This window comes from Suncus etruscus, chromosome 5 (genome assembly GCF_024139225.1).
Source record: "Suncus etruscus isolate mSunEtr1 chromosome 5, mSunEtr1.pri.cur, whole genome shotgun sequence".
NCBI lineage: Eukaryota > Metazoa > Chordata > Mammalia > Eulipotyphla > Soricidae > Suncus > Suncus etruscus.
In genome coordinates, this window is record NC_064852.1 from 46,788,654 (window position 1) to 47,077,011 (window position 288,358).

The window sequence follows — 288,358 nt, forward strand, 5'->3', positions numbered from 1 at the left end:
GATGATGGTTCGAATCCCAGCATCCCATATGATCCCCCGAGCCTGCCAGGAGCAATTTCTGAGCATAGAGCCAGGAATAACCCCTGAGCACTGCTGGGTGTGACCCAAAAACCAAAAAAAAAAAAAAAAAATGCCATTTGATCCAACAGTACTACTTACTTCTATGCATTTATCCAAAGGACATGAAAATACTAACTACAACATATAATTTCTCCTATATGTTCACAGCAGCATTGTTAACAATAACTAAAACAGAAAAATATCAACATAAATGCTCATCAAAAGATGACTGAATAACTAGTGGTATAAGTGGTATAAATATGAGTGTAAAAGTACTTCACTTTTTCTTATTTTTTTTGAGGGGCACACCTGGTAGGGTTTGATGGTATGTGAACCAGGATCAACCACATGTAAGGCAGCACCTTACCTATACCATTTCTCTGGCTCCATTACTCTACATTATAGAAAGATGAAACTAAACTTTGGGGGGGGGGGCGGGGAAATTGAATGAATCTTGAGACAGTAATGCTCAGTAAAAAAATTAAGGATGTAAAAATACAATTACCATTGTCTTTCAAATGAGAAAGATAATCATTCATTTATAGAAAAGCTGAAGCAAACAAACTGGCAAACACACACACACACACAGCAACTCCCAGTTCAGTGAAGTGAATTGAATCGTATTTACCAGAGGGGAAGTGAAGTGGAAATTAGAGAAATGTGCACAGGGGTGTTTTTGGTTGTAGGAACGGTGGAACTTTGATCATGACTATGGTGAATATTATACGCACATAAGAGTATGAAGGTAAATTCCTGAAATTCCATAATTTTATAAGCCAATGATCAATCAATATATAATTCAATAGTTAATTAAAATTAAAATGTTTAAATGTAGAATTCAGAATTTGACTTTTTGAGGTGAGCTTAAATAATATATACAGACTTTGATTTATAATGATATACTCCTGAAATTTATGTGTTGTTAAAAGCAGTGTTATCCCTAATTAAAAAAAATGTAAAAATATAAGATGCTCTCCTAAATTTCCAGGCCTCTATTATTTCAACAATGATCTTTCTAATCTAGCTATAAAATTATGTCACATGTTAGAACTTAACCATTTGCTATTCCAGAAATTTACCCCATGTTATGTTATGTTTTCTTTGTTCTATTGGTTTTAATCTTTTTAAGACTAGCAAATGATAAAAAAACAAACAAACAAACAAAAAAACAAGTCTATGACAAGATTTTAGAATATCAATGTGCTATTGGTAGTAGACAAACCTTGAAAAATACTGAGGATATCATCATCATTGAATGTAGTGAATATTAAATTAATGTGTATCGATATCTACTTGAATAATTTCATGGGGCACAGACACTGAGCCTCAGACATCCACTGAGCCTCAGACATGCCTCCTTCTGATGTTTGATGGAATGACCTATAGGTATGCGTGAAATAGTGGGCATTTACAGGCAAACCCCTCTCAGGTAATGGACAGTCACTTTAGCAGCAAAGTCTATGTCTAGGTCACCAAGTTTATGCATATTAACCTAGTTTGAGACTAACCCCTCAAAAGAACCTAGCTAAAATTATCTTATAAATCTTTTAAGATAACTTAGTAAACTAGATCTAAAGAGATTTTGTGATGAGCAATAAAACACAGGTGTCTGCATTGTGCACCCCTGAGATAAAGGAAGTGGAAGATAAAATGAAAAGCCCAAATGCTGCACACATTTACAGGGAAACAAAGACAACTGCCTATGAGCCACCACAGTTGTCTTTGCTGTTAATGGCTTATTTACAGCATTGCAGAGTCAGTTGTTTACTTTGTCCCACAGTTAGTTATTCTGACAAAGAGAAACTCAGAAGAAAAGAAAAAAGAACTTCCTTGCTAGTCTAATGGGGTAGTAGTTTTGTCTGTCATCATGTTACAGACCAATCATTATTTGGAGCACTGCTGAAATTATTGAGGAATCCCTGTCCCCAGGCAGATAGATACAAAGTTTTCAGCTGACCTTCACTTCTTCAGCCATTACAACAGTAAATCTCCCTTGAAGGCAGACAGCACTTGGGTAATTTTAGAGAGGGCAAAGGAACAGAATTATAGGTTGTCTGGGAAGGGTTGAAAGATTAGACCTCAAGAGAAAAAAATAAAATGAATCATTTTGAAGGGCAACTACTACTTAGGGTCAAAATATAAATGTCTGTAACCAGTGTTTTAGTTTGATTTGCTGCTGAAATAATTAATACACGTGTGTTCTTAAAATAATGAAAAGTAAAGCTTTATCTATATAACAAAGTCAAGGAAAAAAGACACTAAAATACTTAAAATCTGCCTATCAGTCACAGAAAACTTGAAGATAAATACAAATGATATAAGTTTATATTTCTGAAATGTGTAATTTTTTCTAATGAAAACTATAGGAGGAGATAATAGATTTGATTTCTTTACAACAAAAATAGTGGCACAATATATAGATGGATCCACAACTTCACTTACCTTAATGCCACTCTTCGCATATACCCTAATTTAAATACTCTTTACAGTTTTGGTATAGAGAACCACAGAAGATTTTGGAAGGAATGAGAGACTTCCAATATCAAGACAAGAGAGATGTTTGCAGAACCCAAGTTTGAAGCAAATTTAGCACATGCCTATGTCCCTGTGCTTTCTTAAGGCTTAATCAACTAAACTTATTACTCTGCTCAAAAGCAAATAGGTTAGCATTGCATCTTTAAAAATCCACTTAACTTTTAACTATTTCTAGCTTTTTAGCAAAATCAGTGCATAATGCCAAGAATACATAATATTTTATTGTATCCAAAAATCCCAGATTTTTCTGGCTCTGCGATAATATCAATATTTGTATCCCAGTTTCTTATCTTTGTTTGATTGAGTTGTGTCAGGAAGATAGAGTTAATGTTAACTTGCTTGGCAATAGAAAACTAAAAATACTCAAATCTTCCAGCAGCCACCCAGAACCCACTATATGTTTGTAACCAAGTTGAACATGTTGAAAAACAAATGACATAGAAATACATATAAAGTGGAAATCCATAACAAAGAAGCACATGGCTAAATCACACATACACGTACATACTCTCTCTCTCTCTCTCTCTCTCTCTCTCTCTCTCACTCTCTCTCTCTCTCTCTCTCTCTCTCTCTCTCTCCCTCTCTCTCCCCCCCTCTGTCTTCTGTTATTTCCAGGTGTTTCCTGAAGATCAGTTTAACTGAAAACAGAGAAGAGTTTTGTGGAATCTGATCCCCCATACTTCTGATATATATATATATTACTCTGCTTGAAAGAGCTGGACTTCTCAGATTCTTGATTTTTGGGCAAATAATTCTTAAATTCTTATTCTTTTTATTAATATCTTTATTTAAACATCTTGATTACAAATATGATTGCGATTAGGTTTCAGTCATGTAAAGAACACCCCCCTTCACCAGTGCAACATTCCCACCACCCAAATCTCCTTCCATCTCACCCCACCCCACCTGTACTCTAAACAGGCTTTCCAGTTCCCTCATTCATTCACATGTTTATGTTAGTTCTCAGTGTAGTTATTTTTATAACTGCACTCACCACTCTTTGTGGTGAGCTTCTTGAAGTAAGCTGGAAGTTCCAGCCCTTCTCTCATTGTCTCTAAGGATTGTTGCAAAAATGACTGTTATTTTTCTTAAAACCCATAGATGAGACTATTCTGTGTCTATCTCTCTCCCTTTGACTTATTTCACTCAGCATGATAGATTCCATGTACATCCATGTATAGGAAAATTTCATGACTTCATCTCTCCTGACAGCTGCATAATATTCCATTGTGTATATGTACCACCTTTTCTTTAGCCATTCATTTGTTGAAGGGCATCTTGGTTGTTTCCAGAGCCTGGCTATTGTGAATAGTGCTGCAATAAATATAGATGTGAGGAAGGGATTTTTGTATTGTACTCTTGTGTTCCTAGGGTATATCCCTAGGAGTGGAATAGCTGGGTCGAATGGAAGCTCAATTTCCAATTTCTGGAGGAATCTCCATATTGCTTTCCATAGAGGTTGGATTAAATGGCATTCCCACCAGCAGTGGATAAGAGTTCCTTTCTCTCTACATACCCGCCAGCACTGATTGTTCTTATTCTTTGTGATGTATACCAATCTCTGTGGTGTGAGATGGTATCTCATCATTGTTTTGATTTGCATCTCCCTGATGATTAGTGATGAGGAGCATTTTTTCATGTGCCTTTGGCCATTTGTATTTCTTTTTTATCTTTTTCGTCTGTTCATTTCTTCTCCCCATTTTTTGATGGGATTAAATGTTTTTTTTTTTCTTGTAAAGTTCTGTCAGTGCCCTGTATATGATGGATATTGGGTGAACAGTTTCTCCCACATAGTGGATGGCTCTTGTATTCTGGGCACTATTTCTTTTGAGGTGCAGAAGCTTCTCAGCTTTATGTATTCCCAGTTGTTTATCTCTGCTTGCACTTGTTTGGAAAGTGCAGTTTCCTCCTTGAAGATGCCTTTAGTCTCAATGTCATGGAGTGTTTTACCTACGTATTGTTCTATATACCTTATGGTATCAGGTCTGATATGAAGGTCTTTAATCCATTTGGATTTTACCTTTGTACATGATGTTAACTGGGGGTTTATGTTTGCTTTTTTGCAAGTGGCTAACCAGTTCTGCCAGCACCACTTGTTGAAGAGGTTTTTCCCTGCTCCACTTAGGATTTCTTGCTCCTTTGTCAAAAATTAAGTGCTTGTATGTCTGGGGAACATTGTCTGAGAACTCAAGCCTATTCCACTGATCTGAGAGTCTGTCTTTATTCTAAATCCATGCTGTTTTGATAACTATTGCTTTGTAGTAAAGTTTAAAGTTGGGGAAAGTAATGCCTTCCATATTCCTTTTCCCTAAGAGTGCTTTAGATATTCGAGGGTGTTTATTGTTCCAGACGAATTTCATAAGTGTTTGATCCACTTCTTTGAAGAATGTCATGGATGTCTTTAGAGGTATCACATTAAATCTGTATAATGCTTTGGGGAGTATTGTCATTTTAATGATGTTAATCCTGCCAATCCATGAGCAGGGTATGTTTCCATTTCTGTGTGTCTTATTTCTTGGAGCAGGGCTTTAAAGTTTTCTTTGTATAGGTCCTTGATGTCTTTGGTCAAATTGACTCCAAGATATTTGAGTTTGTGGCACTAATGTAAATGGGATTCCCTTCTTAACGTCCAACTCTTTCCGATCATTATTGGTGTTTAAAAAGGCCATTGATTTCTGTGTGTTAGTTTTGTAGCCTGCCACCTTGCTATATAATCTATTGTTTCTAGAAGCTTTTCGGTAAAGTCTTTAGGGTTTTCTAAGTAGAGTATCATGTCATCTGCAAACACTGAGACTTGACTTCTTCCTTTCCTATCTAGATTCCCTTGATATCTTTTTCTTGCCTGATCGCTATAGCAAGGACTTCCAGTACTAGGTTGAAGAGGAGTGGTGAGAGCAGACAACCTTGTCTTGTACCAAAATTTAGAGGAAAGGCTTTTAGTTTTACTTCATTGAGGATATTTGCCATTGGCTTGTGGTAGATGGCTTTAACTAGATTGAGAAAGGTTCATTTCATTCCCATTGCTGAGAGTTTTTATCAAGAATGGGTATTGGACCTTATCATATGCTTTCTCTGCATCTATTGATATGATCATGAGATTTTTATTTTTGTTGTTCTTGATGATTTGTATTATGTTGATAGATTTACAGATGTTAATCCATCCTTGCATTCCTGGGATGAAACCTACTTGGTTGTAGTGTATGATCTTCTTGATGATTCATTGGATCCTATTTGCCAGGATTTTGTTGAAGATCTTTGCATTGCATTCATCAGGGATATTGGTCTGTAATTTTCTTTTTTGGCAGCATCTCTGTCTGGTTTTGGTATCAAGATGATGTTGGCTGTATAAAAGCTGTTTGGGAGTGTTCCTGTTTTTTCAGTTTTATGAAAGAGCCTGGCTAGGATTGGTAATAGTTCCTCTTGAAAGGTTTGAAAGAATTCATTAGTAAATCCATCTGGGCCTGGGCTTTTCTTTTTAGGCAGATGTTTGATTACAGTTTCAATTTCCTCAATAGTGATGGGGGTGTTTAGATATGTTACATCCTCCTTATTTAACCATGGAAAATTATAAGTGTCCAGGAATTTATCCATTTCTTCTAGGTTCTCATGTTTAGTAGCATAAAGTTTCTCAAAGTAGTCTCTGATTACCCTTTGGATCTCTGCAATATCTATTGTGATATCCCCCTTTTCATTTCTAATACGGATTATCAGGTTTCTCTTTCTCTTTTTCTTTGTGAATTTGCCAATGGTCTATCAATCTTGTTTATTTTTTTCAAAGAACCAACTTCTGCTTTCATTGATCTTTCGGATTGTTTTTTGGGTTTCCATTTCATTGATTTCTGTTTTCAGCTTTGTTATTTCCTTCTGTCTCCCTATTTTTGGTTCCTTTTGTTGGTCATTTTCTAATTTTATGAGCTGCGTCATTAAGTTATTCAGGTATGCCCCTTCTTCCTTCCTGATGTGTGCTTGCAAAGCTATAATTTTTCCTCTTAGGACCGCTTTTGCTGTGTCCCATAGATTTTGGCAGTTTATGTCTTCATTATCGCTTGTTTCCAGGAAAGTTTTGATTTCCTCTTTTATTTCATCTTGGACCCACTGGTTGTTCAGTAGCAGGCTGTTTAATTTCCAATTGTTAAAGTTTTTCTTCTGTGTGGCTTTGTAGTTCACATCTAATTTCAGAGCCTTGTAGTCAGCAATGGTAGCCTGCAAGATTTCTATCCTCTTAATTTTATGGAGGTATGTTTTATGTGTCAGCATGTGGTCTACCCTGGGAATGACCCATGTACATTGGAGAAGAATGTGTATCCAGGTGTTTTGGGGTTGTGTGTCCTATATATATCTACTAGTCCTCTTTCTTCCATTACTCTTTTCAGGGCTAGTATGTTTTTGTTGGGTTTTAGTCTGGTTGACCTATCAAGTGTTGAAAGGGCCGTGTTGAGGTCTCCCACAATTATTGTGTTATTATTGATGTCTTCTTTCAGATTTATCAATAATTGTATTAGATAGTTTGCTGGTCTCTCATTGTGTGCATATATGTCTGATTTCTTCTTGTTGCACATATCCCTTGATTAGTACAAAGTGTCCATCTTTGTCCCTTACCACTTTTCTGAGTATAAAGTTGGTGTCATCAAATACTAATATGGCCGCCCCAGTATTTTTTAAGGGTGTTGTTTACTTGGATGATTTTCTTCCAGCCTTTGATTTTGAGTCTATGTTGTTCTGATTATTCAGGTATATTTCTTGTAGGCAGCAGAAGGTTGGATTCATCTTTTTGATCCATTTAGCCACTCTGTCTTTTTTTTTTCTCTTTTTTTTCTTTTTTTTTCTGTGTCTTTTAATTGGTGAATTTAGTCCATTGACATTGAGGGAGATGATTGTCATAGGATTAATGTCATCTTTGTAGATAAGTTTGCTGTGTTTGTTGGTCTCTTTTGTCTTAGAGTAGACCGGTCAGTTTTTCCATTAAGGCTGGTTTTTCATCTGTGAAGTTTCTGAGCTGTTGTTTATCCATGAAGCTATATATCCTTCCTTCAAACCTGAATGTGAGTCAGGCTGGGTGCAGTATTCTCAGTGAGGCATCCATTTCATTCAGTCTTGTCACAATAACCTACCACTGTCTTCTGGCCTTGAGAGTTTCTTGTGACATGTCTGCTGTAAGTCTTAGGGATGCTCCTTTGAATGTAATTTCCCTTTTTGATCTTGCTGCTTTCAGTATTCTATCTCTATCTGTGGGATTTGTCATTGTAATAGGATGTGTCTTGGGGTGTTTTTCTTTGGTTCTCTTTTAGCTGGTACTCTTCAGGCATGCAGGATTTGATTGCATGTAGTCTTTAACTCTGGGAGTATCTCTTTGATGATGTCTTGACAGCTGATTCCTCTTGGGTATCTCCTACCTAGGTCTCTGGTATCAGTGATTCTTATATTGTTTCTGTTGAGTTTATCGAAGACTTCTATTTTCATCTGTTCACATTCCGTGAGTACTTTTTCCATTGCCTTAAGGTGCTTTTCCAACTTCTTCTGCTGTGTTGAGCTTTCTGCATCTCATCTTCCAGCACGCTGATTCTGTCCTCAGCTGCTGTTAACCTGCTGGAGAGGCTATCCACTGAGTTTTTCAGTTGAGCTACCGGTGTTTTTCAGATCTGTTATTTCAGTTTGGAGTTTTCTGATTTCTGTCTTTGTGTTCTCTTCAAATCGATCTATGCTTTCTTTGAGTTCTATGAACATCTTCCATATTTCTATTCTAAACTCCTTATCTGAGAGGTTAATCAGATGGTTGGAATTTTTGGGGTCATCTGAGCTATCATCTCCATTCTCTGTACATGGTGTTTGCCTGCGAGTTTTCCCATTGTCAAGCTTGTAGTGTGATTTTTTTTCTATGCCTTGTGGTGGGGTTCATTGGTTAGAAAAAGTGTGTGACTGTAAAGCGGAGCAGCCGCACTCTTCTGGGGCCTCTAGGTGACAGTTTTTTGGGGGTTCGCTTCCCAGGCCTCTGAGGAGAGCTTCAAGAATTCAGGAAAGACAGAGAAGCACAGGAAAGTGTTCTCTTCAGGTTCTCAGGGTCATCAGAAGCACAGCAGGGCGGAGTCTCCACAGGTAGACTGAGGAGAGCTTCAAGAATTCAGGAAAGACCCTTAAATTCTTATTCAATTTCCCCATAAAACAAATTATTTTCTTTCCTTTCTTTTTCTTTTTTTTTCTTGTGGGGGGGATTTTGGGTTACACCTGGCAGTGCTCAGGGGTTACTCCTGGCTCTATGCTCAGAAATCACTCCTGGCAGGCTCGGGGGACCATATGGGATGCCAGGAGCTGAACCACCGCCCTTCTGCATGCAAGGCAAACACCCTACCTTCATTCTATCTCTTTGGCCCCTTTTTTCTTTTTCTTTTCTTTTCTTTTTTTTTTTTTTTTTTTTGTGAGGGCTGGGTCGACTGGGTTTGAGCCACAACCAGAAGTGCTTTAGGCCTGTCCTTGCTCTACACTCAGGACCACTCTTGCCAGTACTTGGGGACAGAACCAGGTTCGATTGTGTGCAGGACAGGAGATTTATTCTTGCCAGCCCCATCCAAGCTCTCAGAGTAGTTAAGCCTTTCAAACACGATGTCAGAAACTTACAGTAAGATTTTCTTCCCTAATTGCCTCATGCAGCTCCCACTAACTCAGGACAGTCAAGAAAATGTGCAGCCTGGTTTATGTCAAGTGGGGATGGCTGCCTGCCAACTTGGGTTTCAATGACAAGATCCTGAACCATTAAAAAGGACTCAGATGTCTACTTTGTCACCACCAACATTTAGCAGATACAATCAAAATCAATTATGCAGGTAAAGTTGAAAAACAACATAAAAGAAACTAAAAAGTATCCCTCATTTTGGCCAGCTAAGTTAATCAGATATGTTGAAAGAATTAATTAATTAATTAATTAATTAATGTTTTCTATTTTTACTGGATCACCTCAATTCTCAGTTTTATGTATTTTTACTCTGTTTATAAAAATTAAGCCATCAGATGTCTCTTTTTATAAGTGCTAATAGCTAAATTGGAGTTCCATGGAGGTGGCTGAGCAGAGTCATCAGTTCCCTGGTTTGAAAGCCCAAGTCTAGGAAAGATTTAGTTAAGGATTATTCAACCCAGCTGTCATGAATTGTCAGACCATGACCATGAATTCAGTCAATCCTCAGGCTCACAACCATAGCCAACAGGCAGAATTTTGTTGTCAGGTTTTGTTGACGGGGCGCCACATATGACTCTTATTCCATTAAAATCTTTCTTTATTGTGTTATTATAATAACCTTCCAAAGAGAGTTGTGCCTTCTAAGAATCTGTCAGTTAGATCTCTAACTCTGAGTGACTCGATCCACTCTAAGTTAGCTGTGTTTGAAGCTTGCCGACTTAAGCTTTCTATGCTCATTAGAACTAATTGTACACCGATACCTTGTGTGTGGGGTGCCTGAAGCTCAGTGCCAGGCATGGGATGATATTTAAATCCTTTGATACCATGATTATTGAGGATTAAAAAGTAATTAAAATCAGTTCAGCACCAGTATGAAAGAAAGTCTTAAAGACATACCGAGAAATAGCAAAAAAAAAAAAAATGCAATTACCTGTTGGAAAAAAATTGTGGAAATTGATAAACTCTCTACCTGCCAAGAGGGGTGAGTAATATCATTTGACTGTCACTGGGTCTTTCATAATGGTAAGATGGAAGAATGTATCAAAATGGTTCTTTTCCATTAATTTTGAAATTGTAATCCAAGTCCAGCACTGGTTTAGTGTGACCTTGAGGTTACTTGAGTTTCCCATTTATGTTTAAGTAAATAATTGTGATCAGTAATTTCCCCCTGGGACCCTTAGAGTATGGCAATTACATGAAATTTGCTTGGCTCTTTCATGCATGCCCGGAGTTAGAAATGAGTACATAAGGCATTTGGAATGATAATTTCCAGGATATGCCTGGGCCCATCAATAGCTCTGTGTTCCCACTCTGGCTCATCAATATTACCATTGTCACTTATAACTGCACAGATTCAAGAAGATATGGCAAATGGAGGGCTATTCTTTTAAGTCACAGAGGAAAAAAATGGTTTCTCTTCACTCCCATTAAGCTGAAATCATATATTTCTTCAAAGTATCAATACTAATGCTTGAGCCAATATTTTTTCTTGACTTATTTTATGCTGAAAAATATATATTGCTATTTCTATAGTAAACTATGTTGCAGTTTGCTAGGACACAGGCTGGGCTTAGAAAACCAGTTAAAGTTATATGTCAGAGTAACCATTTAGAATAGTATTAACATTTTAACAGATTTTAAGGAAAGGCAATACATAATCAATAATGACATACTGTATAGTCTTTCATATAGTTATTCTAAAAACCAGATCCTCTCTTTAGTGAGTTTTCTTTTTTTTTTTTTTGGTTTTTGAGCCACACCCGGCGGTGCTCAGGGGTTACTCCTGGCTCTCTGCTCAGAAATAGCTCCTGGCAGGCACGAGAGACCATATGGGACACTGGGATTCGAACCAACCACCTTTGGTCCTGGATCAGCTGCTTGCAAGGCAAACACCGCTGTGCTATCTCTCCGGGCCCTCTTTAGTGAGTTTTCTACGAAATCAATGGCCATTAATTTTACAAAACCACAAGTCAAATTTATAACAAATAGAGAAATAAGAAACTTGACATATCAACTTCATAGAAAGTTGGTGAGTGCTTAATTTTGCAATCTCTTTTGTTCCCTTGAAGAAAGTTTAGATCATGTAGTTCTAAATGTTTAGGTCATGTGGTTCAGCATGGTAGCTAGAAGGCCCTGAGCTAATATCTTGGTAATGCTGAGCTTCAGCTTCTTTGTTGAAAAAAAGGGACTTTAATATTTCACTAAGATCATAGGATAACTGTGCTATGACGTTTCAAATGAAGTTTTGCGATGCTATATTATATTGTATTTTGCATAAAGTAAAAGGTGTTATAACAGTTTATTTGTACATATGTATACATTGATATGTATATATACTTAAAGGTTTTGTGGTATATAATCTTTGTTGGTTCTTAAAAAACTGCAGTGCTAGATTTGGAAGTTAACTTAAAGTTTTTTATTCATAGATATTCATGCATATAATTTAGATCAATGGCCCACAGTAGGTTAATAGTGACTAAATTTCTCGTGGGTAGAGATAACAGAGTTAATTCTGTGAACTTTTCTACATAGTCTATTGAAAATGAATCAAGATAAAAATCTATTACATTAGGTAGAACAGCTATCAGACACAAGGGAAAGACAAATATAGAGAGGAGCAGGAGGCCAATGATATCTTTTATGCTCTGACATTAGCTTACTGTGTTATTCCAGTTCTCATTTAAACATTTTTTAAGTTTAAACTATTGTTATTTACAAAGTTATTAATAGTTAAGTCTTAGACATACAATGTTTCAGGACCAATCCCTCCACCTGTGTCAACCTCCCTCCCCCAATTTTCTAGAGTCCATCCCATGCAACTACCCTCTCCTCAGCCTGCCATCATAACAGGCACCATTGTAAGTTTGGTTGTTAAAGTTTGGGTATAATGATTTTATTGCCATTGACTCTGGTTTAATTGACTCTGTCCTCTCTGAATACCACCAATGCACCTCAGACTCTGTCTTTTATCATTTCACATGTGTCTTTCTTCTCCACTCAATTTCTTTCCTTCTTATTATATTTTAGGTTCTAGAGTGTTCTCTATATTTTCCATGTAAGCTATTAAATTTCTTCATGCAGTTATTCTAAATGTCACATATAAGTGATATCATCTTATATTTATCCTTCTTCTGGGTTACTTCATTTAACATAATATCTTCCAGTTCCATCCATGTTGCAGTGAATTGCATGATTGCATCATCCCTTAAAGCTATGTAGTTGTGCTGTATATATACATATATATGTATTTATATGTATATATGTATAGATATATGTATATATCACGGCTTCATAATCCACTCATCTGTTGTTAGACGTCTAGGTTGATTGTAACTGTTAGTTATTGTACTGAGTAATGTGATAAATTGCAGTGTGCAAACATACTTTTGGATGAACTTTTTCTGTCCTGGGGGATAGATACCAAAAAACAGTATTACTGGGTATATGGTAGTTTGATTCTGAGTTTACTGACAACCCTCTATACTGTTTTCCATAGGAGTTGAACCAGGCAGCATTCCCACTAGCAGTGGATGAGAGTTCCTTTTTTAACATTTTTTTTTCTATTCATTTCTTCTCCTTATTTTTAATTGGGATTTTTAGGTTTTGTGAGGTTAACCTTTGTGAGTACCTTTTATATCTTAGTTCTCAACTTTTTGAGTTGAGCGTAAATATTTTTCCCACTCAGTCAGCTGTCTTTTAGTTTTAGCTCATGTTTATTTTATCATAAGGAAACTTTGTACTTTGATATAGTTCCATTTATTCAGATTTGATTCTTGATTTATGCCCTTGCCAATGGCATATCATTGAAGACTTCTTTGAAATATAGGTCTTGTGGGGCTGGAGAGATAGCATGAAGGTAAGGCATTTGCCTTTCATGCAGAAGGTCATTAGTTCGAATCCCGGCACCCATATGGTCCCCCGAGCCTGCCGGGAGTGATTTCTGAGCATAGAGCCAGGAGTTACCCTTGAGCACTGCCAGGTGTGACCCAAAAACCAAATATATATATAGGTTTTGTAGTATTCTGCCAATGTTTACCTCAATGTATTTTATGGATTTAGGTCTGTTCTCAGGTCTTTGACCCACTTTGAATTTTAGCTGTCTTCTTTGATTCCGAATGCCTGTGAAACTAGATGAAGACCAGGATCATCACCATAGATGGAAATGTTCTTTAGGAAGAATTTATTAAAGATGGAGGAAAGGAGGAATATTCAGCCAGGATGTAAACTCAAATAAAATTGTGCTTCAGCCTCTTATTTCTGGAACAGATCACTACTCCTTGATGAAAGTTAGAGTCGTGGAAGAAGTGTGTCTCTAAGTAAGAAGTAAAGAGGGTGGCTTGCACAGCCAAGAAAGGATATTGAAATAGAATATCAAATATACTTACTTTAGCTAGCCAAACATTTTTCAAACAATGTTTCTAACAGGAGGTCAGGTAAATGTGCATTATGGACAAATTTTCTTGGAAACTCATACTGCTTTTTATCTAATCTTTGCCAAATTACCTTGCCTTAAAACTTGGTTAAATGGTTTATCTTCTCATACACATTCATCCCATGACCATTTTAGTAATAATACCTTGCCTTACAGGGTGAATTCCAAAAAAAAAAAAAAAAAAAAATGCAAGAGAAAACGCTATGTTGATTTAAATGTCCTTATCACTAAGATAATCTTTCTCTTTTGTGATTGCTATCCATTTTCCAGCTCAGTGATTAGGTCCTCAGCTTCTGTTATTCTGTTGGAGAGGCTTTCCAGTGAGGTTTTTATTTTGCCTACCAAGTTTTCCAGTCCTGTTATTTTAGTTTGGATTTATCTCATTTCTATTTTCATATCCTCTTGATTCTTATTTGTGGTTCATTCAGCTCAATCCATGCTTTCTTTTATGTTCAATAAACATCCACCATATTTTATCCTAACCTTATCTGAGAAGCTATATAGGTGGTTGGCACTTTTCAGGTCATGAGAATTGCCATCTTTGTACTCTATACCTGGTGTTGGCCTGCATTGTTTCCCCATTACCATACTTGTAGTGTGGTGCTTCCTATGTGTTTTTAAAATGTCCTCTAGTGAATCTTTATCTTTTTCACTTAGTTGGGAGGTTAAACTCTGTAGTAGATATTCTTCATACAAATCTGAGCTTCAAATAAAATAGAAATTTATTCCTTGGGGCCATCACTCTTCATTTTTAATATAGTTCAAGACACCTCAGGCACACTCATTGCACATTAATTTAATTCATATATTAATTTAGATGATGGCCACAGCTGCTGAGAGTAGATGTGTGGAAGCATTATCCATTAGCTTCTGACTAAAAGATTCCATTTGGCAGCACAATGAACAAAGAGGCAGAGAGATACATTTGTGAAAAATGTTATATCAACCCCCCAGGTGGAAGTTTAAGCATCTTTCTGTGTTATGTGAAGATTAAGCTAGCATACTTTATTATAATAGTAATAATTGGCAATCATTAGCATTGTTTTAGTGGTGGCAAAATAGGATGAGTGTCCTTTGGGAATAAGAACATATGTTCTATAGATTGGTTTGATGATGTCACTGCATGAATTGTTGACTTTATATCTAGCTTTAGAAGGTATATTTGCCACTAAAAGATACAGATAGGAATAAAGTTAGTCAAATAATGTAAAATAAAGTTAAGTTGTGTTCAGAGAAAATATTCCTTTCTCATGAAAGGCTATAGATGTCCTATGTGTTAGACCCTGTTTGATTGCATTAGCTTGAAAGAAGTTATAATAGCAGTCATAGATGTGTCTCTCCAAATTAGCCTGGGGACCCATCAGACTTTAACCTGATATTTAACTTCAGTAAAATCTCAAATAGAATCATGATATAGGCTTGGCTATCAATTATATTCTGTCTCTGTCATCAAAGATTTTATGAAGTTAAACACTGATTCTGTTTAATCTGCTTTCTTTATTCCTATATCTTAGATCTTACTCTGTTTCTTCTTTATCTCATTTCCTGTCAACATAGAAATTATTTAGAAAGATAACATGGAAGTTTTCTAGTTTTGTGGGTACTTAATGTGGATTGTGTGGATATGGGTTCATTAGAACAGGTTCATAAAATTTTGACTCAACCTTGTTTGTACAGCTGAAATTGTGATAAAAACAATGATAATTTAATTCTATTCTTGCTTATAATTATTCATTTTAATAATAATAATTTGTAGTTTTATCTAGCTCTTAAATATTAGTTCTTTGAAAGGCTTTTATCATTCGTATTCATTATGTTCTGAAAGAGAGAATGAAAATGACCAGTCACCCTAGGAAAAGCCCTAATTATAACATTTCACCTGCAACAGAAAAAAAATCTCTTCACCATAAGTATAATTATTGTAGTTTAAATTTGTAAATATAATACCACACATAGAACATCAAAAGATAAGGTGAAGCTGATCTAGAGCCAATAATCATTTCTGTTAATTTTCTCAGAACAAAACAATAGAGGGCTGGAGCAATATAGCACAGTGGTAGGACATTTGCCTGACATGTGGCCAACCAGGATGAACCCAGGTTCCATCCCTAGCATCCCACATGGTTCCCTGAGCCTTTGAGGAGCTATTTCTGAGCAGAGATCCAGAAGAAATCCCTGAGTTCCTGAGTGTGGCCTTATTCCCCCCTTCCCCAAAAAATAAAAGAACAAAACAATAAAATGGAGCAAGTAGATCCAATTTTCTATCCCTTGTTAGATGAACAAAAGTTCTTGTTTTCATTCTTATTATTGGCATATGTCCTTAGATAGTTTCAAGCACAGTATAAACCTTAGGTATTTAATATATACTTATACTGATGACATATATTACATATAATTATACTGCTTACAAAATTTAACATACTTTGAGGAATCTATGTGTATGATGGAAAATCATAGAATAATTCTATAAATTTAATCAGTGAAGCTTTACCTCTAGCAACCATATTGGATGAGTAAGCTATATCTGTACTGCCTTTCACACTTGGCTTGTAACTACGTTTTTAGAACATAAACCCTTGAAGTTACATGAGAAAGAAAGAATCAAATTCTAGGTAACTGAGGAAGACAGACAGACCAGTAGTGGGGTCTTCCTTCTGAGTCAGAAGAGGTATTTTCACCTCAGGTGGGGGTACCCCAAGAAGAACACAATCACTTCACTCTGCAGCTACACATTTTTTTCTGTCAGCAAGCCACACTGCAACACATAAAAACATCATCACACTGCAAAATTCACAATGCAAAAGTAACACAGAAAAAAAGTCTTAAACTAACTGAAGATAGAAAATCATCAACCTGGGCCCGGAGAGATAGCACAGCGGCATTTGCCTTGTAAGCAGCCAATCCAGAACCAAAGGTGGTTGGTTTGAATCCCGGTGTCCCATATGATCCCCCGTGCCTGCCAGGAGCTATTTCTGAGCGGACAGCCAGGAGTAACCCCTGAGCATCGCCGGGTGTGGCCCAAAAAAAAAAAAAAGAAAGAAAAAAGAAAATCATCAAACTCTATTAACAGATGAAAATAGAACTTTGGGATAAATTCAACAAAAATAATATAAGAATCAATAAGGTTACAGACAGCCATAAAGAAAACACCTATGAAGAATCAACTGTTAAAGACATCATTGTCAAAAAGTTCCTAAACCTGAAAAGTACATGTACTTACATCCTGGATACCCAAAGCATGCCAGCTAAAAGAGACCCAACAAAAGGCACTCAAGGCACATCTTAGTCAAATTGTTGAAAATCACAGAGAGACATAGACTATGAAGGCAGCTAGGTATGAGAAGGAAATTACATACAAAGGAGCATTTTATCATAAGCAGCACTCTATGTCAGGTTCAGTGGTAAGCTACAGTGAATAAAACTGAATACCTTACCAAGAATTCACCCAGCCAAATTCTCATTCAGGTTTGAAGGAATGATACACTGCCTCATGGATAAATTAAGCTCAGAAAATTTACAGACACAAAACTCGACCTTAAAAAAGGAACTGAAGGGGAGCTGGATTGGTGATGCAAGCAGTAGGCATCTGCCATGCACGTGCTAAACTAGGACGGACTGTGATTTGATTCCCAGAGTTCTATATGGTCCCCCAAGCCATAAGTGAATTCTGAGTGCATAGCCAGGAGTAACCCCTGAGCATCACCAGGTGTGTCCCAAAAACTAAAAAAACAAAAAGAACTTAAGGGGTTACTGTAAAGCAAAACAAACCCCACAAATATACCAAACTTCTACAAAAAGATATCACAGAATTCCATGACAATAATTACTCTCAGTGTCAATGGATTAAGTGCATCAACTAGGAGACTCAAAATGGCAAAATGGATCAGAAAATTAAATCCAACATTCTGCTGCCTGAAAGAAACATATTTGAATAGTCAGAACACAGATTCACAGTGAAAGGATGGAAGACAATTTTTAAGCAAACAAACTCCAGAAAATATTGAAGTAGTCATACTAATATTATATGACATAGACTTAAGACTCAAACGTATTATAAGGATAAAATGGGTCATTTCTTCTTTTTTTGGGGGGGGGTGTCACACCCGGCAGCGCTCAGGTCACTATGCTCAGGAATCGCCCCGGCAGGCATGGGAAACCACATGGGATGCCAGAATTCGAACCATTGTCCTTCTGGACGCAAGGCAAATGCCTTACCTCCATGCTATCTCTCCGGCCCCAGGTCATTTCTTAATAATCAAGGGATATGTACATCTGAATGAAATCATACTCCTCAACATATTTACTCAATGAGATGACAGGAAAACACTCAAACTATATGCTAATAGACTTGAAGAAAACATCAATTACAACACAATAGTAGTTAGAGACTTCAACACCATTCTCTCACTTCTTTTTTTTGGGGGGGTCACTCCTGGCTCTACGCTCAGAATTTGCCCCCGGCAGGCATGGGGGACCATATGGGATGCCGAGATTTGAACCACCGTCCTTCTGGACACAAGGCAAATGCCTTTCCTCCATGCTATCTCTCCAGCCCCACCATTCTCTCACTTCTTGATAGATCAACTAGACTAAAATGCAAAAAGAACACATTGGCTTTGAAAGAAGAAATGGAAGAGAGGGGCTTAGTAGATATGATTATATATACATTCACACAGAGATATATTTTTTTATTTCCCCAAAACCGAATGCACAATCTTCTCCAGTGCACATGGGCTATTCTTCAAGATAGACCACATGCAGGGCCACAAAACATACCTCCATAAATTAGAGTAAAACAACAGAAATTGTATCAAATATCTTCTCAGACCATTATTCACTAAAAAATAGAAATGAATTTAAACAGAAATGAAGAAATAACCTTAACAGCTAGAAATTAAACAGTTCACTCTTGAACAACCAATGGGTCAGAGAGAAAAATCAACCGATTCCTAGAAAGAAGTGAGAATGAAGACATGAATAATTAGAATTTGTGGAACACAGCAAAATGGTAGTAAGAGGAAAATTTATATTTTGAAAGTATTCATCATTAAGGAAGAAAGGGACTTCATAAATAACTTAATGACACAGCATAAGATATTGGAAAATTATAAAAAAATAAGCTGAAAGCAGGCAGGAGGATGTGAATAATAAAAGTTAGACCAGAAATTAATAAACTGGAAACCCAAAAACAACCCAAAAGATCAATAAAGCTAAGAGCTGGTTCTTGAAAAAATAACAAGATTGATAAATCATTAGTAAGACTCACAAAGAAAACCATAATAAACTGACTAAAAAAATAAAAGTAGGTGAAAACCGGCGGGCTTTCGCAGAAGCCAGCTGCCCTGTTTGGGACATCAGGCAGGGAAAAGCCACGAATCTGCGCCCGCCCAGTGGAGCCTAACTGTGAGTGCTCTTTGTAAATGTTTCTCTACTGTCCTCTTGCGTGAAACTCTTGGGAGTGGGGCAAAAGAGGCTCCAGAAATCTGCTCTCCCAGACGCCATTTCCAGGGCGGGTCTCCAGAACGTGAAAACCGGCGGGCTTTTGCAGAAGCCAGCTGCCCTTTTTGGGACATCAGGCAGGGAAAAGCCACGAATCTGCGCCCGCCCAGTGGAGCCTAACTGTGAGTGCTCCTTGTAAATGTTTCTCTACTGTCCTCTTGCGTGAAACTCTTGGGAGTGGGGCAAAAGAGGCTCCAGCAGAGCACGGGCGCTCCGCTTCGCTACGCGGCCGTGCGCTCTTTCTAAGAAAAGAACACCATCGTAACAAGAAGAAAAAATCACACTAAGAACTGAGCTATAACACAGAAGCAAGCATTCCTCTTCGAACTGTCTTCTCCGTTGAATGCTTGGGCCTAAGATTTGATCCAGTGTGAGGCTTCACCCACAGAGGACTCCCCTCCCTTAGAGACAAGTCAGCCCATCCAGAAAGGGCGGAGCCAGAGAAGTGTGCTGCCTACATCATATAGCCAATGAATACCACCACAACACGTAGAAAAACCCAAAATACAAGTGTGACAATGGGGAAACAACACAGGCCAGCATCAGACATAGAGAATGAAGAGGACAAATCTAATGACCAGATAATGGCCAACCAACTAATCAACCTCTCAGATAAGGACTTTAGACTAGCAATATGGAATATGTTCAAAGAACTCAAAGAAACCATGAATCGAGTTGAACAGAACACTAATAAGAACCAAGAAAATATGAAGACAGAAATCACAAAACTCCAAACTGAAATAACATATCAATTAACAAGCCTGAAAAAGTCAGTAAACGAAGTGAATGACAAAATGGATAAGCTCTGGGACAGGGTATCAGAAGCTGAGAATAGACTTGGTGCTGTGGAAGATGAGATACATAACAATTCCATATAGCAGGAGAGATTGGACAAAAAACTTAAAGCAAATGAGCAGACAACGGAAAAATTAGTCAAAGAATGGGAACAGATGAAAATAGAAGTCTATGATAAGATCAACAGAAACAACTTAAGAATCATTGGAGTCCCAGAGACCCAGGAAGAAAATTCCCAGGAAGAATCAATGGTCAAGAACATCATTAAAGAGAAACTTCCAGAGCTAAAGAATATAGGTGATCAAATCCTACATGCTCGAAGAGTACCAACCAAAAGAGACCCCAGAAAAAACACCCCAAGACACATCCTAGTCACAATGACAAATCCCACAGATAGAGACAGAATTCTGAAAACAGCAAGATCAAAAGGGGAAATTACGTTCAAGCAAGCTTCCCTGAGATTTACAGCAGACCTGTCACCAGAAACACTCAATGCCAGAAAGCAGTGGTGGGATATTGTGACAAGACTGAATGAAATGAATGCTTCACCCAGAATACTATACCCAGCAAAACTCACTTTCCGGTTTGACGGAAGAATACATGGTTTCACAGACAAAAAACAGCTCAGAAACTTCACAGACACAAAACCAGTCTTAAGAGAAAAACTGAAAGACCTAATCTAAGACAAGACTACCCAAAAGACACACCAAATTTTGAAATAAAGATGGCGTTAAATCCCAGGACAATTCTTTCTCTCAACGTCAATGGACTAAATGCACCAGTTAAGAGACACAGAGTGGCTAAATGGATCAAAAAACTCAATCCAACCTTCTGCTGCCTACAAGAAACGCACCTGAATAGTCAGAACAAACATAGACTCAAAATAAAAGGCTGGAGAAAAATTATCCAAGCAAACAACACCCATAAAAAAGCTGGAGTGGCCATACTAATATCAGATAATGCAAACTTTATACTCAGGAAGGTTGTAAGGGACAAAGATGGACATTTTATATTAATCAAGGGGTATGTAGAGCAGGAAGAAATAACTCTCCTAAACATATATGCACCGAATGAGGGGCCAGCAAAATATTTAATACAACTGTTGACAAATCTGAAAAATAATATCAATAACAACACAATAATTATGGGGGACCTTAACACGGCTTTGTCAACACTGGATAGGTCAACCAGACTGAAACCCAACAAGAATATACTAGACCTGAGGAGAGAAATGGAAGAAAGAGGCTTAGTGGATATATATAGGACACTCCACCCCCAGAAACCTGGATACACATTCTTCTCCAATGTACATGGGACATTCTCCAGGATAGACTACATGCTGGCACATAAAACATACCTCCATAAGATCAAGAAGATAGAAATTTTGCAGACTGCCTTTGCTGACCACAAGGCTCTGAAATTATTTGTGAACTCCAAAGGGACTCAGAAGAAAAACCTTAACACCTGGAAGTTAAACAGCCTCATACTCAATAACCAGTGGGTCCGAGATGAAATCAAGGAGGAAATCAAAAGGTTCCTGGAAACAAATGACAATCAAGACACAAACTATCAGAACTTATGGGACACAGCAAAAGCAGTACTGAGAGGAAAATTTATAGCTTTGCAAGCACACATCAGGAAGGAAGAAGGAGCTTACCTGAGTAGCCTAATGACACAGCTAATAGAACTAGAAAATGCTCAACAAAAGGACCCAAAAATAGGAAGACAGAAGGAAATAACAAAGCTGAGAGCAGAAATCAATGAAGTGGAAACCCAAAAAACAATCCGAAAGATCAACGAAAGCAGAAGTTGGTTCTTTAAAAAATAAACAAGATTGATAGACCACTGGCAAACCTAACAAAGAAAGAGAGAGAGAGAAACTTGATAACTCGTATTAGGAATGAAAAAGGAGAGATCACTACTGATATGAGAGAGATTCAAAGGGTAATCAGAAACTACTTTGAGAAACTCTACGCCACTAAAAATGAGAACCTGGAAGAAATGGATAAATTCTTGGACTCTTATAATCTTCCACGGTTGAAGGAAGAGGATGTAGCATATCTAAACACCCCCATCACCATAGATGAAATTAGAATGGTAATCAAAGGTCTGCCGTAAAACAAAAGCCCAGGCCCAGATGGATTCACTAATGAATTCTTTCAAACTTTCCAAGACGATCTACTACCAATCCTGGCAAGACTCTTTCATGAAATTGAACAAACGGAAACACTTCCAAATAGCTTTTATGAAGCCAACATCACCTTGATACCAAAACCAGACAGAGATGCTACAAAAAAAGAAAATTACAGACCAATATCGCTGATGAATGCAGATGCAAAGATCCTCAACAAAATCCTGGCAAATAGGATTCAATGCCTCATTAAGAAGATCATCCACTATGATCAAGTAGGTTTCATCCCAGGAATGCAAGGCTGGTTTAACATCCGTAAATCTATCAACATCATACACACCATCAATAACAAGAAAAATAAAAACCACATGATCATATCAATAGATGCAGAGAAAGCATTTGATAAGGTCCAACACCCATTCTTGATCAAAACTCTCAGCAAGATGGGAATGGAAGGAACCTTTCTCAATCTAGTTGAAGCCATCTACCACAAGCCAATGGCAAATATTATCCTCAATGGAGAAAAACTAAAAGCCTTCCCTCTAAATTCTGGTACAAGACAAGGCTGTCCTCTCACCACTCCTATTCAACATAGCACTGGAAGTACTTGCTATAGCGATTAGGCAAGAAAAAGATATCAAGGGAATCCAGATAGGAAAGGAAGAAGTCAAGCTCTCACTGTTTGCAGATGACATGATACTCTACTTAGAAAACCCTAAAGACTCTACCAAAAAGCTTCTAGAAACAATAGACTCATATAGCAAGGTGGCAGGCTACAAAATTAACACACAAAAATCAATGGCCTTTCTATACACCAACAGTAATAAGGAAGAAATGGACATTAAGAAAACAACCCCATTCACAATAGTGCCACACAAACTCAAATATCTTGGAATCAACTTGACTAAATATGTGAAGGACCTATACAGAGAGAACTATAAAACTCTGCTCCAAGAAATAAGAGAGGACACGCGGAAATGGAAATGCATACCCTGCTCGTGGATTGGCAGGATTAACATCAGCAAAATGGCAATACTCCCCAAGGCATTATACAGATTTAATGCTATCCCTCTAAAGATACCCATGACATTCTTCAAAGAAGTGGATCAGACACTTTTGAAATTCATTTGGAACAATAAACACCCTCGAATAGCCAAAGCAATCATTGGGAAAAAGAATATGGGAGGAATTACTTTCCCCAACTTTAAACTGTACTACAAAGCAATAGTTATCAAAACAGCATGGTATTGGAATAAGGACAGGCCCTCAGATCAGTGGAATAGGCTTGAGTACTCAGAAAATATTCCCCAGATATACAATCACATAATTTTTGATAAAGGAGCAGGAAACCCTAAATGGAGCAGGAAAAGCCTCTTCAACAAGTGGTGTTGGCACAACTGGCTAGCCACTTGCAAAAAATTGAACTTAGACCCCCAGCTAACATCATGTACGAAGGTAAAATCCAAATGGATTAAAGACCTCGATATCAGCCCCCAAACCATAAGATATATAGAACAGCACATAGGCAAGACACTCCAGGACATTACAGGCATCTTCAAGGAGGAAACTGCACTCTCCAAGCAAGCGAAAGCAGAGATTAACAGATGGGAATATATTAAGCTGAGAAGCTTCTGCACCTCAAAGGAAATAGTGCCCAGGATACAAGAGCCACCCACTGAGTGGGAGAACTATTCACCCAATACCCATCAGATAAGGGGCTAATCTCCAAAATATACAAGGCACTGACAGAACTTTACAAGAAAAAAACATCTAATCCCATAAAAAAAATGGGGAGAAGAAATGAACAGACACTTTGACAAAAAAGAAATACAAATGGCCAAAAGACACATGAAAAAGTGCTCCACATCACTAATCATCAGGGAGATGCAAATCAAAACAACGATGAGATACCACCTCACACCCCAGAGAATGGCACACATCACAAAGAATGAGAATAAACAGTGTTGCCGGTGATGTGGAGAGAAAGGAACTCTTATCCACTGCTGGTGGGAATGCCGTCTAGTTCAACCTTTATGGAAAAGCAATATGGAGATTCCTCCAAAAACTTGAAATCGAGCTCCCATATGATCCAGCTATACCACTCCTAGGAATATACCCTAAGAACACAAAAATACAGTACAAAAACCCCTTCCTTACACCCATATTCATTGCAGCACTATTTACCATAGCAAGACTCTGGAAACAACCAAGATGCCCTTCAACAGATGAATGGCTAAAGAAACTGTGGTACATATACACAATGGAATATTATGCAGCTGTCAGGAGAGATGAAGTCATGAAATTTTCCTATACATGGATGTACACGGAATCTATTATGCTGAGTGAAATAAGCCAGAGAGAGAGAGAAAAACACAGAATGGTCTCACTCATCTATGGGTTTTAAGAAAAATGAAAGACATTCTTGCAATAATAATTTTTAGACACAAAAGAGAAAAGAGCTGGAAGTTCCAGCTCACCACAGGAAGCTCACCACAAAGAGTGATGAGTTTAACTAGAGAAATAACTACATTCTGAACTTTCCTAATAATGAGAATGTATGAGGGAAATGGAGAGCCTGTTTAGAGTACAGGCAGGGGTTAGGTGGGGAGGAGGGAGACTTGGGACATTGGTGGTTTGAATGTTGCACTGGTGATGGGTGGCGTTCTTTACATGACTGAAACCCAAACACAATCATGTATGTAATCAAGGTGTTTAAATAAAAATAAATAAATAAATAAAATAAAATAAAAGTAGAGATATCACAATACACTATAAAGATTTCAGAAATTACTTGAGACTGTTAATTTCATAAAACTAGAAAACAAGAAGTCATGGATAAATTCTTGTAGTCTTATAATGTCCTAAAATGATATTAAAAAAAAAAACCACCTTAATAGAGGACCAGAGTGGTGGTGCCAGTGATAGGGCATTTGCCTTGTATGTGCTAGCTAACATAAGATGGACCGCAGTTTGATGCCCCTGCATCCCATATGGTCCCCTAAGCCAGGAGCCATTTCTGAACGCATAGCCAGGAGTAACCCCTGAGTGAGTGTCACTGGGTGTGACCCAAAAAGCGAAAGAAAATAAAAAATAATAAAAAACCTTAATAGATTGTTGCATTAAGCCCTTAGGATGGGCTTGGATGGTGGTGGACACATGGAGGTGCCTTTCTTTGCCATTCCAGGCCACGTGGCTCTGCAATCCCCTTCAGTCGGCAGGTTTCTGGGTCCAGGAAAGTGGCAGGTAGAAATCTCACTCACAAGCAGGCTTCAGGAAGTTTCAGCTTTATTCTTGCCCTATCCACCACATGTGTGGTCAATCTTAACCATTTATGCATGCTATCCTTAGCTTACCCTGCGTCTTAGCTTTTCCAGCCATGTCTCCTCCTGTTACCTCCCCATGCTGGCAAAGTCCCTAATCCCTTTGTCAAAGGCCTTATCTAACCTTCCCAAGACCCCTCCCAGGAATGGGCGGGTCTTGCAGATAGTTACACATAAATCCGGGGTGGAGTCACAATAGACCTATTACTTTCACAAAAATTGAAATTGTAAACAAATGTTTTCCCAAAACCAAAAGCCCAGGCTTATATGGATTCACTAGTGAATTCTTTCAAATCTTTGAAGAGGACATATTGTCAATTCTTTTCAGACACTTCCAGGAAATTCTAGAAACAGAAACATTCCCATGCAGTTTCTATGAAAGTAATATTATCCTGATTCCAAAGACACGGTCAGAGACACTATAAAAAAATCAGAATTACAGGCCAGTATCCTGGATGAACATAGATACAAAGATCCTTTACAAAATACTAGCAAATAGAACACAAATTGCCATGGCCAAGTATAATTAATTCCAGAATGCAAGGGTGATTTAACATAATCAGGTCATTCAACATAATGTGTTGTATCAATAAAAGAAAAATAAAAGTCATACGATCATAGTAAAGTATTTGATAAATTCCAACATTCATACATGATAAAAAAAAAAAACTCTCAACAAGGTAGGAACTGAAGGAAATTTGCTCAGTGTAGTCAAGGCTATTTACTACAAGTCCATGGCAAACATCATACTTAATAGGGAAATACTAAAAGTCTTTCCTCTAAGATTTGACACAAGACAAGATTGCCTAATATCACCACTCCTGGTATTATTCAAATAATACTAATTATTAGCCTGACAATCTTATTGTTAGTAATAAGAGTTTGAAGTTTATTTGATGGAATTTGAATTGTAAGAGTAGCACAACATGTTAGAAATGACTTAGAGAACATGAGGAGTAAAGGTTGAAATAAAATCATAGTGGAAGGTAAAAGACTGAAAGTCCTTTGCAATAAACTAGATGAAGTAGGGCATAGATCTCATTAAAATAAAGGCCATTTAGAATGGGTAGGATTGATCAGTCATAAAACTGCCTAGATGGGCATTAGTGGAAAGGCAGAAATCCAGGTTGACTCCAGGGCTTCTACTTGCTGATGGGGAGGCATTGACAGAGAAAGAATGGGAAACCTGGAAAGTTTTTGAAAAATGGTAAATTTGCTTTACTATATCTTATCTTCTGACTACTGCAAATCTTTACAGAAAGGGTTTCTAAAATCTTCAATCAGGCCCGGAGGGATAGCACTGCACAGTAGGGCATTTGTCTTGCATGTGGCTGATGGAGGACAGAGCCAGGTTTGATTCCCAGCATCCCACATGGTCCCTGAGCCTGCCAGGAGTGATTTCTGAGCACAGAGCCAGGAGTAACACCTGAGCACCACTGAGTGTGGCCCAGAAACAAACAAACCAAAAAACAAAAAACAAAAAATAAAAGCAATAATATATATCTATTATGTATGTAAACATTTCCATAAGATTATTATGTTACTGATCCTACCCTAATTAATAATTGTGCCCTACGCTAGGGTGTGACCTGGCATTCTGCCCCCACCCTAGGATGGTACCTGATTCTGATGTATAAAAGCAAGGGTCTGTAGAAGGCTAGGGCTTTTTTTCTGGGGCTGATTTTGGGGCTTTTGGCTTCAGCCATATCCTCTGAATAAAGCTGATATCTTCTGAAGCCTGACTGCCTGTTTGCTTGTTACCTACCACATTTAACTCAGAACTGCCAGCTGAACAGGGTGGCAAATGCGTGGTTCAAGCTGGAGGAGAAAGACCTCATCCTCCATACCTCCATCAGCCAGCCCCATCAAAGGCTGTTATGAAACATATATCAAATTCAGATTTTATTGAACTGGAATTGATAAGGAGGAAATTCTCAGCCTTTATGTGCACCTGCCTTTTCTATTCTTCATTTGTCATATTTAATAGAACAAAATGTTAATTTTCTAAATTTTTAATGTTGCTTTTTCATGAAGAATCTTATTTTCACAACACAAGGGGTACAGACATTTTAAATTTGGAATTTCTCAACTTTCATCAGCTTAAGTCATATTTTTAATGTTTTTTTTAAATATAGTGTTATTCATTTCATTATATTATGCCAGGTTAGTAAATAGCTATTTCAAGACAGGTCGATTAAAATGAATCTACCTGATGTAGTATTTATTAGTATTTTATTTTAGGACTCATGTGATATAGTTGAAGTTGAAAGTTGAAAGATGAGTGGCACCTAGAAAATGTTATAACAGGAATGATGGCAGGTATTTAAGTTTCAATAAAAAATAGCTGTTTTGATTATTTTTTATGAAACTGATTAGTGCCCTGAGGGGTTAACAGAGAGATAGACACCATATTCCCATATTTTTTATTGTATTTTCACCCATTTACATCACTTACTATAACTTTGTAGATGTGCCTCATGTATTCAAAAATAGTTAACACTTTTTTTTACATATTATGTCAGCTCAAAGAATTATTGACCAGGAAGAATCCCAGCTTTATAGATGCTGCAGACAAAGAGAATATAGACAAAGGCCAGAGTGGGGCTTTGGGACAAAGATAATGAATAGAAACATTAAAAATAAGATGTACATCTGTCTGTTGCTCTTTCAGCTAAAGCCATAGTGGTGACCCTTTGTTCATATAATTATGAATCCATAGAAAGGTATAGAGCATTATGGATTTAGTACATTGTTACAATAAGTTGTGTAGGTTTCTTTGCAGCAATGCAGTGTCAGTTGCAATATATTAAAAAAATCTTTCATCTTTTGTATAGCTGTTCTCATATTTAAGAGATTCTAAAGTGAAGGTACTTTCATGCTTGCAACTGGATGGTTTATGACCTATGAAATATGTGCTGATATCAATCTGAACAGGATTTCACAGATAAGCTGTTGTTCCAGAGACTAAGTTGCAAGATAGCAATAGAACTTGATTAAAAATTTTTTTGTTTTGTTTTTGTTTTTGTTTTTGGGCCACACCAGCCGGTGATGAGGAGTTACTTCTGGCTGTCTGCTCAGAAATAGGTCCTGGCAGGCATGGGGGACCATATGGGACACCGGGATTCGAACCAACCACCTTTGGTCCTGGATCGTCTGCTTGCAAGGCAAACGCTGCTGTGCTATCTCTCCGGGCCCTTGATTAAAATTTTTGGTTAGGTCTCTAATCAGACTATTTCTCAAGATCAAAACCAAAATACAGATTCTTTCTAGCTCCATCCACCTGAGTCCTATATTCAGTGCCTCTAGTCATTCATCAGAGATAGGTTCCATAGGAGCCTTTTTTTTTTTTTTTTAGAAAAATAGTTGCTCTGGCCATTTACCTTTTGCAGAATTTCCATTAAAAATTCAAAAACATTAATTTCCTGCAGAGAAATTTAATTTTGAGGAGATATTAGGAATGTCTATGATTGGCAATTATTTTACAAATTCTTTCTTCCTTGTCTCTCAATTTCTAGAAAAAAAAACCTTATTTTTCTCTGGAGTTAAAAGTGGTGAAATTGTCTTAGGTTGTATGGTTTTAGGAATCATATCCAAATCCTTCTGAAACAAAGGCAACTATGAAATGAAACAAAGACATACCATGTGTCAGGTGGTGAAACATGACAAGCAACAGAGAAATCTAAGCACCTCAGGAAAAAAACTCAATTCTGAGCTCTGATGAGGGCCCTTTGCAGACTCTGAAATAATAGGACATGGTGACTTATTGTGCCCACCTTCTGGATGGCTATAACTTGACTTTCTCATTCATAACTCATTAAGTTATGATAAGTTTTTATTTCTAGTCATGGGTTGGTGACTAGAAAGAAACATACATACAAAAACCATACATAAAATGGTATGTCATGGTATGTGTGTGCTTACCTCTGAGTAAAATTAGAATCACTAATTGAATAGCCAAAGCACTCTTAGGGAAAAAGAAAATGGGAGGCATTACTTTTCCCAACTTTAAACTGTACTACAAAGCAATAGTTATCAAAACAGCATGGTATTGGAATAAAGACAGACTCTCAGATCAGTGCAATAGGCTTGAGTTCTCATACAATGTTCCCCAGACATACAAGCACTTAATTTTTGACAAAGGAACAAGAAATCCTAAGTGGAGCAGGGAAAACCTCTTCAACAAGTGGTGCTGGCAGAACTGGTTAGCCACTTGCAACAAAGCAAACATAGACTCCAGTTAACATCATGTACAAAGATAAAATCCAAATGGATTAAAGACCTTGATATCAGATCTGACACCATAAGGTATATAGAACAACATGTAGGTAAAACACTCTATGATATTGAGACTAAAGGCATCTTCAAGGAGGAAACTGCACTTTCCAAACAAGTGGAAGCAGAGATCAACAAATGGGAATACATTAAGCTGAGAAACTTCTGCACCTCAAAAGAAATAATGCCCAGGATACAAGCCACCCACCATGTGGGAGAAACTATTCACCCAACACCCATCAGATAAGGGGCTAATATCCAAAATATACAGGGCACTGACAGAACTTTACAAGAAAAAAAAACATCTAATCCCATCAAAAAATGGGGAGAAGAAATGAACAGACACTTTGATAAAAAAAAAAATACAAATGGCCAACAGCACATGAAAAAATGCTCTTCATCACTAATCATCAGGGAGATGCAAATCAAAACAATGATGAGATACCACCTCACATCATAGAGATTGGCACACATCACAAAGAATGAGAACAATCAATGCTGGTGGGGATATGTAGAGAAAGGAACTCTTATCCACTGCTGGTGGGAATGCTGTCTAGTCCAACCTCTATGGAAAGCGATATGGAGATTCCTCCAAAAATTGGAAATTGAGCTCCCATTCGACCCAGCTATTCCACTCCTAGGGATATACCCTAAGAACACAAGAATACAACACAAAAACCCCTTCTTCACACCTATATTTACTGCAGCACTATTCACAATAGCCAGGCTCTGGAAACAACCAAGATGCCCTTCAACAGATGAATGGCTAAAGAAGCTGTGGTACATATACACAATGGAATATTATGCAGCCATCAGGAGAGATGAAGTCATAAAATTTTCCTATACATGGATGTACATGGAATCTATCATGCTGAGTGAAATAAGTCAGAGGGAGAGAGAGACACAGAATAGTCTCACTCATTTATGGGTTTTAAGAAAAATAAAAGTCATTTTTGCAACAATCCTCAGAGACAATGAGAGGAGGGCTGGAATTTCCAGCTCACTTCATGAAGCTCACCACAAAGAGTGGTGCGTGCAGCTATAGAAATAACTACACAGTGAACTACCATAATCATGTGAATGAATGAGAGAACTGGAAAGCCTGTCTGGAATACAGGTGGGGGTGGGGTGGGATGGAGGGATATTTGGGACATTGGTGGTGGGAATGTTGCACTGGTGAAGGGGGGTGTTCTTTACATGACTGAAACCTAATCACAATCGTATTTGTAATCAAGATGTTTAAATAAAGGGAAAAAATTAGAATCATTACCCCTTTTTTTTTTCTGGTTTTTGAGTCACACCCGGCGGCACTCAGGGGTTACTCCTGGCTCTACACTCAGAAATAGCTCCTGGCAGGCTCAGGGGATGCTGGGATTCAAACCACTGACCTTCTTCATGTAAGGCAAACACCCTACCTCCATGCTATCATTCCGGCCCCAGAATCATTACCTTTTGAATGCTTCCTATTTTTTGTCAATTATTTCCCCTTCTTGTGTTTTTGTTTCTTGTTTGTTTGTTTGTTTGGGGGAGCCATACTAGCTGTGCACAGGGTAACTTTGGTGAGCTCAGGGTACCATATGATGCTGGGGACCAAATCTAAGTCAGCTGCGTGCAAGGTGAATACCTTACCTACTATCCTATAGTTCTGGCCCTCTTTTCTTTTTTAACCCTAGATATGTATTTTTTCTTTTTAGTAGATTGTCAGGAGACCTGGTGTTTGTACTTCTGCATTTTTACTTTCATTTCCTCTGCAAAAGGCCTCTGGTTCCATGATCTATATATGTTCTTCACACATTGACAAAAAATAAAATTTTCTCATTTTAGGATGTATTCCTTTCAGAATCTGCCCTCTGAACACTTGACAGACTACTCATCACATGGTCTCACCTCCTATGGTAGCTATTCTGGCTGGCCCAAATACTCTGTCCCTTTAACCCCAACCTTGATATATCATGTGATTTAAGTCAATCACAATCTTTACTAGGAGTTTGTTTTTTAGATTTTTTTTTCAGAAAGAATTTCTTCCTTACACTTTAAGATTGCTAGTTGTAAGGAGAGGAAACCTTGGGACCTGCGTAGATTGTTTACAATATGGAGAAACCAGCCTACATAGATTAGATAAGCAAGACTAACAAAAGAGAGAATATGGCATTGATTTGAGGTTCAAGTAGTTCACCCTTATCTTTCAGATACTTGGGCATATAAGTTCTCCTTTCCACATAAGCTAGTTTAATTTGAATTTGTACTCTGAAAGCAACAGAAAGATTTCTGACTAAAAGACAAATACAAAATATTGGTTAAACAAGGAAATGTCTTACCAACCCATGACTAAAAATAAAATTTATCATATAACTTAATGAGTTATGAATGAGAAAGTCAAGTTATAGCCATCCAGAAGTTGGGCACAAGAAGTCACCATGTCCCGTTATTTCAGTCTGCAGAGGGCCCTCATCAGAGTTTAGAATTGAATTTTTTCTGAGGTGCTTACATTTCTCTATTGCTTGTCATATGTTTCACCAACTGAAACATGCGTTTTATATATTTATTTTCCACAGAGACATTCCATACTTTATTTGTGGTTCAGTGCTCTGGAGTGTGATGTGGCGCTTCTCAGGTCTAGTGGTACTCAGGAGCAACCAAGTCTATTCCAGGTAGCGCTTGGAGTTTCTACAGTAATACGGAGTAAACAGATGTCTTTACACATGCAGATACACACTTTACATCTTTGAACTAGCTCCCTATCCACTGATATACCTCTACTTGTGTGGCAATGCCAGGAATCAAACCCAGCTTTGTTTTTATTCCAGTGGCTCATATAACTGTTTTCTATGCTTTCAACCTGATTCTATATCCTTTAGGTATAGGTGTATTCTCTGTGGGCAGCAGATGGGTGAATTTCCTTTACTCATTCATCCAGCTACGTTGTGCCTTTTCATAGGGGAATTTAGTGCACTGACATTCAGTGAGGTTAATTATATAATGTCATATATATATATATATACATATATACATACATATTGCCATTTTTGTTTATATATGTGTGGAATCTGGCTGTTTTTACAAGAATCCCTTTTGGTAGATCTTGGAGGATTGATTTAGTTGTCAAAAATGCTGCCAGTTCTTGTTTTGCTAAAGAGGGTTTTTTTTTTTTAATCCCTTCTTTAAGTCTAAATGATAGTTTTTCAGGATATTATACTCTACCCTGGATGTTATTTTTATTCAATACTTTAAATATGTTATTCCATTTGTCTTGAGTATGTAAGATATATAAAAACTTTGTTGCTATTTTTATATTGTTTCCCTTATACTTGAGTTTTCCTTTCTTACTGTTTTAAGTAGTTTGTCTTTATCTTTTGATTTTAATTTAAAATTTTAAAATTTTTACTGTTTTGATTTTATTTTAATAACTGTGTCTTGGTGTTGTTTTGTTTGAAATTATTATTTTTTGGTACTCTTTGGGTCTTTTGAATCTGTGCAAGAACGAGCCTCTCTCCAGAAATCAGGAAAGTTTTCAATGATTATTTCTTCTAACAGCTATTCTTCCCTATTCCCCATTCCCTTTCCTCCTGGTATTTCAGTGATTCAAAGATTATTCCTCTTGCTATTATCTATCATAAATCTCACATACCCTTCCATTTGTTTGTCTCTCTTTTATTGATCACTTCATTCTTGGTAATGGCCATTATTTTGTCCTTGATATCACTGATATTGTCCTCCACATATTAAATTTTGTTGTTATATGACTAAGTATTGTAATTATTAACTCCTTCAATTCCATTTGTATGGACTATTTGATACCCTGGGTCAGTTCATCTTTTAGTTGGTTGAATTGTTCTTCCAATAATTGCTTTATTTCCATGGCCATTGCAAAGATCATTGCTCTAAGTTCCTGATTGATGAGTGTTGAGATTTTGTTTTAGCTTGATAATTTCACAGAACAAATGCCCCTGCTAGTAGGAGCATGTGAATTTCTTTGTTTCTGTGAATACATTGTTTTTAAAGATTTGTGGGCTGTGTGATTTGAGATTCATATTCCCAATTTCTTTTTTGTTTGTTCGTTTTGGGGTCACACACGGTGACATTCAGGGGTTATTCCTGGTTATGTGCTCAGAAATCGCTCCTGGCTTGGGAGACCATATGGAAGCTGGGGATTGAACCGAGGTCTGTCCTGGGCACCCGCGTGCAAGACAAACACCCTACCACTGCGCTATCGCTCTGGCCTCTCCCAATTTTATTTATTTACTTATTGGTTTTGGGGCCACACCTGGCAATGCTCAGTGGTTACTTCTGGGTTGGCCGCATGCAAGGCAAATGCCTTACCGCTGTGCTATCTCTCCACTGTGCTATGTCTCTGGCCCCATCACATTCCCAATTTTTAAGATCTGAATTGTTTCTTTATATTTCAGTATAGTTACTCTCTATAATCTGATAATCTAACCATGTTAGTAGTGCCTTACCATGCTATTTCAGTGTTCCTACAATAGAATAACTAGTGTTCTCAGTAACATAAAGGCAATTGTGGAGATAGTTGAGGCAAGATATCAAAAATCAGAAACACTTGGAGTTAGTAAGGTAGCAGTGATAAAGATGGCATGCAGACACATTAGCATTTGTGTTGTTTCAGATATCACTTGGGCAGCTGCATAGGAGCTTCCTGGTGGTGCAGAGCAGCCAGGGAGAAGTGACATACAGCCCGGCCAGGTGGGAATCAGAGCCTTGGATGCACCTAGATGACAAAAAAGGCAGGTATCTGCATCATGGGTCCCTAGGGAGTGTTTCCTGGGTTCCACCGGTATGCTCAGGGGCTTCCCAGTGCCGAGGAACCAGGTAAGAGTTAACACTTACTATTTTTTATCATTTAAAAAATTTTTTAAATTAATTTTCGTTGTTGTTGTTGTTGTTTTGCTTTTTGTTTTTGGGCCGCACCTGGTGATGCTCAGGGGTTACTCCTGGCTATGCGCTCAGAAATCACTCCTGGCTTGCGGGACCATATGGGACGCTGGAGAATCTAACCACAGTCTGTCCTAGGCTAGCGTGTTCAAGGCAGATGCCTTATGCCCTGCGCCACCACTCCGACCCCAACACTTACTATCTTTTAAAACACATTTTCCATTCCATTTTCTAAAACCTGTGCTAGAATATTCACTCCTAATGTATTTAAGTCACTATTATTGGTAAGACGTAATGAAAAAAACTTTTATTTTTGCTATTGGCAGGATGGAGATAGAATGAAGGATTATTTGTTTATTAATCTGTGCCTGGTAGTATGTGAGGCACAGGATTTTTGTAGAGAAATAAAGCAGGTACTTTCTCTTCATGAAGCTTCTAAGGAGCAGTAATCATGCATATCAGCAGTGCTCTAAAATAACAACCAGGTGCAGTGGTGAGAAGAATGTATATGTGTGTAAAAATATGTGTGTGTGAGAGAGAGAAGAGAGAAAGAAATGAGGTGGTGAGGAAGAGCTCTCTAAATGGAGACATTTAAGCAGGGTTTGAAGGATTACAAAAAATCATGCCAAGAAAACAGCATGTTTCCCAGCTGTAGAAAACATTCAATGTTTTCAAGGAAGTGAAGAGATGCCAAGCATAGAGGGAGGCAGCGAGACAAGCTGGGAAGTAGGCAGGAGTCAAATCACGTAGTTTGCAGCATCAAAATTTTGTACTAAATGCAATACAGAAAAATTGACTATAGTGTTCGACACAGCTCAGATACTTAGGCTTATATTTAAAAAAGCTAATTCAATTTCAGTATGAAGAACAGATTAGAGGAGTCAGGATTGTAAACAAAGGCACACAGATAAAAGGCTTGAGCAGTGGGTGGTTCAAGGGAAACACGGAGGTGGCTTGTTGATGGTGGTGAGGTATAGATATAGAGACTCATTTGAAATCTATTTTGGAGATAAAATAGATTTTGTGATTGATATGCTGTAAGAGTGAGAGAAAGAGACAGCAAGATAACGTGCTTCTCAAATGCTAGTATATGCATACATGTTGAAGCCCCAAGGTCTTTGTTCTATGGCAGGTTCTGACTCAGCAGGTATGAGATGGAGTCAGGGATTGTGTATTTCTATTTGCTGCTGGTACAAAGAACACAGATGTAGTAAGGCAGAGTCAAGATTTGTGCCTAATAGAAGAGATAGTATTTCTTTGTATTCCTTATAATAGAAAGGAAAACAGATATCCACAGTTGCAGAGGAAGGGAAAGATTTTTACTTGATGATTTCCAGTTTCTTAGTGAATTAGAAAAGTTAGGCAGGCAAAAGTTGAATAAGACAAGAGAACAGAGGGCATTAAAACCATCTCTAGGAGAGAGAACATAGACCTTATAGAAATAGAGTTAGAAATGTGGACAGAGTTGAAGAGCAATCTGAGGTCTGCAATGATGATCTTAATGTGAAAATAGCATACACCATTGAGCTGTGCACGCCCAAAGGAAAGGGAAATGGTGGGTTTTCTCTTGATGAGGCTTTGCCAATTAAGTACAAAAACAGAATAGGGCTTTGTGAAGGGAAAGTCTTTTGGAAAATAATTGTAATGAGGATCATAGACTATAAGGAAGGCAGGAATGGAAAAAGACTTATTGTTCCTGTCAGATACTTGCAAATTGAGATAGAAGCATTAATTTTTGTGAATAGACATGCCAAGACCATTACGAGAGAATAATGGTCTCATTATATAATGAACATGCATCTCATATCTTTAATTACGTTTAATGTATATGCACCTCATTTCTTAAAAAGGCATTGATTCTAATTGAGAAATGAAAGAAAGGGAAATGCTGTTGATGTTCTGTGGTTCCTGTGTTTTACATCAGAATATATTTAATTGTAAGATGAGATTATTCCATGAAGAATTGCTTAAATAACATCTACCATAATAAAAAAAATCTAAAGGCAGAATCATAGTTGTTTTTTTTTTTTACTGGTTGGCAAACCTATTCTTGGATACAACCACTTTATATCTGTTTTGTACTCATAGTTACTGCCTCCTGCTTTGAGATGACTGCTCTTGCTCCAGAAAGATGTTCCACATTCAAGTCAGGAAAAAAGGAGAAGATAGTGCCAACTGTAATTGTCCTTTTATTTTGGAAATAAAAGCTTTCCCAGAAACACTCCAGATATATTTCATATAGATTACATTGGCCAGAATCTCATCACAGATCCATTCTGCAAAGGAAATGATAAAAATGAATATTTAACTTTCCTATTTTTCCATGACTTACAGAGAAGTTAATATAGTGAGAAAAGAACTAGGAACAGTATTTACTCAGCCCACCTACATGTTTCATCCATGACTACCTGGAGGATTGATCTAGGGTTCTCTCTTTTGAGCAATGACTCCTCCAACAATGTCTTGTTTTGTTAAATGGGCTGCTTAATAATCACAATAGAGTAAACTGCCTTCTCTTTTCCTTAGTTCTTCTTCTAGACTAACTTAATTTGAAGATCTGAGTTTGAGATAGAATATGGAAAGTCTTGAGTCTTGCTCATTTCTGTATGAATGCCTAAATGAATTCAGTCATTATTCAGGATAAATATAGAGTGGAGAATAACAACTATTTAACTCTAAGAGTGCAGAAATTTCTAGATCATCTACCAGTAGATGATTTGTTTAAAGATTTTCCACAGTGAGAAAGGAAAGTTGCATCCTTCAAGTAGGTACTACATTTTCAGTTCTAAAACTAATTCATGAAGCTTCTCAGCAGAACTTTGAGGAGTTCCATAAATGTTTGATGCATTCATTTAACACTTTTATCCAGTAACTCAATGGGTGCAAATATCTTTAATTCAAGGTCATGTACAATAATGAAAATTTGAATAATTCCAAAGAAACCATCAGAAAAAGTCAAATATAGAACCTCCAGTGAGATTAGCAGAAACTCTGGGCTATTTGTCTCTTACTTGTTATCACATGAGGCTCTATGCATCCTAGTTCCTTCAGCTTCTTTCTCTGCTCTTTGAGATCCACCTTTGGTTATTCAAAAAGTGGTAGTTTCAGAAGTAAGCCATGTGATCTCACATTTCCTTTACAAACACTATCTCCAATGCATAGAACCCTACATCATCCAAAGTACCAATGGAAAACTTATGATGCCCTCCGAAATATGATGAAAGGCAGTTCAGCAAAGATATGAATGATCTGGGAAGAGTTGGATCCTCACCAGTACATAGTGACTAAACTTGTTCCTGGCAACAAATTCTTTCTCTCACTAAAATATAGGAGACATTTGGAGACCTATAAAGATTAACTTAGGTATTGTTGAACTTTGGTGGCCAGAGGGAGCTTGAGGAAACCTGCTTCTTTCCCAATCTCCCTTGACCCATGCAGCTGGAATCGCCTCATAACACACATATTTGATAGACAGAAAATAAGCAGAATGCAATAGGTTAAGTGAAAAATTCAAAATATAGAGAAGAGAGAAGAGCCCTAGATGGGCTGTGTTGAATATTTGCCATTTGCTCACTTGGTTCAACACCTTTTGTTGTTTGAACAGATTTGTTATTATCTATAAAGACTTAGGGAGCTTGTTAATGAATGTTGCTTTATTTAACATTGCCTGAGTTCTTTCTTTCACTGTGTTGACCTATAGTTCTGGCATTTGACTTTTTTTGACATTTCCTTAATAAGAGGTTAGCCCTCCAATGTATTGGGAAATGACCATGGCCAGAAATTAGGCCATATTTATTTTTGTATATGTATTTTTATATTCTCAACTCCTGGCCTACTCTCTGATCTACAATTATTCCATGTTCAATAAATATTTGTTGATTGAAGAAAAATGCAAGAGTGTAAATGACAATGGCCCTCAAAGGTCTATATACTGTAATGCAACTCTCCCATGCCTTCATTTAAAATAATGGGCCAAGTACAGTCATTGGACTGACATTTAAATGCTATATATTGTTATTTTTAAGTTCCTGGTTTTACACAGTGATGACTGTAAGTGAGTCACACTGGATTAAGAGCTTGAGTCTCAATGAATTTTGATCCCTTTCATCCTAACCAGCAAAATGCCTAATCTTCTAGTACCATTTCTTCTCTCTAGTAGCAGAGAGCTTTTGGCTGTGCTTATATGTTCCCTCATATATGCCTGGCTCCCTCTATCCTTCTGTTCCAGAAGAGAAGAGTACCAAGTACTGTCACTCTTCCTTTAGAAGAGTATTTTTCTGACTGATACTTTCAATTATTCTTGCAACTTTGCTATTCTCTCAATTTCTGCTTTGAACATTTTCAACTCCTGGTCATTGTTCTTGCTGCTGTCTGTACTGTTGTCAGTTTTCCTCTGAATCCTTCATATCCATACCACCACAGTATTTGGGACCTAACAATTAACCAGACCTGACCTGCACTAGAGTGCTAGTCACCATGCTAGCCACAGGCTTCTTTTTTCTATCTCTTTGTCTCCTTCAGGCTATTTATCACCATCACCATTGTTCAGGTCTATGCCTTCATTATGAAAGAATTTTCATTTTTTTCAACTAGGCCTTTCAGAAGGGCTCACTACCACAGTTGTGGGGCAACAAAACAGCCTTCTCTATTCCTCATTTCCCTTCTCATTACACATAATTCCTGGACATTCTGGGCTCATTGTGGTCTATAGCTGAGTGGGCAAATGAAGGCCTTAACCCCTACCAAAAACCAGTTTTATCTCACCCTCCCTCAGAAGTCCCACACTTGACAGGCAGCTTTTCTCCGTTTTCCTCTAAAGCTTCCATTTCAATTTCCTTCTATTTGCTTCTTTTTGATTATTTCTACTACATACAATGGGAATATTATGCCTATGGCCTAATTGTGCATAGGATTCAAGTTCTTTCACCTGGGTCTCCAAGGAGTCATTAATATCAAGCAAAATTAGCAGGCATCTGTTTTAAATATCTTCAAGTCCAAGGATAATTAAGAAAGTCACTCAATCTCTATAGCCAGAGGCTTTCTGCATAGAAGAGACAAAAGGAGGTATGCTTGTATGTGTCTATGCTAACATACTTCTAACTGAGCATATAGTCCCTGGCACTGGACAGGGTCTCCAAAGCACTCCCAGAGATCACTGCTGAGCACAGAGCCAGAAATAGCAGACGAGTCAGGAAAAAAATAGTACCTTTTTATTTTGTCTTGTAGCCACTCCTGGCAATGCTCAGGGCTTAATCGTGGATTTATATTCCAGGAGGTGCTCAGGGAGACTATATGGGATACTAGGGATCAAATCCATATTGACCACATGTGAGGTAAGGTCCTATTTTGTCCCCAAAATAGTATCTTTTAAGATTTTTAGTTCAGCAGATCCAGCACATCGTGTCTTTTTCTATTAGTTCCAAGTGAAGAGACGTGTAAATTACCCCCTGAGTTGACAACCAAGCATGTTTTTCTAAAGATTGTTCTTCCTGCTTTTTTATGTTTTGTTTCTTTCTGTTCTTTTTATGCATAGTATTTTCTTTTTATAGATTTTTTTTTGAAATTCACTTTTGAAACTGCCTTAAGAGGGATTTTATAAGACAGTGAAGAAATTAATGCATCCAAGGACCTTAAACAGAAAAATGCATCTAACCTAGTGACAGTTGGTAAGCATTAGAAAAAAATCTTGGGGCCGGAGCGATAGCACAATGGTAAGGAGTTTGCCTTGCGCAGAGCCAACCCAGGACGGACCCTGGTTTGATGCCCAGCATCCCATATGGTCCCTTGAGCCTGCCAGGATCAATTTCTGAGTGCAGAGCCAGGAGTAACCCCTGAGTGCTGCTGGGTGTGACCTCCCCCCCAAAAAAAAACAAGCAAAAAAATCTCATTTACTTGAGAACCATAAGTTTTCATTTTGGCTTGCTTCAGAGCCCTTCCCAAAGCTCCAAGTTCAATCAAGGAGAGGAGTGAAAAGCAAGCTCACTAAATTTGGTCAGGAAGAGGACTTTGAAGTCCATAACAAGGCTATTGAGAGGAAAAGAGTTGTAAGGAAAATATCTCACTGTTGTTGGTCCAAATCCGACTTCCTGATACCCCGTTGCATTTTAATGAAAAATTTAAACCTTGTCCCAGATTTTGCCTTTCAGTTGATGGATGGAGAATATGGCTTTGCAAGAAGGCACACATTCTTTCCACTGTTTTCTACTTCCAGCTGCTTTATTGCCTGCTTTATCTCCACCACTTAGCATTGTTTGATGATGAAGGCTACATTCCAACTCATCATAAAGTGGAATGTGTTTTTTACCGTGGGCCAAGGGCCAAGGAAGAATGTCTTTCTTGGGAGAGGTAGAGTGGAATTTGCCAGTGATGTAAACCAGACAGAAGGGAAAGAAAGGAATACTCTGGCTATTCACAGAAGCCAAGAAACATCATACCTGATAGATTCAGTCAGCAGCTGAGGTCATCTGCCTGCACTTCTGGGATCTGGTCTCTGATCAGGAAGAGATAGGACAGAGATTATGCCAGAATTAGGTCCCTTCTGAACCCTGAAGATAGAGTAGATATGTTTGGGGGGAGTTGAATTGGTCAGTGACAAAGCCTCTCTCTCTCTCTTAAAGACCTTTGACCTTAGTCTTGTTCTTTGTATCTGTAATTCTCCTCAGGCCCAAATTTAACTCTTCCAGACAGGTTTGAGAAATGGTTCTAAACTTCTTAACCTCGTCAATCCATTTTAAAACACAAATGAAAACTAAAACAATTCCATTTTATTTCCTTTTCTGGGATGTCACCATTTCTGGGGGGCCTTGGGGAAGAGAGAGCAGTGATTGTATTTTCCTGATCAGTATTTCATAAAAGAAACTTTTGAAAGAAAAAAAATATCTTTACAAATAATCTAATTGGGGGGGCAGTTCTAAAGTTATTTCTAATTTGGGGAAAAAGCTATGAAATTAGCCACTTTTGTTTATTCTTGATCTTCGGTTTAAAATTAAAAGCATATTAATTATACAACAGCATAACTAAGAGGTATTTAGCCCTATTTTAGTCATTATCATATGTCAACAAATCTTAATGCTTTTGTTTTCAAGAAGTTCAAACTTTAGTTGGGGAAACAAAAGAATCTGAAATAGCAATTAGTGAGAAGACAATGTGATAATTAACAAGATTTTATACTGACAAAATAAAGTGCTAAAGAATCAAGTATAGAAAACAGAATTGGGTAGAATGAGGTGTTAATTGCATAGTGTAGATTACAAAGGCAAAAGCACTTACAGAGATGACTAGTACTGCTTTTTTAGGGAATTGCAAGGAAGAGAGCTCTTTGGTAGCATTTGAAAAATCTTGTTCTTATTTTTGGTTGTACATTTCTTTGTGTATTCATGATTCTTGATTTCAGACCCTACTAGTTACTCTGTCTGAGAAAAAAGTAATATGCCAATGTCCTGTAATGTGTTGGAACTTGAAAAAAATTGGGAAGGTTTACCAATATAAAAGATGTGATAGGGCACAGAAGATATTTCATTGGTCAAGCATATATTCAAGACTCCGAGTTAACCCTGACTATTCTGCCCACCTTACCCCAGTCTTGGCACCTATTAAAAAGAAAAAGTACTAATTTTAAGCTTTGACCAGTAATCTCATTCATCTCACTTAGCAACACATCTAAGCTTTCCTAACAGAGTTTAACAATATTCATGAGATAGGTGGATTTCATATTTTATCAGCCATGGGATTCCTTATTTTTGTTTAAGTAATAGGGATTGAACCCAACACAATTACACACGTAAGGCAAGATTTCCGCTGAGCTAATTTGTGTTTCTACCAATTTACTTCTTTAAGTGGCATAAATCTAAACTATTGCTCATCTTAGGTCTCTGAGTTGTATTAACATTTCTTTTGTGTAATAATCCCTCTGAGGCTGTTTTGCATTCTTTAGTGGAAGTGCTGAAGAAAGAAACAGAAACCTGAGCAACATCCCTTCTGAAGACCATTCGAGGCCTTTGGAAATGTTTTCACTGTGAATGCTCTGTGCTTTAACCCTCTCCACCAAGCTCTATATCATACACAAATGACACTCAAACAACCCATGTGGGAACTGTGCAGATATGGTTTTTCTTGTCAATGGAGGATGTATTCCTATGAGGTTGGAAAAGATAGTCTGGTAATAAAAGTATATCTTCTCAATTTCTTAGCATTTCCTTTTCTTGAGCTTATTTTATGGTAAAACCGCCAGAAAGAGCATATAATAATTTAGGTACAGAGGGGTCGAAGCCGTGGCACAAATGGTAGAGTGATTGCCTTGCATGCACTAATCTAGGATAGACCGCAGGTTCAATCCCCAGCATCCCATATGGTCCCCCAAGCCAGGAGCGATTTCTGAGTGCATAGCCAGGAGTAACCCTTGAGTGTCACCGGGTGTGGCCCAAAACCGAAAAAAAAAAATGTAGGTACTTGCTTTGCATCGATTAAGCCTTGTTATACATGGTTACAATATGCCCTGCATATGATCAACCCTGATAAACTTTGGCCTTATATGGTCCCCCCAAAATTGCAGGTTAAGGAAGGACCTGAAGGCCCTTTGCCTTGAGCTACATGCTAGTTGGACAAGACTTATCAATTATTCTTGGGAACCCATCTCCCTCCATACAATATAACACACATATAATATATGGTGTGTAAATGAATTTTCTTAAATATCAATTTATGTGGAAAGTCAGTCTTACCTTTTCAGCTCATGAGATGATGGGAATAAAGTTGCTGAGATTTTTTTCCATTGGAAAAATGTTAAGATACATGATAATCATCATGTTAAGATACCTAATGATTATGTGATACTCTACTAGCCTGAACCCACTAGCCTGAATCATACACCAATGAACATGACTTTAGGGTTTTTTGGGGTGGGCTCAGACCCGGCAGTGCTCAGGGGTTACTCCTGGCTGGCTCAGGGGACCATATGGGATGCTGGGATTCAAACCACCATTCTGCATGCAAGGCAAATGCCCTACTTCCATGTTATCTCTCTAGCCCCCGACTTTAGGTTTCTTGAGAGATGAACTCGAGTGTTAGAAAGAGACCTAAAAGGGAACTTGGCATTCTATTGGTAGAAGAAAGAAGTCTGATCTTGTGGTATAGCTGTTTTTTGTTTTGGGCAGAATAATGAGGTCTGTGTAATGTTCTATTCTAGAGGAGAAACTCTGGAGAAAGTAGTTCAGAACTGGGAACCAGGTAGCAAAGATGCAAGCATTCCAGTCAAGCTACCTTAGAGGGTGATGAGGGTGTGCAGGATTTTGGGGGAAGAGAGTACAAGAGATGGTACTAATTTTAAAATCCTTAAAGGACTATAAAATAAATGGGGGGGGGAATCTCTTTCCTGACTTAATTAACCTGGAAGATGTAAGACTGGGGTTCTTGTAAGATCCAAGAGTACCGTAGCCATCAGACCCTTCTAATTAATCTTCTCATTAACCTTGGTGAAGGAGTATTGGAAGCAAGAAAGTTAAATTTAGAAAGTTAATTTAGGAAATTATTTAGAAAGATAAAACATATAAATGCTCTTCATAATTTTTGTTTGTTTTGGAGCCAGACTCAGCAGTGTTCAGAGATTACTTCAGGGTCACTCCTGGCGAGAGTGCTAGGAATCAAACCTGGGTTAGCTTCATGCAAGTCAAGCATCTTATCTGTACTATTACTCTGGCCCTATTGGTCTTCAAAATTAATAAATATAAATATTTATATATACATAAATAAATATATAAAATATAAATAATTATATGTAATATAAACCATGGAACTATTCAAATCTCGTAAAAGTCTTCTACAAAAGTGGGGTCGGAATGGTAGCACAGTAATAGGGCATTTGCCTTGCATGTGGACAATCCAGGACAAACCCAGATTTGATCCCGGCATCCCATATGGTTCCCCAAGCCTGCCAGGAGCAATTTCTGAGTGCAGAGCCAGGAGTAAAGCTTAAGCACCACCAGGTGTGGCCCAAAACAAACAAACAAACAAACCACCAGGTGTGGCTCAAAACAAACAAACAAACAGTCTTCTACAAAAGAGCACTGAAAGATACCAGTCTATTGAGATAGAAATTTTCCTGATCCTGTTTTTATTAAGCAAAGCAAAATTTAACAACACCCCCTAAAGGCAAACTAATTATGAATTCCCTAAATCATGGTTCTATTTAGCTGACTAGGAAAGGAAAACTGAAAAGTAAACTTGTATGTAGTAGAATTCATCACTATTCTGAGTAAAGGCGACTATCGGTTTTGGATAAGTCTCCAAAAGTTGAGCAAGTGAATTTGAATGATATTAAAGATATATAGTGATCCTGGGCACTCTTGAACTTCCTACTCATATCATCTCAAATTTAAGGTAGTGCCACACTATCCAAGGTTTTGCTTTTTTATCCAAGGTTTTGTAACAAAAAGTTACTTGGGTCTACCATGGTTTAATAAAAGCATTTAGGTTTATGGAAATAGCTTAAGTGGAAGAGCACATGACTGGATTCCTTGGTCAATCCTCAGCACTATGTGTTTTTGAGAATACTGCTGGTTGTGAACCTGGTGTCCTCCAAATATCTCTGGCTGTAGCAACTGAACTGAGTAAAGGAGTAAAGTCTAAGTAAAACCTTGAGTAAAACCCTATTAAAACATCAAAATAGCAAAAACGGTAGCAACTGAACTGAGTAAAGGAGTAAAGTCTAAGTAAAACCTTGAGTAAAACCCTATTAAAACATCAAAATAGCAAAAACTTATTCAAAATAACTTGAAAATTCCAAAAATCAACAGTTCATGAGCTTTTGATTGCTTGTCAGTTCCAGTAGTATGATGAAATCTCAAACCACCCTATTAATCCTCTTTGTTATGTGAAACACAGTCTTGTCCAACTATCTATAATGTGTATAGTACCTGCATGTTTGTCAGTTAGTAGTTATTTCAGGTGTCAGATTGTGTCATATCAAAGTTCTTGTTCAGGTAACTCCTACTTAATAATTGCTCTAACACACAAGACAAGCTAACAGCAGCCTGACATTATTGACAAATATGTACATCATCGCATTTCATCTAATTATGTGGGCATTTTATTAACTCACGCCATCATAAGAAGAGTTAAGTAGAATGAATAGTGTGAGAGAGAAGGAGAGAAATAGTGATCTTCTCAGATAATGTATTTTGGTTGCTGTTACAGTGTCCTATGTTGTTGTTTTGTTTGTTTGTTTGTTTGCTTGTTTTGGGGGCCATACCAAGTGATGCTCAGGGGTTACTTCTGGCCATGTGCTCAGAAATCGCTCCTGGCTTAGGGGACCATAAGGGGCACAGGGGGATCGAACCCCGGTCCGTCTTAAGTCAGCACAAGCAAGGTAAACACCTACTGTTTGCACTACTGCTCCGGGGTCTGTTGTTATGTTGTTAATATCTTAATGTGCCCAAATAAATTGACTTTTAGTATAAATGTATTTATACTAAATACATTAGTTTTTATGACCTCACGTCATTACACCTGTAGTCACTAAATGAATTAAGCAGAAGTTTTCAACCAATATTTATTTGTCCACAGCTGCAGTGAACATGTGAAAATTACTGCACTAAAAAAACATGCCCTGATATGTGCATTAATTATAAATTAATGAGTCCTAGCGTGGTGGATGGTGAAGCCTTTCTTGGCTCTCTGGGCACCTGCAGCCCCTCTGGGTAGCAGGTCTGTAGGTGCAGGGTGATGGTTAAGAAATGATCTACAGGGGCCGGGCAGTGGCGCTAGAGGTAAGGTGCCTGCCTTGCCTGCGCTAGCCTAGGACAGACCGCGGTTCGATCCCCCGGCATCCCATATGGTCCCCCAAGCCAGGCGCGACTTCTGAGCACATAGCCAGGAGTAACCCCTGAGCATCACCGGGTGTGGCCCAAAAACCAAAAAAAAAAAAAAAAAGAAATGATCTACAGCAGTCAAATGAAGTTTCAGGAGACATCTAGCTTTATTACAAGGCCCTAATCGCCATGTGCTATTTTCACATGGCCTCTAAACTAACCAGCCTCTTTCCTGCTGCTCTGCATCCATCCTGTGTCTGATCTTCTGTGTCTGTTCTCTCCCCACCCCCAACCAGGTAACCCCTTAAGTACCAACCATAGATCCCTCCCAGCTGTGGGTAGATCTCACCATCCAGGTAAGATTAGCATATGGCATTGGGGAGGGGTAACACTGATGTAAAATTGGTGTTAGGTGGATGCTATCTCATAAAAGCAGAGGTGTTGTTTAAGGGAAAGTGACCTTAAGACTGTCAGTTTCTGTCCTTTGACAAGACACAAATTTTGACATTCCAGATGACTACAGATCTGTTTATTTTTAGTGGAAAAAATGTGAGCAAATGTTAAAACAAATCATACGATAGCTCTAACATAGAGTTCAAGCAAGAGTGAGTGATCTAAGCACAGAGTCATTTCAATAGAAATGAGATATGTCCAGTAAATACTCACTGTATAAGTAAGATTCCTTTTTCTTTTTCTTTTTCCTGTTTTTGGGCCATACCCGGTGATGCTCAGGGGTTACTATGCACTCAGAAATCGCTCCTGCACTATTGCTCTGGCCCCAGGTTTTTTGTTTGTTTGTTTTGTTTTGTTTTTTTTAAGAAAAATTCCTTCTCTTTAAGAAGAAGACATTAGACCACTGGAAGGCTGAAAGATGGAGATGCCAGATATGAAACTGAGTTTCTGTAGGTTAGAGTGTGTGAAATACAGTGACCTGAGGTGAGGAGAGAGAGAAGAAAGTTTTATTTGTTAACATTTCATTATCGTTGCTTACATTTACACTGTCTTGATGTTAAAAATTCCAAAGTTTACTGTGGCTTATGTGAAAAGTTGAAATGATAGAAAGTTTGACTACTTATTTAACCTCCTGCATTTTTCCTTGTGGGCACTCAAAACGTCCTGAAAATTTGCACTAAACCTCCCTGTCCTTTAAAAATTAAGGCCATACTTTCTGACTGTCAAGATGGCACAGTCAATATAGTGAACAATTTGAAGCAGATTTCAAGTTCTGTTCATCATGATGGAAATGTTTGATTACATGCAGTTTAGCATGAAGCACTACTTCCTTACAAACTCTTGCAGATTTTTTGTCACTTGAGGACAGATGCATCAGATAAATTGAGATCGAGTACTGATGCTCTCGGACACAGTTCAAAGCTATGGCAGCTTGATGTTGAGATGCTGAGAATAGCTCTGAGAAAAAGCTTAAGGAAGGGCCTCTGTCATTTCTGGGAAGACAGTGCTGACTACAGAACAGGCGGTGAAGGTCATTGATACCTAGAAGAGAAAACAAATGGGGCAAACCCCACAATTGCCCTAGTTAATGGTATAGAAAGAATATTTAGTCATGGTACAGGGAGAAAGAATCCCAGCAGAGTAATGTAATCACACATATTTGAGGAAATAAAACAGGAATCCAAAAGGGCTCAAGTAATGGAGAAGAAACATGTGCACAGAAGGTAACTGATTTTGGAAGGTTTCTCTCCAGTAGTCAGCTGATGAGTGAGTGAATCCGTGTTGGGAAACTACTCATGGCTAGGGGAAAAAAAAAATCACCTAAAAGTATTAGAGAACAATAGAAAAGAGTTATGCAGGGATAAGTATTGAACATTTTCATATCATTTAGCCTCATAATTTATAGAATATAGATAAGATTATAAGATAAGGATAAGGATAATTATAGGATAAGAAGTCATGCACTTAGCATTGGGAAATATTAACTCTAAACTTTGATCTAGTTTAACCTAACAAAGCAAGATTTGTTAGGATCAAACTTTTCATGTAATTTAAGTGCATACCCCTAAAGGTCCAAGAGTACTCATTTACTTCCTCTTAATATCTCCCAAATATCCAGTACCAAAGTAAAGTTTCCATTTCTGGTACCCAAACAAAACTTAACAGAAGAAATGAAGATATTGAAGGGAAAATAAACCATTCATAATCATTCTAGAAAAGCTACAAGTTCTGGAATTCTCAAAGATATTGCGTTATTAAGACTATATTCCAGATTTTTTAAATTACTATTACTATATTCCAGTTTTTTTTTATAAGCTCTTAGATATAAAGAAATATAATACAATACACCATGGGGACAGAGTAATAGTTCAGTGGGTAGCGTGCTTGCCTTACACTCAGCCAAGCCAGGTTGTCCGAGCCTCAGTACCCACCTGAGCCCACCAGAAGTGAATCCTGAATGCAGAGCCAGGAGTAAGTCCTAGAACCTTGATATGTGTCCCAAAAACAAAAACAAAAATAATATCAAATAACCCAAATCACACAATATCTAATATATCAAATAAAAGTTTAGAATTAATGGCAGATTGGACATTGTAGAAAAAAAGACTAAAGATCCTGAAGATACATAAGTATTATTATAAATGAAATAGCAAAAAATAACATAATGTAAGTAAGAGAGCTTTAGAGATAGTTGAGGAAAAACTACAAACCACCTAATAATTGTGCTAGTTATTACAATTAAAAGATCTGGCAGGATAAGGAAGAGACAGAAAAATGTCTGAAGAGATAACAACTGAAAATTCGAAAAGTTGGGAAATTTATAAAGCCACAGATGCAAAAAACTCAAGGAATCAAAAGCACAAGAAACACACCTACATCAATGGATATAATAAATGATCAAAACCAGAGATTAATCTAAGTAGAAAAAAAAGAACAGACACGAAATAAAGATATATTGTATTTAGAACAAGGGCAAGAATAATAATTGATATCTCATAGGAAAATAGAAAGTATTAACAGAAAAAATTTCCCCAGTAAAAGTTCAAAAATAAAATAAATACCTTAAAAAGTATTTGTGGCTGGAGAGACGTAAATCAGGCAGGATGATCGACTTATATGCTGCTGACCTGGGTTTAATCCCAGGTACCCCATAAAGCCCTGCCTGTCCTCCAGACCACCAAGAATGACCACTAAACAGCATTGCTGAGCATGATCAAAAAACAGAACCATGAAAACAAGCAAATACTAACCAAACAAAAAGGATTCCTTTTCACTCACCTCGGTGTCAGACAACAGAAATGGAAAGAATTCATCACCACAAGATACACATTGCAAAAATATTTTAATATTTTTGGAGGAGGTAGAGCAAGGATAGGGGAAGGAACCTTGAGACATTGATGGAGAAACACTGACACTATGGTGGTAGTTATGGTATTGGAACATCCTCAGTTTGAAGTACTATTACTAACAGAATTAGGGTCTAATTACAAATTGACAAAAAATTAAATTGTAAAAATAAGTTTTTAGATGTGTTGGATATTAGATTGAAAAAAGTAATACAGAAAGAAAGATAATAGGCATTATAATAAGGTAGGTAGAAAATATTTTTATAATGTACTATATCTTAAATAACAGTAGTTATTAAAATAGAGGTTTAAAAAAAGAACTATTCATGTATAGAATTGGAAATATTTTGCCTCAAATATTTTAAACCTAAGAATAATTTGACCCTGTTTTAATATGTACATATTTAAATGAGAGTTTTAACAAAGTAATTACTGTTTATAAAGGAAACATTCTTCAGAAGTGACAAAATAGAATTAATTTAAAAGTGTTTGCTTTATTATGAGAGCCTGGTTTAATTATACACATTCCTAATTTTGATTTTTGCTGATGCTCTTTTATCAATCACCCAAAAGCAAAACCCTGGTCTTCACCAATTCCTCATATCACACAGCACCAGAAGATTTAGCTCTAACAGGGTCAGACAGAGGTTGGCAGTCATTTGTGTGTGCCTGTACCATGCGTCACTTCCCTCTCACTCTGGATCTTAATGTTGATGATAAAGTTTACAATGTTTTACTAACAAAGCTTGCACAGCATTTAATAACTGCATTAGAAATTGTGTCACAGGTAGAGGGAAAGGTTACTGGTGGTAAGATTAGTAGTGGGAACACTTTGTAGATTATAGAACCCAATTGTAAACAATTTTGTAAATAATGGTAAATAAAAATTTTAAAAGATAAACTAAAGATAAATACTTTTAAATATAGGTAGAAGTACAGTAACAGTATAATGCACACACAAAAATAAAACCTATCAGTGAGAAATAAAATATTTTGTTTTATGTTCTTATATGTGAAATGGTACTATGTTAGTTCAATACAGTTTGCACTATAATCCTGAAGGAAACTTCTAAAAAATGGAATAAAGGCATATAACTAAATATATGAGCAGAGGACAGAAAATGATGTAAAAAAGATAATTTAAAAAAAATAAGAAAAAGGGTAAAAGGGGACAAAAACAATTAGAGAAAGGATAAAGTTTTAAAAGTAACCTTTTAAATTTTATTTGATTTAGGGGTTCCCAAAGGATGCTCAGGAGGCCTGGTGGCCACTCCTGGGAGTATTTGGCCAACCAGGCTTGTGGTTCAGTGCAAGAACTTGAAGATGCACTACTGCTTAGGCCATGTGAAGCCAGGACAGGGGACCACAAGAGACCTCCTGTCATTGGTCTGATGGCTCCAAGGACACACCTGAAATGCTCAGGATGCCATGTGGTGCCAGGGATCAAACTTGGGCCAGGTGCATGGTAGGCAAACACCCTAATCACTGTACTATTTTCTGGCCTCTTAGTCATCATCCTAAATAAAAATAAACATTGAAAATAAGAAGTAGTGTTTATCAGATTAGATATGATAGTGAGGCTCAGCTGTATATTATCTGTAAGATCACTTAAATTTAAAGACACAGACCATTTTAAATTCAATGATGGGTAGAGCTGTTTATGTACTTGGTATGCATAAGGCCTCTTGTTTGATTCCCAACATAAGTATGACATGGTTGCCCTTGTGGTGTCCTTGAGCTGGACAGGCTCAAGGAACAAGACATTGCTAGGTCAATGGGAGGGTTCTAATTTGGCTAGAAGACAAATAGATGATTGATAAGATCAAGATAAAACTAAATAGATAAAACAACAAAGACATTTAGAACATCCATGTGATAATAATATAGGCTAATTCAATAAGCATATTAATCTTAAACACTTTTTCTTTTTACTACTGAGCTTCAAAGTATATGAAGTCCAAAGAGATAAACCTTAAGAAGACAGAGAAAAACATACAATTATGTCTGAAAGATCAAACAGGCAGCAAATGGCAAGAAAACTTGAACCTCATTCCCAGTACAACTGACCTGATTGACATTTGTCAGACATTCTACACATTTTGTGAAGAATATAAGCTCTTCTTTCAAGAGCATACTGGATATTTGCCAAGATAATTCATGTTCTGGGCTATCAGCTGAAACCTGTTAAAAGAAACCTGTTAAAAGTGTCAAGTTATATACAATCTTTTCTCTGAGCATAACAGAATTAAAATACAATTCAAGCACAGGATAATATCTTGAGCATTTCTAATATTTAGAAAATAAATAACATGGACCAAATAATTCTAAAGAAATGATTTTAAATGAAATAAAAATAAAATTATAGAATTGATGGGATTCCAGTAAGTTTAGGAGGAATTTTATAGCACTGACCCCCTCTATTAAAACAGAAGAAAGGTCTCAAATCAGTGACAGCTCCTTCCTGAGAAAATGGAAAAAAGCAGAAGGAATTAAACCCAATATTTGCAGAAGAATGGGGTTTACTTTCTTAACAATAGCTGTATGCCTGGGTAAGCAAGCTCTTCTCTCTAATGCTACTTTACGCCCCCACTTGAAAACAGATCTGAGGACCCAGGAGATGGCCTGGTGAGTGGGAGTTTAGGCTCTGTGTCAGCACTCCCGAGTTCTGTCCTTTATACAGCATGGTCCCCTTATCACCGCCTGAAACAGTTCCAACCAGGAGCAGTAACAAACAGTTGTTACTGGTCCAAACAGTAATAACCAGGAACAGTCTCCAAGCAACCCTGAGTAAGAACTACAGAGCTGAAGATAAAATGCAACTGGTTGAACAACTGATTTGCAGGACTTGATTCTATCTCTGAACAGAGAGGACCCTCAGGCACAGCTGGCCTATGACTTCCACAACAGTCAAAATCAATGAAGTGTGTAAAAAACAGCAACCTTTTCCAAATGCTTGGCCTAATGCTCAGGAATCACTGGGGAACTTGTTAGAAACAGTCATTTCTGAGACTGGACCAGACATCAAATTTTATGAGCCTGGACCCAAGACATCAAAATTTCAGATTAAAGCTTAAGAAGTGAGAGAATGCCCAAATAGTAGGATGAGGAGAGGCATATCACTGGGCAGCCTTCTGGAAATATTTAAGTCACAAATTTAGAAGACATTGATCTAGAGAGGTTCAGCTCTGGACAGTAGGGCTGTTCATTTTGCTATGATTTCTAAAGCCTTATAACAATTTTCTGAGTCCTAGGTGACTCCTGGATGGATAATGAGAATATTAGATGGACCAGATGAAGGGATGAGAGCAAAGCACTCCTCAGAGTATGAACTTAGAGGTTTATCATGCCTTCTTCGGTAGGTGAAGGAAGCTGACAACTATGGTTGATTCTCACCACTTCTATGTAGGAATTCATGATGTGATTTGTTTTGTTTCATTTCATTTGTGCCTATTTCTATTCTATAATTTATTTTTTAAATCATAAAGGCTGTGATTTATCTCTTAGAGCAATCACAACAAATTTATGCTGACATATTTTCAGACTATTCTTGAAGTAAATTTCATTGGAGGTGAAATATTCTTTCAGGTCTTTTGTTTCTTGGCTGCTCCTGGAGAAATAAGTCTTCTGTGTTGTGGAATCTTGTTTGTGGGTTCCTTTGGAGTGTTCCCTCCAAAATTTTCCCTCCCTGCCAGTTTGGTAGTCAGTGATCCTTGATCTAGTTCTCCTACTCCCAAACCAGCATAACCTGGTTTTCAATCAAATTTGTGACACAGATTGCCACAGTCCAGGGCATTGAGAGACATGGCAGTCCTTATAGAATATAAGCACTTGACTTAACTTCTGGAGTAACTTTATTCCTTTGCTTTTGGTTTCACTAGACTCTCAGCTTCATCCAACTTGTATTCCCAGTGCAGTAGGGAACCAAAACTACCCTATAGGATAATATCCCATTTACAACTCCTGATTCAGGGATCAAACTGCTTGTCACTGTGGCTTGCTTCCAGAGCAGACAAACTGCAAGTATTGTTTTACCCTTGAGTTTTCCCCATTTCCTTTCTTTTTAGTTACTTCTGTTGTGTGATAGGGATGGCCCACATCTGTGATGCTCACACACTTGATTGCACTTATGTGACAGAGATTAAAGATCACACTTTGGTGCCAGAATCCCAAATGATAAAATATATGGATCTTAGTGAGTATGTGGGGCAGTAATGAAACTAATTCCTCCCTCCTTTCCTCTCCTTTCCTTTCCTTTCCTTTCTTTTCCTTTCCTTTCCTTTCCTTTCCTTTCCTTTCCTTTCCTTTCCTTTTTCCTTTCCTTTCCTTTTTTTCTTTCCTTTCTTTTTTCCTTTCCTTTTTTCTTTCCTTTCTCCCTGCCTTCCCTTTCCTTTCCTTTCCTTTTTCCTTCCCTTCCCTTCCCTTCCCTTTATCCTTTTCTTTCCTTTCCTTTTTCCTTTCCTTCCTTTCCCTTTCTTTTTCCTTTCCTTTCTCCCTTCCTTCCTTCCCTTCCCTTCCTTTCCTTTCCCTTCCCTTCTCTTCCTTCCTTCCCTTCCCTTCCTTTCCCTTCCCTTCCTTCTTTCCTTTTCTTTCCTTTTTCATTTCCTTTCCTTTTTCATTTCCTTTCCTTTTTCCTTTCCTTTCCTTTTTTTCCTTTCCTTTCCCTTTTCCTTTCCTTTCCTTTCTCCCTCCCTTCCTCCCTCCCTCCCTTCCTTCCTTCCTTCCTTCCTTCCTTCCTTCCTTCCTTCCTTCCTTCCTTCCTTCCTTCCTTCCTTCCTTCCTTCCTTCCTTCCTTCCTTTTCCTTCTTTCTTGTTTCATTTGGAAACAATGTTTTAATGATTGTTATATGTTTCAAGCAGGAAATTAAACACAGATTTTTGGTCATTATAAATGTTTGAATTAAGCTCAGGGAAAAGCTAAGAGACTTAAGTTCCTGCCTTGCAAGTATAAAGCTGAAGAGCTCAAAATTCACAGATGTTACCCACATAGACCAAAAGTGGTCCCCAAAATTCTCAGGGCTAGAGTAATAGTACAGTGGGTAAAGAGCTTGCCTTGCACATTGCTGATCCAGAAACATATGTGTCCACTGAGCCCCACCAAAAGAAAGTTCTGATTGCAAAGTTAGGAGTAATCCCTGAGCATTTTCAGGTAGGACTTCAAAATGAAAGCAAACAAGCAAGCAAATCAAACAAACACAAAAGCCCTCTGTTGTCTGTTACCCTTAGTGCTGAAATAATATCCAGTCACTCTGCACCCAAGTGTATATGGCACACAAGTTAAAAAACGGTGTGACTCCAGCAAGCACTACAACTACACATTGTGTGAGGAAGCATAACTGCTGAGAAATACCATTATTCTATGTGTGAGCACCATAACCAGAAGTGTGTGTAACTACTGGTCATTTCAACAGAAATGAAGGGAAAACAAAAGGGGAAAATAAATTAACCAACTACAGTAATAATCTGAATAAATATAGTAGAAAATTCTAGACATAGAACAGTTCTTTTACATATAAGTCTTTGAAGTATCCACATCCTCTAACCTACCAGTTGCATCTCTTAATACTTTCGCCTATGATACAAGTTTGTGCTTATTGATTTCTTAGAAATGTTACATATGTTCAGGGCCTTTTCTCCTAGGCAATCCAACTGCTTCAAAGCAGACCCTGACTTGTCATTAAGATATGCCATTAAGATATGCCCCAAGTGACACCAGCTGGATAGCCACAAGGGAGTCTCAATGAATATCAATGACCACATTGATTTACTCTCCCATCTGAAATGTTCTCAATTCCTTCATTGAACATATTATGATAATAAAATATTTTTATACTCTAAAATTATGTTGAAATACAAAAATGGATCACTGATACAATATACAAACATATACATACTCAACATTCAACATTTCTAGATAATTTTTGTGTTTTTGCTGCACGCTTTGAGAATTATGTATTGACCTTTTAAGTTGAAAAACATTGTTTAGCATCTACTCTTGGGTTCTCAGTGCAGGAAGAAAGAAAAATTCCCCAACAAAGGGCCTCCAGCCTTGCTCATCAGGAAGTCAGCTACCTGTGACCACTGAGCTAGTACATTCTTTCTTCAAACAGGTGTTACCCCACTCCAGCTAGTTAAGAGCCTGCAGGGCCTCTACTTTGGGGAAATAAAGAGGTAGCCTGTGTGGGGTCTGTCCCTTTACCCACAAAGTCATTTGTTACTGGGGATACACCCCCTCCAGGAATCTTTCAATGCTGTTCAAGCTGTAGGCACGCACAATGCACCTGACCTTGTTCAAAGACGGGGCTGCACTGCCCCAGGCAAAGAGTAAAGAAATAAGAGAAAATTACATCTCTTTCCAGACTCTCGCTGTTGAATGGAAAAGCTCCTGTCTCTGTCTACCAAAGCACTTATTAGTTCTCTTCTTTTCTTCTTCACACTCTGGTAAATGAACTAAGGCACACGAGCAGCTGTTAATGATTCGGCAATAAGACTCTTCCCTTTGATGAGATGTGGCCAGTAGGAAAAATGCAAAACTTTGTATCCTCTACATTTCAGATCATTTATTTTCCTCTGAGAAGAATGCTCTTTGTACACCTTCACTGAAGCAGGAATGGACTTTGTGTGAAGCATGTTGAGTCTTGTAGAAAGGCTCTTTGGAGAGTGACATTTACTCAAGGGAAATAAATGTCTTCAGGGTGTTCTTGCTGAAGTGGGGGGTGGCTGGTGTCAAGATGTGACATCTGCAGAAAAAATATCACCAAACCCTTCAAGTTCCCAGTCTTTCTCAATAGACAAGGGCTCACCCACATAGCCAAACCACCCACTTTTTTTTTTTCCAATAGACAGAGAACTCACTCATAAAGCTAAGTAGAAATCTTGCTTGTAATCCAAAGCACTATTAACTTAGAATACAACTACCCAATATATTCAATTTATAAAGTTGGAAAAGGAACAAGAAATTCATGTGAGGTGACCATTAACATTTCTTCTGACCCTTTCTCCTGCTTCAATGCAGTTTCTAATTTAGAGCAGCAAATATGATCATCAAATGAATCCATGATAAAACACTGTGTCTATGTGTCTGACTGAGAAAATGAGGAATATGCAAAAAAACAAAATAAAAAGAAATTTGCTTAGTGACTAAAAAGCTATCTTTATGCTTTAGGTTTCTTTTTGAATTTCAACTATAAATTATAAAGACAAACCCGAAAGTTACTGTATTTCTATATTTCTGAAAAATGAATTTAAAACTAATAGGCGGGCCCGGAGAGAGAGCACAGCGGTGTTTGCCTTGCAAGCGGCCGATCCAGGACCAAAGGTGGTTGGTTCGAATCCCGGTGTCCCATATGGTCCCCCGTGCCTGCCAGGAGCTATTTCTGAGCAGACAGCCAGGAGTAACCCCTGAGCACTGCCGGGTATGACCCAAAAACCAAAAAACAAACAAACAAAAAAGAAAACTAATAGGCACATGATAAAAATGAATGAGTCTGGCCAAGAGATAGTACAGCAGTTGGGCATTTGCATTGAACAGAGCCGACATATGTTCGATTCCTGACATCTCTATGGTCCCAGAGCATTGGCAAGAATGATTTTTGAGTGTAGAGCCATGAGTAACCCCTGATCATCACTGAATGTGGCCCCCTTAAAGTAAAAAAAAATATTGGTGAATTAGAAAAACATGTGTTACTTTAATATTATTTTTCAACTGTGAAACGTATCAATGCATGAATATGGATAGTTGTGTTTGCCAGACTATTTAGATTCCAAACGTGAAAGACTGAGGGTAGGGATCTGCTGTGCTTGGCATGAATTAAACTAGGGACCTGAAAGAGTTCAGTGAAGCCCCCTGCCCAACCTCCTATGGTAGAAATGTCATGGCTAAATTTCCTAAAAGTGATATGTTCAAATTCTAAATAACTAGAATATCAACATGTGATATTATTGAGAAAAAAAAAAAAACAGAAAAATTCTTGTATAAATAACTTATACTAGTTTAACATGGACCTAATCCGATGGCAGGTTTAATATTCGGTTCTATTCCCAACCGTGCTAGCCTTTACATTAAAGTGTGAGGTTTTACTTAACAACTTGAGACAACTGCATTATAATTACAGTAGGATTTTATCGAGAGGTAGTTCAACAATACAAGCACACAATTCAATTAGTAGTAGAGTGTGTTAGTAGTATAGGAGGGGAATGAAGCACTGAAGAAGAAGGTTTGGGAAACAAACTTGTTGACAATCAGCATCAGAATTTCGGGAGCTTTTTGGAGCAGTCTGCTTGCAGGATGGAAGGAGCTTCTTCTCCTAATTGAGGATCCCTAGTGGTTCAACATTAGAATTGTTTTGGAATTCAAACGTAATCTCAAATCTGGTTCAATTACATGTCCAGATTTATAACTATATACAGAACTATAGTATCTGGACCACTTGTTCATTTTAATTTCAGATTCACCTCTCACACAGACAGATCTTTAACTGTTCTGGCTTTTTACCTTTCGCTTATCAGTGCCTTCATTAAGAAATGATTGCTTTGGGGGTGGGAGCAGTAGCACAGCAGAAGGGCATTTGCCTTGGACACGGCTAACCTAGGACAAACCACGGTTCGATCCCAGGCATCCCTATGGTCCTTCAAGCCAGGAGCAATTTCTGAGTGCATAGCCAGAAGTAACCCCTGAGTGTCACTGGGTGTGGCCCAAAAACAAAAACAAAAAATCAAAAGAAAACCAAAAAAGAGATTGCTTTGGTTGATAACATAAGTTACTTTCTATTGCCCTTACCTTTGTAGCAATGGTGCACTATTCTGTTTGAATGACCACACTTTTTCACTAGCCTTGATCATCGCCAATGCAGAGAATATTTCTATTTGGTAGAACTATTACAGTATCACTATTGTAACACTAATAGCCTGTCCTTATCAGAAAACTGATGACAGAAGTCCGTCTGGAAGAATGCCATGTCACAATGAGGGTACAGATTGGAGTGGTACATCTACATGTACATGAAGAGATGGCAGGGATTTCTGTCAAGTATCAGAAGCCAGGAGAGAGGCATATATAAGGTTCCCCAAAGAGCCCTCCAGAAGAACCCCATTGATTTTGGACATCTACCCTCCAGAAAATGTTCTGTTGTTTGAAGTAGTATCTTATTTCTTTTTTCTTTCTTTTTTTTTGTTCACTGAATCTGGCCCTCAAATAAACAAAGAAAACAAAAAATGAAGTGTAAACTCTAGTAGGTAGACCATAAAGAAATAACATAGAAAGCAAGGGCTAGAGACGTTTCACATCTATAGAATTCTCCTAAATTAAAGAACAGCAATCCGTTGGTTCAGTGCTTACCACCACCCTTACAATATGACACAGTATTAAAAAATTTAAAAGATGAATAACATGACACTGTGCTAATAAATGGTTTTAAAACAGATTCGTAAATTCTTGACACTTTTCCCATTAAAAGGTGGCAGCTAGTGATTATCCTTGAACCAGTAAATTTTACAAAAATGACACTGCATGTTTCTTGAAGCTAATTGCGGAAGGCAGAAACTTGCATTTCTCTTGCAATAGACCCCCTTAGTAGCCAGCCTCAGTGCCTGAAGGAAGTCAAACAGCCCCTCAGAGGTAGATGATCTGCTATCGACTCAACTGAGGTCACAGAGGTCAGCTAGTTGTCTTGAGTGAACATATTAAAAGAAGTTTCAGATGGTTTCAGCAGACAGTCTTCTCTCCAGCTACCTCAGTGGATAAGTGGAGTCAAGGTAAGTCTTCCTTCCTTTGTTCTGATATTTTCAATTATCTTTGGCATAAATTTCAGGGGGAAATGTGATGGAGAACAGGAGGCACATGGAAAAAGGCTTTTATCTGCTCAGCAAACGATAATGAATAAAAAATAGAAAAACCTGGTATATCTGATACTTTGCTCTGTTGGGCTTTCTACTTGGTCTTAGATCCTTATAGAGGAACTTATTTTAAGAGCTTTTAGGATAGCATATCTACATTTCATTTTTCCAGAGTGGAATGTTTCCTTTTCTAAATTCTTATTGGCCTTATTCTGTTTTATAAGGTTATCTACAATTTTAGTAGTTTTTAGTATCTCCTTATAAATAATTTCCCTTTCCCCCTTTTAGTTGTTTCAAGATAGTTCTTTTTTTAGTTAAGTTTGCAAAAATATTTTATTAGAAAAATTGTTCAGTATTTTGAGTTAAATAAACTCTAATGTAATCAAAATTTGTTTTCTCCATATTCCTCCCAAGTCATGATATTGCAGTTAGGTCCATATCAGGAATTGCTAAGGGATCATTCATGGCAGTACTTGAGTGGACTATTTGTGGTGCTAGGGAGAAGTCTTGGGTCTTTTTTGTGAAAGGCAAGGTAAGCCCCTGATGATTTCAGGGCTTTCTCCTGGCTCTGCCTTCAGGAGTCACTCTTGGTGAACTCAGGGAACCATAAGGGGTGCAGAGATTTGAATCCAGGTCAGACTAATGAAAAGTAAGAGAGTGCCTTACTTGTACTGTCTCTCTGGCCCATCATATAGGACAGAGGTGGCGAACAAGTTTGATACAAAGAGCCAAAATTTTAAACTGTGAGAGTCTGAGAGCCACACCACGCAGTGACCTGCCAAAACAAACACTAACACAAAAGCATCTAATTTTAACAAGAATCTATTAAACACATATTGCATTTTGCCATTTGGAGTGAGGGTCAAAATCCTGCAGTGATGGTGAGGGTGTGTTGCGCCCTCCACACTAAGAACTAACGGCAAGATGTGACCCAACATGTGACACATAGGTCCCCCACTCGCTGGCCCGTGCAGTTGTTTCCGAGGGATGGGAGATGGGAGGACGCAGCCCGGGGTATGGCAGGACTCTGTGCTTGGAGATGTCTCCTCAGAGGTCCCTCCTCAGAAGCAGCAGAACAAAATCCAAACTTGGCAAAGAGCCACAGGATACAAAATAATGATAAGAGGCAAAGAGCCGCATTCATTTTGGCCGGGAGGAGCCGCATTCGGCTTGAGAGCCGCGTATTCACCACCCCTGCTATAGGAACTTTGGTGACTTCCGGAAATATTTTGCAGAAACTGAAGAGATAGTATGGGTTGCATACATGGCTTGCATACTGCTGGTGTCAGTTCAATTCTCACATTGCCCAGTCTCCCAAGTGCTGGAGAGCCCTACACACTTTTTGAGTGATGGGCAATACCTGGCACTGCAGAACTGAGCAGTGCCATATCCTTGAATCTTAGGATTGAACTATCAACCCTGCTAGCCAGGAATCCCTGGGAAGGAGTCCAGTCCCCCAGAGCACTAATTAGGCCTGCTTAGAAACAAGAAAAATTGGAGGGGAAAATAAGAGACACTTTTTCAAGTTTCTGGAGCCACTTGTGTACTTTCATCAAGCACACTTGCACAAAGCCAACAATGAGGCCCAGTCTCCTAACACAAGCCTAAATAGGCCTTATCTCCACCATTGAAGAGCAGTAATCTTGATACTGCTTTTTAAAAATAATTGTTGCTATAGGGGTTCTAGTTGAAAAGCATCTTTCTTGTATATTTTCTTGATATTTTTCACTATTAAAAGAAACCGATGCCAGCTGCAGATCATCTTTCAATCTTAAGAGGTCATCCACTTAAACTGATTGGAAGCAGAGAAAGGTGCTACGTTGTTAGTTTGAAGAAGATGCACTTTACATCTATTTACCTCATTTGGTCTTTGCCAAATCAGGAAAAGAGCCACAGCTGCTGTCTGTATCAGGTGATTCAGCCCAATCTCCTAAAGTACTACTGGGGACGTTGGTTGGAAATGCTGTTTACAGGCTAGAAATATGGTTCATAAAAGCAGTTACAGTTAACAGTGCTAGCATGTACTAAATGAGTCTATTCTTAATTATAGCTAAGTTCCAATTGCTAGATATTGGCTTTCTGAGCCCCCATATTCACTTTGGGGTGCTTCATTATGATTATAGCTTTTGGAGCAAGGCACACACATAAGGACAATAAATACCCTTTTTGGAGCTGTGATAAAGCAGTCTAGCAACAATTTATTCTCAGTTCGGTTTTCTTAGTCCATTATTAAAAACTGTGTGGGAATATCATAAAGGTATACTTCAGTACTTTGTGTACAAAAATACTTGTTAGAGCTAAAGTCTCACTAAGTCCTTACAAACACTATATATAAATGGTTCATAGCTCCATTTCAGAGAGTGAAGTTAAAGTTTGGAGCTTGAACCAAGACTGCTTGGTCTCTGATCCCTCTAATCTACTGAATAGAATTGCTTTTGGTCAGCCTTTGAACATGGGCTTGTTGCCTTTTTTCCTGTTCAATCTATTCTTAGCCTTTATTTAATTTTGTGATATTCTCTAATGAATGTTTGGGGGTTTTGGGGAAGTCTCAGAGGCAAGAAGCAACATGCATGCAAGTGTGAGACCACTAATTTGATCCCACATATTCTGAGTAAAACCCTTCAGCACCCCTGGTGCCACAACTGAGTGTGTAATCATCACTCATCACTCCAATACAGCCAGGTGTATATGCAAGCAGCACAAGTAAAGATGTGCAAACACCACAGCCAGCATTCATGTTTGCAAGTACTACAGAAGTGTGCGTCCCTACAAGCACCGTAGAGTAGTGTGAGCACTGCAGCCAGCTGTGGCAACCCTGAAGAATGCTATAACCTTGTGTGTGTGTGTGTGTGTGCGTGTGTGTGCGCGCACACACAGCCCCAGTCATTACAACAATACGGAGTGAGGTGAGGGAGCAAGGTTTAGCTGCATCACACGTTTCTAGTTTATATATACCCCAATATTTTAAGCAATTGGCTTATTTGCTAATTTAAGCTCTGGATTCCTGTTATAATAAATTCTTTACACAAATTTAGGAAAGAAGTAACATATATCAACTATCATGGTTTGATATTTGGTAAGTAATTCAAGTTATCTGGACATTATGTACTTTATGATTATATTATTTATATACATTTTACATATTTATTTGTTTATTTGGAGGGTTGGGTCACACCCAGCGATGCTCAGGGTTCCTGGCTCTGCATTCAGAAATCACACCTGGCAGGGTTGGGGGACCATATGTGATAGAACCTGGGTCTGTCTCCAGTCAGCTGCATGCAGGGCAAACGCCCTACTACTGTGCTATCTCTCCAGCCCCCACATTATATATGTATTATTATGTGTATTTCAATTACCTACCTCTCATTCTTTGCTGTTATTGTGTATTTCAAAATTTTTTCAAAATTGTCCCAGATTTGTTCAGTGGATGTTCTTTATATATATATTTAAAATTTATCTAACCTAATTTTTTTTCATTTTGGGGCCACACTTGGTAGTGATCAGGGCTTCTTTCTGGCTCTGGTTCAGGGATCTGGTGGCAGGCTCAGAGTGCCCTATGGGATGCCAGGGATGGACCAGCTGCATATAAGGTAAATGCCCCGCCCACTGTACTATCTGCCCCCCCCAACACAGGTTTCTTGATAAGAAGCAATGATTCGGCTCTACAGAGCACATTCAATACAAACCAGGAATCCCAGTCTCCATTTAAAGGACCCAGTAGCAGTGCTTTAATGCTAGCTTTTTGCTTGCCTTTGAAAATTCCCCAATTTTTTTTTTATGAGCCTTTTGATCTTCTCATAACAAGATGTTCCAGGCTCATCTGGTTAATCCAGGCCTTAGTCCAATCATGAGTCATTTTCCTAAGGAATCCTGGACACTTTTATACACAATATAATTTGGAGACATTATTGGGTGCTAAATGTACTCTTATACTAAAGTATGATTATTTCTCTTTCAGTAGAATGAAGGGAGGCTATATCTACATTTATATGCACATTTGTAAATATATAATCTTCATATAAAAAACCCACACATAAATGTGGGTATATACCCTTTTATATAAAAATTTAAAACAAGTTTATATCAACTCCTCAAATTCTAATTACCTCAGAGTTCACTCTATTATTACTTATTTTCATATTTTAATTCTTATCCTCAATAATTAGAAACCTAATAAGCAATAAAATATATTGTAGTTAATATTTTTTGCTCAAGAAGCACTTTGTTCTTTGTTTTTTAATGGTCAGTATCTTGTAAATTATTTTTTTCATATAGATATTGCTCATTTTAGGAAAAGTATCTTGTGGGAGGGGTATATTCAGTCCCTACAGTTTTATCTTAGCTGGAAGCAAAGATCTACTAATGCTTTTTTGATGAGTTTTTTAAGTCTTGTTATGAACACCTTCTGCACAGGCATATTATATGATAAAGCAAGTTTGGTGTTTAATCTCTCAAGCATACTTTCTGAGACTCATATTTTATATTTATTTGTTAGATTATTTGTTCAATGAATTTGTCCCTCACTAGACTGAAAGTTCAATGAGATATGGCATCAGTTTTGTTTTGTTTTGCTCGTTATTGCTTTTCCAGTTTCTAGTTCATACATTTTGTCCATCAGCAAATGAGTATATTTGTATGTCAGCCCCCATCCACTTTTGGGGTGCTAGAGAGATAGAGTACTTGACTTTGCATGTGACTGACTCAAAATTTTTTTTTTTGTGTGTGTGTGTGGTTTTTGGGTCACACCCGGCAGTGCTCAGGGGTTATTTCTGGCTCCAGGCTCAGAAATTGCTCCTGGCAGGCACAGGGGACAATATGGGGCGACGGGATTCGAACCGATGACCTCCTGCATGAAAGGCAAACACCTTACCTCCATGCTATCTCTCTGGCCCCCTACCTCCATGCTATCTCTCCGGCCCCCTGACTCAAATTTAATCTGAAGCACCCCATCTGCATTTCCTCCTTAAGGTCCTACCAGGAGTAAACATTGAAAAGTACTGGGAGTGACCATCCAAAAATCAACAACAAAGATAATTTATTGGAAATTTAATAACAACTAGATTTGATTACATTATATGCTTTTACAGTGAAAATCCTGTGACACTTCTATATATGTCCAATCTACCAGTCATGGAAAATGCTGGAAAAAGAACATTTTTGAACTGGACTTGAAAGACAGTTATTTGTGAGGAAAAAAAAAAAAAAGACTAGTTGCTGGTGTTCTGGCATCTGAGCCCCAGATTCTGTAATATTTAGCACTTCTCAGAGTGAGGCAGCCCTAACGTTTTATAGGGTGAATAGTGAACTGAGAAAAAAATGGGTTGCTATAGAACAACATAACCTAATGAAAGAATCCTGTTTTCTCTTTTGAAAAAATGTCAAAGGTTCTCATTAGGGAAAAGGAAATATGGGGCAGTATTCATCACATAGGACCATATCTAGATTGTTCACTGTTGATACTTCAAAACATCAACAGGAAAAAAAAAGCAATGATTCAGTCAAGCAAATATAAACTTTCTAGATTTACTATAATGAAGATAATATCTCTTATAGTTTCAAAACTGTAAAATCTGAGAAAGTATGAGAGACCAAATATATATGCAGCAAATAACCAGTTAGAATTCTGTAAAATTCTGCAGGACTCTTACCCAAAATCTCTGAAGCCACAAATCCAGGAAGCCAAATCATTATGTCTGTAGTAATTAGTGTAAAAATAGTCGTGATTTGAAAAATGATAGCAAACACCCCTAGTTTTCCATATCTGGCTAATTTAGGATCAGCAGAGAACCCCAAATACACCTCTCAGATTAGTTTTAGAGGGTTTCCTGCTTCTTCTTAGCCTACCTTTAGTTTCTTGCTCATGACAACTTCAAATCAGAATTTATCTGAAGCCTTTAAACTTTTCTAAAAACCTATCTATCTATCTATCTATCTATCTATCTATCTATCTATCTATCTATCTATCTATCTATGTTTAAAAATCCATTTACTATTTAATAGACCTAGAGAGAGAATAAAGGGGTCAAGGAATTTACCTTGCTGGTTTAATCACTAGCACTGCATCTGGTTCCTTAAGTACTACCAGGAGTGATCCCTGAGTGCAAAGCCAGGAAGGAGTAAGCCGAGAGTCCCACCAGGCATATCTTTCCTTCAAAAATACCCAATGAAATATAATCAATCAAAATAAAAACCCATTTATTAATTCTAGTTATTTAGGTCATGACCTTTTCCAAAATGTCTAAAGCTTTCTTTCTTTTTTTGCACTTAGTCTCTATGAAAAACAAAGGATAGTGGTTAATTTCTTTGCTGGTACAAGTACTGAATCAATAGTGTCTGTTCTCATCTAAGTTCCCTGCCTTAATTTCCACAGGTATTTATGAAGTGTTTGCACTGGGATTTCAAGACAAGTCTTGAAAAGTAGGGACTAATTGGAATGGGCAGAGTGTGACATAATACTTTGGAAGGCACTGAGATGAGGTACTCACTTGATGAGAAGTTGTTACCCTCGAAACAAAAGGTGTTTAATAGACTTTCAGTCTATTGTCCAGGTGCAGGTATATTCTGGAGCAAAGAGAATGGCTATTTTAGTTTGGTCTCAGTACTATTTAACACATGGAGAGAAATGTAAGTCTGGTCCAACTGGTGAACAATATGGTGGTAAGCTATGTTGCTTTCAACAAACTGAGACTGATGCAAGATTTCTTCAAGAACCACCCCTGATTTTGTTCCTTATCTCAGTTTCCCAATTAACCTGGCAAAAATATTCTTAGCTATTGTCCTCTTGTACTAGTCTACAGAATGCTCAACCTGAATTAGTCCTTCAATTTGTGATTAAACTTTTGATGCTGTTTTCAGTAGCTTCAGGGAACAATAAACTCAGAAGGGTGCTGAGGCCAAGGGAGGATGTAGAAAGAAAAAAAACCAAAAAGCACACGATTGACTGGCAAAGTCCACTAACAGTGTAACGTGCTGAGAATTTAAACTTTATAGTTACATCTTAAAATGAATCTGTACTGAAGTTTAAACCTACATATCCAGCTACCCACTGGGAAAACTTATCTGGAGACCTGACAATCACATCAATCGGTACATGTCTGAAATTTAAATTAGAATTGCTAATTGATTTATCTGAGGGGCCTCATAATCCTTGTCAGCACAATGTTCCAGGCAACCATTACCATGGTTCAGATTAATACTCAATTCAAGATAAACACTCTGCCATCTGGCAAAAATAAAATTTACTCTGATGTGGAATTAAGGACATAGCAATGAGGATGAGAAGTTATGGGATGATAGAAGCTCAAGCTCTTAAAATCTTACCTGTTCTCGTGATTCTAAGTATAGAAGTACTATCTGTGATGAAGATTTAACCAGTTATACATAAAATTAAAAGAAACAAAAAAGGAGGGTGGATGTGGCAAGGTATTTTGTTGTTGTTGTTTTGTTGTTGTTGTTTTTTGGTTAGGCACAGTAAATGTTGGAGAAAATGAAAGGAAATTTTTTTGGCCTAAAAGGTACTACTGAGTAGTTGTACATTCTATGGGTATTTTTGCAATTTGCTTATATATTCCTTAGCTGAGAGGTTTTGGAATTGTTTCAAGAGTTTACAATAAATAATTATTGATGGATTTTGAGTGAGCATAGATATTTTATTTCGCTTGGTAAATATCAAGAAATAGGATACTGGGTCATCTGGTCACATATATATTGAATTTTATAAAACTCAAAACTTTTTCAGAATGGTGTTCTATTTTATATTTCCCCTAATAACATGTGAAAATTTTAATTGTCCCACATCCTATTCAGTATTCGGTTTTATGAGTTTTCAATAAAAGCTATTTTGTTATTTAAAGTTATTTAAACTACTACTTAAGTCAGTTAAGTTGTTCCCCTTCTCTCTCTTCCCTCTGAATCCTTTGATAATTGAGGAATAAGTCTGTTCAAAAGCCACCAGTGAAGGTAACCTGGATGGTGTCCCATGAGAATGAGACTAAACTTAGGGGTGTTCTAGGAGTGAAGAAGCATACAGAAAGTAAAGATCTGGAGCCCAATTGGAGTGAGAGATGTCTCAGCAAAGGCAAGACAAAGCAGGGTTAAAGGCAATGAGGAAGGAGACATGCAAGGCGGAAAGGACAGGATAGTAGCAGCTCAAATTTTCAGAACACAGCAAACTGCTCCCCACAAACCATTCTATTAAATATATAGATGTCTCTTGTTGTGGGTTTGATAATTAAATGTCATTCATTTTATTATTTAACTAACTACACTGAGAATTTGTGTGTGTGTGTGTGTGTGTGTGTGTGTGTGTGTGTGTGTGCGCGTGTGCTCATGTTGTATCTTCTTTGGGTAAAGTGTCTTTTCGAATATTTGCCCATTAAAATATTCAATTCTGATTGTCGGTGTTAGAGAGTTCCTATTATATATTTACCACAAATCTAGTGTCAGATATCTATATGGTTGACTAGTATTTCTCCTAGTCTTAGCTTGACTTTTTGTCCTTTCAACTGTGTTTGTTTTTAATTTTTTATATTTATTTATTCTTATATGAACTGAAAATTGTAGCTTTTAGTTTTATTTCTTTAATTTGTATTTTATATATTAAAAGCCAGTTATATAAACAATAATAGTTTGATTATAAATGACACATTTGTGCAGTTCTCAAATTTTCTCATGGTGACACAAACCATGAAGAAATTAGATAGTTTATGCTCAGGGAACCAAATTAACATCATGACAAATGAGACTTTACTTTAAAATTTATTTTTAAAACAGAACTGAAGGCTTTTAAATTTAGTAAAATAGGGCTGGAGCTGTGACGCAGCAGTAGTGTGTTTGCCTGGTACGTGGTTGATCCAGAATGGGCCATGGTGCGATCTCCTGGCGTCCCATATGGTCCCCAAGCCAGGAGCAATTTCTGAGTGCATAGCCAGAAGAAACCCCTGAGCATCACCAGGTGTGGCAAAAACACTTTTTGGTAAAAGAACAGCTTTTATATTCATGAATTAAAATGCCTCAGTGACCTTTAAATTTCCACTTACTTATTCATCTGTGTATTTATTTTATTGAGCACCTATGAAGTAAGCACTGTTTTCTAGATAGGACTACATATAATTGGTGAATGGGAGATAGAGCATTTGAAAAGAATACAACCAACAGGGGTCGGAGAGATACCATGGAGGTAAAGCATTTGCCTTGCATGCAGAAAGTCAGTGGTTCGAATCCCGGCATCCCATATGGTCCCCTGAGCCTGCCAGGAGCGATTTCTGAGCATAGAGCCAGGAGTAACCCCTGAGTGCTGCAAGGTGTGACCCAAAAACTGAAGAAAAATAAGAATAAAACCAATAGATTATAGCACAATGTGTTCAGAACTATGGTTGTCAGATGTACAATATAAACTATGCTTCTATTTTGAACATGTAGTGGTTTAGTCATTTACCTCAGTTTACAATTCTGTGTTCGATTTGACTTAAGGCTTATATATCTCATGGAGTATTCCAGGAGTGTAAAATTGGTATGCTTTCTTTTTCTTTTCTTTTCTTTTCTTTTCTTTTCTTTTTTTTCCTTCCTTCCTTCCTTCCTTCCTTCCTTCCTTCCTTCCTTCCTTCCTTCCTTCCTTCCTTCCTTCCTTCCTTCCTTCCTTCCTTCCTTCCTTCCTTCCTTCCTTCCTTCCTTCCTTCCTTCCTTCCTTCCTTCCTTCCTTCCTTCCTTCCTTCCTTCCTTCCTTCCTTCCTTCCTTCCTTCCTTCCTTCCTTTCTTTCTTTCTTTCTTTCTTTCTTTCTTTCTTTCTTTCTTTCTTGAAGCGAGAATACCCAGAAATGCTCAGGTGTCACTTCTTATTCTGCACTCTGGAACTTCTCAGGGCCTGTAGGGGATGCTGGAGACTGAATTCAGGCCAGTAAAATGCAAGGCAAATGCCTTACTTTTTATACTATTTCTCTTTCCCCTGATATAAGCTTTCTTAATTTTGGCCGATACACAATGGGCAATAGATTAGCGGTCAATGAATAAATGAAACATTTGCCACTGAAGTATACAGAGAGGAGGAATTGCTCATTTGGCCCTTGGCAGCTTATAAGCCTTCATTAACAAAGGGCTTTATTTAAAATTGTAAATCTTCATTGCAGTAAGTCTTGAAACAAAGGTTGGAACTTATTGTTGGTCTAGGGCAGTGGTCGGCAACCTTTTTTTTTTTTTTCAACTGAGCCAAATCTCGCCAAAACCACGATTGAAATTTATTTTGAGAGCCACACTGACAGAAGCTAGGAGCAGAGTCCTGACTCCTGGAGCAGCCACCCGGCACACAGAAGAGCCAAATTAAAAGTAAAATAGCTACATGTGGCTCGAGAGCCGCAGGTTGCCAACCACTGGCTAGGGAATGAGGGTAAGAAAAAATCCAGATCTCTTACCTATGGACATATGGAATCATATTACATATATGGGATGGGCAAAAATTATAGCTATCAAGAATAAAAAATTGCAGTGGGCTAGAAAGAAAAAAAAGGAAGAAAAGAAAAATATAATAAAAAGAAAAGGGCTAGAGAGATATTTTGGGGGTTAAGGCTTTTGCCTTGCATGCAGCCATATTTAGTTCCTTTCTGGTTTCCCAAGCACTCCCAGGAATGATCCCTAAACACAGAGCCAGGAGTAAGCTTTAACATTACTAGGCATGGACCCTAAACAAACAAACTAAAGGTGTAATGGAACAGGATTATATAGGAGTGTGTGGAGAGAGGAGATGAAGCCATCATAAAAGACTGATATGGGTGGGGTTGGATTGAAGCTAGGAAAGGAAGGGCTTGCCAACCAACAGTTAAACTTTGAAGTCAAAATCAAGTGAGTTAGGCAAGGGGGTTAGCTGAATTATACTAGCATTTAAGTGACAGAGTCAAAGGTGATTCAAAACTTTGATTCTGTCACTTTAAAGGTAAATCATCAGAATCATTTTTTATTCTTTAATTATGATTGAAGCAAGATTGTAAGAAATTTTTCAGACTAAAGCATTGTACTTTAATGTATGTAGACATGCCATGTGCACTTGGATTACCATCCAAGTCGCTTTGCCATCCACCAGCTTACAACGGTACCTTTCTCATAGTGAAAGCCAAGTGGGCAGTAAAGTGAAGACTTGAGACTTTTGCCAGTGATAAGATAGAAGAAATATGGAGGTGATATAGGTCTGAAAGCTATTCTAGGGGATAAAATGTATGGGACTTTGTAATGAGAAGCAAAACATAGCATAGAGGATGATTTTATTATTTTAGCCCTTCTGATGCCTAAGTAGTAGTATATGTTCAGAGCTATTGTGTTTAAACATGTTTCCCCCTGATAAGTATGACCAAGTCTTCTAGAAAACATTAGTTAAAGCATAAAGAAATCTAAAATGTCGGGGCCAGAGAGATAGCAATGAGGTAAGGTGCATGTCTTGCATGCACAAGGATGGTGGTTCGAATCCCGGCATCACATATGGTCCCCCGAGCCTTCCAGAAGCGATTTCTGAGCATAGAGTTAGGAGTAACCCCTGAATGCTGCCGGGTGAGACCCAAAAACCAACCCCCCAAAAAATATCTAAAATGTCATCTATTATCCCAGCACAGATAATTCATGCAACATTTCAAGGAATATCCATCATTCTTTAAGAATATATTCTGAGGGTCTGAGAGATAATAGAGGTTGTGTGCCTACTATGCACAGATATGGCCCCAAATTCCCCCATATGTTACCACCCCCCACATATATTTTAAAAAGAGATCCTAAGATTCTTCCTCCACCAGAAACTTAGGTTCTCACAAACTTCAGTTTGAACACAAACTATATTGACTAAACCGTTAGTTGAGTCAATAGACAAGGAAACAAAAAAAACTAGGCACATGTCAAGAAACTTTGGAAGAAAAATATCCCTTCCCAGGAAATGAAAATTGTGGCAGCAATATCCATCCAGGACATCTCCCAGTACCAGAATCTCATGGGCTGTGGGAAGCCACCCAGTCAGAGGTTCAGTTTGATGATTTCAGCTTCAGCTCATGCAAAATGCTAGTGCTGCAGAGTCCAAGCTCAAGAAATCCTTTTTTTTTTTTCTTTTTTGCATAGAGGAACTCTGAGCGGGCTTTACCCTGTGAACAACTATATGAAAAACATTCCTAACAAAACAAACAAGTTTCATTTGTTTAACAGCTGGGAGCTGTTAGCCAAGTTATTAGAGCCTTTCCAATATAAAACGGAGGTGGGGAGGGGATCTATTATGTGGCAAGGAAGTAGATTTGGAAAAAGAGGTGAGGCAGGAAGATCCCCAGGAGGCCTGCCAGTATACATGCTTGAAGAACTAAAAAAATGTGAAGAGGGAGAGGCATCAAAGATGTACCAAAAGTAGCCGAGCGAACCGCCCCACACCACCACCACCCCTCACCCGAAGGTGGCCCTACAGGAGGCAGTGGCTGTGTGCAATCTCGGGCCCCTCCTTGGGCCGACTCTATAGTCCTTCTAGCTTGCATACCCGACATCATGCAAGAGTACCCCTAGCGATTGATGCTCAGATGGGGGGGGGGTGCGGGGGCTGGATTGGGGAAGAGGCGTGGCGTGATCAGCTTCTATTCTGAGGTTCCGAATCGAAGAACACTGAGTGTGGAACAAGATTTACTAGGAAGACATCAATCAGGGCTCCAACAGAGGCTTGGGGGGGGGGCGAGTGAGGACTTTACTTGGGGAAAGGCTCTGGCCCACAGGTGGAAAATGATGCCTGGCTTTCTCCAACAGCATTCACAAGGAGATTCCCACTTTCCCTCCAAAACCAGCTCCTCTCGCCTTTCCGCCACTCCACCCTTTCCTCTATCTTGAGTCCCGCAGTCTAGGTCTTGTATTACAAATGCTAAGTGCTGCAGGTCCACCTTAGGTTTGGAGGTCCACACCTAAGGAGTGCTTAGGTGCAAAGAGCTTTATGGAGCCCTAGAGGTGGCAAGATGTGTCTGGGGACCATTTCACACTGCTACCCGGGTCATCCTATTTCATTGCTTGCCCGATTGAAATGGGGGCGTCGCTTTCAGGAAGGAATCAGTTCAAATCTGGACCAACAACAGCTGGTTCTGAACGCTCTCCCACGATAGGTCTCAGATCCGCCAGGCTCTGCCCGCGATCCTCGAAGGCCCCTTAGCTTCCAGGGAAAGCTTTGAGTCCCCGCGCTTCCTTCTAGATACACCCTGCCGGAGTTCGCACACTTGGCTCCCGGGCTGACTCACAGAGTTGGGAAGGTGGGTGGGTAGTGAGCGCTCGACCAATGAGAGCGCGGATGGACGGTTAGACTCCGCCCCTTCATCAAACTTCCAAGGTTCTGATTGGTCGAGCAGCCTGGCGGGCTGCCCAAGGCTGCGGGCGAGGCGAGTGCCTTTTGGAGTGGGCGTGCCGAGCAGCTAACTCGAGTGGGCGTGGCTAGTGTCCTTTATAGTGGGCGTGGCGAGCAGCCAGCGCGAGTGGGCGTGACGAGTGTCTTCTATGGTGGGCGTGGCGAGCAACCAGCTAGAGTGGGCGTGGCGAGTAGCTAGCTCGAGTGGGAGTGGCGAGTGTCCTCTATAGTGGGCGTGGCGAGTACCCAGCTCGAGGGGGCGTGGCGAGTAACCAGCTCGAGGGGGCGTGGCTCGAGCCGAGCTGACCCGCCCCGTTCCCTCCCCGCGGCGCACCTCCTTCCTTTCCTCCTCCCTCGCTCCCTCCCGGGCTCTCTCGGTCTGGAGCCGCGCGCTGGCGGGGCTCTCTGCATTGCACGCTCGGGGGGCGCCGCAGTGTTCGTGGGATGGGGCAGCGGGCTGCCGCTGGCGGCCGGAATCCGCGCGCGCGCAGCCCGGGTGAGTAGAGGCGGTTTTCCCCGGAGAGCACAAAAGGAGCTGGATGGGGTTGGCTGGTGCCAGCCTGGACCAAGTGCGTGGGGCGGAGTGGGCTGGATCCCCTGCAACCACCCGGGGCTAGGACAGATCTTCCAGGGCTGGCATTCTTGGACCGAACTCGCTCGGGTGGGGTTCCACCGGTGCAGGCTGAGCCAGCACCCACTCTGCGCCCCGGCTGATCCAGAGGGGTGTGTGTGTGGGGGGGGGGGGGGTATGTGCATGCGCCCCTGTAGCGCTAGCGCGCAGACGGTGGGCTGGGACAGGTCAGAGCCGCTAAGTTCCACGCTTGGAGGAGTCTCTTAATAAGAGTATGTTGCCCCTCTTTCCCGGGGGGCCCCCAGCACGCCTTCCACCTGCAACTCGTGCAACCGGAGGGAGTTGGCGGGCTGCGAAGTGGCAGCGCCCCACATGTTGCTGCGGGCCGGGTGGAGGGACGCGAGGGATGGGTGGGGTGGCCCTAACCCGCCTGCGCCCACCTAGAGCCGCCGCAGCCCAAGATGGGGCGACATGTGGCTCCCCTGGCCACGGCAAGAACGCGCCAGAGCCTGGCTGGGAGCACCCACCGGGGCGACCAGGCGTGGAGGAGGTCAGCTGTCACACTGCCCAAGGGGCTTGACTTCCTCTGCTAAGAGCAATGGGGTTGATGGTGTCCATTGGGTCTATTTGCGCCTTAAGTTCTCTCTCTCTCTCTCTCTCTCTCTCTCTCTCTCTCTCTCTCTCTCTCTCTCTCTCTCTCTCTCTCTCTCTCTCTCTCTCTCTCTCTCTCTCTCTCTCTCTCTCTCTCTCTCTCTCTCCCTGACCACTCCCCCGCCCCGCACTTTCTCCCCACTTTCCCACATCTCCACCCCAAACCCCTCCACTAAAGACCCCACGTTTCCATGGTCCTAAACTTGATCTTTGAACATGCTTAGCAACCCAAGCGCAATCTTTAGCATCCTCAGTGTCACAATCATTTGCCTTATCCTAGGATTCTTAAAGACTTGTTTCAATTTTGGGGGGGAAAGCAGGAGTTAAGTGAGGGGTGGGGTAGATCTTCTGTAGTGAATTGTTTGTACATGGCGTTGACTTCAGCGCAGACGACAAACGCATATTTCAGCTCCTTCCCCTGGTAACCTCTCCAAGATGTGACCTCCAAAATTCAATTTTGTTTGTGGGAGGCTAAAGGAGTTTAGATTCTCCCGGGGAGGCTTATTTCTTGTTAAATTGACTTACGGTGTGGCATAGTCTCTGCTCAGCTCTGGCCAGCCATTGCAGACACTGCGATATTATTATTCGAGCAATTCCCCTCAAGCCCTTTACAATTGCTTTCGATGGTGAGGAACTCTGAGGTAGCCGCTTAAATTTTACATCTGCCCCCTATTTCTCTGGAAGACGTTAATGGTTACTGTATATGTGTACCAAGTTTGCTGAAGATATTTGTGCAATCGTCCATGAAATGGCTTAACACACATTTATGTTAAACCCATTTAAATGTAAAGCATCTATCTGTTTTCAATTTGAGTTTCCACCTTGACCAAAGGCACCCGACTAAAACAGGACTTAAAAGAGGCCTCCTTGTTTAAACTGTGGTTTTTACAGAACTCCAGCAAGAAGGGGACACAATAAGCTTTCTGAGCATGTAGGCACACAAAACTGGTTTAAAAATAGTGAATGAATTCTTTGAATGAAAAACATCAGAAATGCTTGGTGGGGGGATAGATCTGAAATCTGGGACTATATTTTCTTTCTTTTGAAAAAACTTTTATTTATACATTTATTTATTTTGGCTTTTGGGCCACACAGAAGGCACTCAGGGGTCACTTTTGGCCTTGCACTCAGAAATCGCTCCAGGCAGGGTTGGGGGACCATGTGGAATGCCAGGAATCAAACCCGGTTTGTCCCTGGTCAGCCACATGCAAGGCAAATGCCCCACTGCTGTACTATCGCTCTGAACACATGGGACTACATTTTCAAGTTGTTGACTGTGTTTGTATGATGACTATTTATACATGGAAAGTAAAAAAAAAGGGTGGGGTGGGGATAATATAGCAATTAATGAGAAATTAAACAAATATAGCTTAGACAGCAACATTCTGTACAGATTCTAGAAACCTTGAGATCTACTATTAAAGTGTCTGGAGGAAGTCATAATTATCATCACTCCCGTTTTATAGGTGGCATAACTGAGGATCAGCAATTAAGTGCTTTCCCCTGGAGGAGAGCAGAGATCTGTTGTTTCCCAATTTTTCTTTCCCTTCCATCTTCACTACCTCTCTCAATTACTTCCCTCTTGCAGGGGTACATACATCTCTGTTGTCTTCCTACTTTTATTTTTTGTGTCTTTTTCTAGTTTTCAATCCACAGTGTCAGGACCATTGTATGTATGTATACCATTTCCAAAAATGCTTGCTGTGTTTTAAATAACACTTATATCCAAGGGAGGTGTGGGCTGAAGGAGAAAGGAGAAAACTACTAATGCTTTTAAGTAACTACATTTTTCAAAGGGAGTACATTATTGTTACTACAGGATTGTCATACAAATAACCAAAACTCGAATGATATTCTAATGGTAGTGTTTCAGGCAAAATATGAGCAGTAGTGGCAGAGATATTTGAGAAATGCATAGGTCATCACTTTATAAGAAGAAACTCTTTGTAAACTCTATAGAGAATTACAATGATACCCTAATAAATGATTATTTCATTAGTTTCATTCTTTAAAAATTGAAATAAAAATTAATTAATGTAGAAGCTTTATGGGGAAAAATCCTACTTCTCAAAAGTTCTGAAATCCTCATTAACTGTTGTGCATATAGAACAAAACACATTGATGAGAGAAATGTTTTTTAAAAGATAATAAGGAACATCCAGTTATTAGAAATCCATCATTTATGATATTTTCCTGAAAAAACTATTAATCACAATATATTATGTATTTTAATCAAGATGAATAGAATTGCTTTTCTTTGCATTAATTGAGATAGGTACTGAATTTATTACTGATAAATTCTGTGGTCTGTGAGATGCAATACCTGGCTTCATATACACTGTTAAGGGATTTTAGAAAGTGGTTCAAGCATCTCTGTGCCTCAATTTTCTTATGTTAATATGACTAGCAGGTAAAGTTCTTCAATTTATTCATGCAACAATATTTACTAAGTACCTACTATGTGCCAGTGCTACTCTAGTTGTTAGAGATTCCAGGCCAAGGTAGGTTAGCCTCTACTGTCTGAAACTTAATGATATGATGCATATAAAGTGCTTAGACTGGATCTGATACCTAATAGGAGCCTTGTGATTAGTAGGTGTTGTTATGCCATGTTTATTAAGGATATATTTACTGAATTCTGAGTAGAAACAATTCAGATTGGGACATATCATATGGAATTACACATATACTTCAATTAGGTTCAATTTAATAGTCTAATAGGAGAGGGATGAAGGGATGCTAAAAACAGTAAGTATGCATTCTGTTCTCTAAAAGGGAACAGAATTACAGACATATTAGAGATAAACAGAAATATTTTAGGGAGGTTTTCTAAAAAGTACTCAGAGGGCCATTCCTGGTGAGATGATACTTCTCTTAGGTGTAGGTCTGATTTATCTATGCTCATACCTGGTGTGTACTGTTTGGCTCTAGACCAGTATTGCTCTGGACAGCACTGGATGAGGAGGGTAGGAGACATGGGAGACTGGGGATCGAACTTGGGTTCTGACATAAACAAATATGTGCAAAAAGTGGGCTCTTTGAACTGTCTTCCCATCCTCTCAAAAGAAACACTGAAAAAATGAAATTATTCATAATAAAGGAATATATAGAGTATGGTAATCCAAATGTGATGAGAAAAATAAGATCTTATGTTTAAGCTCTCTGATACCCTAAATACAAAGAAAATAATAAAAGGAGAATGCTTACTGAGATACATTTAATGTGAAAGGAAGTTTGAAGGTCAGATTATTAAATTGTACTGAGGAAGGGTGACAGATCATAGGAACACTAAAAATGAGACAGCCAAAACTGAATTTGAGGAAATCCCTGCAGTGAATTCCCTAAAAAGGTCTCAAAAATCTCTTAAATGCTGTGAAATGAGAACTGTGGAAAAAATAGCTTTCATCATAGCAACCCGAGACTCAGAGATAAAAGAACACAGGTAAATGAATTCTTTGAGCTTCTGCTTTTGCAAAAATCACATAGAAGATAATAGAACAAGAAATGGAAAGTGCTCAGTAAAATCCAGATCTAAACAACAGGTAGATAATGAAATCCTTAAGATCAGACGGTCATCACCAAAGTATATGGAAGAGCTGTAGTGTTTAAGTGACTGCTCTCTGGGGAGTTGAGAGATGAGGTCTCCTTCAGGAAATGGATCTCAGGGAGGACCTTATAGTTACTAGTCATATCCATTTTCCTATGGATAGCTAGAACATCAGTATTCGAAGCAAACATAGATTACAGCGAATTCAATTTATTTTGGAGAAAGGAGGAATACTGTGTTAGAATTAAAGAAGAAAATATGTAACTGAAGTGTTGTCAAAAATGTAATTTTTAATTATTATTTTTTTTGTTTTGTTTTGTTTTGGGGGCCACACCCAATGGTGCTCAGGGGTTACTCCTGGCTGTCTGCTCAGAAATAGCTCCTGGCAGGCACGGGGGGCCATATAGGACACCGGGATTCGAACCAACCACCTTTGATCTTGGATCGACTGCTTGCAAGGCAAACGCCGCTGTGCTATCTCTCTGGGCCCATTATTTTTAATTTTTAAAAGGTCTGGAAACCTTACTTCACTCCATACTGAGTACTTTTTTCTTTGACCAAGAAACAAGAGTAGACATACTTTTCTGAGTAGATAGACTTTTCAGGAAGTATTTGGGAATGGTTTAACTTTTTATAAATTATATGTAGTACTAATTGGCAAATAAAAGCAAAGCTTAGGAGTAACTTCAAAGGAAACAAATGGGAATAAAAATAATAGAAGATTAGGGGCCGGGTAGGTGGCGCTGGAGGTAAGGTGTCTGCCTTGCAAGCGCTAGCCAAGGAAGGACTGCGGTTCGATCCCCTAGCGTCCCATATGGTCCCCCCAAGCCAGGGGCGATTTCTGAGCGCTTAGCCAGGAGTAACCCCTGAGCATCAAACGGGTGTGGCCCAAAAAAAAAAATAATAGAAGATTCAAGTAAAAATGGAAGATTGAACATAAATTTACTTGGAAAAACAATTCAAAACTATATTTTATTTTGTAGTTGATATTATCCTAATTTTTTTTATTGTGGACAAAGTGAATTACAAATCTTTCACAGTGATATTCAAGCACATAGTAATAGTGAATGAGGGGCATTCCCACCACCAGTGTTGTCCTCCCTCCACCGCTGTTTTCAGCATGCATCCCACTTCCCCACTTCTACCCACCCCATAATGCTAGTGCAAATGTTCCCCCCATATATAGCTTGATGTAGATTGGGTATTGTTTCTGTTGCCGTTGACTTTGGATTTCGTATTCAAGTCTGATAATTTTTATAGAAAGTGGCTTTAAATTCTTTTCCCATCAGCTTCCATATAAATAATAATCTCCCCACTCTGTAAACAAAGTGTGTTCATTAAATTAAAGCCAGTATATTGTTAAAAGAGTACAATATAAAATTCTGTATTAGTGTAGCACCTTTTAAAATATGTTTAGTTAGGGACAAGAGTGATTATACAGCCAGTTGGGCATTTGCCTTGCATGCAGCTAACCTGGGTTTGATCCTTAACATCCCATTAAGTCCCCTGAGCCCACTAGGATAAGTCCTGAACACCACTGACCACCCTTCCACACACAAGAAAACTCAAAGGAAATAAAAAGTTGTAGTCGAGTAAACTCATTTAAATCCTATTTGCTCTTCATCTTTCTATAAGAAGAAATGTACTAACATACTAACAGTGACTGCCTTGGGGGTATTATGGAATTATAAAATATTTTATTTGATTATTTTCTTTTTTTAAAGTTTTCTCTAGTGAATCTGTATTACTCTTATAAGAAAGGGTGTTTTGATTAGATGTCATAACCTCAGATATCACTTTTAGTATAAGAAAGGATCACTTCACAATTATTTTTATGATTTCTGTGTACCAATTTGTGGAAAAAAATGTACCTTTTGGGGCTAGAGGTAATATAGCAGGTAAGGTGTTTGCTTTGCATGTGCCAGCCCAAATTTGAATGCCACAAGCCCTATCAGGAGTGACCCCTGAGCCCAAAGTACCACTGGATGTGGGGCATTATAGAAGGACGGAAGGAGGGAAAGGACAGGAAAAGAAGGATGGGAAGAAAAGGGAGGGCCAAGGAGAAAAAGGGAAGTGAAGGCAAGGAAAGAGAAGAAAAGTGATAGTACTGCAGCCCTTATCATTGAATGTTAATAATAGAAAATCCTTTGTAGAAAACTGGGATTTATAGTTAAGATCACTTAATAAGGTGTATGGTTAAAATGCTTTTTAAACATTTTGGGAGCGGGGCCGGAGAGGTGGCACAAGGGGTAAAGCATCTGCCTTGCCCGAGCACTGCTAGGTGTGTAGCCCCCAAACAAAACAAAAAGAGCTAACAAGAAGGGTTAGACAGCAGAAACCAAACACTTAGGTGCATAGTTCCAAATATAGTGAACTTGGATTTGCTTTTGTGAATAATAAAAAATAAAAGGAACAACCTGACTAGAATTGAACACATTTGTTTATATTTGAAAGCAAAAATCTCAGACAGATTTTTAGACAGATTCTTAGAATCTTAGAATTCTTAGAATCTTAGACAGATTCTACAATAAGTCCACATGTAATATGGTCTAAATTAGTTCTTGGCCACCTAAAGTGAAACAACATATAATGTAGGAGGTTCTCAAAAATTGTGGCTCAATGTCAGCCTGGATTTCTCCTCAACTTTTAAATGAAATAACCTTCAGCAAAATTATGTTATTTAAGAATTTCAGTAATATGCTCAAAGACTAGATAATAGCCCTAATTCCTGTTCTGCATACCCACACCTGCTCACTCTAATATTACTTTTGCCACAAGAGGGTGCAAGTCAAAATTAAAAGTAGGTCAAGAGGGGCTGGAGTGGCAGCACAGCTGTCAGGCATTTGCCTTGCATGCAACTGACCCAAGACAGACCTGGGCCCAACCCCTGGCACCCCATCAGGTCCCTCGAGCCAGGAGCAATTTCTGAGCACAGAGTCAGGAGTAACCCCTGAGTGCCACTGGGTGTGGCCGAAAAAAGCAACCCCTCCCCAAAAGAAACAAAAGAATGCCAAGGGCTAGAGATAGAGTACAGATAGAGTACAATGTACTTTCCTTGCATGCTGCCAAACTGCGTTTAAAATTCGCATCCCATATGGTCACTGTTAGTGATTCCTGAGTGTAGAGCAAGATGTAAGCTCTGAGCACTGTGAGGTGTAGCTCTAGAACCAAAAAAAAAATAATAATAATAGGCAAAAAATATTCAGGTGTACACATGAATGATTGTCATGTAACAAACAAGTTGTTAGTCAAAATTGAACTACTATGTACAAAATTGAACTATTATCTTTTGATAGATACTTTAGAAACCATATAGGTAAGAAGTTTTAACTCAGGGTCATCTTACTGTTACTGCCATTTTTTGAATCATGAAGTTGTTACTTGAATGGTCAAACCATTATCTTTAAGACTATTAAATGATTACTGCATCTGATTAGTAGGATTTTGGTGAACATTTTCCTAAACATGTTAATACTTTTATGATACTTTTACGCCATAAAATCAACAAAAGTAAAGACTTCATTATTCTCATGTCACTAATCTCCTTTTTTTATGAGGGGGGAGCCACACTCGGTGACACTCAGGGGTTACTCCTAGCTATGCGCTCAGAAATACCTCCTGGCTGGGGGGACCATATGGGACTCCTGGGGATCAAACTGTGTCCTAGGCAGACGCCTTACTGCTCCACCACTCCGACCCTGTCTAACCTCTTTTCAGTACCAAAAAGCATAAGTGAACAAGCATATGTTACTTGATACCAGCGAGTCATCTAGAAATAAACCCTTTTTTCTAAAACAATTTAGATTATGCTTATTTGTACTTAAAATAATGGCATTTATTACTATGCACATTTAATTTCTATGACTTTTCAGCTATACTACTCCCCATGATTATGAGAGGTTACATGAATTTTCTTTTAGTAGAAGATTAGGGACGGAAGCTTACTTGCTATATATGTTAGTTAACAAATATGTGACCTTGGGCAAGTTATTTAGTTTCCTCCAGTTTAACTGGCTAACATTAACTAGATGACTGACCTTTAGGAAGTCAGTCACCCACAGTCTGATTCAACTATAAAATCAAGGGGCTGTAATAATTAAACTTTAAAGTCTCAGATAAGTAGGAAGCAACACTTTTTTTTGACATTTAAAACTACCCATTAATGCTGATATGATAAAATAGTTTTAAGCAATTGAAAGTGTGGCATAAAGTTGGTATATAGACCAAATAAATTAGACAATGTTCTTGGGTTCTTAGAGCATAAGATCTATAACCAACAGCATAAAGGATCTTGCCTATTTCCCTGAAGTTTGTTCTTTCATTGCTATGCAGATTTTTACTATTCTTTGGGTTTATTATGCATACAGAATACATTAAATTTCTTGCACGTGGAAAACCACTTTCAAGTCTTCTAAAAATATCATTGACTGCCTTACCTGCGCTAGCCTAGGAGACGGACCGCGGTTCGATCCCCCGGCGTCCCATATGGTCCCCCAAGCCAGGAGCGACTTCTGAGCGCATAGTCAGGAGTAACCCCTGAGCGTTACCGGGTGTGGCCCAAAAACCAAAAAAAAAAAAAAAAAAAAAAAAAAAAAAAAAGAAAAATACTGACTTTCATAGAAGTAATATTTTGCACTATTTAGAATCTCTTCGAACAAGATCAAAGGAAGGATATTAGAAGTACATGGATTTTCTTCTATGTATAAATTTAGAGCAGACTTTCTTTCATGAAATTCTTTCAGTTTGTCTTCCCAGTCACTCAATGGAGTGAATTTGCAGAAACATTGGCAATATTTCTATATTTATAAGTTGTTGGTTGTATGTGTCCATCATCATCTGTCATCACTAGTATCCTTTTATCTATTATTTCCAAGTGCACAAGCTTTTTTTTTTTTTTTTTTGCAATGCTAGAGGTGAAACCAGAACCTCATATGCAAAGCAAATGATCTGCCTTTGAGCTGTCTCTCAGCTGACATTTTTTTTTATCCTTTAAGACCCAGATCCCCAAGAAGTTTTTCTGATGATTCCTTTTGCATTGTAAATTGTACTGATTCACTCATATCTATGGTTTGAACCTATATACTGTTTTTCACATTTCAGCTTATTTACATAATATTTTATTTCTCTGGGGTGAATGCATGAGCTTATTTCCAGCATACATTAAGTCTTCAGTATATATGTTCAGTAGAGAAAACATTATAAAGATGTGTGTGTGTGTGTGTGAGAGAGAGAGAGAGAGAGAGAGAGAGAGAGAGAGAGAGAGAAGAGAGAGAGAAGTTCCAAAAGATGGTTCTACAGAGAAGGAATTCATTTTGTAGTTCATAACAGTCTTTAGATGGCTATGAAGAGTAAATAAAGACCACAGTTGTGACCACTTTCCTCAGAAGTGTTGCCTTTGTTTTCTATGAATCTCTCACAGGTCTTGAGCATCCTTGGGAATATACTCTACATTAGTATTTCTTGATCCCAGAAAATTTCAAGGGGACCACATATGAAAATCACTTAATTGGTAGACAATGGCATGAGACTAGCAAGTCAACTAATAGGAGAGCTGGGCCACAGGAAGGAAATAAGGTTGGAAATTTGCAGTGCTGGAAAAGTATTGAGAAACACTGCTTTATACTCTAGCTACCATTTTTTTTAATGTTTTTGTTCTATGTCAAAGAATAGCAACACTGACAATAGAAGATGAGCATTTTTATTTTGTTGGAGTTCATGTTGGTGAACTGCAACCAGTTCATAACTCCCTGGTGCTACTTATATTGGAGGAGGGGACTTTGGACCCACAGCTCATGGTACTCAGGGAATATTTCTGAGTCTGTGGGCATGGGGTGTTGAGGCAATGGTATTGAGGCAAGCATAGAGTCAATCACATGCTAGATGCCAGGAAAGAACCTTAGCACCTGTAATAGCTCTCAGCCGCATTTTAAGTCAGCTAGATATGACTATAAATTAGAACAGTGGATTGGAAAGAGCTGGGAGTTATCAAGAACTAAAAAGACTAGACTTACCTAATTTTCAGCTTAAGAAAAGCACCAATCTAGGGCTAGCGATAGCACAGCAGAGTAGGACTCTTGCTTTACAGGTAACCAAACCAGGTTTGATCCCCGGCATCTCATATGGTCCCCTAAGCACCACCAGGAGTGATCCCTGAGCACTTCTATGTGCTCCCCCCCAATTAAAATAGAATAAAATAAAAATAACAGCTCTAAAGCCAGTATTTCACAGGGCTTTTTGCATCTTCTAGACCCTGAGTTCAGTCTTTGACAATGCCTGACCTCTCACTGTGGGACCAAGTATTAAAATGCCCCCAAGTCTCCCATGCTTTACTTGGTAGAGAAATAAACAATTATAAGTTTGGAAAGCCCCAGTCCTAATTATCTGTGTTATTCTTTTCTATGATATGGTTCATTAAAGTGTTTTTTTTTATAATTTTTTATTTTGAATTATGAGAACAAAAGATGCAAAGAAAGAGGATAAGGTAAAGTTACAGTGGAAGGACAATCACCCATAACATAATTCTCAGAAGTCCCCTTGCTGGTATCTTAACTTTGAACTTTCAGCCAAAGAAAGTTAAGATAAATAAAACAGAATCCATGTGCAATTACTTTGTCCCTCAAGTTCCCAGATTGTAGCACATTATAATATTTCTTAACAGCACACAAGGCAATCTAAAGCCATCAAACTTACATAACTCCTTAAACATTAGAGGCATAGTATTTTTTACATTTCCATGTACATGCATATTAGCTTAAGTTAACCTCAAATTTTAAGTGGGTGCGTTTTAAGGATTAGAGTCAAAGGAGCACAGTAAAAACGGTGTTAGAGTGGCAATTGTTGTTTGCATAGGCCCACCAAAATATGAGAGGCATGGAAAGGAATAACCTTGGCCTAAATACAAAGAGATTCTACCCCTGAAGTTTCCTGGCATAAGACCAGCTCTAGGCCTCAGGCAAGTTATCGTTCGATCCAAGACATTGTCCGTAGCGCCAACACACTTATCACACAGTCTCTGTTGTTGGTATCATGTTTCTGTATTAAAGATTCTGGAATCTGCATGTCCTACATTGAAGTCATGATGTGGAGTGCCTTCTCGTTTCACCTCACCATGAAAGGGCAATGCAGGAAGCCCTGTCCTGTAAGCAGGTTGTTGTTGTTAAGTCTTCTCAGTGTTAAGGGAAGTCTCCTTTGAGCAGGACGATGTCTGAGCAGTGGTAGGGTCTTCCGTGGTAGAGGATTTCTTCCAGGTGATGTTATAGACAAACCTCACCATTAAGGGGCAATACAGCAAGCCCTGTCCAGTAAGCAGGTCATTGTTCTTGTTGTCTTCTCAGTGTTAAGGGGTGTCTCTTTTGAGTAGATCGATGTCAGAGCAGCTGTAGGGTCATCCCTGGTACAGGAATGCCTCCGGGTGATGTTATATACAACCTTGGATGTTTTGTAAATGTCTTCTGTAGATCAAGGGGTAAATGGAGAATGCCCATTCTTCTGAGGCCTGTGCCAGGTCTTTATGTCAATGTTCAGGGTGTAAGGTCTCATTGCACTACAAGATTTGTGTGTTCCCATTTCTATTAGATAAGAACTTATTGGTATGTATAGTATTTTCCCATGTTAGTGTGCCTACGCAAACAAGATATAAAGCCACGTGGTGCTATCAGATATATGGGGGCATAAGAACATTTCCAACAAGACCCATGACTTGGTTCAAACATAAGTATTAAACTGAGGGATTCTTTCACACCAAATTCCATATTGAGCAGTTCACAAAGAGAAGATAAAAAACATGGGGGGGGGGGATCATCACTGTATAAGAAAGTATTCAGCAAAAGTTATAGCCGTCAAAGAAAACACCCATAAAATGTTGAAAAGATATGTGTCCTTTTTATGCCTTTTAAAATAGTTGGGTGGGTGTTAACTCCAGGGCACCACTTTGGTCAGTGACTTAGGACTCAACAGTACTTAAGTTAGAAAGGGTAAAAAAGGAGTAATGATGATAGGAGTTAAAGAAGTTAAAGAGAAATATGAACTTATGAAGGGGTATGCAAAAGGGCAGAGTACAAAATGGACATTCTACATACATAAAAACATAATTCAATGATAGTGAGTACTATTAATGTTTCTTGTGAGAGTACTATTAATGTTTCTATATAGACATAGTCTATATTTTGAAAATATAGACTGGACAGAGACTACCAGTGCCAGCCAAACCTCCTCCTGCTAGACTCCCGGCTCCCAGGAAGGAGAGATCCTTCAAGAAGCTGGGAGACCAGAAGTTCAGAGCCCTACCCAGACCCTCCCTAAGGAGCTGCATGGGTAATGGGGGAAGGCCTAGGGTACCTTCAAGCTCCACCAAAGGACCCAACTCACCGGCTTGCCCAGGCATGTGGCCCGGGGAAGCCCTGGAGATCTGGAGCAAGGCGGTAGAGGGGTGCTGGGGTTACCCAAGTCCTGCACTCCCACTAGGCCTGGTCAAGCAGGCCTCTGGCATGGCGGGGGCCTGCCAAACCTCCTCCTGCTAGACTCCCGGCTCCCAGGAAGGAGAGATCCTTCAAGAAGCTGGGAGACCAGAAGTTCAGAGCCCCACCCAGACCCTCCCTAAGGAGCTGCATGGGTAATGGGGGAAGGCCTAGGGTACCTTCAAGCTCCACCAAGGGACCCAACTCACCGGCTTGCCCAGGCATGTGGCCCGGGGAAGCCCTGGAGATCTGGAGCAAGGCGGTAGAGGGGTGCTGGGGTTACCCAAGTCCCGCATTCCTACTAGGCCTGGTCAAGCAGGCCTCCGGCATGGCGGGGGCCTGCCAAACCTCCTCCTGCTAGACTCCCGGCTCCCAGGAAGGAGGCATGGCGGGGGGCCTGCCAAACCTCCTCCTGCTAGAATCCCGGCTCCCAGGAAGGAGAGATCCTTCAAGAAGCTGGGAGACCAGAAGTTCAGAGCCCCACCCAGACCCTCCCTAAGGAGCTGCATGGATAATGGGGGAAGGCCTAGGGTACCTTCAAGCTCCACCAAGGGACCCAACTCACCGACTTGCCCAGGCATATGGCCCGGGGAAGCCCTGGAGATCTGGAGCAAGGCGGTAGAGGGGTGCTGGGGTCACCCAAGTCCCGCACTCCCACTAGGCCTGGTCAAGCAGGCCTCCGGCATGGCGGGGGCCTGCCAAACCTCCTCCTGCTAGACTCCCATTAAAGTGTTTTTAAAGCATCTAAGGATTTTGCTTATTTTTATCTATGTCTTGCAATTTTGATACAGCAAATATACTTTGATATATATATATATATATAGCAAATGTGTGTATATATATATCAAAATGATATATCCTCTTATTCAATTAGGATAGGGAGAAAATATGTTGAAATATGCTATTTTTGCTATATACTTAACTAGATGGCCTGTGGTTGAATTATAGTCAGTGGCATATTGGTCAACTAGACCATTAGAAGTTGAAGGAATGTAGAGATATGAAGATAGCTATTTTGTGAAGAAATATGTATGGTAAAAGAAATGTTGGTATCTTTATTTTGCACTATTTTTTGGGGGGCATATTTGGCAGCACTTAGGAGTTACTTCTGGCTCTGCACTCATAAATTACTTCTAGTAGGCTCAGGGGATCATATGGGGTGCTGGGATCAAACCCAGTATCAAGGCAAATACCCTACAAGCTGTATTATCACTTCGGCCCCTACTTTACACTTTTAATCTCATTTTTCATCATACCATTTGCTAAATTACCAACCATCAACTAACTGCCAGATTTTGACTAAGCCAGTTAACTTTGAACATCAGTTTCTGTATTTATAAAATGATTCTGCAAAACCAGCACTTCTAGAATGGGCTCTGCCAGAGAAGCTGGTTCTTATATTTAGGAGAGAACAGGTCAGCTAGCTAGTGCCATTTCTTTAATTATAGGACTTTTCAGAGCTTTTAGTAAGTGATTGTTCACTCTTAATGTCTAAAAGGAGGTACCCTAATTCCATGAATTCCAGATCTGTTTGATAATGCTCCTCTTGAGGGCCAGGCTAGTGTTCTGAACCCAGTGACTTGTAAGCCCTTTTCACCTGAGAAATCTTCATGTGGCCCTGGGTAAATAGGTATATAAAATATGCATGCAAAATAAATAATTTATTGTAACCACGAAGAAAACAATGGTAATTGCTCCCAAAGTTACTCAGGAGGTCTAAGAACCACTCCTGGTGATTCTTGGCCAATTTGCTTGCAGTTCAGTGCTAGAATTTGAGTTTTCCAGGATTGATCAGGCTGCTGTGGTGTTACTGTTACTGTATACAGTGATACTTATGGTCCATGTAGGGCTGAGAATTGAACCAGCTTTGGCTGCATGCAAGGCATATATTTAGCCCCTGTAATTGCTCGCCAGCCCTTATCAAAAAATTATTTTAAAACAAACATTTTAAACATTACATGAGCCCATGCAGGGCTTTGATGCACAATTTAAGAATCTAGGCTTTAGACAACATCAAGTCATAAGAAGTCAAACAGAGAATGAAATTCTCAAATATACATACATACATGTGCCCTAAAAGAACTATTTTCATGAATATTTCATGAATATGAAATAAGCTTCAGGAAGCTTATCAGACAATCTCACTGGGTCTGTGTCTGTCTCTCTCTTTCCCTCTCCCTTTAAAATATAACCAATGGAAATGTTTTCATTTATAGAGGAAATAACATTAAAAATATAACTTCTAAAAGCCCCAATTTTTTGTGAGACATTTTTGAGAAAAGCAGTATGATGATCATAGAATAATAGAAAGATAAAACTACTGAGTATATTCCAAATATTTTTCCAATACTTTTTATCTCTATGAGCACAGAAGATGTATAGCACTCTTTGCCTTCCTAACACCAATCTTAGACTTTCTTTTTGGCTCCCTCCAAGTTGATGGGAATTTAACTTAATTTGATAGGGACCTGGTCAAAGCTGAGGCAGGGGGACCTAAGGTGGGTAGGGCACTTGCCTGTTCCATTCTCGCTTCCCATGTGGTCCCCTGAGCCCCACCAGGAGTGGTCCCTGAGTGTAGAGCCAGGAGTAATTTCTGAGCTCTGTCGGGTGTAATCCCAAAGCAAAACAAACAAAAAACCTAAAGAAATAAACTGGGGCAGGAAGGGAGTGGAGAGAGGAAGGCTATGCAAAACAAAGTAGGTCTGGGTCTTACTTTCTCCTGAGAGCTCTCCATCTGAGGCTGTTGTAGGTTGAGGGGCACAGAGTGGTCCTCTATCGTTTCTGGGTCAGAAAAAGAAAGGTTTCATATAAACCATGTTATCCATGTTATCATTGCACTTTGTGAATGCTCTGGCATTAGAATAATGTCTCTATAGGTAAATTATAGTTAATCTACAGTAGATAATTTACTTTGAGCTCTTTGGTTTTGCTTTTTATGCTTTTAAAGAAATTATTTACTAGGTAATGTTAGAAGACACTAGACCAAACTGGATAATTATCTTCTTTTCTTTTCTAATTATATCTATAGTTACACTATTTCTTTTTTTGTTTTGTTTTTGGGTCACATCCGTGGTACTCAGGGGTTACTCCTGGCTCTGCATTCAGAAATCGTTCCTGACAGGCTCCGAGGACCATATGGGATACTGGGAATTTAACCGGGTCCATTCTGAGTTGGCTTCATTCAAGGCAAACACTCTACTGTTGTGCTATTGCTAGGGCCCATATAGTTACACTATTTCTTTATGTATGTATATATATGTATATTATATATATATTATTTATTTTTTTGGTCACACTCAGCAGCACTCAGGGGTTATTTCTGGCTTTGTGCTCAGAAATTGCTCCTGGCAGACTCAGGGGACCATATGGGTGCCAGGAATCAAACCCAAGTCTGTTCCAGGTCAACCATATGCTAGGCAAATACCCTACCACTGTACTATTGTTCCAGCCCCTAGTTTCTAATACTAGTTTGCCTTTATTTCACTTTTTAATATTTAAATTTTGATTTTCAGTCCAAACCTGGCAGTGCTCATGGCACTGCCTCATGCTTGCAAGGGTCCTCAAACTTTTTAAACAGGGGGCCAGTTCACTGTCCCTCAGACCATTGGAGGGTCTGACTATAGTAAAAACAAAACTTATGAACGAATTCTTATGCACACTGCATATATCTTATTTTGCGATGAAGAAACAAAACAGATACAAATACAATATGTGGCCCATGGGCCATAGTTTGAGGACCAGTGCTTCATGGCTTAGTCCTGGGTCTGTGCTCTGAAGGATAAGCCCTTCAGTGCCTGGGGGACTATGTGTAGTGCCAGAAATCAAAACAAGTCAGCTGTGTGCAAGGCAAGCCTTACCTACTATATTCTCTCTCTGGTCTCTATTTCACATTTTAGGAGAATCATCGTTCAGATATTTACATTCAAGTTTATCTTTAATGAAACTTCAGTATTCTTTTTTTTTGTTTGTTTTGTTTGTTTGTTTTTGGGCCACACCCTGCGGTGCTCAGGGGTTACTCCTGGCTGTCTGCTCAGAAATAGCTCCTGGCAGGCATGGGGGACCATATGGGACACCGGATTCGAACCAACCACCTTTGGTCCTGGATTGGCTGCTTGCAAGGCAAACGCAGCTGTGCTATCTCTCCGGGCCCGAAACTTCAGTATTCTTATTTCGTGTTTCTTGTGTTATTTAAAAGATATAGGGCCCGGAGAGATAGCACAGCGGTGTTTGCCTTGCAAACAGCCGATCCAGGACCAAAGGTGGTTGGTTCGAATCCCGGAGTCCCATATGGTCCCCCGTGCCTGCCAGGAGCTATTTCTGAGCAGACAGCCAGGAGTGACCCCTGAGCACTGCCGGGTGTGGCCCAAAAACCAAAAAAAAAAAAAAAAAAATTTGGGGCCGGGTAGGTGGCGCTGGAGGTAAGGTGTCTGCCTTGCAAGCGCTAGCCAAGGAAGGACCGCGGTTGGTTCGATCCCCCGGCGTCCCATATGGTCCCCCCAAGCCAGGGGCAATTTCTGAGCACATAGCCAGGAGTAACCCCTGAGCGTCAAACGGGTGTGGCCCAAAAACCCAAAAAAAAAAAAAAGATATAATTATGGGGCCGGCGAGGTGGCGCTAGAGGTAAGGTGTCTGCCTTGCAAGCACTAGCCAAGGAAGGACCGTGGTTCGATCTCCTGGTGTCCCATATGGTCCCTCCAAGCCAGGGGCAATTTCTGAGTGCTTAGCCAGGAGTAACCCCTGAGCATCAAATGGGTGTGGCCTGAAAAACCAAAAAAAAATAAAAATAAAAAAAGATATAAATTTATATACGAGGACTGGAGAGTACAGTAGGTAGGGTGCTTGCCATGCATGTGGTGGGCCTGGATTCAAACCTTGGTATGGTTTGAATATGGTTACATAAGCTCTCTAGGTGTAATTTCTGAGAGCCAGGATTATGTTCTAAGCACATTGGGTATGGCCCCCAAGTCCTTATCTGTATTATGTAAATATGAAATTGTGTGTAAATTTATTTTATATTTTACCCTTCCTCTTTTGTTGTAATGAGGAGGTAGTCTAGCACACTTCATTATGGTCTCTCAAATACTTTGGTTGTACTTACTGAGGGACAGGGTGTATGTCACACACTTTGTTATGATGTCATGAATCCCAAGCAACAGTGCCAAAGATCACAACTGGCATGAGGATGATGCCAGGAGTGAACCTGAAATTTCATGGCAAAAAATCAGGCACTCCAATTGTGGACCACATTTTGGGGCTCATAAGTTGAATTTTAAAATGTATTGAACAATTGGTAATAATGTTTTTAACAAGTGATATTGATTCAGAAATTTCATGGCTCCTCACCTCTTTTTAGTTGCCTTAGTGAAGATTCCCTCTTAATTCAGCTTTCTCTTTCTAAAGTCATGTTTTTTATCCTCTTTTTGACACACTATCAGTGCCTGACTTCATCACTCACTACAAGCTCTGATTTAGAATAGGTGTTCAGTATATATTCAATGAGCAGAAATTTTTTCTCTTCAAATTATTGCTGAATCAATGAATAGAGTAGTTAAGTTATGGTTTCTATAATGTTGCTACCACTATGTTAGTGAAAAAGCCATTAACTGGCTTGCAAAATTATTTTTTCTTAAAGCTGGAAGTGCAAATTTTAGGACCAATTACATTATTCAGTGGTAGAACACCTGCTTTTATATGAGTCCCTGGGTTTGATAACTGGCATTCTGAGCAGCTGTGGGGGGTAGTACATTTTTATAACTCATGCACACTGCTAATTAATGCATAATATTTATTTTCCTATATTTAAGTATACATGAGTAAAGTTCTGATAAGTAAATAAGTATATGTATGGATATCAGAACAAATATATCCATGTGATGGGTTCTGAATAGCTGCAGTTTGATGAACTTTGAAAAAGATGGGGCCAGAGAGATAGCATGGAGGTAAGGCATTTGCCTTGCATGCAGGACAGTGGTTCAAATCCCGGCATCCCATATGGTCCCCTGTGCCTGCCAGGAGCGATTTCTGAACATAGAACCAGGAGTAACCCCTGAGTGCTGCCGGGTGTGACCCAAAAACCAAAAAAAAAAAAAAAAAAAAAAGGAAGAAAAAGACCTGAATCCTTTCGTGTAGACCTTCATGATTCCTAGAGTATTGGCTGAGTTGAAATGTCTTCCCAACTATTTATCAGACCTGTAAGTTATGAAGCAGCCCTTATTAAATACTCAGTTGATTGGTGGGATGGCAGGATATTTAATCTCCACTTAGAAAAGGGAAGAGGGTAGTTTCTCCTTTTTATATTGCATCTCCCTGTTTGTTCATGAGTACATAATAGACTGTCCTGGTCAGTGGCTTTCAACTACTAGACTAAGGAACACCAGGTCATCACCATTGCTTATCAAAGTGGGATTGATTTGATAAATACCATGTCTGTTGTCAGCTCAATCTAAAGGCAACACAACTCAAATGATGTATTCTAGGACTTGGCATTAAAATTGATTTTATTTGCTGTAACTTTATCTAATACATGACGGTATTAAGATTTCCTTTCCTTTCTCAGCTAAGTTTTTTTTTTTTTTTTGGCTGCACTTAAGAAACTGTCTCATTGGTGTTTTTTGAGAATTGTTCATACTTGAGTAGAGATTATGAGCTTAAGTTTAAATAGCTTTGAAATCTTTTAAAAATAGTTACATCTCTTAATATTGCATCAACACTGTCTGCATTTAACATGTCCAACAATTTGAATGACCTAATATTTCACACTTGCCAATGCAAACATAGCAATAATCAGATAAGAAGTACTTTTTTCTGGGCCTTATCCAAGGATATAGAAAGGAAGTGTAAGCCATAGCAACTGTTTTCTCTCTATGTCTTGACTTTTTTCTCTTTATATCTTTCTTTAAATATTTGAGGAGCAGCTTATGACCATTACAGTTCTAGGTAGAGACTCAATTGTGAAGAAATAGGCAAAAGTCCCTGGAGATAAAACAGTGGTAAGACAGGAACCTTTCTTCCCACAGAGCTCATATTCTAGGCATAGGCAGAAAAGAAGGAAGTAAAAAAAAACAAACAAACAAACAAAAAAAACCACGTTTGTTGATGATAAGTGCTTTGAGGAAACTAGATTGGGGAAGAGTTAAAAGGAATTTCAAAGATGGGCAGGAAGCAACTTTAAACATGGTAGTCACAGAAGAGCTCTGCTGTGAAGGTGTGGCTTGAACATTTAAGCAATGTGAGGGAGAATTATAGGGAACACTGCAGAAAGAGTCTTCAAAATAGGTGACATTAATAACTTGTTGCTCTCAATAAATGAGGAGACTAATGATGAGAACAGGGTTAACCAGGAGAAGACTAAGGTATGTAGATGGTCCATTACACAGGTTTTATAACAAAGGTGTTTTTTACCTTCTGTCCTCCCTTCCTCCCTCCCTTCTCTCCCTCCCTTCTTCCCTCCCTCCCTCCCTCCCTTCCCACCCTCCCTCCCTTCCCTCCTTCCCTCCCTTCCTCCCTCCGTCCCTTCCTCCCTCCCTACCTTCCTACCCTTCCTCCCTTCCCACCCTTCCTCTCCCTCCCTCCCTTCCCTCCTTCCCTTCCTTCCTCCCACCGTAACTTCCCTCCCTCCTTTCCTTCCTTCCTTCCTTCCTTCCTTCCTTCCTTCCTTCCTTCCTTCCTTCCTTCCTTCCTTCCTTCCTTCCTTCCTTCCTTCCTTCCTTCCTTCCTTCCTCCCTTCCTCCTTCCTTCCTACCTTCCTTCCTTCTTTCCTCCCTTCCATCCATCTTCCTCTCTTCCTTTCCATTCAAATGACTTGGGAAACTATTGGAAAACTTTATGGCAAAGAATGATTAAATATATAGTTTAAAATATCTCTTAGCTACTTTGAGAATGAATTATAGAGGGACTTGCAAGGAAACTATTGAAATAATCCAGATGTGGTTGTTTTAGTTATTTTTGTTTTTGTTTGGGGGCCACACCCATTGCTCAGTGGTTTCTCCTAGCTCTGTGCTCAGAAAGCGCTCCTCTCAGGCTTGGGGAGACCATATGGGATACTGGAAATTGAACCTGGGTTTATCCTGTGTCAGTTGCAAGGCAAATGACCTAACTCTGTGCTATTACTCTGGCCTCAGATGTGGATGTTTTAGAGCCAAATAATTGTATTGGAGGTAGTGGAAGGTGTCCTCATACATCTATTTTGGAATATTTTGGTATTTACCAAAGGGTCATATGTGAACTCTAAATGAAAAACCTGGGTCAAAGATGCTCTACAGGGGCCGGAGAGATAGCATGGAGGTAAGGCATTTGCCTTGCATGCAGAAGGACAGTGGTTCGAATCCTGGCATCCCATATGGCCCCCTGAGCCTGCCAAGAGCGATTTCTGAGCATAGAGCCAGGAGTAACCCCTGAGCACTGCCGGGTGTGACCCAAAAATTCAAAAAAAAAAAAAAGATGCTCTAAAACTTGAGTTTGATAATAAGAAAGGGGGATGTCAATTATGAGATAGCATGACTGAGGAACAGATTAGAAGATTAGAAAGGAAATAGGTAGCTTCAGATGTCTGTTTGAGAGTCTTATTAGGTTCTTCCAAATAGAGGTATTATTTAGTTAGCTGGGGATATGATTATGAGTTCAAGGACTTTCTGGAGGAAGAAATAATTTGGGGAGCCTCACTGTCTTGGTAGAAGTTGTAATAAAGGAGAAGATTCAGAATCATACAGAGACCAGAACAGTATGTCAGAGCAGAATGAATAAATGAAGTTGCCTGGTTCTTTGTTATTTGTTGTGGATACAAGGAAAAGCAGGAATTTGTGGGTTAAAAGAGATGAGAAAACTTTCATGATAATGTGAGAATGGACTGGTCATTGCAGATCAGTCATATTTGGAGTGGTGGACTTTTGGTTTTGTAATATATTAGAATTCAGCTTTAGAGTCTCTCAGTAGGGAGATAGGAAGGGGATTCTGACTTGGTTATGGTAGAATATTATTCCACATGGAAGGGAAAGAGTTTCTGATCTTTGTTCACTCAACTTCCTAGGGAAATAGTGAAATGGTAAGGCAACTTGGGTCCCATTAATATCCTAAGCATTTTCAGACACTTTGATAACAGTTTTTATTCTTACTTTTGAAGATCAAACTTCAAACTAACATGGAAGGAATTTTAATACATATTTTTCCAAAACAGGTGTTTCACAGAATTTATAGAATACCAGGAGGTCATTTCTTCTTTCAAAAAGCAGCCTGGAATTTGAATTTTGTTCATTGCCTAATTTTATGTTCCAGAGTGACTATGTGGGAAATTTTAAACTTATTAGTAATTTTTTTTATGTTCCAGGGTTTTTAGAGAGATGGCAATTTAAGTAAATCTGAAAAATAAATTATATACTGTGCTACCTAGAGACATATTGAATAACTTTACTTGCTTGGTGATAAATCTAATGTATATAGATATTTTTACTCTTCATTGGGACTTTGGAGTCATATTATAAAGGAAAAAGAATTTCTGCATTCTTTATTGACATAAAACTATAATTAAAATTAAAATGAACCTCCTAAAACAATATAAAGAATTCCAACTTCAGAACAAATGTTTAGAATAAAGTTTTCATGTCATTTTTATTCTTCATAAAACTTTCTCCAGAAGTTGCAGTGTTTGAGGACTTTGGCAGAACTCCCTGAGGTAAGAGCAAAGTACTTGTTTCAACCTTTTACTTAAGGGATGTTCAAATAGTAGATGTGTCAGTGGTTTGGCAAAACAAAGTATGACATTTCTATGCAGTAGTAAAACTTTTTAGTTTCTTATGTACTGATAGGTATTTTCTGTATTTACTCTGGCCTGGCTAATTTAACTAGTGCAGTGTTGGGGCTGGCTTCCTAATTTCTTATAGCAAATTTAATTAGAATTAAATTTAAGTGTCTGCCTGAGGCTTGTGTCTAGTGCATTGGGCAACACAACAGAAGCAGAAGACTTGTTATGTGCTCTGACTGAAACTTTTCCAACACCCTTGGGAGCATCCACAAGTCATCTTTCATGTGATGATGAAGCACCCATCCAATTCATTTTGGAAAGCAATTATCACTGAATGTAGTACAACGTTCTGTGCTTTTCTTTTCTCCTGTCTTAGAAAAGGTAGAATTAGATGAAGCAACTGTTAGATTCTTTAAAGACCCTTTACTGGATAAGAAATGGAGAAATCACCACTTTGAATATTTTATTGCTGATGGGAAGCAGATTGCTGAGGTAAAGCTTTTGAAAGACAGAAAACTTTGTTGTACTCATTTTCTTACCTCAGAAATGGCAGCTAAGGTGCTCTCCCTCGTAAGAGTTTTAGAACCTAAGAGGGGATTTCAAGAGGTCTATTTTTCTTTCATATAGATACTGTTGCTGTGTGTAGTGCTCTGGAGAGAGGAGTTTGCAGGGTAAATTGTATATGAAAATGATGTAGAGGAAAAGGTCAAGGGGGACCAGGACAGACTAGACGCCCAGCCTGAGTTCTCCTTGGAATGTCTATTAACAGAATGCAACATAGCAGATGACACTCTAAGAGCCTGGCAGATGGGAGAAATAAATTAAAGAGACTTCTTGGTTAGATGTTATTGCAACTGAAAACATTGGATCCATTGCCATTTTCCTAAGGCTGTGGCAGGTTTCCCAACTCTCAATTGTATTCACAAAGAATTTTTGATTGATATTTTGATGGCCATTCTGTCACATTCATAAGTCTACTTGGAGCTTCTGTGCCAGGGCCTCTGCTACCCTTGCCTGGAAAAAAATGTGTACATAAAAGAAGAAAAACTTGCTGGAGTCCTGAGATGGAGCCAGATGTGTGGCATTGGTTCTACATGCCAAGTGTATCCCATACTTGTTTTCAAATACTGACTGAAAGGGCTGATGAGGTAGAGAAACTAGACCTACATTAGGTGATAGTTTCTTCAATCAGAGAAAGGAATTTTGTCTTGTTTTTGGTTCACATTCAGCAGTGCTCAGGGGCTTTAATGCTCAGGAGTGACCCCTGATGGGACTCATGTCACCCTTTCTGATATTAGGGATTCAAATCCTGACAGGGCTGCTTTCTTTGCAGCCATGTGTATGGCAAAAGTCTTATCTTCTGTACAATATCTCTGAGAAGCAAGAAGGGTTTTTGAAAAACCTAGTTATGCAGAGAATCGTGAGAGGTGCTTGGGGAGGACAGGATAGTACAATGGAGGATGCACAATTGGATGATTATCTTATGGCAGGTTACACACTCTGGGGAAATTCATTTCAATCTCTAGAAGGAAAAACTCCAGAAAATAGAGACCATGAAGTTTCACCATGGCTTTTTCACTACCTTTGCTGGTGAGATTACTAAGTAAACTCCATGCATGTGGGATGCCAGAGGGGTCATGTACATGGAGCAGAGCTAGCAGATTGCCCAACATCAAGCTTCCTAGCTCCTTTTGTCAATAAAGGTGTGTGTTTTGCTCTCCCCACTTCCCTCTTTGATGCCATTGCTGCTGTGATCAGGGATCACACACATACATGGTTGTGGTGCTTGCACAAGCTATGATACTTACTGGATGTCACACATATCATACATGCACCTCCAGTACATCCCTCATTAAGTCACAGTTTTTCCGTTTATCTAGTTGTAGAGCCAACCAGGAGTCCTCATTCACATTGCTCCCCAGGGGTCACACTTCTAGCCAGGGTGCTCATGGAGATTTTGTTGCAGTGCTTAGCAAAGATCACATACCTTAGTTGTGGTACTTACAAAGTCCTGGCTGTGGGCTCTGGAGACTGCCCACTCACTTGCAGTATTTGGGAGGTTGGGGAGAGGAAAAGGCAACTGCAGGACTGTGCTCAGCAGATGCGGGTAGCATGTGGAATCAAACTCACAGACTCAAACTTGGAAGGCTATTATCACTGAGCACCCCCTAAAAGCCCTGTAAGTAACATGTTATTAGAACCCAACCACATCCTTTTATTTTTGCCTTCTGATGCATTAACTGTTTTCACAAACAGTAGAGGGAAATGAATGGGAATATATGCAAGGAGACAGTTAGACCCATAAAGCCCAAAGGACTAAGCCAAAGCACTCCCTTTCCTTTAGAGAAGAGGCCTGTTTTGTGTTGTTGACAATCCTAAACACTTCTCTGCCCATTCGTTCTTCAAAAAGTGAGCTCAGATTCTGGCAGGAGCCATTGGCATTTTGATCGTAATTTTGCGAGTATAGAAAAGCTCATTAAGTTCAATGTTTATAATTGAGTTTTATGGAGTTATTTTATTTTAAGTCTAATGGTCTCACCTAGACACAACTCAGAATTTATTCCTGTGTTTGACTTAATTATAGGATATAAGAAATGATTGTTCCAAAATGAACACCTCACTGTATTTGCCAGAGCCGCAGCCCCAAGTGTTAAGGATGGAAGACACATTACTATTCATGCCTTTTTAATTGATTAGCCTTTAAGGCTTCTGAAAGTCTTTAAAAGTTGTTTTGTCAACATTAGACCAGCTGCTGTGTAATTATGGAGGCTCTTTTTGCAGTTAAATTCTTTTAATAACGTGTTCAATCTGCCGATGCCGAAGTGCTTTGAACCTGTGATATATACTACAGAGAGCTTTTGTTTTTACTTACAGATGGTTGGTGCCATTTCTGGGCAAGTCTGTAGGATTTCCAGAGAAATTTTCAAGATGAATTACTTCAGAATGGGAGGCAAATGAATTTGAACATCAGGTTACTCCTCCCCTTATCAAGGTTGTTCCTATGTGACTTGAATTTTGAACTTGGATCATCACAGCCTGAACACACTCATTTCACCAAAACCATTTTCCACCTTGAAATCTTTATTTTTTTTCCCAGGCTCTTTTCTCTTCTTTTCCAGCTTGTACATTAGAACCTGCTGGTGCCATCAGATGATGGTAAAAGCAGTGGGTTTTGTGATAAAGTTTGCTGCTTGATTGGGGATACGGGCATGCAGGTTCTGGCTTCTGCGCAGGGGGCCAAAGCTTTGCTCAGAAAACCTTGAATATGACTTTAGCGGGGCTTGTTGCAAAAAGCATAAAGCGAAATCTCTACCTTTGGGATCATTGCTATAGAGATGGGTATCAGATGCAAACAGAAAATTTGTTGCTTCTTTTTCCTCCGTCCCTTCCTCTTCCCATCAGGCACATCCACTTGATGAAGCTATTTTCTGGAAGGCCTCATTGATGGCCTCCTATCAAGCAGGTAGCAGGTAGATAGGGCAGGGAATCCAAGTGGGGTTGTGGGGTTGTAGAGATGACTTCTGAGAACTCAGGATCTCAGGAAACTGAGGCTCTCTTTGGAAACTGAGTTCCTTGGAAAGGCAGAGTTCTTTAAAATAGAGATGCAGACCTGCACAACCCCCTGAAACTAGAGACTGAGTGAGTCTGTAGTTCTATGACCCTTTGCTTCAGTTTCTGTGAAGGAATGCATCTGTGTTGTAAGAAAACTCCGAATATATTCATCATCCACTGATATTCACTCTTTCCTTTGGTTTTGTGTAATCAAGGTGCTGGGAGGGAAATCAATCCTTTACTGTGTGAAAAAAGCCAGTGTATTTCAACTTTGAGTAAAAGTTCAGGGATATTAACCATTTGCAACATCTGTACAAACCAGCAGCTGTTGGAAGATCAGATTGACATAATTATAATATTGCAGGCCCGTACACTACTGGGATGCTCAGGGGTTTGCTGTGGGAGCTCTTGGCCTCTCAAAATTGAGGTAGGGTTTGAGGAAGCAGGATCATGAAGGCATAGACTATATTTAAAGGAGCTGTTGAGATACTGTTGTGAAGAGAATAGAATTAATGAAAAGTTGCCTAAATTAATTATATTTTTTTCCTGTGGGACAAAACACATTTCTGGCAAATGGCTTAATCTTTCCAGTTGTATTGAATGTTAATCAGAGAGTTTTGAATATGGTAAGCTGGTAGAACAGTCTTTGCATATGTGATCATGAAAACTAGCATGTCTCAGTTTTCTATTTCAGAAATAACAAGGGCCAGAGAGAGATGACTCAAAAGGCATGCTTTACATATGTGCATCCTGGGTTTGATCCTTGGCACCACAGGTACTCCTGAGCACGGCATATAGCTAGAGTATCCTCTGAGCATCACTGGGTTTGCTCCAAAACTAAATTGAACCAGCAAACAAGCACAAAACTGATTACTATCATCTTAGATTTTGTGTGATATCACCTCTTGCTAATAATATATATTGTTTGCATAGGTATATCAATTTAAATTTCTTTTATATATTCTAATTCCTGCATTGCTCTTCATGGTTTGGAAAAAAAACAGGGAGCAGGAAATGAGTTCCTGAGTTACTGAGTTAGAACAAGTCTACTCTGATATTTTTCCACCTTGAGTCCCAGTGATGCTCAACTTCCTTTTCATAATGCATGAAGAAGAGATAGATCAGAGAAAGTAAATGAAAAGGTCAAATAATGAAGCTCACATTCTACTTCTGGTCCCAGAGAAAAATGCCCTTTTCTAATGGCTAAATGTTTTCTCAGGATGAATAGATCAGTCACAAATCCAAATTTCATGCCTACCTTAGGAGATATTTGCTTCTGTATGTATGTGTAATGTGTGTGTGTGTAATAGCTAGGGAAAATGGTCTTTTTTATTTTTCTTTATTTTCTCATTTATTTTTATTATCCAATTTAATATTTTCTTATTTTCTTAGGCTAAGAAAGTTTTATAAACCCATTTAAGTTGGAACTTTTCAAAAATATATTGCAATATATATGTTTTCACTGAAATAGGAATTGCCCCCTCCACCCCCAAGTTTATGGTGCTAGTTCACTTGCTTCCTGCTTCTGACAGTCATTCTGTAGAAATATATTCCTAAGGGAGTTGCAGTTCCCATCTAAATCTTGTATTTTCAGCTGCTGTCTAGTTATCTCACCCTGATTGGCATTTAACCATTGAATTAGATTTTTCTTCTACTGAAGAGAGCTTTATGAGCTTTAACTTCAAGTGCCTGTATCACAGCCCGTGTTTGCATTATAATTGACACTGAGCAAGCACTTTTTTGTGTGTGCTGGAAATGGAATTGTCTTCTAGGATTGAGGGAGAGGTTAGAAACATTCTTTTTTAGAGTTAAGTTTGATGTGCTTCTTAGGGTGGCTCAAGAGGGGAACACATTCATAGTCACTTTACCTGGCACATGTTAACATGCTTACTGTATTTACTTTACAGTAGTGGTGATCAGATTCCTTGAGAGCTGTTTCTATGGGCTTGTTGACTGATATGGCTGCCATAAATGTAGCCCTGAAGGTAACACTGTACCTGTTTCAGCATTGATGGAGCAAAAATAAATGCCTTACTCTTTCAGTTTCACAAATTAGAATTTCAGTGCAGCATGAAATTCAAGGTGGTAATAGTTGAATTTTAGTCCTTTTTTGGGGGGGTTGGGTTTTGGGTTTTGGGCCACATGTGGTGGTGGCACTCAGGAGTTATTCCTGGCTCTTTGCTCAGAAATTGCTCCTGGAAGACTCGGGGACCATATGGGATGCTGGGGATTGTCCCGGCATCAGACAGGTGCTGGGTCTGTCCTGGTTGTCTGTGTGCAAAGCAAATGCACTGTTACTGTGCTATCTCTCTGGCCCCTTAGTCCTTTTTTGACATGATAGAATAAAAGGAATTTAAAAATTAATCAAGGAAATTTTCTCCATCATATTATTTGCTGTATTATTCTTTGCCACCTGAACAATGGAGACTGTTATATTTTAAAAATTGTGCCACTGTAGCAAAAAGTTAAAATTTCTTACCTTTAATTTTTGATAGCGATTAAGAAACAATTGTTTCTGAATCTATTAATAAATTTAAAGAAGTAAATATTTTTTGCTTTAGAAAGAATTAGTCATGTATTTCTATTATATTTGATAATGTACTTTTATTATATTTTATTTTTTCTTCTATTCATTCAATCAATCTACCTATTATGTACCTGGCATGTTCAGAAACTAAAAACCTGGTATAGAAAGAGATACATAATGAAATCGTGATGCAAGTTATTGTGGGACATAAAAAAGGATGGTCATTTTAAGTCAGAGACAGTTATAGTGAAATGGGATCTAAAATGGAACATTCATGCAAGATAGGTAGCCTGTAATGGACAAAAAGACAAAAGAGATCAGAGAGAATGTAGGTGCCAGGGAGCTTGTCGTGAACATGGCCAACCCAGGTTTAATCCCCAGCATCCCACATTGTTCCCCAAGATGACCAGAAGTGATTCCTAAATGCATAGCCAGGCATAACCCCCGAGCACTACTGAATAGGGTTTCCCAAGCCCCACAAAAATCCATTAAAAAAGGAACAAAGGAAGAATGTAAACCATAAAGAATAGAATTAGAGAAAGTCATGTATTTGAAAGAGTGTTGAAGGATGTATCCAGCTAGATATGGAATCTAGCAAACATAGAATAGAATCAAAACTAGGGAGACAAAGATTTCTATGTAACTCTTCATTAGGCACATCTGTGTATATGGTACATATTCATTAATGCTTGACCCTAGCACTAAAATCTATATTAATACACATCTAAATGTGAGCTACCAGTGGTGTGTCAGAGTCAGTGTATTTTAATGTCCATTATATGTGCATTGTTTAAATGTATGTACATATATATATATATTTGTCCAAATCAGAAACAAGAATTTTATTTTATTTGCCATTATCTGCCATTTTTTCATATTATTGTCATCTGTCCCCAAATTTGAGATGTATGAATGTCCGCCTAGAGAAATATAAGAATTTTGTGGAGTGTAGGATGAGTTAAATTTTTAAACTCACAAGATGATGTTATTAAAATCCTATGTGTGCCCTACTGGGATTTACAGTTATGCACTAATTTGAGATATAGACAGACAATGATTAATCCTCAAATGTAAGAAAGGATGAAACCTTACTTTTTTGTTATCATATATATAGAACTGGAGGGGTTCTTTTTAATCGAAATAAGTCAGGAGAAAAACAACTGAATGATCTCACATATATAAAGAAACAAGCAAAGGTTTAGGCAATGCCCAATAAGAACAAACCCACTGATTCTGTCAACAGAGCTGAAGTTACCTAAGGTTGTGTGTGTGTGTGTCTTATGGACTATGGTTGAAAGTTATTGTCACTTGGTGATGTTGTGCTACCTTTATACTCTTCCCAGAAATGTAGATTGTAATAAGTTATTTTCCTTTTTTTTTGGGGGGGGGGCAATACCAAGAAATGTTCTGACTCTGTGCTCAGGAATCACTTTTGACAATACTCAGGGTGCCATGTGAGTTCTGAAAAAAAAAATCACACACACACAAAAAACAGAAACATGAATACATTTTATTCAATAATCAGTGAATCCTTATACTCAGCTGATGTGGCAAATTCATCCTTGGCTCTTCATGATATCTATTTTACACTGAATAAGAATTCTCTGGAGATATGTATGTTTTAATGTCTATAGATATAATAAAATAAGAAACTGAGAAAGGTGATTATCTGATAATCTTGTTGGGTCAATGTAATCACAGAACATTTACTAGGGGGAAGCAGAAGCATCAAAGGCAGAAGTGTGCTGAGTGAAGCAGAGGGAGAGAAGAGAGAATATGCAGAATCAGATGTTGGTGATGTGCTTCAAAGAATGGAAGCCAAAGAATGTGTGGCCACTAGAACAAAGATTCTCCCTTTGAGCCTCCATAGGAATGCAATTCTGCTGGCACTTGAATAGCTAGTGGGACCTCTTGGACCTCTTCCAAATAGCTGAGTTCTAGAAGTGCAAATCAATACATTTGTGTTAAAAAGATTCTGAGCATGTGGTAAACTGGGGCCTTTACTGATAGAAAACAACTACAGTTCCCAACAGACATTTGACAAATAGGAAATAGGAGTGAGTATGCTTGTAGATTTTCTTGATTAAGCAGATTGTTCTGGATTTTCTCTCACTGCTCTCCCTCAAGTGATAGACAGCATTTAATAAATATGGTGATCTAGGCTCAGCAATTTGTGTAAGATTCTAATGGTCACCAATGATTAATGGCTTTGTTCAGTTACTATTTAAACATAGCAAGAAAGGAGCAGATATATGGTACGTTTTATTAATTTCCTCTAAACCATACTACATGTAGTGATAATATTGTGATTAGAGTGAGTAGTTAATCTGCATCCCATCTTGTCTAATCATTCACATTGCATATATAGAATTTACATGTGTTATCTAGCATGAGGACAGGAAAAAATTGAAAGAGCTCAATTTGAATATTGATGCTTTAGATGCAAGCAAAAGGAGGTGAGAACATCAATCCCTAACAGGGAATATCATAATTCCAGAGTAAATATGTTCTTGATATCTTGCAGAAAAGAATTCAAGTGTAAATTGTCGAAAGCCTAAGTAGAATGTGTTGGTCAGAGAATTGTATTGTGTTCATACTTTGTATAATTAGGACTGAGTTTAATCCTACCACCTCATAGTCCCTGAACACCACTTGAAGTTACCTCTGAGCACAGAGCTGGGACAAGCCACCAAGTACTCCCCACCTCAAAATTTGGAGGGTTTACTAAGCAAGTAGTGAATAAAAGGTTTTTGTGGAGACTCAGCAGAGTAGCCCTCACTTATAAGTGGAATCCAGCTTTTTATTATGATGTTTGGTTATAGATAAAACCAGGGGGAGATTAATGCATACGTTTTCTGAGATATGGAATGGATATTTCCTATTTAAAGCCTTATGGAGGTTATTATAATAATTATCAGTTATGGGTAGGCATGCCACTTACCATGTAAATATTTTATAATTAGGATATAATGAGGAAAAGTGGGTCAGTATGGTTGTCTTTGGGCACCATATTGAATTCTGCTTGCTCTGTAGGTATGAAACCACCTCCTGAGATTCTGTGAAGGTTGTGTCAGCCTGATGCAAAGAATGGGTGTGAGACCATGTCCTACAAGTTCTCTGTTTCACCTTCAATAACCAGTAGGGACTGTAAATGTGTGTGCAAGTCAACTCACCTAGATCTGGGTTACCTGTCATTCTTTTTCTATTTACCTCTTGGGTTTGATATGAAGCTCAAATGAGAAATAATATGGAAGTGTTTTGAAAAGTATTTGATACTCTATGAATAGTGTACTACTTACCTTTAGATATGCGATCACTTGTATAGAAATCTTTGAATTATCTCACCCAGTATTTATTTTATAGAATATTGACAAGAAAAGAAAAAACAATTCTGGACTGGAGATAAATAGTACATGGGTTAAGGTGCTTGCCTTGCATGGTTCTACCTACCCTGACCCCACACATGGTCCTCTGAGCACTGCTAAGAGTGAACACTAACCACTGAACCAGTAGTAGAAATAAACCCTGAGCTCTGCTGGGTATAGTCCAAAATTAAAATAAAAAGAAAATAAAAAATATAATACTGGCTTATTGTTTAAGGACTTGCTCTTGGTATTATTATATGTTGTTTTATTTAAAGTTGCAGTTTCCACGAATTGTTAGAAGACACCCTAAGTGAGAACTTCCTTTGATGGCCCATAGTTTCCCTGTGTCAGGGTTAAATAGCTGATTAGCTCTGATATCTGACTCTCTTGGTAAGTAGGTTCTTACTAGCACTTGACAACTGCACTTGGTAGAAATGCTCTTTTGTGATCTTGGTTATGAGTTCACAGTGCAGTCCTTTTTGTAGAAGTTAATTTATTTTTCTTCTTAAAATGAATCCTTTTCATTACATTCCTGAGTGAACATTTCTATCTTGTAGGCCACAGGAAGGTAGGACTTAGTGAAAACTTGTAGTAATTTCAGCAGCTTTTCATTGGGTTTGGGGGGATAATAGAACAATTAGTCCTTTGACAATTTTTGTCATTTGTGGTAGAGAATCTTAGGCCAGTGATGAGTTGTAAATCCTGGGTGAGGAGGAGACCTGACTTAAAAGAACTAGAGGTTTACAAAGACAGCCAGTGAAGTGAATTTTATTCTTTGCTTCCCTGCCTGATGTTGCCTGTAATGCTCCCTGTGTATTTCAGGTGCTTTAATTGCTAATTGTCAACCGTTTGATTTTGAGATTAGTTGAGATCACCAGGATGATGGAAGGCTGAGATCTAACCTGACCAAACCTGAACTGATTGGCAGGTTCTCAAAATTTTGAAATATTAATGAGCTGCAGTTTTGGTTGAGATGACTGCAGAGTTTTTGTAATATCTTGTTTTGATTTATTGTTTCTTTTGTTTACCTGTCAGATATTCTAGCCCATAACATAGAGCTTACAGAGCACAAGTGTTTTATGCATATTCAAAGCAAGCCAAGTTATTTTCACTGGCTCAAATACAGTCATTCAGTATGTGGGATTAACATCCTTATGTGTGCATTTTAGTTGTTATTTTCATTATTTGCCTTGGGTCATTAAATATAGATTTATTTGAAGAAGGGTCTTGTATATAAGAATTGAAATCAAATAAAAGAAAAGAAAAGCATTTGGTACATATAAACTGCTTACTTTCTTTAAAGACTACTAACTTCCACTTCCACCAGTAATGTAGAAGAATGCTTATCTCACTGCAGCCTTGTTGTTCTTATTCCATAAATATTTATTAAGTTCTCACAATCGTCTAGGCTTAAACATATTTCTGAAGCTTTCAGAAGTGCCCTAGGTAATTGGAAGTGTAGCCAACTGAGGGCTTGCTGATAAGAGATAAGAGGGAGGTTTTCTATCATCACTTTTCTCTGGTCTGAGTGTCTCACTATTTACTACAGTAGACTGAATAAATCTCATTATGTCATTCTTGTTATTTAGACCAGTCTCATTATGTCATTCTTATTATTTTTTTAACCTAGGCACACTAATATTTCTAGCAAAAGCTACTTTGCTCAAGTTCCCACCTTTTTTATTTTGGTTTTTGGACCACACCTGGTGGCACTCAGGTGCTACTCTTGGATCTGCGCTCAGAAATCACTCCTGGTAGGCTCAGGGACTATATGGGATGCTCGGAATTGAACTCAGGTCTGTCATGGGTCAGCTATATGCTAGGCAAATGCACATGTGCTATGTCTACGGCCCATGTTCCCATTTTTCTGAAGCAGTCATTCATAGTCGTGTCAATGGTCAACTTATTGATGCAAACCTCCACCCAAATGGGACTTTCCAAATATCACTGGATGGTTTACTTTTCCACTAAGCAGCATCTTCTTATTGTTAATGTATTTTAATAATATTATAATGATCTCAATAACCTTGTGAGCCTGATATCTTTATTCCTTTTATAAAATCAAAAATTAACTCAGGTAAGAAGTAGCATTTTAGTGATTGAGTTTTAGGACCCAATTCACAGCTCCTAAAGGGGCACAACTAGTTATTGAGTTTTAGGAGCTGATTCAGTTCAAGTCATCTAACTTCCAGGTTAGAGTTCCTATCTTTGATATTTCTCTACTTTGACTCCTGTTTTAATACAACAGTGGAACAGGTTATTAGAATACTAAAGGAGTTACTTCATTTTGAGTTTGAAGGTCTCCTAATTTTTAATTTATCAAGTGTCCCTTAATGAAGCTAAAATAAAAATCCTAGTGGCTAGAGCAATAATACAGCTGGTAAGGTACATGCCATGGATACAGCTGACACACTTTGATTTGACAGCATCACATATGGTCCCCTGAGCACTGTCAGGAGTGATTTCTGAGTAAAGAACCATGAGTAAACTCTGAGAGCCTCTGGAAGTGGTGCAAACACAAAAAAGTCCTAATTTTTTTAATTCCAAAAATAGCCTGAGAGATAATAGTACAGGTATTAAGAAACTTGTCTTGCATTTTGGCTAACATGATATGATACATGGCACCATATGCAGTCCACTGAGCACTGCTAGAAGTGATCCTTGAGCATAAAGCCAAAGTGACCCCTGAGCATGATAAAGTATGTCCCCCATTCCAAGTATTAGACATATAAAGACTTGGTATGTACCACATTTGCTCATATCCTATTGACCAAAATTACTTACATGGCACATTACAGACTCAGAAAGAATGAGAACATGACAGACTTACATGGTAGATGGTAGGGACGGAGGAACATGCCTCTAAATGCAGTCAGTCTACTATTCGGGTTACTATAACTTGTATTTACCAAGGCAGGGAAGGGACCACTAGTACTGCCACATGATCTATTATAGAGGTCTCAAACTTGCGGCCCGCGGGCCGTTTGCGGCCCTCCATGCAACATTTTGTGGCCCGGGGCCGGCCTTCAAATATCGCAGTATTTGCGATTATTCGCTTACCGAATAATCGCAATAAAAATCGCATTAGTAAGAAAAACATCGCATTAAACATTCTCATACCTCGAGCAGTTCCGTTTGGGGTATGCAAATATTTAATACGATTTTTTTCTTACTAATGAGATTTTTTTATTGCGAATATTCAGTAAGCGAAATCCATTATGCAGCCCTGCCTCACCCTGACTTTGCCTCCTGCGGCCCCCAGGTAAATTGAGTTTGAGATCCCTGATCTATTAGATGCAGCACTAAAGCTTTCTTTATGTACTATAACTGTCTTATGTTAATTTTTCTCCAGCTACATTAATCTAGAATTCTAAATATCTATTTATCTAATATCTAAATATCTATATTATTTTTTTATGTTGTTACCAAAGCACAAGAACACATCAAGAGAACAGAGGTTCTTTATTATCTGGAAAACAACCATGCTAGAAAACCATATAGTAATTTTTATAGAGCAAGTTTAGAAGAAAATTGGGGGAATCTGGTGTATTCCTTGCCCTGGGCTCAGGGCTCACTCCTGACAGAGATTGGAAGACCATATCAATTCTGGAGATTGAACTTCAGGCTGGCCACATGCAAAGCAAGCACCACTATCTGTTCTACTATCTCTTCAGCCCCATCTGGACTGGACATTGGAATTTAATGCTTTCAAATTTGTGGCAGTACATAGGTTTCCATGTATAATGTTACAGAAACAAATGCTGGCATGTTCAGAGGCAGAAAAATACTGCACTGGTTGATAAGTGCTGTCCCATGCTGAGTTTGACTGGCTGCTGCCAACTCTGACATCCTCTGACACTTGGCACAGATGGAATGTAAATGAGCCTGGAATCTAGGGCCCCAGGTAGCTTCTGTTTGTTTTTGCAGGAGAGCCAAATCTAAATGATTTGAGACAATGCCAGATTTTATAAACGAAGAGCCAAAACATAGAGCAGGAATGGCAGAAAGAATCCCAGGCATAGAATAGAGGTGGGTGGTTGACAGGGATAATAGGTAGGTAGATGGGAGTAGAAGAAATAAAACATCATTCATTTTTTATGGGTAGAATTTTTAAGATTTAACATCCTAATTTCTTTATTAAAGTCAAACAGGATTTTAAGACATTTATCAGGGCTCAAACAGTGCCTATTTATAGAAATCTGAATAAAAATAAATGAACCATGAATGCTAACATGCATCTTGCAAATTTAAGATTTAAATGTTAAATAAACCAATGGAACCTGAAGTTTCCTCTTGAGTCCCTTTAAAGTTTTAGCTTGTTTCCTTTCCTTTTTCCTTTTTACACAATTTCTTGTGCAGAATCTTTTAGTCTCATCTTTTGTAAACTAAAATAATGTATATGCTTATTTTTAGAGGGAATTTCATTTAACATGTTTTACTTTATTAGAGAACCATGATTTGCAAAGCTATTGATGGTTGAATTTTAAACATATATTATGGTCTAGTACCAATTCCATCAGTGTCAACTTCCCTTCAGTAGTGTTGACAGACTATCTCCCACTCACTGTCATCTCCACCCCCAGCCCCCCCACTCCCGCCACCTGGACAGCCACATTTGGTTGTTGTAGTTTGGATCTCATATTTTCAGTGTTGTTAATACTGTGGTTTGGATATGTATCTCCAGCACTCATTACTAACGTGCACACCATTACTTACATTCCTCAATTTCTTCCTTTTATTTTTTCTTCCTTTTATTTTTAATTTAGTTTTTAGTTGCTAATAGCTTTCTATTCAACCTGCCAAAAATTCAAAGAAACTTTTTAGTAGCTAGGCTTTCAATAGAGATAATGGAGAGTCTATTAGTAATCCTAGCACATGAATAGATTACAACAACAAATATTTATTGATCTACATGTTTATGGAATAGAAGAGAATGAGTTTTGTTTCAGAGTCTTTTATTTTAGGCTTTTTTAGCAAAGGCTGGTGATTTATCTGAAGACTTAATTGGGAAAAATCAGTATCTGCCCTCACATAGCTATTATATAATTCAGTTTCTGTAAAGTTTTTAGACTGAGGGTCTCAGTTTCTAGGTGCCTTGGGATCCTTTTATTAGTTCCCTGTTTTGCAGGTTTGCTTAGTTCTGCAACTTGCTTTATCAAAGCCAAAGATAACATGTCTGTAATATAAGATATCCATTCACTTTTGCCATGTTCTATTGAAATAAGTCATTAGTTCAATGGACACTAAAGGGCAGAGATAACAACAAATATGAGTAGCATCTTGGAGACCTTCGATGTTGAAAAGTTATACAAGTCCACTTTACCAAGGCTTTAGAGAACCTTGTTTTGTTGGGGAGTGATTTGCATGAAGGAATCCGGTCTTTTCTGAGTTAAACTAGTTACGTCCTTTACTATGAAATAGCCAGCATTCTGTGTCTAACTGGGTGCTACAGTCCTTGACCAACATGACAGGACTCAGTTAAACCACTTGAATAAATGCACATAGAAAACCACCTAGAGGAATATCACAGAAAAGAAAGAAACATTCCTTGTCACCCAGCTTTAGCAAAATAGTGACGAAACATATCCTCATCTTATCCTTCTAAATTTTTAAAGCAGTAAGAAGGCAGCGCAAATTCTAATTTGGGAGACTTTCTGTTTGGTTTGGTTTGGTGTAGTATGGTTTTTGGGTCACACCTAGTGGCACTCAGGAGTTACTTCTGGCTCTGCACCAGAAGTTGCTTCCTGGCAGGGTCAGGGGACCATATGAGATGCCAGGATTCAAACCGAGGTCTGTCTTGTGTTGGCCTCAAGCAAGGCAAACACCTTACCACTGTGCTGTCACTTCAGCTCCTCTAATTTGAGAGATTTTAAAGTGGTATTTTTTTTGAATTTTTTTTATTTAAAGAAAATGCATCACATAGTTGACATAACTTCTCATAATACATTTGTTTTAAGATAAGGAAAATCAAAGCTATTGAAAAAATAGAAAGAAAAACTAAAAAGTAAAATGGAAGAGAAGAAAAAAGAAATTCAGGGGCAAGTATATTTGTGAAAATTATTGTATCTCCAATAAAGTCATTAATACAATAGTAGAAGGTTTAGTAAGCTTTTTTTAATATAAGAGATAAAAAATACAATAAAAACGGTTTGTGTGGCAGTTGTTGTTTCCATAGGCACAGCAAAATATGGGGAAAATATAAAGGAAAAACCTTTGACCTAAAAACAGGGAGACCTTACCCATGAAGTACTGGCATAAGACCAACTCCAGGCTACAGGCATACTAAAGTTGTCTAGCCCGAAAGTCTTTCTCTGTGGTCCCAGTAAAAGCTCTTTTCAATCATGGTTGTTACTGTCAGGTTTCTGTAGTTAAAGACCCTTGTTTCTGTACAGATCCTATGTACAAGTAAGGGTGATGTGGAGCGTCTTCTGGTTTCATCTCACCATTAGTTGGCAATGCAGAGATTGAAAGTGGGTTGTTGCTGCTACCAAGTTGGCAGATGTAATATGAGCCCTCTTTGGAGTAAGTCTATGCAGGGAAGCAATAGGGCCTTCCCTGGTAGAAGTCTGATTCCTGGTGCTGGCGTAGAAAATCGTGCTGTTTCCATAGGTGTGATCCATGATTCAGGTGTGAATGGTCAATGTTCAATTTTCTGAAGCCTAAGCCAAGCCACTATGACAAGTGTTCAAGATGTAAAACTTTATTGCAATACAAAATGTATGTGTTCCTATCTCTATTAGGTAAAAACTTGCTTGCACATATAAGATTTCCCCATTTTAATGTGCCTATGCAAAAAAGGAACAGTACCACATGGTACTACTAGTGCATATGGGGGTTTTCTCAAGAGGAAACTACTGGGCAAGAGGAGAATAACAGGTGAGATGAAAGTGGTGTGGTGATCACATCCCCTGTGGTTTCAGGCCATAGGAACCATGGGAACTAGTTCAAGCTGGAAAAAAAAAAACTTTGACTTTATTAGAAGGTCAGAAAGGAAACTAGGCCTTTGGGCTCTGGAACAAGGGATACAGCATCATCTTGAAATATGTGGGACTCTCTCTCTCTCTTTTGTCCAAAGACATAAGTCTTTTTTTGGTCTACTCTTCATCTTTCTCAGCTGCTCTATACAGGTTACACAGGTAACCAACAACTTGTAAATTGAAACCAATTGCAGTTTGGGGAACACAATGCCAAAAGTGGCCTTCAGTTTACCAGGAGGTGATTGTGATTGAGTTCTTTCTTGCCAAATGATCTTCAGGGCACACAGACAAGGTCCACACAGACTAAAGGGGATGGAGGTGCAGCCTCAGAGAAAGAAGAGTACCTTGGTGGTTAAGGTAATTAATCTGTAAGTACTGTATTAGAAGCAAGAAGTGTGTTAGGAGTCATCAAGTGAGAATTGAGTAGATATAGGGGAAGAGGAGTTTAAGTAATGACGTGAAGTCATAAAATCTCTAAAGAGAAGAGGGAAAGTAGAGGGTCTATTTTGAAAGGGGAGGCATAAGAATGTCCCTCTCTAAAGTCAAACGTGAAAACTCATTAAATTCACTTTGTTAAGCTACAGCCAAAAGACCCCTAATTGAGGGATGAAGGGTAGAGAAAGGAAATGCTAGAAGAGTAATGAGCCCAGAGGGAAAGGCCCATAGTTCCTTTATTGGTAGCGAGAGGGAGGAAATCAGAGTTTCCATGTAGATCATTTGGAAGGTAGAGGAAAAAGGTGGGAAGTCTAGAAATTAAGTTCAGGTTCTAGTGTTGGTGATTGTTCAGTCTCCTAACCATCAGTTCTTATTCCTTAAATATAGTGACTAATTTTTTTCTGCTTTTCATTCTTTCTTTCTTACATTTATTTATTTATTTATTTATTTATTTATTTATTTATTTATTTATTTTGGTGGTGGTGGATGCTCTTAAGTTTTGGTTAGGGCCCAATCTGGAACTCAACTGGGTGATTTTTGGCCAACTGGCAGGAGTTTAATGTGATTGTGCAGTGTAGGGTATTTCCCAGGTTACATTGGCAGTGTTAGAGGGCTTCCAAAGCCTTATCTAATGAATATTGGGCCTGGATGCTATATCTGGTGATTCTCAGTGGGACTATGTACTAAGGATCAAAATGGGTCATCTGCATGCAAGGGTTGTGTCTTATATCCAGCCCCAATATGCTGAATTTTTCACTATCAAGGAATGTGGTATTCCATAAATCAGGGGAAGGGAAAAGGAGCCAGGACTAAGATTCCTTATAGGCATCTCTATTTAAGTCCAGTTTCCCTAGCTAAATTAAATGCCTCTATGTTCCTAAATAGCTCAAAGGTGTCCCTTGAAGAGCAAACAAAAAGTTCAATTTAGGGACTGAAAATATAGGTCAAAGACTGTTGGCCACTATACAAGTGAAAAAGCTATTTGTCTCACTAAAAGCTTTTCTTGCTTATAGGATGGCAGTGCAAGGTCAAGATCTGGTCTTCCATGGGCTTATCTCTGGTTTACAGCAGTAACTACTTAGCTGAATACTCAGTCAGTACTCAGCTCACTTCATTAGTAGAGAATCCTGGGATTTTTTTCCCCACAGTGTCTTAAGCTAGACTGCTAGATTAAATGGTTTTTATTAGCATAAAGCCTTTATTGGGGAGGGGGCACACCCAGCAGCGCTCAGGAGTTACTCCTGGCTCTGCTCTCAGAAATTGCTCCTGGCTTGATAAACCATATAGGATGCCTAGGTGAGTTCAAACTCGTGTCTGTCCTGGGTCAGCAGCATGCGAGGCAAACGCTCTACCACTGTGCTACCACTCTGGCCCCTAGCATAAAGCCTTAATAAAAATTGCAATCAGGAAAGGAAATGAAAATAGACTTAGGTTTTATATATTAAGTTGTCTAACACATTTTGTTCTTCTTTGAAGTCTTTTTGGTTTAATTCATCAACAGAGAGGATGGTGATTTATTTTACCTGCATGTTTTTATTTGGGGTTGGGGGTTGGTCATGATGGCAGTGCTCAGGTATTACTTCTTGTTTTATGCTCAGTGGTCATTGCGGGGAGTGCTTGGGGACCATATGATATAATGTGGATGGTTGTGTGCAAGGTGAATGCTTCAACCCCTGAACTATCTATCCAGATTCCCAAAACACTTTCTTGTTCTATGCTTATTTTTATCCCTTTAACATTTCTATTGAAGAATGAACAAGACTTTTAATTTTATTTTAGCCACAGCATTTTATAATATTAATAATGACAGGGTATTATGCATAGAACAATCATCACCCACCACCAGAGGGTCCACTTCCCCCCACCAGTGCCTAGTATCTGCCCTCACCATCATATTCCCTCCCTAACTCCTCTGTAGTGATATGCTTCTTAGTAAAGACCAGTAAGGGTAAAAAAATTCCTTTTCTCATTTATGTTTTTATAGGAAGCAGAACTTCATGTAGCAGTCAACAGTGTTTCTTAAGTATATTTCATATGTCCGAAATTGGTGTCACCAAAATCCACACTTGCCACTTTACCTCCTTGTGTCAATAGATTTAGCACTGTAGAATTTCATGGTACAGCCACACAAGTTTGGTCAATTTTTCTAGACATTGGTAAAGTCTCCAAAATACTCCCATTTGATTCTGGTTTTAACACTAGAATTTCTCTTCTCAATTGCCTATGCAGGCATTGAATAGCAAAAATAACGTAGAGCTTTGCTTCTGGCCCACAGCGAAGACTTTAGGAACTCAGAATTTAGAAAAATGTCTTTTTGGATGCTAGGAACAGAATAATAAGACTTTGTAGGGACTACCACATTCCTGGGAATAGGACCTTACTCTGGATGGAGGGATGCAAACAGGGGCTGTCCTTTGAGAATAGAGATTTGATAGCCTTCCCCCAAGGTGAAATTAGAAAGGTGAATGGGTACAGGTGAGGCTTTTATGTAGCTTTAAGCTGCTTCACCACAGTTCATCCTCATTACGTGTAACAGAGCTCTCCTGGTAAGACCTTAAGCCCGATAAAGTCCCATTCCTCTATTAAGACTGTAACTGTACACTTTGCTTCTGCTGTCACATTTTTGTCACTTTGAAGTCTCTGTTTGAATCGAAAGAGTACTCTCTTTGACTGGATTTGCTTCGAAGATTAGTTATCCAGATTGGCTCAAAGCCTGTGAACAGAAGTAGTTTCTCTGTCGTCTTAAAGACCAAGGGACGCTACATGGGGACAACTTAATCTAGAAAGCTTTGTGGATTTCATTCTCACTTGTTAATTAATAAACTCTTTGGGGGAAATTGAGACTTTGGAGCTAAATACCTGATTTTAGAAGACTTTAGAATGTTAATATCTAAACATAAAATTTCAAGAGCATTTGATGTATTTAATTTAGTTTTTTAAAAAAAGGACAAATAAAGGAAAAATAGGAAAAAAATAAAGAAATGTAAAAGGAAATAATCGTTACAAACCAACTTATATAATGTCAAGAAAAGTCATAGTAATCCATTATTATAAAGTCCACACTGTAATGTCTTACTCTGGGTGGAGGTTATACAGAGTTTTATACAGGTTAAAACAAAATCATTAAGTGGAGTTTGAAATAACTCCAAAATAAAGCAAGAGAAATGATTTCTAAGAATGAGTTTTCCATTCAGTGCCATATTGTTTAACATTTAATATCTTTTGAGTTCCTGCTGCTCACTGGACTCTAGAAAATACTCAAATCACTGCTTTGCATTACAGTCAACCTCGGTTTAATCCTCAGCACTTTAAATGATCTCCTGAATCAAGAGCCAGTGTAAGCTCAAAGTGCTGCAGGGTATGGCCCCCAAACAAAAACAAATAAACAAAAAAATTCTCAAACTATATAAATTACTGGAAAAAGAAAAATATAGTCTCATTTGGGAGTTTTACCGTCATTCCCAGATTCTCAGTGGTAACCTTTGGAGAGTTGGAAGATAGTGGGCAAGATCAGATTTGTACTTGTTTGTCTCTCATTGCTGGAGAAAGAATGAGGGAGGGGACAAGAGTAAATACAGGCACAGTGGCTGGGAGGCTGGTGCAATGGGTTCAGCAAAGAGATGAAGGGTCCTTGCATTAACTGTGAGACTAAGCAAAGGATGGAAGAACTGGCAGAGTATGGAGAGGGGGGGAAGGCTTTAAGTGAGATGACTGGAGCATCGCTATGGAGCTGCAGTGTGTTGGGGGTGGGGTGAAGTGGGGGAGGCAGTGCTTGTAGATGTACCATTCAACTGGAGACGTGTTACGTTTCACAGATGTAAGTTGAATTTAGGAATGATAAATAAGTAATTAAAAAGATTGACTCTGGAATGAGAACATTGCTTTGGACTGAAGTTATCAATGTAGGAGTTGCTGGTATTATGTTAAAAGCAATGCAGATGGAGATGCAGGAGATGGCTTTGAATGAGAGCACAGAGATGAAGAAAAAGAATTTCCAGGACTCTGCTCTGGAGAATTGCTAACTTTAGGTCAGAGACTGGAGATTCAACCAGGGTGCAAGAGAAGTACCAGGAAAACAAAGAGACTGAGTAGACTTCAAGGTTGGAGTATCTGCAGGAAGAAGCATGTTTTTGGAGCAGAGAAGTGGCAGCAGAGTCTATATCTTGAGCACAGAAATCCTCAACTGGATTTATGTAGACTATGGGAAGAAAATCCCCTTCTTTTCTTCTGGGTTATTTGGCTGTTCTCATAAGTAAATTAATATGAAACAGACCGATGGGAGAAAAACCAAATGATCTAATAAGATACGAGACCCAATATCAGTCTCACAATTTGATCGTACATATAAATATCCTGAGTACGGGCTGGAGCGATAGCATAGCGGTAGGGCATTTGCCTTGCACGCAGCTGACCCAGGATGGACCTGGGTTCAATCTCTGGCATCCCATATGGTCCCCCGAGCCAGGAGCAATTTCTGAATGCAGAACCAGGAGTAACCCCTGAGCATCACCGGGTATGGTCCAAAAACAAAAACAAAAACTTCCTGAGCAAAGGAGAAAAGGGGCTAGAGGTCTGGACTCAAGGGGAGAAGGAAGCAGAGGAAAAAATTCTTTGAGTCTATTAGATTTTGACTTCCTTTAGCAAAATAAGAACAATCCACATGTTACAGTGGGTTGTTTGGGGCAGGGAGTCACATTCTCCTCCATCACTCTCATTCCTGAGGGCCATTGGTCACTATGGCAAGAATAGCTTATGTAGATGTACAGCAGGGAAGCAAAGACATTTCTTGGCCTTGGTTATTTATTTCCTTATCAGTGTTTTCAAAACATTAAGCCTTTATATAACATTTTATTTTAATTAAACATTTAAAAAAGTCCATTTTTTCTGTGTGTACATGTGAGTAGAGGCTCATAATCAGTGGTGCTATACTTAGGAGCAGTGTTCAGGGGACCATGTGGTGCTGGAATCAAACCCTGGGCCCCCATATAAAAAAGGCAAGTGCCAAGCCTTTGAGCCATCTTTCAGTCCTGAAGTTGAATTCTGTTGAATTCTTGCTTGTTTTTGTTTATTTGTTGTTGTTGTTTTTACTTTGTTTTTGTGCCATATTCAATAGAACTCAGGGATAACTCCTAGCTTTATACTTGGGGCTCACTCCTGGTGAGGCTTATATGGTGTAGGAGATTGGACACTAGGTGGGACATGTAGAAGGCAAGTACCACCCATTACTGTACTGTCTCTAGTTCCCTGAAATTTATGTAGCACAATGCAACAAGATTAATTGGACTCCCAGCTTTGTAGTTTCTATTGTCAAATAAATTGAATTTGGAAAATGCTGTGGGAAATTATTTTCAAGTCCATATATTTCTACCCAGGAGGCTTTTTAAAGCATTGTTTTCATGGTCTATTCCTGCCCCTGTGCAGAAACAACAGGCATGTTGCTTGATTCATGTTGTCTTAAAGGGCAAAACATTGAGTGAACTTTCTTGGGAAATTTAGAATTTCTCTAGCTGATATTAAAGCTAAGTATCCCTTTAGGCTAAATGACCAACAACTTTTCTTAAACTATTGCAGATATTCTAAGAATGGAAAGAAATCAGTGTAGTCATTTCTCTAGTCACATCTTTTCAGAAATCAAATATTGCTGTTTTGTTGGATTAAATACATAGACTGAGAAAAAAGAAACTATCTCAAAATTAGGTCCAAGTCTTTTTTGTAGGAGGTGTTTTAGGAATAAATACATTATAGCTATGACTTTTAAAAGTAAAGCCTTATCCCCTTTAAAAGTGATTCTTTTTTTTTTGAGGGGGGGGGCCACTCCCGGCGGTGCTCAGGGGTTACTCCTGGATGTCTGCTCAGAAATAGCTCCTGGCAGGCACGGGGGACCATATGGGACACCGGGATTCAAACCAACCACCTTTGGTCCTGGATCGGCTGCTTGCAAGGCAAACACCGCTGTGCTATCTCTCCGGGCCCTAAAAGTGATTCTTATACCCTGGAGGGTTATAGTGACTCCAGTCCATGTCTCCTAAGTTCTCCACAATTCTGGGAATGAGAGCAGTGATTTGAGTATTTCCTAGAGTCCAGCAAGTAGCAGAAGCCCAAGGGATATTAAATGTTGAATAACATGGTACTGAATGGAAAACTCATCCTTAGCAATTTCCTTTCTCTTGCTTTCTTTCTGAGTCCCAGGCTTTTAAAAGAAATGATCTGTATTAAATTTCTTCTTTTTTCCACTTAAGAGGTTCTGGTGAGAATTGCGATGTCAAATCCATAGTGAAGTTCTTTATATACTGGTTGCAAAGGAGCGATTTAACATCCTATTAGTAGGAAGGCATGACATATTCGGCTTTTACTGTAGGTAGCTATTATGTTTAGAATGAACTTTAATTTCCCAGCATGGTCTTATTTACCAACTAGTATATGATTTTTTATAGCACTTGGATTTTCATCTTGGTTCAGATGAACATGAGTCTTCAATTACCTAGAATGAAAGTTTCCCTACCCCACCCTTTTCAAAATAGATTTACTGAGTCTAGAGATTTCATATAGGGTAGTTATAATACTTGCCTGGCACACAGTTGAGCCAGGTTCAGTCTTTGGCACCACCTATGATCCTCAAGCACCAATAGGAGTGATCCCTGAGCATAGAGTCTGGAGTAAACCCCGAGCACAGATGTGGCACTTGATGCCTCCTCTAAATTATTCTGCATCCCCTGAAAATTTCCTCTTTTTTGTTTTTGTTTTTGTTTTTGGGTCACATCCAGCTGTACTCAGGGGTTCCTCCTGGCTCTACGCTCAGAAATCGCTCCTGGCAGGCTCGGGGGACCAAATGGGATGCCGGGATTCAAACCACTGTCCTTCTGCATGCAAGGCAAACACCCTACCTCCATGCTATCTCTCTGGCCCCGAAAATTTGACCCCTGTGTGGCAGTGTCACCACTTTAAGAAAGACTCATCTCAGGGAGGGGGGAAAAAAAGAAAGACTCATCTGGAGAGACTTGGAGAGAATTCTCTGGGTGCATTAGAAGAGCTACTTCACATAATTAGGTTTAAAATTATAGGACCCATGTATTTGGGTGTGCATATATTAATATGTAGATGGATTTTTGAGGGAACCAAACTAGAAGGTGCCTTGATTTGTTGAGGAATTTTTTAAAAAAATGATTATTACAGTGTTATCTATCTATGTCTGTGACTTCCTACTTTATAACATGCAGGTACCAACACAAATGAAAATGAACTTAATGTCATTGAGTCCTGGAGTTCTTAGATGTGGGTTTAGATATGCATAGAGAGAAACATGGGAGATTTCTTTCCCCCTGAAGTTTAGTTGGTGGTGAGGATAATATCTTTTACATTTTGATCAACCAATAAAACTGTGAATCTATACTCTGTCTTGACCTGATGAAGTACAGCTCAGAAAATTCACATGTGTTTTTTGATCCTGGAGTCTTCTGATCTAAAAATATTTTAAAAGTGCCTTTTCCAATAAAAGACAGTATTGTAATAGTACCCAGAGACAGTAGAGATGAAGGCTGGAAGGACCGTTCCACAAAATGAAGCTTACCACAAAGGTGGTGAGTGCAGTTAGAGAAATAACTACACTACCAACTATCATGACAATGGTAGTGAGTGAGAGAAATAGAATTCCTATCTAGAAGACAGGCAGGGCATGGGGTAGGAGAGGCATTGGTAGTGGGAAGGTTGTGCTGGTGAAGGGGTGTTCTTTTTTTTATAACTGAAACCCAACTGCAAACATGTTTGTAATCATGGTGCTTAAATAAAGATATTATTTTGAAAAGAAAAGTGCCTTTTATAAACAGAACCAGAAAATTGACTCTTTGTTATTATTATTATTTTTTGCACATATGCTTTTGTATGCTCTCCCATTGAGGACCCATTGCTTTAATTGACATGAAGACATTTGAATTTTCTTCCTAACTGGCATGAAGGAAATATTTTGTTGATTATTGCTTTGATTATACTTGTTATTACCATGACTACTGTTGCAAGGAAAGCATGGAATTGGGATTGATAGGTACAGATGGAAATTCTAAAAAGTGTATGACTGGGATGCAAGTAAGTCCTGAGATGGAGATAACCTCTGAGTGAGTCCTGCAATATTTTGCTAGTGAGAAAGAACAAGGCTTTCACAGTGCAAAGTGCATAGGTGTCTATTCCCAAAAACGCTACCAATGCAGAATCTCACTAACAGTATTTTCTTAGTACATGAGCCAAGTGTTATTTTAGCAGGAGAGGAGGCAGCTGAACTGTAGATAGTGAACACACCTAAACAAATGTAAGTGGGGATGGAACTGCAAAAATACAAAAGGCCTGCGTGCTGGCATGGAAACCGCCTGGGGCCTGAAACAACAGAAGTTGAGATAGAATACTGGCTGCATGGGATGCATGGTTTGCCCCTGATCTGTTTGGAAGGCCTTGGAAAAACAACCAGATAGATAAACTCTCCAGTTTTGTCATCCAAAACCTATTCAAAAGAAAGAGCTGTCTCTCACTAGGCAGAACTGGAGAGTTTCCTGGCTGTTGACTTATGAAGATCTACTTGTATGGTCAGCATTTCATCTGAGAACTATTAAAATAATTGTGATGTTGGTCCAAGCCAATGAATTCTTTTTTTTTTCCTTCATGGAATATGAACTTTATGCTTAGTGAGTGGGACCCATCTAATCTGGAAAAAAACACTAGGGACACAGTAAAGAACAAAGGATTGAGTTAGTTGACCCTGTAAAACCCCACCTGTAAAGTACTACTGCTAGTTACTTGACAGGGTTGCTAGGAAAATTAAATGTAATTAGTAAAATTATTTTTGTGTAATGTAAATATATGTTGTCATTATATACCATTCATTTTTAAAGAGCCCAGTAATAATAATACATTATAGACAGTAACTCACTGGGATTAGTAACAAGCCTTCATAGTTCATAGGGAACAAAATTGAGATTGGAAGTTGACAGTGGAGTCTTCACATATACATGGCTACTGTCTGCTTGTGGTATCACCTTCCCCAACTTCCTGTTTATCTCATCTGGATGGTCAGACCCACCCATACTTGGGAGGGTTGTGAGGTTTGGAATAAAGGTGTTGCCTGGGGAGATAGGGGGCAGTGAAAAAAAGTAGCAAGGAACCTTGGAGATGAGCAGGAAGCAAGACAGAGAGAGAGCTCCTGAGAGAAAGAGATGTGTTAGGCAGACATGGCTCAAAGTCTGCACATGGTGGATAGGATCATAGAATAAACCAAGCTGACTCTGATGAAAATAACTGCTTTTGATTATTTCTACACTATTATCCTGCGCCTTGAGACCTGCCAGCCGAAGGGAGTACAAGCACCATGTCGTGCCCAAAAAGGCCTCACCCCAACCTAGGACTTTATATTTTATATTAATACAACATCTGCTCATTTGGTAGAGTTGAGTAACGACGTTTAGTTAAATATAAAACTGCCCAAAGTTTGTATGTTTTCTCTTGGTTTCATAAAACTGTCCATACTGCACTTCCCAAATACTTGTTCTTCCCATATCCTTTGTCATACAGGTGCCAGCAGCCACTATTATCGGGCTTTTCCTCTATACACTTGGCATCCATGAGCCATCCAAATAGGATTCCACAGATATAACTGGGTTTAGACTACTGCTACCAAAAACTGATGGCCCCTAGTTTAGTACTATTCCTGGTAATAAAGTTAGACTCTCTTCTACTTTAAATTAGGTAAGTGACTTTTTTTCCTTTCTTCCTTTTTGGGAAAATGTGCTGAATAATATGATCTCTTGCCTTGGCAGGTATTGGTGCAAAGAGACTTTGAGAGAATCTGCCTGCCTTGCTTAATGAGTTGAGAAAACTACAATTGCTGAGCAAGTCCCAGGCCTGTGTATAGAAACTGCTTTATCAAACATAGGGGTTCTGGAGAAAAGTTTAGTTCTCCCAGACCAGTCCTGGCTGGTCACCTTTTGAAGGGAAAGCAACTCTCACAGGCACAGTAATAATAATCTAAGTATAGGAAAGCAAAGCCAGGGAAACTATATAAGGACTGCTCTGGCCCTTTGAGTCTTGTATCATCATTTTTGTTTGTTGCCTCTGTCATGCTTTCTGCTCTGGGAGTCTCCCAAGTCTCTGCTTTTACTCCACATGCATTAATGGCTTCATGTACCCAGACCTGGGTTGGGATCTGGGTCCCAGAAGACTCAGATCATGTCTAATATTTAGTATCTCTTCTTTATCCTATGAACTTATTCTGATAGTATCTAATTTGCCTGTTTTGAGGAATGACTTTCCAAAGCTAATAAGGTACGGCTCTCAAAAACTCTCAGTTTGCTTTAGTTCTCATTTTTTATTTTTATGTGGTGCCTTTAGCAACAATAATTTAACTATTTTTTTCTATTTATCAGTGATATTTTGGAATGCTTTGCAAGGGACAACATAGTTCCTTTTTTATGAATACTTACTTTGATTTGCAAAGATCTGTTGAAAGAGACTATGCAGACATTTAAGGAGCATGGGAGAGTATTTCTATTTTAGGATTCTGAGTATTAGTAAGTGCTTTTTATAATCATCTTGAGCTATTTGAAGATCTTCATTCATGAATTCTTTGAAACCTAATCTCTGAGGGATATTCTGTAAACTGGGATTTTATGTTGGGCAGAGTAAGCTGAAGAAAAGACATTTATAGTCCCTCAGCTCCAGGACTAAAGGATGTCATCAGAGTAAATTTAGTTAAGGCTGCTGCCAGTTTGTAGTCTATGAACTACCTTACTTTGGGAGCTGGTGGGCACCAGAGGACTTGAGTGGAAGAGAAAAAGGAAAAGAGTGAAACAGATACTGTTGGAGACAATCAAGATGTGTTTATCTATACCCACCTCAGGACCTTTTGAGAAAACTGGAAAGCCCTCCAAAGTCACCGTAAAGGTTTAATGATAAATTTATGGAATTAAATTTTACTAATGAACATGGTATGTGGAACAGAGTAAACATTGCTTGAAAAATTAGTGTTAAGAAATTTGGAGGCTGGCAAAATATATAATAGAGGGATTAAGGTATTCAATTACTATGATCCTTGGAGCACCACTGGGACTAACTCCTGAGGATATTTTCCAGTAGTAAGCTCTGAGCACTGCTGAATGTGGGTACAAAACAAAACAAACAAAACAAAATTGGATCAAGATACTTGTACTCCTTATGGATGTCTGACTACCATCAATATGTTACTTCTGAGCACAGAGCCAGGAGTAGCCCCTGGTGTATACTTGGTGAACAACATCAGGTACAGCCACCCCTACCCCTTGTCTTCCTAAACCAAACCAAGACAAACAAATAGACAAGCTATGGATTAGTCTCATTTGGATTCAGCCCAAATTAATAGCTGGGACATTTATTCTATGTTCACAGTTAAGCTTTAGGTCGATGTCTTTTCTGTTTTTTTTTTTGTTTTTTTTTTTTTTTGGTTTTTGGGCCACACCCGGTAACGCTCAGGGGTTACTCCTGGCTATGTGCTCAGAAGTTGCTCCTGGCTTGGGGGACCATATGGGACACGGGGGGATCGAACCGCGGTCCGTCCAAGGCTAGCGCAGGCAAGGCAGGCACCTTACCTTTAGCGCCACCGCCCGGCCCCGTCTTTTCTGTTTTATGAGTAGTGTGGGTTGGAGGGAGGCCCACTCTGGGCCATGCTCATTCCCACCTCAACGATACTGTTGTGTATGTAAACATTTTATGGGATTATTATGTTACTGACCCTACCCTGATCAGTGATTGTGCCCTACCCTAGGGTGTGACCTGGCATTCTGCCCCCACCCTAGGGTGGTACCTGATTCTGGGGATAAAAACAAGGGTCTGTGGAAGGCAGGGGGTGGGGGGGCGGAGAGGGGCTTTTTGGCTGGAACTGAGGCTGAGACTTTGGACTTCAGTCTTGTCCACCGAATAAAGCTAATATTTCCACAAGCCTGACTGTCTGCGAGCTGTTTACCCGCCGTTTCACCTCAGAACCATCGGCTGGATGGGGTGGCAGATGTGTGCTTCGAACTGGAGGGGAAAACCTCATCCTCCATCCCTCCATCAGTCAACCTCTTCAGGGGCTGACTTGCAACATAATGGCGCCCTGAACGTGGATGTGAACTCTGGACCCAAGAGAACATTTAACTTTGCTTCAGGTGTATCTCTTGATTAAGTCAGGTTTTTGCCAATTTAAATGTGTTTTATTGTTTTCCATAGTTAATATTTTCGATTGCAAAATGTTTTACTGTGTATTTTAATGTATTAGTCTGTTTTCAAAATGTATGTTCTGTATTTATGCTTTTGTGCTTGTGTGTAGGGAAGGTTAACAGGAACAAAAAGTTCCCCAAAATAGTTTAAAGGTATAGGAACAAAAGGAAGTTCCAGAATAGTGCTTGGTAGAAAGCATTGAAAAAATTTTAAGTTACAGGTATATGGTATATTTTGCAGAAATGTTATATTTTTGAAAAAGGCTAGTATGTTAATTTTCACTTTATTACATTGTTGCTATGGAAATATTACCCGCCTTTGGCTAAAGGTGGAGTCAGGATTGCAAAAGCTTATTATCATTCATTTATATTAAGGGAGGGGCACCCTGTGTTTAGGCTAGAAATTTTTCTTTACATTTTCCTGTGATGCACTTATGCAAACAGCCGCTCTTTTATTATTGACTAGTTTTTCCTTTAATAATTGTAGACAATATTGTTAGTTTACTAAAAACAAACGGGGGAATTGTTGTGTATGTAAACATTTTATGGGATTATTATGTTACTGACCCTACCCTGATCGGTGATTGTGCCCTACCCTAGAGTGTGACCTGGCATTCTGCCCCCACCCTAGGGTGGTACCTGATTATGCTTCCACCATTGGATGGTACCTGATTCTGGGGGATAAAAACAAGGGTCTGTGCAAGGCGGGGGGCTTTCTGGCTAGAACTGAGGCTGAGACTTTGGACTTCAGTCTTGTCCGCCGAATAAAGCTAATATTTCCACAAGCCTGACTGTCTGCCCGCCGTTTCACCTCAGAACCGTCGGCTGGACGGGGTGGCAGACGCGTGCTCCGAGCTGAAGGGGAAAGACCTCATCCTCAATCCCTCCATCAGTCAACCTCTTCAGGGGCTGACTTGCAACAGGTACCTCTGTAGCTTTATGGGTGCTAAGGCTCTTTTGGGATCTAGCATATCTTTTAGAGAACAAGAGTGAAATTGATCTGTCAGGAAATTGACCAGATGTCTGGAGTCCTTGACTGTGATGTTATAAAGTAATTAATTAATTTAATATATATGGAATACTGCCTGTTTAGTGCCAGAATCTGTTCTAAGTGCCAAGCTAACTGCAAAGACAAACAAAATTCCTGCCCTTGAAAAAAGCATCATCTACAAGACTTGAGGAAATTGATAGGAGGCAAAATAACCTCCTAAATGATATTGTGTATTTATAGTTGAAAAGTAAGTTCTAGGAAAAATACCTAGAAATAATGCAGAGAAGACTGATAAGGACTTTGCCTTTATTTTAAATATTTCCCTGTTCCTTTTCCTTGGATGATGATCAGAGATTGTATGTGATGTGATGTGACATACAAGTGGTTGGAGTACTAAGCAGGAATAGTTTCTCCTACACACATTGATTGCTATGCTTCTCAATTATGGCATGCATTCAGTTATGGAATGCTGGAGAATTATCCCCTTTGCTGTGGTACTAAGGATCCCAATTATTAACCTAAGTTGAACCTGGCATATGGTGTGTCAGGTACTGTCAGAGATCTAATTCATGATCTCATGCTTATGAAGCTTGCCTTCTACCACTGAGTTTTCCCTGCACCCCAAAATTTTCAGTTTTAAATCTATCACTGAGAAGTTGACTTTTCATAAAACTTGGTGAAGGTAAAGAGCCAAACCATGTGGATCTTCGAAAAATGGGTACTCCCCACAGAGGATAGAGCAAGTGCAAATGATCAAAAGCATGAGCTTGTTGGCAAATTTAAGAGCTCATAAGCACAGGACAGAAAGGCCATGGAGACTGTTGACGCCTTGACAATACCTCTGGAAAACACAGAAATTTTTTTCTTTTTTTTTTTTGGTTTTTGGGTCACACCCGGCAGTACTCAGGGGTTACTTCTCCTGGCTCTATGCTCAGAAATCGCTCCTGGCAGGCTCAGGGGACCATATGGGAAGCAGGGATTCGAACACTGTCCTTCTCTATGCAAGGCAAATGCCCTACCTCCATGCTATCTCTCTGGTCCCCACAGGAATGTTTTAAGCAGTGGAAGTTAACACACTGATGGATCTTTAAATAGAATGTTTGTGTACTGTGCTGGGAAGAGACAATGGAGGGCAGCAGGTGGGGACAGGTTGGGGCAGGTGGAAGACTATGGTGCTGCTCTGAGTAAGAAGGGATGGCCAAAGAGAAATGGTGAGAAGGGGGAGTAAGCATAAGTTAGAAAGTGTGGATATGGTGTGGATTTCCAAGAGTGCAGGCAAGGGTACACCAGGTACTTAGACTAAAATGGTCGACTGGAAAGTGAGGGTTACATTTACCCTTTTGGTGCACCCTGTGAATATAGCAAGCATTTGGAATCGATCAGTAGTTTTAAGTTTTCTGTGCACATTATTGTTTCAATAGGAGATAGTTGAAACTGGAAAATCTACTAATCAATGAAAACACCTGGCTGAAAATAAGTCCCTTTTAGTCTTAAGCATGTAGATGGCAAAGTCAGCCTGCTACTCAATATCTTCAATACGGTTTGAAATAACAAATAATGAAGCTTGGTACTCCCATTGGTCTTTCATTCAACTTTGACTGAGATTCTTTGTTTCTCATCATTGTTAGTGCAGAATGGCATTATTTGAGTACCTGCTGTGCTTAAGTCATCAGTCCAGTAAAGATCACCACAGGATGAGTTTTAGGAAAGAGAAAATGAATAAGGACTGACCTTTGTGGTGCACAATACCCTGAGTCTGGACTTGAAGGGGAAAGAGCAAAAGGAAATGAGAAAGAGCAACTACTGGCAAAACAGTACCAGAGCAGGGAGGTATTCCAGCAGCTAGTGAAGAAAAGGTTATGAAGAAGGTGGGGCTAGTTGTGATTCATTGGAATAGGTCACATAAGATTCCTGCTGAGAACTCACTGTTGCATCCCATGCCCTGGAGGAGATCTGTTGTGCAGAGTGGTAGGCTAAATACCAGTTGTATGGAGTTTCAAACAAAGTGGAGGAAAGGAACAGGACAGGAGAAACTCTTGTTGTGTTTCTCTGCAAAGGGAATGAAGGAAAGAAATAGGCGGGTAGCTCAAGGAAGCTGGAGTCTGAGCATTCCATTTTATCTTTGATGTGTTTGTTTTGGACTTTATATGGGTGTGACAACAGTTGGCCCATTTGCTGCTGGTACTGATCAAATGATAGCCCTAAATTAAGGGCTTTGCAGAAAATTGTAGTGTGGTAATGTTGTGTTGAGGGAAGAGAGGATCAGCTGTGGCGGTTGTCCTGTTTTAGGAACATGTGCTTTGCATCCCTCTTGTAGGAGGGAGGCAATGTTTGTGCAGAGATTCTGGCAGTTTGGATAGAGGTGAAGGTGAGAACCTGGGGAAAGAAAAGGGAGGGATTGTTCTAAAAAAAACCTGAAAAGCAAGTCATCAGCAATCTAATACAACAGGGTGCCGAATGATAGCAGTCTGAAAAAAGAGAACTAAGGAATGACATCATTTAAAAACATTGAGCATGCATGGACAAATGTAGAATACTGTGGAACAACTCATAATACTGGTAGTTGTGTTTATTATCAGAATTCACATGATTGTCAGATCAGTTTCATTTACCTGTTGACAGTCTCAACAACTTTATAAGGTAGCAGATAATCTGGTTTCTAAAATTACACAGCTTGAAACCCAAGGATGAGACTTAAATCCAGGTCTATTGGAATTTCAGTTTAGAATTCCATTCTTCTTTTAAGCTTGTCTTTTTAAAATATAACAGTGATGGCTTTCATGTATGAAAATGTTCATGGACTAATGTATTTGTTTGTCTGTGTTTCTTGCTCTGGGTTTGTTTCTTGCTCCTGTATTTTCTTGCTTGGACTATTTCTAGAGAGAAAAGATCAGGTTGAATATTCTTTGTCCATTACTTTTAATTATCAAATTTCATTACCTTAAGTTGGAGTCCGATATATAATAATGCACAGCATTTAATAATAAAATCTAGTTAATAAGAAAAATAGCCTTGGTAATGGAAATTCTGGTTGCTTTCCAGATCATAAATACAGCTTTAGAAATACATTTTTAATACAGGAGTCATAATGTCATTACATGTAAAAGCATTATGATGAATAGGAATGAGGTATAATAATATATGATAATATATCTCAGTTTTCCTTCAGAATGATTAGAATTTCTTTGATAAAATGTGTTATTTTTTATTATACTAAAATAGTAGAGTCAATTTTTAACTACTACATTTTCACAGGCTCATTTTATTTTATATACTTATTTTTTTGGAGGGGGAAACCCCTTGGTGCTGAGTGTTACTTCTGGCACACTGCTGAGGGTTGCTTCCTGCTGTGCTCAGGAGACCACATGATGCTAGGGATCAAACCTAGATGCAGGACTTGCTCCCATTTGCAACTCCTGCTCACCTTCCTTTTAAAATATCTTCTTAGCCAAAATACTGATTAGTAAAAAACAAAGCAAAATACTTCTCACAAATTTTACCTTTTTAACCAGAAAGATAGTACAGGACTTTATTTTATTGCAAACAACTTTAGTTTGGTTCCCTAAGGAATATTACTTAGAATTACTGAGAATAATAAGAGCTAATTTACTTTAAGCACCTCTGTTTGTGGCCCCAAACAAAGCATGCTTTTTGAATATTTAAATATCGTGTACTATTTAGTGTCAGAAATACTTTATCATGTACAGAAAGTAGGACATTGGCCTTGCATGTGGATCCCTGACATTCCCAATGGTCTTAATGATGAGCTAAGATCTGAATGATGAGCTAAGAGTAAGACTGGGCACTGCTGGGCCGGTGAGATATTACAGCGGTAGGGCATTTGCCTTGCATGCAGCTGACCCAGGACAGGTGGTGGCGATTTGAATCCCGGCATCCCATGCCAAGAGCAACTTCTGAGTGCAGAGCCAGGAGTAACCCCTGAGCGCTGCTGAGTGTGACCCAAAAATTAAAAAATAAAGAAAAGGAATAAAGAAAGAAAAGAAAAACTGGGCATTGCACTCAAATACAAAAAGTAACCGAACAAGACCATAGCCATGTACCAGTTTTAGTAAAACATGAAAATTATGTATGTAAATTGAAATAAATTTAGAATGTTTATTGAAGAGTTCTAGAGAGTCTAATTTATATGATGTTGCAACTGATTTTGTCTGGATAGAAGATGTAGTCTTTGATGATCTTTTTAAATATTGTCTACAGAAAAAAAGTGAGAATAAACCTCTGAATGTAAAAATTTGCTTTATAAAGGGAATATTCCAATCAGCTCTCTTGGAGAGTATTTATTATTCAGGTACAGCATAGATAGCTTAAGATTGATAATTTTTTTTAAGGTTGATCATTTAACCACATAAAATATATACTCTTGTGGCATTAATTATATCCACAAGGTTAGACAACTCTCACTGCTGCTCTACTTCCATAACTTTTTGTTATGCTAAGCCTATAATTGCTTTTAAAATTATGTAAAAATACTAGAGGTTTTTTTGTACCAGCTAACTCATTCTGAATAACACCCCAAGTTTTAATAGGTCAAATATAGGTTTTGGGTCAAAAAGTATTCGAATGCTTATTTTGTAATATACTCATCTCATAGTAGGCTGAGTTTAAATACACCTTGTTGGTGATCGTTGAATTTCAGTTTTTCTGCTAAGAGAATTGCTTTCATGAGCCTTCTCTTAATCTTTTTTATCAAAGTACCACAAAATTAAACTTGACACCTGTTAAACATCAAAGCAATTGATGCTCATATGTGTTGCCATATGTACATTCCAGAGATGAAAGTCAGTGAAGTTTAGAGACCCCAAATAATAAATGGCTGAACATTATAGTATATGAAGTTCAAATAAGAGAAATTTTTATTTTTACTAAGTCATGGATTGAAGTCTTCCAGGAACTATATGAGTATTGCATAAAGGAACCAGTTTGGTAAATTCTAAGGAGCTAAATCTACTTTAAGCAGATGTATAGCTTACAACTTAAAGTATTTATCCATTTGTTTCAGAGAACACTTGAAATTTCCAAGTAACTGGTGATACATACCAGTAAATAATAAAACTGAGTTTCCATATTTGTGATTTACTTCTTTTCCACCTATAAACATGTATTCATTCATTCGAAAGTGAATATTTCTTGGTGAATGATGTATCATTCATTTATTATTTGTCTTAGATAGCAGTTACCAGAAGAACTATGTGCATATGACAGCATCAGGAATTGAACCTGGAGCTCCCAAGTTGGGAGCTTTTTTGCTAAGCCAGTTTCTTGAGGATCCCAAGATTTTATTCTTAAGTATTTAAATATAATTCCATTTCATTTGTGATGCTTTCTTTGGTTCCATAGTCATTGAATTTTAATCTGTAATTCTATAATCCAATAATTCTCTCAAAATCTGTATTATATCCCCAACTTTAGAGTTTTCTTTAATTTGCAGCATTTTAATTATAAAATGGTCATATTTTGTTTTTGTTTTTGTTTTTGGGCTACACTCAGCGATTCTCAGGGGTTACTCCTGGCTATGAGCTCAGAAATCGCTCTTGGAATGGGGGACCATATTGGATGTTAGGCATTGAACTACTGTCTGCACGGACTTGCACATGCAAGTCAAACTCCCTACTGCTTGCACCACCGCTCTGGCCCCAAGATGGTCATATTTTAACTAGAGTAATAGGCAAAGTGGAAAGAGAATTAAATTTGACACTTCATTTTGTAGGGGTGGACTGTTTCACCTTCTTTTTCTCCTTCGTCTCTCAAACTGATGGCGAGAGCCTCTAGAAGAATCCTGCTTATTCCCGGCGTATTAGACTTTTACCCCACTTTATTATTTTTCTCCTCTTCAAACAAAACCACATAACTTGAACTAGCTAGTCCTGCCCCTCAATTAGAGGGGAAAATAAAGGAGGCATCAGGACCAAACAGGTGTAAGACTACGAAGTAATAGGATAGGTACAGAGGGGACCACATATTCTAGCAGCCCTGGGGGTGAGGGAAGAGGATATGGAAGGTAGGACAAAAACAGAGGAGTAGGGAAGACAAATCCCCCCTGATTTTATGTAAATAGGAATATTTTATGTAAATATTTTATGTAAATAGGATTTTATGTAAATAGGAATCCCCCTGATTTTATGTAAATATGTACCTAAAATATTATTGTCAACAATATGTAAGCCACTATGATCAAAATAAAAATTATGTTAAAAATTTTTTTTATTAAAGCAATGGCATTTCTTTCATTTGTATCATAAACTGATGACCAAGTATTATGGTGCTGAACTCCTGAACATTTGCCAGAGCCCATAAAAAACTAAAGATGGCAGCCCCTATAGATGTTGTGGATTTTTTCATTTTCTTCTACTTTTGTTTTTTGGGCCACACCCGGTAACACTCGGTGATGCCTTACTGTTTGAGCCACTGCTCCAGCCCCTGTTTTAAATAATTTTGTTCCATTTGCCATGGCAATGGAGAAAATTTTGCTGGGAATTTGGGTCCTTCCACTCTTCTGCATTAGAGTGTGAAATTTTAATCTTTGACTTTCTCCTTGTATGACAGCCAACAGTGGTCCCAGACTTGGACAGGAGTCAGGGAAACATTCTAGTTGCTGTGGCAATTGTCACAATTGGGTACCAGTGTTGGTCTTGCAATGGTCCCAAAGTGGAATTTGCATAAATGGAATGTCTGGAGGTCTCTTGGCCACTGGGCCTATTTGCCTCTAGACCTAAATCACAGAACTTTTCTCGCCCATTTCCCAACTCTGTCAGGGCTCAACTATTGCATCTACAGGGAACATTTTTTCCTTTTCTCTTTTTTCTACCACTTCTTTCATGAATCCCCTCCTAGTTGGGGGTAGGGAGCTCATGATGCTGGAAATGATTGTTCATAAATGCCGTATTTTATTTACTATACATATGTTCACCCAATCTCACAGCCTTTCTTTATATAAGAGTGAGAACTAAGATTGGAGGGGTACATTGTTTTCCTTGAGTGCACAAGAAATCAAACTCAACAAAAACATACTGGATTAATGAGAGTTTAACAAGACTGGTGTGCAGAAGAAATGTTTCGATGTCTAGCACTAGAAAAATGTCTTCATTGGTGACCTTTATTAAGAATTTGATCATTAACTGGACTTCTTATCCAGGAAGTTGGAGAGATTTATTTTCTTGGACTGAAATGATCAGTGAATTCAGTGGAAGCAATTAGACTGATTCTAGTTAGATAATGACCTCTTTACTCCTCCATGATTAGCAAACCAAAATCAAACCTTGTTTGTTTGTGCCTGATACAAAACAGAACAGCTATGGGAAATGGGGAAGTAGGAAGGGATAGCTTTTCTTCAGCACTGAAAATACACATAACTATAGAAAAGGAAAGAGTGAGACAGGTAGAGAGAGATGGAGTGGACAACAAAAGAATAAATGAGAACCCGGGAAGGAAGGTTATGAAGTTAGGGGCTTCCTAACAGTTAAATCAATACATGGGTCTAAAAATCATTACTGTTCCCCAAACCACAATTCTCTAGGTGATTCCAAAACATCTTGGCAAAACTTCAAGAATTTACCCCAAATCTATAATTATCCATTATAATTACCTATGTTTCCCAAAATGAAAATGTCCCCAAAACTTAAGCCTATATATTTTAACCTTTTGAATCTTTTGTAAAAAGATAAATAGCATATGAGGGAAGTTCCCTCATCTTTAAGAATGAAGACTAACCTGAACTTAGTTATAATTATAAGGAAAGGAGAATTTTCACAACAGTAATAACAGGGTAATAGAGTTTGCTTCCTATTACACTTAGAGTGTTTGTGATTTTCTTATAGCTGCCTAGGAATTCCCCTGACTTTCTTTATAAGATGACTTTCAGATTTCTCATTGACCATGTGCTTTATATTTGAATAATTGTTGACACAAGGCTCCTGATTTTCTCTTCATAAATCTCATCCTCTACCTATAGTGTCTAGAAACTATAGTCTCCAGAAGAGATCTGACTAGCTCCACTCCTGAGCCTTCATCAAGGGGAGAAGTAGTCTATTTTGATTCTAGACATTCAAAAAAAAAACTTTTTTGGAACAAATTTGAGGCCTCATGGAATTACTGAGAAGGAAACATATAAGCTGCACTATAGTCACCACTGAAAGGCACCAAAACTGATGTCCCCTTTCTGTGTGGTGTTTGCAGCTGGCTGCTATGTAATTCTCCTCTTTGTTTACTACCTGTTATATAAATGTAACGTATCACTGAGAACTTGAGAAGATGAGATCTATTAAAATTTGGAGTTCCTTCCAATCTCATTGGCAAGTTGTACATAAAGTCAAGACTCATCTGCCCAGGCAGTTTTTCTCCCAATTACAAAAGTGAACTATTCTGCACTTCTCTTGCCCCCATAATTGCAGGGCCTTATGTTCTTGGTAGAGCCTAAGGACTGTAGCAGCCATTGATGAAGTTTAGTGGAAAAATCCCAGTGTGTCTATCATGATGGTGACTGTACTTCACCTGGCCACACAGAAATGTTCTACTAGAGAACCGGTTCTTTGATTTGAAATGTTCTATTTTTCATGAATTACAAGTTCCCATCTGAACACCTGAACAAAAGATTTCTTCCAAGTGAGTAGACTTTGGCGTAGTTATTAGGTCTGATTATGGAAAGGAAGGAAGGAAAGAAAATGTTTTACTATTTCTAGTGTGTTGAGTTCAATTCTCTTGGTGTTTGTATCTCAGGCTAAATCATTCTCAATAATAAAGAGTTTTGGTTAGGTGGTAGGTGGAGAAAGCAAACTGGCATTTATTTTCATTCCTTTCACACCTTACCCTTTATTAAAGTAGCACTGATAACTAGGTGTTAATTTCCCTGAGTGATTCTTTTGTTTATTTAATAAATGTTCACATAAGAGAGACTACAGAGGAGACTTTGTTATGTGGGGTTGATGCAGAGATAAATAGGACAGGCAGAACATCTCTTGAGTGGGTGGAGAGGCAGCCTGCACATAGGTCTGGGATAGAGGGGGTAAGGAGGTAGACATTGAATAATTCAGTGGAGAAACTTAGGCCCTGAAGAGTCTGCCTGGGTGAGCTAAAAGGATGAATGTATCTGGGCAGTCATGTACCTGGGTTGAATGTACCTGAGGAACTCCTACAAAGGGAGCAGGTTAGGTAATAATGGGCAGGAGAGAGAGAGAGTGCGTGAAATGGAGAGGATGGGAAGATGTACTTTAAGACTGGAACCTCTTTGGATTGTCTCTGCTTGTATTATAGATTCCTCAATCACCTTTGACCTAGGGTAGGTGGGATCTAGAATGCATATGATCTTGGTACAACCCTAAGGGCTTGTATGTATTTGGAGTTGGAAATCAAGTATTGTTTATTATTTTATTTTTGAAACTATATAACTATAAATTATTGAACATACTTAAAAAACACTTATGCCAGGGTCAGAGAGAGAGAGAGAGAGTACAGTCACTTTGATCCTGAGTACTACCAAGAGTCACTTCTAAGTCCAGAAATATACAGAATAAGCATATTTACATAAGCATATTTTTATTTCATATATAGCCATTGTCTGTGTTCATTTATGATATGCATACATACATAGATACACATGCATATGTTATTGCACTCATTTATAATTATGTGCATATAATTTTACACACATATACATATGAGTAGTACATATCTTTATCAGCAGTAGAGGGGAAGAAGCTTAGGGGCAATAGTGCAGATTTCTTAGGAATTAATTGTATTTGATTTTGGTTGACCATATGCCCATACCTAAAACCAATCTTTGTAGCTAAAGAGATATGGATTGCCTCTGGGTTTGAGTGAAAAGCCACATGATTTGTTGGGGGGAATTAATCTTTTTAAGCTACATGAGATGGGCTTCCCATGTGGCACAGGGTTCTAAAAGGCTTTGTGCAAATTCCAAAATTTTTCTCATATTGAACTGTCTGATGGAAAATGATAGAAAGGAATAACAGAGAAAGAGTAAGCATAATCTCCTTTGAGAATTTCTAAATAGTTCAATTTTATTTTTAAAACTAAATGTTTAGATACAATTCTAATGATCTTTCCTTCAACTTACTTTTTCCCCCCTAAAACTGTTCTTAAGAAACAAATGAGCTTAAAGATTTAAGTGAATTTCTACAGAAGTATAGGCTAGCATAAATTGAGATTCAGTATAGCATAGTACATAAAGCTGAAATTCAAAGTATTCATTTCATACAAATTTGGGAAACCAAAAGTTTGTATGAAAACAGGTAAATATGGAGTAGAATAATATTGACACTTAAAAAAAAAGCATACAATATCAAGGAAATATCTACCTTGGTTAGAATATCAAGCTCCCTCAGAGCCAAAAGGATAGTGCAGCAGTTGGAAATTTGCCTTGCATGCAGCCAACTCTAATGAGATCACCACATATGATCTGAGACCTGCTGGGATTGATCCCTGAGCACAAAGCCAGGAGTAAATCTTGAGTATTGCTGGCTGTCTTCCCAAAACCAAACCAAACAAGAATATCAAGCTCCCTTGAAGAGATATTTGTTTTCCTTTAGAGTGATGGAGAGTGAAGGATCTTACCTAAGAAAAGGACTCCTGCCAAATCCATGTGTCAGGAGATTGTCTCTGTGAAACGGGTAATGCCCATGGAACTTTCTGGGCTTCACAGCAGGAGTGACTAGGTGGGAAGAAAGGGGATTTCAGTGTGATGGGAGGAAGATTCCTGTAATTGTTGCCTGAATGCTTAGCTACATTTGAGACAGTTCTTTTGTGTATTCAACTTTTGCCTTCTGTGTCACAATTTCCTGAGCTGCTCAACTAAGGCTATTTTCTAGAAACAGTCAAGTTAAGAACACTGTGATTTACATGAAAACAAATTTAATATCTTCACAAAAGGGTGAACTAAGCCTGTTTTAAAGTTAAATTCAGGCACTTTCTTCTTCCCTGGGAGATCTAAGAAAGGGTCAGAAAGTTCCTTGCTCAGTTGTTTTTATGTTTCTTTAATTTGGGTTTCATTCTCTTAATACTTAATTCTCCTGAACCATGTTCCACTTTGCTAACTTTATAGTGGCCATTATCAGATCAGGTGACAGCATAAAATTAAAGGTCAATTATGTCACAATTTTAGGGGGAGGGGAGAATGACTGGAGCTAGGAAAGAAAAATAACCCAAAATCTAAGTCTTGAGTTTTCAAGACTTAAACAAGAATTGTTTTGGGACCTTTTCCTTTTTTACCTTTATTAACTTTTTTGTTTGTTTGTTTCTGGGTCCCACTTGGCAGCGCTCAGGAGGATTCTTGGCTCTGCACTCAGAAATCGCTCCTGGCAGGCTCAGGGACCATTTGTTTTGGAACCACTGTCCTGGATTGGCTGCATGCAAAGCAAACGCCCTCCCGCTGTGCTATCTATCTCTCCAGCCCCAGGAAGCTTATTTTTTAGCGGTAAAAATACTGGGATATTATAGTGGTAAAGATATATAAATAATGAAAATATAATAACATTTACCATAAATAGTAAAAGTATGATAGTGGTAAAAATTTAGTGATAAAAATACTGGGGTAGAGTTAGCACAGCGGGAAGGTGTTTGCCTTGCATGTGGCAGATTCAGGAAAGACCCAGTTTGATTCGGGGCATCCCATATGGTCCCCGAGCCTGCCAGGGGCAATTTTTGAGTCCTAGCCAAGAGTAATCCCTGAGTGCCACTAGGGTGGCCCAAAACCAATGAATGAATGAATCAATCAATCAATCAAGTTAAAAACAATTCTGTCCTGTGTATCCCTGAAATGGGAGGCCAATTATACATGGAGGGACAGCTAAAGTGGGATGTATATGCTAGATGTATGTTATGATATCACTATCTTCTTGAGTTTGTTTGCAAGGTTTTCCTCATTTTACTATAATTTAAACCACTGAAAAAGTTCAGTTTTTTAAGACAAAAAAGGCTCCAGTCAAGCTAGCTTGGAACTGGCTGCAAGGAAAAGGGCTGAATTAAGTAAGCATTAAGTTCATCAACTAAATTTGAGAAATATGAAAATAAGAACCAAAGAAGCCAACATAGCTTCATGTATTAATGAATGACCTAAGGAACATCTTGCACTTTGTCTTTTTGGCTTGCAAATCAAATTCAGGCTTATTTTCATCATAATGCCTATATTTGAATAATAGTGAAGGTCACTAGCTTAAAGGTTTTGGCCTGTCACTGTTATGGAGCTTTGGTTTAGTATCTTTATTTTGGTCTTTTAAGTCTTTGTTTAAGACAAAATTGATCTCTCTTCAAGTGAAGCTTTGAATGTAGAGAGCCTAGCTTCAAATTTCCAACTAGTTCAAGTTCCCCTTATCTCCACTTATATTCCTGTTGGAACTGGAGCTTCTCCATGCCTTCTTTTCTCTGAGGTTTGATTCAGAGAAAGGATTGATGCATTTGATGCACTCCAGGATTGGCTAGTGAATTTTTGGGCTACTAGCTTGATGACTCACTCTCTAGGTATCCACTGGCTCTTTCTAGCTCTTGAACATTTAGCATCCAATACCTTATAATTTCCCTTAATGTAATAATATGTGTAAATACTGAAAAAATATTATATGCTGCTGTTGTTAATTCAGTGCAATGGATCATAATTATTTTTTTGAATTCTTTGTCAGCAGAAAACAACCTAAATCATTCAGAAATTTTGTAGAAGCTGGAGCAATAGTACAATGGGTAGGATGACAACATATGACTGACTCAGGTTAGATGACTGGTCCATATGGATTTTAAAATGTTCTGTGTTGAAGATATGAAAGAAACAATGGTTAATTTTGGAAATCTTTAGCTTCATGGTTCTATTTAGTCTTGCTTTTTGAATGCTTAAGTAAGCACATTTTTAACTTCATCTATACTTTGAATAATCATGAATCCATTTTTATAAAGCATCAGATAAGGGTTACCCTTGTTTAAGGAACACCTATGTGCAGATCATTGCTGTGGAACTTCTACCAACTATTTCTCACTGGCATAGGAGCTTTAGGAGGCCCTTCTTATCTGACATTCCTATTTTCTATTGACATTCTCTGTGGTTCTGGGTCATTGCAGCTTTCTTTTTTATAATGGTTCATTCTTAACATGCTTCATGGTTCCCTGCTCAACTTAAAGACTATATACTTTTTCAACTTTTTGAAATGTTGTGGGACATTATTTCTTGGAACTGTTATATCAGTGCCACCTCTTCCGCCATGTAGGTCTTGCCTCTACTGTGTGGCCAAGGCACCCAGGATCATATACCAATTTATTCAGTTTACGTTTTATTTTGAAGGAATGGGGGACTGGAGGGGGAGATTGGGGCCTACTTGGTTTTTAATTGCTTTGTACTCTGGAGTGGTGATTGGTAGTGCTTGAGGAACTATTTGTGGTGCTGGGAATTAAATCAGAATTGTAGCCACCACAGCCACATGATAGGGAAAGTGCCTTAATTCTTTATTATCTCTATATCTTCCAGTTTATATTTTATATCTCAGGATCTCAGTTTTTATTTTTGTTTTTTAATTTTTAGTGAAGAATTTTTATTTAGAAAAGTATAAGAGGAGTTAGAGAGAGAAAGAGCGAGAGGGAGGAAGGGAGGGGGAGAGAAAACACAGTGCAGAGTGATTATAATGCAAGATATTTAATGATATCCATTTCTCCCTTTTTAAGTATTATGGATTATTGATATCTAACACAAAGCACATTAAGTTATTGAATAGTGTAGGCAGTTATTAAATAAATAATTGCTGAATGTAGTTTATAGATAATGATCAGGCATAAGATGTGAGTAAACGGACTGATACATTATTCTTCTTTGGAGGTAATTTTTAATAATGACAGTCTTCATTTGTTTAATAAAATACTCTACATATTTTATATTTACTTCATTTAGTATTTACAATCCTGAAAATGGGAAGAAATAGTATTCCCAATTTACAGGTCAAAGTATTGAGACACTGACCCAAAGTGAATGGCAGATCATTGTGTAGGTATCTCTAACTTCAGGTCCAAAACTTTTCATTTTGAGGTGCCATTTTGCATTTATCAAAAATCCTTAGGTGATTGTTATCAATCCATTATCAGCAACAGAAACCTCTTTCAAACAGCCTCTTAAATATACCATTCTATTTGTGCATTGATTTTCTGATTGATTGTTGTTGTGTGCCAGACAATGAAATGGACCATGGTGTTTTAAATGTGAGTAAAATTTGACTCTTGGCCCTGAGAATAGCACTGTCTAGTGGGGAAAACTTTTTTTCATTATAATTGAATAAGTATTTGATATCTGATACATAAACATCTTAAACCTGTTCTATTTCTCTCTTATTCTAACCCCTGATTTTGGTGAAAAACTTGCCCTAAAATTACTTAACAGAGGATATAGCTTACACCACTAGTTTTGTAAATTTTGGTGGAACATTAAAACATTTAATCATTACCTTATATTTATTTGTTCACCCCTTACCTTTACTATTGTTATAAAAATTTAAGGTTACACTCATTTACATGGCATACATGATCACATCTAGTATAGTTCTTTCTGAAAGTTGTAGTGTTTCTCACAAATGTACTGGGGTTGTGGGGATATATTCCGGGCAACATTGCTCAAACACCATTTAGTTGAGCTTACTTAGGAAACCCATTTTAATTGTGCAATAATCTCACACTCACAACTCTACTCTCAACTCTGGTTGTGCACCAGAGACCAAATACTATATTGTAGCTCTGAAAACAGTAAGGAAAGAAACTTGTCACATATAGGAGGTACAAGGGATCAAACCCAGGGGTTTATGATTATACTTTGAGAAACTGAACCTGGAGTGCCAGAGTCTTTGTCTCCTTTAAAAAAATAATACAAGGTTGCCTTCCCACAAGGCAACTTGCTTGCCCTCTATATTATCTCTTTGGGTCCGGAGAAACACTTTTTATGTGCCAGTTGGTTACCTGTGTGTATACTCTTTGAGATTTTTTTAAAACAAAGTAGAGGCTGAACCTGCACAAGAGCAACAAGGCTGAAGGAGACAGACCCTGAGGTTTTTGGACTTAGAAATCATGTTGGCAATGCCCAGGTGAAAAACAAAGCCCATGAGGGGAACCAAGGGCTGCTGAAACTGCACAAGAGCAACAAGGCTGCAGGAGGCAGAACTAGAGGCTTTTGGACCTGGAAGTCATATCAACAGTGCCCAGGTGAGAAACAGAATCCAAGTCAAAGACAAAAAGCCAGTGGAGTAAGGCTACTCTGCTTTGCTTCAGGAATGTGCACTTTTCCTACACAAGAAATGCCTGCATGGGACATAGAAAACATAATACTACAACTGTTACAACCATGACAATGAGGAAACAACGTAGGGCCCCACCATACTTAGAGAACAAAGATAGTAGCTCTGATGATGTGAAAAATACCAATCACCTATTTACCCTCTCAGATAAGGACTATAAGAAGAAATATGGAGTGCTCGCTTCGGCAGCACATATACTAAAATTGGAACGATACAGAGAAGATTAGCATGGCCCCTGCGCAAGGATGACACGCAAATTCGTGAAGCGTTCCATATTTAAAAAAAAAAAAAGAAGAAATATGGAAGATGTTCATAGAATTCAAAAAAAGAATGGAATGAAAGGAACATGTTACAAATAAGAATAACGAGGACCTAAGAGCAGAAATAAGAAAATTTCAAACTGAAATAAGAGGGCTGAAAAACTTGGTAGGTGAAATGAAAACATCAGAAAGTCTTCAACACAGTTAAAGTGGAAGACACAATCAATGAGATGCATAACAACTCCATATAATAGAAGAAGCTGAAAAAGAGCCTCAAAACAATCAGACAATGGGGAACGTTTTCAAAGAATGGGAACAGACAAAAATAGAAGTGGTTTTTCAACAGAAACAACATAAGAATCAATGGAGTCCCAGAGACCCAGGAAAAAAACCCCATGAATTTTCAATAATCAAGATGTCATCTCAGAGAAACTTCCAGAGCTAAAAAGTGCATGCATCAAAATCCTATATGCCTAAAGAACACCAGTCAAAGGAGATACAAAGAAAAGCACCCCAAGACACATCCTAGTCACAATGATGAACTCCATAGAAAGGGATGGAATACTGAAAACAGCAAGATAAAAAAGGGAAATGACATTCAAAGGAGCATCCCACAAGAGACTCTCAAGGCCAGAAGGAAGTGGTGGGATATAGTGACAAAATTTAATAAAATGAATACATCGCCTAGAGTACTTCACCCAGCCAGATTTACATTCTGGTTTGAAGGAAAGATACACATCTTCAAGAATAAACAACAGCTTAGAAACTTTACAGATTCAAAACCAGGATGAACTGAAAGATCTACTTTAAGATAAGATAACCACAGACATACAACCTCCTACTCTCAGTGTCAGTGGACTATGTACACCTGTTAAGAGACACAGAGTGACAAAATGGATCAAGAAGCTGAATCCAATATTTTGCTGCATGCAAGAAATACATCTGAATAGCCAGAATAAACAGAATCAAATTCAAAGATTGGAGGATAATCATTCAAACAAACAACTCTCTTGAAAGACTGAAGTGGCCATACTAATTTCAGATGCCACAAACTTTAGACTTAAAAAAGTTATAAGGAGGGGCTAGAGTGGTGGCACGGAGCTGTAAGGCATCTGCCTTGACTGTGCTATCCTAGGATGGTCTGCTATTCGATTTCCCGGCATCACATATGGTCCCCCAAGCCAGGAGTGATTTCTGAGTGCATAGCCAGGAGTAACCCCTGAGCGTCACTGAGTGTGGCCCCCCCCAAAAAAAAAAGATTAAAAAAGTTATAAGGGACAATGATGGAGATTTCCTAATAATTAAGGGATATGTACAACTGGAAGAAATCACACTCTTAAACATATACGCACCCAATGAGGGACCAGCAAAATATTTAAAACAGCTATACTAATCCCAGGGATATACACAAGGAACACAAAAACACAATACAAATATAGGTGTGCCTTCTGCACACCTATATTCATTGCAGTGCTATTTATAATAACCAGTATCTGGAAACAGCCCAGATATCCAATAACAGTTGAGTGGCTAAAGAAACTGTGGTACATGTACACAATGAAATACTATGCAGCCATCAGAAAAATGAAGTCATGAAATTTTCCTATACATGGATGGACATGGTCACTATTGTGCTGAGTGAACTGAGTCAGAGGGAGAGAGAAAGACACAGAATAGTTTCATTCATTTGGTAGGATTTAAGAAAAATAAAAGACACGACAAAGATGGAACCAAGGTCAGTCCTGGGTCAGCTGCGTGCAAGGCAAACATCCTACCAATGCTCTATTGGCTCCAGCCCCCTGGTAACAATTTGTAAGAGTTCTTAAGAAACACTTCATCTTAAAAGGGTAATTAATTAAACACCATCCTATGTAATTTGTGACCTTAGCAAACTATGGTCTTTAAATCTACTACCTGTTTTTGTAAATAAAGTTTTATTAAAACAAACAAACGAAAAAAAGAAAAAGAAAAGACAGTATGTTAATAATACTTAGAGACAATAGACATGAGGCTGAAAGGACCAGCCCACAATATGAAGCTTACTACAAAGGGGGTGAGTGCATTTAGAGAAATAACTACACTAACAACCAATGGTCCTCAAACTTTTTAAACAGAGGGCCAGTTCACTGTCCTTCAGACTGTTGGAAGGCCAGACTATAGTAAAAACAAAAACCGTGAACAAATTCCTATGCACACTGCATATATCTTATTTTGAAGTGAAGAAAAAAATGGGAACAAATACAATAATGTGGCCCATGGGCCATAGTTTGGGGACCACTGCTAACAACTATCAAGGCAATAGTAGTGAGTGAGATAAATAGCATGCCTGTCTTATATACAGGCAGGGGATGGGGGAGGAGGAAGTCGGGCAACATTGGTGGTGGTATTGTTACACTGGTAAAGGGGGGTGTCTTTTTTTTTTTTATAACTGAAACACAACTAGAAACATGTTTGTAATCATAGTACTTAAACATATATATATATATATATATATATAAACTTAAAAAATCTCATTCACAATAACACCACAGAAATTCAAATACCTTGGAGTCAACTTATCTAAAAAGGTGAAGGGCCTATACAAAGAAAAAATTTAAAACATTGCTTCAAGAAATAAAATAGGATACAAGGAAATGGAGACATATATCCTGTTCATGGATTGGGAGAATTAACATCAGTAAAATGGCAATATTCCCCAAAGCATTGTACAGATTTAATGCAATTCCTCTAAGGATACCCATGACATTCTTCTAAGAAGTAGATCAAACATTCCTGAAATTTCTCTGGAATAAGAAACAGCCAAGAATAGCTAATGCAATGCTTAGGAAAAAGAAGATGAAGGCATCACTTTTCCCAACCTTAAATTCTACTACAAAGCAATAATCATTAAAACAATATGGTACTGGAATAATTAGAGATTCTCAGACCAGCTGGATAGACTTGAATATTCAGAAAATGACCCCCAGACTTACAATCAATTAATATTTGATAAAGGAGCAAGAAAAGCAAAATGGAGGAAGGAAAGCCTCTTCAACAAGTGGTGTTAGGACAACTGGTCAGCGACATACAAAAAGGTGAGCTCAGACTTCCATCAAACACTATGCACAAAGGTCAAGTCAAAATGGATTAAATATCTTGATATCAGACAAACTATAGGTTATATACAAGAAAACATAGGCAAAACACTCAATAACATTGAAACTACAGGCATCTTTAAGGAGGAAACACCACGACCCACTCAAGTGGAAGCACAGATAAACTGTAATTACATTATACTGAGAAGCTTCTGCATTCAAAGGAAACATCGACTAGATTAAAAGGTCATTCACCCGGGGCTCGGGTGGGGAGGAGGGAGACTTGGGACATTGGTGATGGGAATGTTGCACTGGTGATGGGTGGTGTTCTTTAAATGACTGAAACCCAAACACAATCATGTATGTAATCAAGGTGTTTAAATAAAAATAAAAATAAAAAATGAAAAAAAAAGGTCATTCACCAAATGAGAAAAACTATTCACACAACTCCCCTCAGATAAGGGACTAATATCTAAATATACAAAGTACTGACAGACCTTAACAAGAAAAAAAATATGACCCATCAAAAAATGGGGAGAAGAAATGTACAGACATTTCCTCAAAGAAGAAATACAGATAGCCAAAAGGTACATGAAAAAATGCTTCACATCACTAATCATCAGGGAGATTCAAATCAAAACAACAATTAGATATTATCTCATGTTACAGAGACTGGCACACATCACCAAGAACAAGAACAACCACTGCTGGCATGGATGTAGGGAGAAAGGAAGTCTCACCGCTGGTGGGAATGCCATCTAGTTCGGCCTTTTGGAAATAAATATGGATATTCCTTAAAAATCTGGACATTGAGCTCCCATATGATCCAGCAATTGATATACTGTACGAATATCAATATTTATCTACATTAATACATACAATAATGCCCTCTGCACTCCTATGTTCAAAGTAGTGCTAATTACAATAGCCAGAACCCGGAAACAACTGAGATACACAACAGATGAGTGGCTAAAGAAACTGTGGTACAAAACAAACAAACAAACAAAAAATAATGGGGGGCGGAGAGATAGCATGGAGGTAGTGTATTTGCCTTGCATGCAGAAGGATGGTAGTTTGAATCCTGGCATTTCAAATGGTTCCCTGAGCCTGCCAGGAGCAATTTCTGAACATAAAGCCAGGAGTAATCCCTGAGTGCTGCTGGGTGTGACCCAAAAACCAATAAATAAATAAATAAAATAAAAGAAACTGTGGTACATCTATACAATGAAATACTGTTCAGCTATTAAAAGAAATGAAGTCACCAAATTTGCTTATACATGAATAGATTTGGAGACTATTATGATGAGTGAAATAAGACTGAGGGAGAGAGATAAGCACAAAATAGTCTCACTCATATGTGGGATTTGAGAAAAAGAAAAGACAGAATAATAATAATAATACCTAGATACAATAAACATGAAGGCTGGAAGGACTAGCCTGTGATAATAAGCTTATCACAAAGTGATAAGTGCAGTTCGAGAAATAGCTATACTAACAGCTCTCATGATGAGAGAGAGAGAAATGCAGTGCCTGTTTTGAAGACAGGCAGGGCGTGGGAGAGGTAGGAAATAGAGGGTATTGGTGGCAGGAAAGTTGCACAAGTTAAGGGAGGTGTACATTTTATGGCTGAAACCCAATTATGAACATGTTTGTAAACATTGTGCTTAAATAAAGAAATATTTTTTAAAAAATACATTGTTACTGGAGTTGTTTCTGGCTTTTTTGCATTGTAGTCATGTTCTATAAAAAGAAGTTGAGAAAAAACAATTCTAATTTGTATTTTCATGACTCTTCATAATATAAAAATATGTTTTAGGTACTTTAAATTTCATTATAGTAAGGATAAATATTTGATCCATGTTTTCCAGAAATGACTTTCAGAGACTATTTAGAAGTATGTTTTGTGATGACTTGGCTGTGACCCTTTATTCTCTGCCAATGTAAGACCATCCAAATGGGACGAAGTTATGTTACTAGTAGAATAAAGCTTTCTAGAAAAAGAAGTTTGTTGAAAGAAGGATAAGTGTTATAAATATTGTGCTGAAAAATTTTCCTACCTGTCTTGATTTGTTTTTCTTTTTGATGTTTGGGTCCACAATCATTAGTGCTCTCAACTCTGTGCTTCTGTTGGTATTGGGGAAACCCTGCTTTTCAGAGAGTAAAACCAAGTCCCTTTGCATTGAGCTTTCTCCCAGTCCCATGATTAAAAAAAAACAAAACAAAAAAAAAAACTAATTCAACTTCTTTCTTTATCCTTTCCTTTACTGTTGCTGTTGTGCTCATAGAAAATTGCAGGTATGCAGTACTTGTATGCAGTTTGCCTTGTATGCAGGCTGACCCAGATTCAGAAACCCATATTTGTCACCGAGGTATGACCCCTGATAACAGAACTAGGAATAAGCCCTTATCATAGCTGGATGTGATTGATAAACCAAAACCAAACAACAACAACAACAACAACAAAAACAAAAATCAACAAACAGAACTCTCAAATGGGATTGGACACTGGGTTGTGGCATGAGACATCACAAACAGCATAGCTGCTAGGATTGTACTTAGGGAAGGGTGATGTATGGAGGATGGAGAGGTGGTGACGAGGGGCAGTGTCAGGGATCAAATTCATAGTCTTTACCATCTTCTTGCTTGCAAAGTAGTCTTCTTTGCCAATGACTCATTCCTGGTTCTCTAATAATCTTCTATGTGGGGAATAAAAAACACAAATGTACCTTTATTAGGACAGTAATCTGGTTAATGAGTCCAGGGATAGAACAAAGAAGGATCATAGGAAGTATCAATTCCAGCAACCCTTACAAAATACTGCAAAGTGGAGTTTAGTTGTTCAATCTCCTAGTTTTAAGAAGCCAATCAATTCAGACCTTGGCTTATGGGTGGGTACCTTCTTGAGATGTCTTCACAGTGGAGAGAAAAAGAGCAAGCTCTGTGGGGTCTTAGGAGAACCAGGTTCATCATACAACTTTTGGTCTTTGAAACTGTATCATCTCTCAAAGGTTCCACCTGCAAATACCATCACACTGGGGGTTAAGACTTCAGTATAGGAATATGGAGGAGCACTTTTAGTCCACAACAGCAGGTGAAATGGCAGAGTTTGGGACTTGTAGTGAATGTACCTGTGTTTGAGATGGTCATAAATGCATCAAAAAAGGTTATAGAAGGAAGGAATAGTTTGTGAGTGCAGAAAACATCACTGCCTGAATATTTGAACCCAATCAGCATGGATCTAGGTATGTGTATTTGTACTCACCTTCCAAGGAGTGTGGGGGCACAAATCTTCCCACACCAAGAAATGATTATTGGACACCAACATGTGTCCAATAGTTCGACTCAATTCCGCTGTCTACCTGGAGTTGCTCCAAAACTGTGACTCCAGAGCAAAATGTAAAATGTTGAAAGGGAGCCAAAGATCTGATGCTCCTGGAAGTCCCTTATTTTGTTGTATCTTATGGTTGGTAAAATTATTAGGCATTGACAGTTGAACCCTTTCCTGGAAGGTCACAGCCCAGGACTGGACATTCTCACTTCCTTTTCATAAGACTTGTTACCCTGGTGACCATTCCCCAAAAAGTTACCTCATCAGCACAGTAAGGGACACTCTTATCTTTCCCAACATTAGGAAATCACAAGGCTCTGGGAGCCATGAGATAGAAACTCTGGACAAAGAATGAATTAGATAGTAAACATAAACTTGTCATGTGAATGGCCAAAATATATTATTTCTTGCAAAACATGGTGTCATGGAACTTGTCTGGCATGTGAATCAGGTTGACTCTAGTTCAATCTCTGATACTACTAGGGTAATACCTGAGCACAGAGTCAGAGAAGCACCTAAATACTGATGGCTGTGGCCCAACCCCACTGAAATTAAACAAATCACAATATTGTAATGGTATTTATGAATGCACAGCAAGCCTTAACTTTTCTCTTAGCAGCTTAAAACATATGTCTTGTGCTTACCAACTCCCAAAGAAAGAGAAGCTGTGTTGGGGCCGGCGAGGTGGCACTAGAGGTAAGGTGTCTGCCTTGCAAGTGCTAGCCAAGGAAGGACCACAGTTCGATCCCCGGCGTCCCATATAGTCACCCCAAGCCAGGGACAATTTCTGAGCGCTTAGCCAGGAGTAACCCCTGAGCATCAAATGGGTGTGGCCTGAAAAACCAAAAAAAAAAAAAAAAGAAAAAGAAAAAAAGAGAAGCTGTGAACTGTGGACTACCTAAGGTGATACTGTCATGCAGAGGAAGTCTTGTTTCATTATAAGCATGGTTTTGTTTTGTTGGGGATTTTTTTATTTGTTTTTTTTTTTTGAGGCTGGACATAGGTTTTGAATTGTATATTATTGGTGTTATTAATATTATTACTATTATTATTTTATTATTATAGATGTTAGGTCTAAATTTGACTTCCTAGAAATGCTCTCTGTGCATGGGAATGATACCACTTTATAGATGGCTCCATTAGATCTCAATCTTGCCCCCGATTCAGGAGAAGATGAGATTGCAGGGTCTCTGCTCAGCGAACCAACTTGATTCAGGTAGAGCATTGCCTAAGTCTTTTCTTACTTCAGAAGTTAGGATGATTTTGTGCTAACTGTAAAAGCATTATTTTCTTGATGATTAATAATCAATAATGAAAAAGTATTCTTGATGAAAAATCAGAGTTTTGAATACATCGATGGCTCTGTAGCTTTTCAGTTTTTTACTTAAATATCAGAAGCATTTTGAGTACGAATTTAGATTGACAAATTTTTCCTGAAAATCCAGTCTCGTGTTTCTAGCCTTTCAGTAGTAAGGCCAGTGAAATTTGTCTGTTTATAATAGACTGATAAAGGGGTTAATTCAAAGCTTTTCACGATGGAGGCACGTGCTCATAGCTACAGAAGCAGACATTTTCATCATGTTCACTTGTTCTTCCAGGATCTTAGGAGGTACTAAATAACCAGTTACATCAAGATCCAAGAATTAAGACTCTAGTGGACATAAACGCATGGAGAAACTAAGTATGCTCCTGTCTGAGATCAGAGCAGCTGGTAGCTACAGAGTCAGAGCCAGAAAGCAGAAAGCTGTGTTTTGGTTTTATTTTAAGGGCATTACTTGAACATCAGAGGGTATTATGTAAAAATATGAGGAAGATTAAGGAACCTGTACCCTGAGAGAAGAGGAGATTAACATTCCCCAGCTAGAAACAGGGGTACATTAAAAAAACAAGTTTTTTAACCAGAGGGATTTCTCCATCTCTGGGAATTTATTACCGTCTATTAACTCCCAGGATGTTAAAGCCCTAAGTGTTGTCAAAAGTAGGGTAGGAACAAACTGATTTCCTTTCCTGTGTGGTGGGGTTTGGATGCTAAGGAGCTAGAGGAGGCTGGGAAGGCGTCTCCAGGCCTAGTGATGGAAGTAGGAAGCACTTCCACAAAAGCTCCTTACAAGCTGGGTGGCTTGGCAGGCTGGACTAAAAAGTGTGGTAATCCATTTACACTGTCACGTCCTGATCCTGGTGACAAGAGTACTTAAGACCTGCTATAGAAAGGTCTCTGGAAAATGTCTTTTCTTCAGTTCTTCATTCACAGTGATGTCATCTTTTCTCACGCTGTACTGTGTTGAGGCACTCAGCCAGTATTCTTTTTATTTTTTCCCTTGCCTGAATGTGGTTTTAGAGTCATTAGGATTCTAAGAGCTTTCCACTCTGGGTCCCTGAGGTTATACATTTTGCTACAACTAGACAAGAGTTGTCAACCAGTGACCTCTAAGCTCCTAGAATAATGATAGTAGGGGTCATTATCTTGTGTGGAAAGTCTGTGCTAGAGGCTTTGTGTCTCCATCCTAAACTTTGTAAAAATTCAATTTGAAGACCTTTGGACCTTGTATCTATTTAATAAATATATTAAAGCTAAATTTATTTTTGAGCACTTTTGATGTACTTCTTTCTGTTTATATAAAGTAAAGTCATTTAAATAAAAAAATCATGTCACCCATCTTTGTATTTCTCGTTATGTCTTTAAATGATTCTGTACACATTAGATAACAATATACATTATTTTTATGAATACTTGTTAAAACAATCTAGTTTAGACATCTCCATGTTTCTATCCATGGTCATCTACAAATGCACATATTTATGTTCATGTTGTATAACTAGGTATTGCTTCCAAAGAAGTGTTATTCATATGTGCAGTATCTACTGTCATAAGTCTAAATTATAGGTTAAAGTCCATGAATAGGGGGAGTTATTACATAGCAACTTTTCTCTGAATCCTAATTTTATTAGTGGCACATCATAGACTTCACTTCATGAGCAGGTATAGAGCTAAATCACTCGAATGACTTCATCATAGGATAGGGTAAAATCATTCTTCTTCAATTCTTTTTATCCATATAGATAGGTAATGGTTGAAGTTGCCATTTCCCAATAAGCTGTTTTCTCCACAATGGCTCACAATACTGACTTTGTCTTTTAAAAACTTCTTTCTATGAATAAAGCCAAAGTTGAAGTGGGATTTACTCTAGAAATGATACTGCCTTTGTTTTATTTTATTTTTTATTTTTTTTTTGTTTTGGGGGTCACACCTGGCAACGCTCAGGGGTTACTCCTGGCTCTACACTCAGAAATTGCTCCTGGCAGAATCGGGGACCATCTGGGATGTCGGGATTCGAACCACCGACCTCCTGCATGTAAGGTAAACGCCTTACCTCCATGCTATCTCTCTGGCCCCTGTTTTATTTTATTTTTTGCAATACCAGAAATTGAAACCAGGTCTCATGCATGCAAGGTATATACTTTTATCTTGAACTATATCCAGCCCAATATTGGTATTCTGTTTATGAGCTATTTTTTCTCTTCATTATGCCTCATTGGAATTCTACTTAATTTCAGTCTTATATGTCCTTTTTTCATTACTTTTCTTTTTCAAAAATTTCTTGCCAAGTTTTGAACATTTAATTTTCCCCGAATATTTTTAATTTTAGTCTTATATTTTGTTCATGCTTGGTTAAATGTATGCAGAAAATTTTAATTTATATTTTAACTTTATTTATTAAGCTATAATTATGTTTTTGTACATTTTTCAATTAAATATTTATAGAAACATATAGAAAATATTAGCTCTTCAGTCACTTGATCATGTTTCTTATTGAATATAATCCATTTTTATTTTAAACTAGAGTTGGAATGTGTAAAACATATCTCTATGGAGTGAGTCATATGAAGGGAAAGAGAATCTTCTCTGGGTATTTCAAGCCCTATCAGTGCCAAGAACAAGGGTATTTGTCTAGTTTATAGACTTTAATCAATATGTACTAAGAACTTGGAAGACAGTGTCCTCTGATTAGAGGCAGTTTTGGCCTCCTCTGGTTGCTAGAATAAAATACCATAGGCTGGGTGAAAAAAATCAAACAAAACAACCAAAAATATGTCTCTAGCAAAACGAGTAAACTTCATCTCCCCATTTATTCTGTTTTCTTTTCCAAATACATTATTGATTTATAATGATAATAGTAGGTATCTCATCTTATTTGATTATTTGGTATAAAATTTGCAATTCTTATTGATAAAGATGTTTTTCAAAGGGTTTCTATCTATTTGTATGTTACTTATAGTTTTATTTAAAATACCTATTGGATTTTATCAGATGCTTTTTTCTTTTGAACCTACTGATAATAATCAATTATTCCTTCATGTATTCATTTATATCATGAATGATGCAAATAGATTTATTGTTGTAGAAACTGCCTCTTGCAAAATATTTTACCAAGAACTTTAGAATATTTTCACTTTCTTCTGCTTCCAGCTTTGTTGTTCTGACAGCCTTGTTACTCTGAATCTGTTTTCATGTTTCATGAGAATATCCCTTTGCAGTTTGTCTCTTTTTTTCTAGAATCTTTTAAAATTTTCTCTGCCTAATATTGTGCTATACATCCCAGCTTCACAATATTTAATTTTCCCTTTTTTCTCCCTTTGTCTTTAGGTTAGAGATTAGAGATTCTGCTCTAATGCTTTGATGCTACTTTAGAATCTCCCTCAATATTTTTTGGGGGTCACACATGGCAGTGCTCTGGGGTTACTCCTGGCTCTGGGCTCAAAAATCGCCCCTGGCAGGCACGGGGGAATATATGGGATGCTGGTATTCGAACCACCGTCCTTTTGCATGAAAGGCAAAAACCCCACCTCCATGCTATCTCTCCGGCCCCTCCCTCAATATTTATGCACATAAAATCTGACACTTACTTTGTATCTTTGCATTTCTCTAAAAATTTTCTCTTCAACTATATATAAACGTGGAAAAAATTTTTAAACATGGGAATTTATTATAACATCTGGACTTGAACTTCCTGTGTCCTTTTTATCTATAAAAAGCAGTGACTTAAAGAACAACTTCCTTTTACAAAAACATTGCAGAGATCAAGTGATCTTTTTATCTATTGCTCTATAATAAACTTCCCCCAAATAATGTCACCAATAGTTTGTAATTATAATTCTCTGGAATGTTGAACTTGGTCAGCAAATTTTTTTGGTGGGGAGGGAAAAACAGAGACACAACTGGTAATGTTCAGGGCTTCCTCTGCCTTTGTGCTCAGGCATCACTCTGACAGTGCTCAGAAGACCACTTGCAGGTGCTGGAGTATGGAGTAAGCTTCATGCCCCAAGACCAGAAAGAGAAACACAGGTCTGGAAGCAAAACTGAAGCAGGAAATAATTCACAAACAGTAAAGGGGGAGTAAAACATGTTCATGAACCCCAACATTGCAAGCTTTCCACTCCTAAGAAGCAGATAGCTCAGTGGAGGACAATTGGAAATGCAAGAAAGCTTTTTTCCTGAGACCCAGGGAGGGACCTGGTTAATCCAACACTGAAGATTAAGCCCAAATTCAGCTGTGTACAAGGCTAGAGCCTTAACTCTAGTAATATTTCTTTGATCCCAATTGGGCAGTTCCTTTTGGAACTCAAGGTGTAAACTTGGTAAGACAGCAATGGTGCTCTAGATTCATCTGAAGGTTTTTGTTGGACCTGATGCTGATGGTGGCGTTTTTTGTCTAGACATCTCCTTCAGGCATCAGTCACCTGTTTTCTCATAGGGAAGCATACTAACCCAAGAAGCAGAAATTGATCAGTTTGCAAAATGATACTGTTAAAGGAATCCTCCCCCACCACACACCCCATTACCAAGGGTCCAAAGCCTAAGGAATAGAGGGGAAAAAGAAGTGAACTATTTATTGGCCTAGATACAGTGGTCAGCAACCTTTAAGACATAAAGAGCTATTTGGACTCATTTCCAAAGAGAAATCAAACCTGGGAGCCGCAAAATCATTGGGGGACATGTAAAACAAATACAGCACTGCATACATTGTTTCTTACCTTAATACGAAATTGGCATTTTGTTGTGATCTGAAGAAAAACAACTTTTTCACTTAACAATGTAAAACATATATTTGTGCAAATTAATAGCCAATTAAAATATTTAAGTGATACTGCTCCCCACCCCCCCTGCTATCAGCCCTGCCATAGGAGCCAAGGCAAAGCTTCAAAAGAGTCACAAGTTGCCTAGTCCTGGCCTAGAAAATCAAGTAATTACTTCAAAGAATAAAGAAAAATATATTAATAAATAAATGTATTGGCAACATGGTAGGAGATTTGCAGGACAGTGTAACAACACCAAACTAAGCAAGTCTTTCATTGTAAGAGAACAATTTTTTTTTCAATGAAAGGCTATTGGGGACACTGTTTTGGCTTTGAGTTTCAGTTGTGTGCTTATTTGTGTCCTTTTAAGGAAGGATGAAACACTGCCAAAAGCTTTGTTGAACCACCGTCTCTAGTTTAATTTTACTGGATCACAAAGACTGAGAACCTTGGGATAGAAAACAAACCTTTTCTTGTTTGGAGAAGAAGTCAATGACATTGTTCCACAGTATCAGCTAGTGAGGCCAAAGCTAGGATGGACTGTTACCTAAGACTTTAGGCAATTCCCAACCATTTCAGCTAAAGAAGTTCCAAACAATCATTGGCACTTTTATACCTATTAGCACATTGCAGTAGCCAGTCACACTCCTGCCTGAGTACTGCTCACTTTGGACTCTGCCTGGAGTTGACCCATTCACTTTTAACATTGTACCAATTACAAATATTAAAACTCTTGAGTGAGTTTCTGCTGATGGTAGCTCTTACTCCCTATTTATGAGGAGTAATGAAAACTATATCAGTGCCTAAATGACTGGGTTGAAAAGGGGAACCACAAAGGATGTTTGCATGTTTCTATATATTCCCATACACCTGAATGCATCTGTGTTGATGAGTGACTGGTGTGAGTTTAGACTTCTTTTCTGGAACATAAGAGGAACACATTTTGTTTAAACAAATTTTATCTAAACCCTGGGATTATGTATTTATGCTAACCTTTTGGAAGAGACAGTAAATGTTCTTGCCAATTTTGTTGGCTCTTGATTAAATATCATATTTCAACTTTCTGGTAACACAATTGTTAATAGTCTCAGGGCAGCTTTAATTCTTGTTTTGATGAAGGATTCAGTTTTTCATTTGGATATTAGTATTTGCTTGAAGATTCTGGACAGTTCCCTGACTATGCAAACAAGTAAAATAAATAGTAATGTGTACATAATGCTGTTTTCGTGCCTGAGTTAGTTCTCTGTTTGCTTGCATCTAGATGTATGCTCACTCCAAGAGCTTAACTAAACAGGAAATTGCTGTCCATAATAACAAGATTAGAAATGAACAATATGTCAGCTCTAAGAGTGCACTCTTATTCCAGCTTTCTAACTACCTGTTCCTTAAAATGACAAACACCATTCTGAACATTTCTGTACTTACAGAAGCAGGAAGGATAAAAGAAAAAGAAGGCAAAACAGGAGACAGACGTGAGCTCATGACTTTTCTAGAAGTTCAGCTCTGGCTTTCACTCTTTTCTCCTTGGCCAGCTATGAAAAGTGTATTTTACATCAGATCAGGTGCCATCTGGAACAAAACTGAATAATCAGAAGTAGAAAGGTTTGGCCTCACCCTAGTGCTCAGAGATTGAACTGGGATTTCTTAAATGCATTAAATCCTGCACTATCAAAGTTGGATCATTATTTGAGGGAACTCTTTTATGACTTTCCCTCCTTGGGAGTCCAGGAGAAGTCAGGTCATTACTTATTTGAGCATTGATGGACCCAGGTTTGAAGCTCAGCTTGAAGATCTTCAAGACTATATTCAGTAATTCTGAAGGACCATGTAGGGATTGAACCAGGATCAACCACATACAAGTCATGTATTAGCCCTGTAATATCTCCTAAAATTGATCATTAAATAAAAAGATACACCAACTTTCTTTCTTTCTCTCCTTCCTTCCTTCCTTCCTTCCTTCCTTCCTTCCTTCCTTCCTTCCTTCCTTCCTTCCTTCCTTCCTTCCTTCCTTCCTTCCTTCCTTCCTTCTTTCTTTCTTTTTCTTTCTCTTTCTTCCTTCCTTCCTTCTTCCTTCCTTCCTTCCTTCCTTCCTTCCTTCCTTCCTTCCTTCCTTCCTTCCTTCCTTCCTTCCTTCCTTCCTTCCTTCCTTCCTTCCTTCCTTCCTTCCTTCCTTCCTTCTTTCCTTCTTTCTTTCTTTCTTTCTTTCTTTCTTTCTTTCTTTCTTTCTTTCTTTCTTTCTTTCTTTCTTTCTTTCTTTCTTTCTTTCTTTCTTTCTTTCTCCTTCCTTCTTTTCTTTCTTGTACTCTCTATGACATTTATCTACAGTTTTTCCTTGAACTTAGTCCTCATATTGTTATACTTAGAAATTTTTACAATCAACTCCAAAAGTTAGACTTTTTAAAGTAGTATACACACACTCACTTTTTTATTCTAAAATGCTGAGTTTGTTTCTCTAATATTTTAATTTTTAGACTAATGTTGATCACCAGTCAGGTTGGGATAAACGTCACAGACAGTGAGTATCCAGGAATTTAACACTAGTGATGTCTCTATTTTCTCATTACGTTGCCAGGAAATAAGTACTTAGTAATATATAAATAGTATTATTATGAATAGCAATTAATATTATTTTAATATGAAGTTATATATAAAATATTATCTTATATTTCGACATAAACTGTTCATTGTTATGGAAGTGAAAATGAAAGATAGAGGAACAAGTATTTCCAAGAGAATGTCTGTATGTGAGTTAAACCTATTAAATATCTGTCATGATTATTAACTCCTTTTGTTCCCCATACTTGCTTTTAAACTAGGAAGCCCTGAATTGAATTTTAAGACCAATCATAACAAAAGTATTTTGCTTGTGTTTTTTTAATTTCTGTTACTCTTCTTTTGTTTTTAACACTGTTCTAATAAGTCTCAGAAAACATAGTTGATAATGAGATAATAGTGTGCATTTTCTCTTCTTCCTAACTTTATAAAGGATTTATATATTATGAACAAAATCTAACATTGGATCTTATTTATAGACAGGGCAACTTGCACATATTCAGGATTTCCCTCCATTGGGTTCTATTAGGTCACTAAACCTCTTTTTATCAGTTAGCAATCCTAAGCTACATAACCTAACAACCCTGTGCTAAATCCTTGTCATTTAACATTTCCTAGCTTAGGGAGGCTAGAGTAGGAGAAAACAATAACTCGTTTTTTAGTTGCTTTATTCTTTTATTGTGATATTAGACCAAAGAATAGATGATATTGATGAGCTAAATCAAATTTTCTCAGACTTTTATCTATTATCACTGGCTTACCAAAATCAATTTCTATGGCCTAAATTTTTCAGCTGTTTGCTCTTACATATTTTATTCTCCTTTCTGAGTGCATTTCTCTGAGTCAGTACTTCCCATTTGTTCTTGATTTAACTGTTAATCTATTTCTTGGCATTAGGACTTCCCCTGGGAATTTACCAATTGATTGGCCTTTTAATCCACTGGATGAAATTCTCCCAATAGTCATTGACACACGCAGTTTAATTTGTGTGTTTTAACGAATAGAGTTGTTAGGAAAGTGAAGATCATATGTCTGTTCTGTGGAACTGGAAAGATACCAGGCATTTCATTTGCAATAATATTGGGAGCGGGAAAGGGAGAGAAATGTAAAGTCCATTTAAGAATTAATTCTAGCTCTATCCACACACTACACCCTAGAGAGCATAGCAAGAACACTTTTGGGGGCATTACAGGGAAGGTGTGTAGAGGTTTGGGACAGGGTCCAATTTTTTCTTGGACCAATAGCATGTAGATGGGCCATCAGCAGCCCCAGTATCTATGGTCAAGCTTCCCTAGAAATAGCCTTACATTTCTATATCTTTACATATTTATATTGTAGAAATAGGACTTAATGAGACTTTAATAAGGTAGATATTTGGTTAAGACCATTGTATTGTACTTTTTTTTTCCCCCAAGTTTGTATTTTATGCTAATATTCAGAAAAAAATCTTAGGATGAGGTATAATGTTCATTATATTTTATATTTATAAATATATATATATAAATATATACATTTTTATAAATATAAAATATTTATATTTTTCATATATATGAGGTATAAATGTTCATTAATTTTAAAAAGTGCTTATTTGTGAAGTGAGTCAAAGGAAAAAGGACAAATACAAAATGGCCTCTCTCTGATGTGGAATATAAAGATACAACTGGGGAAAGACAGTGGTCAGTAATAATAGGTGCTGAGAACCAACCTAGAGAATTGGGTTTGATAAGTGTGAGGATGTGTTTGAGAAGCTATCTAGAGGTAGAAGAGAGAGGTGCTAGTTCTCTAGTGGCTGGTGCATTATTAAAACATTATTTCTAAAACAATATTATTACTATGTTGTTAAACATGCTGTCTAAATAAAAATTAATCTAATATTCATATCTGAATCTTTTATTTTCTACAGTTTTTTAAATAAAAACCTGTTTCCATAGCCTAAGATCTTTCCATCTCCTAACATATTTCAAATATTTATGTTGTAGTTTTTCTTATAATGGTATTTGTTTTGGTTTTATTTTATTTTTATTTTTTGTACCACACCTAGCTGTGCTCAGAGACCACTTCTGGTGGGGCTCAAAGCTTACTCCTAGGTTTGTACTCAGTATTCACTCCTGGTGTGTCTCAGGGGGCTACTTAAGGTGCTGGCAATCAAACCTGGGTCCACCATGTATAGGTAGACACCTTCTCCTCTGTATTATTTGTCTGATTCTGGTTTTATTTTTTTATAAGATACTACTATTCTTTAACAAATCAAGCTGGTTGCTTGTTACTAGAATTAAATTTACTTCTCTGCAAATAATAAAACATTGAACACTTTATATTCCTGTCTTTCTGATTATAGTGAGGTTTTCTTGCAGAAATGGTTTGGCTTTCATGAAAATCTAAAACTCCATACCATGTAAGCCTTAGAGCCATGTTAGGCTCATCAGTAAATAGGGTTTGGGGACCATCTCTGATGATGTTCAGGGACTGCTAGCAGTGCAGGGCATCATCTAGAAGATTGATGGGAATCAAACCTGAGTCAGCTAGATGCAAAGCAAGTGCCTTATCTGCTGTACTAGCTTTCTGAGCACTAGTAAATAGTTCTTGAACAGGACAGAGGCTTGGCAGACTCTTTGTTGAGGCTAATAGTTCAGCAGAGCATGAGGATATAATATACCTGTGAAGAAAAATTCCAAAATATAGCAATTTTATTTCTTAAAAAATGTGAGCAGTACAGTTCCTTTGAGATACTCTGGTTATCTGAGAACTGTTCAGTTGAGTTCCTTTGTGTGCCTTGCTGTTAGGCACTGTTGTCATTTTGAAGCAGCTATTTATAACTGTTCAAATGTAAAATGTAAGGGAAAATAAGTTGGGTCAAAGGGTTATGGGCTGTAAGACATATGTTTTTGCACTGTGGTTAATAATACTGATGCTGATAGAGTTTCATACCTAGCACTTTACTACATTTTAGCACCAGGTTAAAAACATCCTTTCACCATAGATTTTGTCCCCTTTTTTCTTTTCTTTCTTTCTTTTTTTTTTTTTTTTTGTTTTTTCGGGTCACACCCTTTGATGCTCAGGGATTACTCCTGGCTAAGTGTTCAGAAATTGCCCCTGGCTTGGGGGGACCATATGGGATGCCGAGGGATAGAACTGCGGTCCTTCCTTGGCTAGTGCTTGCAAGGCAGACGATACTGTCCCCTTCCTATCTTATATCCCAGTACCCTCAAGTGTCATATTTTCTACTGAACAACAGTACTCATATTCTTTGTTTCCATTGTCCTTGAGTATTTTTATTACAAGATTTTATTTCTTTATATCCTGCATATGAAAGAAATTATTCTAAGTTGGCTTCTTTTCTTCTGACTAACTTAGCATAATGCTCTTCAGGTCCCTTCTTGTATCAGCATATTGCATAACTATTATTTTAATGGCCAAGTAATATTTCATAGTGTATATGTTTTTTATAATTTCTTTATATAGTCAGATATTATCAAACACTTGGGTCATTTACAAATTTTGGCTATTGAATATAGTTTTGCAAGGAACATAGGGGTTCAAATATCTTTTCTCCATTTTGTTTTTGGGCCCTTAGAGTATATTCTAGAAAGTGGAATTGTTGAGTGAAAAAAAGTTTAATTCCTAAATTTTTAAGGAATGTCTACATTTTTTCCAGAAAGATTGGACCAGTTGACATTTCCATTAGCAGTGAATGAGTCCCTTCCTCCCCACATCCATGCCAGCACTGGTTTTTCTTGTTCTTTTTGATGTTTGCCTATATCTATGCTGTGAGATATTTCATTGTTGTTTGATTTGACTATTTCTGATGATTAGTGATGCAGAGCATTTTTTTATGTACCTTTTGTATTTCTTTTTGAGAAAGTTTCTGTTTATCTTCTCTTCAGTTTCTGATGGGGTTGGAATTTTCTTGTAAATTTCTACCAATGTCTTATATAGCTTTGATATTAACCACTTATCAGATGAGCATTGGGTAACTGACTTCTCTTGTTTCATGGGCTATCTTCTATCTTGATCTAGGTGCAGAAGCATCTTAATTTAATGTTGTCTCATTTGTTTATCTTTACTCCCACTTGCTTGGTCATTGATGTTTCATCCATAAGGATGCCTTCAACTTCACTGTCATAGAGAAGTAGGCCTACCTTTTCCTCTGTGTACCTTATGGATTCGTGTTATATCAAGGTCTTAATTCATTTTGATTTTACTTCTGTGCATAGTGTCAGAAAGGGGCCTGAGTTAATTTTATTGCAAGTAAATGATCAGTTTTCCCAACTAGTACTGTGCTGTTTTAATTACTACCACATTTGTATTATATAAACTTCCTTTCTTGCCATAGGAGTTTTGCACCTACATGACTTTCCTATATTTCTACATGAATTCTTTTCTGCCTTAAATGGTAAAAGCTACCATTTTTCTTCCTCTTTAATAGGCCATTCATGCCTTCCAGCTTGGTGTTTAAGAATGCAAGAATCCAGCACAGATAATCTAGGGTGACCTGTTGGTAAATGAACCTCATGTTAGTAGAACCCTTGCCATGTTCTGCTTGTCTATTTTGCAAGAATATGCTGCATTGGAAACTAGAACCTCCAGCTTTAGCAACCCCAGTGTTTTATGAGAGCACTAAATCTCCAGGTTGGTTCTTGGGAGTTATATAGCAAGAGCAGCAATTCTTGTATCTACTCCCTTTTATCCCGATTTTTCTTACTATTCAGAACATAGCATTACCAAAGGGAAAGAAGTAGTACAGAGGTCCTTGTTTGTGACTGACCCAAGTTCAATTACTGGCAGCCCATCTTGTCCCCCAAGTCCTGACAGGAGTGATCCATGAGCACAGTGCCAGGAATAAGCACTAAGCACCAACTAGTTATAATCCCAAGACCAAAAAACTAATTTTGGGGGGGGATTTGGGGCCATACCCAATAACGCTCAAGGATTACTCCTGACTATGCACTCAGAAATCTCTCCTGGCTTGAGGGACTATATGGGACACCGGGGATCGACCGAGGTCCATCCTGGATCAGCCACATGCAAGACAAACTCCCTACCACTGCGCTATTGCTCTAGCCCCTTTTTAAATAAAAACACAACATAACACAACTTTCATTGTCATGCCTCTGGGCTGGAAATTGAGTTTCACCATTAGAAAACTATATTGTGTTCACCAAGGTAGTGCCGTTTTGTGACCCCCCACAGTGGATCCCATGACTTTCAGTTCAGTGCTGTATTCCTTCCAGTGAGTGGCTTCTGGTCAGAGACTGTGTTGTGCAGAATTCTGTGCCTATGACCCAAACATTCTATAAATTCTCAGGTAGTAGTATTGACTGAGGCTCAGCTGGGCATCCATGCTTTTATGACTCAGAAGATCTACTAGTCCCACTTCATAATGTCTCAGGTGCACAATGACTTTTTATAGTCTAGCATTCTAGCCAGCCTCAGCAAAACACCACTGTCTCAAAAGAGTTATGTTTGTTAATTGTAAATGGCCAGTATCTATTCTAAAACACAGGGGCCTATTTTCTATTTTTCCCACCAGGAGCTTAATGTTTTACCAGGCTGAATGAATGTAAACCCAATTCTATGAGCAGTGGAAATTGTTCACAGCTTCTACCTATAGATCTTCTTGATTAGCTCTGTATTTTGAATATTAAGACAGTCAGGTAGGAATGGATAGAAATGAGTCATAAAGAAATGTTTAGGAACCATTTTAATAATCCAAGCTAAATTCAAGGAGTTAAACTTAACCTCTGGTCATAGACATGATGAAGAAGAAAATGATTTGGAAAATATTTAAAAAAAAGAAAGATCAGTAAGACAGAAAATTGCATGCCAGTTAAAAAAGATGTTCAAAATAATTTGGGAGATCTACTGAGCAATCAAAAAGATTTTCATATGTTATATTCTTGCTGTTGCATTTCAGAGTAAAGAGTCCCCATGGACTATCTCTCTAAAAGGAACTTGAACTAAGCTAAAGCCAAAAACATTAATGAGCTCTATTTAATCAGCTAGGTTTTGAACTTAACCCCAATATTAAATTTTCTTTATTAAATATTTCTTCCAAAAACACTGAGCTAAGATAAACTAGAAATATATTGGCTCAAAATAAAAAATGTTATTTTATCCATTTTATTTACTCTATAAGCCCCAGAACCTAGAACAATACTCAATATATATTAGATTCTGTAAATATTTATTCAAGTCTCATACTTCATCCAATAGTTAATCTGGTGTTTGTGATTATTTTGTCCATATTTAGAAAATGAATTATTACTGAGTTATACTTGTGGTGTAAAATCTGAAAATATAGGTCTTGTTGAGAAATCTCCTGATAGTGGAGATTGAGTACTGAAACTGAAATAGTTACTGATTTAACCTAGAATTTAGATTTCTGGATTCATCAACTTCTACAGAAGAAAAAGACCAAGAGATATCTCTTTTTTCCCTCTCAATTGCAAGTATATCAATCCAAGGTATCCTGGGAAATATGTATCACATTACTGTTAATGTAATTCCCAGGAAGGGAAACCTTAAGCTTTCTATCTGGCCTACATACTGCAAGTCACTTTTGTATCTTTTCTCACCCCACCCCTTGATTAGGAGTTTATTACAAAAAAAAAAAAAAAAAAAAGAGAGAGAGATAAACCATGAATGGATTAGCAAGGATGATACTCACAGTATTATTTAGCTTACCAAAACTAGTTTCATATGAAATGTGAAGTGATGGGATTAAATGAAGAGGACCTAATTACTTACATTTGTCTATATTTTAATCTATAAGGATAAAATTTTATAGTTAAAGCAAGCATTGTTAAGTGACCAAATATCAACATAGAAATGCTTCTTATTGGGCTAAAGAGATAGTATAGTTGTCTTGCACATGGTAGACCTGAATTCAAACCCTAGTACCCCAAGTAGTCCCTAGAGTCCCTCCAGGAGTGATCCATGAGAGTAAAATCAGGATTTGGTTCTAAATGCTGTTGTGTGTGGTCCCCAAAAAAGAAAGAAAGGAATGCTTCTTTTCTTGAATTCTCTGAAGATTTGCCCTGTTTTTTTTACTTTTTTTAATTCACTGAAATGCAGTGAGGTTTCAATGTTCAAGTTCATGCTGCTCTTGAATATGTGTGTATTTGGGGGGTAATGAGGTACAAGTGAGCTTTTGGGCCATATCTATTGGTACTTAGGACTCCTGGTTTTGTGCTCATGTATTACTCTTGGCAGTGGTCAGGATTAAACTCAGCTTACCTACATGCAAAGTAAAAACCTTAGCACTGCACTTTCTCTCCAGACCTTTTTAGTAAAACAGGAATTTTTAAATTCATGTCTGCAGAAGCCTGTCTGTCTCTCTCTATCACCTTTAAAACTATTGGAACATTTAATTTCTTCTCAAAGACAGCATCTTCTCCTTTGTTGACTGTACACTTGAAGATAGGTAGAGAGTGCTTGTCTCTGGAGCATTTCAAGGTACTTGGGAGGATTATTTATCAAGAGGATAAAAATCACTTTGGGAGAGTCATTCATAAAGTAAGAAAAGTGTTGTGTGGTTGAGTTGGGTACAGATAGAAGGCTGTGGTCATTTTATAGGTCATGACCTGCCCACTTCCTTTCCTAAGATGCAGAGAATATACAAAGTATTGATCCTCAACAGAGGAAATGGCACTGGTTATGGTGGATGGCACATAGTTTCCTTAATTAAGTGCTTTGGGGAAAATTCTTGCTACTTGCAAGTGCCTGTAGATGAAAGGAATGCACTTGGGGCTGTTTCCTTTCACCAGAAATTGGTAGAAGGATAATAGTTTCCAAAACTTGGCTGCAGATTTCAATACCCACCCCCTCGAGGATTTCTTCAATGCCAGTAACCAAGGCTTCATACCAGATACCCATGAAACCATAACAGATGAGAGCCAGCTAGGATCAGTAGTTTGCAAGTATTCCATGGTTTGTGCTCAGGGATCACTCTTAGTGGGGTTCTGGGGGGCATATGGGGTTCAGGGGGTTGAATTCTGTAAGGTAAGTATCATACCCACTGCACTAGCACTCCAGTTCCACCTTTATTGAGAATTTCTTTCTCTTTTGTCCATTTTGCTTTTGTAATTTTAGCCCCTCCTCCAGCCCCCTTCCTGCTTCTAGGTATTTTTATTTTTTATTTTTTTAATTAAATCACCATGAGATATATATTTACTACATTGTTCATGATTGAATTTCAATCATACAATGTTCCAACACTCTTCACCAGTGCATATTTCCCGCTACCAATGTTTCCAGTTTCCTTCCACTCTATTATACCTTAATGGCAGACATTTTTCTTCACTTTCTGTCCCCCACCCTTTTTTCCTTTTAGGCATTATGGTTTGTAATAGTGTTACTGAATGGCTATTACCTCCTTTTAGCACCTACTTCTTGACCAGAGTGAGCATTAGAAATTAGGATAGAGAAGGGACTACTAGATATTCTTAACTGTTGTGCTTCATTGTCTGGGAAGGACCTTGAAGGTCTCTTTTTATTCTGAGCAAAAACAATGCCTCTGAACAAAAGCCTCCTTATGCAGGTGGCTCTTGCTGACTCCTTCCTTCCAGGAGTTATGCTGTCAAGGTTCTATTTCTTGCAGGTGCCAACTGACTGCCCCCAATATGTTGCTGCTGAGATTCTTCCTCCAACTTCCCAGGCTGGGGTTCTAGTGGCTCAGAGCTGCTCATGGCTATTGTTTGTCCCTTTAGGGTATTTGCCAGTTCTGTGGGCAGATTATTATTTTATATTTATTGATTGAATGACTCTTAGTTACAAAACCACCACAAAAATCATCATGAGGGATCATACACCCCTCTACCAAGGTCTTGAAGTCAAAAACCCCCATATGTTCCACCCACTCAACTCAGTTCTACGGATCAATTCTTTATTTTGTATACCTTTAATTGTTCATGTATGAACATCCTGTATTCATTCCTTTCCTTCTGATTGGCTTTACTCAGCCAGCTAACCTCTAGTTCTATCCATGTTGTAACAAATTGCTGAATGCTGTCCTTGCAAACTATTCCGCTATATACAATACCATAATAGTTTTATCTACTCATTCATTGGATTTTTGAGATTGTTCTCAAATCTTGGCTATTATACTAAGCACTGCCATAAATAGAGCTGTGCACGCAAGTACATGTTTAAATTCATGTTTCTTTTGGGGGGGGTAGTTTCCCAAAAAATGGTATTGCTGTGTGTCATGTGGGAGTTATAGCTAATAGGACACTGCTAGGCATGGTGCACAGTGCTTTATGTGTGTTATCTCTTCGTAAGAGCCCTATGATCTAGGGGTATGATTTCTCCCTTTTATAACCCCCACTGGAATCTCATATCATGATTCAGCCAGAATGCCTGAACATTGACTACAGCAGCAGCAAACTTTGAATTCTCTGCCTTGTATTTACTGGGAAAGTCCTTGAAGCCACTGACCCACCCATCATCCAGGCTTCTTTTCAACATTTTGTAAACAAGGAAACTAGCCCAGAGAGTCTAAAAACCAGCCTAAGATTACAGCAGGGGTCTCAAACTCAATTTACCTGGGGGCCGCAGGAGGCAAAGTCGGGGTGAGGCAGGGCCGCATAAGGGATTTCGCTTACCGAATATTCGCAATAAAAAATCGCATTAGTAAGAAAAAATCGCAAAGAATCGTATTAAACATTTTTGCATACCCCGAACGGAACTGCTCGGGGTATGTGAATGTTTAATGCGATTTTTTTCTTACTAAGGCGATTTTTATTGCGATTATTCAGTAAGCGAATAATCGCGAATACTGCAATATTTGAAGGCCAGCCGCGGGCCACAAAATGTTGTACAGAGGGCCGCAAACGGCCCGCGGGCCGCGAGTTTGAGACCCCTGGTTTACAGGGTTGTCAGCAGCATTCAGAATTCGTTTTTTTTTAAGTGAAAGAAAATTTTATTGAATGAAACCTGCTTAGAAAGACATGGGGGAGGGGCAGAGAGATAGCATGGAGGTAAGGAGTTTGCCTCGCATGCAGAAGGATGGTGATTCTAATCCCGGCATTCCATATGGTCCCCGAGCCTGCCAGAAGCGATTTCTGAGCATAGAGCCAGGAGTAACCCCTGAGCGCTGCTGGGTGTGACCCAACCCCTCCCCCCCACCCCCCCAAGAAAGAAAGTCATAGGGGAAGGAGAGAACACGGGCTTCTTCAGACTAGACAAAGCAAAAAAACAAACACAGCAAGGAAGAACACAGCAAGGGAGAACATAGGCTTAAAGAGCCCAGCTCAGAGGTCAGAATTCTTAATCCAAAAAGGAGTCTATGCTCTGATCCACAATACTATATTCTTACCTGGCCTCCTCTGAATGTTCTCACCAAGTCTAGGAAGGTGGGTAAGGTTCTGTAGCCCACACTTAATGCTCCACTGCTGCCTTGCTGGAGCTTGATTAGTCTGCTCTATTTTCTGGTTGGGTGACTGACCTCAGGGAAGCCTCCTTTTTTGGGGGGGGTGGGGTGGGGGTGTGAGGTGAGGGATGGGGGATGTTGTACCACACCCAGCAGCACTCATGAGTTATTCCTTACTCAGTGCTCAGAAATTATTTCTAGCAAGCTTGGGGGACCATATGGGAGGCTGGGGATCAAAACAGGGTAGGCCTCCTGCAAAGCATATGCCCTACTTACTGTGCTATTTTCCCAGCCCATCAGGCTTTCTTGTCTCAAACCTTTCCACTTCTTGGGTGAAGAAAAGCAGCTCCTCTGACTCATTTAACAGTTTACAAACATATTAGGGAAAGGTAGTGGTTTTCTCAGTGGCTACATTTGCCCTAGGGGCATCTGAGCATCTCTCCTTCATCCTTACCCTCCCATACTACTAGTTCTGGGAAATTTGCTTCAAGCTGTGCTGGAGGAATTGCTAGAATAGGGTATCCTAAAATGGCAAATATTAAGTAGCCCTGGTGGGTTGCTGGATGATGGGGGCACTAGTAGCTTCAATTGCAATGGGGAGAGGGGGCACTTTCTGTTCATTTACTAAGGAAGTGAGGTTTCCAGGGGCTCACTGAGAAGAGTTTTGTTAGTTTGTTAGGGCTTTACCTGGTGGTGCTCAGGGCTTACTTCTTGCGCTACACTCAAGGAATCATTCCTGCAGGGGCTCTGGGACTCATGGAGTGCAGAAATCAAATCTAGGTGAGCCAGTGTAAGGCAAGCACCATGTGCACTGTACTGTATCCTTCTGGCCCAGGTGGTTTTTTTTGTTTGTTTTGGTTGTTTTTCTTTTCTATTCTCTGAAATGGGCACAGGAAGGCCAGATAAGTTTGGTAATCTTTCAGAAAAGGCCTTACCAGGTTGGTTGATCTCTTATTTTGTTCTAATTCTACTCCCCCACCCATCTTTGTAAAATGTTCTTTATTTTTTTATCTTTTGTTTTGTCTTGTTTTTTTGTTATTGTCTTTTTTTTTTTAAAGATTTTTGTTTTTGTTTGTTTTGTTTTTGGGCCACACCCGGCAGTGCTCAGGGGTCACTCCTGGCTGTCTGCTCAGAAATAGCTCCTGGCAAGCATAGGGGACCATATGGGACACCGGGATTCGAACCAACCACCTTTGGTCCTGGATCGGCTGCTTGCAAGGCAAACGCCGCTGTGCTATCTCTCCAGGCCCGTAAAATGTTCTTTTCTCCCTTCATATAAAAGTAGGATGATACTATGTCCTTTTATTTATTAGCCTGACCCCTTTCAGGGAAAAAAACAAGGATATTATTGCTACTAATAAAAAATATTTTGCATTAATAGGTCCATGAGGGGTGCCTGATGGAGATTTTGAGGAAAGCTCTCCTTGAGGAAATGAATACATGAATTACAGTTTAAGAATTAGGAACAGAGCTTTGAAGTTTGAGACCCTGAAACTTATGCTTCACTAACTTTGTGATGAATCACCTCTGGCTATGTCACTTCTGAATTTTAATATACTTAATGTTTATCACTGTTGTAGTTTTCTGATATTCATATAAACCTAGACATTTATCCAGATCTTTTTAAGATCCGAACTTTTCAGCTCTCCTGTTTTTGTTTTGTTTTTTTTTGTCTATTTGTTTTGTTTTGTTTTTTTTTTGTTGTTGATAAAGGGATTAGATTCATACCCAGTGGTGTCCAGTGGTGCTCAGGAGTTACTTCTATTCTGTGCTCAGGGATCACTCCAGTATATGAAACTGGGGCTTGAATCAGGGTCAGCCACATGCAAGGAAGGCCTTAAGCTCTGTCCTTCTCTCAGCCTCAGCCCTCTAGCCCTATCTTTCTTTCTTCTTTGAGATAAACTGTGCTGCTTGTTGGAAAGGACTTCTGTGGGAATTCATTGTAACACTTGTCCATATGGGGTAACTGTGGTAGTCTGATTTTTCCTGGTATTTGACACTAGGGCCATGATGGTAAGGACAATGGGTCAATACCATCATTATTGCTTTTGACTAAGTTACTCAAAGATGCATCATCTCTCTTTTGTTAATTAGGCAGGTCACTTCATTCTGAACTTGGCAGCCTTTGGGAGGGGTAGGAAACCCATTATTTTATCAATAGAGTTCAAGAGTCTTGGCATTAAGCCAGCACTATTAATAATAAGATTTATGCTTATCTATGGAGAAAAATTGAATGAATGAGTGAATGAAATAGAAAACAAGGAGGATAGCTGAGAAACAGAAAGAGAAAAAGTCAGTGAAGAGCAGGGGAGCAAAATATACATGATTCTCTCAGTACTGAAATTGGGAGTGAGATTCATTTCAATACCAAAATTGGCTTCTACACATGGAACTACTCAGTATTTTTCTTCTTTAAGGGATGAATTAATTCAGATGCAAAAAAAATTCTATTATCAAGAACAATTCACATTTATTAATAATGCCTGCATCTTTTTCTGCCTGAGTGACCAGTATGTAAAATCTTATTACATTTTGTTTGCTAGGATAATAGACTTTTTAAATAACCATTTTTTATGGAGACTTATAAGTAAAGATGGTACATTACAAAAAAAAAAAAAAGAATTCCTACCACAATGATATAGAGCTCAGAACACATCTGATTTCTTTGACTTCAGATATGGAGTGAGGAAGTCCTTCTTATAAACAGTATTTCTCAAAGTGGAAAATAATTTGGGCCCTTCCAATGAAAGATCAAAACATTAGTAATTTTAGGTGAAATTTCTGTTTGCTTAAAAAAGGTAGATTTCTAAGTAGATGCTAAGAGAATTGTTATTCTGAAGAGAGGTTGGTAAACCAAATAAGTATGGGAAACTTTGCTGTAGATAACTAATTTATATAATGTGCTTAAAATTCATGGTATGATTTGAGGGCCAGAGAGATAGCATGTAGGTAAGGCATTTGCTTTTCATGCAGAAGGATGGTGGTTCGAATCCTGGCAACCCATATGTTTCTCCGAGCCTGCCAGAGTGATTTCTGAGCCTAGAGCCAGGAGTAACCCCTGAGCGCTGCTGGGTGTGACCCAAAAACAAAAACAAAAACAAAAAAACAAAACAAAACAAAAATTCATGGTATGATTCAAGCTGTGGTTTTAGCAGGCCCTTCTCTTTTTACAAATAGAAACAAATTATCTTTAAAAGATCATATTGTATTAGAGGGGGAAATAAGGGAGTCATCAAGACCAAACAGGTGCAAGACTACTAAGTAGTGGGTTGGATACAGAGGGGACCACATATTCTAGCCGCCCTAGGGTGAGGGAAAAGGAAATGGGAGGTAGGACAGAAACGGAGGTGTAGGGAGGACAATTTGGTGATGGGAATGCCCCCTGATTTTATGTAAATATGTACCTAAAATATTATTGTCAACAATATGTAAGCCACTATGATCAAAATAAAAATTAAAAAAAATAGAAAAAAAAAGATCATATTGTAGACAGTTATTGGTTCACCAGAAATTTGAAAAATGAGTAGAGAAATAGATTTGATTTTTGAAAATATTCTTGTTTTAATTTTGGAGTTACTACTCCAAGTTCTTATGGGTTTCAAATATTCCAACCATAATGATTTCTTCACTTCCCAGTTTTCTTGTCATGAGTTTTTAATATAAGCCATTGCTTTTGATGTTGTCTTTTTTCATTTTCTCTTATAAAAGGAAAGAAAGAACAAAGTTTGTTTTCTTACACTGAGAAATTTTGAACCAGCCCTACATACTTTTCAAACTAGCCTTTGTACTTTTCTTGAATTGAGTTACAAATAACTAATGAAACAACTTTCCACATCTTTTTTCAAAATTTTTCACAAAGCAACTTTCAAAACCGTTGGACAAAATCTTGGTTATACTCTACACAGTTTAGGAATTAAGATTTCAAAGGTATTGGAACAGAATAAAAAAGAGGTCAGGTGATTGTTAATGATTAAGGATGTGTATTATTCTTCATTAGTCTTTGGAGAAAGAGGAGAATTGTTCAAAGAGGAAGAACAATGTTCATATTTCTTTATTTACTATTTTGGTTTGGGGTCTAAACTTAGAAGTGCTCAGGGATTACTCCTATTTCTGTGCTCAGAAGTCACTCCTAGCACTGGGGGTTGAACCCTGGCCATAACCAAAACAACCACTTGGTGGTGAGTGCCTTGCCTCTTGTACAGTTTCTCTGTTCCCAGAGCAATGATTTTAAAGTACAGTAAAAGGGAAAAAACTCTATCTACCTTCAGGATCCATAGGGACTGGGAAAGGAGCTTCCTAGTGAAGAAGAGAAATGTTTTTTTTTTTTTTTTTTTTTTTTACTATGAGCCCAGCTTTAATCAATACATAAAGGAATGAAAGAAATATTTATGGGGGCCGGAGAGATAGCATAGTGGTAAGGCGTTGCCTTGCAAGTGGCCAACTCAGGACCAAAGATGGTTCGATTCCTGGCATCCCATATGGTCCCCTGAGCCTGCCAGGAGTGATTTCTGAACATAGAGCCAGGAGTAACCCCTGAGCGCTGCCAGGTGTGGCCCAAAAAACAAACAAAAATAAACAAAAAGAAATATTTACAAAGAGGTCATATAGATTTCAAGGTCATTTGAAATATAGAAATAAGACTTGCAAAGAAGATGATGAAGGAAGACTGAAAGGACAGAGTGTTTTTGAGAATGTCAATGAGGATGTCAGTGGCCCAAGTAGGCAACAACCTATGGGTGTCAAGACCTCAAAAACTTCTTTTATCAGATTTTTAATTGAATCAAGATGTACTCAGATAGACCTGACAAAAAATAAGTTGGTTGAAGGGTCCAGATAATACAGGAGTTAAATCACTTGCCTTGTATGCAGCCAAGCCTGGTTTGATCTCCAGGAACAGAGAAGTAGGAGTAGCTTCCAGCACTGCTGGGTGTGTGCCACACCCAAACAAAGCAAGCAAAAATATTTGTTGCTTTAAATATTATAGAATATTTCTATGATAATTCTATTAGCATTGTCTGCATTTTCATTATTTTTCTTAATACTTACTAAAATTTGAAGGAACTCTGTAAATTAGCAGAAAAGAGAGGAATTTTCCTCCATAACTACAGAGAAGACTGTTTCTATCAGGAACTGAGACAACCTCTCTTGGGTCAAAAGATGAAAGACATCTGCCTAATACTCTAAATGCTGTATTTGGAAAAGGGTAATTTGAACACAACTGCAAGTTTGTCATTTAATTTACTTTAAAATTCCCATATTCTTTCTGAGTACATTTTGTACTTCTACACTTTGGAGTCCCTGGAATGGAAATATCTAAAAAATAACATGAGAACATTAAATACAGAAGCATTTAATAAAAACACGGAAGCAAAAATTTCCATAAGCCACCACTGACCTTCAAATGGATGAAAAGTATCAGGCATAGCTGAAATGCACCCTGTTATATTACTGACAAAAGAGGACATTTCCTGACTCCACTTTCTTAATGGCTATTTGTACTACAAAATGCCTGTTGGTCAGTTCTCTGAGCAGAGAGTCACAAACAAGCTAATACCAACAAGTAGAATAGAGTTAATATGGCATCTCTTAGAAATGTGAATATACTGCTAGTCATAATGACCAGGCATCATTATACTTCAGTTGCTGATGCAGTTTTGATGGGATTGATTTTTAAATCAGATTGAGGTAAGATAGGAAGGCAGCTTTTTCCTCTAACTCTGCTTTGCCAAGAGGTTGCCAGAAAAGAGAATTATACATTTGTTGATTTGTTTTAAAAGCATTGGGTTTAATGCAAATAAAACCTCAATCAAATTGGGGCCATGTGAACATCTCTCTCCCATAGGCTATGGAAATGAAACATCTGTGCCTTTGAGGTATAAGGGAAGAGTGCTCCAACAAGGTCTCTCCTATTGATATATATTGTTTCTTTGCTTCTGCTCTGGGCTTACTCCTGGTAGGCTCAAGTGACCATATGCTTGCTTTGCATGTGGCTGAATTGCATTTGAATACCTGGCATTTCATAGGATCCCCCTAACCCCTGTCAGGTATAATCCCTGATTGAGCCCTGAGTACTGTCGGGTATTGGGGAAAAGAGAAAAGAAAAGAAAAGCAAAGAAAGAAGAGAAGAGGAAAAAAGAAAAAGAAAAGGAAAAAAGAAAAGAAAAGAAAGGAAAGGAAAAGAAAAAAGAAAGAAAGAAAGAAAGAAAAAGAAAGAAAGAAAGAAAGAAAGAAAGAAGAAAGAGAAAGAAAGAAAGAAAGAAAGAAAGAAAGAAAGAAAGAAAGAAAGAAAGAAAGAAAGAAAGAAAGAAAGAAAGAAAGAAAGAAAGAAAGAAAAAGAAAGAGAAAGAAAGAGAGGAAGGGAAGGGAGGGAGGGAGGGAAGGAAGGAAGAGAAGAAAGGAAGGAAAGGATGAGGGAAGGAAGGAAGGGAGGGAGGGAGAGAGGGAGGAAAGGAGGGAGGGAAAGAGAGAGGAAGGGAGGACAGAACTAATTTTAAATGAGAGGGAGGGCAGGAAAAAGAGAGAGAGGGAGGATAGGGCTGATTTTAAATACCCACTGCTTATTCTTTTACAATTTCACTTCTATATTATCATTTATAATTTCTAAGAGTTTACATTTCATTTTTAGAGAAAAACATAGTTTCATTAAGTAAACACTCTACTTTCTGGAATTTGCAGCAGTATTAATTTGGATTATGTTTAGCATAATTTTGCTCTTAGATGCTAATAAGATTATTTCAAATTTTATTTGTTGCTTTTGTTGTGGCGGTAGTGTTGGTCATGACTTTCCTAGCCCAGTACCCAGTCTTTCCTCAAGTGACAGGACTTAAAGGTATTTTTTAAAAACTATGGAAAATTAGAACCTTCCCTATTCTAAATCTTATCATTTTCAGGAATTTGACACTGTTCTCTTTTTAATAACTTCTTAGTGATCTTGCTATGATCCATTGAATTATCTCTTCATCCTGGCCCATTATTGATCTAGGACTGGGCCTAAATTCTTTATGAGGACTTTGGGGAACAGTTAAGAAAGGAACCCAGCTATACCACTCCTAGGAATATTCCCTAGGAACACAAAAATACAATACAAAAATCCCTTCCTTACACCTATATTCATTGTAGCACTATTTACCATAGCAAGACTCTGGAAACAGCCAAGATACCCTTCAACAGATGAATGGCTAAAGAAACTGTGGTACATATACACAATGGAATATTATGCAGCTGTCAGGAGAGATGAATTCATGAAATTTTCCTATACATGGATGTACATGGAATCTATTATGCTGAGTGAATTAAGTCAGAGTGAGAGAAAGATGCAAAATGGTGTCACTCATCTATGGGTTTTAAGAAAAATGAAAGACATTCTTGCAATAATAACTTTCAGACACAAAAGAGAAAAGAGCTGGAAGTTCCAGCTCACCTCAGGAAGCTCACCGCAAACAAGGATGAGTTTAGTTAGAGAAAGAACTACGTTTTGAACTATCCTAATAATGAGAATATATGAGGGAAATAGAAAGCCTGTCTAGAGTACAGGTGGGGGTTGGGTGGGGAGGAGGGAGATTTGGGACATTGGAGATGGGAATGTTGCACTGGTGAATGGTGGTGTTCTTTACATGACTGAAACCCAAACACAATCATGTATGTAATAAAGTTGTTTAAATAAAATAAAAAAAAAGAAAGGGACCCAATGAAATCTTTTGATATTGCTTGTGGCTACAATTTGGAAAGATCTGATGAGAATAAAGATGAAAGAGTAGACAATATAAAATTGAAGAATGCAAAGTCCTGATAACAGGATTAAAGTCATAGTGTATAATTATATGAGGCAGTAAAATTATATCCTCTTCTCCACAGTTTGATTATAGTCTGCTTGATTTGAATTTCTGTGCCTTGCAACCACTGGGGTCTAAAACAGTGTTTGCAAGAAAAGAATTTATGTTCTTTGTTATCTCTTCTGCCTCACTTCTTTATAGTCCCAATATCTATTGCTTTCACAGAATGTAGTGGCATAAAGCAGAAACAACCATTTTGTTATCCCCTCAGCATGCTGCTGACCCAGGTACCATCTCCTGGACCCATGTGGTAACCGAAATTTTACCCAAAGTGATCCCTAAGCACAGAACCAGGAGTAAGCCTTGAACACCAGTGGTGTGGTCTGAAAAGAAAACAAAACAAATTCTCCTTCTCTCTCTCTCTCTCTCTCTCTCTCTCTCTCTCTCTCTCTCTCTCTGTCTCTCTCTCTCTCTCTCACAAATGTACAGGAGGCCTTGATGAAATATTTCCTTTATGGAGTTTCTATGCTGTTGTAGTCAAATAGTAGTTAGAGGTAGAATCAATGAGATGGAGTCCCCAAAGCTCATGAGATTGGTAAAGTGATATTCTTCAAGAAATCTTAAAGGCTTTGAGTATCCTACTTGAGCTTCCTTATAGCATCCCAAACAAAACTCAGACTGCATCCATCACTTCAGTATGTATGTTCCAGAACACCTATGCAAGTTTCATCTCATCTTTCATGACTGAATTTTGGAAGACACATCATACCATTTGCATAATGCTCTGGTTAATATTTGATTTATAGTCAATGGGAGAGAAAATAGAAACTACCTGTCAGTGGTGGCATGTTTATATGTTTATTTGCCAATTTCTGGGGGGGAGTCACACCCATCAGTACTTAGGTCTTACTCCTGGTTCTTCTCTCAGGGATCTCTCATGGCAGTGTAAGTGAGACCATATGGGGTCCCACGAATAAAACCCAAATTATCCATGTGTAAAGCAATTGTCTTGCCTGCTGTATTATCTCTCTAAACCCAAATATGTTTAAAATATCATGTATTATGATTGATTCCCCAAATAGGAAAATAATAGTTGTGATGATACTGACATATTTAGGTAGAGTTAGTATTGTGAATATTGTTTCTGCTTTTGGGAACCAAATTAACTTTTCATGTCATTAAGGCAAAAGGCACAATCTATACATATTGAAAATTAAATAAAGATTGTTTTACAACCTTTTCAGGTGTTAGAATTCCATCATGCTCTCTTACGAGGCATTCCAAATTCCTATGTAAATAGCATTGAAAACTATTTATATTTGCATTTATTCTCTACTTTGCGATTGCTTATATATTGATTTCGTGTTGAAGTGTTGTCACTTAGTTTGTGGTATTGTAGTCAATAGAGGTTTTAGACCGTCTTAATTGTCTTCCAGTGACCATGTTAAGGATTGATTATATCTAATTTTATGGGATTATATGAAATAGCAATTAGTGTATGGATTAGTAATATATGTCATGATCTTGATTCTATTACTTTGCCTCTCTGAATAGTATAGAAATCTTTTTTATGCTTTCCAGTAGTACTCATGGAATGAAAATCAAAATGCAATCTTTTTTCAAGTTTATTCCAAGTGGAAGAAATCTAATAGATCTCAAACTATTTTTTTTCCTGCTTCAAAATGTAGCATGTAATCCATTGGAATAAAATAGCAGCAGTTAAGTAACTCATGCAAAGGTAATTTAGAGCACAAATTAAATCTGTCAGAGGGGTATTAGATTTGCAAAAGCTCATAAATAACAAATGAAAGGTTACAGAACTGTGAAAATGAGAGTGTACTTCTTCATAAAGCAAGCCACACAGCCAGGGATAGAATCCTTAGTGCATATTCAAATAGTAACATATAAAAGGGTAATGCAATGACCTCTCTTTTATATGTGTGGAACAGTCTTCAGGCCCAGTAGACTCTAGGTAAAAGCATCAATGTCCTAAAAAAAGATGCCTTGTATTAATTGAACATGCTGACACCTCCTCCAACAGCTGAAAAGTCTATCACTACAGAAAAGATTCTCTGTCCTCAGTGCCCACATAGTACCTGTAACTCAGCAGTGGTTGCACTAATTGTACTTGTTTGTTATTAATTGGTCAATTCCTAAAATGTATGAATAGAGTGAGTGGTGAGGGCTGCTTCATGATTTGGTGTAGGAGAGTAAGCAGTTGGTGCATTAAGAGACTCTATCCTAGTTTTTCTCATGGAAAGAGGTTACAAATAGGGCACTATTCACTGCAAAGTGAACAAGTTTCTCTTGCTGTGCATTGTATGTAGCTCTTTGGTTTTAAATGCTTTATTTTGTATAAGGAAACAAAATATATTTTTTTAAAAAAAAGCAGCATGGGGTTCAAGTTCTTTATTTTTGATAATAATTATTTAAGCACTGAGGTTACAAAAATATTCATAGTTGGCTTTCAGTCATCAACCTTCACCCTTCACTTTTCTGCAACCAATGTTCCCCATTTTCCTCCTTCGCCATCACATGCCTGTCTTTCAGACAGGCATTCTATTTCTCTCTCTTACTATCATTTTCATGGTAGTTGTTAGTGTAGCTATTTCTCTAACTGCACTCACCACTCTGTGGTAAGCTTTATATCATGGCTGGTCCTTCCATCCCTCACCTCTATTGTCTCTGTGGATTATTACAATAATGTCATTTATTTTTCTTAAATCACATAGATTAGTGAGACTATTCTATATCTAACTGTCTCCCTCTGACTCATATAGTTTCCATGTTCATTCATTATATAGGAACATTTTATGACTTCAGTTTTTACAAATGGCTGCATAGTATTCCATTGTGTTTATGTGCCTCAGGGTTTTTCTTTAGCCACAGATGAGTAAGACTTGATTATTGGTGTAGAAATAAAAACAGGAAGGTACTGGTAGATACATTCTCCTGCCTTTTCTTCAATGAGCTATATCATTGCCATCCTCTTATTTCCTCATGGCTTACTTGGAAAAGGTGAGCAGCATAGTAATCTAAAAATAGACTTGCTTCTCTTTCCCCTCTCGCTTTCTCCCTTTCTCTCTCTCTCTTTCTCACCTTCCTCTAAATACCCTTCTTACCCTTTTTCTCCTCACTTTCTACTTTTTACCTCCCCACTTTTATTGTTTAGGCTTGGACTTAATCCTACTGAGTAAAGTCTCATGACTAGAGCCCTTGTCCCATATCCAGCTATAAGAAATATCTGAATTTCAGACTTCAATACTAAGGCAAGATCATGTCTGACCATAGGCACTGGGTTTGAGTATCAGTTTTACATGAAGATTTTTTTTTATTTAAACACCTTGATTACATACATGATTGTGTTTGGGTTTCAGTCATGTAAAGAACACCACCCATCACCAGTGCAACATTCCCATCACCAATGTCCCAAGTCTCCCTCCTCCCCACCCGACCCCTGCCTGTACTCTAAACAGGCTCTCCATTTCCCTCATACATTCTCATTATTAGGAAAGTTCAAAATGTAGTTATTTCTCTAACTAAACTCATCACTCTTTGTGGTGAGCTTCCTGTGGTGAGCTGGAAGATTTTAAGTTGGCAACTAGTTGACAGTTAATTGCTTTAAATTATATAAACAAAGCCAACTAGGTTTTTCCATTTTCCCTCTCAAAATGAGACTTGCTGCACATTGTATGGAATTGTGGGATATCCATGCTATATGGCCTGATGTCTGTGGACTGTTATTGTGTATTGGGCTTGATATTCAGACTTGCCAGCCCTGGTCCCTTACTGGACTAAGTATCTCTATAACAAAGCATATTGCACTGAAGAGGAGGCCATATTTGTCTATTTTGATAAAAAAAGAAAGCTACCACTGATATTTGTTTACATTGTATTGCTCATTCAAATGCTTAGAATAGTGCTTAGAAGTAACATATAATAAGTGAACTAACCCATTCTCTTTCTGGATAAATACTTGCTAGGGAGAGCCAAAATGTGAATGAAGACGGCTCTCAAACATGGAATTGGCAAGACTGGTGTCATCAAGCTGTTACAGTGATACAAGCCCAATTTTATATTCAAACAGTGTGTTTTCTAAAGATTAATGAGTACACCAATCTATCTGGAGCCAGCTTTATTGCATTATACCATATTTGGCTTTAGTTCAACTTTTGTAAAATTTTAATCAAGTTAGCATAATGTTGTTCATTTAATGGTTTCCCAAGTTGAAAACTTGCTTTTAGTATGTAAACTGTTGCAGCTATTTCTAAGTTACTTAGGATATTCTATTTTTCTGAACTTATTTTAATTTTACGATTATTCTGCATTGATTTATAGTATATTCTAACTACAGTTAGGATTATTCCTTATTGATCAATTGATTTTGCCTAAATTATGTTTACTCTTGGTCTATTAGTCTTTACCAGGTATTTGTAGAATTAATATGACATGATGTTTAAAATATATTGAGGTATATTTGCATAAATAAAATAGCCAGATAAGGCTTTTAAAAATGAATATCTAATGTGGCCCCTTTCATTAGAATAGAATTGCAGTATTTGGAAAAATAACAGAACACTAATAATAGACCTTATAGCAAACTCAATTTACCTGGGGGCCGCAGGAGGCAAAGTCGGGGTGATCCTTGAGTGTAAAGTCAGTAGTAAGCCTTGAACATTGGGGGTGTGTGACCCAAACAACTAAAACAAAACAAAACAGAAAAAGATTCCTCTAGGGCAGGGCCACAAAATGTACAGAGGGCCGCAAACGGCCCGCAGGTCCCGAGTTTGAGACCCCTGCCTTATAGGAAAGGTGGAAAGTTCAGTCCAAGAAAAAGAATTTTCTGCCTTTAATTGTTCATATATGTATAAACTGTTTGTATGTATGTGTGTATAAATATACATATATATGAGAATTGAACCCAGGCATCACATATCAGAGATATATGGTCTACCACTGAGCTACACCTCAGACCCCTCATTTTATTTGAAAATGACAGAATAGAAAAAGTGGAGAAAATAACTCAAGATCATGATATCTTGATCTTATTTGATTTGGTTATTGTTTATACATCTCAAAATAATTTGTGATGAATATTAAAAGAAGTTATCTCCAAGTGTTCAAAAATTTTTCTGGTATTTTATCTTTTACTTTATAATTTTTTAAATACTCTATTTAAGCACCATGATTACAAACATATTTGTAGTTGGGTTTTATTTTTTTTTAAACTGAACTTGAATACAATAGCCTAGGTTTTATTCCTCCACCCTCACACCAGTTCCTTCAGGCATGGACCCGTCAGCAATGAAAAACAAAAACAAAAACAAAAAAGGATAAAGTTGACAGTCTGTTCTTGAATCAACATTTATTTTTTTATTATTGCTTTATTTAAGCACTGTGGTTACAAAATAGTTCATAGTTGAGTTTCAGTCATAGAATGTACACCACTCTTCAGCAGTGCACTTATCCTGCCACCAATGTCTTTGTTTTCCTCCCACTTACCTACCTGTCTCTGAGTTGCCCCCCCCCCCCGTCTCTCCTTTCTGACACTGTAGTTTGCTCTATTTTTAATGAAGGGATACCACACATACCAACTCTATTTTTTGTTGCTAAACTTCAGTTTTCTCAAATTGAGATGATAATAATGCCTGCCATAGGGTTTATAGGGGAACAAATGGGTATATGTAAAAAGATTTCAGTATACCTTGCCTATATTAGTTGTGGTAAGAGGTTTCTTGTTTTGCTTTTTTTTTTTTTTTTTGGACTATACCCAGTGATAATTAGGAATAACTCACAATGGTGCTTAAGGAACCATATGTGGTTCCAGGATCAAACCAGATTCTACAAGGCAAGTACCTTAACCCTTGTACTATCTCTTTAATCCAGTAATCTTTATTTCTTGAGCTAGAAAGACACTTTTTGGTTTAGAAGAGTTTCTGTATTTGTTTTTTTTTTCATCCAAATCAGACAGACTTCCCTGCACAGGGCTACTAGGGCACCAACCTGAGTTGAGGTTACTGGAATTCTCCAAGGACATGGACATGTTTTTTAGTTTCTGTCTCTGACTTACTTATTGTTGCATTCTGGCAATTATTCCCAGCCTCCTAGCAAAAATAATGGGTGTTATTAAAATCCCACTTCTCTTGATACCATTTCTGCTAATATTAGTGGAATCCACTACAATTAGAACTTTAGCAATCTGATTAGGAGTAGGTTTGGGCATCTATAATGTTTATAGGTCCATCTATAATGTTTCTTTCCACCAAGCCCACATTTTTGCATTGTTGTCTCTTTATCTCTCTTACCCAGCTTTGTAATATAATCCAATTTCCTATGGTTTTCTGAGTCGAGCACTGACATACATCTTGCTTCATGTTTCAGATGTGACTTCTCTTCCATCGTGCCAACTTCCCACTCCCAGGCCCCCTGTATGAGTGACTCCACAGCCTGCCATGGAACCTGGCCCTGCTCTGGCCTGGCTTCTGCTCCTGAGCCTTCTGGCAGATTGTCTTAAAGCTGCTCAGTCCCGGGACTTCACAGTGAAAGACATCATCTACCTCCACCCTTCAAGTAATACATTTTTTTAAAATGATATATTTATTTAAGCATCATGATTACAAGCATGTTTTAGTTGGATTTCAGTTATAAAGAAAGAACACCACTTTTACCAGTGCAACCTTCCCACTACCAATGCCCCCATCTCACTCCTCACCACCTGTTTTTCAGACAGGCATTCTATTTCTCTCACTCACTACCACTGTCATAATAGTTGTTAGTGTTGTTATTTCTTTAACTGTACTCACCACTTTTTTGTGGTAAGCTTCATGTTGTGGTCGGTTCTTCCAGCCCTCATCTCGATTGTTTCTGGGTATTATTAAAATAATGTCTTTTATTTTTCTTAAATTCCATAGAAGAGTGAGACTATTATGTGTTTATCATTATAACCCTGATTTATTTCACTCAGCATAATAGCTTCCTTGTTCATCCATGTATTGGAAAATTTCATGACTTCATTTTTCCTGATGGCTGCATAGCATTCCATTGTGTATATGTACCACAGTTTCTTTAGCTATTCATCTGTTGAGGAGCATTTTGGTTGTTTCCAGATTTTGGCTATTGTAAATAGGGCTGAAATGAATATAGGTGCTCAGAAGACATTTTTGTGTTGTGTTTTTGTGTTCCTAGGGTATATCGCTAGGAGTGGTATAGCTGGATCATATGGGAGCTGAGCTCAATTTTTTGAGGAATCTCCATATTTTTTTGGAGGAATCTCCATATTGCTGTCCATAAAGGCTAGACTAGATGGCATTCCCACCAGCAGTGAATAAGAGTTCTTTTCTCCCCACAAACCCAACAGCACTGATTGGTCTTGTTTTTTGTGATGTGTGCCAGTCTCTGAGGTGTGAGATGACACCTCATTGTTTTTTGATGTGCATCTCCCTGATGACTAGTGATGTAGAGCATTTTTTCATGTGCCTTTGGCCATGTATATTTCTTCCTTGAGGAAGTTTCTATTCATTTCTCTCCCCATTTTTTTTAATGGGATTAAATGTTTTGTTTTTCTTGTTATATTCTGTTGGTACCTTGTGTATCTTAGATCTTTGCCACTTATCTGATGAGTATTGGATGAATAGTTTCTCCCATTCTGTGGGTGGCCTTTATATCCTAGTCACTATTTCCTTTGAAGTGCAAAAGCTTCTCAACTTAATATAGTCCCATCTGTTTATTTCTGGTTCCACTTGTTTGGACAGTGCTGTTTCCTCCTTGAAGATGCCTTTAGTCTCAATGTCATGGAGCTTTTTAAGTAAGACTTGGAGTATCTTTGCTGCAGAAATGACATTATACTTTGAGTAAGACCTGCATTGACACATGACTAGCAGCCTTTCATGCAGGGCAAACATGCAGTGATTTAACTCAGGAGACAGATACTACCAAAGATATTTTGTGTTTTGTCCTTATCTTTATATATATATATACATATATATGTACATATATACATATATATATTTTTTGTTTTTGTTTTTGGGCCACACCTGATGATGCTCAGGGGTTACTCCTGGCTATGCACTCAGAAGTTGCTCCTGGCCCGGAGGACAATATGGGACATGGGGGATTGAACCCTGGTCCGTCCTAGGCTAGCGCTGGCAAGGCAGACACCTTACCTGTAGCGCCACTGCACTGGCCCCTATATATATATATATATATATATATATATATATATATATATATATATATATATTTTAAAGCAAATTTTCAGGCTTGTTTTCTCTATTCTATGCACAATTGCTCTTATTGTGAATACCCTCACTTTAACTTCTGCCAGTATTCTCTCAGTTATCAAAGGGAACCACCATATCCTCAAAGGAAGCTCAAAAAATGGTTCTTTATAGGCAAGATAATAACTGGTTTTCCTGTCTTTGCATCTAACTCTCAGTTTCAATGTAATTGTTTCCCTCAGCCTCCCATTCTCTATGCCTTTTAGTTTCCTGTGTTTAAGAATTATCTAGGGAGTGTGTAATAATAGAGATGCTCAGATCTTTTCCCTAGAGTTTCTGCCCTGGGTTGTGCCCATAGAGTTTTTCACTCAGCAAAAACTTTAGGTACTTCTGCCAATAATGGTCTCAGGACATGGAGAATATGGGAAGCAGTGATGTTTTATTTTCTCCTCTGTATTCATTACATTTCCTTTGTTTTGTATAATCCCTTTCAGATTTGTCCCTGTGATAATAAGAGTGGATTATTTTTATGACTATTATGATCAGAGATACTTGACTTTTTTTTTACATATTATATTCAACAAACATTTCTGAGCTTCTTATATGCCAAGCTTTATGGGAGTATGAAAAGTATAAAAGAAAATATAACCTTGCTTTAGATTATTTTAAATATGCAAATTGGGGCTTTGATGCTGGACAAAATAGTTCACATTGGCATGTTCTGATGTAGATGAGCTGTAATCCATGGAGTCCACTCAACCTTGGGTCAGCAGCTATATCAGTTGCTTCATGGTAGGCTTCTGACTTAAAATCAATTACCTCACTTGGTGAAGATTTCATAAAAAATGTGTGCCAAGCACTTTGCATTGAGTATGAAATGTGTACTCAAAGATTCTCAAGTATTAGTAAAGTTATTTTATATATTAATTTTTAAAATCCTAAAGTGAATGAGATGAAAGATACCATGTTGCATGATTTTATGAACTAGAATATTATCATTTAAACAGTAGGCACAGGGTCTGGAGATATAGCATCTGGGCTGTTTACTTTTCATGAGCTCAATCCCTGATACCCTGGATCCCAACAGGAGTGATTCCTGTTCAGAAAGCCAGGATTTAGCAGCAAAGGATGTGCCCCTCCACCAAAAAAAAAAAAAAAAAAAAAGACAACTAAGGAACACTAGGGCACATACAAAATAGAAAATTGGGCTTTCATTGTTTATAATTTTATAATCAGTTTAGTTAGGCAATACACAGAGAGTGTAGGAAAGACATCACTCTAATTCCTTAATTCCAAATATACTTTAGACTGGTAGAAAACAGCTCTTGCTTACTTCCTACTACTCTATATGCATTCTCACCTGGTGAGATAGGATAATCTAGTGCCTCCTAGTTAATTGTGTGAAAATTGGTTGCTTGTTTTCACAGAACTATTTAGTTTTTAGTAATGTTCATAAAAAGAGGGTATCTCAATAGTTATTTGTGTTGTAGGATTATATTTTGTTCTTCTTTGTCAATCAGCTTTGCCTTATAAAAATTTCAGTGGGATGAACCAAAGCTATCTGTGAGTGTCTTGCATTGGATAGCAAGGAATTTGGGCTTCTGAGGCATTATTTGTCCACTTGAATGACTGACTCATTCATCACTGGGTGCCCAAACAGGCCCAATCTAGCCTGCTCTGAGGCAGCCTTTGCAGATGCTTAGGGAAAGGGTAATTGAGGGAATTAGAGTTGAGTGTAACAGAAACAAAACAAACACACCCACCTTTCTGCCTCAGTAGCCTCTTAAGTCAGCTGGGGAGCAGGATTCCCTTTGCAAAGTCCATGAATCCTATTACAGAATGGTCTGCTAGAAGGATTAGTTTTTCTGGATCAGAGAATTATCACTCCTAGTCTCTTGGAGTTTAGATGAAACAGTACTGTTCTGGAGACTTACATTAAATGGAATCCCCAGGAAAGAATTGGTGGGGTTTTCTGATAGGATTTTGACATATAAAGAAAGGTTATCTCTAAGCTAAATTGGACACAGAGGAGTCACCAGTAGGGTTTAGTTCCCTAAATGTGGGGCTGAGGTTGTGGAATGTATACACACCAGTTCTTGCTAGACTAAAGTTACTGTCAGTGAATCTTCCTTGGCCAGAATTTTCTTTCCTCTGTTCACTTTATTTTATCTTTTTTTTTTTTTTTTGGTTTTTGGGCCACACCTGGTGATGCTCAGGGATTACTATTCTTGCTCTGTGCTCAGAAATCGCTTCTGGCTCAGGGTACCATATGGGAGGCAGGGGGTTCAAAGCGTGGTGTGTCCTGGGTCAGCCATATGCAAAGCAAATGCCCTTCTGCTGCTCCATGATGGCTCCAGCCCTCTGTTCACTTTAAAGAAGAGCGATCCTTCACATTTTCTATACTGTTTCAGAAGTTTGGGGCACTTGGTGTTGCTTTTATACTCTAATATTTTTTTTTAATGGTTACTCTTCCCTGCCCCTGTGTAGCATCCTCTGAACTATGCTTAGATGAAGTTTATCCACAACTAAGAGATTAATATAGAATGCAGATGCATAAGAGAAGTGTGGGATTATTTTTAATTTAAAATATTAATAAAATCACCACACTTTGTGTTAAAGACACACACTACTTTCTTATGGTCAGCTGGCAAGCTGGATTTCATAAGTGTTAGATACAGCTCAGAACCTTGTCCAGGAAAGGTGTTGTGATACTGCAGAGGTGGGAGGAAGTGCAAGTTTTCAATTCCTTACAAACTTACACATGGTTCTCATGGAGCTGGTGGGCTAGCAAGATAGTATGTACAGTGAGATGGGAACTCATATTGCAAAAATTTAACCTCTGATGATTGATTTTTCCTATCCAATTCCCTAATCATTTAAGTCTTTAAAAATAAATAAACAAGTTTTTCTTTAGAAATAGTCTTTTCATGATTTATATACATTTGTTATAATGATTAAAGTGAATGAATTTCTTCCCAACTCAAGCACATTTACCTAATTAAGGGTATTCAAAAGCTGATTTAATATTAAGAGAAATGGAGTTACTTATTTTGTTGTTGGACAGATAGGAAGTCACAGAATTTCATTATTAGCCTTCATTGCTCTCCTTGAAATAGTAAGATTTCTTGAAAATCCACTTTTTCTCTGGTTGCATATTCTGTTCTTTTCTTAATCATGTGGACCAAAAGAGTTAAATAACTGCAAAGAAATGTTCTCAGAGAGCCAGTGGAGTGGTTTTTCTTTTTTTGCTTTTGTTTTCGTTTTCCACAATTCTGTATTATGAGAATAATTGGGAGTAATGAGATTTTCTATAAAGATGCCAAGAAATACATTTTATCAGGATTATATTCACAGTATTTAAATTAGATTGATACCCCACCACTTCAAAAATGTAGAAAAAACATATGATAATATTTTATTGCCAAGTATGTGAGAATGAAGATCAAATTATTCACTTTCTAGAAATTTTACATTTACTTTCATTTTTCAAAACCAATGAAAATTAGTTTGTCAGGAGGAAAAAAATGTTTGGATGCATTACATATCAGAATACATTTCAAAACGATTCTCTTCTCACTATAGTTTTAGTAACTGAAGGCTTTTTGTCCAAGAAAAAGTTTCAAGAGATGGAAACAAAGATGAAATCTTTTCTGTTGCTTTACAAGTGAATTTTGGTGGGTTGAACTGTGGCTGACCAAGAGAGTTAATGGACAGATTGTGTTACAGGAAGTAACTTGGCACTTTGGTGTTTCTTCTTTTCTTTACAATCACCTTCTCTTGAGGGACTAAGGACTTATGCCCTAAAATACAGAGTACTGAGCTTATTAAGTCTGTGATCAAGAGCCAAATTAGATTCATTCACAGCTGGGGCCACAAAAAAATTGAAACTTTACTTGCTCTGTAGTGCTTTGAAGTTACAAAGAAGAAAATAGCACATCTCTTAGAAACTCTTTGTCTTCTTTAAACACACACACACAGACACACACACACACACAACAGAAAACCTCTTATATCAGATGCAGTATCAATTAGCATGAAACTCTTTGTCTTCTTTAAACACACACACACACACACACACACACACAAAACAGAAAACCTCCTATATCAGATGCAGTATCAATTAGCATGTTACTGGAGATAACTGTTTATCTTACAGACCTTATTTTTAACTATTTCCAGAGAGAAGAAATTAACCACATTCTTAAATTACTCCATATTATGCCTAACTACTTAAAATTCAGGCTGCAGATTTGTCACTGAAAAGGGGTTGATTGTTCAGTGATCAATAATAAACTGTCAAGATGTAAATAAAAATTTCTATAGGCAAATATTACACTGTCATCTTTGACAAGGCAAACAGATATGAAGTTGTAAGTTTTAAATAAACTGAGCAAAAATGAGAACATTAGATTAATTGTCAGTGCATGGTGCTGAAAAACACCCTCAAAGATAAGTGGACTGAAAAAAAAAGCACTGTGATATAATGGTATGTGGATTCATTATTATTTTAAGTTTTGTTGTTTTATTTAAGTGTGTGACAACATTCTCAAAACATGATTTTGAGGAGACTGTTAAATAATCTAAAATTGAGCACACTGCACCCTATTAGTTCTAGGTCCTTGATGGATATATCTAGGAGTGCCTAGAGCATCAATCTTCATTCAAAGTCTTTAATTTATGTATTGATGGGAAAGATTCCAGGAAAAACTAATCCAACACTCCAGCTAAAACTTTTACTGGCTACAGTGACAGACAGATAAAATTGTACAGTCTAGTGAATTAATCACACTAGGTGAAATGGTACTGCTAACTTGCAGTCTTAAACTTCCATCAATATGGTGATCATTTTGACAAATGATGTTCTGTGACAAATTATTAACATTTTTTCAAACCCCCTACTTTGATAATTCTACTTTAAAGTTTGCAAGCTATATTAAAATTCCATGTTTTAAACTGTTTTTATTCAATATTTTAAAGTTAACAATGCAATTATTTTTAAAAATGTATTCAATTAGGACAATTTTATACTATCTCATAACATCATTATTTTTTAAAAAAAGTAATGCCCATAAGAATATTGAATAACTTTGGGATTTGTGCACCTGTTTGTTATAAATATCTCAGGCATACACTTACCTAAATGAAAACTTTTAACTCAAATATAATTCACTTCACTAGGTGACAGGATGTGAATATATAAAAAATGATTTTCCATGTACTTTTGTAAAATAGTTCACTTATGTTTTATTCCATTTATATGATAGTATGAGCATTTTTTTCTCCAGAGGAAAGTCTCTCATTGAGAATGAAGTGGTTGGATGCCAATAGCTAAGCTGCATTTCATCATTCATGTTCAAAGACAACCATGCTCTCATTATTATTCTGTTTATAAATTTGAGTCACCAGCTGCTTGGAGGAACAGAGAAGTCTCAAATGGCTCTGCAAAGATCCCTTTACCTATCTTTTTTAGACAGTTTATGACTTTTGATCATATTAGTTTATTGAATGTTATGAGTCAGCTCTGTGAAATATTGCCAACAAAAGTAAAGGTGAGCAGCTATTCTAGGAAAGGTGAAAATCAAAGTTCTATCAGAACCATAATTCTGGCCTTAAGCTGCTGCCTCCTCCTTCATTTATTTTTGATAACATACTTAATTGATTCCATGTGGGCAAAGCAATTTACCCTGAGATGATTATTTCCACCAGTGGGATATGCAGGCTCAGCCATCTGCTAGTGAGAACAGTTGGCTCCTACAAATGAAGTGCTTGAGAGTGTGTAGCTTTCAACAAAGCCAGGTAATTTTTACCAAAACAAAAAAGGTAAAATTATCAGTAATAAAATAGGAACATTATTAGGAATAGTGTTTAAAGTACATTAGTGAGAAGGAGGGAAAATAGCTTGGCCTTAGGAACTTCCTTAAACATCCACACTTCTCAGTACCCACATGTCTGGGTATGCTGGGCACTCTCCAAAGCAGCATTTCTCAACCGGGAGCCCAGAGGATATTTTAAGAAAGCCATAGTTAAAATTGTATTTATAGGGGCTGGAGAGATAGCACAGCAATAGGGCGTTTGCTTTGCACACGGCCAACAAAGGACAACCCCGTTTTGATTCCTAGCGTCCCATATGGTCCCTCGAGTCTGCCAGGAGCGTTTTCTGAGTGCAGAGTCAGGAGTAACCCCTGAACGCCATTGGGTGTGACCAAAAAACAAAACAAAAAAACTGATCCATGTTGACTTATGCCATAACACAAGACTAGGGTGCTAACTAGTAGTGTAGGAGATACAAGGAGGGAATAAGGTCAGAAGGGAGCTACTATTGGAAAGAAAGAGAGAAATACTGCTCAACAGTATGACAATCCTAGGATAAGTGCAGGGCCCAGAAAACTGGTATCTCATGAATGGCCTCTTCAGAAAGTAGGAAGAAGAAGCTTAGGGTAGAAAAAAAGCCTGGAGAGATTGCCTACAGTGCCAATCCTGTCCCTCAGCTTCCAGCATTCCCTTCAAGAACGCTCAGGGGCCTATTGAAGTGACCAAGCCTCTGCAAGTAATTCAATAAGAAGGCCTCACAGCTGACACCCTCCTGAGCAATTCATATTCAAGCCAGGTTCCTCCACAGGAAATCATTCAATTAAACAAAAGAAATTGCTACCATCACAAGTTTAATACAGTCAAACATCAGGAAATGTCCCATGAGTCTACCTAATACTGATTCTTACATGTTGACAAGTTTGTGGCTTGCTACCTAAGAGTGAACTTTTGAAAATCCAAAATATTCTTTGCTTATTTGTATTTGTGTAATAGGAATTGAATCCGGGGCCACATATACACACACAGGTGCCTTACACCTGAGTCATGTCCTGTACCCCAAGTATCTTTTTTCAACTCACTTTTGTATTGAGATTATTATAGATTCATTAGCCGTTTAAGAAATAGTACAAAGATCCCAATAGTACCTCACCCAGTTTTCCCTTTTTCTAAGTTTGAAAACCATGGAAATGCATGAAAATTAGGTTACTGATAAATTGATACATTCAGTTCACATTCTTATTTAAATTTTTCCCCTCTGGGTCCTTTTCTGCCAGAACCCTGCTGCCTCATTGGTGGTTCTGCAACCTAGGTTGGGTTAACACACCTAGTTTTTGGTACAGTTTCTACAATCAAGTTCAAGGTCAAGAGTCTACACAAATGCTGTTGCTGCATCATGTATTTCTTGGCTTGCAGAGTACTTGGTAAAAGTGCCTTACTGACTATACCTTTACAGTGTCTAATGTATTTTGACAAGTGACAGTCCTTTCAGAAAATGTTTTGGAGGTTTGGGTTTGTTGTTAGTTTGGTGAGGTGTTTGTTGTTTTTTTTTTATGACTATGGGACTTTATGCTTACTGCGGGGGAACTCAGGGATCAAATGCAGTTCAACGGACCATTGAACTTTTTCCATTAATTTATTACCTTGTACCTCAGATCTCTTTTAGTTATATTTTCTCATCCTGAACTTCTCTTATTATATTATGATTGTTTATTTTTTGCTTTTAAAAATAAGTGTGATACCATATCAAGTCAATGTTATTTTTTCACAATGTAATTCTACAAGAGGTGTGGGTGTTTATATGGTCGGGATGTTAGCCAAATGCTAAAGTAGCATGATCAGACTAAAGGTTGTAGGAAGGAAGGGGAAAAAAAAGTTCTATTGGTGATGATGGAGACATGGTTGAAGTCAAGAAGTCCTGTTTATTCAGTGTTAAAGTGTTTTAAAATGTAAGTGACCTGTTATTCTGACTAGCTCAAAAGGAAAAAAAAAAAAAAAGATGAATTTGGAAATGGTTTGGGATGCAATTAGGTTATGCTATTTGGACAATAAACTCACCTTAACCTAAAAATATGTTTTTCCCTTCCACTTGTGTCAGTATGTTTTTGTGTTTAGTTCTTCAGAACGTATCATATGAGTATTTTTGAATAATTGCCACCAAGTGGAAAATGCAAACAGTTTACTAGCAAACATTCTTTCTATTGATAGCCTCTTTCCTTCCTTAACATTGGGCAACCACTAATGATTTGTTCATTTCTAAAAGTTATCAAGTTGTTATTGATTTTTTTCACCCAGCATAAGTCCTTGTAAATTCATTTGGGTTGTTGATTGTATTGACTCCTATCCCATAGTTTAACCATTCTTCCAGTTTGGGGAAATTAAAATAAAGTTGTGGTAAACCTGTACATAAATAATAGTTTTCATTTATTGGGGTTTAATGGCCAAGAGGGACATGGTAGAATCATATGTTTCCTGCATGTTTAGTTTTGTTAAAAAAAACTACTAGGATACTTTATGAAACAATGTAAGTGTCTAATTTCTATATTTAGTTTTAAAACATTCTTTTCTTCATCCTTTTTGTAGCCACACCATATCCTGGTGGATTTAAGTGTTTCACCTGTGAAAAGGCAGCAGACAATTATGAGTGCAACCGATGGGCTCCAGACATCTACTGTCCTCGAGGTAAACGTTCTGTAGAAAGATGGGTCTCCCAGGCATGGTTTCCCTTGAGAGAACAGTCCCAGTGACTTTGATGTTTGTATAGATTAAGGCATGTTTGCAATTTCAGCCATGCTCTTATTGATGGCACTTAGTAGAATTTCATATCACCCTAGTTACTCCTTTCACAGGTTTTTAAGACAAACTGGTTCATAGGATTGTCCTTTTTCTCAATGACGTATTCTTGAAGCTCCAAAGGAAGTAAATTCACCTTCACAGGCCCAAGCCGAGCCAAATGTAGAACAGGAATAGAATAACCAGTCTCATTACCATTCTTAGAACCATTAGTCATTGCCCAGAAACTTCCTTTATGTAAAGTACGAATCAATGTCCATATAAAGATTCCCTTTATTATATATATGTCTTGCTAGAGGCATCTATGCTAAGACTGCATGAAAGCAAAAATTCTAAATGCAATCATTGCACAAATAAAAATGCCAGGCTTTTTAAAGTTCTTTTTCAAAGAAGATATAAATGCCCAATTGAAGCATGAAATTTTGACCCTTTCAAACTGAAGGGGATGCTTTCTATTCATCTTTCTTTTATCTTATTGAATAAAAATGAGGGCTTCATTTGGCAATAATCACAGAAAAATATGGCTGTTTTATTTTTGGACCAAAGTTGATTGAACTTATGGGATATGATGATGATGGTCATCTTATGAACACAGTTTAAGAATGGAGTTTGATCTGCTTCTCTGATGAGATAATCCATTTGTTAAAATGACTAAATATACCAGTATAAAATCTGTTCTTTTTCATTATATGGCAAACACTAGCATATGCACCTTATGGAAGGCACTTTGTTTCTCTTGGAGAACTGGACTTTATGTTAAAAAAATTACAATAAAGAGTTACCTAAGCCAGGGCTCTTGAATGAACCATTACCCAGGCTGCCCAAGAGAAATACCTACAGATCTTTTTATAATATTTGGAAATTGAAGTCTCTGTAGACTAGACATTCTCAAACTTTAGCATGAGTGTCATTCCCTGAAAGACTTATTAGAACAGCAATTCAATTTCTGGAGAAATTTCTGGAGCTTGAGAATACTGGCTTAGGTTTGTTGGCAGTTGACCCTGTCTTTCTTGGCACCACATATAGTCCTCCAGGCACCCCCAACAGTAATCTTGGAGAACATAGCTGGAAACAGGAACAAACCATGAAAACAGTTAGGTGTGACTCCAAGTAAATAAGCAAATACCAGCAAAATTAATTTCTGATTCCTTCTTCTTTTTCATTCTGATTTTGATTCAGTAGGTAGGAGATGCAGCCAGAGGCAATTTGTTGGCTTTAAGAGCATGAGTGAAAAAAACTCCAGCCCTACACAACTTGAGCTGTGTCTCACCTGAGACTAGAGCTGTGCATTATTTATCCTGGATTATCCTGATGAATAAGGCCACAAAACCTAGGAGTCGCTCTTCCCACTAGTAGGAAGTTAAACGCAGTGTTGTTAATTTTAGATTTGCCTTGTTTAGTTTGATATAGAGATGCTAATGCGGTCTACAGAAGACCACATGGAAAAGCTAAAATCTGACTTAATCATAAAGTAGCTATGCCACTTTCCAGATAATTGCAGGGAAGCCTGCCTGCTGCAGTCATGCAGGGCTTCCTCCTTAGTCTAGTCAGGAATCATTCTTAGAAGTGCTCAGGGGACTACATGTGGCACCAAGTATTGAACTAGGATCAGCCATATGCTATACAATAGTCAGGACTACTGTGTTGTCTTCTATCTCCCAGAGGATTGATAATCTTAAAGAAATAGCTCATATCACACATTAGAATTTCTGAAAACTAACTCCATCCTGTGCTTGTACACAGAGACAGTATATGTTAGAGGCAGAGCTGAAGCTTGTATATGGAATAGATTTATGAATCTTCATTGGCCAAATAAGCTTAATGAAAGCCTTGCACTGAGAAGAATTTGTTTTGATAGTCAATAGCGGCATTAGTTGGTCACCTCTAACTAATCCTATTCCTTATCACTCTTATTTTCAGGAAATATTTTGTTAGTAATTTTTCCTCCATGACATTGTAAATGCCTGTGGTGTTCACAGATTCAGGCTTAGTTCCTCCAGTCCTAGAACTGAGTTTAGGATTCCATTCCAACTGACTTGTGCCCCTTAATGTGGTTTAGTCTCCAAGCATTTCTTTGGAAATGCTTAATTTCATCTGACATTTGCTATAAATTTGTGCTGTTTTCTTGTTTTATTTAAGCCACAATAAGAATTATATTTATTATAAGGTATAAGCTGAAGAAAAGGAAAAAGCAAAACAAAAGTTGAGCATCACTTGCTCAGATCCATGTGGTTTTTACCTGTGATTTTGTAGCAAGATACAAAAGATTCTCAAGACAGGGATTGTCTTCCTATCTTTTGAGTCCATGGTGTTAAATGTCAAATCAAAATATTACAACTTCGTAAAAATCTTGATGTGTGGAGGGTACCTAGGTCAGAAGGATTCAATGTTCTTTCCTTATTATTTCCTTATTATTATGGCAATTTTTTTTTATTTTGGGACTACACCCAGTGATGCTCAGGGCTTGCTCCTGCCTATGTGCTCAAAAATCGCTCCTGGCTTTGGGGACCATATGGGACACCAGGGATCGCCCTGGGTTATCCACGTTCAAGGCAAATGCCCTACTGCTGCACCATCACTCTGGCCCCAATGTTAAACTCTTAATTAGAAACTACCCCTGGAATTATATCAGACCAAGAGAAATCTTGAGCTAGATGTGCATTTTTTCTGTATTCTTATTTGATGCTCACTGTTTTTTTGAGAGTGAATAAAAAGCTTGTCATGTCCTTGGGGGCAGGATAGTACAGTGGTAGGGCATTTGCCTTTCATGCAGCCAACCCAGGACAACCTGGTTTAATCCCTGGCATCCCATATGGTCCCCCAAGCCTTCCAGGAGTAATTTCTGAGTGCAGAGCCAAGGTAACCACTGAGTATTGCTGAATGTGGCCCAAAAACTAAAAAAAAAAAAAAAAATAATTGTCCTGTCCTCTGATAGGGTTTTTAATACTTATTATCTCCTATTAGCTGGCAATCTGAGTACTAGCCACAATTCAATTGAAGATGATCTCAGGGTTAGAGATTTTACAAAGATTTATTTTGGTTAACTAACCAAGGTTCAGGTTGAGGCAGATAAGCAGCCTTTATGTTTTTCTTTACCTAAGGATGAGTGTATTTTATTTATTCTCTAAAGCAGAGGGTATTGGGTCAACACAACTAGTATTTGGGATTTACTCCTTCCTCCATGTTTGGGGTTGCTCATAGAAGTTCAAAGGAGAATATAAGGTGCTGGGGATCAAAGCGGAGTCAGTTGCATGCAGGGCAAAAACATTAACCTCTGTACTACTTCCTCAGTCCCTGGATTTTGATTTAGTTCCATGTTATTATTTGGGCAACCATTCCCTAAAAATGTAGTCCTTCAAAGCTTCTGTAGCTATATAGGCATAATACATGAGTCTAAAGGGATAATTTTTAGCTCTAAATCCCATAAGGCTCTCAGACTTGCTGCCTTCTTATAGATTATCTACCTTTTCTGGGGTAGAGAAACTATTTCCTCACCTAGTGTAGGCTTCTAGGATTTTCCTTGGTATCTGAAGAGTTTATTTGAACATTTACAAAGAATACTAGTTCAATTTTATCCAAATTTATTGGTTGCAAAGTAATGCAGTAGCATTTTTTTTGTTTGTTTTGGTCACACCTGGCAGTGCTCAGGGGTTATTCCTGGTTATGCTTTACCTCCATGCTATCTCTCTGGTTCCATGCAGTAGCATTTAGATCTTGTTAAATTACTAAATGGAAGTCTTCAACTTTTCTTAAGTAAATTTTTTAAAATTTAACAAATATCAATACAATATATTACATAGTAATATACATTATATATTATATAGTAATATGTGCAGATCTCATTGAGCTTTTACAAAATTGCTGTGTGTCTGTCACCAAGTTATTAGAACTCAAAAAGGCTTCAGTCATTATACCTGACATCCCAAAAGTAACACAACTGTGACAATAATTATTGAGCTTTATTACAGACATGTCTTATCTTATTATAATTTTTTATTGAGGTTTCTACTGTTTGAGGGCCTAGGTTCTGATCCTAGAAATGTGAACATTTCAGTATTGGAAGCCACCAAGTTACATCTGGAAGTTATTGACAGTGGTCTGGAATTCAATCCAAACTGTTTCCAAGGTGTGTTTGCAAATGGAATCATACAAGATCATACTATTACATTTGCCACATTTTATATGTGAAATTAACTCATGTTTTTGCAGCAGCAAGTTCATTTTTACCTCACCAATGTACAATAGATCTCTAAATATACTCAAGTCCTTCCATTCTTCTGTTGATGAACAATTGAATAGATTCCAGATTTTGAGATGGATTGCTGAACTATTTCCAGATTTTGAGGCCATGTATATTCTTATATGTGGCTCATGTGTGTGTGTGTGTATGTGTGTGTGTGTGTGTGTGTGTGTGTGTTTCTGCTGACTCTATCCCAGGAAAGGCTTCAAGGAATGCATTATACTTTGCCTCTACCAGACACTGCCTAACAGTTTTCCAGTATTGTTTTAGCCCATGTCCTCTCCCTACCCTAACACAAAATGCCAGTTCCACACAAACTTTCAACAATTGGGTTTGACTGAAACAGTGAAAGCAAGAAGGTAATGAAGTGCCATTATTCAAATTCACAAGCAAAAATCACCACTGGAATGGTCATTCTAGTTCTTCTCTCTTGTTGCCTCTCCCTGCCATCCCTGGTCAATGGACAAGACTGCTGAACTTCTCTGCTCCATATCAGGACTTTCTATATTAGCAAATTCCTCCAGTGCTAACCAGAAATCCAGAATGTCTCCTGCAACCACATATGTTCATTTCACTGGCCCAGGGCACTGCTTCAATTTTGTCTTTTATAGCTCACCTCTTTTTTTTTGGGGGGGTGGTGGATTTTGGGTCACATCCGGCAGCACTCAGGAGTCACTCCAGACTCTACACTAAGAAATCATTCCTGGCAGGCTTGGGGAACCATATGGAATGCTGGGATTTGAACCGACATCCTTCTGCATGCAAGGCAAATGCCTTACCTCCATGCTATCTCTCTGGCCCCAGCTCACCTCTTTTTTGCTCATATTTCATTATTTTTTATTTTGTGAAATTATTTTGTTTTAGTTTCCTGGTAAAAAAGACAAGCTAATTAATCTCTGCAGACATTGTAATTCTCATATTTACTTTTTAACTAGAAATTTTTCAGCAATTCTTTAATTGAAAGTTTACTATCAGCCAAAAGAAGATAATTCTAATTATTTATATCCTGGGAACATTTTAACCTACTATTTTTTAATGTTTTAATCTGAGTATACGCTATTCATACTACCATATCACATCGGAAGTTTCTCATTGATGACTTTGCACTCAGTTTTTATTTTATTTAAATGTTTTATTATTTAGATGCCAAGATTTGCATCATTGTTTACAAAGAGTTTTCAGTTGGAAGTTCCCACTTCCAAGGTTATGAGGCACTATGCTGTGCCTCATTCTCCACCACGAACTAACTCTATAGTCTTTCTATCCTCTGATATTTTTAAGTTTAATTGTGTTATTTTTATATTTTCAGTAGTGTTAGATCTAGTGATTTATATATATATATATATATATATATATATATATATATATATATATATATATATATATATACACAAATCCTTCATCTGTCACCACAGTGGGGTCCAAGACTCAGAACCTTGTCTCATGTTACACCCTGACTTCTTTTGGAGTTCCTCTCAACTTTTTTCTCTTATCTTCATTGGAATCTAGAGCAACCTTCCATTCTTAGACATCTTCTTCTATATACTATAGATTAGTGAGAACATACAGTATTTGCCATTGCCTTATGATTTACTTTACTTAACATAATATCAATCCGTTTCATCCACGTTGCAGTAAATTGTGTGATTTACTCATTATTTGTGGCTGTATAGTATTCCACTATCTGTGAGAATGTGTGTGTGGGTGTGTGTATCAAAACTTCATTATGCACTCAACTGTGCTTGTACATATGGAGTCTTTTGTAATCTGGTTCTTGTACTAAGTGTTACAAAGAACACAGGTGTGCATATATTAATTTAAATGAACATTTTTACATCTTGTAGATAGATACCAATCAGTAAGATTACTAGGTTATATTGTAGGTGTAGTCTTAGTTTTTGAGGAATCTCTATTATGTTTAAGATAAGACTGAATCTTCACTGGCATGCTAGTTACTTTTTTGAAAACTAAACTAGCATGCATATCATTTATTTCAAAGAATTGACTATGATTTGGGAGTATTGGAAAGTTAGAATATTTTAATATTTTTTAAGAGAATCACCATAAAATAATTCAAACTTTATTATTTTCCGTTATAAAATGCCCTTCACCAGTACACACTTCCCTCCACCAATGTCCTCAATTTCTCTCCAACCTGCTATGGGGAGACATTTTTCTTTTCTCTCTGTCACTCTCTCTTTCTCTCTCTCTATCTCTCTCTGTATCTCTCTATTCATTTATTTTAGGCAATAAGAAACTTTTGCATCTCAAAGGAAATGGTGACCAGAATGCAACGACTATGGCTTGGGAGAAATAATTCAATAACTAACTGTCTGATAAGCTGTTAATACTAATGTATATAAGGCAGTGGAATAGCTTAACAAGAAAAAAAAATTTAACTCCTGTTACTCCCCTACCCCAATTTCCTGTTTTGCTCACCTTGAGAGGCATACCTGCCCACAATTGGGAGGGGTCTATGGTTGCTAATAAATGGGTTGCCTCAGGAGCACGGAGGGAGAGATTTGGATGGATTCTGCGGGATGATTAAGAGAGATTCAGCAAGGGAGAAGCAGAGGAGACATGGCAGAAACAAGTTGAGATGTCAGGGCAGCTGAAAAGAGCTTGCTTAAAAGGTTAAACGCTTAGGAGCCACACATGGTGGCTAGGGCCTTAATGAAGTTGATGTCACCTGAAACCTTACTGCCTGTGGATCATTTTCTTACCACCACCCTATGACCTGCGGGCTGGAGAAGGTAGCAGGCACTTGGTCCAGGCCGGCAGAGAAAGGTCTCTCTCTCCATCCCTCCATCTCACCATCATTCACCTCCATCCAGGTCTCAATAAATAATATGTTTTCACCAAACTCCATCAAGAAATAAGGAAAAACTTCCTAAAAAAACATACAAATGGTCAAAAGACACATGAAAAAGTGCTTCATATCATTAATCATCAGAGAGATGCAAATAAAACAACAGAGAAATATCTCACATAACAGAGACTGGCACACATGAAAAAAGAATAAGAACAACAGTGCTGATTCAGTTGCAGGGAGAAGAAGACTCTAATTCACTGTTGATGGAAATATAGAATGGTCCAGACGTTTTGGAAAATATGGACATTCCTCAAAATTAGAAATTGAGCTCCCATATGATTGAGCAAAACTGCTCGTGGACTATAACCTAAGGCCCCAAACACAGTGCAGAAAAGTCATCTGCTCTATTCACGATAGCCAGAATCTGGAAACAACCCAAGTTTCTGACATGGTGGTATATCAATACAATGAAATACTGTTCAGCTATTAAGAAAAAGTAAGTTATATAATTTTCTTATTCATGAATATGGATATCGAGAGTTTATGCTAAGTGAAATGAGTCAGAGGAAAAGGGATAGACATAGAATGATTTCACTAATTTGTGTGTTATAAACAAAAAGATACTAGAATAAATATCCATGGACAATAGAGATGAGGGTCTGGAGGACTGGTTCATGGTAGGAAGTTTGTCACCCAGAGTGGAGGAGAGATGGGACCACTTTGACAATGATAATTGAAAATAATAATTTTGGGGGCCGGGCGGTGGCGCTGGAGGTAAGGTGCCTGCCTTGCCTGCGCTAGCCTAGGACGGACTGCGGTTCGATCCCCCGGGCATCCCATATGGTCCCCCAAGAAGCCAGGAGCAACTTCTGAGTGCATAGCCAGGAGTAACGCCTGAGCGTCACAGGGTGTGGCCCAAAAACCAAAAAAAAAAAAAAAGAAAAGAAAATAATAATTTTGGACAAAAACTGGGTACTGAAAGGAGGTGAAGTAATATGTTTGATACCCTTCAGTAACAATTTTGCAAATCACAGTGCCCAAAAAAGAAAAAAATGAGTTCCCTTTTACTGCTACCCTACCAGCACAAGGTCCTTTGATCCTTTTGGTTATGTGCCATCCTCACTGGTATAATGTAATATCTTATTGTCTTAATTTGGATTTCTCCGATAAGTGATGCTGAAAAGTTATTCATATATATATTGGACATTCATTTGTCTTTTCCAGAGAAGCTTTTGTTCATTTCCTTTTCCCAATTTAAATGTGATTATTCGATTTATAATGTTCAACGTAGTGAGTGCTTTGTGTATTTTGGATAATAATCCTTTACCTGATATACTGAGTTTAGAAATAGAAAATCTAGAGAAAACCGAATTAAAATTTCAGAACCAGAAAATGTAGATTCTGATTCAAGAATTGTAAAGTGTAGAAGAAAGAATAAGTGAGAAGGAAAATGCAATAATAGAAGTGACTAAATATGATTAACGAAGAGAAAATAATAAAAAGTAAATAAGCATTGGCTCAGGGACTGTAGTAGTTTAAAAGATTTATAGTATAACACTGGTATCTCAGGAGAAAAATAAAAGATAGTAGTGCTGGAAAAATGTACTCAACTTACCAATTCAGTAAGGATAAATCTTGCAGTTTCAAGAAGCTAAGTGATGCTTAGAGGTAAAAATGAAGAAATTCACACAAGGAAAGTTATAGCCAAACTTCTGAAACTAAAGACAAACAAAAAACTAAATGACAGAAGATTAAAACACCTTATTAGTAAACTTATTTGAATGACAGAATGATTCTCTTCAGCAAACATCTAAGTTAAATAATTTTGGTAAACTAGAATCTACCTCAAAAAACATACCCCTCGCACACAGAATAGAGTGATTTGATTTAAATATCCCTATAATTACTAGAACAACTAAACTTGTCATTAAAATTTTTCCTTTAAAGTACCTAGTTCTGATGGTTTCAATAAAGAATTTTACTAACATTTTAAAGAATTAAAACCAATTCTAAATGATCTTTTCTAGAAAATAGAGTAGGAGCACTTTAATTTTATTTCATAGATCTAAAATTACTTTAAATCTAAAATCAGACAAAGACCATACCCCAATAAAACTCTCTTAAATCTAGCTTTACGTATGAGACACAGGTTAATAAAATATGAATTACAAATTTATTGACACATAAAGTTATTGTGTACCACAACCATATGGGATTTAATCTTAGGGTGCCTTGTTCATTATTTGTACAATTTAATTTCCAAATAATTAAAAATAAAGTCATGATTTTACCAACTGACAGAAAAGGCATTTAGCAAAATTCAACATCATTGTGATTAAAAACTGTCAGAAAAAAAGAGGGAAATGTCTTCAATCTGTTAAAGACCATCTTTAAGGAAAATCCACAGCTAATGTTATACTTAATAGCTATAGCTTCAGGATCAGTATCATGGCTTAAAGGGGCTGAGAATATAGTTTGCGTTGGTGATGCACAGGTTTCCTCAAACACCAGCAGATGCCCTCTCCTGAAATATGAAATAGTATTAGACTTCATATTTTCCATTTTGGGTTAATAACTGAATAAAAACACTTTGACACTTCTTATTCATTGCACTACTAAAATTTTTATCCAATGCAATAAGGCATATAAAGAAATAAAAAGCATACAGTTTAAAAAGAAAAAGTAAAACTGTCCTGTATTACAGATTTTGTGTATAGAAATTTTAAGCAAATATTTTTAAATGATTATAAGTAATGTAATAAGTTCAGAAAGGTCATAGATATTTATATTTAATTGCATTTAAATGTTTTATCAATCAATATGAGTTCATTAAAGAAAATATGCATCTAAAATTGATAAGAAAAATGGATATAAACATTTAAAATTCATACAGGACTTCTAAGTATTATAAATACCAATGAAAGAATTTAGGAAAATAGAAATTAAAGGGAAGACCATATTAATGAATTAAAATACAATTTTAAATTAATATAGTTTTAACACAGTTCTTGCCAAAATGCCAGCAAGGTTGTCTTGAAGATATGGATAATATTATTTCACAATTTATATGGAAAACTAGGAAACTAGAATAAAGCAATTTTGAAAAAGAATAAAATGGATGAATGTTTCTATTTCAAGCCATATTTTATGGCTATAATAAGCACGACTGTGGTATTGGCTGAGGAATAGAAACATAGATCAATGGAACAGAATAGAGATCTCAGAAAAAGTTCTTAAAAGTGTGCCAAATTTATTTTTGACAAGGACACAAATGAAATCCAATGGAGGAAAAATAGCTTTTCCAATAGATGGTGTGAACGCATTGGAAATACTTACACAAAGAAAATGAACCTTGGCCTAAATCTCACACATTTTACAAAAGATAACTCAAAATGAGTAACAGATTTCTGTCAAATATAAAACCATATAACATTTAGGGGAAAAACATAGCTAGCCAAAAAGTTCTTGGACTTGTTATAAAAAGCAAAATACACAAAAAGAAAAATGATATATTATACTTTATCAAAAATTTAAAATTAAAGACTGGATCGGTGACACAGTGGTAGGGAAGGGCATTTGCCTTGCAAGCAGCTAACCTAGGACGGACTGCTGTTTGATCCCCTGGTATCCCATATGGTCCCCCAAGCCAGGAGCGATTACTAAGCACATATCCAGGAGTAACACTTGAACATCATTGGGTGTGGCCCAAAAACCAAAAAAAAAAAAAAGTTTAAAATTATATTCATATAAAATACATCTAGTGGCTGAAAAGACAAATGCAAAATAAAGTAAAATGCTTGCAAATCATATATTTGACTAGTATTTAAAACATATAAGGAATTCTTAAAAATTAGCAAGAAAAAAAGATTTGGAAAAGTAAAAAATAAGAGTAGATACTTTATCAAAGATAAACAACTAACAACAAGCATATGAAAAGATCGACATCACTATTAGGAAAATACAAACTAAAAATAGGTTACATAACTATATATTCAACAGAACGGCTAAAAATATAATATCAAATGTTTATATTAGGAAAACCTAAACAAGCCATACATTTCTGGTAAGAATGTAAAATCATACTCTGGAAAACACTATGGTAGTTTCCATAAAATAGGCTGCTATACAACTAGTAATCCCACTTCCATGCATTTATCCTAAAGAAATAAAAAGTTAGGTTCACACATAAAACACAAATGTAGGTGCCATGTTGATTAAATATGTCTCCAGCATGCTTAGCATTTCATTGGGTTAATGATGAAACCAACTTTAAAAGATTCATAGCCTGGATACTTTCCAGCAATAAAAATGAACAAGGGTAAGTCTCAAGTGAAGTAAGCAAGTCAAACTTTCTCATTCTCAGAAGTTCACATACTCTCTGATTCTACACATTAATTACACATTCATTAATTATTACACATTAATAAAATTATGGACATGGAGCATATATTAGGTGTTGATAAGGGTGAGGGGCTAGAATGGACAAGAGGGAAGACGTATTAGAAAAGTCAAAATGAGGGCCCAGAGAGATAGCACAGCGGCGTTTGCCTTGCAAGCAGCCGATCCAGGACCTAAGGTGGTTGGTTCGAATCCCGGTGTCCCATATGGTCCCCGTGCCTACCAGGAGCTATTTCTGAGCAGACAGCCAGGAGTAACCCCTGAGCACCGCCGGGTGTGTCCCAAAAACCAAAAAAAAAAAAAAAAAAAAAAAAAAAAAAAAAAAAGAAAAGAAAGAAAAGAAAGAAAAAGAAAAGAAAAGTCTAAATGAGCATCCACAGAGATAATACAAGGGTTATGGTGCTCACCTTGTATTTGGCTGACCCTGGTTTGATCTCCCATACCACATATCACTCCTGATCACAGAACCAAGATTAAGCTCTAGAACTACTGAGGGTAGTTCCCCCAACCCCCTCCCCCAAATAAAATCAGACTTAGGGGAGGTGAAAAGCAACCTTGGTTGCTTCGGTGCTCATATTCTAGTGAGGTGTGGCTGAAAATTGAAGGGCAGATGAGCTCACAATAAGGATTCAGACAGCAGATGCTACCAGCCTTTTCTTTTTCTGTGTAATTTATAATATTATGATTACAGTAATTTTCCTTCCATTAATTTTCTTGTACCTGGTGAATTATTTTCTAGCACCACTTTAATCATTATATATGCTTGTCAGAAAACAAAAACTAGCAGAAATCCAGATATTAACTGAGTGGTGAGAAAGCCTTTTATCAGAGTTGGTCATTTTTAGTTCAAATAATTATATGTATGCTTTGCTTAAATACAGTTTCTGAATAAATACTGTTGCTGAAAACTGATTATTGGTAGGTAAATGAAAATTTTACATTTTGGCTTTTAATCTTTTGTAAATTTTGGAACTAGTTATAAAAGGTGTGTTTATGTGAACCTTCTGAACATCGTTCTTTGTGTTTTCTAATGGTTGGTTATGCTCTCACACTCAGTTTTGATTTTACATGAATACCTGTAAGTCTCACGGTAAAAGACTAATTTCACAACCTTTGAGAACACCATGCAGTTTCAGAATAAGAGATTTTTTTTTTAGAGGTTGAAAACTAACCTGGTAGAAATTCAAATCCATCTTTTATCTTTTAGATAAGAGTCTTTGAAATCCTTTTAGTGTGAAGTTATCAGCAGAGCTGATTCTCATATATCCTCATTACTAACCCAAGCATTATTCAAAATGCAGACTGTGGCATAAAACTATTTTTATCAGTTCTACAGTCCAGTGATAAGCCACACGTGGTCCTCCTTGATCTCTTGTATAATTCTACTTTCTTGTTCCCACTCCCTTTAAAGATCACCATGCAAATTCAAGTCTCTCATGACTTGTCTGAAGAAGTCTGCTCAGCTGATTTTCACACTTATTGAACTATAGAACCATTTCCCACATTAATGTTTCATAATTTAACTAGATGTTTTAAAGATATAAAGTAGAATGGCAACTTTTAGAAAAATAGTTATTTTTAAGTTAAAAGTTATAGTAATGCTAACAAATGTTTTTATAATAATACCTTTATTTAAGAACCATGATTACAAACATGTTTGTAATTGGGTTTTAGTCATAATATAGAACACCCCCCTTCAACCGTGCAACCTTCCCACCACCAATGTCCCCCATCTCCCTTATTCCCATTCCCCTGCCTGTATTCGAGACAGGCATTCTATTTCTCTCACTCACTACTATTGTTATGATAGTTGTTGGTGTAGTTATTTCTCCAATTGTACTCACCAATTTTTGTAGTAAGGAAGGAGGAAGGGTCTACATAAATAACTTAATGACACAACTTATAAAATTAAAAAGTGATCAACAAAATGAATCAAACATAAGTAGGCAGAAGGAAATAACAAAGCTTAGAGCAGAAATTATTGAACTTAATGGTTTTTATGAACAAAATTACTGCACTTTCACCACATCCAAAGATCTACCATTATCTATGTAACACCTAGTTTATCCTCTCTTCCTTCCCCCACTGCTTAATAAACTCAGTTTTGCGTTCAAAGGCCAAGAGTTTTCCTCATTAGATATGTTCATTCCAGTAGTAGTAGTAGTAGTAGTAGTAGTAGTAGTAGTAGTAGTAGTAGTAGTAGTAGTCATTGTTGTTGTTTATGGAACACATCTGGTGGAGTTCATGGGTTATTCTTGGCTCTGAGCTCAGGAATCACACTTACCAGGTCAAGGACCTGCTGGGTTTTAACCCAACATGGTAGTATGCTGTACTATCTTGTGGGGCCTGTTTATTCCCTTATTTTGTTTCTTTTTATGTCTCAGATAAATGAAATGATCTGGTATTTATTTTTCTCCCTCTAAACTATTTCACTTAACATGATCCACTTCAGTTCCATTCAAGTTGCTACAAAAAAAAAATGATTCCATCTGTTTTGATAGCAGCATGATATGCTGTTGTGTGTATATGCTATATGTTCTTTATCCATACATCTATCCTTGGATTTTCAGTTGTTGCTATATCTTTGCTATGTTACTGAATATTGTAATAATCATAGGTGTGCAGAGACTTTTTTTTAAATTAATGTTTTTGTGTTCTTAGGATAGATGCAAAGAAGGGTTATTACAGGGTCATAAGAAAGTCTTTTCTTAGGATTTTTTTTTGTTTTGTTTTGTGTTTTGGGCCACACGTGGTGGTGCTCAGGGGTTACTCCTGGATCTGTGTTCAGAAATCACTCCTGGCCACTCGGGAACCATATGGGATGCTGGGGATTGAACCTAAGTCTATCCGGGTTGGCCGTGTGCAAGATAAATGCCCTGCCATTGTGCTATCACTTCGGCTCCTTTTCTTAGTTTTTAAAACAAGTCCCCATACTGTTTTTTACAGTGGCTGAACCAGAGAACATCCCCACTGACAGTGAGTTATATTTCACAATATTCCTGACAACTTTGGTTTTTCCAGTATTTTTATATATATAGGCCATGGGACACTTTTAAGGATTTAAGGCTTCATATCTGAGGAGTTATAGCTAGGAGTTATTATTGTTCTTTGTTATAGGCTAAACTTAGTAAAATATAAAAAATAGTTGTTACCCAATCATCTCACTCAGACTATCACAGCTTTAATTTCTAGGTGTTGGGCTTTTGTATATTTTACTGAAAAAAATAAGTGTTCCTTATTTTTTGTCTCTACTTTCATTGGATTCTGATCAATGAAAGAATTTATTATACTCAAATATATGGACATAAAGTACTTAACATCAAGTTCACTAATCATTATTTTAAAGTCTGCTTAAAAAAGATAATTTACTATGGTGGGGGGCAATATTATTTCTAAAACTGAAACCACATGATGATTTAACCTCTTTTATAAATGTATGATCTTATCTTCTCAGATTTATATTTGAAGCAATAAATCCTCTGGCAGTTATTCCTGGTTGCATGAAGAAGAGACAGGAGACAAGAACATGCCTGCTTTTATTATTTTCTTGAGCTTCAAAGTTGGAATAGGGTGGGAATGTTGAACTATTATGGCCATGAATGTCTAAGCGAGACACTTAAAGAAGTAAACCAGTTATTTGGAAAACATAGTTGATCTTTCATCTCCATTTGTTAAAAGCTACCAATGACTTAAATATAAAATTAAAAATATTTTTTGTAAATGTGCTCTTAATTCAAAGAACAGTTGCCACTTCTTCATCAGGAAGCACTCTTTTCACTTTTAAAGGTATTAGGTGGATGGAAGCGAGGCGCTTTTACAAATTTTTCAAGGGTCATTCCTGATGTTCCATAGGGAATTAGGCAGTGCCAGGGGTTAAATCAAGGGTTCCTACATACAAAGCATTGTGCCCTAGCTCTTTGAGCCATTTCCCAGTTCAAATTTTATTTTTAAGTGTATATTTTATTAAATATTAAGACATCATAATTTGCATAGTTAAATAACAATGTACAATATTCCAACACCAATCCTTCCACCAATGTGCACAAGTAGCCTTTCAGTTCCCAGTTTATCTTCTTAGTAGGCATATTTTAAAGTTTGATTTGTTATTATTTGGATTTCATATTTATTATATTTCGGGCTCAGTAGTTTATATAAAGACACACACACACACACACACACACACACACACACACACATATATATATATCACCTCTACACTATCGATGTGCTTGAGGCACCTAATCCCAACCTCTATTATCTCCCATATATGTCTTCTTACTTTACCCACACAAATATACACTCTTTGATTTATTTATTTTCATGTCTTTCTCATTTCTATGATATGGGCCAAAGGTATTCTAAGTATCTTCCTTTGATAACTTCTTTTGATACCTCTTCCTATTGTTATTCTTCTGTATACCACAGATATGTAAGCTCATCTGTTATTTGGTATTTGACATTCTTATGACTTACTTTACTTCACATGATATCCTCCAGCTCCATGCAACTTGCAGAGAAATGCATGATTCCATCATTCCTTACAGCTGCATAGCATTTCATTGTACATATATACCACATTACCATTATCTATTCATCCTTTTGGGGACACCTCAATTGATTCCATACCTTAGATACTTTTCTGAGTATTACAATGAATAGTGGTGTTCATATGTCCTTTCCCATTTACTTTTCTGAGAAAGTTTCATAGTAGTTTCCATAGGGGTTGAACCAATTCATATTCCCACTGGCAGTGGATGAAAGTTCCTTTTGCATCACATCTTTGTCAACACTAATCCCACCTTTTCTTTTTTGATCTGCAGCATTACTACTAGTATCAGATGGTACCTTGTTGTCATACTGATTTGAATATCTCTGATAATTAATGATGAGCATTCTCTCATATATTTATTGGTCTTTTGTCTGTCTTAAAAAAAAAGCACCTGTTCATTTTCTCTGCCTATTTTTTTATCGTTTGTTGTTATTTGTTATTTAGCTTTATGCTTTTCTACTTTGGATATTAATCCTTTATCTTCTCTGTGCTGGGTAAAAATATTTTTCCCAAGCACTTGGATATCTTTCAGTTTTTAATTTTAGTCTGTTTCCTTAGCTGTGTGGAAACTTTACTTTGATGTAGTCTCATTTGTTTATTTTGTTTCTGTTGCCTTTGCCAATTGAACTATCTCATTAAAAACACATTTTAGGTACAAATTTTGGAACATTCTGTCTATTTTTTATTCAATTTATTGTTATGGATTCTGATCTGATCTCGGGGTATTTGATCAACTTTGAATTGATATTTGTATAGTGTGTGGCTTCAGCTTCATTTTTTTCTTTACATGTGACTATCCGATTTTCCAAGCACTATTTGTTAAAAAGTCTGGCAATTACTCCACACCCTGCCCAATTTTAAAGTACTTTAGGACTTGGGCAAAATCATTGACAAATGTGTACATTGAGTATTTCTTATGAGTGCGTCTGACTTTATTTTACTCTTTAGAAGCTCTCTAGAATTTTTGAGCAAGTTAAAAACTGCTTGGTCTTCCTCCTACATGACTCACATAGTCAGGAATCAGTGTGGAGACAGCATTATGAGCACATTAACAGATGCAGTCCAGGCACATCCACTGAAAGCTTAACCACTAGGAAGCTCACTATCCCTAGCAAATCTTTGTTGGGGGTTATTATGGTCAGGTGGAGTGTCTAGGATGATTATTAAAATTTCAGAATGCTCATGTCTCCCAAGATAATGCATTTGGGGTTAAATTAGCTTATTCTCTGGTCCTAAAGTTCTTTGTACATTCATAACCTATGTAAAAGCTGTCAAATTCATGAAAAAATTTGGAGGGTGGAATTTTTATTGCCTAATAAATAATATCCTTGATGGTCATAATTACTCATTAGCTTCTTCTATTCAAAATGTAGACAGCATGCAAGGTCGGATCCAAGATAAGGATAAAATAAAACAGCTCTTTGACATTTTTTAAGAATTATTCATTTTCTTTTCTAACCTGTAAGTGAAACATGAACCTTCTCCTAAATCTAAGGCTTTGAAGAAAGCAAAACTTGTCTGAAAGGGTTGAAGAAATCCATAACAAGGTCACATTTCTTTAGTCTTTAAAATTCCAATTTTAAAAACTTGCCATGAAATTTTAAAATATTTCTAAGTTTTCAAAGTCTTAAGATTTAGAAGACTTCTAGAAACTTTATATGGTATTTATCTGCAGAGATAGTCGCTGAAAGAAAGTGATGCATAGAAAAGTCATGCTAGGGAGAAATGCTCCCCACTTGGAAAAGTTTGCATTGTTAAGTCACTTTTTATTTTTAAGATTGTTTTTTGGTGTGGGGCTTTACCTGATTATGCTTAGGGATCATTCCTGATGGGAAAACATATGTAGTGCCAGGGATTGAATAATCCAGGTGTGCTGTATACAAGGCAAATGCCCTCCCTGTTGCACTATCTCCTGGCCCTAGAGTCACTTTTTTCTTCTATAATGATTTCTAAAATCCAGCTCTACTCATTAGCAAGAAATCTTCTCTTTTGGATCATATTTATTGGAGAATTTATTGTCTTCAAATATATTGAGTCAACTTTTAGTTATAATTCTCTTCCTGCGGATAACTGTTTCCCAGAAATGCATCTATATGAATTTCTGCAGTAATCCTTTTTCATCTGAAACCTACTGCTATCTCTCTAACTTCTTTTTTAAAAGAAAAAGTTTCTTTTAAGCCTTTCTTTCCAACCCTTCATCTTTCTAAAATTGCTGTAACTCTTCATTCCAAATGATCTACCCAAATTCCACCTCCTGTAAAAATAAAGATCAAAAACACAGTCGTAAATGTGTTGAAAGGCAAGGAGTGATTCCTGTGTCTTGGTTTATGAGATTGCAATAGACAGAGAGAACACTCATTTGCAGAAAGAAGGCTGTCCTGCCACAGTGAAATGGATTTCTCCAAGAAGATCTTTGGCAAAGAACACAAGCTCAACAGAGAATACATATCCTGTGCTGTTAGACTTTCAGTTATAAAACAGCTTTCCAAAGCTTTCAGTGTTGACATTCCCATTGTCTCATTTTCGGACAGGTTGGGCTAACATTTCCCATGTCCATTAAAATGCATTTTCTTTCTTGGCAGAAACCAGGTACTGCTACACTCAGCACACAATGGAAGTCACAGGAAATAGCATCTCTGTCACCAAACGCTGTGTTCCACTGGAGGAGTGCTTGTCCACTGGCTGTAGAGACTTGGAACAAGAAGGCCACAAGGTTTGGACAACAAATCCAGGCATTCATACAATAGTCAGTCCTCCTCACCTTTATACACTTGCCAGTGCTCATAAGCAAAATTTTACTGCCGTCTACCATTAAGAGAACAGGTTCTCTTTCATTTTTTCTTTTTTTCTTTTTTTTTCTTTTTTTGTTTTTGACTCACACCCAGCAGCACTCAGGGGTTACTCCTGGCTCTATGCTCAGAAATCACTCCTGGAAGGCTCAGGGGACCATTTGGGATGCCAGGATTTGAACCACCATCCTTCTGCATGCAAGGCAAACGCCCTATCTCCAAGCTATCTCTCCGATACCCCTTTTGACTTTTAAAGAATAAAAATGTATGGGGTCAAAATAATAGAATGAGGGGAGTGCATTTGATTTGCACGCAGCCAACCCAGGTTAGATCCCCATCATCTTATATTTTCCCCTGAGCTTTCCAGAAGTAATTCCCGAGCATAGAGCCAGGAGTAATCCCTGAGTGCCACTAAGTGTGATTCAAAAACAAAAACAAAAACAAAAAAAGTTTACCCAAAAACTGTAGGAAAATTGTATAAATTATATAAACACAGTAAGATGACACTGAAAATTATCTGGAGTTCTTCACTCTGAATATAGTAAGAAGACACCCATTAGAGCTAGCCCCTAGTACTGTCCTCTTTGTTAAAGAACATTGCAGATGTATAGAAAACTTATTCGGTTGACTATAGCCAAGACTATTCCATATCAAAACCTGTCTGAAATATGGGCTCCTGTGTTTACTAAGATTCCCTTTGTGGGAAGCTATCTGTCAGCTCCTAGATGATCAGAACACTATTGCCTTAGGGGTACATGCCCCTTAAAGTCTACTAGTGTCTGTTTAGAAATATTCAGAGTAAAATAAATGCTAAGTTCAGCCTTGAAAGAGAGTCTATTCAGAGTGAAGAAACCCAACTATGGTTAGATGGAAAATACCCTTGACTCCCTTCCTGTCATTCAAAGCTGTCTTTCCACATGATCTGAAATTTCATACCTTGATCCAGATTTAGAGGCCTTGGTTTCTTTTCACTATCTATCTTCCTAGTGATTGGGAGCAGCTTCCCTCTATACACCCTAAAACATCCCTGCTAGGTAGTTTCTTTGGGTTAAAAAAATAATATAATTTCAAGTGTCAAATACAGAGTGAAATTTAAAAAGTAATTTGCCTGTTTCTGTTTTGAAATATAAAGGGCTAAAACCAAAGATCTTGCCTGAACCTCTATTAATCTAGGATTGACTCTTGGGCATTATTGTGGCTGTGTTACCAAAAGGAAGTTACGGATCAGAGAAATAACACCATGGGCTCAGATCACATAGCTAACAAGTAACAAAGAGAAATCCCAAATCACAGTGATCTCCTGTTTCTTTCCTCAAACTTGTACTGTCTTCTTGTCTTGTATTGTGACCAAAACTGCAAAGCTCTGTAGAATGAGTTCTTAGGGATATTAAATCTAATAAGATTTTCCAAGTAATACTCTATCCATGAGTCACTTGGGAAACTTGTTAAAATGCAGATTCTATTGGTCTGAGTCTAGGGTAGGGTAAGGTCTCAGATCCTGCATTTCTAGTAAATTCCCATTGGTGCTGAAATAGCAATCTGAACCTTGAGTAGTCATGGTTTAAAACCATTTCTATCAGTAATCCTTTGGATTTTTTTCCTCATAATCCATAGTAAAGCAACATAAAGTAGGTATAATTGAATAAATAAAGCCTTTCCAACTTCAACTCACCCATGAGAATGGTGATAATTATGTAGACAGTTCTAATGAAAGTTAATATTTAGTTTTAAATGGTAGGAGTTGTTGCCAATTAAATTTTATTGTGAAAATATGGCAAGTAAAAGTTTCCCTTCTTTATAAAGTTTTTTCTAAGTAGTTATAAAGTATGTCTTAAAGCAAGTGTGAGACAATATTCAACATATGTGAAGATCATAAACCATACTCCACCCCTTTCACTGATGGAATAACCAAGACATTGTGAAGGCTATTAAACTGTAGTCACCGTCAAAGTCTAGTCTGGGTTTGGAGCGTGTTTATTTTAACCACATTTATCCCAAATAAAAAAAAAAAGTTCCACCACTTAAATAGAGCACTGGAACCTCCTTTGTAGAAAGAGAACTTTTTTCTTTTGAGTCTTCCTGACAGACAGGTTTCTTCAAAAACAAAACAAAACAAAACAAAATAAAACAAAAAGCAAACAAACAAGAAAAACTGTCTTCTTTGAGATCCTGCTAGTTTCTCCTCTTCCTGATTTTCTTTTTTCCTTATTTCTTTCAGGTCTGCACTTCCTGTTGTGAAGGAAATATCTGTAATTTACCACTCCCTCGAAATGAAACAGAAGCCACGTTTGCTACAACGTCACCCATAAATCAGACAAATGGGCACCCACACTGCATGTCAGTGATAGTGTCCTGCTTGTGGGTGTGGTTGGGACTTATTTTATAGCTGCTCCAAGGCACCCTATGTAGAACGGAGCCACAGGATAGCAAGGGCCCAAAGTCATGCATGAATCATCGGCCTGACAATAGTTCCACATTTGAAATCACAACACTCGTGGATGTTTTTGCTACCAAGCATCACCACTTACCATGGGAAACAAGTGTTGCTTCAGTGTAGTCATTTCTAGTCCATAAGACCTCATCAAAGTCAGATGCTTCCAAACAGAGTCTGAGTTCTACACCGCAGTCTTGTTTTCACATCAAGAAACATTTATTTAGACCTCTTAATTTGGAATCCACGAGCCACAAGAAGTGCTGGGGCCCTCTGAGATATTAGGCGATATGTTTTATGGATATGTTTAGATGTGTGGTTTTGTTCAGGAAAAAGTGGTGCGGGATCACTTGTTTAAATACAATCATGAATTTATTTATGCATCTAGAAGGTATAACTTTGGTTCCAAAATTAATATTATTTCCTTGGAAGTCTCTAGAAAAGTTGTGAGCAAGTTGTCCAGTTTATCATTCCAATGCCAATCTCCAGTTGTGGGACTTATATTCCTTCTGCTCTCTGTGTAGAAAATTGAAAAGGCAATCATAAAAGCTTATTATGGGACAAGGGTAGCTAGAGGATTTTTTTTAACTTTATGTAACTAGCATTTATTAAGTGACTCTTTGTCCCATCCTATAGTTGGTGATATTATCTTTGACTTGGCTCCTAAATATGCTCCAGGAGATCCTGGATTCATACTAGGCCAATGAGTAGCCAAGGAGTGCAAAACAGAATGGAATGGTTTGTTTCCCCTTCAGTCGTGGGATTCTATTCAGGTATAGTGAAAAGTAAAAAATGATTTTAGAATAAAAGGAAATGTAAGAATTGGGTCTGCCTTATTTGGACAAAGCTATAAGCTCAACTAGACCTTCCTCCATTTGCAATTTATACTGCCAAAGAACCTTCCTCTTTTTATACTTTGAAATCCCCAGTGGCTTTTAAAAATAAGTTTCTGTGTTGAATTGTCTCAATATTTATAGGAAAAGAGACATAATCTTATCTTAGAATGAGAAGTCAAGGGACTTATGGGAAGATGATAAGACCAGTAAGGCAATGCAATGGGAAGTTTTTAGTTCTTTTAGTGGTAAAATTGTCACTTTCCTGCCTATATTTATGTCACCTAAATTACAATTCTTTCCTCCTTATAAATCATTTATACAATATTTATTTTTGTATGGCATAAACTAGAAACTAAAATCTATTATAAAAACTATTCTGAACAAAATGGTCAAATTAGAGTACTTATTTTTCAACAGTGGTAGAGCTTGTAATATATGTTCAAAACTATCTATAATACTGGCACCAGTGTTGAAAAAGTGTACGTTATGTTGTGAGTAGCGTCATGAGTGGTTGTTGCTGTTGGATCTCTTCAGTATGTTAACCCAGAAGAGTTCGTGTGGTGACCATCCCAGGTATAAGTTTCTCTGCAGGGTTATGTGGTGTGTTTATATGAAATTTGACAGAGCCGATACTGATGACTGTAGTGTTGTCATCAGGTCTATCTGTGCACAGGAACACATCTCTGGCTCATAAAATGAGACCCTCCTCAGGGACCAGATATTGCACAGACAGCTATCATTCTAATCCAGAAAACTCTAAATCACATCAAATGGCCTTAACTCAGAGTTCTATCAGTTTATCAATGTTGCGTAGAAATGGGTGGAGGGAGTAGAAAGAGAAAGCAAGGCATTTATTAAGCACCTCCTCTGTGCCAAGCACTATGCTAAGCACTTTACATAAGTTGGGTCATATAGTCTTCAAGAATCTGTAAGGAGTGTTGTTTGTATTTACACTTTACATATGAAGGTACTGGGGCTTTAAGAAGCTAAATAACATTAAGATTTTTCTTTCCTATTTTGATTATGTGGGATAAGATGGAATTGAAACGAAAGAACAGATAGAAAAACCACCCTTGGGGAAGCTACAGAGTTTTATTTCATGTACATATGCCCAGCCTTGTTCATGGAGTTTGTCTAGTCTTGCCTCTGCAAAATGCTATTTGTGTATATTCTTGGGTTTGTTCTGGTTATTTTTTTAAATTTGAAGAGTGGAGGAACAGCTTTCTCATTTATTCTTCTTGAAGGAAGAGGAAACAAGTTGATCCTACATTTGAAAATGCTAGAAGACAATGCAAGTTTCATGTTGTACATAGCTTCAAGTACCATTTTTGTGCATGATCACCCTTCACTGACATCTTTCAGGTACTGCATGTGATTTGGATAAGAGACAAAATCCAAATGTTGACTCTTAACATAAATATGACAACTCCAAAGACTCTGTGGCTGCTGTGCAAGAATAAGCCCACCATATTGTGGGCTCAACCGTGCCTCCAAGCTCATCTGAGAGCCCCAACTGGATGTGGCTGTGCACCTTGTGTGCTTGGAGAAGTTGACAATGTTTCACTCTTTAGAAAGAAAATAGTCTGCTTGCCAAGGATGTCTATTCACGTGGAAGGCCTGGGACTGGTCAATATGATTTTTCTATCACATAAAACTTTCCATTCAATCTCATCATTGGTGATGGCTTGGGGTACAAAGAGCCATGATGTGTATATTAACCTATGTGCCACTTATTTATTTTTAGACTCCCTACAGAATTCATGTCAATATGGGATTAATGTCTTGTAAATACTGTACATTTTGTAAATCAGTGAATAAAGGTTTTAAGTGAATCTCACCAGCCTCTAATTTTTAAATGCATATGTTAATCAATAATTAAGTCACCCAGTTTATGTATGAGACATTGAGAATATTGTCACAGTGAATGGCTTTCAGAAGCTCATGGTCTAATTCTGCAAACAAGAAGTGTATGCATGAAAAAAAGTGTACTTATGAAACAATATAAGAGAACCCATGCAAAATGATTTACAGAGAGAATAGTTCAATAGAAAATCAAAGGAATAATTATGAGACTCTCAGTAGATATGCAGTTACCTTGAAACCTTTTCATCTTTTGTTAATCAGAAAATTAGAACAAGAAAGAGAGATTATCCAAGTACAACCATACAACTCTATTTTAACATTTTTCTGTATTCTTAGGATGAATTATGTTAGTGATGGTACAATAGAAAGCATTTTCTGCAATGTTAATTCAATGAAAAGCAATATTTGAATACTATAGCCGTGATTTTCATCTGGATGATGGTCTTATTTTATATTTTTCTTAGTAAAAGTATAGATAATGAAAATTAATTTTAAAAGCTTTCTTAGGAGATTGAGAGGTAGTATAGAGAAGGTAGAGCACTTCCTTGTATACTATTGATCCAAGTTCAATCTCCAGCACCCTACGTAGTTCTCACAACCCCACCAGAAGTAATCCCTGAATACAGGGCTAGGAGTAATCGCTGAGCATCAGCAAATCACACCCCAAAAAACAAATATCAAATCCTGCTTGGGGCCAGAGAGATAGTACAGGGAGGACTTTCATGTAGCTGATCCCATTTTGCAAGCAGCCACCCTATACATATGGTCCCTGAGCACTGCTAGAAGAGATCCATCCCTGAGTAAGTGTTCCCAGAAATAATTCCTTCTATTGTGTGCCACCCCAAAACTACACCAAAATTAAACTCTCTGCTTGTTGATTTTGTATGATTCTTTGATTTTGTATAAATTTTAACTTCTGGAGAAATACATATTTCTCCAGAATTAGAAGTTTTCTATTAGGTTCTGGATCAGTGGCATAGATGACACTCCTTAACATGTCCTAAACAAATGCAGAGTGCTCTTATCACCAATCTCTGGGAATAGCTGTGTTTAATGTAAATAGCTCTATAGATAGACTGCTTTTAGAAAATATTGCTTTTTGGAAACATGGTAATTCGATTTGGGGTTTTTAAAAGGATCCCTTATAAACACATTTTGTATCACTTTGAAATTTAATCGGTCTGGTGTCTTGTCCACTAGAACCTCTGGAAAACAGATATCTGATTCTTTTTTAATATGAAAAGCATCTCTCTATTTTTAGGCCAACATTTTTTTCTTTCCATTTTCCTCAACTTTTGCTGTGCCTATGCAAAAAAATTGCCACATACATCCCTTATTTTTGTTTCTCTTATTTATTATTTTTTTTATCTTTTAAATAGGGGCTCCCACCTTTTTCACTGAACCTTGAGACACATTATTTTGTTTTACCTCAGATTTCTGCATTTTTCTATAAAATTAAGAAGAAAGAAAAAAAGAAAGGATGGGGGTAGGGGGCAAGGGATCTCAGGTTCATGGGTGGGGAAAGAATTAAGGACAGAACTAAATATCCAAGCCAAAGTTAACAACAATAGAATCAAGAGACCTAGACTTTAAATAGTAGGGCATTTGCCTTGCATGCAGCTGACCCAGGGCAGGCCTGGTTCGATCCCTGACATCCCATCTGATACCCCAAGCCAGGAACAATTTCTGAGCGCATAGCCCAACTTTTCACCATAACTGGGTGTGGCCCCAAAAGCAAAACCCAAAAAAACAAACAAAAACCGATCTAAACTTAAATGAGTCTGTTATACTGGTAGGCCAGGGATTAAAGGCTGGTGGTATAGGATGCACTCTGAGTTCATTGGTGGCAGGGGAGGTCGAAACTGGTGGTGGGAATGACCTTGTATATCTAAAATTCAACTCTGAAGGACTTTGCAAATCACAAAGGTTTCAATAAAAATAAATTTAAATTTGAAGTCAAAAATGAAGAAAAGTTCTAATATAACTTGCCGTTAAAAAAACCAATGCAGATTTCCAAAATATCCTTAAAATCAAGCTTCATTTTCAGCTAATTTTAAAATCATGGCTTTCCCATTAGCAAATTACTACTATTTAGCTGTTTGGTCAATATAACCCATTGCAGTTGCTCCAAATACATGGAGAAGAGGAGAGGGGAAACACTTTGCAACTATTCTAAGCTGAAAAGTCTAAAATCCAGAGGCTGAGAAATGATTTCTAAGACAGTCTTTTTTGTTACTTTCCTAAAAATCTCCTGATCCTTGTATATTTTTTATTTTTAATTATGTTTCTTCAGATCAACATGACCTCATGTATAGCTTTCATTGCCAGAACTGGCAGTGGTTAACCTGTTGTTAGTTCATACCACACAACACTTATTCTTGCTCCATTGTTGTTTTACAAAATTTTTCACAGAATGTTATGCATGAGAACTTCACCATTCTCTGATATGTTCATTAAAAAGCAACTTGTTAGGTCACAAAGATAAAAGGTAAGTAGAATCTTAGAAAAACCTAGTCTATAACTATTAGATTAAGAACCCCAGAGAACTCAATATTTGTCTCTAAGAAAGGCATGTCCTTTGTGTTCAAGAAAGTTAAAATGCATCCAAATTTCCCTTTAATGAATAAATTAATTGAAACCTGGGTGATGAGAAACTGCTTAGAAGTCTCCATTTTGTGCTTATACATTGTGGGATTTGCAGAACCACGAAGACCACCTGTGTTTGTATATTCTAGCAGGCACTGGAAGACACATCTTGTTCACCACAGAATTTTTAGACCTATCATTCGCCCCTAACTTTCTCCCTTGAAAAATGCCTTTTACTTAAGGTAGGAGATAATATGAGGGGAAAACAAACTGATGTCAGACTTCTTATAGTATCCCTGAATTCCAGCTCTTAATATTATCTTGTTTTACAAAGAACAGATCAGCCTGTTCCAATGACTTTCACCAGATCATTGAACCTTTCTGCTTTCTCCCACTTCCTCCACCAGCTCCTACAACACCCAAGTTCCAGGCTAAAACTAAGATTATTTGAGGGACAACTCTATCATCTTCTCAATTCATAGCACATGAACAAACCTGTTTTTCTGTACCAACTTTCATCTCTAGAGTACTGGCATTTGAAGAATGAAACATGAGACCATGAATTTGGTAAGAAGGAAGGACAGAGAATAAGTTTAGAATGGGCACACTTTCTCCAAGAAGCAAATAAGTCTGACAGAAACTATTCTGTATTCTAATATAAGGAAAAACAAAACATGTGTAAATCAGTTTCAAAATCATGGTCTAAAAATACTCATTTTTCTGGAGAAAAGTTAATTATTCAGAAAATTTGTTTGCAGGAAACTATGGTAGATTCAGAATCAGAAACTGGATTCCAAAAACCTGTTTGGTCCTAGAATTCAGGCCTCTTTGAGGTGTCCCAATGGAGATGACACTATCTGGTCAAAATGGGGAGATTTGGATAGAAAGTCACTTTGTACATTTAGGCAAAAATTAGCCAAATATCACCATAATATAAATGTGATATGGAAGAAAGGGTTACATACAAATCAATCCTCTCTCTCTCTTTTTTTTTTTTTTTTTTTTTGGTTTTTGGTTTTTGGGTCACACCCAGCAGTGTTCAGGGGTTACTCCTGGCTCTACACTCAGAAATCGCTCCTGGCAGGCTTGGGGGACCATATAGGATGCCGGGATATGAACCACTGACCTTCTGCATGCAAGGCAAACACCTTACCTCCATGCTATCTCTCCAGCCCCCAATCCTCTCATTCTTGAGAAACATTTAAAATCCATTTAATCTCTGAGCTCTATTTTCCCAGAGGATCCTGATATTTGGGTGACAAGAATTCTGGTTTATGTCCTTTATTAGGACCTGAAGCATGTGATCATTCAGACCACTGCAACAGTCAACTACGAACCACAAACTTATATTACAGGACCTACTCATCAAACACATTTGGGCAAATTAACATATCCTTTCTCTCTCTCTTCTCCCTACTTTTTTCCTTCTCCCCTTTCTTCATCCTCTTCTTCCTCCTCCTCATTTCAATCTATGTCAAATAAATTCCACACTGTTAGTTTCTCTTTAGGAAAAGAACTTGGATACATAAGATGCAGTATACAATACTACATAGAGTAGCCACCTACATAGGTAGGTTTTATTAACACAGTTTAGTAATCGAGACATGAAATCTAGGTGTATCCTAAATTGCTCCAGCCATGCTCTAACCCTAAAACCTTCCTTCATTTAGCAAGGCCCAACCCCATCACTGATGAACTGCCTAGAAACTGGGAAAACCTCCCAACTCTGATGCACCAACCCAATCTCTCTCTCTGTCTCTCTCTGTCTCTCTCTCTCTGTCTCTCTCTCTCTCTCTCTCTTCCTCTTCTCTTTTTCTTTCTCTTCCTCTCTTCTCTCTCTCACTCTCTCTCTTTTGGGTCACACCTGACAGCGCTCAGGGGTTATTCCTGACTCTACTTTCAGAAATCGCTCCAGGCTGGCTTGAGGGGCCATATGGGATGCTAGGATTCGAACCACCATTCTGCATGCAAGGCAAACGTCCTACCTCCATACTCTCTCCAGCCCAGACTCAATCTCTTTTATTTGATTTATTAAATATTTTTTAAACTTATTTTTACTATAGTTACCTATTTTTTCTGTTCTTCTCTCTCTTATCTTTTGCTCTCCCTTCCTCTCTTTCTTAAGCTATACCTAAGCTAATTATCTTAATTAAACCAGTCCTCAAGAGATCAAACCCATCCTATTAGGGTCAGTCCTCTAACAACATTAACAAATAGATCACTAATGTATGTCTTTATGTGGGCATGAGTACATAGAGAGAGGACTCCTCTATAAGAGCCAAACCTAAATTGTAAACAATCCATGCTACAGTCCCTCCAATATACTATCCCTTCTCCCCCCATTCAGAAATTCTACTATTCCTTCACCCCCCCGCTTTATTTATTTATTTATTTATTTATTTATTTATTTATTTTTGGTTTTTGAGTCACACCTGGCGGTGCTCAGGGGTTACTCCTGGCCGTCTGCTCAGAAATAGCTCCTGGCAGGCACGGGGGACCATATGGGACACCGGAATTCGAACCAACCACCTTTAGTCCTGGATCGGCTGCTTGCAAGGCAAACGCCGCTGTGCTATCTCTCCGGGCCCTTATTAACGCTCTTTACCCTCAGTTCTTAATCCATTAGGTATCAAGACCGACCTCCTGCCCCAACAAGCCATCACCCAACTCCCAAGCAAAGGGACACCCACTCAGCCCCATCTCTCGCCCCAGCAAGAAACTTCAACCAACACTCCTGCTGACTCATGCTCTGTGGTCCTCCTTCTCACCTCCCCCCAAATGTAGATTGTTGCTTGATACCAAATTTAGCTCCAGAAGGGCCCCCAGTGCAAGAGCTCTACCTGAGCCCTTTCTGCCGCAAATCATTTCTCAGACTCAACAAGACCATGGTGTAAGATGAAAATGTGCCCTGGATTCCACCCTCCACGATAATATCCCAAAAGACAATGGGGAATCCTATATTTCCTTTATAAGTTTAAGACCTCAATAATACTATCTCTCTCTCTCTCTCTCTCTCTCTTTTTTTTTTTTTACGGGGGTTTGGATTGTGTAATTCGTCTCTGAGTAGGTCATTTAGGGTCGGTTTTGTTTGTGCAAATAATGCGAGTTCAATTTTGTTTTTTTAATATATTTTATTTAAACACCTTGAATAATACTATCTCTTAACCTGTTTATCCTCAAATGTAAGTAGTCTCCTGCATCACTTTGTTCCCTTAATTACTTTTTTTTGGTAGTTTTTGGGTCACACCCAGAAGCACACAGGGATTACTCCTGGCTCTATGCTCAGAAATTGCTCGTGGGAGGCTTGGGGGACATTTGGGATGTCAGGACTTGAACTACCATCCTTCTGTAAGCAAGAAAAATGCTATCTCTCCGGTTTCCCTTAATTACTTTTTTTAACTCATTTTTTATTTATTTTTTCTTTTATATGTGTGAGTGTATATATATATATATATATAGTCGTTTTAGTTTTCTTCTCTTCTTTAACTTCACCTGTTTTAGTTCTGCTTGGTACAAAAACCTACAAGAAAAATTCTTGCCTGAGATAAAAGCTCAGGTCAAAACTAGGGCACAGAGATGATGGAGCGTGACATCTCACACCAAAATGCAACAACAATATAATATAGTACCATTTCTTCTTGCAAAGGCATACTAAAAAAGAGGAATTTTTACATATAGAAACAAGCTCTTATCTACTAGGGATAAGAACTCATACATTTTAAAATACAGGGGCACCTCCCACCTTGAACATATGTCATGCAGTCCCAACTTAGACTCCATGTGATTAGACAGCAACTGTTCAACCCCCAACCCTAGATCTCAGATATAGAACTGACACAGTTCTCCACAACAACTCCAGGAACCAAACTCTCTCTGGGACATTCTTAATACTGCTCTGACACCAGCACACACCAGTTTTGATATGACATCTTGACAATGAGGAAATGGCAACAACTTGATCTAAGAGCAGGTTGTTTTACCTCATCATCTAACGATAAGATAAAATCAGAGGGCATGTCATCCTTTGATCTGTGCAAAAGCAAGATTGCTAACTACCGAAGACTGACTGTGGCAACCATGACCTGGCAGAACTTATCAAGATCCTAGTCTAGGCTTTGGCCTATGATCTGTACAACCAAGATCTCTAATTCCAAAGGTCTGACTGAGACAATTGCAACTGAGCAGAACTTCTAGAAACATAATGAAAGACTCTATCCTAAGTCTTGTCCTAGGATCAATGCAAAACCAAGATCACCAACTACAAAAGACTGATTAAAACAACAGTGAGGGAACAGAACTTCTAGAACTAAAAGAAAGACTCCATCCTAGGCTACATCCTATGACCTGTGCAAATACTAAGACCTCTAGCTACAGAAGCCTGATTTTATCATCCGCTACAGAATTCTGATTTTATCATCCACTACAGAGCAGAAAATTTCCAGACACTACAAAAGGACTTAGGGGAGAATATATGGAGCCTGTAGTTATTCCCATGACAGTATATTTCAAGGATGGAGAAATCCTGTATCTCTTAGGCCAATGTAATTTCCCTTTCTAATCTCCCTAATATTTACTGTGCCTATGCAAAAAAAACACAAATTAATTTTTTGTTATTGTTGTTTGTTTGTTTTCTTTTTTGTGCTTTTTTGTTTTTATTTTGGGACCCTGGTTATTGTTTGGTTGTTGTCTTTATTGCCATGGTGCTTTTAGGAGTTTTGTTTGATTGTTTTTCCTTATTGTTGTTATGTTTTCTTCCTTTTTCCCTTTCTTCTCCTAAATTGATATTTATAGCCTATAGAAGGAATCCTCCTATTTTTGCTTGTTTGATTTTGCCCCCCCCTTTTCTTCTTTCCTTCAAACAGAACCACATAATTTGAACTATCTTGTCCTGCCTCACAAACTGAGGGGGAAATAATGGAGGGTACCAAGTCCAATCGGTCGTATGAACATAGAGTAGAAATAAAAAATGATCAAACAAACACCAAATCCAAAGCCAATGACAACAGAATCAATATTCAACCTACAACAAGCTAAACACAGAGAGGATCACTTATACTAGCAACTCGTGGAGCAAAGGAGGGGGATATGGGATGCATGCTGGGAACAGGGGTGGAGGGAGGACAACATTGATAGTGGGAATGCCCCTCATTCAATGTCACTATGTACCTAAAATATTACTGTGAAAGATTTGTAATCTATTATGGTCAAAATAAAAATTATTTAAAGAAAAAAAATAATTCTGGACCCTGTTTAGGGTCCCCCATTTACACCCTCGATCTTTCTTCCTTCCTTCAAGCCTTCTCTCCTGGAGTAGTGGCTCTACATGGCGACTTGGCACTTCTAGGCCAACCTCATACTTGGTTTTATCTCCACCAAGACATAAAGTAGAACTGAGGGGAAAGATGTTGTTTGATGAAAGGGCTCTTGATGGAAGTGTGTTAGGTCAACAGATGCTGAGTAGACATGAATAGTCTGACATAACATCTTTGAGTTAACTCTTGACTCTCCTGGCCTGATTGATCCTCTCACATGTCAAAACTGGGCTTGCCTTTAAAGTAATTCTCTGAATGCTTAAGAGTTGGGCCCATCCTTGGTTTTATTATCCCATTTAATATTTTATTGTTATTCTATTTAACATTCTATGAACGTTCTACCACTGACTAAATTTAAAAGTGTCCTATATAGATATGTACCCTTTTTAATGGAAGCCAAGACCAGTGTGCAAAAAGCAATCAAATATCCCAGAAACTCTCTCTAAAGTCACACCATTAGAAAATCAAAAATTTGGAGAATTCAAACTATGGATAAAAACGTAATTGGAAGTGGTATTTTTAAGTCAAGTAAAGTGTTGATAACAGCCAGCATCAGTATATAGTCAAATGAGCTGTCCCACTGTCACCTTTATTTTAGAGGAAGAGGGATATGGGAGATCTTTGTGAATCATTTCTAGAGCTCTGAGGTTTTTCAGATAGCCTGCTAAGAATTTTAGTAAAGCAATAAGTCCCTATTCAATGGGCTGATTTACTGATCACAGGGGTTGCAAAAACTGCCCCAAGATCTCAGAAAACAGGGAACTAATCTTTGTAGTTCAGTGAGATAAGCATTGGAATCAACCCAGGAAATCCTTCTTTTGAGAATGTCATGGGTACTTTATTTATTTTTAGGTGGTAGGAGGAGGAATATAGGGCTACATCCAGCAGCTTTCTGTGTAAATTGGATCTGTGCCAAGATATCACTCAATGCTGATCACAGTGCTCAAGAAAGTATAGTCTATATTTGGGAATCAATCTGGAGTCTGCTGCCTACAAGGCAACCAATATACTCTTTTCTAGCCCCTGGCTGTGGGTGCTTTAATATTTTCAACCTGGTATCATTAATTTACACAACCGATGGCATTTACATCAAGGATAGTAAAGCTGAAAGAATAGAATGAAGTAAAGAAAATCTGAGAGTAGTTTGCAGAAAAAATTGTGTATTCCAGCTGGTAACAATGTTCTGTCTTTTGGAGTAGAGGAAAGAGTATTATTAGTAAGAACTAGAGGAAACATCCACTCCCAGTCTGGAGAATAGGACCAAGGTTTCTGTAGAGAGAGTGAAGATGGGTGCGTAGGATATAAATGATCTAAGCAAGGATACAGACTAAAATCACTGAGATTAGTAATTTTCACAAAACAAAAAGAGAAAGCATCTGTTGAAACTCAAATACATACACAAAATCTCTGAAGCCTAGTGGAAGCAGGAATGCCTGAAAATATTTTCTCCATAAAGGTGAGGTTGTGGGAAGCAAATTTCTCTCCTGTTCCAATCCTGTGCCCTCATTCTGAAACCTGAGATCTGATATTCTGAGACTTGAGATCAGAGACCAAGCATTAGACTACACATGTCCCTCATAGTCTCACATCCATGCGTCTCAAGACAACTGCATGTTTGAATTACCTAAAGATAAATCATGACCCAATTTTAATAAAACTCAAATCCAGCCATTCCACCTAATTAGTCTGGGGTGCTTTAAAATACCAGTTATCAAAGCCCTTTCTGTCTCCAAGTGGTTTTAATAAGAATTCATTAGCTAACAGTTCATGAAAAGCTAAATATCCATCAATATAATAATATTGATCAACAATAATCACAGAAGCAGTCTTAGTGAAAGCCAGTCTAGAAAAATAATATGTGGACTGGCCCAGTGGCACCCAACTTTTATGTTGTGGCCATCCATAACTAATTTCCAACTTCTCACAAGACTGATCTCATAAGCTTTCCAAAAATTCAGTTACCATAGCCCTGTTATGCCCATCCCTTCCCTAGAAAGCAGTTAAGTATTTTCACTAAGCCAACACCTGCTCATTTTCCATGTCTTAGAGCTACATATTTCCCCGGGGCATATTCTCTTACTGCTAAAATTAAGTGAAGCCTTCCTTCAGTGAACTGCTAAAGAAATCTAAACTTCTCCCTCATGACACTTTACTGACTTATAATTATTTAATAAGTTATGTTGCTATGACTCCCCACTCTACTGTAAGCCTTACCAAGATGGGCAATATCTCCTTTTTAATCTCTTTATTCCAAGTCTGTGATACACAGAGAACACAAACTAGGTAATTTATTAATCTACCAGATCATACTGATATAATAGGACTTTATGTTTATAAAATTCTCTATGGGGTGGTCCTTACCCCCAAATGAATGTTGGTCAACTCTATGCATAAAAATTGGAGCATTATTTTCCATTAGCTGGTCCTGTCTAGTGATGATACCAATCTAGTCCTAAAGAAAAAAAAATAATTCATTTAAACTAGATTATCTAGCAAAAAAAAAATCTAAGAAGTGAACTGGGTATTGGATCTGGGATTATATATTTACTTTTCCCCAGTTTTTTTTCCCCAGTTCTTGACAAGGAACTTCTTCTCCTGTAGAGCTTTCCTCTGTTTTTAGCCTCCAAAACATTGCACTTCATCCATGCTTCAAACTTGGAAATAGAGTCATTCAGGTCTAGAAGAATTTATGAAGTACTTAGTCTATACCCTTAGTTTCACTGTCTTCAATCCTCAACATTTTTTCCTCATTCTCTAGAAATGAACTCCCTCCTATTTTACATAAAAATAGTAACTATTAATAGAAAGCCTTTCTACTTCAGCTTATCCTTCCATCCACACTGACATTCTAGCCCTTCCTTATAGTACGGACTGTAGTAGTCCTCTTCCATCCTCAGGCATTTTACTATTAAGCTTGCCCTCTACTCCTCAACTCCACATACACAGCTTCTTCTACATGACTACATCTTTCCTATTCATGAAAACATTCTAAAAGCAAAATCAAGCAAATCTACATATATCTCAATTCAACTGCCCCTATCTCTTTACAACACTCTATACCTGACTTTCCTAAGAGATGTCTAAGTTCATTGTCTTAATTTCCTCACATACCCTTCTTTTTCTCATTCCACTTTGTTTTCTGAACCAACAGTAGACTCACTAATAAAAGCAAGTCACCCAGTCTTGGATTACTTCTCAGTGTTCTTCTCACCCAACTTCCTAACATCATTCAACACTGGACTACATCATCCTCATTGTATTACTAAATGTTCCCAGGAACCTCATTTCTCAGGAATTTTTTCACTAAGTCTAAGTCTCCTACTATGACTAATCATCTTCTACACAAATTCAAATATCTTTTAACACAATGCTTTCTACTCAGTGATCTCCTTAGGTTATTTCCCTTTGTTATTTAAAATTCTAGTCATTTGCCAGGGTCTTTTATATGTAGATATTCCACTCAGATTTATTTTTATGTATTCTTAAAGGCTGTCCCCCAATAACTTATTCAACAAATTATTTCTACATTACATCAACATTGAAAACAGCAATGTCAAAAAAAAATTATCTACTCTGAAGCTAAGCTTTCTTCTGCATCCCCACCTCACTAAACAGAATAGACACCATCCCATTGGAGAGATAAAAACCTTGGAGTAATTCTTGGAGTCATTCTTGATGACACCTTCCAAAGATGTGCACCTAAATCTTCTCTAATGCCAAGTCCTATCAATTTTATCTTATTTAATTCTATTCAGGTCCTCTATCAACTCTCTGGAGTAAGTTATGATCACATTTTCATTAGTATGCTAACTGTTCTCTCCTTGCTTCCTTGCCTCATTTCAACACATTTTACAGCCAGAGATAGTTTTAAATACAATGACTGTCAGCCGTATTATATCAATAATATTCAATATAATCATTAATATAATTATTATATATAATCCATAATCTGTACTAATAAATTTATAATTATTTATCAATGATATAATCATTAATACAAATTAATATTTATTATTAATATAATTGACATTAATATTTCATATTGTTAGTATGCTGATTAATATCAATATAATATTAATGCTTAATATTAATATATTTATGGGCCCGGAGAGATAGCACAGCGGCGTTTGCCTTGCAAGCAGCCGATCCAGGACCTAAGGTGGTTGGTTCGAATCCCGGTGTCCCATATGGTCCCCCGTGCCTGCCAGGAGCTATTTCTGAGCAGACAGCCAGGAGTAACCCCTGAGCACTGCCGGGTGTGGCCCAAAAACCAAAAAAAAAAAAAAATTAATATATTTATGTACTCATACTTATATATTTCTATTATTTATATACTTTATGTTTTTGTGACTTAGTAAAACCCATTGTCCTAAAAAATAGTTTCTTGAGTCAGTTGTAGATTTTCTCAGCTTTATTTCTTTTTTTTTGTCTGTTTGTTTTTTTGGGGGGCCACACCCATTTGATGCTCAGGGGTTACTCCTGGCTAAGCACCAGAAACTGACCCTGGCTTGGGGAGACCATATGGGACTCGGGGGATCGAACCGTGATCCTTCCTTGGCTAGTGCTTGCAAGGCAGACACCTTACCTCTAGCGCCACCTCTCCGCCCCCCCAGCTTTATTTCTACTCCATTCTTCTTGACTCTCAAACATTAGCTCTTATGCTTAAACTTTCTTTTGAATATTTAGTTGTCTCTGTAACATCAAAATTCTGTTTCATTTATGAGAACAATCAATTGAGAGACCAGGTAAATGGCTGCAAAAGAATTTTATTAAAATCTGGAGTGTCCTTGGGAGAGGAATGGGACATATTCTTGCCCTGCCACAGCCCCAGCAGCTAAACCCTCACCCTATAATTGCTTCTATGCCAATGACTCAACTTCACTACTTCACAACTAAATCTTGGCTGAGATAACAAACTAAAAAACTTCAGGTATGCTGTTGTTGGGGCTGAAAACTCTGGGGTCTTCTTGAAGTGAGCACAGACAACCTCCCTTATGTTCTACTACTTCCCAAAGCCTGGGCAGCCACTCACATCTCATAACCACTGCCAGCTCCAAATATTCTAGAATTCCTGGAGCATAGTCACATAAATTTTTAAAAATTGACTCCCTAGTAGAACACACCAAATTAGATGTAAGTTCAACAAACAAAAACAATTACACAGAATGTTCAACTAGTAACAAATAGCTTAGTAAACCTTCAGCCAATGACTTAATGACCCTATTGTGAGATATAATAATTTTCACAAATTTTCTTTTACTGAAGTTTTTTCAATAATTCCATTACCATTTAGTTGTAAAGAGCAATATAAAGTAAATTATTTTGTGCCTTCCAAGGGAGTAAGCTTGCAAGTAGGTGAGAAACTGGTTACACTGGTGGTGGAATTAGTTTTTAAACATTAAATGCCAGAAACAAATGTATTGTGAACAACTTTGTACAACCATGGTATTTAAAGTGTTTAAAAAAAACTACTAGTTTTTGTTTTTGTTTTTGGGTCACACCCAGTGATGCTCATGGTTTACTCCTGGCTATGTGCTCAGAAATCACTCCTGGCTTGGGGGACCATATGGGATGCTGGGGTGATTGAACTGCAATCTGTCCTAGGTTAGTGCATGCAAGGCAAACACCCTAGAGCTTGCATCATTGCTCTGGCCTCTAAAACAACTATTTAAATAATTTTATTAAACTATAAGCTTGAGGGTAGAGATGGAAGACTCACATCCTAAAGAACCATCTTGCCTATATAGTCACAGGAAGTGGGTTTTTTTTTTTTTGTGGTTTTTGGGTCACACCCGGCAGTGCTCAGGGGTTATTCCTGGCTTCACGTTCAGAAATTGCTCCTGGCAGGCACGGGGGGACCATATGGGACACCAGGATTCGAACTGATGACCTCCTGCATGAAAGGCAAACGCCTTACCTCCATGCTATCTCTCCGGCCCCACAGGAAGTGGTTTATATAAGAAAAAGAATAGAAAGTTCTGAGATTAAAAAGGGTAGTTTGAAGACTGGACCTTTGATACATAAACCAATGTTCATCTATTCTATAAACCTGAAGAATAATTCTAAATTAAGTAGCTGTCTACATTCTGTCCTTATATTATTGCCGAAGTGGATTTATTCCCGAGCTCATAAGAATTTTATTATAAAGACTGGCCCAAAACTCAGGTGCTTAAGAAGATAGTTTGAGTTTGGAGAGGTAGCATATCAGATGGGGCTCTTGTCTTTTACAGGATAATCTGGGTTCAATACCCAAGTCACCAATGGTCCCCTGATCCCTGCTGGGAGTGATCCAAAAACTGAAGGAAAAAAAAACAAACTAAAGTTTATTACAGTTTAAATAGGTCTAGATCCCTCCCCAATGTCCCCTTTTACTTATATACAATGTCACTTGTCCTATCCCTCAAAGTTCAGTCCAGATTATGATGGTTTTGTCTTGACCCTATATTAGTCTTTCTATCCATGTTTCTAATCTAAATTGCATAGCAGGAATCCTGTAACTCATGGTGTGGGGGTGTTTGGGTGTGGCTGGCTGCTTTGTAACCTGACTCTGAACTTCTCTAGGACTATACCCTAGTAGCTTCATGGTTTTTTGGCTTTCTTTAGCCATTGCCCTGATGATGTGTATATAGATGAGATACCTGATGTCCTGCCACCAGTCTCCTCTGGTCATAAGTGAAAGGTTAAAAAGAGAATTAATGGCTGGCTGTTTCCTTTTGCCTGTCGCTGTCTCCTACCCCAGCTATTCCATTATCTATTTTGACTGGATGCCTTTTTAGTGGTAAAAATGTAAAATTACTAGTTAAATTAACTAGTTTACCAGGTGTTTCATCCTTCCACTCCCTCTTGTATAACAGAGGTAGGAAACATCTGGCCTGTGGGTATTATTACGACTGCAAAATCACTTGGCCTGGCCCTAGTCCATGACAAAACAGACCTCTATGCTTCTCATTAGTTGTACACAGTTTATCTGTCTATACTATATGGCCAGAAAATGATATTATATAAACCACCCTTGGCAGAAAACAAGTTCCCTGCTCCTGTTATACAGGTTCTCTGATGTCAAAATAAGGGAACACTGACTACTGTTTCTATTCTTACCAGCCCACAATCAGAGGAGTTTTCCAGTTCTAATTGTTGACTGAGTTCTGTTCTCCCCACCCCTTTTGGGGATAGTTTCACCCTAAAACTCACTTCTTTGCAGTGTTTTCTTATTATTACTATTTTATTTTATTTTACTTATTTTTTTAATTGAGGTTCTGTGTCTTAAAGTAGCATTAATTATGATTTCCCGTGCTCATAATCCCAACACCACAACCATCATCACACCCTTACTTCACTTTCCCAAGAATTCCAATGTTCCTCCCTTTCAGAACCCCCACTAACTTGTGTAGATCAGTTTCTCTCCCAGGTGGACAACACACCCTCCTACTGTTTGACCTCATTGCCTCCTTTTTATTCCTCATATCTGAGCTCACATGACTCTCTTAAGGACATTCCTTTGAAATCCCAAAAGTAGACCCAGTTCTCTTATTTTCCATATTCATGGCACCCTAAACATTTTAGTTCTTTTCTTTTCTTTTCTTTTCTTTTCTTTTCTTTTCTTTTCTTTTCTTTTCTTTTCTTTTCTTTTCTTTTCTTTCTTTCTTTTTTTTTTTTTTTGTTTTTTGGTTTTTGGGCCACACCCGGCGGTGTTCAGGGGTTACTCCTGGCTGTCTGCTCAGAAATAGCTCCTGGCAGGCACAGGGAACCATATGGGACACTGGGATTCGAACCAACCACCTTTGGTCTTGGATCGGCTGCTTGCAAGGCAAACGCCGCTGTGCTATCTCTCCCCTTTAGTTCTTTTCTTAATGCTTTCAGTTTATCACCATGCTTGTTATGTACATGTATGTGTGTCATGTGTTTGTGTGTATATTCAATAACTATCCCTATCTCCTCTTGAGTTAAGCCTCACGGAACAAAGAAATTGTCTTTTTTGTGTACCACTGATAGAGCTAGCATTATATTCCACCAGAATTTTTTTTTCAAGAAAAAAAGAGTTGTGTTTTCAACTGCTAAAGTTGTGTCTTCAACCCACCTATAACCATCGAAAACCAATGTTCTTCATGAAATAAAAGGGATAAAAAGATTTGTTTTGGACTGAAGCGATAGCACAGTGGTAGGGTGTTTGCCTTGCATATGACCTACCCAGAATGGACCAGGTTCAGCTCCCAGCATACCAGTTGGTCTCCCGAGCCTGCCAGGAGCAATTTCTGAGCACAGAGCAGGAGTAACCCCTGAGCAACACTGGGTGTGGCCCAAAACAAAACCAAAAAGATTTGTCTCGCCCGAGGTCATATCCTATTCAGAAGAGACTGCATCCAATAACAAGCCTTTCACATCAACTAGCAATACCTCTTAAGGCAGGGTAAATGCCACATTCACCACCCCTCATGGTATTGGCTGTGTCTTCACTGAGAATTTGTTGCAGCCCAGCTCTTAGCTCTGTCCACTCCAACTTTCTAATCTCTTTTCTAGTATATTGATACACAAACACCCCAGAATCTAGTACATCTAGACTCTGATTTTCAGGATGCCTTCCTACAACACGTAAGCATAGGGATAAAATGGATGCCCAATAAGTATTTGTTAAATAAATATATTAAATGATTCAAGATAAGATTAAGGAATAGTCTCAAAGTGTTACATCTAGTTACTGGCAGGATGAGGTAAAGTCAAGGTCTCCCTTCTTTCAGTCTTGACCTACTTCTGACACATTTGCACACTTTGAATTTGCAACAAAAATTTTATAATGTCAAATGTTTCAAAGCAAGCATTTCTCAATGGCTCAACATAAATAGTTAAAGCTCTTTTGCAAAGCAATGAGAATGGACACATCCTGGCCCGCTGACCCTACTTTTGTAAATGGCCTCTAATAATGAAAGCGGAACAAATTTGTTCCTTGCAGCATTACTTGTAATTTAAAATAAAATCTCGGGACAGTCTAAATGTGCAAGAGTAGGGAAATAGTTAAATCAATAACAGCACATCTACTTGGTAGAGTTTCATCAAAAAAGATTGCTTCAATGACATTTTCAATGTCAAATAAAAATAGCAGAAGTGAAGTTGTATGCTCAATGTGTCAAACTGTCTAGGAAGTAAATATATACATTAAAAAATTATTAGAGGAAATAAACTAAAATACTCTCATTGAATAAGTTACAGTAATAACTTTTCTTTTCCTTTCTAAAATATCCAATTTTTATATAATGTGGTTATAATGAAAATCATAAATATAAATAATAGTTAGGACTATGTATGGTTAAAGTAATGGTTGTTATTAGTTTGAAGATTCTTTTTCATTTTCTTGCTCAGCTGGGGCAAGTCTGGTAGTACTTCATTCTGAGTTTAAGCCCTCATTGTACACTTCTGTTCCTATGATAGCATATATTTAAAATATATTACTGCCAAGTGTCACTTCAGAGATTTGAAATATACCTATTTTAGTTGAGAATATTTGAAAAGCATGATTTTAAAATTATGTTCCTGTTCTTTATGTCTTTTAAACTTTTGACCACAGCCAGTTGTTCTCACAGACTAATTTTGTTTCTGTACTCAGAAGTAACCCTTGACTTTGCTTGTGAGACTCTATATAGTTCTGGGGATCAAACTACTCTTGGCTGAATGCGAGGCAAGTGCCTTACCTCCTGTCCTATCTTTCTGACCTCTGCTGTTTATTTATTATTATTTTTTTATTCAAACACCATGATTTACAAAGTTGTTCATAATACAGTTGTTTCTGACATTCAATATCACAACTTCATTTTCACCACCAGTGTAACATTTCCTTCAGCACTGAACCCTGTTTCACATTCATCCCCCAGACCCTTGGGCAGAACACAATAATTTATTTTACATTGCTTGTTACAACTAAGTAGATAATAGAATCATTAAATTATACTTCAAAATATACAAATCAAAATATAATTATCAAAAAAATTATAAAATATACTTCACAATATAAAAGAAAATTTGAAAAAATTCTTCTATAATGGGGTCATTAAGTCATTGTCTGAGGATTTTCTAAGCTATTTGTTGCTAGTTTAGCATTCTGTTTTGTTTTGTTTATTGAAAATCACTGTAGGATGAATAGCCTTGTAACCACGGTGTCTAAATAAAAATTAAAAAAAAAATAAAATTGTTGACTTCTGTACTACTTTGCCATCTAATTTTGTGTACTACTTGGGTGTGAGTATTAAGAAATTTAGAAATACCCTGTGGACATGTTTGTGGCCACATGATCCAGGAATTTAAGGAGCCATAGAAATTAGTTTTAAAACTCACATGGTGGTAGCTGAGGGATGTGGCTGCTGGGGTTTTTAGAAATAAAGAGGGAGGTGGGAGAAGACTCCTCACCTCTACTTCGATAAGAACCCAAAAATTTAAGCCCCCAAAATGGCATAACTGGAGATTGTTGTTAGTTAGTTCTCTCTATAAGATTAGCCAGGATGCAATGAATTTGATCCTCTGGCATGGCAGCAACTGTAGGGTGTAGATGTAGCTCAAGGGGCTTTGGCAGGGTAGGGACTCTCTCTCTCTCTCTCTCTCTCTCTCTCTCTCTCTCTCACTCGCTCTCTCTCTCTCTCTCTGTCTCTCTCTGTCTCTCTCTCTGTCTCTCTCTGTCTCTCTCTCTCATAGTTTTCAGCTGTAAAACCAGTGTTCCTGTGAATTTTTGCAACTTGACTTGCAACTCTTAATAGACCAATGAATTTGTGGCAGCCACTATGGGGTGTCTACTTTTATTTTGATTTTAAAGTAATATCTGCTGGTTTTCAAGGCTTACTCTTGGCTTTGAGCTCATTTTGATCACTCCTTGAGGGCTCAGGGATCATCTAGGATGCTGGGTATTGAGCCTAAAATCAAGTGCCCAACCTGCTGTATTCTCTTTGCCCTTTTACTGTTTATTTTTAAATAATTCCAAACTTACTAAAAAGCTTCAAGAAGATTCATTACTTTAAAATTTTGTCATGTTTGTTTATCATTTGCTATTTACATATATGTTTTTTCTTCATGTTATTTAAGAATGCTTATGTTTCTTTATAGTTTAATACTTCAGCATAGGACCAGAGAGATAGCACAGCGGTGGGGTGTTTGCCTTTTATGTGGCCAACCCGGGAGGGACCCAGTTTGATTCCTGGCACCCAGTTGGTCTCCCAGCCTGCCAGGGGTGATTTCTGAGTGCAGAGCCAGGAGAAACCCCTCTTCACCGCTGAGTGTGGCCCAACAACCAACTAATCAATCAATCAATCAATTAATTAAAAAATACTTCAGGGCCAGAGTGGTGGCCCAAGTGGTAGGTTGTTTCCCTTGCACATGCTAACCAAGGATGGACCACGATTTGATTGCCTGGCGTCCCATATGGTTCCCCAAGCCAGGAGCGATTTCTGAGCGCATAATCAGGAGAACCCCTGAGTGTCACCGGGTGTGGCCCAAAATGAAAAAAAACATATAATTCAGCATTGATGAGAACAAAGCTACATTTTACTTTGATCATAATGCACTTATGTATTGCAATAAATTTGAATAGATGGGAGATCAGAGATATACCAGTTGTTTAAAGTTACTAGCAAGAGACCCCAATATCAGCTCCTGGAGCCACCCACTAATACTCAGGGTGGTGTTGACAGTCTTGCTTTCTGAGATCTCTATCACCAAAAGTATTTTGACCCTAGTCAACTGTGTGCAAATACCCAGGTAAAGGAGGTATGATCCTGGTGAGAATCACAATTAAAAATAAAATGTGAGCACTACAACAACCTGGCAAGCACAACTAAAATGTAAAAGCCCCCACAAATATAGAGCTATGATGTATATATAAATCTGATGTATATATTCTTCACAAGCACATAGCCAAATATGTAAGCACCACAGCCAGGTGTGCATATGAGCTCTGATTACTGCAACAGCAACAGAAGGATGGGCTGGGGTGGTGGAGATGTGAAGATAATTTTCCTCTACTACAAGAATTTCTGATTTTAAGAAGAATAATAGAGGAAGTTGGAGAGATAGTGCGATCGGTTAGAACCCTGGCTTTGCATGTTAAGAACCTTGGGTCTGATATCTGACATTAGATAGTCTCCTGAACACAGCCAGCAGTCAGTTCTAAGCACCAGATGAGAGTAGCCCCTGTGCACGGTGGCTGTGCTGCCTCCAAAGACTTACAAAGGAAGCATTACTGCAGAGGTACTGGCTGCCTTCCCATTGTACAACAGCAGCCAAAGTCAAGATGTCAGAGCATAAAACAAGTATGTTCTAAAGCCAGTTCTGCCCTTTCTCAAGCTCAGCTGCCTTTTCAACACTCTTCAAATCTGTTAACTCTCTTAAATTCTTCCAACATCTCAATAGATTCCAGCCAAGTCCTCAAATTAGTTGAGATAGTTAATATTGCATGTTCCTTTGGAGTCCTGCTGGGAATCTTTATGGGATACTTGAGCCTTATATGAGCTTTGTATAAACTATTTTAGGATACCCCACAGACACACAAAATTCTTCCCGGTTGACAAATGGGGAGCAGGGGGCAGGGAGGCCAAGGGTAGAGCTCTTCATAAGAAAATGTAGCTGATTAACTCTAGAGGTCAGAAACCAATTTAAAGCAAGCCCCTAGCAGTTCATAGCTGTGTGGGTAGAAGGTATTGCTGAGATACATTTCCCCAACTCCTGAGAAAGGGCCCAGGACTTCCTTTAGACTGGGAGGTTTAAAGTATAAACACAAGGGTTTGAGTGATAGTACAGAGGTTAGGGGGCTTGCTTTGCAAATGATTAACATCATTTCAATCCCTGACTTCACATATGTGCTCCTCCTCCACCACTAGGTTTGCAGAAGTGATCCCTAAGCACTTAGCTAAGTTAGTCCTGAGAACTGCTGGGTATGGTCCAAAGACTCCCCCGAAAATTAAAATTAAAAAAATGGGGTGTATTCACGAGTGTTCTTGTTAGATGGAAGCCCAGCAATGATTTGCTAATTCAAGTTCTGCTGCTAATGGTCCCTTAGGTCTGAGTGTTGGAGGAATCCTGTCTGCTGGCACAGGGGACATACCCTAGCTCCCAGCAACATACTGCATCTGGCATTTCCAGAATCTCAGTGCTCAGGTGCAAAGCTCCTGACTGCACTGTGATAAGAGTGTATTGAATCAGGCAATCCTGTATCAGCATGTCTGCTCAGCTCCTGGAGTGGGAAACTGCAGATTTCCCTGGAGGAAGAAAGATGCTGAAAAGTGTTTTTCCTGCTTCTCTGCTTCTCACTCCCCAATCTATGGTGGTGAATATTTGCAAATGTCAAGCTAAGAAAAAAAATATTGTCATGCTCCCTTGAATTCTGAAATATTAGGAGGTTTCTTCGCACCTCCATTCCCTTCTCTCTTACTCCTTTCCAAAGTCTGTGAAAAATCCAGAAGACTTACACAATGGAAAGGAGACTTAGACTCCTGGTTGCAAATACATTAAAATGGAGGAATAAACACAATTCCATTCTTTGCAATAGTATGGTCTTTGCAGTATGTTTAAAATGTTATTTAAAACTAACGGTACAGGGGTTTGAAGATGACTCATTAACAGCAAGCACTTGGCTGGCTATCTCAAGATCCAGAGTTCAAATCCCAGGGAAATGCACTGAGGTGACACTACCAACTCTGTTAAATTTCTCCAATGAGAAAGGACTTAAAAGATGTATCAGTGATATAGAAAGCATCCTTGGAACTGAGATAATCTGGACCACTCAAAGACTGGGGTCGCCTGGAAGGGACAAAAACTACAACTTTCAATAATTGCTACAAATCCCCAAAATTGTATGATCTCTTGCAATGAAAACTTGTGAAATCGGAGCTGGAGCAGTGGTATAAGGGGTAAGGCATCTGCCTTGCCCAATCTAGCCTAGGATGAACCTTGGTTCAATCCCCCCAGAGTCCCATATAGTCCCCCAAGCCAGGAGCAATTTCTTTTTTTTTTCTTTTTTTTTAATCTTTATTTAAACACCGTGATTACAAACATGATTATAGTTGTATGATTACAGTCATGTAAAGAGCACCCCCCTTCACTGGTGCAACATTCCCACCACCAATTTCCCAGATCTCCCTCCTCCCTACCCCCCTACACCTGTACTCGAGACAGGCTTTCTACTTCCCTCATTCATTCACATTTTATGATAGTTTTCAGTGTAGTCATCTCTGCAACTGCACTCATCACTCTATGTGATGAGCTGCATGTCCTGAGCTGCACCTACCAGCCCTCATCTCTCTTGTCTCTGAGATACTGTTAATAATGTCCTTCATTTTTCTTAAAGCCCATAGATGAGTGAAACCATTCTGCATCTTTCTCTCTCCCTCTGACTTACTTCACTCAGCATAATAGATTCCATGTACATCCATGTATTGGAAAATTTCATGACTTCATCTCTCCTGATGGCTGCATAGTATTCCATTGTGTATATGTACCACAGTTTCTTCAGCCACTCATCTGTTGAAGGGCATCTTGGTTGTTTCCAGAGTCTGGCTATTGTAAATAGCACTGCAATGAATATAGGAGTAAGGAATGGATTTTTGTATTGTATTTTTGTGTTTCTTGGGTATATTCCTAGGAGTGGTATAGCTGGATCGTATGGAAGCTCAATTTCCAGTTTGTGAAGGAATCTCCATATCGCTTTCCATAAAGGTTGTACTAGACGGCATTCCCACCAGCAGTGAAAAAGAGTTCCTTTCTCTCCACATCCCCGCCAGCACTGCTTGTTTTCCTTTTTTGTGATGTGTGCCAATCTCAGTGGCGTGAGGTGGTACCTCATAGTACTTTTGATTTGCATCTCCCTGACGATTAGTGATGTTGAACATCTTTTCATGTGCCTTTTGGCCATTTGCCTTTCTTCTTTTTCAAAGTGTCTGTTCATTTCTTCTCCCCATTTTTTGATGGGGTTAGTTGTTTTTTTCTTGTATAGTTCTGTCAGTACCTTGTAAATTTTGGATATTAGCCCTTTATCTGATGTGTATTGGGTGAATAATTTCTCCCACTCAGTGGGTGGCCTTTGTATTCTGGGCACTATTTCCTTTGAGATGCAGAAGCTTTTCAGCTTAATATAGTCCCATCTGTTTATCTCTGCTTCCACTTGCTTGGAAAGTGCCGTCTCCTCCTTAAAGATGCCTTTAGTCTCAATGTCCTGGAGTGTTTCACCTACATGTTGTTCTATATACCTTATAGTTTCAGTTCTGATATCAAGGTCTTTAATCCATTTGGATTTTACCTTTGTACATGGTGTTAGCTGTGGGTCTGAGTTCACTTTTTTGCAAGTGGCTAACCAGTTGTGCCAACACCACTTGTTGAATAGGCTTTCCCTGCTCCATTTAGGATTTCTTGCTCCTTTATCAAAAACAAGGTGGTTATATGTCTGAGGAACCTTCTCTGAGTACTCAAGCCTATTCCACTGATCTGAGGGTCTGTTTTTATTCCAATACCATGCTGTTTTTATAACTGTTGCTTTGTAATACAACTTAAAATTGGGGAAAGTAATGCCTCCCATATTCCTTTTCCCAAGGAGTGCTTTAGCTATTCGAGGTTGTTTGTTGTTCCAGATGAATTTCAGAAGTATTTGATCCACTTCTTTGAAAAATGTCATGGGTATCTTTAGAGGAATCGCGTTAAATCTGTACAATGCTTTTGGAAGTATTGCCATTTTAATGATGTTGATCCTGCCAATCCATGAGCATGGTATGTGTTTCCATTTCCGCGTGTCCTCTCTAATTTCTTGGAGCAGTGTTTTGTAGTTTTCTTTGTATAGATCCTTCACATCTTTAGTCAGGTTGACTCCAAGATATTTGAGTTTGTGTGGCACTAATGTGAATGGGATTGTTCTCTTAATGTCCATTTCTTCCCTATCATTATTAGTGTATAAAAAGGCCATTGATTTTTGTGTGTTAATTTTGTATCCTGCCACTTTGCTATACAAATCTATTATTTCTAGAAGCTTTTTGGTAGAGTCTTTAGGGTTCTCTAAGTAGAGTATCATGTCATCTGCAAACAGTGAGAGCTTGACTTCTTCCTTTCCTATCTGGATTCCCTTGATATCTTTTTCTTGCCTAATCGCTATAGCAAGTACTTCCAGTGCTATGTTGAATAGGAGTGGTGAGAGAGGACAGCCTTCTCTTGTACCAGAATTTAGAGGAAAGGATTTTAGTTTTTCTCCATTGAGGATAATATTTGCCACTGGCTTCTGGTAGATGGCTTTGACTATATTGAGAAAGGTTCCTTTTATTCCTATCTTGCTGAGAGTTTTCATCAAGAATGGGTGTTGAACCTTATCAAATGCTTTTTCTGCATCTATTGATATGACCATGTGATTTTTATTTTTGTTGTTGTTTATGTTGTGTATTATATTGATAGATTTACGGATGTTAAACCATCCTTGCATTCCTGGGATAAAACCTACTTGATCAAAGTGAATGATCTTCTTGATGAGGCACTGGATCCTGTTCGCCATGATTTTGTTGAGGATCTTTGCATCTGTGTTCATCAGGGATATTGGTCTGTAATTTTCTTTTTTGGCAGCATCTCTATCAGGTTTTGGTATTAAGGTGATGTTGGCTTCATAAAAGCTATTTGGAAGTATTCCTGTTTTTTCGATTTCATAAAAGAGCCTGGCCAGAATTGGTAGTAGTTCCTCTTGAAAGGTCTGAAAGAATTCATTTGTGAATCCATCAGGGCCTGGGCTTTTGTTTTTGGGTAAATTTTTGATTACAGTTTTTTTTTTTATTTAAACACCTTGATTACATACATGATTGTGTTTGGGTTTCAGTCATAAAAGGAACACCACCCATCACCAGTGCAACATTCCCATCACCCAAGTCCCAAATCTCCCTCCTCCCCACCCAACCCCCGCCTGTACCCTAAACAGGCTCAACATTTCCCTCATACATTCTCAATATTAGGACAGTTCAAAATGTAGTTATTTCTCTAACTAAACTCATCACTCTTTGTGGTGAGCTTCCTGAGGTGAGCTGGAACTTCCAGCTCTTTTCTCTTTTGTGTCTGAAAATTATTATTACAAGGGTGTCTTTCATTTTTCTTAAAACCCATAGATGAGTGAGACCATTCTGCGTTTTTCTCTCTCTCTCTGACTTATTTCACTCAGCATAATAGATTCCATGTACATCCATGTATAGGAAAATTTCATGACTTCATCTCTCCTGACAGCTGCATAATATTCCATTGTGTATATGTACCACAGTTTCTTTAGCCATTCATCTGTTGAAGGGCATCTTGGTTGTTTCCAGAGTCTTGCTATGGTAAATAGAGCTGCAATGAATATAGGTGTAAGGAAGGGGTTTTTGTATTGTATTTTTGTGTTCCTAGGGTATATTCCTAGGAGTGGTATAGCTGGATCGTATGGGAGCTCGATTTCCAGTTTTTGGAGGAATCTCCATATCGCTTTCCATAAAGGTTGAACTAGACAGCATTCCCACCAGCAGTGGATAAGAGTTCCTTTCTCTCCACATCCCCGCCAACACTGTTTATTCTCATTCTTTGTGATGTGTGCCATTCTCTGGGGTGTGAGGTGGTATCTCATCATTGTTTTGATTTGCATCTCCCTGATGATTAGTGATGTGGAACATTTTTTCATGTGTCTTTTGGCCATTTGTATTTCTTCTTTGTCAAAGTGTCTGTTCATTTCTTCTCCCCATTTTTTGATGGGGTTAGATGTTTTTTTCTTGTAAAGTTCTGTCAGTGCCTTGTATATTTTGGAGATTAGCCCCTTATCTGATGGGTATTGGGTGAATAGTTTCTCCCACTCAGTGGGTGGCTCTTGTATCCTGGGCACTATTTCCTTTGAGGTGCAGAAGCTTCTCAGCTTAATATATTCCCATCTGTTAATCTCTGCTTTCACTTGCTTGGAGAGTGCAGTTTCCTCCTTGAAGATGCCTGTAATGTCCTGGAGTGTTTTGCCTATGTGCTGTTCTATATATCTTATGGTTTTGGGGCTGATATCGAGGTCTTTAATCCATTTGGATTTTACCTTTGTACATGATGTTAGCTGGGGGTCTAAGTTTAATTTTTTGCAAGTGGCTATCCAATTGTGCCAACACCACTTGTTGAAGAGGCTTTCCCTGCTCCATTTAGGATTTCCTGCTCCTTTATCAAAAATTAGATGGTTGTATCTCTGGGGAACATTTTCTGAGTATTCAAGCCTATTCCACTGATCTGAGGACCTATCCTTATTCCAATACCATGCTGTTTTGATAACTGTTGCTTTGTAGTACAGTTTAAAGTTGGGAAAAGTAATTCCTCCCATATTCTTTTTCCCAATGATTGCTTTAGCTATTCGAGGGTGTTTATTGTTCCAAATGAATTTCAAAAGTGTCTGATCCACTTCTTTGAAGAATGTCATGGGTATCTTTAGAGGGATGGCATTAAATCTGTATAATGCCTTGGGGAGTATTGACATTTTGATGATGTTAATCCTGCCAATCCATGAGCAGGGTATGCCTTTCCATTTCCGTGTGTCCTCTCTTATTTCTTGGAGCAGAGTTTTATAGTTTTCTTTGTATAGGTCCTTCACATATTTAGTCAAGTTGATTCCAAGATATTTGAGTTTGTGTGGTACTATTGTGAATGGGGTTGTTTTCTTAATGTCCATTTCATCCTTATTACTATTGGTATATAGAAAGGCCATTGATTTTTGTGTGTTAATTTTGTAGCCTGCCACCTTGCTATATGAGTCTATTGTTTCTAGAAGCTTTTTGATAGAGTCTTTAGGGTTTTCTAAGTAGAGTATCATGTCATCTGCAAACAGTGAGAGCTTGACTTCTTCCTTTCCTATCTGGATTCCCTTGATATCCTTTTCTTGCCTAATCGCTATAGCAAGTACTTCCAGTGCTATGTTGAATAGGAGTGGTGAGAGAGGACAGCCTTGTCTTGTGCCAGAATTTAGAGGGAAGGCTTTCAGTTTTTCTCCATTGAGGATAATATTTGCCACTGGCTTGTGGTAGATGGCCTTCACTATATTGAGAAAGGTTCCCTCCATTCCCATCTTGCTGAGAGTTTTGATCAAGAATGGGTGTTGGACCTTATCAAATGCTTTCTCTGCATCTATTGATATGATCATGTGGTTTTTATTTTTCTTGTTATTGATGTTGTGTATTATGTTGATAGATTTACGGATGTTAAACCAGCCTTGCATTCCTGGGATGAAACCTACTTGATCGTAGTGGATGATCTTCTTAACGAGGCATTGAATCCTATTTGCCAGGATTTTGTTGAGGATCTTTGCATCTGCATTCATCAGTGATATTGGTCTGTAATTTTCTTTTTTGGTAGCGTCTCTGTCTGGTTTAGGTATCAAAGTGATGTTGGCTTCATAAAAGCTATTTGGAAGTGTTTCTGTTTGTTCAATTTCATGAAAGAGTCTTGCCAAGATTGGCAGTAGTTCCTCTTGGAAAGTTTGATAGAATTCATTAGTGAATCCATCTGGACCTGGGCTTTTGTTTTTCGGCAGACATTTGATTACTGTTTTAATTTCATCAATGGTGATGGGGGTTGTTTAGATATGCTACATCCTCTTCCTTCAACCGTGGAAGATTATAAGAGTCCAAGAATTTATCCATTTCTTCCAGGTTCTCATTTTTAGTGGCGTAGAGTTTCTCAAAGTAGTTTCTGATTACCCTTTGAATCTCTGTCATATCAGTAGTGATCTCTCCTTTTTCATTCCTGATACGAGTTATCAAGTTTCTCTCTCTCTCTTTCTTTGTTAGGTTTGCCAGTGGTCTATCAATCTTGTTTATTTTTTCAAAGAACCAACTTCTGCTTTCGTTGATCTTTCGGATTGTTTTTTGAGTTTCCACTTCGTTGATTTCTGCTCTCAGCTTTGTTATTTCCTTCTGTCTTCCTATTCTTGGGTCCTTTTGTTGAGCATTTTCTAGTTCTATTAGCTGTGTCATTAAGCTACTCAGGTAAGCTCCTTCTTCCTTCCTGATGTGTGCTTGCAAAGCTATAAATTTTCCTCTCAGTACTGCTTTTGCTGTGTCCCATAAGTTCTGAGAGTTTGTGTCTTTATTGTCATTTGTTTCCAGGAACCTTTTGATTTCCTCCTTGATTTCATCTCGGACCCACTGGTTATTGAGCATGAGGCTGTTTAACTTCCAGGTGTTAAAGTGTTTCTTCTGAGTCCCTTTGGAGTTCACAAATAATTTCAGAGCCTTGTGGTCAGCGAAGGTAGCCTGCAAAATTTCTATCCTCTTGATCTTATGGAGGTATGTTTTATGTGCCAGCATGTAGTCTATCCTGGAGAATGTCCCATGTACATTGGAGAAGACTGTGTATCCAGGTTTCTGGGGATGGAGTGTCCTATATATATCCACTAGGCCTCTTTCTTCCATTTCTCTCCTCAGGTCTAGTATATTCTTGTTGGGTTTCAGTCTGGTTGACCTGTCCAGTGTTGACAAAGCCGTGTTAAGGTCCCCCACAATTATTGTGTTGTTGTTGATATTATTTTTCAGATTTGTCAACAGTTGTATTAAATATTTTGCTGGCCCCTCATTCGGTGCATATATGTTTAGGAGAGTGAATTCTTCCTGCTCTACGTACCCCTTGATTAATATAAAATGTCCGTCTTTGTCCCTTACAACCTTCCTGAGTATAAAGTTTGCATTATCTGATATTAGTATGGCCACTCCAGCTTTTTTATGGGTGTTGTTTGCTTGGATAACTTTTCTCCAGCCTTTTATTTTGAGTCTATGTTTGTTCTGACTATTCAGGTGCGTTTCTTGTAGGCAGCAGAAGGTTGGATTGAGTTTTTTGATCCATTTAGCCACTCTGTGTCTCTTAACTGGTGCATTTAGTCCATTGACGTTGAGAGAAAGAATTGTCCTGGGATTTAACGCCATCTTTATTTCAAAATTTGGTGTGTCTTTTGGGTAGTCTTGTCTTAGATTAGGTCTTTCAGTTTTTCTCTTAAGACTGGTTTTGTGTCTGTGAAGTTTCTGAGCTGTTTTTTGTCTGTGAAACCATGTATTCTTCCATCAAACCGGAAAGTGAGTTTTGCTGGGTATAGTATTCTGGGTGAAGCATTCATTTCATTCAGTCTTGTCACAATATCCCACCACTGCTTTCTGGCATTGAGCGTTTCTGGTGACAGGTCTGCTGTAAATCTCAGGGAAGCTTGCTTGAACATGATTTCCCCTTTTGATCTTGCTGTTTTCAGAATTCTGTCTCTATCTGTGGGATTTGTCATTGTGACTAGGATGTGTCTTGGGGTGGTTTTTCTGGGGTCTCTTTTGGTTGGTACTCTTCGGGCATGCAGGATTTGATCACATATATTCTTTAGCTCTGGAAGTTTCTCTTTAATGATGTCCTTGACCATTGATTCTTCCTGGAAATTTTCTTCCTGGGTCTCTGGGACTCCAATGATTCTTAAGTTGTTTCTGTTGATCTTATCATAGACTTCTATTTTCGTCTGTTCCCATTCTTTGACTAATTTTTCCATTGTCTGCTCATTTGCTTTAAGTTTTTTGTCCAATCTCTCCTGCTGTATGGAATTGTTATGTATCTCGTCTTCCACAGCACCAAGTCTATTCTCAGCTTCTGATACCCTGTCCCAGAGCTTATCCATTTTGTCATTCACTTCGTTTACTGACTTTTTCAGTCCTGTTAGTTGACATGTTATTTCAGTTTGGAGTTTTGTCATTTCTGCCTTCATATTTTCTTGGTTCTTATTAGTGTTCTGTTCAACTCGATCCATGGTTTCTTGGAGTCTGTTGAGCACCTTCCATATTGCTAGTCTAAAGTCCTTATCTGAGAGGTTGATTAGTTGTTCAGTCATTATCTGGTCCTCAGAATTGTCATCTTCATTCTCTATGTCTGATGCTGGCCTGCGTTGTTTCCCCATTGTCACACTTGTATTGTGGGTTTTTCTACGTGTTGTGGTGGTATTCATTGTCTGTATGATGTAGGCAGCACACTCCTCTGGCTCCTCCCTTTCTGGATGGGCTGACTTGCCTCTAAGGGAGGGGAGTCCTCCGTGGATGAAGCCTCACACTGGGTCAAATCTTAGGGCCGAGCATGCAACAGAGAAGACAGTCCAGAGAGAAATGTTTGCTTCTGTGATATAGCGCCGTTCTTAGTGTGATTTTTCCTTCTTGTTGCAATGGTGTTCTTTCCTTAGAAAGAGTGCACGGCCGCGTAGCGAAGCGGAGCGGCCGTGCTCCTCTGAGCCTCTTTTTGCCCCACTCGCAAGAGTTTCACGCAAGAGGACAGTAGACAGACACAGACAGGTCACACTCACAGTCTTTCACAGCTGAGCCCCACTGGGCCGGTGTACTTTCGCGGATTTTCCCCGCCTGGTGTCACACACAGGGACTGATTACAGTTTTAATTTCCTCAATAGTGATGGGGGTGTTTAGATATGCTACCTCTTCTTTATTCAACCGTGGAAGGTTATATGAGTTCAGAAATTTATCCATTTCTTCCAGGTTCTCATATTTAGTGGCATAGAGTTTCTCAAAGTATTCTCTGAATACCCTTTGAATCTCTGCAGTATCTGTAGTGATCTCCCCCTTTTCATTTCTAATACGCGTTATCAAGTTTCTCTCTTTCTTTTGCTTTGTGAGTTTTGCCAATGGTCTATCCATCTTGTTTATTTTTTCAAAGAACCAACTTCTGCTTTCGTTGATCTTTCGGATTGTTTTTTGGGTTTCCACTTCGTTGATTTCTGCTCTCAGCTTTGTTATTTCCTTCTGTCTCCCTATTTTTGGGTCCTTTTGTTGAGCACTTTCTAGTTCTATTAGCTGTGTCATTAAGCTACTCAGGTAAGCTCCTTCTTCCTTCCTGATGTGTGCTTGCAAAGCTATAAATTTTCCTCTCAGTACTGCTTTTGCTGTGTCCCATAAGTTCTGATAGTTTGTGTCTTTATTGTCATTTGTTTCCAGGAACCTTTTGATTTCCTCCTTGATTTCATCTCGGACCCACTGGTTATTGAGTATGAGGCTGTTTAACTTCCAGGTGTTAAATTTTTTCTTCTGTGTCCCTTTGCAGTTCACATCTAACTTCAGAGCCTTGTGGTCAGCAAAGGCAGCCTGCAAAATGTCTATCTTTTTTATTTTATGGAGGTATGTTTTATGTGCCAGCACATGATCTATCCTGGAGAATGATCCATGTACATTGGAAAAGAATGTGTATCCAGGTTTCTGAGGATAGAGTGCCCTATATATATCTACTAGGCCTCTTTCATCCATTTCTCTTTGCAGGTCTAGTATATTTTTGTTGGGTTTCCATTTGGTTGACCTATCAAGTGTTGACAAGCCTGTGTTGAGGTCTCCCACAATTATTGTGTTATTATTGATATCCTTCTTCAGATTTGTCAACAATTGTATTAAATACTTTGCTGGACCCTCATTCGGTGCGTATATGTTTAGGAGAGTGATTTCTTCTTGCTGTACAAATCCCTTGATTAGTACATAATATCCATCTTTGTCCCTTACAACTTTTCTGAGTATAAAGTTTGTGTCATCTGATATTAGTATGGCCACCCCCGCTTTTTTAAGGGTGTTGTTTGCTTGAATGATTTTCCTCCAGCCTTTGATTTTGAGTCTATGTTTATTCTGACTATTCAGGTGTGTTTCTTGTAGACAGCAGAAGGTTGGCTTCAGTTTTTTGATCCATTTCGCCTCTCTGTGCCTCTTAACTGGTGCATTTAGTCCATTGACATTGAGAGAAATAATTGTCATGGGATTTATTGCCATCTTTGTGTAGAAGTTTGGTGTGTTTTTTGTTCTGTCTTGTTTTTAGAGTAGATCTTTCAGTTTTTCTTTTAAGGCTGGTTTTGAGTCTGCAAAGATTTTGAGCTGTTGTTTATCTGTGAAGCCCTGTATACATCCGTCAAACCTGAAACTTAGTTTTGCTGGGTGCAATATTCTTGGCGAAGCATTTATTTCATTGAGTTTTGCCACTATGTCCCACCACTGCCTTCTGGCCTTGAGTGTTTCTGGTGACAGGTCTGCTGTAAATTTCAAGGATGCTCCCTGGAATGTAATTTCCCTTTTCGATCTTGCTGCTTGCAGTATTCTATCTCTATCGGTGGGTTTCATCATGGTGACTATGATGTGTCTTGGGGTGTTTCTACTGGGGTCTTTTTTAGCTGGTACTCTTCGGGCATGCAGAATTTGGTCACATGTTTTCTTTAACTCTGGTAGTTTCTCTGTGATGATGTTCTTAACCATTGATTCTTCCTGAAGATTTTCTTCTTGGGTCTCTGGAACTCCAATGATTCTAAAGTTGTTTCTGTTGAGCTTATCAAAGACTTCTATTTTCATCTTCTCATATTCTTTGAGTAAATTTTCCATTGTCTGATCCTTTGATTTGAGGCTTTTTTCCAATCTCTTCTGCTGTGTAAAGTTGTTATGCATCTCGTCTTCTAAAGCACTAATTCTATCCTCAGCTGCTATTAACCTGTTGGAAAGCTCATCCATTATGTTCTTCAATTCGTCTACTGAGTTTTTCAGACCTGTTATCTGATCTGATATTTCAGTTTGGAGTTTTCTGATTTCTATCTTCATATTCTCTTGATTTTTATTAGTGTTCTGATTTATACTTTCTTTGATATCTGTTAGCAACCTCCATATTTCGTCTCTAAACTCCATTTCTGAAAGACTGCTTAGGTAGTTGGTCGTTGTTGGGTCATCAGAGTTTTCATCTTCATTCTCTATGGTTGAAGTTGGTCTGCGTAGTCTCCCCATTGTCACGCTTACGCTGTGGGTTTTTCTACGTGTTGTGGTGGTACTCATTGGCTAGGTGGAGTGCGCGGCCGCGAAGCGCAGCGGAGCGACCGCGCTCCGGCAACCAAACACTCACCTCAGCCGAGGCAAGCCGTCAGGGGATGCCAGGAGAAGTCCCCAAATGTCCACAATCCACAACTCCAACAGAAAACACACGCCTCAGCGAGACACGCCTTGAAGAGATTAATGCTGAAGGAGGTCAAAGTTCCCAGGTTGATGCAGGCTGGGGGAGGTCCCAAAATGTCTGCCGGGCCTAGGGGTCCAGCAGTCAGCCTGATCCGCAACTCCGGCCCCCAAACGCTCACCTCAGCCGAGGCAAGCCGTCAGGGGATGCCAGGAGAAGTCCCCAAATGTCCACAATCCACAACTCCAACAGAAAACACACGCCTCAGCGAGACACGCCTTGAAGAGATTAATGCTGAAGGAGGTCAAAGTTCCCAGGTTGATGCAGGCTGGGGGAGGTCCCAAAATGTCTGCCGGGCCTAGGGGTCCAGCAGTCAGCCTGATCCGCAACTCCGGCCCCCAAACACTCACCTCAGCCGAGGCAAGCCGTCAGGGGATGCCAGGAGAAGTCCCCAAATGTCCACAATCCACAACTCCAACAGAAAACACACGCCTCAGCGAGACACGCCTTGAAGAGATTAATGCTGAAGGAGGTCAAAGTTCCCAGGTTGATGCAGGCTGGGGGAGGTCCCAAAATGTCTGCCGGGCCTAGGGGTCCAGCAGTCAGCCTGATCCGCAACTTCGGCCCCCAAACACTCACCTCAGCCGAGGCAAGCCGTCAGGGGATGCCAGGAGAAGTCCCCAAAATCGCCAGGAGCAATTTCTGAGCGCATAGCTTGGAGTAACCCCTGAGCATCATTGGGTGTGGCCCAAAAACAAAAACAAATAAATGAAAGAAAGAAAACTTGTGAAATGGAAGGAGCTTTGGGTCAACAGTCTTCTATTCAATCATAGTTAAGTCTCTGGAAGTGACTCCAGGCAAAGGTCTTTACAAAATACAAGTTAAAAGAGATTAAGGAAAACTCTCAGTGCTAAATGAGCTTGAGTTTTTATAACAAAATGTATTAGATTTGTGAATATATTGCTCTCTCCTACCTGCCTTATTAAAGATAGGGCACATCACCTTGAAACTACCATCTGATAAGTATTTGGGCTATAGAAATGGTTACTAAGCATTTTTTTACTTAAACTGCACAAATATTTATAGTTCTGGGTGTCATTTGTCTTAGACTTGTAATCCAGAAATATACTTAAAATAGTTGGAAAACGGTTTAGCATAGAAGGGGATCTGACCTACTTCATTTCATACTGATTGACCACTCCCAAACCTTTATTTTTTAATTTTTAAGTTTTTGGGCCACACTCAGCTGTTCTCAGGGCTTACTCTTGGCTCTGTGCTCAGAGGTAAATCTTAGTAGTTCTTTGAAAACCATGTGGGGTTTGGGGGATTGAGCCAAGGGAAATTGCCTATAAGCAAGGCAAGTGCCCTGTTTCATGCATTATCTTCCTTTTCCCTGGCTTCTCAGTCTTGATCTAAAGTTTAGTGTGAAGGCATATTGCCTTATAATACTTCATCTCCAGCCAGTGTTTTGATTGTGCTTGGGATTAGATCTATGGACATTTCTACTAACTGAGCTCTCATTGGGTTCATTGGTTAAAATAAAGGGACTCACAATGCAAGTTATTGGGTTAAGGGCCAGGCAAGCATGGATGCTTATGTTTTAAACTGGAGAAGAGAAGGACATTCCTCTCACTCCCCAAAAGAGGAAAACCTTTGAAATTCTGTAATGAAAGTGTGCATTGGAAGAGAAAAGGAAAACCATTTCTACTTAACATTCAACTGAGTTGAGTAGCCATTGTAAAAAGTCTTAAATTAAATCATAATGACCACTTTCATATTAATTTGAAACACTTGAAATATGTATAATAAGTCAAAGAATAGAAAATGAAAAAAATTACTTTAGGGTGTTTTGAACACAGTGACTCTGAACAACTACTGCTTGTCAGTATACTGTGGACATCGTGCAAAATTCTTCTCTCATCCCCATGTGGCATTTATCACTTGGAAACAGTCTTATTAGTGTCACTGAACAGGGACATGAAATTCTCAGTTTCTCTTCACAAAACTTGCCTTGTTCACCTGAGACCAATGCAGTGACTTTGGGTTGTGCCAGAGCACAATTCTGTATTAATAATAACTTGGAAATTTTAAGGTATATTATTTCCACAATTATATAATTATTATCTTTCCTAGTGATCCTGTCAGAAAAGTATGCTCAGTAGCATCAGCCCCATTCAAAAGAAAGGAAAGCAAAACAAAAAGAATATAAGGAGGGAGACATAAGATTGAATCTAATTTTACAGACATAGACATTGTCTTGGAAAGGGACCATTGAAACCCTTTTAACTTTAGAGTTGTCATTCAAGTCAGTGATTTTGACACATACCAGACCGTCATGCATAATAATGCTTTGCAGAGCAATTCATATGCTTTTATGCCTATGAAAATGTAATAAATATGTTTCACATAAATGTATGCATCTTTGCAATATCCATTATATATATTCTTTTCTATGTTCCATATGGTTTACTATCTAAACAAATATCTGGATCATAGGGCTAGGAAGAAACCTCAGAGGATTGACACACTATTCAATCCTTAAATAGAGTGGGCCTTACTTTTTTTTTCCAATTTGAAGGCAATTGTTTATTAATTGACCAGATTACAAAAATATGATAAGTACCTTAGTTCATCCGTCTAGTCAGCTGGTTGATCTGGTCTTCCCTGTTGCCAACATCTCCACCTTCTACAAAATGGATGGTCTTTTTCTTCATCCCACCTAGAGGAGAAGATAACTTAAAGGACCAGAGGAAGTTGTTTGCCTCTTTGAAGTGTTTTCCAACGGTGTAGATCTCATGAATCAGATCCTCCATGCAAACAATGGTGGGCCTTACTTTTTTTTAATTTTTTTATTTAAACAAATTTATTACATACATGATTGTGTTTGGGTTTCAGTCATGTAAAGAACACCACCCATCGCCAGTACAACATTCCCATCACCAATGTCCCAAATCTCCCTCCCCCCACCCAACCCTCACCTGTACTCTAGACAGGCTTTCTACTTCCCTCGTACATTCTCATTATTAGGATAGTTCGAAATGTAGTTATTTTTTAATGACCTCCCAACATTTTTTAATGACCTCCCCAACATTTACAGATGTAACTCCAGTGGTCCCTTAAGCAGCACAACATTCTGAAGTTGACGACTAAATCAATCAATCTCAGGCCTTTGTGTTGAGTGGTGTTATGAGCACTACTCTTCGGTTATCATTTGATTTTTATTTTTGTAATCTGCCATACTGATTTTAGGAGTCACTGAAGGACTACAATTTACAGTTTGCAAAGCCATGAACAAGGTGATTATTTCCACAGTCAAGAAGTTAGGACTTAATTACCAAGTTCCTTTCCTGTCACTGCTAAGGTGTGCAACTATAAGGATTTCCCCCTAGGTTCTGTATTATTAATAATAATCTAGGTTCTCCCTAGATTCTGTATTCACTAGTTTAAAGTTTTTTTTTGTTTTTGTTTTGTGTTTTTGGTGTGTGTGAGTGTGAGAGTGTGTGTGTGTGAATGTGTGTGTGTGTGTGTGTGTGTATGTGTGTATGTCTGTGTAGGGGGCTGAGGAGTACTGGGCCACACCTGGCTATATTCAGGACTTACTTCTATTTCCATCCTCAGAGAAAGTGTAAGTGTATCAGTACTCAGAGGACCAGACCATATGTCATACTGTACTATCTCACTGACCCCTATCGTTTTCTTTTCTTGTTTGTTTGTTTGTTTTTCCTTTGGGGGGGTCACCCCTGGCAATGCTTAGGGTTACTCCTGGCTCTGCACTCAAGAATTACTCCTGAGAGTCTTGGCAGACCATACAAGATGCTGGAGATCCAACCCAAGTTTGGCCACATACAAGGTAAGTATACTGCCTACTATATTATTGCTTCAGCCCACAAGTCCCTATCAGTTTTGATTTATTAATAATTTTACTCTACAAATCTTTTGATTTGGACAAACAATCTACCTTCACTAGTTAAACACTTTCTCTAGTTTTCCATTTAGCTTATAAATTGGGGAGCGTGGTTAAGTCATAAGCACTGTAAATTGATAGCACCATGCAGGTGCATTGTAAGCATCAAAGAAATGTGACATATGTGACAAGTCTGGGATCCCATGCTGAACTAGTGTCCCACACACTTGACCTGGAACATTCCTCAGAGATGCCAGTTGCTCTTTTGTTCACTCTCTTGCTTCTGTTTCTTAAACTGCCATTTAAATTAGTCAATATATTACAAACATCTTTTTGTTGACAAGTAGAGTTTTAAAAGCTAGTTTTAAAGGTTGGTTAACAAAATATTTTATGTTTTTATCATAATTTATTTCACCACTTCCTCCCTTTTTAAGTGCTTCTATTTTTTCTTTAAGATTTTATATAAAATTATATATAAATATTTTATATAAAGTGTATGAGCATTGAAATATAAAGTAGTTAAATGAAAAACAATTTAATTTGACAAATATTTCTTTTCATTCCCACGTCTTCTCATTCAGCACAATAATTTCTTTAATAATTTCCTGAATATTTAAATATATTTCTAATAAACAAAACAATTTTATTTTATTTTTTGTTTTTATTTTTGTTTTGTTTTAGCTTTGGGGCCACTCTCAGTGGTGCTCAGGGATACTTTTGGCTCTGGACTTAGAAATTACACATATATGTTGAGAATTTAACCTGTTTCAGCTACACTATTGCTCTAGCCCATCATAGAAGCAATTTTCAACGTGTATTATATCATTATGTGAGTGAAATACATATATGTAAAAATATTTGATAATGTATCTTTAAAATAGTTATAATAATTAAGGTACCATGGTCAGAATAGTGTTAATGTTTATAGTTTTAATGTACAAAGTTATTGCACCTCACCATCAAAGTACCCAAGACCTTCCATCTCTGTCCTTATGTTTATTTTAGACTGCCTCCTTCTCTCACAAATCTTCTTCCATTTGGTGACCTCAATTTTATATTTCAAGGTCAAAGGTTTATGACTATTTAATACTGTCAGTTTCCCTTGTATCATTTATAATTTACAGATGAGTGAGACCTCTTGTATTTGCTTTTTTTCTTAGATTTTTTCCACTTAAAGTGATTCCCTCAAATTCCATTCAAGTTGTAGAAAACTACAAGATTTCATTTTTTCTTGAATAATATTTCACTGTGTATATTACTTTTAAAATAAGTACATTTGGAATATTTGAGGCCACATTTGGCTGTTCTTGATTCAGTTCTCAGGGATTACTCCTGGTAGTGTCTGGGGAACTATATGGGAATCAAATCCAGTCTAGTCACATACAAAGAAAGCATCTTACCTTCTGGCTTACCTTTTTGACTCCCTGAGATAATTTTTGTTGTCAGGACTTGTAGAAAATTACCTTATTCTTCAAATAGTTGTATGAGTTCCATCATGTAATGGATTCTAATTTTTTTTATTTTTTGGGCCACACCCAGTGATGCTCAGGGGTTACTCCTGGCTATGTGCTCAGAAATCGCTCCTGGCTTAGGGAACCATATAGGTTGCCGGGAGATCAAAACTTGGTCCGTCGTAGGTCAGCCACGTGCAAAGCAAATGCCTTACTGCTGTGCAATCACTCCGGCCCCTGGATTCTAATTATTAACTCATTCTTTTTGTTTTATATTGAACAAAATTTGCAAGTTGTTTCTAGATCTTGTTCATACAAACAATTATAATGAACACACCTGTACTGTCTTAAGATACTCTAGAGAAACTAATAGAAATGGAACATTAGAATCATTTAAATTTTTGTCTACATTGCTAAATCATTCTTCAGAAAGTTGTGCTGATTAGGCTAATGTCAACATATTTATATGAGTATTTTTATCTGTATTACATCTTTAAACATGATATTAATATTTTATATTTGAAAGCTTTATATCTATAATATATTATAGATAATATGTTATATATCTATATAATTTATATGTATAGAAAATAATAACAAGAATGTTTTAATACATTTAACAGATAATAGAAGTGTGAATAAGATGATTAGTGATCTCTTTTTCTACAATAAAGATCCTCATGGGACAAGTTACCTACTTTCCAGGAGGTTTAATTAGTCCTTAACTACCTGCAGAACACACTTGTTTTCTGAAGATCTTCCTACCACCTCTCTAATACTCTGTCAACTCAAGAGCTCAAACAGCATAAAACAAACTTGGTCTCCATATCAGTATTTCCTGGCAAATACTTGCAATGTTGACACTGATGGGCCTGACTGTACTTCCTTCCCTTTATTCCAACAGCTGAGAGTTATATATGGCACCATCAATTTTCAATGTCTAGGACTTGGCTTATGAAGAAAAGAAGCTTGGGAGTGCAAACAGAAATCAACACTGTCATTTTTTGCAGGAGAGATGATGAAATTAATTCTGTTAAGAGTAGTTTAAAGTCCTTCAGCAACTTGGATGAGCACATTTGTCACTTTCTTCAAGGATATTTTTGCCCTCTACCTTCTTCTTCTACTAGCCTACAAACTTATTTGTTGGAATTTTCTCAAACCTATCAAGGAATTATCTTATACTAGGTATTATTAGTATTATACTAGGTATTACTAACAATTAAAAGAATAATTGTTGAATCAGATGTCACATCAATGTTTGAAGCAAAAATGTTAATAATAATGTTACTACAATAACCATGAGAAAAAGTGGCAAGATTGTTTATGAAAACTAGAGTAGCACCAGGGAAATAATATAGGAGCTAAGGTGCTTGATGAACACCCAGCCACCCCTAGTTCTATCCCTACCACCACATATGATACCCCGAGTACATCCAGGAATAAACCCTGAGCACAAATCCAGGTGTAAGCTATTAATGTAGCTGGATGTAGCGGAAACCCTAGTTTCCTCCTCTCTCACAAAAGAAAGAAAAGTAGAGCAGTTTTAAATGTTCACTTGATAGATACAGAGCAGAAAGAAAAGTTGCAGTGAATCACAGAGATAATTAAACTAAGCGTTCACATTTATTTTATGGAAAAATACACAATTTCACAATGACAAGTCACACCGTACATCAGTGGTGTCTCTAGCCTCCACCCCAGTCCCCATAATTCCAAGCTCAGTGTCACGACAATCCCTTTCTTCAGAATTAAGACCAGGTAGATGATGTAAGTGGGAAATAAATGGTCAATGAGCACAGCAAAAAGAAAACTGAAGTAAAAACCAAAGGACCAACTAGAAAATGCCAAAAAAAAAATACCAAAAACAAATGATACATTGCTAAAGAACATATTCTAGTTCCATATTATTAATCATCAGGGACTTGCAAATCAAATCAACGATGAGATTTCATCTCACTATATAGAGATTTATATACATCAAAAAGAACAAGAATAATCAGAGATGTAGGAAGAAAGAGATTCTTGTTCACTGCTAGTAGGAATGCTGACTTAGCCAGCCTTTTTGAAAAATAGTATAGATATTCCTTAAAAACACTAGGGAAAAAGAAGAAAAAGGAGAAAAAGAAAAGAAAGAGAAAGAGAAAAAAAGAGAAAAAAAACCCCTAGAAATTGAGTTTTAATATGAGCTGGCAATACAACTCCTAGGAATATACCCTAGGAGCCAAAATAACAATGCATAAAAGCTTTCTGCATTAAGTTCAGCACTATTTATAATAGCCAGAATCTGGAAACAGTCCATGTGCCTGGGAACAAATAATTGGATAAAGGAATTGTAATACATATTGGGAGAGTGCAGTAGGGCAGAGGAGAGACCACTATGACATTGGTAGTTGTAAAGGATCACCCTGGACAAGAACTGGGTGCTGAAAGTAGATAAAGTGAAATGCATCATGATACCCCCTCAGTCATAATCAGTAAAAATATTGCAAACCAAGTATCTAAAAACAAGGAAGAGACAGGAGAGAGAGAGAGAGAGAGAGAGAGAGAGAGAGAGAGAGAGAGAGAGAGAGAGAGAGAGAGAGAGAGAGAGAGAGAGAGAGAGAGAGAGAGAGGAAAAATGTCTGCCACAGAGGCAAGCAAAAGAGAAGGCATTTGGGAGAGCAGGAGGGAAACTGGGGACATTATAGGCAGGCAGGAAATATACATTTGTTGAAGGTTTCTTCACATTGTATGATTGAAACTCAATCATAAAAACTTTGTAACTGTGAAAAAAGAAACGAGATCACACACAGGTTTATTCAATTTGAATTATTGATTATTCAGTTTAAAATAATTCTTATTGGTGAAATCAGTAAAAATAATTTTTCACATGCTCCTGCATAATTTCAAAATAATGATACAATTTATTCATACATTTTATTTATACATATAATTTTGAACCAAGTTAAGTTGGCTTATTGGTAAATTTATTTATTTAAAATAAATTTATATCTTAGGCCAATTAATAGGCACATAAAAAGTGCTTATCATCACTGATTATCAGGGAAGTGAAAAAATCCAAACAACAGCAAAGAGACATTTATTGCCTCACACTAGTGAGAATGGCTTATATCAAAAAGTCAGAAACAACCATGCTTGTTGAGATGTAGAATAAAAAAAAATCCTCATTACTTTCCCTTAATGTATTCCCACTATTAAAGTAATGCAAGCTAGTCGAATATTTATGAAATACATAATTTTATATCTATCAAATAAATTCTATGTTAAAAATAAAACTACCAAGTGATGCAGAAGTTCCAACCTAGGCCTAAGAACATGAAAATAACTTAAAAAGATATATGTATGCATCTATTCACTGCACATCTCTGTTTATTTACAATAGCCAAGATTTGGAAATTACTCAGGTGCCCAAAGACAGATGAGTGGATGAAGTTGTGGCATATAGAGAGATATATCTCTCTATATATGTATATATATATATCTATATATCTCTATATATACACACACAATGGAATACAATCTGGCTATAAGAAAAAGTGACATCTTACCCTTGCAATAACATATAGATTATCATGTTAAATAAAATAAGTGAGAAAAGCAAAAAGTGATGATTTCATTCATATGATATTTATAAAGAAACAAGAATAGACAATGTTCAGTGAAAACTAACACTAATGAGCCCAGAATTGAAGTTACCAAAGACAGGGTTTAGGGAAGGGTAGGATCCTATAAATTGTGATGAAGAGTTAATGACAATTTGATTATGGGTATAGTAGGGTAGCATGGTACCCCTAAAACATAAATATCTATATTCTTGTAAACTGATGTTATCCTAAAAATTTAAATAATAAAAAGACAAAAATTATGTTTTTACAGACTGAAGAATATCTCATATTTTCCATTAGGATTTGTAAATGCCCAAAACGGGTACATTTAAAACCTAAATTAAAAAAATATAATTACTTTATTTAAAAACTGTGGTTATAAAATTATTCACAGTTGATTTTCAATCATACAACATACACCACCCTTCACCAATGCATTTTTCCCACCACCAATATCAAAATTCCCTACATTTTAAAGAAGCTGAGATGCTATTTGCTACTACTATTCTAAAATTTAAAGGTAATTATTCTATTCTTCTTTTTCTCTTTATTTTTTAAAGCACATTCATGGGATAACAATAAAAATGATATATAGAATTCTCAGTGGCATATACATGTTTGGGTTTGAGTTTTGTTTATATATGTGCTGAATAAAATGATGTTTTCATAGAACAGCGGAACTACTAACTTCTGGGTCCGTGTAGATAGTGTATACTAGCATGCTAAATATTGGGTGTTCTCTTTTATTAGATAGCTTTATTTTATGCAGGGGTCTCAAATTCAATTTACCTGGGGGCCGCAGGAGACAAAGTCTGGGTGATCCTTGAGTGCAAAATCAGTAGTAAGCCTTGAACATTGGGGGGTGTGACCCAAACAACTAAAACAAAACAAAACAAAAAAGATTCCTCCAGGGCAGGGCCACAAAATATTGTACGGAGGGCTGCAAATGGCCCGCAGGCCGCGAGTTTGAGACCCCTGATATATGTTTGATTTCTTATGTTGGTATCTTTATGAGCCTTATTAATCACAGAAGTAGGAACCTCTGTGAGCAAGAAAGCAAGACTTGTCACTACTCACTTCTGCTCAGTCACTTGCCAACTGCTCTGGTTCCTAGTAGCTTCTCTGCTTGCCACCAGTCTCTTTCTTACCATTGGTCCATACTGCTTATCTGTCAGAACTTTGCATTAGCACTGTCTGCTGATTTGATCTTTTATGCAATGACCTATGTTTTTCTGTTACTATCCTAGCTATATTTGTTTTCTGATTGATTACATAATCATGCTTTTAAATGACCATATGAATTGCCATGATTATCTACTCTCTCCTTGCTTTCTCCATAATACTGACTCCAAAGAATTTAAATGGATATAGCAATAAATACTCTCCAAATATACAGTGCTTGTAGAGAATTTTTTAAAATCATATTCTTTAGTTGATTTCTATTTCATCTAGAACAGCAACCCAGCTATGAACCATGTTTTCATGAAAGCTCTTCTCCTCTCCCTTTCTCCTTCTATTCTCAACAAGAGAATGACTATGGATAAGCTTGGCATGACATTCCCTTTCAAGGAGTATTTTATGAAATGCTTTTGATCTTCCTACCAAAATTGCTGAAGGTCACTAGTGAAAAAAATCAATAGGAAAAAAATTATACTCATTTGGGAAATTCTAGTTTGTTTCAAATAGTAATATGAAAAAGATAAGGCATAATCTGCTTTGCTTGAACAGCAATGCTTAATTGCAACTGAATAAGAAATTTGTTGAAGATCTTTATGGGAAATTGATCCAATAGTGGGGCTTGTTTGAGCTCAGAAGAAGTTGAACATAGAGATAAATTAAAAAAGTGGGCAACCTAACACTTTATATACAATATCATATTTAAAATAATATACATTTTATCTTCATCTAGTTTCTATCTCACACTCCTAAATATCTTAGAATTTCCCAAGTGATTAGAGCAACAAAGGTATTTTTTGTTATGTGGAAAAGGTGACATTTGGACCCTACTTAAGATTGAGAAAATGTTTTTTCTTTTAAACTTTATTTATTTATTTATTATTGATTGATTGGTTTCTGGGCCATACCCAATGGTGCTCAGGGGTTACTCCTGTCTCTGCACTCAGTAATCACCCTTGGCAGGCTGGGGGACCATATAGGATGTCAGGAATTGAACCGGGCCCTTCCCATGTTGACCACATGCAAGGCAAACACACTACCACTGTGCTATCTCTCCGGCTCCAGATTGAGGAAATGTTGCCATGAAAACAAAGCCTATGATGTGAGGGTTAGAACTTTCAATCTTACCTGCTTGATCTCCAGAAAAAGGAAAGGAAGTTAAATAAATAATTTACAGTGCATGGATTTAATCTATCACACATCCTTAAAGAGAGCCAAAATTATGGGGTATAAGAACTTTCTGATTGAGAAACTAGTGAAAATACTAGGAAAGTGGTGTACTTAGACTATGTGCAAGCTCCATACTCTTTCCCCATGCTTTTACTTATGCACATCTCCCATCTATAGTAGGAAAAGCAATTTAAAACTTAATAATAAAAGATGGAAATATTTAGAACCAATATTGCCATTCTTACAGTAACCACAGTTGATAAGGAAACTCTGATGAACTAGTGGCTGGTACATGTGGAAAGAAGGATGCTCTTGAAGCCAGAAAGATAGCTCTGTGCTTAAGGGTCTTGAATGTGACCTACATTTGTTTTAACCCCAGTACCTATACTGCATGGTCCCAAACACCATTGGATCTGACCCCTGAGCAGGGAACTAAGAGCTGTTTTCAAGTGCCACAAAATCCCACAGCTAAAAAAATAAAAAGCCCCCAATTCTGATTTCTTCTTGTTTTCATTAAGGTCAAAATGGAAATGAACTCATTCCCATTCTCCAAGCTGCATATAGGCATAAAGACACATGTTCTGTAGGAATGAGCCTTTAGATCCAAAATGCCTATGAGAACTCAGTACCATCCAGATCAGACTGGCTTATCCTAATACCTTAACTCACTCTGTAACATCCCTGTATTAAAATCCAACAGATGAAAATATTCCCTGAGCTCTTCTATACCCTTGGCTTGGTATTTTAATAATACTTATTTTTTATATCTATCTATAAAATATACTAATATGTATTTCACTTTAATGAATCCTTTGCTTTCTACATTTGCTCTGTCTTATTTTTGAATTCTTTCTCCAAGAATCTAGTGTCTAGATTGAGTTGCATGTTTCTTTCTCTACCAAGATGAAATAGTAAAATCTCATTCCAGGGTGGCAAGAACAGGATGTTCATATGAGGCCATCTTGGTATCGGCTATTGTGGCAAAATAGGGCAGCTATTTAATATTAAGCCGGGTCTCACTAGGAACCTCTTGAAATCTTATGGTCTCTCCAGGCATGGCCTTCAACAACATATCTGGCTATTTCTGTATTTTGTTCTATTTCTAAAAACTGATCATCTAAAACAAATCTGTTCTCTGAGTTCTGTGATCCATTCAGATAATCCAATAAAACTTTGATAGCAAGTCTATCAGAAGTAGAGACAGAAATCTAGACTTGTGACTAGAGTCTGAAGCCCAAGGAAGGGGTCCTGTACTTTTCTGTCAATAGTATGATAGTTAGAAGCAGAAGTGATGATCTGGACTTTATTATAAGCTCCTGAAGTGGACTGGTAGAGGGAGATGAGAGAGTTATTAACTTGTAGGACTGAGTCCTCAAATTGGGGAAACTGAAGTTCTCTCCTGGGTCAGAGTGAAATTTGACTTGAACTGCAGAACATCCCAGGGCAATGGATTTACAGAATTGTTCAGTGATGTGGGACTCCCCCCCTTTCCACACACTGGAAATGGGGCGATACTCTTTGTAGCACAAGAAAGCTGTGTATTGCTGAACCACTGTGGGCTCTGTGACTGATATATGTTTGTCAGTGATGCTGAGAGACCATAGCCTAGGATTTGTTTGTTTGCTTGTTATTAGGTAACACCCAGCTATGGTCAGGGGTATCTACTAGCTCTGAACTCAGGAATTACTCTATGTGGTATTATGAAATATTAAGGATCAAACCCAAGTTGGTTGTGTGGAAGGCAAGTGTCCTATCTCTCAAGCACCCTAGACTTTAATTACACTACCATTCCTACAATAACAAATTCACCTGATGACCTATTCCACAGTATGCATCCCAGTTGTTAAATAATGACTATCTCTATTCTCTCCAATTTGTCTTTGCAATAAAAAGAGGCCAACTCAGAGCAATAGTCCTCATGTCTTTTACAGAGCAGGAGACAAGATGTTTGGTGCCTGTGCAAGGGCATGACTTTATTTGGCCTAATTTTAATTCTCTGTCATTTTTCATTATGCAGTGAGAACCAACAATGCTTAGTGACTTGAAAGTCTTTGACTTTGTTTGATTTCCTTTCCCTTTCTTCATGTTATGGATCATTTGGCTCTACAGATCTTTATTCTGGGATTTGGCTGGCAGAGTAATCTCTTTCTGGTGTATGTCATTCCAGAATATGATGGAGGGACAGGAGATCCATATAGTTATAGGAAAGTCCAATACTTTCAAAGGCTTCTCCCTGCATTGTTACTTTCTCACTTCCCCTTACATTTTATGGACCAATGTAGGTTCATTGGCCAAGTCCCTATCAAAGGTATTTGTCCCCCAAAAAATTGAGTATTATTCTCAATTGGAGCTCTACCAGTGACAGGACAAGGCTGGTGGTATGTGAAAAGGGGCAGAGAACAGTCAGGTGAAGATCACAATCATGCATACAGAACAGACTTGCATGCAACTGTGTGCATAGTTGAGTCCCCAGAGCACTATGCTGCCCCAAACTCACAGCACAGTTCATGTCACATGGTCAGTTCTGGCCAATCAGGACTTCTCAAGTCAAAGACATCAGAAATATATTGTGATTTCAAAACCAAGCAAGCTTCTGCATAATTCCAAAATTGGACAAGATGGCAAAAATTAGAAAATATGTATAGGATGTGTTTCATAGCCTGGGACTTGATTGTTAAAGTTTGTTACAAGAAAAAATTTAAATGAATAATATTAAGAGAAAAATCCAATTTTGAATCAATTTTTTCCTACTAGTGTATTTAGATTAAAAAAAGGAATGATATGTTGCCTTTTGTTTATTTACTTGTTTGGTTTTTTTTAGTTCACAGTAAAAACACAAGTGAAAGAATCTTACTAAACTAGTTTTCAATAAACAAGTCAATAGTGAAGCTATGTCTCTCCAAACAGGGCTGATTCCAGGTTTTCTGACTTTCATTCTTTCTCAAGTTCCACATATAGCTCATCTCCCTCCACAAACCCTTATCTGCAGGCCACCTACCTCTATTATCAGCATCTTTTTATTGTATTTTGTATGTCGATCAAGTCTATATCTTTCTATTGTGTGCATATGCAAAACGCACTCAATACTTAGCTTTATTGTTTATGACTTATTTTTGCTTTGTTTGATTCCCTTGGGCTCTTTGCTATAATGGAAACATTTTTTTTTTATTTAACCAACTTTATTACATACATGCTTACATACATGCTTGTGTTTGGGTTTCAGTCATGTAAAGAACACCACCCATCACCAGTGCTACATTCCCATCAATGTCCCAAATCTCTCTCCCCCCCACCCAACCCCCGCCTGTACTCTAGATAGGCTTTCTATTTCCCTCATACATTCTCATTATTAGGATAGTTCAAAACGTAGTTCCTTCTCTAACTAAACTCATCCCTGTTTGCAGTGAGCTTCATGAGGTGAGCTATAACTTCCAGCTCTCTTCTCTTTTGTATCTGAAAATTATTATTGCAAGAATGTCTTTCATTTTTCTTAAAACCCATAGATGAGTGAGACCATTCTGCATCTTTCTCTCTCTCTCTGACTTATTTTACTCAGCATAATAGATTCCATGTACATCCATATATAGGAAAAATTCATGACTTCATCTCTCCTGACAGCTGCATAATATTCCATTGTGTATATGTACCACAGTTTCTTTAGCCATTCATCTGTTGAAGGGTATCTTAACTGTTTCCAGAGTCTTGCTATGGTAAATAGTGCTGCAATGAATAAAGGTGTAAGGAAGGGATTTTTGTATTGTATTTTTGTGTTCCTAGGGTATATTCTTAGGAGTGATATAGCTAGGTTATATGGGAGCTCAATTTCCAGTTTTTGGAGGAATCTCCATATTGCTTTCCATAAAGGTTGAACTAGATGGCATTCCCACCAGCAGTGGATAAGGGTTCCTTTCTCTCCACATCTCCGACAACACTGTTTATTCTCATTCTTTGTGATGTATGCCAATCTCTGGGGTGTGAGGTGGTACCTCATAGTTGTTTTGATTTGCATCTCCCTGATGAATAGTGACGTGGAGCATTTTTTCATGTGTCTTTTGGCCATACGTATTTCTTCTTTGTCAAAGATTCTGTCCATTTCTTCTCCCCATTTTTTGATGGGATTAGATTTTTTTTCTTGTAAAGTTCTGTCAGTGACTTGTATATTTTGGAGATTAGCCCCTAATTTGATGGGTATTGGGTGAATAGTTTCTCCCACTTAGTGGGGGGCTCTTATATCCTGGGTGCTATTTCTTTTGAGGTGCAGAAGCTTCTGAGTTTAATATATTCCCATCTGTTAATTTATGCTTTCACTTTTTTGGAGAGTGCAGTTTCCTCCTTAAAGATGCCTTTAGTTTCAATGTCCTGGAGTGTTTTACCTATGTGTTGTTCTATATATTTTATGGTTTTGGGTCTGATATCAAGGTCTTTCATCCATTTGGATTTAACCTTCATACATGATGTTAGCTGGGGGTCTAAGTTCAATTTTTTGCAAGTGGCTAGCTAGTTGTGCCAACACCACTTGTTGAAGAGGCTTTCTTTGCTCCATTTAGGATTTCTTGCTCCTTTATCAAAAATTAGGTGATTGTATGCCTGGGGAACATTCTCTGAGTATTCAAGCCTATTCCACTGATCTGAGGTCCTGTCCTTATTCCAATACCATGCTGTTTTGATAACTATTGCTTTGTAGTACAGTTTAAAGTTGGGGAAAGTAATTCCTCCCATATTCTTTTTCCCAATGATTTCTTTAGCTATTCTATGGTGTTTATTGCTCCAAATAAATTTCAAAAGTGCCTGATCCACTTCTTTGAAGAATGTCATGTGTATCTTTAGAGGGATCACATTAAATCTGTACAATGCTTTAAGGAGTGTTGCCATTTTAATGATGTTAATCCTGCCAATCCATAAGCAGGGTATGTACTTCCATTTCCACGTGTCCTCTCTTATTTCTTGGAGAAGATTTTTATAGTTTTCTTTGTATAGGTCCTTCACATTTTTAGTCAAGTTGATTCCAAGATATTTGAGTTTGTGTGGCACTATTGTGAATGGGGTTGTTTTCTTAATGTCTATTTCTTCCTTATTACTATTGGTGTATAGAAAGGCCATTGATTTTTGTGTGTTAATTTTGTAGCCTGCCACCTTGCTGTATGAATCTATTGTTTCTAGAAGCTTTTTCGTAGAGACTTTAGGGTTTTCTAGGTAGAGTATCATGTCATCTGCAAACAGTGAGAGCTTGACTTCTTCCTTTTCTATCTGGATTCCCTTGATATCTTTTTCTTGCCTAATCGCTATAGCAAGTACTTCCAGTGCTATGTTGAATAGGAGTGGTGAGAGAGGACAGCCTCTTCTTGTGCCAGAATTTAGAGGAAAGGCTTTCAGTTTTTCTCCATTGAGGATAATATTTGCCTCTGGCTTGTGGTAGATAGCCTTAACTATATTGAGAAAGGGTCCTTCCATTTCATGTTACTGAGATTTTTTATCAAGAATGGGTGTTGGACCTTATCAAATGCTTTCTCTGCGTCTATTGATATGATCATGTGATTTCTATTTTTCTTGTTGTTGATGTTGTGTATTATGTTGATAGACTTACAGTTGTTTAACCAGTCTTGCATTCGTGGGATGAAACCTACTTGATTATATTGGATGATCTCCTTAATGAGGCATTGAATCCTATTTGCCAGGATTTTGTTGAGGAACTTTGCATCTGTATTCATCAACGATATTGGTCTGTAATTTTCTTTTTTGGTAGCATCTCTGTCTGGTTTAGTTATCAAGGTGATGCTGCCATCATAAAAGCTGTTGGAAGTGTTCCTGTTTTTTTCAATTTCATGAGTCTTGCCAGGATTGGTAGTAGTTCCTCTTGAAAGGTTTGAAAGATTCATTAGTAAATCCATCTGGGCCTGGGCTTTTGTTTTTGGGCAGACATTTGATTACTGTCTTAATTTCCTCAATAGTGATGGGTGTGTTTAGATATGCTACATCCTCTTCATTCAACCATGGAAGATTATAAGAGTCCAAAAATTTATCCATTTCTTCCAGGTTTTCATTTTTAGTGGCATAGAGTTTCTCAAAGTAGTTTCTTATTACCCATTGAATCTCTACCATATAAGTAGTGATCTCTTTTTTTCATTTCTAATACGAGTTATCAAGTTTCTCTCACTCTCTCTTTGTTAGTTTGCCAGTGGTCTATCAATCTTGTTTATTTTTTCAAAGAACCAACTTCTGCTTTTGTTGATTGTTTGGATTGTTTTTCGGGTTTCCACTTCATTGATTTCTGCTCTCAGGTTTGTTATTTCCTTCTGCCTCCCTATTTTTGGGTCCTTTTGTTGAGCACTTTCTAATTCTATGAGCTGCGTCATTAAGCTATTCAGGTATGCCCCTTCTTTTTTCCTGATGTGTGCTGGCAAAGCTATAAATTTTCCTCTCAGTACCACTTTTGCTGTGTCCCATAGGTTCTGATAGTTCGTGTCTCCATTGTCATTTGTTTCTAGAAAGGTTTTGATTTTCTCTTTGACTTCATCTCAGACCCACTGTTTATTCAGTATTAGGCTGTTTAACTTCCAGGTATTAAAGTTTTTCTTTTGTGTCCCTTTGTAGTTCACATATAATTTCAGGGCCTTGTGGTCAGCGAAGGTAGCCTGCAAATTTTCTATCCTCTTGATATTATGGAGGTATGTTTTGTGTGCTAGCATGTAGTCTATCCTGGAGAATGTCCCATGTACATTAGAGAAGAATGTGTATCCAGGCTTCTGGGGGTGGAGTGTCCTGTATATTTCTACTAGGCCTCTTTCTTCCATTTCTCTTTTCAGGTCTAGTGTATTCTTGTTGGGTTTCAGTCTGGTTGAGCTGTCAAGTGTTGACAATGCCGTGTTGAGGTCTCCCACAATTATTGTGTTGTTATTGATATTATTTTTCAGATTTGTCAACCAATTTTATTAAATATTTTTGCTGGCCCCTCATCCGGTGCATATATGTTTAGGAGAGTGATTTCTTCCTGCTGTACATATCTCTTGATTAATAAAAAATGTCCATCTTTGGGGACCGGGTAGTTGGCGCTGGAGGTAAGGTGTCTGCCTTGCAAGCGCTAGCCAAGGAAGGACCGCGGTTCAATCCCCCGGTGTCCCATATGGTCCCCCCAAGCCAGGGGCAATTTCTGAGCACATAGCCAGGAGTAACCCCTGAGCGTCAAACGGGTGTGGCCCAAAAACCAAAAAAAAAAAAAAATGTCCATCTTTGTCCCTTACTACTTTCCTAAGAATGAAGTTTGCATCATCTGCTATTATTATAGCCACTCCAGCTTTTTTATGAGTGTTGTTTGCTTGGATGATTTTCCTCCAACCTTTTATTTTGAGTCTATGTTTGTTCTGATTATTCAGGTGCGTTTTTTGTAGGCAGCAGAAGGTTGGATTGAGTTTTTTGATCCATTTAGCCACTCTGTGTCTCTTAACTGGTGCATTGACATTGAGAGAAAGAATTGTCCTGGGAGTTAGTGCCATCTTTATGTCGAAGTTTGGTGTGTCTGTTGGTCAGTCTTATCTTAAAGTAGGCCATTCAGTTTTTCTTTTAAGAATGGTTTTGAGTCTGTAAAGTTTCTGAGCTGTTGCTTGTCTGTGAAACCATGTATTGTTTCTTCAAACCTGAAAGTGAGTTTTGCTGGGTGCAGTATTCTTGGCGAAGCATTTATTTCATTGTGTTTTGTCACTATGTCCCACCACTGCCTTCTGGCCTTGAGTGTTTCTGGTGACAGGTCTGCAGTAAATCTCAATGATGTTTCCTTGAATATAATTTCTCTTTTTGATCTTGCTGCTTTCAGAATTCTGTCTCTATCTGTGGGATTCGTCATTGTGTCTAGAATGTGTCTTGGGGTATTTTTTCTGGGGTCTCTTTTAGTTGGTACTCTTCGGGCATGCAGGATTTGATTGCATGTATTCTTTAGCTCTAGTAGTTTATCTTTAATGATGTTCTTGACAGTTGATTCTTCCTGGAGATTTTCTTCCTGCATCTCTGGGACTCCAATGATTCTTAAGTTGTTTCTGTTGAGATTATCATAGACTTCTATTTTCATCTTTTCCCATTCTTTGAGTAATTTTTTCATTGTTTGATCATTTGCTTTAAGGCTTTTTTTTTTTTCCAATTTCTTCTGTTGTATGGAATTGTTATTCATCTCATCTTCCAGTGTACTAATTGTATTCTCAGCTTCTGTTAACTCGTGGGAAAGCTCAACCATGTTTTTCTTCAATTCATCTACTGAGTTTTTCAGACCTGTTATTTGACCTGAAATTTCAGTTTGGATTTTTCTGTTTTCTATCTTCATATTCTCTTGATTTTTGTTAGTGTTCTCTTTATACTTTCTTTGAGTTCTTTGAACATCTTCCATATTGCGACTCTGAACACCTTATCTGAGAGACTGACAAGTTGGTTGGTCATGTTCAAGTCATCAGAGTTGCCATCGTCATTCTCTATGTCCTGCGCTGGCCTGCATTGTTTCCCCATTGTCACACTTGTGTTGTGGGTTTTTCTACGTGTTGTGGTTGTATGCATTGGCTAAATGATGTGCATGGCCATGAAGGGAAGCAGAGCAGCTGTGCTCCTCTGACTCCTTCCTTTCTGGGCATGTAGACTCATCTCCAGGGAAGGCTCCAGGGAAGGCGAGCCATCAGCAGATGAGCCACACACAGGATGAAATCAGGCCGAAAATGCAGCACAGCACAGAAGACAGGCAGATAGGGGTGCTGGCATCTGAGTTCCAGCAAAGTTCAGCAGCTTCTCCCTTCTGGGGGTGTAGACTCACCTCCAGGGAAGGCGAGCTGTTAGCAGAAGAGCCCCACACAAGATGAAATCAGGCCGAAAATGCAGCACAGCACAGAAGACAGCAGATAGGGATGATGGCCTCTGAGTTCCAGCAGAGTTCAGCCAGAAAAAGATATCTGTCCATGCCGCCCTGATGAGGTTTAACTGGCGTCTTATGATCAGGTCCTCGAGGTCCGGTCTGGTTCCGTCCGACTGGGGGTGGGGGTCCGTACTCTATGTCCACGTTAAGGGCGTCACTTGTCCCGTCCTGCAGGACTCGTTATTCCGTGGGTGTATAGAGGGGTTCCAGCCTGTAAAAAGAATGGGGGGGGGAGAAGAGACGGAGAAGAAGTCTATAATGGAAACATTTTAATGCAAATGGAAAATTTGTTGAAATTACTTCTTTAATAAAACAAAGTATTAAATGTTTATGACTGAATAGTATTCCAATGCATAACTTTGCCACATACTTTTCTCTCTATCTCTATCTCTTTTTCTTTCTCTTTCTCTCTTCTTTCCACACCTTACCCTGTTTGTTAGAGACTATAAAACCAGATCTCAAACACAAAAAGGCATATTTTAAATCATATCCCTAGCTCTTTATTATTTATCGAGAGATTCTGGGTACTTCCATCATATCTATTTTTTTTTTCAAGAGAGAGTGCAAATGCAGTCCCCCAATACCACAAATTATGCAGTCCACACATTTTCCACATTTGGGGAAATTGCAGGGGTCAGCACATTCGAAGTGCTATGGATAAGCCTTACCCTGGGGAAACTACTTTGTGATCATAGTGTCTTCTCTTCCAGGTAAGTATTTCATAATATCTATTGTAAATAATGCTGACATACAGACTAGGGGTAGATTTTATCTTTGGGGTTAACATTTTCATATCACACTCAAAGGTGGGGATATCTAGATTATGGAGATTCTAAGACCAACTTCTGATAAAAATTGACTATTTTCTTTTTAAAAATATGAAAATCAGTCTCAGACATTAATAATTTTGAAATGCAAGTTCAGCTCCAGGAACTTAAGTTTGCAGTAGAAATTTTTGTCTTGAGAGTTTCCTGCATTAACTAGCCCATGCTGTCCTGTTCCAGCAGAGTCACCCTCCACCCCCACTCTAGTGCTTTGTTAAGACCAAGAATATACGAAATTCAAAGAAAATGTGAGAAGTATGTACATAGATCTGGGTACTACAGGTGACAACTTTCATACAGCTACTCCCGAAGGAGCCTGTAGACCCAGGGAGACCAACAAATAAACTAGAAACTTCAACTACTATGATAAATGCTGCATGCTTGAGGTACACACAGAGAGAACCTTTCAGGCACAACGGAGGGACTATAACTCACTCAAACAAAATGGAAAAGACTTCCTGGAGAGAATGATGCATGAACTGCACAATGAAGACTGAAGTAAGGGAGAGAGTTGGCAATTCATTCTTGAGCTCTGACTGTACACCCCTAAGTAGGAGTCCAATGGTGAAGGGCCTTGTAGGTCATATAACCTATCTTAGCTCCAGTGTTAGTGCTTTAAAAAATTTATAAAATGTCTTAATTCATTTTAATTGTGAAAAAATAGCTTAAGCAACAGAAATTTTTTAATTAAAAAAGGATAAAAATCAGACAAATGCCACGCAGAATATGCAGCTTTAACTATTTGTTATATTTTATTTAATATTTTTGGAAATAAAGAGTTACCAATCAGGTTGGAATTCCTGATACATCTTTTTTTAATTGAATTTTTTCTTAAAATGGTGATTTATCACGTTCATAATATAGCTGTTATTAGTCATTATTTTATCAGGCATTAAATGTTCAAACACCAATCCCACCATCAGTGTGATCTTCCCTTTACCATTACCCCCAAATTTCCCACCCACCACTCTGGCTTTCCCCCTTGTAGGCACAAACAAATTTACTTCATATTGGTTGTTCTAATACAAAGGCAAATGGAATTATCAAAACTTAGGTCAATAAGAATCAATTTGAAATAATTGTTATAGCTCTTCATGGTGTTACTGAAGTCAATATAAAGATTTACTATGCAGTGGTTGGTACTAATTGAACCATTTGTTTTACTGTTTAACTGTTAAACCGTTCAACTGGTCAAGAATATCATTATCCTTCTCCTCCACAGTCTATCATGGATTTTGTCATTCTAGTCCTTATTTTAAATGTTTTCTAAATTAAAGTCATAGATTTTATTTTGTGTATTAGAATTTAAAAATTATTTTCTGTTATAAATAACTTCATGCCAGGGCCGGCGAGGTGGCGCTAGAGGTAAGGTGTCTGCCTTGCAAGAGCTAGTCAAGGAAAGATCACGACCGTGGTTCGATCCCCTGGCGCCCCATATGGTACCCCCATGCCAGGGGCAATTTCTGAGCACTTAGCCAGGAGTAACCCCTAAGCATCAAACAGGTGTGGCTCGAAAAAAAAAACAAAATAAATAAATAAATAACTTCATGCCACTTGATATTTCTCAATGTTGCACTGGTGAAGGGGGGTATTCTTTACATGACTGAAACCCAATCACAATAATGTTTGTAATCAAGGTGTTTAAATAAAGATATTAATTAAAATAAGATTACTTCTGGGAGCTAAGATTAGTACAGTGAATAACACTTTGTTCGTTTGTTTTGGGGTCACATCCAGCAGCACCCAGAGGTTACTCCTGGCTATGTACTCAAAAGTCGATCCTGGCAGATATGGGATGCTGAAAATCAAACCTTGGTTCATCTTGGGTCGACCGTGCGTGTAGGCAAATGCCCTACCACTGTGCCATTGCTCCTGTCCCTAGATAACATTTTTGATTTGTATGCAGCTAACCTTAATTTAATCCCAGGCATAACATAGAATACCTCAATACTGCCAAGAGTGATTCTTGAGCATAAAGCCACAAGTAAGCCCTGAGCACAAAATGGAAAGGCCCCAAGATGTGAGCACATGTTCGCACTCATGTGAGTACACATGCAAATGTCTGTACTAAAGAAGTTTATTCTGTAAATACTTCACAATTAATTTGACCATACCATTACAATGAATATATAGGTTGCTTCAACACTTTGCTTTTACTCAGAAGATTGCAGGTCCAGAGAGACAGTACAGATGTTTAGGTGCCATGCATGTGGCTGATTTCAATTTAATTCTGATTCTACGTGTAGTACCCAAGTATGACACTGCTAGGTGTTAGTCCTGAGTACAGCTGGGAATGGCCCTCAAACAAGTAAACAACTACCTTAAAAAAATATCATATATGTAATTTTAACATATAATATATAATAACTATATACTTCAGGAACTGGAACAATATTACAGCAGTAGGCAAGGTTGCTTGCTGACTGGCTTCACTCCCTGGCATCCCATGTGGTCCCACAAGAAGTTGTGAAAATGGAGGCAGAGGTAAATCTGAACACTGACCAAAGTGACCCCCCCAAAACAAAACAAAATGAAGCAAGAAGGGGCCGGAGAGATAGCACAGCAGTAGGGTATTTGCCTTACATGAGGCTGACCCTGGATGGTCCCTGGTTTGATTCCTGGCATCCCATATGGTCTCCAAGCCTACCAGGGGCAATTTCTAAGAGCAGAGCCAGGAGTAAGCCCTGAGCGCCACCAGATGTGGCCCACAAACAAAAATGAAACAAGAAGACAGCAGTAAAAGACATTCTTTTCATTTTATTGATTTATGTTAGTTATTGCTAATTATTTATGTTAATTTATGATAATATATTTCACTAGGGTATTATCTAGAAATGCAATTCCAGATACATTGAAGGCACATTTAATGTTTGCTAGAAATTAATATTCGATAAATCATTGCCGTCTAGTTACTTTCTTAGTCTTAGTAATACTATTCTTTCTATTTTCAGCTTTAGCGATTGAAAGCCACATGCTAATCTATTTTAATTCACAAATTTTCAAGTGTTGAGAAGGTTTACATAGACATACCCTTATACCACACATTTGATATGCCCTTCTTGGTCATCATTTCTCTTTGTGTTATTGATTTTATTTCTCATATCTGGAGATGAAACTCCTCTCTGTGGCTTGTTGAATGCCTCTTTCCTTTTTATGAATAATATAAATACTCATTTGAAGAAAGGATGATATAACAACTCCAGATTCATGTGTAGATAATCATAACCTGCCATTACTTCAAGTATGAGAGGAAAACCCTCCTCCTATTAAAGCCAGTAACTTGGATTCTATCTATTGTGATCTCTCCGAGGTCATTGTTCCTTTTTCTTCCTTATGTCCTATGTCAGGAGGTACCACATTTTTTTGTAAAGAGTCAAATAATTCATGTTATTATTTATGATCTTATATCTATTATTTGTTCTAGTTAAATTTCATTTTACAAAGTGGGTAAAATCTTCTTTGGGAAGCAACGATATTTTTTATCACTGACCTGTATCACTCACAGTTTCTCTATGTCTCCTAAAGTTTTCTCCCTTGGCTTGCCTATAATACCATATTAATAAGTACTCATTCAATGATGAAACTTGTTATATATTTCTGTAAAAATTAATCAATGTGGTAGACTTAGAAGTAAATTGTAAATGGACGGCTAACTATTTTGTTCTACTTCAGAGATTAATAGACTGCCATAGGCTAAGATTTTGGTGAACTTCTTTTTTAAAACTAATCTCATTCCTTAGGTGATCCCATTCCATTTTAGGCTTTAAATACCAACTATATTAATGACCATGAAATGTATAACTCCTTCCTAAACTCCCTCATACACACATCTGTTGGGTTGGGTGTCTATACAAAAGCTTAAACCTAGTTTTATAGAATTTACATTTAGTTTTCTAAATTCTCTTCTCCATATTTTCTCATCTCAATAATAGTGCAATTATTCTCTTAGTTGTTCTAAGAGGTCCAAAGTATAGGAGTCATCTTTAAAGCTTTTCTTTATTCATACATAGAATTAAATTTATCAGTAAATCTTATCATCTGTTTTTTTCCAAATATATTCTATATAACTACTTCCAACCACCTAGAAGCAGTTATTATAATCCACACATAACCATCTCCCATCCGAACCACTTTGGCCCCCAAATAGTTCCCCTCATCTCTTGTTCTACAAATGATCTAATAGTAGCCATGGTAAGCCTTAAAACATATGCACCTGATAATGTCATTCTATTTCTCAAGCACTCCAAAATCCATGCCACAGTTAGAATAAAATCCATCCTCTATACTTATTCCCTCTCTCCATATTGTACATCTTCTCTCTTCTCTCCCTGGATTATAATTCTGTTCCACCCAAACTTGGCTCTCTGAGTTCATTTCTGCCTCAGCATCTTTCAGTATGCTTTCTTGGCAATATTTGTTCTCCCAGTCCTCACATTGACTTCTTTCTAGTCTTTCTGCAGCTGTCATGTCCTTGGGACATTTTAAATTCCATTATCACTTTCTCATTTATATTTCATTTTCTTCATAACATTTAATGTTAAGTAACAACATTTGTTTTGTTATTTATTTGCCTAACCACCTGCAGGCAAGATCTTAGAAAACAAGTTGTTTAGGGCCATGGAGTAACTTCAGCAGGTAGGGTGCTTTCTTTGTACACAGCCAATCTGGGTTTAATTACCAGCACCCCATATGTTCCCCTGTCTCTGCATCAAGAATGATCCCTGAGTAAAGAGCCAGGAGTAAACCCTAAGCACTACCAGGTGTGACCCCCAAGACAAAAAAGAAAAATAGCAAAAGAAAAAAGAAGCAGTTTTTTAACTAGTACCTAAGATAATGTTTATTATATAATAGTAACTATTCAATAAACATTCACCAAATAATGCTTTTTTTCTATTTTGTTTGGGGTCCACACCCAGTGATGCTCAGGAGTTATTCTTGGATCTGTGCTCAGGAATTAATCTTGATGGTGATGTTGAGGACTGAAGAATACCTGCTGTACTATCACGCTAGTATCTGAATGAATGATTTTATTGTTCAAGGACCTTATGTGTAGCTACAAAACTGGATCTTTTGTTGTTGTTTGGTTTGGAGGGTGCACCTAGTAGTGGCCCTTGCACTTCACTCTGGAATCAATCCTGGCAGGCTTGAGGAACAAAATAAAATGCCAGGAATCAAACCTGGGTCTGCCATCTGCAGGTCAAGCACCTCATTCACTGTACGAATGCTTCAACCTCAAAGGCTGGTTCTTTATCCCCTATGCAGTTTCATCCAGTGACTCTCTAGGACTGAAACACATGAAAATGAACCATTCCAGGTAAGCAATATCCTGATTTCTTTATCTACTAATAACAGCCATTAAACTATCTTTGTGATACCAAATCTGTTCCACATTTCTCTGGATCAAGGATAGTTAGTGAGAATGGTTAGAACAGCTACCATATCTTTTCTCTTTTTAAAAGTAAATTAAACCAGTTTAACTGTCTTTGTGTTATGTGGAAGATCATACTAGAATCTGGCAGTAATGACTATCAGTACTAATTCTGAACAATGTTTAAAATTTTCACATTTCTTTCTAGGTTTTCTGAAATTTGAGTGGAAATTTTATTTTCAAACCACATTTTGTTTTTAGATGGAGAGTCCACTCTTCATTTTAAAACATGTAGTTCCAGGATCTCAAAGAACTAGAACTCCAGGACCTCAATGAGCTGAGCTATCTTAATTGAGTTTGCATATAGAAAAGCCATGATCAAGGGTCAGAGAGATAGAATAGCGGTAGGGTGTTTGCCTTGCATGTGGCCGACCCAGGACAAAGTTGGGTTTGATTCCCGGCATTTCATATGGTCCCCAAACCTACCAGGAGTAATTTCTAAGTGCAGAGCCAGGAGTAACCCTTGAGCATCACCAGGTGTGGCCCCCCCAAACAAAAACAACAACAACAAAAATAAAACCTAGGTTCAAGCCTCGCACTGAACTGGAACAGTTATAGTTATAGTTATATAGTTATAGTACAGCACAGTTATGTGCCTTGCACATAGCCAACCCAATTTCAACTCCTAACACCACGTACACTCCACTTTCAATACCACTAGTGGTGTCCCTGAATGCAGAGCCAGTGATAAACTCTGAACACCACTAGATGTGACCTCAAAACAAAACAACAACAAATTAATGCCCAAGCAATGCTTGGAATAACTGTCAACCACATAACTTGTAATAGCTCCTGAGCACTACTTTGTGGTTCAAAATATATATATACACATATATATGTGTATGTATATATATTTTTGTTCATAAAAAATGTTACATTATCATTCCCTGCTCCTTTATCTGAAAGCCAAGATTCACAGAAAATGGGTAGGTGGATTTATAATTTTCATGAAAACATTTGCTACTCATTTATAAAAAAAAGAATTCTTCTTTCAGAAGAATGAGGTTCATACTGAAAAAATTAAGATAATCCTGAAAGTCCCTTTTTTGTGATTCTAAGTATACCCTTCATGGTGAAATGTGAAATGACAGATGTCATCACCCAGGAAGATAGACTGTATTTCTGCTTGTTTTTCCCTCCTCATCTCTATCCCCCGCTCTGTTTCTATCAGTATACCAACTCTGTCCTTGTAAAATATATGACAAGCAGAAATGCAGCCCTTACTCTGGCCCGACATTTTCTCCAGCAACAGATGCATTTCTATAGCTGGGGGATCCAGCTGAGAGAAAAATCAGATCATTCAAGGGGAACACATTCTCTTAATGTAATGGGTATGGAATGTAGACATGGGCTCTGTCAGAGGAGTGTCTCCCTTCTCCACATTGACAGCTTGTACTTGCTCTATGACACATGTGCTGCAGAAACATGACCTGGAACTGATGTGTTCTGGCAGAAACAAGCTGGAGATTTCAAACTCTCACTGCCCACCTTTTTTTTTCTCACCTTCCTAATGGTACTGAATTGTTGAATAGAAGGAAATAGCAGGAAACTGTCAGGACAGGATTCCCAGTCCTTCCATCAAAGTCAGCTCCATGGTCCAGTAAATCTGCATGGAGTCCATGCCAAGGATTCCTGGAATACTATGTTATTATCTGCGTATGAAAGTATAGGATACAATCAGATCAAAGCTGGTTTGAGATAAATGAAAAATATGAACTGAAATAATAAAAAAAAAATAAAACCCAAACCGCTTAGGTACAAATAAATAAGATAACCAAAAATAATGAGCAATACCCAGAAATGATACAACAATCAAGATATCCAACTCAATATACATATTCAGTTTAGATATCAAAAGATACAAAATCTATTTGGACAGCGTTTTCTTGCCTATATTCATCACATTTGAATATCTCTATGTAGCCTTAAATATTTAGGGAGAATGAAAAAGAAATATTTTTCCATTTTTAATGTATTATTTCTGGCTTTGCACTCAAGAATCACTTCTGATGGGCTCTAGAGACCATATGTGACACTGGGAATCGAATCCAGGTAGGCAGAGTGCATGTGTTATACTACCTCTCAATTCTTAGAAATAATTATTTTCTTTAGAAAAAATTTCCCAGGTCATTCAGCATTATGTTGAGGAATTTATAAAACAAGAAAAATGTATTTACTGTGTCAGGTACAGTAAATGTGAGAATGCGAGGACGAAGAAAAGAAGTCTTACTGGGATTATATTTAGCAAGGTCAGAAACTATTGTTTTGTTTCAAGGCCTTGGCTTACTTACAGGAATAATCCCTGGCTTACTTCTGGCTCTGTGCTCAGTGATCATTCCTGGTGGGTTTGAGGGACCATCTGTGGTGCCTTGGCTCTCAAACTATGGTCAGCTCTATGAAAGACACGTCCTTACCCACTGTACTATAACTGTTCCCAGAGACAAACTTTAAGATGTATACAAATATGATAATTATAAAATCTATTAAGTATACATGAAGGAAGCCAATGAGAGCTAACACAATGTGGACTATTGGACACACCTAAAATATATAATTTGAGATTCAAATGGTCAGCATGGGACAGAAAAATAGGAAAACAAAATAAGAAAAATCCTAATTTTTTTAAGAAACTAAAAAAAAAAGAAAAACAAAAATAGCAGTGTGGCAGGACTTAGAGTTCAAAGGCAAAGGAGCCCTTAGAAATGATACCAAAAAAAAAAAAAGAATAGAAGAATAGAAGGGTAGAAGAATTTGTATTTGTTCTAACTGAGATTAGGAGTCCAGGTAAGATTTTATTTTTTATGTTTTGTATTTTTTTTTGTTTTGAGGTCACACTCATCAGTGCTCAAGGGTTACTATGGTGGCTCTGTGCTCAGAAATCATTCCTGGCAGGCTCAGGAGACCATAAGGGATTCCAGGGATCGAACCACCGTCCATCTGGGTTGGCTGTGTGAGAGGCAAACATCCTATGACTGTGCTATCTCTCTGGTCCCCAGGTAAGATTTTAAATAGTGGTAATTTGATTAAACACAACACACATTCTCTCTCTCTCCTCTCTCTCTCTCTCTCTGTCTTTCTGTCTTTCTCTCTTTCTCTCTCTGTCTTTCACTCTCTTTTTCTCACATGTACACATATCACACATACTCACTCTACTTCCTCTCTCTTTTTTATTAACTTTATGTATTGATTGATTGATTGGTTTGAGGGCCACACCCGTTGGTGTTCCGGGGTCACTCCTGGCTCTGCTCTCAGAAATCGTCCCTGGCAAACTGAAGGACAATATGGGATGCTGGGAATCAAACCAAGTCTCTCCCTGGTCCATTGCATGCAAGGCAAACGCCCTGCTGCTGTGCTATCCCTCTGACCCCTATTTCAGAAATAAAAACACTAGCTTAAAGTACAGATATTCTTTTAGAACCATTTGATAGTAGTGTGATGATTTCCTGTATTATTTGTCTTTCACTGTGTAATACACCAAATTAAAATGTAGTGATTTAAAACATTTATTATCTCAGAGTTTCTATAGGTCAGCATGTAGCCATGGTCTAACAACTCCCAGTTCAGTCTTTTACAGGCTGCAAACAGGTGCCTGTTGATGCTGTAAACACACCAGAACATTGATTGGATTGCAAGAAGACTCTCTTTCAAGTTTATTTGACTGTTGGCAGGATTTGATTCCTTCTGGGCTACTGACTCAGACATATGATCCCTGGCAAGGAGTCAGTTCTTGAGTGTTATGGGTTTTTTAAATTGAGGCATTCTTGAGGGTGATAAGGAATGTGAAATGGAAGATTGACTTTTGATAGGCAAGGCTTTAATGGCAGAAGAAAAGAAAAATACAATGATTAACAGATATAATGGGCCTTGTCAAAATACATTCATACATATTTTCTATCATCTTTTATCTTCCCATTTCTGACTGTAAGGCTAAGTGGCGAATGTTGTTGTCTCTGGAAAGCAATGGAAGATACTATCTTGGAGAAAGAAAAAAGAATAGGAAAAGAGAAGAAACTGATGTGGGGTAATGAAGGCAATTTCTCAAGGCAGACGGGAGTTACATAGGTGGAAGAGACTGGAGAGGGAAGGAGGTATAAATTAAAAGATGCCAAAATTATCTTGAAGACTTAACTGAGCACATATGTAGTTGGAATTTTCCAAGTATATTTGTAGAAAATAATATCTTCTTTCCTGAGGAAATAGCCTTGGGTGGCTGAAATTGCCTCACGCTGGCCCTGTACTAGCAAAGGCCTCACATTCAAGTAAATTCAAAAAGGGGAGACACAAGTCCTACGAGAGGCCAGAGCTACCTACTGGAGCCCTCTTTGTCCACACAAACCCAATTCTAGGGGAGTAAGTGCATGTATTCCTGGAGAAAGGGAGGTGTTGAGAGAATGGGAAGGCACAACTCTGGTGGCCTTCCTGGCATAATATCACTGAGAGTGACCCCTAGACTATTAAAAATTAAGATTACTGTAGCCACAAATGTGGACTGTAGTAAATTTTTTTTACCAGAAATCAGTTAGAACTATTGATTCAAAGATGAGTAAAATAGAGAAAATTGTCATCACATGACCTCCATTTTTCTTCTGAGAGTTAAGGTATGGGGAGCTGGAGAGAGAGAGCTCAATGGGATAAAGGCATGCTTTATGTGAGGAAACCCTAAACTACAAAGCATTGTAAGTGAGCCACAAGCACGGAGTTAGTAACAAAAAGGGAAAACAAAGGAGGTAGAGAAGTTAAAGTGAGAAAAGAAAAGGTATAAAATAATTATTTGGGGGGCTAGAGAGAAGAACAGTGGGTGGTACATTTGGATGTGGCAATCCCCAGCACCCCTTAAGGTCTTCTGAGCCCACCTGTAGTGACCCCTCAGCACAGAGCCAAAAGTAAGCCCTGAGCACAGCCAAGTATGCCCAAAATATTTTTACAAGTTACTTGGGAAGGATTCAAAATGTATATTAATAGTGTATATGTTCTGAAAAGCTCTGTTTTATTTTAAAGGCAGGATTTTATTCAAGTTTGTTTACAAACTAACCCAAAGCCAAATTTGGCGGATACAGAAGCTTTCACAGTTTAAAGATCCGTTTAAAGGAAAAAGAGACTAGAGACAGAGACAGAGACTAGAAATAGAGCACTTACCCTGTACATGGTCAACTTAATTCAATTCCCAGCATCCCATATACCTCTCCAAGCCCTTCCAGTGAAACCTGAGTATAGAACCTAAACTAAAACCTGTGCACTTCCTGAAGTGAACAAAGGAAATAAAAGGGAATGGGGCTGGGGTGATAGCACAGTGGCAGGGTGTTTGCCTTGCACGTGGCTGACCCAGGACTGTTCTGGGTTCAATCCATGGAGTCCCATATGTTTCCCCTAGCCAGGAGTGATTTCTGTGTGCATATTCAGGAGTGACCCTGGAGCATCACTGGATGTGCAAGAAAAAGAAAGAAAAGCAAGAAAGCAAGAAAGCAAGAAAGCAAGAAAGAAAGAAAGAAAGAAAGAAAGAAGGAAAGAAAGAAAGAAAGAAAGAAAGAAAGAAAGAAAGAAAGAAAGAAAGAAAGAAAGAAAGAAAGAAAGAAAGAAAGAAAGAAAGAAAGAGAAAGAAAGAAAGAAAGAAAGAAAGAAAGTAAGAAAGAAAGAAGGAAGACAGAAAGAAGAAAGAAAGAAAGAAAGAAAGAAAGAAAGAAAGAAAAAAAGAAAGAAAGAAAGAAAGAAAGAAGGAAGGAAGGAAGGAAAGAAAGAAAGAAAGAAAGAAAGAGAAAGAAGAAAGAGAGAGAGAAAGAAAGAAGAAAAAAGAAAGAAAGAAAGAAAGAAAGAAGAAAGAAAGAAAAAAATAGAAAGGAAGGAAGGAAGAAAGAAAGAAAGGAAGGAAGAGGGGCAGGAGAGATAGCATGGAGGTAAGGCGTTTACCTTTCATGCAGAAGGTCATCAGTTCGAATCCGGCTTCCCATATGGACCCCCTTGCCTGCCAGGAGCAATTTCTGAGCATGGAGTTAGGAGTTTCCCCTGAGCACTATCGGGTGTGAATAAAAAAACCACACACACAAAAAAAAGGCAAAACAAAAAAAAAGGAAGGAAGAGAGAAAAAGAAAGAGAGAGAGCAAGGAAGGAAGGAAGGAAGGAAGGAAGGAAGGAAGGAAGGAAGGAAGGAAGGAAGGAAGGAAGGAAGGAAGGAAGGAAGGAAGGAAGGAAGGAAGGAAGGAAGGAAGGAAGGAAGGAAGGAAGGAAGGAAGGACAGGAGGAAGGAAGGAAGGAAGGAAGGAAGGGAGGACGGGAGGAAGGAAGGAAGGAAGGACGGGAGAAAGGAAGGAAGGAAGGAAGAAAGGAAGGAAGGAAGAAAAAAGAAAAGGGAAGGGAAAGGGAAAGGAAGGGGGAGGAGAGTCGAGGGGAGGGGAAGTCAAGAGTAGAGGAGGGAAAGGAAGACAAAAAAGAGAAGGGAAGGGAAGAGAAGGAAAGGGAAAGGAAGGGAAGGGAAAGGAAAGGAAGAGGAGGGGAGGGGAGGGAAGGGGAAGGAAAGGAAAAAGAGAAGGGGACAAGAGAGAAAGGGAGGGAAAGATAAGGAAGAGAAAGGGAAGGGAAGGAAGGGAAGGGATGGAAAGGAGGGAAAGGGGAGGAAAGCACATATTTCAGGGACTACTTGGTTTGAATGTCTGGAGTTCAGCTCTGTACATGGCCCTCTGATGTTGCTGGGAGTAATATCAAACTACTATACCTAGAGAAGTCTCCAACAACAACATGGCTTTCCCCATTTCTTCTATAAAAGAAAGATCATATTATGAATACAAAATTCAGAGCATACTTTTGGAATGTATTTGTAAAAACAAGGGTCTCTAAAGATCTATCTTTATTAGCTTGTAGAAAACCTAGCTCTATTTTCATGCTAACTGGCTGTTTGTTCATGAGTCTGTATGTGCATCCTGATTAACTACAACAAACTTACTGAATGCTAAGATATATGTGCTGGCATAAATTATCATGCTTTCCTAACTTGTCTCTTTACTTCCCACATCTTAAACATGAGCCCTTATTTTATCCTAGAATATCAGCCTTATGGCTATACTACAATTCTCTTCATAACTTAGTATATAGTATATATCTAATGCCTTTTCAACTTCTTAGACTATTACACTTGAAGAAATATATATTTATCCCATGACCCATAGTCTCTGCCATGTTTGCTCATTGGCCAGTTCCATAGATTCACTTAACTCCCAAAGAAAGGCAAATCAAGCTGAGAAAACTTATGGGTACACTGGTCTTACAGCTGATAGCTCTGAAGTGATTCAGGAGTGGAGTAGGGCAAATCACCTGCTCTGCTAAATCGTCAGTAGCTGCACACACACAACCCATGCCATGCCAATGGCCCAACTTCACTACATTTACACTGACTCTGCAGAAACACACCCAACTGCCCCAAACTTCAGATCTGCTGGTATGGGAGCTGAGAACTCTGGGGGTATTTTGGGAGTCCTCCCTCCCTTCTTTCCTTCTCCCTGTGCCTTCCTACTTTTTGAAGTTCCTACAGCCATATCCATGACCACAGTTACTGCCATGCCAAATTGCCAGCCCAGCTACACAGAAAAAACTTTATGTTGCACTTATCATGCTGCACCGCCATATCTTTCAACATTAACACTAACGTAGGAACTCATCAAAGTAGATGTAAAATTATCATAGAAGTCACCTATGCTCAACAAACAAAACCAATAATAGAATGCTCAACTAGTAACAGTTTAGAAAGCCTTCAGACAATGACTTAATGATCCCGTTTTGATTATGACAATTCTCCATAATTTTCTTTCAATTAAGTTTTTATTTGCTAATTTCATTATCATTTAGTTATAATAAGCAATATTTAGCAAATTATTCATACCTGACAAGGGGCAGTTTTGTGCAAGGGTGGGAAACTGTGATGGTAGAATGGTAGAAGAACTATTACACTGGTGGTGAGATTGATATTGGAACCTTACATGCCAGAAATAACTGTATTATGAGCAACATTGTAAACCACAGTGTTTAAATAAAAAAATTAAAGGAGAAATGAAATTCATATTGTAATATAACACCGACATAGATCACTTAAAGGAGTTTTACAAAAGGCATTTCAGTTTTCCTCTGTGCAATGTACTCTAATGTTTTCTACCTATATGCTCATTGCATATTTTAAAATAATTTTAGTTGGACCACACTTGGCATTTTAATAGGTTAAGAAATGTTCCATAAGCACTGCACCCCTAACACTCTTTTATGTTGTCATGTTTTGCCTATGTGTTTTGCTTTGAGTTTTGTTTATGTAATTTCTTGCTCTGGGTTGCCCTTAACCTTTATTTTTAGAGATTTTAGATATTATTTTCATTTCTTTCTATTCAGATAAAACTACATCATATAAAGTCAGTCATTAAGTTTTCTGTATTTTCATGCATTTGTTATAATACATGAGTTTTTTAAAATGAATATTTTCTCTGCTTTTACTATAATAAATAATATGGAAGTTAAGACACTTCAAAAAGTTATAAAGTCTTTGAAATTATGTCTAATCCTAATCAAGTCATGAATATGAATTGTGCAGGACCCAAAAACATCCAGAAACTTGACAAAAGGTGATCCTGATCCCTGCCTGATGCTTTTCAACGTTGCTACTGCCCAATACCCAGGGCTGCAGGTGCTGGGATCAACCTGGCCCAAAAGAACCTTCAGAAGCCTCATGAACAGAGGTGAGCTGGCCCCGCCCACGAAAGGAGGAGCTTGAGAAGCCAGGCTGCTCCACTTTGTGGCCATGCACATCTCTTAGTCAATGACACCTAGCACAACACGCAGAAAACATCACAGTTCAAGTGTGACAATGGGGAAACAACGCAGAACAACACCAGGCATAGAGAATGATGGCCTGAAAAGTGACAGCCACCTATTTAGCCTCTCAGATAAGGAGTTTAGAGAAGCCTTCCCCAAAACAAAAGCCCAGGCCCAGATTGATTCACTAACGAATTCTTTCAAACCTTTCCAGAGGACCTACTACCAATTCTTTCTAGGTTCTTCAGGAAATTGAAGAAAGAGAAACATTGCCAAATAGATTTTATAAAGCTAACATCACCCTGATACAAAAGCAGACAGAGATGCTACCAAAAAAGAAAACTACAGACCAATGATGAACACAGATACAGAGATCTTCATCAAAATGCTAACAAATAAGATCTGAGGCCTCATCAAGAAGGTCATACATCATGATCAAGTAGGCTTCATTCCAGAGATGCAAGGGTGGTATAACATATGCAAATCAATCAACATAATACACCATCACCAAAAAAAAAATATAAACCATATGATCATATCAATTGACACAGAGAAAGAATTTGATAAGGTCCAACACCATTCATGATAAAAACTCACAACAAGATGGGAATGGAAGGAACTTATCTCAGTATAATCAAGGAAATTTAAAACAAGCAAATATTATTATTATTATTAATAGAGCTAAATTAAAAGTCTTTCCTCTAAAATACAGTATAGGACAAGGCTGCCTCCCTCTCACCACTTTTATTTAATATAGTACTGGAAATACTTTCAATAGCAATTAGGCAAGAAAAAGATATCAAGGGCATCCAGATAGGAAAGGAAGAAATCACTCTTACTGTTTGCAGATGACATGCTACTATATTTAGAAAACCCAAAAGACTCTACCAAAAAGCTTCTAGAAACAAAATATTTATATAGCAAAGTTTCAGGCTACAAAATTAATACTCAAAAACCAACGGCCTTGGGCCCGGAGAGATAGCACAGCGGCGTTTGTCTTGCAAGCAGCCGATCCAGGACCTAAGGTGGTTGGTTCGAATCTCGGTGTCCCATATGGTCCCTCGTGCTTGCCAGGAGCTATTTCTGAGCAGACAGCCAGGAGTAACCCCTGAGCACTGCCAGGTATGGCCCAAAAACAAAAACAAACAAACAAACGAACAAAAAAACAATGGCCTTCTTATATAATAATAATAATGATATTAATAATAATAATAGAAAAGAAATAAAAATTAAAAAAATGCAATCCAGGGCCCGGAGAGATAGCACAGCGGCGTTTGCCTTGCAAGCAGCCGATCCAGGATCAAAGGTGGTTGGTTCGAATCCCGGTGTCCCATATGGTCCCCCGTGCCTACCAGGAGCTATTTCTGAGCAGACAGCCAGGAGTAACCCCTGAGCAACTCCGGGTGTGGCCCAAAAACCAAAAAAAAAAAAAAAATGCAATCCAAGTCACATTAGTGCCACACAAACTTAAATACCTTGAGCCAACGTAACTAAAGAGGTGAAGGACCTATACAAAGAAAATTACATAACACTGTTTCAAGAAACAAAAGAGGACACAAGGAAATATAGACACATACCACGTTCATGGATTGGGAGGATTAGTATCATTAGAATGACCATACTCCCCAAAGCATTGTACAGATTTAATGCAATTCCTCTAAGGATAGCCAGGACATTCTTCAAAGAAGTGGATCAAGCACTACTGAACTTAATTTGAAACAATAAATACCCATGAATAGCTAAAACAACCCTTAGGAAAAAAGAATATCAGAGGCATCACTTTCTCCAGCTTTAACTAGTATTACAAAGCAATATTCATCAAAACAGCATGACACTGGAATAAAGATAGATCCTCAGATCAATAGAATAGACTTGAGTATTCAGTATTCAGTATTGAGTATTCAGAGAATGTTCCCCAGACATACATCAATTAATCTTTGATAAAGGGGCAAGAAATGCAAAATGGAGCAAGAAAAGCCTCTTCAACAACTGGTGCTGGGACAACTGGTCAGCCACATGAAAAAAAGCAAATTGGACCTCCATCTAACACCATGCACAAAAGTCAAATCCAAATGGATTAAAGACCTTAATATCAGACCCAGGTCCATAAGATATATAGAAGAATACGTAGGTTAAACATTCCATAACATTGAGACTAAAGGCATCTTCAAGGAAGAAATATCACTATACAAACATGTGAAAGCAGATATAAACAAATGGAACTATATTAATCTGAGAATCTTTTACATATCAAAGAAAAAAGTGCCTAGGGTACAAAGGCCACTTACTGATTGGGAGAAACTATTTATCTAATATCCATCATATAAGGAGCTAATATTTAAGATATACAAGGTACTGTCAGAACTTAAGAAAAATATCTAGGGGCCCAGAGAGATAGCACAGTGGCGTTTGCCTTGCAATCAGCCAATCCAGGACCTAAGGTGGTTGGTTCGAATCCCGGTGTCCCATATGGTCCCCCGTGCCTGCCAGGAGCTATTTCTGAGCAGACAGCCAGGAGTAACCCCTGAACAATGCTGGGTGTGGCCCAAAAACCAAAAACAAAAAAAAAAAAAGAAAAAAAAAAGAAAAATATCTAACCCCATCAAAAAATGAGGAGAAAAATAATCAGACACTTCCTCAAAGAAGAAATACAAATGGACAAGAGATACATGAAAAAATGATCCATCTCACTAATCATCAGGGAGATGCAAATCAAAACAATGAGGTACCACCTCATGCCACAGAGACTGGCACATATCACAAAGAACATGAATAATCAGTGCTGGCAGGGATGTGGGGAGAAAGGAACACTCATTCACTGCTGGTGGGAATGCCATCTAGTCCAGCCTTTATGGAAAACAATATGGAGATTATTCAAATAACTGGAAGTTGAGCTCCCATATTATCTAACTATACCACTACTAGATATATACCCCAGGAACACAAAAACACAATACAAAAATGCCTTCTGAGCACTTATGTTCATTGCAGCGCTATTTACAATAGCCAGAATCTGGAAAGAATCCAGATGCCCAACAACATAGGAGTGGCTAAAGAAAATGTGGTACATATACATAATGGAATACTATGCAGTTGCCAGGAGAGATGAAATCATGAAAATTTCCTATACATGGGTTGACATAGAATCTATTATGCTGAAAGAAATCAGTCAAAGGGAGAGAGATCGACAGAGTACAGCCTATCTTAACTTTGGGATTTAAGAAAAATAAAAGAGCATGGTATAATACCCAGAGACAATAAAGATGGAGTCTGGAAGAACTAGCCCATGATATGAAGCTCACCACAAAGAGTGGTGAGTGCAATTAGAGAAATAATAACACCAACGCCTATCATGGCAATGGTAGTGAGTAAGAAAAATAGGATGCCTGTCTCGTATACAGGCAGAGGATGATGGGGGGAGGAGGAGATTGGGGGCATTGCTGGTGGGAAGATTTCACTGGTGAAGTGGGTGTTCTTTTTTATAAAACCCAACTACAAACATGTTTGTAATCCTGGTGCTTAAATAAAGATATTATTTTAAAAAATCCAGAAACTTGTAAATCTGTAATTTATGGTGAAATAATGCTGGATTTCAGGGCTTTTGTGAGGATCAAATGAGATAATATACATGAGTAGTAATAGCATAACTAACATTAATTATACTTTTTATAGTGGAATTATCTTATAAAGTCACACAAGTAGGAACTCACATAGACAGGACATCAGCCAAGTCTACAATTTTACAACTATTTAGTTTTCTTAATTAAGTATTTTGTGCCTAACAAGAATTCAGTAATAGGTAACTATTATTATTACCTAACAAAAGGGTTGAATAAAAATTGAATGAATGTTTTGGCAGAAACTGTGGAATGTCTGTAATAGCCTGTTGGCCTAGAGATCATTTCATTCATCATTCTGCTATTAGTTTGCTAGTTAAACTGCTGTTTTGTTTTTCTGTGTGAGTGGCTGTGACTATATGATTAAAATTCACCAGATCTGGAAAATGAGTTTACTGTTTTCAGTAGTCTTAATGACCACATAAGATTAACTGCAAGACTGATTCAACTATGCATAAATTAAATATTAAGATTGATAAAAAAAATCCAATTTGACTAAAAAGGATTTGAGACTATGTACATCAACTAGTTTTCTTTGTGCAATTTAGTTCAATTCAAACCAACTATATAGTACAAAACACTTTCAGGGTAGCAAGAAAAATAAATAACAATTCTTGTTTCCAAGGAATTCATAATCAGGTGTGAGTGGGGACAGAGGGAATATGATATCTGATATAAGACAGGACATGATTATTTTCTTGAGATTTCAATGAATAATAAGGTTTCAAGGAGTATGGATGCTACATGTCTTGTGTGTACTACTCTTTTCTCTGGATTGAGTATGATTACTTTACAATGAGAGAATTATGAAAAGGAGAAGAGGTGCTGAAAGACAGAGATGATCAAAAGTTATGCTTGTTCTCAAAATTAAGAATCTGAGTCATTCTCATGACTGTGTTAGTAGAAATATCATATATTCAAAGGTTTCAGAATTAGTTATTAGCAGAATTATGGGAGAATAGTTTATATACAAAAGGATCCTGGTGATTACTAAATGTCATTGAAATACCAAACTAGTTTTTAATGGGTTATTAAATTAGTAAACATTAGAAATATGCTTATGCATAGGGATTAGTTGAATTTTAAGATATTCTTAGGGGAAAAAACAAGAAAAATGAGATATATTAAAATAGATTAAGTTAATAATTTATCCAGGGAAGGAGAGATAAAGCAGAAGTTAAGATACTAGCCTGGCATGCTATCAACCCTGGTTGATCCATGCATCACATATAGTCCTTCAAAACCAGCCAGGCACGACTCCTGAGCAAAGAGCCAGGAATAGCCCTCGAACATTGTGGGTGTGACTCAAGGCCCACCTTCTCCAGAAAAATCCAGCAAAAGTATCAGGACATATTGGCATACAAAGGATGCTAACT

The 288,358-nt window shown here is 37.9% G+C and overlaps 1 protein-coding gene and 2 non-coding genes across 3 annotated transcripts; 2 read left to right on the top strand and 1 right to left on the bottom strand.

Annotated features, from left to right (window-relative positions):
* Window positions 1-73,245: 73,245 nt before the first annotated feature.
* Window positions 73,246-213,356, top strand: LYPD6 (LY6/PLAUR domain containing 6). The gene is made up of 5 exons (XM_049773048.1): window positions 73,246-73,364; window positions 180,982-181,170; window positions 191,208-191,306; window positions 209,999-210,129; window positions 212,424-213,356. Exons 2-5 carry the CDS (start codon window positions 181,053-181,055, stop codon window positions 212,589-212,591), a joined length of 516 nt encoding a protein of 171 aa, XP_049629005.1. The 5' UTR covers window positions 73,246-73,364; window positions 180,982-181,052; the 3' UTR covers window positions 212,592-213,356.
* Window positions 141,343-141,449, top strand: LOC126010456 (U6 spliceosomal RNA). The gene has a single exon (XR_007496486.1). It is a non-coding gene; the product is annotated as a U6 spliceosomal RNA (small nuclear RNA).
* Window positions 213,357-268,883: 55,527 nt separating the features above from the next.
* On the bottom strand, window positions 268,884-269,047 carry LOC126010300 (U1 spliceosomal RNA). The gene has a single exon (XR_007496385.1). It is a non-coding gene; the product is annotated as a U1 spliceosomal RNA (small nuclear RNA).
* Window positions 269,048-288,358: the final 19,311 nt, after the last annotated feature.

Coding starts and splice junctions, on each gene's coding strand:
- LYPD6 (XM_049773048.1), top strand. CDS start 181,053: ATGGAACCTGGCCCTGCTCTGGCCTGGCTTCTGCTCCTGAGCCTTCTG. Junction 181,171..191,207: donor CATCTACCTCCACCCTTCAA/GTAATACATTTT, acceptor TCCTTTTTGTAG/CCACACCATATCCTGGTGGA. Junction 210,130..212,423: donor TGGAACAAGAAGGCCACAAG/GTTTGGACAACA, acceptor TATTTCTTTCAG/GTCTGCACTTCCTGTTGTGA.